The 283,845-nt window shown below is 40.1% G+C and overlaps 20 protein-coding genes and 1 long non-coding RNA gene across 38 annotated transcripts; 11 read left to right on the top strand and 10 right to left on the bottom strand.

Moving 5' to 3' along the window:
• Nucleotides 1-3,555: 3,555 nt before the first annotated feature.
• Nucleotides 3,556-7,285, bottom strand: LOC142371880 (uncharacterized). Of its 2 annotated transcripts, XM_075454622.1 has the most exons (4): nt 6,633-7,285; nt 4,386-6,585; nt 4,092-4,211; nt 3,556-3,990 (listed from the first exon to the last, which is right to left on the bottom strand). In XM_075454622.1, the coding sequence occupies exons 1-2, from the start codon at nt 7,011-7,013 to the stop codon at nt 4,768-4,770; spliced, it is 2,199 nt and encodes a 732-aa protein (XP_075310737.1). In that variant the 5' UTR covers nt 7,014-7,285; the 3' UTR covers nt 3,556-3,990; nt 4,092-4,211; nt 4,386-4,767. The 2 variants fall into 2 exon arrangements, with proteins under 2 accessions (XP_075310737.1, XP_075310736.1); XM_075454621.1 differs by having other exon boundaries at nt 4,386-7,284.
• A 20-nt stretch (nt 7,286-7,305) lies between these two features.
• Nucleotides 7,306-15,733, bottom strand: LOC142371882 (uncharacterized). Its single transcript, XM_075454623.1, has 10 exons — nt 15,649-15,733; nt 14,600-14,627; nt 13,357-13,508; nt 12,968-13,108; nt 12,498-12,680; nt 12,310-12,397; nt 9,429-9,518; nt 8,191-8,280; nt 7,655-7,935; nt 7,306-7,543 (listed from the first exon to the last, which is right to left on the bottom strand). The coding sequence occupies exons 6-10, from the start codon at nt 12,319-12,321 to the stop codon at nt 7,321-7,323; spliced, it is 696 nt and encodes a 231-aa protein (XP_075310738.1). The 5' UTR covers nt 12,322-12,397; nt 12,498-12,680; nt 12,968-13,108; nt 13,357-13,508; nt 14,600-14,627; nt 15,649-15,733; the 3' UTR covers nt 7,306-7,320.
• Nucleotides 15,734-26,418: 10,685 nt separating this feature from the next.
• gcgra (glucagon receptor a) lies at nt 26,419-71,489 on the bottom strand. Of its 2 annotated transcripts, XM_075453753.1 has the most exons (14): nt 71,188-71,489; nt 45,628-45,776; nt 45,033-45,129; nt 42,560-42,667; nt 42,332-42,426; nt 42,106-42,200; nt 41,799-41,988; nt 40,833-40,992; nt 40,605-40,665; nt 39,960-40,029; nt 36,967-37,055; nt 36,696-36,846; nt 34,910-34,951; nt 26,419-34,813 (listed from the first exon to the last, which is right to left on the bottom strand). In XM_075453753.1, the coding sequence occupies exons 2-14, from the start codon at nt 45,679-45,681 to the stop codon at nt 34,448-34,450; spliced, it is 1,578 nt and encodes a 525-aa protein (XP_075309868.1). In that variant the 5' UTR covers nt 45,682-45,776; nt 71,188-71,489; the 3' UTR covers nt 26,419-34,447. The 2 variants fall into 2 exon arrangements, with proteins under 2 accessions (XP_075309868.1, XP_075309869.1); XM_075453754.1 differs by lacking the exon at nt 45,628-45,776.
• A 14,596-nt stretch (nt 71,490-86,085) lies between these two features.
• LOC142371897 (G-protein coupled receptor 183-like) lies at nt 86,086-87,051 on the top strand. The gene has a single exon (XM_075454637.1). The coding sequence runs from the start codon at nt 86,086-86,088 to the stop codon at nt 87,049-87,051; it is 966 nt and encodes a 321-aa protein (XP_075310752.1).
• A 266-nt stretch (nt 87,052-87,317) lies between these two features.
• LOC142371102 (nuclear factor 7, brain) lies at nt 87,318-90,303 on the bottom strand. Its single transcript, XM_075453708.1, has 6 exons — nt 89,726-90,303; nt 89,447-89,542; nt 89,130-89,360; nt 89,034-89,056; nt 88,840-88,958; nt 87,318-88,745 (listed from the first exon to the last, which is right to left on the bottom strand). The coding sequence occupies exons 1-6, from the start codon at nt 90,119-90,121 to the stop codon at nt 88,207-88,209; spliced, it is 1,404 nt and encodes a 467-aa protein (XP_075309823.1). The 5' UTR covers nt 90,122-90,303; the 3' UTR covers nt 87,318-88,206.
• Nucleotides 90,304-96,051: 5,748 nt separating this feature from the next.
• On the top strand, nt 96,052-98,887 carry tubb4bl (tubulin, beta 4B class IVb-like). The gene is made up of 4 exons (XM_075453170.1): nt 96,052-96,244; nt 97,072-97,180; nt 97,275-97,385; nt 97,505-98,887. Exons 1-4 carry the CDS (start codon nt 96,188-96,190, stop codon nt 98,560-98,562), a joined length of 1,335 nt encoding a protein of 444 aa, XP_075309285.1. The 5' UTR covers nt 96,052-96,187; the 3' UTR covers nt 98,563-98,887.
• A 2,374-nt stretch (nt 98,888-101,261) lies between these two features.
• On the bottom strand, nt 101,262-104,834 carry crb3a (crumbs homolog 3a). Of its 2 annotated transcripts, XM_075453171.1 has the most exons (5): nt 104,562-104,834; nt 104,234-104,337; nt 103,749-103,935; nt 102,323-102,369; nt 101,262-102,231 (listed from the first exon to the last, which is right to left on the bottom strand). In XM_075453171.1, the coding sequence occupies exons 3-5, from the start codon at nt 103,900-103,902 to the stop codon at nt 102,022-102,024; spliced, it is 411 nt and encodes a 136-aa protein (XP_075309286.1). In that variant the 5' UTR covers nt 103,903-103,935; nt 104,234-104,337; nt 104,562-104,834; the 3' UTR covers nt 101,262-102,021. The 2 variants fall into 2 exon arrangements, with proteins under 2 accessions (XP_075309286.1, XP_075309287.1); XM_075453172.1 differs by having other exon boundaries at nt 104,234-104,834.
• A 2,033-nt stretch (nt 104,835-106,867) lies between these two features.
• asf1ba (anti-silencing function 1Ba histone chaperone) lies at nt 106,868-112,406 on the top strand. The gene is made up of 4 exons (XM_075453588.1): nt 106,868-107,248; nt 107,919-108,034; nt 109,410-109,586; nt 111,609-112,406. Exons 1-4 carry the CDS (start codon nt 107,140-107,142, stop codon nt 111,798-111,800), a joined length of 594 nt encoding a protein of 197 aa, XP_075309703.1. The 5' UTR covers nt 106,868-107,139; the 3' UTR covers nt 111,801-112,406.
• Nucleotides 112,407-112,948: 542 nt separating this feature from the next.
• prkacaa (protein kinase, cAMP-dependent, catalytic, alpha, genome duplicate a) lies at nt 112,949-128,670 on the top strand. Of its 3 annotated transcripts, none has more exons than XM_075454947.1 (10): nt 112,949-113,732; nt 122,492-122,553; nt 123,072-123,200; nt 123,474-123,572; nt 123,679-123,761; nt 123,850-123,976; nt 124,097-124,192; nt 124,373-124,495; nt 125,123-125,287; nt 125,663-128,670. In XM_075454947.1, exons 1-10 carry the CDS (start codon nt 113,687-113,689, stop codon nt 125,786-125,788), a joined length of 1,056 nt encoding a protein of 351 aa, XP_075311062.1. In that variant the 5' UTR covers nt 112,949-113,686; the 3' UTR covers nt 125,789-128,670. The 3 variants fall into 3 exon arrangements, with proteins under 3 accessions (XP_075311062.1, XP_075311060.1, XP_075311061.1); XM_075454945.1 differs by lacking the exon at nt 112,949-113,732 and adding an exon at nt 115,303-115,587; XM_075454946.1 differs by lacking the exon at nt 112,949-113,732 and adding an exon at nt 120,513-120,695.
• Nucleotides 128,671-130,371: 1,701 nt separating this feature from the next.
• On the top strand, nt 130,372-137,237 carry samd1a (sterile alpha motif domain containing 1a). 2 transcript variants are annotated; one of them, XM_075453615.1, is made up of 7 exons: nt 130,372-130,884; nt 133,294-133,648; nt 134,093-134,232; nt 134,360-134,420; nt 135,253-135,331; nt 135,774-135,888; nt 136,053-137,237. In XM_075453615.1, exons 1-7 carry the CDS (start codon nt 130,522-130,524, stop codon nt 136,197-136,199), a joined length of 1,260 nt encoding a protein of 419 aa, XP_075309730.1. In that variant the 5' UTR covers nt 130,372-130,521; the 3' UTR covers nt 136,200-137,237. The 2 variants fall into 2 exon arrangements, with proteins under 2 accessions (XP_075309730.1, XP_075309731.1); XM_075453616.1 differs by having other exon boundaries at nt 130,373-130,884; nt 134,096-134,232.
• A 398-nt stretch (nt 137,238-137,635) lies between these two features.
• On the bottom strand, nt 137,636-144,350 carry tecra (trans-2,3-enoyl-CoA reductase a). Of its 2 annotated transcripts, XM_075453618.1 has the most exons (12): nt 143,718-144,350; nt 143,252-143,618; nt 142,410-142,461; nt 142,240-142,284; nt 142,045-142,148; nt 139,377-139,492; nt 139,088-139,193; nt 138,878-138,950; nt 138,750-138,793; nt 138,595-138,652; nt 138,399-138,487; nt 137,636-138,184 (listed from the first exon to the last, which is right to left on the bottom strand). In XM_075453618.1, exons 2-12 carry the CDS (start codon nt 143,417-143,419, stop codon nt 138,011-138,013), a joined length of 1,029 nt encoding a protein of 342 aa, XP_075309733.1. In that variant the 5' UTR covers nt 143,420-143,618; nt 143,718-144,350; the 3' UTR covers nt 137,636-138,010. The 2 variants fall into 2 exon arrangements, with proteins under 2 accessions (XP_075309733.1, XP_075309732.1); XM_075453617.1 differs by having other exon boundaries at nt 143,252-144,350.
• Nucleotides 144,351-146,687: 2,337 nt separating this feature from the next.
• Nucleotides 146,688-149,865, top strand: dnajb1a (DnaJ heat shock protein family (Hsp40) member B1a). Its single transcript, XM_075453905.1, has 3 exons — nt 146,688-147,250; nt 147,730-148,298; nt 148,411-149,865. The coding sequence occupies exons 1-3, from the start codon at nt 147,040-147,042 to the stop codon at nt 148,639-148,641; spliced, it is 1,011 nt and encodes a 336-aa protein (XP_075310020.1). The 5' UTR covers nt 146,688-147,039; the 3' UTR covers nt 148,642-149,865.
• Nucleotides 149,866-152,675: 2,810 nt separating this feature from the next.
• On the top strand, nt 152,676-156,933 carry gipc1 (GIPC PDZ domain containing family, member 1). Of its 2 annotated transcripts, none has more exons than XM_075454508.1 (7): nt 152,676-153,038; nt 153,445-153,982; nt 154,094-154,279; nt 154,449-154,629; nt 154,998-155,110; nt 155,196-155,277; nt 155,362-156,933. In XM_075454508.1, exons 2-7 carry the CDS (start codon nt 153,683-153,685, stop codon nt 155,511-155,513), a joined length of 1,014 nt encoding a protein of 337 aa, XP_075310623.1. In that variant the 5' UTR covers nt 152,676-153,038; nt 153,445-153,682; the 3' UTR covers nt 155,514-156,933. The 2 variants fall into 2 exon arrangements, with proteins under 2 accessions (XP_075310623.1, XP_075310624.1); XM_075454509.1 differs by lacking the exon at nt 152,676-153,038 and adding an exon at nt 153,103-153,121.
• A 615-nt stretch (nt 156,934-157,548) lies between these two features.
• On the top strand, nt 157,549-161,721 carry LOC142371623 (E3 ubiquitin-protein ligase TRIM35-like). The gene is made up of 6 exons (XM_075454331.1): nt 157,549-158,188; nt 158,415-158,510; nt 159,505-159,735; nt 159,818-159,840; nt 159,953-160,071; nt 160,273-161,721. The coding sequence occupies exons 1-6, from the start codon at nt 157,649-157,651 to the stop codon at nt 160,830-160,832; spliced, it is 1,569 nt and encodes a 522-aa protein (XP_075310446.1). The 5' UTR covers nt 157,549-157,648; the 3' UTR covers nt 160,833-161,721.
• Nucleotides 161,722-163,280: 1,559 nt separating this feature from the next.
• Nucleotides 163,281-202,094, bottom strand: kcnt2b (potassium sodium-activated channel subfamily T member 2b). Of its 3 annotated transcripts, XM_075453560.1 has the most exons (31): nt 201,609-202,094; nt 201,355-201,538; nt 188,531-188,610; nt 188,099-188,201; nt 187,748-187,810; nt 186,889-186,937; nt 186,389-186,448; nt 185,550-185,624; nt 185,321-185,404; nt 184,842-184,936; nt 184,020-184,200; nt 180,293-180,457; nt 179,470-179,606; nt 178,889-178,952; nt 177,028-177,136; nt 173,358-173,466; nt 173,128-173,184; nt 171,966-172,118; nt 171,635-171,888; nt 170,945-171,269; nt 170,763-170,868; nt 170,515-170,687; nt 169,936-170,007; nt 169,624-169,758; nt 169,410-169,521; nt 167,938-168,039; nt 167,739-167,822; nt 167,522-167,650; nt 166,504-166,849; nt 166,187-166,271; nt 163,281-166,086 (listed from the first exon to the last, which is right to left on the bottom strand). In XM_075453560.1, the coding sequence occupies exons 2-31, from the start codon at nt 201,441-201,443 to the stop codon at nt 165,969-165,971; spliced, it is 3,714 nt and encodes a 1,237-aa protein (XP_075309675.1). In that variant the 5' UTR covers nt 201,444-201,538; nt 201,609-202,094; the 3' UTR covers nt 163,281-165,968. The 3 variants fall into 3 exon arrangements, with proteins under 3 accessions (XP_075309675.1, XP_075309674.1, XP_075309676.1); XM_075453559.1 differs by having other exon boundaries at nt 201,355-202,094; XM_075453561.1 differs by lacking the exon at nt 173,128-173,184 and having other exon boundaries at nt 201,355-202,093.
• A 283-nt stretch (nt 202,095-202,377) lies between these two features.
• Nucleotides 202,378-206,759, bottom strand: qtrt1 (queuine tRNA-ribosyltransferase 1). The gene is made up of 9 exons (XM_075453751.1): nt 206,464-206,759; nt 206,269-206,337; nt 205,988-206,126; nt 205,703-205,897; nt 205,247-205,385; nt 205,087-205,162; nt 204,858-204,967; nt 204,415-204,499; nt 202,378-203,839 (listed from the first exon to the last, which is right to left on the bottom strand). Exons 1-9 carry the CDS (start codon nt 206,749-206,751, stop codon nt 203,687-203,689), a joined length of 1,254 nt encoding a protein of 417 aa, XP_075309866.1. The 5' UTR covers nt 206,752-206,759; the 3' UTR covers nt 202,378-203,686.
• Nucleotides 206,760-206,949: 190 nt separating this feature from the next.
• dnm2a (dynamin 2a) lies at nt 206,950-238,200 on the top strand. Of its 8 annotated transcripts, XM_075454048.1 has the most exons (23): nt 206,950-207,434; nt 213,582-213,655; nt 213,858-214,007; nt 216,331-216,534; nt 216,782-216,880; nt 216,975-217,135; nt 217,242-217,384; nt 217,804-217,939; nt 218,058-218,125; nt 218,764-218,902; nt 220,821-220,907; nt 222,290-222,360; nt 223,162-223,215; nt 223,558-223,609; nt 224,627-224,638; nt 226,850-226,960; nt 230,673-230,782; nt 230,870-230,981; nt 231,596-231,760; nt 233,246-233,469; nt 233,647-233,910; nt 234,215-234,313; nt 237,425-238,200. In XM_075454048.1, the coding sequence occupies exons 1-22, from the start codon at nt 207,274-207,276 to the stop codon at nt 234,285-234,287; spliced, it is 2,670 nt and encodes an 889-aa protein (XP_075310163.1). In that variant the 5' UTR covers nt 206,950-207,273; the 3' UTR covers nt 234,288-234,313; nt 237,425-238,200. The 8 variants fall into 8 exon arrangements, with proteins under 8 accessions (XP_075310163.1, XP_075310165.1, XP_075310162.1 ...); XM_075454050.1 differs by lacking the exon at nt 234,215-234,313; XM_075454047.1 differs by lacking the exon at nt 237,425-238,200 and having other exon boundaries at nt 234,215-236,750.
• LOC142371397 (transmembrane emp24 domain-containing protein 1-like) lies at nt 237,100-240,406 on the bottom strand. Its single transcript, XM_075454055.1, has 4 exons — nt 240,052-240,406; nt 239,123-239,220; nt 238,707-238,893; nt 237,100-238,591 (listed from the first exon to the last, which is right to left on the bottom strand). Exons 1-4 carry the CDS (start codon nt 240,238-240,240, stop codon nt 238,373-238,375), a joined length of 693 nt encoding a protein of 230 aa, XP_075310170.1. The 5' UTR covers nt 240,241-240,406; the 3' UTR covers nt 237,100-238,372.
• A 3,905-nt stretch (nt 240,407-244,311) lies between these two features.
• tnfsf14 (TNF superfamily member 14) lies at nt 244,312-247,423 on the top strand. Its single transcript, XM_075453788.1, has 4 exons — nt 244,312-244,854; nt 246,249-246,282; nt 246,371-246,442; nt 246,570-247,423. Exons 1-4 carry the CDS (start codon nt 244,627-244,629, stop codon nt 246,953-246,955), a joined length of 720 nt encoding a protein of 239 aa, XP_075309903.1. The 5' UTR covers nt 244,312-244,626; the 3' UTR covers nt 246,956-247,423.
• Nucleotides 247,424-249,454: 2,031 nt separating this feature from the next.
• On the bottom strand, nt 249,455-252,788 carry LOC142371424 (uncharacterized). The gene is made up of 4 exons (XR_012768032.1): nt 252,514-252,788; nt 251,895-251,954; nt 251,287-251,350; nt 249,455-251,037 (listed from the first exon to the last, which is right to left on the bottom strand). It is a non-coding gene; the product is annotated as an uncharacterized LOC142371424 (long non-coding RNA).
• Nucleotides 252,789-257,169: 4,381 nt separating this feature from the next.
• ppap2d (phosphatidic acid phosphatase type 2D) lies at nt 257,170-274,043 on the top strand. Its single transcript, XM_075453944.1, has 6 exons — nt 257,170-257,955; nt 269,924-270,081; nt 270,172-270,458; nt 270,588-270,645; nt 272,104-272,280; nt 272,507-274,043. Exons 1-6 carry the CDS (start codon nt 257,748-257,750, stop codon nt 272,609-272,611), a joined length of 993 nt encoding a protein of 330 aa, XP_075310059.1. The 5' UTR covers nt 257,170-257,747; the 3' UTR covers nt 272,612-274,043.
• Nucleotides 274,044-283,845: the final 9,802 nt, after the last annotated feature.

The following is a 283,845-nucleotide window of genomic DNA, read 5'->3' as shown; positions in this document are numbered from 1 at the left end:
ATCATATCATTCTAAAGAGCTCGAGCTGAGCTTTCCGTCAGTATATAGCAATCGCCGCTGCACTGCAGAGTGGCCGAGGAAATCGTTCGTCAAATTCGTCTAATTTTTCTATTACTGATTACTGGTATGCAGCTACTATGTTGACGGTACTTTTCTCACCGAATACGGAGCGCACACACGTGTTATACACACCGTTGGGAAAGGGCAGAAACAGACTTTTCAAATGGTACCACGCACTCACACATTCACGAAAGTGATGTCAACACAAACGTCAATTGAAACGTGTATGTGAAAACCGAGATAAAAAAATCCCTGAAAATTACCGAGGTCCAGACCTCGCTTTCCTCATAGCTGGCTACGGCCTTAACAATATCGAGCGAACAGGAGCTAATCATTTCTACCGGAGCTTTAGCTAGCTCTCACGGTGTTCAAGACAAGTTGTAGCGAACAGTGACTTAACCCATGTCAAGAGAGCTCCTCAGTTGAAAAAAAAAACAAAAAAACAATCTCGGCTTTCTAACTATCAAAAAACGCCCAAATCAAGTCTGCTGTTTTTTAAAACCATCCAGCGTGAACAAGGAATTTCTCCATTCAACACCACTGAGCTTAGTTTCCATATCACTCGTCTCACAAAAGCAAGCTAGCAGGTAACAACTAGTATTTATCATCTGCAGCCGTCATGAGCCAGATAACGTGTTGCCCTAAACTTGATTTTCAGCACGCATGTTAGAATAACATTTATGTGCACATGTTTGCCACAGTAAGCGAGTTACCTCAACACGTAACAGCAACACAACCGTGTGACTTTTCCATTTAGCAGCTTTCACCCTAAAACGTGTTGTTCAGATCCAGAGCCATTGCGGATTATTCCATCAGTCAGTTTAGATCCAGCGGGAAATGAGTTGCCATGTCAATCAATAAAAATGTGACTTTGCTGTCTGAATCAGTGGAATATTCGTAAGCGAGGACTGGCAACCAGGAGTGGGTTGTACCAGCTGATCAGAAAAGAAGCGCTATATATAATAGCTATTAATCTCGATTGGCTGTAACCACTTGTATACCCCCCCCCCCAAAAAAAAAAAAAAAAACTCTTCGGATCTACACGATTCACACAAGTCACCTATTTTGGGACCAAAACGGCGAATTTCGCCGAAAGGTGAGGGATTATCATGCCTGGAAGTTACACTGGGACAACGTTGTCCCAAAGGACAACGTTTGACAAAGTTCGTCTTGTTGCAAAGGACGAACATTCCACCTTCTCTTCTGTTTTTGCCGCAGACGCTAAGCACTGAGATACATATACAGTTCTACACCCAGAGTAAATTCATTCCGCATCAGATGTGCCAGCCTCTGCTGACGTGACACCACAGGTGGCATTGTGTATGCTTTCTTCGTATGCTTTTCTTCGTCCGGTTCTTCAGCTTGTTTCCTCAACAGTGACGCCCGCTGGTCTGGAGAGAACTGCAAATGTCACGCATACTCGGCGCAAACTGCGCTTATGAGCTGAAGGAACTGTGAAGGGGCTGGCGCTTTCGATAACATCATTAATGGTTCTCGAGCCAGAACAGTTGCGCGGTTGCGCCGAGTAAGAATCAGGCTTAAGAATCAGGCTTTATTGTTGTGAGTGAGCTTAACTCTAAATAAAGTAATCTTCACTCTAAACACTAAGTATTTTGCGTTTTTCACCATGCAAGTAACTGTTACTTCATAAATATAAGTTGTAAGTGCATATTGTTGATAACCTAGTAAAGTTAACTAATGAATGTATGTCCGGGCAGCTATTAGATTTTAGTATGATGACACTTTTATCTTATTTTATCTTATTCCATTTTGTTGTTTTTACTGCTTTCACTGTTCTTTTATTGTTTTTACTTATTCTTCTCTTTATTTATTACCTGCTGTAAAGCACTTTGGTACACCGTAAGGATCGTCTGTAAAGGGATGTATAAATAAAGTACATTTACATTTTACATTTACTATGGCAGATCATCTGGTGGAGATTGGGTGCAGGCCGGCGATGATATTGATGAACAACAGGTGTACTGACCGAGGAGAGGGAACCCAGGACTCCACCCAGCGGCAGGTCCCAGCCTGCCCAACCCATCCTAGATTCCAGAAGATAAAACAAACACCACAATGATAAAGTACAAGGTGAGAAGATTCAGTTGATGCATCTCCTGGATTACTGACTACCTGGCAGACAGGACACAGTTTGTATGACCAACAGGAAAGGCTGTGTACTGGTAAGGGATGAGCGGACTCTACTTTCTAAAGAAGGCTCAGATCCTTTAATGTGTGCAGCAACATGCTGGAGATTTTCTATCAGTCTGTTGTCAGCAGTGTATTTTTCTTACCTGTTGTCTGCTGGGGGAGCAGCATTGGAGCCAGTGATGCAGAAAGACCGGACAAACTGACCAGGAAGGCTGGCTTCATCACCGGACACAATCTGGAGACATCTGAGGCCGTGATGGAGAGGAGGACTCTGTACAAACTGTCATCCATCGTGGATGATCCTGACCAACCCAGGAATCTGGGTTAGTTCAGTTTGGGTCATGTTGGATCTCTGTTTCGTGTCCTTTTTTTTTTTTTTTCATTTACTCAGTTAGTCTTGTTTTCTGCTCAGCCTGTAAAACTGGTTTAAGTTAGCCAAAGACCACCACCTGTCCTGTGTTAATCATCAGCCTCATTATGAATGCTCTCAGTTTCTTTTGTTCATCACCAGACCCTCATTGTTGTTGTTCCCTTCTTGGGAGTTTGTTGTCAGTTTTGTGTTCCAGCTCGGCTCGATATCTAGTTTTGTCTGAAGTTTTCATTTTTGGTGACTTCCTGTTTTGTATTAAAAGTACGCATTTGTCATACTGTCCCGTGATTTAGTTTTAGAGTATAAATCATGTTATCGTGTACTGTAAGAGTACCTCTGGTATGAGAGCAGTAAACTTTAAGGTAACTACTAGTTATGTTTAGGTTTTATTTTGTACTGCAGCTAAACATGATGTGAGCTACACCACAACTGAGTTCACAGGTTAACTGCTTGTACCTCACTTTATACATAGACCACTTTGGTATTGTCCTTGAGTATAATCCAGGGTTTTATACCTGAAGCTATGCCATAAATCCATTATCAGTGGACTACACATAAGAATTCACAGACTGACTTGGAATTATTAGGAAGTTTATTTCTAAGAGTTCTGCGTTGAAGCAGTGCTGCACACTTAGAAGACGGTACATTGGGTTTAGTTGATGTCAGTTTAGTCAGTCCTAAATGTTGAACATACAAGCTGGTGATGGCTGACAATATGAACATAGCAGCCAATATGAATAAACTGTTCTAGAAAGAAGAGTTATCAATAATGAAATGATTAACAAGGTGCTGGTAAGGTGGACAGCTGCCCCAGGAAGCTATTTCAGGACGTTAAGACTCCATGTTCAAAACATGGTGATTAAAACTGTGAAATATTTCACATGGATGCTTTGCACAGAGACTCTCAGATAGAAGTCCATTCATCTTAGCTATATTTTTCTCCTTTTACATTATGTGCCAAAACATTTAGAGACCATTAGAGAGCATTTAGCAAACACATAATCAGATAAAAAAGAGGTGACGGTGAGTCTCCTCTCTGCCATTCACACAAAGCATCCTGCTGCTCATGGACAAAGCAGGAAAAATAATTTTACAGAGAGAATGTGTCTGGTATGATAATGATGATGTCATTTAGCTGTATTCATACTGCATAATGATTCAAAAGGTAGATAATAGAACATTAAGGAAAATATCACACACTAGAATGGAAAATCAAAATGTCATTTATTAAGGCTTCTCTTTAAGGTGAAACTTGTGGAATGAGCACAACAGCTTTATCAGCATTTAGTCCCAGCAATTTTTATTTTCAAAGCAGTGAGCAGAGAGTTTTTTATGTTCCAGCATGAAGGAGCACTCCCAGTAGGGGAAGGAGATAGTGGTGTTGACTTGTTCAGCTTCTGCTGCTCGATCTGGATGTTTGTGAGGAAAACCAGAGAAAATAATGAGCGGTGCCATTTTCAGAGGTTTCTTGTTTTGTGGTTTTGTTTTGTTTTTGGGATGCGTCTCTTACCTCTGCACCTATGTGACAGGCTCTGAGCACGTTGGGGTAGTTCCGATAGACTTTGAGGGTGGAGATTGATGGTGGCATTTTTCTGAAGGTTGATGTCAGAGACTTCAGGTGGAGCTGCATCTGTTTGCAATCAGCAAGAGGATAAAAATAGTCAAAAGCTAAAAATAAAACACTACTTCATTTTTGCTGCAAGTAGAGTTAGAATTTCACAAAAGTGAAGGGACAGTAAGGGAGATGGATGGAGGATGTTAGAAGCCACAGATAAAGAGGAAATATGATCGGTGGAGGTGCTACCTTGGAATCAGGTGGAGGTTAGTGCTGGAGAATTTTGTCAGATGGAAGGTGGAGATTGAAGGTGGCGGTTTTTCTGCAGGTGGATGGTTGACTCTGCAGGTGGAGATGGAAGGTGGTGGTTTTTTATACAGGCGGATGGTAGACTGCATGGGATGGAAGGTGGAGTTTTTCTTCAGGTGGATGGTTGACTCTGCAGGTGGAATGGTAAATGGACTGTACTTGTATAGTGCTCTTCTAGTCTAGCTCAAAGCACTTCTAACACTACATGCCACATTCACCCATTCACACACACTCATACAGCACGTCTTAGTCTATATCTAACTATGTGCTTCCTGGTCATTCATTCATACACCGATGGATGCATGGGTAGGCAACGTGGGGTTCAGTGTCTTGCCCAAGGACGCTTCAATATGTGGCCCGGGGAAGCTGGAGTTGAACCACCGACTTTCTGATTGGTGGACAACTGTTCTTCCTCCAGAGCTACAGTCGCCCCGTGGAGCTGGAAGGTGTAGGTTTTTTGCAGGCGGATGGTAGACTCTGCATGAGATGGAAGGTGGAGTTGTTGTGCAGGTAGATGGTAGACTCTGCATGAGCTGGAAGGTGGAGTTGTTGTGCAGGTAGATGGTAGACTCTTCATGAGATGGAAGGTGGATGTTTTTTGCAGGTGGATGGTAGACTCTGCATGAGATGGAAGGTGGATGTTTTTTGCAGGTGGATGGTAGACTCTGCATGAGATGGAAGGTAGAGGTGTTTTGCAGGTGGATGGTAGACTCTGCATGAGATGGAAGGTAGAGGTGTTTTGCAGGTGGATGGTAGACTCTGCATGAGATGGAAGGTAGAGGTGTTTTGCAGGTGGATGGTAGACTCTGCATTTGGAGCTGGAAGCTGTAATTTTTTGCAGACGGATGGTAGACTGCTTGTGGAGAAGGAAGGTGAAGGTTTTTCTGCAGGCGGATGGTAGACTCTGCATGAGATGGAAGGTGGTTTTTTCTGCAGGCGGATGGTAGACTCTGCATGAGATGGAAGGTGGTTTTTTCTGCAGGCGGATGGTAGACTCTGCATGAGATGGAAGGTGGTTTTTTCTGCAGGCGGATGGTAGACTCTGCATGAGATGGAAGGTGGTGTTTTTCTGCAGGCGGATGGTAGACTGCATGAGATGGAAGGTGAAGGTTTTTCTGCAGGTGGATGGTAGACTGCATGAGATGGAAGGTGAAGGTTTTTCTGCAGGTGGATGGTACTGCATGACATGGAAGGTGACGTTTTTTGCAGGTGGATGGTAGACTCTGCAGGTGGAGATTGAAGGTGGAGTTTTTTCGCAGACGGGTGGTGGACTGCTTGTGGAGAAGGAAAGTGGAAGTTTTTCTGCAGGCGGATGGTAGACTGCATGAGATGGAAGGTGGGAGTTTTTTTGCAGGTGGATGGTAGACTCTGCATGAGATGGAAGGTGGTGTTTTCTGCAGGCGGATGGTAGACTGCATGAGATGGAAGGTGAGAGTTTTTTTGCAGGCGGATGGTAGACTGCATGAGATGGAAGGTGGTGTTTTTCTGCAGGCGGATGGTAGACTGTATGAGATGGAAGGTGAAGGTTTTTCTGCAGGCGGATGGTAGACTGCATGAGATGGAAGGTGGATGTTTTTCTGCAGGTGGATGGTACTGCATGACATGGAAGGTGACGTTTTTTGCAGGTGGATGGTAGACTCTGCAGGTGGAGATTGAAGGTGGAGTTTTTTCGCAGACGGGTGGTGGACTGCTTGTGGAGAAGGAAAGTGGAAGTTTTTCTGCAGGCGGATGGTAGACTGCATGAGATGGAAGGTGGGAGTTTTTTTGCAGGTGGATGGTAGACTCTGCATGAGATGGAAGGTGGTGTTTTCTGCAGGCGGATGGTAGACTGCATGAGATGGAAGGTGAGAGTTTTTTTGCAGGCGGATGGTAGACTGCATGAGATGGAAGGTGGTGTTTTTCTGCAGGCGGATGGTAGACTGTATGAGATGGAAGGTGAAGGTTTTTCTGCAGGCGGATGGTAGACTGCATGAGATGGAAGGTGGATGTTTTTCTGCAGGTGGATGGTACTGCATGACATGGAAGGTGATGTTTTTTGCAGGTGGATGGTAGACTCTGCAGGTGGAGATTGAAGGTGGAGTTTTTTCGCAGACGGGTGGTGGACTGCTTGTGGAGAAGGAAAGTGGAAGTTTTTCTGCAGGCGGATGGTAGACTCTGCATGAGATGGAAGGTGGTGTTTTTCTGCAGGCGGATGGTAGACTGCATGAGATGGAAGGTGGATGTTTTTCTGCAGGCGGATGGTAGACTGCATGAGATGGAAGGTGGGAGTTTTTTTGCAGGTGGATGGTAGACTCTGCATGAGATGGAAGGTGGTGTTTTCTGCAGGCGGATGGTAGACTGCATGAGATGGAAGGTGGGAGTTTTTTTGCAGGTGGATGGTAGACTCTGCATGAGATGGAAGGTGGTGTTTTCTGCAGGCGGATGGTAGACTGCATGAGATGGAAGGTGGGAGTTTTTCTGCAGGCGGATGGTAGACTGCATGAGATGGAAGGTGGGTTTTTTGCAGGTAGATGGCTCTGCATGAGATGGAAGGTGGAAGTTTTTCTGCAGGCGGATGGTAGACTGCATGAGATGGAAGGTGAGTTTTTTGCAGGTAGATGGTACTGCATGAGATGGAAGGTTGAGGTTTTTTGCAGGTGGATGGTAGACTGTGCGGTTGGAGCTGGAAGGTGGAGGGTTTTCGCAGGCAGATGGTAGAAGCTGCAGATGGATGTGGAATGTGGAGGTTTATCCTGCAGGTCGATGGCTGTTGATGGAGACAAAAACTGTATTTACTGATTCAAATATGAAAAAAAAACTTATATAAGCAATATAACTATGTACAGATATTTAACCATCTAACTAATATTAAAAATCTTAGATAGATTATTAAATATTATTTAGATTTAGTAAATCTTTTGGGTGGCCTAGGCTCATCAGAAATATCCACGTTGTGAAGCGGAGGATACTCTCCAGCCCCATAGGAGACGTGAACAGTCTGAAGCCCGTCTTCAGCGATTGTGGTCGTCAGTGATGGACGATTCAGTCTCTCCCAGAGCTTCTGTTTAATCTGAAGTCCCAGGTTCTGGCTGTAGGGACGGACACGGCCATTTTTGAACCTACAAGAAACAGAAATGACATCGTAAAAATAATGAATTTAAATCTTTTAGTACGCTTTAAATGTGATGATGATTCATCTGAAAAAGTCCCAGCATTTGATAGAAACACACCTCAGCATGTCATCAACCACCTTGTGGTAGATTTGTTGGTACTCCTCCACCGTGTGGTTGTGTATCATGAGTGGGCCGTCGTCCTGTATGGGAGCTCTGGAGGGCTGGAGGCTGAGGGGCATAGAAGACACTGCTGGGAGGTCTTCAGGTGGGATGGGGTCTCTGGGCTTTGGCACGAAACGCGGAACCTCTAAAGGAGGTTGAGAGGGGCCGGCCACCTCGCTGCGCTTCCTCTTGCGTGAGAGGCTTGCACTTTTGGAGCGCTTGCGTTTTTTAGCCACCTGCAGAAGGTCAATAACACAGAGGAGTTCAGACTGGAGGAACCCACTTACTTTTGCACATTTTGCTTTGTAAGAATGCAAATTCATCATTACATCAGGTTTTTACAGATCAAACCTTATTTTGTTCTACACTTGGATGTAGGAAGATAAGTGATTCAAAATGTTGGGTTGGGATTTGGAATTAATTCCTGTACACTTGTCGGGCACAATGCAACATCAAATGTTTTATCTGTATGTGAGAATCAGATGTCTTACCTGATCGTCCCTGCAGCAAGGACGCTGTCTGTGGGCCGTGGTTGCGATCCTGGATCTGCGGACGTACTGATGGTCGGCTGGTACATCACACTGAAACAACATGTTAGAGAATGGGTTTAAATGGATTGTAAATGTAAGAAATGGGAATTTCGCACAGTCCTACAAATCCTTTTAATTTCCTAAAAAAAAAAAAAAAAAAAAAATCAGTGATGTTTTTAAGAAGTCTTTTCAACCCACGGAGTTCCTGAATAGTTTGGTAAAGAACAGTTCTTAGACCATCTCAACCATCAGTGCTTCCTTGCTCAATATCAGGGGTGGCCAACCGGTCAGAGACTAAGAGCCGCATTTATTACTGTTACCACAAAGAGCCACATTATTTTGAAAAATGACTGAATTCTCTCCGTTACATCCGTCTGTTCTTGACTCGCTCTCGTCTCGGTCACGTGATTCATCGACGCTGATATTAAACCCACGAAACGAGCAAAACGAGTCAAAAAAAGACGTGTTTGGAAAGCTTTTTCCCCGTGAGGAGACAGAAGAAGAGGCTGTGACCACTAAGAAAAAGAAAGCTGCATTTGGAAGGCATGTTTAAGCGTTACCATAGCGACCAGAGAGCGTTAGGAGGCAGAGAGGATGTTATGTCAGGAGGACGCTGCTAATAAAGTTACATACAAGTACATAGTGGATTATATTTACTAAATATCACAGAGTCTGTGTTGGTCGTATCATTTTATTTTGTAGTATTTATCCGCCACACCTGAAAGGCCGGTCCGTGAAAATATTGTCACATTTTTTGTCCGTGGAGCAAAAAAAGTTGGAGACCGCTGCCGTATTGAACTCAAACAAAGTGAATACGCACATAAAAAAAACCCACAAACACAAATTTTGATATGAAAGTAAGAGAAACCAGACAAAAGAGCCGCGGGTTGGCCACCCCTGCTCAATATAGTACCCGATTCACTCCAGTAATAAATACATTCATTTTGATTCATTCAACACAATAGACATTAAAACAATAAATCTCAATAAAATAATACAATATACAAAAATAAAATCCTCTAAACTCTCTTAAAAATATTCTTTTTATACTATAAATATGTAGCAAAACTTCTCGTTCAGATCAGGTTTGAGTTTTTCTGAGTTGTTTCCCTTTGAATTTGGTAGTTTTTCATTTAATTTCATTTCATCACAATGCAACATCAAATGTTTTATCTGTATGTGAGAATCAGATGTCTTACCTGAACGTCCCTACGGCGAGGACGCTGCCTGTGGGCCGTGGTTGCAATCCTGGATCTGCGGACGTACTGATGGTCGGCTAGTACATCACACTGAAACAACATTTTAGAGAATGGGTTTAAATGGATTGTAAATGTAAGAAATGGGAATTTTGCACAGTCCTACAAATCCTTATAATTTCCAAAAAAAAAATAAATAAAAAAATCAGTTATGTTTTTAAGAAGTCTTTTCAACCCACGGAGTTCCTGAATAGTTTGGTGAAGAACAGTTCTTAGACCTTATCGATCTCAACCATCAGTGCTTCCTTGCTCAATATAGTACCCGATTCACTCCAGTAATAAATACATTAATTTTGATTCATTCAACACAATAGACATTAAAACAATAAATCTCAATAAAATAATACAATATACAAAAATAAACTCTCTTAAAAATATTCTTTTTATACTATAAATATATAGGAAAACTTCTCGTTCAGATCAGATTTGAGTTTTTCTGAGTTGTTTCCCTTTGAATTTGGTAGTTTTTCATTTCATTTCATTGGAGTGATGGTCACATATATCTCACATTCATAACCTCACCAGTGACGCAGAGTATACACAGTTAAACAGAGCATATCCACTTATTGATGATGACTGATGAACATTATCAGCCAACCACAGGCGGAATAGAGAGGGCAGTGCTTCGCCCAGGTGACCTACAGCTGCCTCGCGTGCTTTTTTAAGTGCAACGTACAAGTTAACAACCTCAGTGATTTAAGTTCTAGAAAAACAGGCGTGTGAGCTAGTTATTTAGAAAAGAATATTTGTATATATGTATATATATATCTATATATATATGCTTTATAGTAACATTCAGACATGTTTTGATATAAAAGTATGGTACTTTTAAAAAGAAATGACAGCTCAGCAGTGACACGGCTCAAGAGAGTTCCAGAACAAGTCGAAGAACAACAACATTCATCGTTGTTGCTGCTGAGCTGTATTTTTTCAAAAATGTGCAAAACTCTGATACTAAAATGTCTCCAAAAGTTATAGTAAATATATAGAAATATATATTGAGAATGAGGAGTTGTCGTCATAGTACAGAGCCCCGCCCCTATCCGCCATGTTGGCAGAATGCTAGCGTGAAAACGCCATTCTCTCCGTTCGTTTACATTGTACGCGTGTGTTTTTAAATCAGTAAGTTTAAACAGTGCGGAATTGCAAGAACATGCCTGGAAATCACTGCTGTGTGAAGAACTGTTCCAGTACCTCACATTATACGTTTGGGAAACATAGGAACAACGAAATACATTTTTTTAGGTTTCCTAAATGGATGCAGCACAGGGAGAGCAGGCGTCTGACCTGACGAGGAGACGCCGGGTTGCTTGGTTGGCTGCAATAAGAAGAAAGGACCTTACTTTCAATGCACCCCTCTGTCGATGAGAGTGTGTTCTCTGCATTTTCACTCGGGTACGTTCTCTAAAAATCTCTTTATGTTGTTGTCTCTTAAAGCTACAAAGTTACCTTATGTTGTTGCAAACCCTGAAGTGCACCTGACGTTGCTGCCTAGCTAACTAGCGAACTGTTGCCTCTTCGAAAATGCTCAATTTGCAAACTGTTGCCTCTTCGAAAATTAATGTTAACTACCCCCTAATGTGGCTAATGTGTTAATGTGTACCCCCTCAGCCCTTTTGTCATACCATGAGCAGCGTTACCCTCTCAGGCTTTATCTTTATTTTGCATGTATATGTATATGTTGCCCCTGGCAACCAATAGCGTCTTCTGCCAACATGGCCGACCGGAGTCACGTGACTCCTCATTCTCAATACACACACATACATATATATATATATATATATATATATAATTAAATATGTAAAGTTTAAGTTGTTAACCTGCAATTTGCATTTCAAATAATAAAAGTATAAAGTCTGACCTTTGTTGGATTTTATAAAAGTAATTATAAGGACAGATAATGTGAGCTACTCAGACAAAACTTAGCGTTTAGAATTAAAACAAGTTCAAAAGCAAGTTCAGGTCTGACAGTCGGCATCATTCCAGTCAAAATGACGTTCCCTTAAACTTTAACCCATTTTTGTTCTTTAAAATCACATAAATATGCACTCTCTACTGAATTTGATGATTAAAGTATTTTCTATTCTATTCTATTCTAACTTTGACTTCACTGTATGTTCTGTACAATGTGACCTGGTTAATGGGTGTTTTATATGTTATTTCTGTAATCCCTGACCTTTTGAAGATTTTATGAAAGTAGTTATGAGGACAGATGTTTTGAAGTACTTAAAGTAAGTGTTTCAAAAGGAAAAAAAAACAACTTAGGATAACTATAAACTAATGCTCAGTTTCATAAACAGGTGTTAAAAGTTCTGGTACAGTTGAGGTCTAACAGTCAATATCATGACAGTAAAAATGACTGAAATAGTATAGAAATAGTAAAAATCCCCCAATATTAAGTTAAATTTGGATTATTACTTCACCATTTGCTTCACAAAGCAAAGAAAAATAGTAGCCTACAGACTATCAATTTTCTAAAAATCAAATTTCTCACATTTTCCATGTTGGACGTTTGTTGAGTCACAAGAAGTTTTTGGGAGTCTTTGGCTCTTTAGAAGATGCAGCAAATTGTCAGTCGAAGAGATTGAAATCAACAGCAATCGTTGAGGGATGTCTGAGAAACACTGTCCTTGAATGATAGAATTGTGTTTGTGTTTAAATGATGTTGCGACCTAAAAGATGCACCTGAGGAGGAACCATAGCAACCATGGAATGCTGGACATCCAAGTTTGTGCATTGGTTGTTTTCACAGATGTGGACATAATGATGCCACGCAATGTTTTTCACATATCACCTCTGTGATGGGATGTTATATCAAGTTTACCTGAAAACACATTCATATCTATGTATGAAGCAATGTGCCCCAGCCTTGGCTCTCAGGAGAAAAGGCCCAGTCATAAGGGGAAATTGCTCTGGGAGAAAGGAGAGGGAAGTTAGTCCAGGTATGGATTGAAAAAGAGTTTCCAGAGAGAGATGCACAGGGTGTTAAATTTTACAGAAGAATTTTCTTACTTAGGAACTGGGAAGAGGAAACTTGGAAGGGGGGTACTGGTTTCAGTTCCAACAGGTGCAGACATCGTACGAGGGTGGGTGGGCAGGCGTGGGCAGAGAGGTTTTTCACAGGAGCAAAGCATCTTGAGGGAAGCAGGTAAGTGATCTGGGCAGGTAGGCTGCTCTTCGGCCGGATGGAGGACACTGAGAAGCATAGAGACAGAGATGTTAGAAGTGTGAGCTTCAAGAAACGCAAGAGAGCCATGAAATAGCTGCTACTTAAATCTACTTATTTAGGATTTCTTTTAATACCCAGTAGTATGATGACACTTTTATCTTATTTTATCTTATTCCATTTTGTTGTTTTTACTGCTTTCACTGTTCTTTTATTGTTTTTACTTATTCTTCTCTTTATTTATTACCTGCTGTAAAGCACTTTGGTACACCGTAAGGATCGTCTGTAAAGGGATGTATAAATAAAGTACATTTACATTTTACATTTACTATGGCAGATCATCTGGTGGAGATTGGGTGCAGGCCGGCGATGATATTGATGAACAACAGGTGTACTGACCGAGGAGAGGGAACCCAGGACTCCACCCAGCGGCAGGTCCCAGCCTGCCCAACCCATCCTAGATTCCAGAAGATAAACAAACACCACAATGATAAAGTACAAGGTGAGAAGATTCAGTTGATGCATCTCCTGGATTACTGACTACCTGGCAGACAGGACACAGTTTGTATGACCAACAGGAAAGGCTGTGTACTGGTAAGGGATGAGCGGACTCTACTTTCTAAAGAAGGCTCAGATCCTTTAATGTGTGCAGCAACATGCTGGAGATTTTCTATCAGTCTGTTGTGGGCAGTGTATTTTTCTTACCTGTTGTCTGCTGGGGGAGCAGCATTGGAGCCAGCGATGCAGAAAGACCGGACAAACTGACCAGGAAGGCTGGCTTCATCACAATCTGGAGACATCTGAGGCCGTGATGGAGAGGACGACTCTGTACAAACTGTCATCCATCGTGGATAATCCTGACCAACCAAGAAATCTGGGTTAGTTCAGTTTGGATCATGTTGGATCTCTGTTTCATGTCCTTTTTTTTTTTTCTTTCATTTACTCAGTTAGTCTTGTTTTCTGCTCAGCCTGTAAAACTGCCTTAAGTTAGCCAAAGACCACCACCTGTCCTGTGTTAATCATCAGCCTCCTATGAATCATCAGCCTATGAATGCTCTGTTTCTTTTGTTCATCACCAGACCCTCATTGTTGTTGTTCCCTTCTTGTGAATTTGTTGTCAGTTTTGTGTTCCAGCTCGGCTTGACATCTAGTTTTGTCTGAAGTTTTCATTTTTGGTGACTTCCTGTTTTGTATTAAAAGTACGCATTTGTCATACTGTCACGTGATTTAATTTAACAAATAGATCTTTCGAGAGTATAAATCATGTTATCGTGTACTGTAAGAGTGGTGTGAGAGCAGTAAACTTTAAGGTAACTACTAGTTATGTTTAGGTTTTATTTTGTACTGCAGCTAAACATGATGTGAGCTACACCACAACTGAGTTCACAGGTTAACTGTTTATACCTCATTATATAGTCATAATACTTAATACATAGACTACTTTGGTATTGCCCTTTAGTATAATCCAGGGTTTTATACCTGAAGCTATGCCATAACTCCACTATCACACTGTAAACCCGAATAAGTAAGCAGAACTTAAAAAAGTAAGGCAATCAGTTGACACAATTTTTTTGAGTTCATAAACTCAAACATTTGAGTACATCATAGCTTATATATTTTGAGTTTATGTTAAATGTAATTTTAAATTATAGTTCAGTTAAATTTACTGATTAAGCCAATGCAAAAAAATTCAGTTTCTGCTACTCAGAATATTCATTCATCTTTCTCATTGCAATAATTCAAGAGAACTTAATCATTTCAAGCATGACAACTCAGGATTTCTATGTTTTATGTACTTAACATTTATTAGTTTTTTCATTCAATCTTCTGATTACCCATAACTCAAAAACATAGACTTGTTAAGACTTTTTTCAAAAGTGGCTGTGCTGCAGTCTGCAGTGTTTAAATAAATATGTTCTTGTGGCAAAAGAAGCTGAACACAACTTACAGTGCCAAATCATATTTGTAGCAGCAACCTGAAAACACACACACACAAAAAAAGTTATTTTACAGGACATCTGTCATGAACGTATCTCTATCAGTACTATCAAAAACTGCAGTCATATTCCTCATACGAAAAGAGTACAACAATATACACCAACACTGACTAAAACAAAGTAGATGTGTTAGACGCCTGTTAGATGCCTGTTAGACTACTCAAAGCATTTTATTACACAAAAGTTAGCAGGGCTCTCAAGTCTCACGCAATGAGCGTGAAACACACGCATCTCAACAAGTTCACATGCTCACACGCCACACACGCCATTTCTCACGCTGAGAAATGATCAACTTTGTCGTACAGAAATTCTAATGGCCTATTCTATAAACGAGTCAATGGCAGGTTACTGTGCACTCTACAGCTCAGCTTTGGTACAGCTGTCTTGATTAAGCAACCCATCGGCAAATCACAAAATAGAATTTCTCAGACAATCAGAAAACAGAATTTCTTGTTGCTGGGTGAGGTCTGAAATAGCTTTCAGCTGCAATAACGCGTTCCATGAATGCACAGCGGACATAACCTATTATGCTCTGAATGCGTGCAGAAGTTTTAGACGAGCTGGAGGTGGAAGAGAACCGCCAGGATCATCAGCAGGTCATATCCTCATTTATTTGAATAGATATATTTGAATATTTAAATATCCTCATTTATAGTTTTCCTACTCTTTGTAAAACACCAATATCTGCCGATTAAAGTGTTCGTTGGAGTAGTAGGCCTAAATATTCAGCACACACCCTTTGACATGAGCACCTTAATGAAAAATGAAAAATATGTAGGATTGTAATTAGGCTACATTTTAGATTTGCCCTCTTGACATCCACACTAACTAGCCTAGCCATGTAGCCTACAGCTAACTGACGGGTTGACTTTGCATGTTACCTTGCTAACCGAACGGTTAAACGTTTTACACTGCTAACGTGACTCAATTCGTCCGTTTTAAAAAAGACGTTGAACCTCCAAAAACAATAATTCAAGCAAGTTTTATGTTGACTACTTACATACACAACTCAATTATGCATAGCTGAGTACTCCAGTAGTCTCCCGTAGTCTCCCGCTCTTTTCCTTAGCTCCAGTCAGTCTGTTGCTGCCTGCTGCCTGAAGAGGAAGTGCACACAAATACTACAAAATAAAATATGGGAGCACTTCCGGTGCAAGAGTGTTTTTTTTTTTCTTTAAAAAAAATGAATTCATTAACTAGCCAACCTTGTAAAATGCAAACTATTAACAATGAATTCTTTATAAACGTAAATATGTTTGTGTGATAATTTATACAAATCGATTATCGGATGTAATTGATTTATTCTTAATTCGTTCTTGATTTTATTTATTTGTTCTTTCAAAATAAGACATCAATTCATTCTGATCAGCCTGTGGTGGGCCAACCCTGGCAGTGGCAGAGGGTGTCTTGTGAGGAAATGGCCGAAACACCCTATCGATGCCCGGGCACACAACTGACGATGTGTCGCGCTGGGGGCGCCACATGGTCATCAATGGTAAATCCCACTCCACTGTCACTTACCATGAACATGAAGGGACTTCAACACCTAGTCCTATAACGAAGTCATGTTTAATCCATATAGTTTTAAGTAACTCTGAGTTAATAATTTTAAGTAGCAGTTACATTAATATGCAAAAAAGTTCATAATAATCAAAAATTACAACTTTAATAAACTCAAAAAGAAGCAAATAGCTACTGGCACTCAATATTTTTAAGTAAGTACAACTTTTAAGAAGATTTTGAGTTTACACTACTCATTCTAATTAATTATTTTGAGCATTCGGGTTTACAGTGCACATTCACCTATGACTTATTCTTTCTAGCTTTGTATATAGAGAGCATGGTATTACAATGATGCAATGACATGCATCACAGCTGAGAAGCACTCCTTAGAAAATAAATACACAAACTACGGGATAACAACAGGCATGTTGAGAGGTGGGGGCCATGTCCAGTAGCAAATGCAGGTGGAATCTGGGATAAAACAGTGGGTATCTCACTTGAGCATCTTAATATTTCTTATTTCTTTGAATACAGATGCTTCCAGGCAGATGGTAAATTCCAACCACAGAGAGGCAAGCACTGACAGAGTAGTCAGTGTTTAGGGGATGTGGTTTTGTGGTTTGGTTTGTTGTCAGAGTTCTTATACTCAATGGATCGCACTGAGAATGGAATGAATGGTTTAGAGATTAATTGTTTTTTCCATTTTCAAAGAAGAGTATCTATTAACTTCCCCTGCCGGATAAAACATTTGAAGTTGAATTGGTGTCAAAAATAATGATATTTTGATGAAACAAAGGCCAAGTCCAAATAAACAAAATTTCCGACTAGAGTGGCATCTGCAGAATAAAATGCCAGAGGTGTTTCAGTGTGCTTATTCAGGAAGGGAGTCGGGTTAGGGCCTGATAATACTACAGTGGGCTCTCTATGTTGGGGCTTTTGCATAGTCAACAAATGTCTGCATGTTGTAGCATTTTTCTGCCACTTGAGGGAATTCAAATCTGACATGTTTGCTGCTCTTTGTCGTGTTGCTGGTGTTTTAGGTCCTTTAGCTCTACTCAGAAGCTTTAGAAAAATCTAAAGTCAAAATGGCCAAAGATCTACTTTGTGATAAAGGGAAGCTGTAACATCATGAAGACTCTCTTGTGCAGCTGTTTGCGCTCTTCAACTGTGCTTCTTTGCTATCTATTGTTTTTTTGCACTTTGTCCTCTTCATTTTGAAATTGTTTGTCATTTGCCTCTCCCAGCTCAGGCTAACGTTCAGTCATTCAGCATGCGATCGATGCATGGTGCCATCTTCAAAGCCTATGCACTGTTAGCCTTCATGTTTGTGGTTTCTTTTTGGAGCGCAAACCTGAAGCTGTTTACTGCTTGTTGTGATTTACAAATCTTGCAAGAAATTTTTTTATTTTTTTTTACTTTGAATTAAGTACCCTTTCTAAGTTTTGCAGTACTTCTACTTTAATCCTTACAAATCTTGCAAAAAAACCCCTTTTTTTTACTTTGAATTAAATCTCCTCTCTAAGTTCTGCATTACTTCTACTTTAATCCTTCCTACACTGTTTCCAAATTCCAAATCTGTGACTTATACCCTGGAGAGCGGTAAATCGCGTTTGACCTGAAAGGAAGCAAATGACCTCTCTGTAGAGCATTACATTTGGGCTTCTACTGCTTGCAAACACGCCTCTGCCTTGCTGGCTCCACCTGGACAGAGGCAGCGGCAGGGATTTAGCGCACTCATGGGACGTGGTACATGTGGTAAGGATTAATGCTCGCAGATTAAATCAAAGCAGGCAAAATCTTTTTTTTTCTTCAAAATTACCTGCTTTGTTGATAAACAGACAAGCAAAATGCAAATGGTAATTATTCACTTGGCTGTTGTCTGTTTATATCTCCTCTCAGGGGGGGGTTCAGTGTTATATTCTGCATCTGTGCTCACTAGCCGCGCTGCTGAGTTAATGAATGTGTAGAGAGCTGGAGAGACAGCTTTAATCTCCTGGCACCTCCTGTTCACTGGACCTGATTCTTCTTCAGTGTGAGGCAGCAGCAGGTAATGGATCACTGGGAAACTAGTGTCCGGGTCCGCAGCTTCACCAGGTTCAACGAGTCCAAACGAAAATGACATGCTAAGTCATTACTGAGGCCATCAATTTGGTCATGAAACCTTGAGCAGGAAGTTACATTTGGTCCTTGAGGCAAAGTGTGGAGTAAGAAGGTCAGAGACTGGTCAGAGAGTTCCATTAAGAAGGTCGCACAAATGTCAGGCCGTCTGCGTCTGGTCACAAGGCTTATTGATTTCAGAAGTTAGCACAATCTATTCAAGCCAGGGTGTTATTTATCAAATAGTGGTTTTATCTCATAACGATGTGTCCTTACATATCCAGATCTTTTAATGACTCAACTCTATCAACCCTGATGTAGTTCTTATTCCGTTATTACTTCTGTTATTATTTATCAAACATTAGTTACCATTCAACAAACTGAAAAAGCTATTAATGGCAGGAGGCTATGGAAACCTTTATCGACTGCCTTTCGGTGAAACTGAAATAAATATAAACAAATCAAATAACAAAAAAACGCACTTCATCAGAAGATGGTTGTTTGTTTGACTCACCTTTATTTCTTTATATTTTTCTCCAAACTAAAAATCTTGTTATTTATGTCTTTTATATTTTACCCAGACATTGTTACCAAAGCATTTACATTGTTATCATCTTGTCTTCTTTGGAGCTTAATCTGCACACTTGACACCAGCATGTGTACCTTCTGCATATTCTGATTCTTGATCAAACAATACATTTTGTGTAAATAACGCAACAGCGTGGCTCCGTTGACCTATACTTGGTCAGTTTCAAGTCACTGATAAATACATTTTAAAAGATGGTGCATTATTACAAGTACTTCTTAACAGATCTTGCATTTTCCTATATCCTGACACTTTAATCCATTACTACCCTTTCTGCAATTTAATAATATTTTCAACATGCTTTTTATGGTCTGTGAAGTCTTTAGAAAAAGGCTTTTAGTCTCACTCTGAAAAGAATATATACTCGTTTATAATTGAATAGATTATTTAATTGAAATAATTTGTCTCTAACGGGAATTTTCAGCTTTTAATGCTATTCGTATTTGGCAGTCTGTTTCCTTCACCTTTGAACAGAATGTTGGTAGGTGTTTTATCAGAGATTTAACACCTAGTGTATCATTTAGTCCAGCTTTGCAAAAGTGCACGTGTAGATACATTTTCACACGGGTCTGCACTCGTGCAAATGTGACAGTTGCATCTTTCATGCAAACATCCAGGTCTTTTGCAGGTGAGGAGAACATCATCAGCTATGGTGACAATGGACGTCACCTCAGAGATATTGTGGTCAGATATTAGATTGTTTGCTTTGCTTTGAAATCTGTAATTTTAAGAGTATAAATCATTCAGACTTATATATGGGAAAAATAAAGCTGATGAGTAAGGAGGTACATTACCATCTTTACTGCCATCTTTATTGCTAAGTTTCATTGTGCTGACAGGTCCCAGATACAAGAACTGTACAAGTCAGAGAAGCTGACATGAAAAGCTTGAAGGGAGTTAGATTAAGTCTCGGACACAGTCTGTCAGGTACAGTAGCTGGCCTGGCATTGCCTGAGATGAGGCGGTATGAATCTCTCCAAGACACTCTGCAGTTGCCCTGTCAATTATAGCTTAAGTCATTACCCAGTGAAGCCATGAAGAACAGCAGCATTACAGTAGTTTGGCTTTCTAAACAGTGTGTGAGGTTTGCCACACACCACAATTGCTAAACCCCTCACAGCAAGAATTTGTCATTCTAAAGCTCCTAGTAATTACTGCCCGGAGATTTGTCTTATTGAAATGTGATGAAAGCCAAGGTCTTTTTTTTCTATAAGAGTTTTTCCGCAGTGTTTTGCCCAACACAAGTACATAAAAAAAAGCCCAAAACATTTTCTGGATTCAAAGAAAATGGTGAATGAAGTTTCAATCCCATAAGATCAACATTCTCCTTTTCTGATCCTGATGGACAGTTACATTGTGTCCTCACCTTGCAGCCTCCGCTGAGACTCTGAATGGACAAATCTTGTTTCAGCTCGAGTTGCTGCTTTTTGCTCAGACTGAACATAGTAAGTGGTTTACTAACAACTAAGCAAGGAAAGTTAATTTGTGACAGAGGCTGCATGAAGTGAGATTGCACATCTGTTGGTGTTGCCATCGCAGTATAAGGAAGCCTTATTATCACATTAAACTTTTCAGACGTTTCAGTAGCAACTGATGTTCTTTTCTTGCACATCTTAGGATTTTCCTACTTGTCCACACAAATCTTCAGTGTTATCTTTTGTGCTTGAGGTCTTTTCGATTACCAGTGTTTCCACTTTGCAGAACAGATCTGTCTCTGTCAAAATAAAATGTTTCACAAAGCTCCTCGGGCTGACACATCTAAACTCTGGTTCTGCAGCTTGCCAGATTTCCCCCTCCTAAAATACAGGGAATGTTAGTGCTGTGAAGCAAATTGAAAATGCCAAGTAAAATGTATAAATACAGTATCAAATCACCACATTAACATCTCTTTGATTGGTGGCTAATTATTTTCATCACAGACTTGTAACCTCGGTCATTAATCTATCTCATCCATCACAGTGAATCAATCAGCAGATGAAAAAATACAGCAATTACTCATGGATCGTCTACTCTGTGATACTCTTTAGCATGTGTAATAGTCACAAGCTGCAAAACCGTAGTCATTTATCTGTTGGGAATAATTACAAAGGTCAAACTTTTTGTGGACTTTTAACACATGATAAAAGTCAATTAAAGTCTTTTGGATAATAGCAGGATGAAAGCAATTGAATGAACCAATCTGAGCATGTGTAAAATTGCCTTTCTGTTAATTTCTATTTTAATCTCCTCTGGAAATGGCAAGCAAGAATAGTGCTGGAACAAATTGTTTCTCAGTATGAAATTGAAAAATACATATTATCATTTTGATAAAAGCACTGTTGTGCATCTGATTGATTCCAGCTTTGCAGAAATTTCTAAATTTCACATTTTGGAAATTACATTCACTAGTTTTGCATACAGCCAGGAAACAGGGAAACAGCTGGGCTTACTCTTTCCAAAAGTAAACAAATACCCCCACAAGCACAAGCTCATTAATTGATATGTTCTATCTTGTTTGTTTAATCTGTGACTTTGTGTCATATTGGCATTATTGATCTATAGTAGGCCAAAAGTCAAATCTTGCGCCCTGAAGTTTTGTCAAGTGTGTTTTTTTTTTAGTTCACTGTGAACATGACCTGCTGCTACATAGATTTTAAATGGGGATGTGCTATGATTACACTTTATTTTCCTTACAGTTAAATATCTATAAACCCTCTGACTCACTCCTCCCCTTCCCCTGTCTGTTATCATCACTTAAACTAAGATTAACCCCATTCACTAAAAGAAAGAACCACTCCTGAGCAGCAAGCAATGCCAAGTTTTGTGTTCTGTGATTTCTTTGGTCAAACAGTTATAGAGCTCTATAACAAATATATTTGCCACATACATTTCAAGTCAAAAGTTTGGGTAAATAATCTATTCCTAATCTATATTCCTAATATATATTCCTAATATATATAATAATATATAATATACTATATATATAATAATATACCTAATATATCTATATTCCTAATCTATTCCTTCAGTAAGGGAATATGTGCACTTCCATACTGTCCTTTTAACTATCATTTTAAAAGGCATGCTATGATACTATGCATGACTACTATGAGATGTACGCAATGTTTTTTACTCCTCTGGCCATTTTGAAACACTGCTGAGCACAAATGGCTAGCGGGCACTTAAAGTCCTTATTTCAATCTGAAAGAAGATTTTGGTTATCAGACTCTCGTCCACGACAGTGAATTTACCCAGAGCCATGTCAGTCGCTCTGCTTCAGTGCTTCCGCTATAAACCACCACACTGTCTGAGATATCGAATTTGTTCAGCTTATACTGTGTTTTACGGCTACAATCTGATTGCACATCTAGTTGATTTAATTTGGCATGCTTGTGACCAGATGGTGTAGGGGCGCTGACACACTATTAGGCCTTAGTGAGGGGGATCTCTTTGATGTGTTCGAATGTGTGCGTAAGCTATGAGAGTCTTCTTCATGTTACATGGGGATATTGTAGCTTTGGCAAATTAGGTTGCTTTGACCCAGACTGTGTTTTCTCATGGGACTCTGCTCTGCTTTAGAGACCTGATAAGAGGACCTCTCAAATACAGCTAATGAGCTCTAAAAACCACACAGATGACTCTTGGGCATTACCCAAACCAATGAATCTGATCTCTCTCTACTCCCAGCCCTCTGTGGAAGAGGATAAATGATGCTAATTTAGTCAAGCAGTATGCCAATTTTGAAACATGAGCAAAATTATTTTTGCATGGACCAGCAATTTTGCCACGAATCAAGAAATTAACAATGTGATAAATGTTTGCAGTTCTAAATTGCTGTTGCACAGAAACAACATTTACTTGGTGTTTGCAATAATTCTCAATTTGAATTTGCAAACTGGAAACTTTGTGGATGTGTTGATAGTTTAGAACAACCAAGAAATTGTAGTCAAACAAGCTATCGGTGTGTTTTGGACAAGGAATGGGAAATGGCAACTGTAACTTAAACAGAGTATGAAGCATGAAATTAATAACATAAATAGTTGGATCTGGCTGGGTCATAACCCCCAGGCATACAATTTAATAAATAATCTCACAAAAAGGGATTTCTAAAGAAAATTACTTTCAATGACATACCGCACTGAAAACCCTGTGCTTCACCGTAATTCCTTCAGCTACGTTATATTCCTGATGAAATGATATATTCTGTACCTTACTTCATTTATATGACAGCTTTTGTTCGTTAATTTGTTAAAGATTAAATTGTATATTAGAGTAAAGCTTCAATTCTTCGTATCATTTGACCTGAAAAAAAAAACTGTTTGGTTAATCATCCAGCATAAATCATTTTTCATTTAAAGCTGCAGTCTGCAACTCTTTTTCAAGCATAATGCCTGGAACTGTCCGGGGATTCTGAAAGTAGTACATTAAATACCCCAATACAAAAAAAAAATGAGTTCTCTAGGTCCCCTATATGTCCCGCTAGGTCCCTCCAAAGCCAGCAGGTTTGTTTACAAAATTGCAGACCAGACCGGTAAAAGGTAACCAATCAGGTTACGAGCTGGGCTCTGCTGCCTGTCAATCACCGATTGTGCACGCGCGATACAAGGTAGGCTCGTCCCCACGCTTATTTATCTGGACTATTGAACTTCATTACGGGCTAGTCTACTTACTGTATCTTCCATGATCGCAAATGACAGGTGAGTTGATGAATGAGGAGTCGTGTAGGCGCATCTGGCGTGCACGTAGACGTGCACGAGTTCTCATGTGTTTTGATGGGGCGGGACAGGAAGTTGAATAACTTTTTATTTTTCGGTTAAAAAATAAGCATTTCTTGCATTTTGCGACTACGGAGGTCACCGTTTTCAACTTCAAGCGTTCTGATAGATCATGTAAACTCTTAAAATGCCAAAAATGAGGACTTTACGTATGACAACAACAAATCCTGCAGACTGCAGCTTTAATGAAATCCCATGGCAAAACCACATTTTAAAACATGTGAACTTGCTGCCAATTCTTTCATCACTTTTGCTCTATATAGGTTTGGATAATGCTTAACCAAAGCTAAGGTTAAAATCTTATTAGTATTTTTGATGAACTGATATCAGATTAAAGGGTTTAACTAATGCAAAGGGAGAAACTAGTCACAATTTTATTTATAAGAAGTGGTTAGGACAGCATCTTATTTTTGTGGTCTGAACTAATTTGTTGATGCTTTTTTTTCTTAAGAATAGAAAAAAACAAGCGAGCTGTGAAGTCCTATGTTCTAATGTATCTTGCTTTCAGACTGGACAGAGTGGTTTAGGTTGATTTTGTACCCTAACCTCAGAAATGATGAGTTGGTCCATTTAGAAATATTTAGTTTTTTCACATTATTTGCTGATGTGAAAATACCACATCCCAAACTTGCTAAGGAGCAGTTTAACAAAGGAGCAATCTAGTGAGAGGATTTATCTGGCAAATAAAGACATCAATAATTGATGATGTGGATTTTACAGCGATTAGTAGCTAAACTACATTAAGTTAGCAAAGAGCAGTTTAGATAAGTGTTTCCAAACTGCATAAGTAAAAAGAATAGCCTGTTACTTTTGCTGTTTTAACCACTTTTTTTCTCTCCCACAAGTGAAATGCTGAGACAGAAAGAATGATAAAACTGAGGAGAGATGTTGTCTTTGTGAGAGCAGCCTTTGTTTCCATGTTAGTACTGAGATATTTAACAGTTTCTCATGTTTCAGATCCAGACAGTGTGGTAATAAACTGTAGAATGTAGGCTTGTTCTGAAAAGCTTTTACATTACAATTCTGCATTTGCTCTTACATTGATGCTCTGTAATGAAATGACAAAATGCCTTCTTCAGATATGTTAATAAAATATAAAATGATCACTGTTTTATCCATTTAGATCCACAAAAACAGCTTTATATTGTATATCACTTATGTCACTTTATGTTGTGATGATTCAATTCCTTATAGCCCAAAGCATATGGTGATTTTGTAAGACACGCAGACTTTAATTATTCATTCACTGTATACTGTGCCTCTCCAGCTGTGCCACACTGAATATCCTGAGAAGTAATGATAGCACAAGAGCCACAAGAGCCTGTCGGAGTGCTGAAGGTAGAAAATAACTCACTGGCTTTATGCCCCAATCACAGATAATCTGTTTGTCCACATAAGGACACGAGCTCAGTTCAGAGGCCTCTGGCACAAAACACTTACATCCATTGACCTTTTCCCTCAACTTATTTACTCCATAAGCATTATAGAGGGAAGAAAAGAGGCTTCATCCAACGTTTCACATTTTCTTGTACCCTGCAATTTTCCAAAATGACCCTTTTTTGATAAAAATGTCATTAATTACAGATACATAAAGACACTACAAGGGATTTTGTGAGTTATTTTAGACTCTTTTATTCACTCCCTGTTCATACTTTTAATGACTATGAAGAAAAATATTAAAGTTCCGGGATCTGTTTCTCTTACACTTATCACAACCTGCCAAAGAAGCAGCCAAAAAGTGTGCTTCGCAAATTGTTGGCAGGAGAGTCAGAAAGAACATCCCAATGGTTTAGTTAAGCTTTTAAAATGGACACAAATGAGTGATTTTAATTTATGTTTTAAAGGCAAGTAGTTACTCATCTTTTCTGCTGATTAAGTGTGAAAAGCAGCATAAAAAATTATGTTAAAATGACAGGTTTTAAAAAACCTTTGTCCCAACAGCTAACATTATACTGCTGAAGTAGCACAATATAAACCCTGACTGGCTTCAGTCGAACATGCATTATATAGCAATGCCCCTTTTGTAATGATAAAGTACAGTCCAATGTTTCTGAGCCGGTTAGTCAGAACTATGTGAAACCCCCACCTCATGACATAGTGTCAAACTAACTTTTACTGTTCCCCACCTCATGTGCTAAAATGGAAAAAAAAAAAAAAGGATGAATTCAATTCAAATTAGAAACAAAATTGCTTATTGGTTCTCTTGGGGGCCAGTTGAAGAACATGTGATCTGACTTGCATTACTCACCTTCATGTACAGTGAAGTGCTGTTTGAGTCAACACCATGAAAGCTGAAAGAACAGTGAGCACCGTGCAGTCTAGTTTACACTACAAGGGAAGTATTTCTCACTGCATGCTGTCCGACCTCATCAGATGGAGGAGTGTTTATAGCTGTTGTGTCCAGCGGTCGCACACAAAGGCAGTGTGAAAAACAAAGACAAAGGGAGATGCTATGCTGTAAAAAAATGGGAACAGCTGCAGTATCTACTCTCTCAGATTTTCATCCCTAATCACTGATGAAGGTGACAGGTTTGCAAAGTTACACCCCTTATTCTGTAAATGTGTGGGGGAAGGTAGCTATTCAAGAGTTACTGCTGAAACAGAGCAGTTTTATAAGTCAGTGCAAGATGATATATCCAGTTCCTCGGCCTATTAAACAGCACCTAACCTAGAGGCTTAATCAAAGAAAACTGCCTGGTATTCAGCCGAGCCAGAAAGCAGTCCGGCCAGATGCTACAGAAGAGCAAGTGAGTCAACCTCCACATTCTTCCTCCTTTTTTTTTATTTTAACATCATTGTTCACCAATACAAAAGCCAGTGCAAGTGAAACTCATCTTTCACATATATTGAAGTTTATTCTTTCACCATTTGCACAAAGAGGACACAATATATGATGAACTGTTTACACCTTACAACTACAGTCAGCTTTTACTGATCAGTTCTTCACACCAAAAATACTGTGCATAACCACCTTTAAGAAAAAAATCAAAAGGAACATACTGTTTTGGGCTTTTCAGTAAATACATTCATACAGAACCACTTTGGTCCAGGAAGGGGAGTGACCCAAGCTGCTGGCTTCAAACACATATACTTTATGATCATGGTCACCATCAATGGTTATCAAAATACTCTTTTTTTACTCAATGTATACGACATTTGTTACTGTGTGAGTATGCAAGCATTCTCCTCCACTTCCGCTGTGTGTGTCATACTTCCAGTTCAATTACTGGACGTCTACCTGCTCTATTACAACCCTCAGCAGATGGTGATGGAAAATAGCTTCTGCCTGTAATTTTTTTTTTACTCCCCGAAGAGCAGCAATTGACTGAAGCATGGCGCTATTATCTGGCATGACAAAAATGTCCTCTAATTTGCTCTAAGGCACCAGATGCATAAAGACTAGATACACATCATTAAAAGAAAAAAAAATGTAAAAAACAAACAAACAAAAAAAAAACATGCAAATGCCTTTACCTCCACATAAACCAGTGTACCTAAAGGAAGAATGTGCATACATCACACATTCTTAAGACCATGCATACGCACGTTTGGAGCTATTTAAGCCTTACATAAGTGGGAAATGGGAATGGGACACTTTAAGAGAAGAATGAATGTTCAGAGATTGTTCTGATTATCATGCACCGCTTTGGATTTCCAAAGACTGTTAAAAAAAAAAAGCCAACATACCATTCTCCATGTGTACATCTGTTTCTCCCTCCTGATCATCTCAACACAAGGTTCTTTAAACCCAATATACATGTCATGCATTCATCAGCTGCAGATAAAACAGGGGTTACTGGTTCTTATCCTGCATATCTGGCACTGTCTTTGTAAGCTGATGCACTATCATTTGTAATACAACCATTTCTTTATAACCTCTTCTGTGTCCTTTGCTCTGAATTTACAGAGTTAATTGCCTTTGTTTCTTTTTTCCATTCAGCAGATTTTGTTTTGTTCATGATTCCACAACTGAGACTAGGAAATAAAACAGATTTCCCTTTCCTCTCATTTATGGATGAGTGTCTGAGCTTAACATTGGATAAAATTGCGCTTTTTGTTTTGCAGCCACTTTCATTGTCATATCCATTTAGTTTTGTGCAAACAGTCTTTTATATACAAATGACTGAGTAGGGGAGCAGCTACCATCCTAAATGGCTAAACAAAGCAGTGAAAAAAACCAAACAGGTTTATACATGTGTAGAATTTTATGATTTGATTTTCTAAATGAGAACTGTGTGTACACACAGTTTTAAAAATCTGGTGAAAAGAATACAAATCTCTGCTTTTGTAAGTACACACAGTTTTAGTCATGAAACTACACACGCTTTTATGCATCTGGCCCCTGGAATCCGAAGAATTGGGACTTCATAATAGAACACAGAGCTCTCTCTGCCTTATGATTTGGACAGGGTTGACATCTGGGAATGTCCTGTGGTGCTTTATGGTACAACATATGACAGAGTGAGACTGACTTGTAACGGCCTCTGACCTTTTTGCTTTGTCTTGAGCCAGCTGCATGAGTTTACATCAACTCCACACCTTCTGACTGCTGGTAGTAATTCATTCAACTGTAACACATCCACAAATCTGTAATACTGAAATGAGTATTTGTGTATGTATTCATACCCTGAAAATATATTTGCACACTCACAAGAATGCATAAATATACAGACTGCAATCAAATAAAATCATCTGTATAAACACACATATATGTACACACAATATTTACCAATTATAAATTAACATTGCGCAAATAGTCATACATACAAAGTCAAGTTCAGTTAGTTCTGCCATGTCTTTTCGGAACTAAAAGATTGATTAATGCTCTGCAGGCATCTTCCCTTGTTTGTTGAGAAGCAAATGTACCTCAAACTTGGTTTGTTATTGAAATATTTTCAAGAGAAGTTTTGTTCTTCTTTTAGGCTGCAGAGTTTTGTTCAGTGTCCACAGCCACCGTAGACACAGAATACGGCTGAATATTAAACGCTGTCGATAGAGTTAGTGAGTGCAAGCACATCATTAGCAGAGTCTGCCTGACTTTTTGACATTTGTAGTTGCTTATGGAATGGCACTACAGAGTACGCGTACTGAGTGAATGATTCACACAACTAAAGCCCAGCAAATCTGTGCAGACAACATTAAAACTTTTTTTTTTTTTTTTTTAATTGTTCCAGAGGCGGTGTGTCATTTTGGGTGACCAGGCTGGATTCAGGATTCGTGCATGCGTGGCTTCACAGGCCATGTCCGTCGTGCATTTTCATCCTTGATTTATGTGCCCAGTTTTCCCCTTAACATCTGTGATCGTATGGGCGGCATAAGTCAAATGCCATCCTTGATAGCAAAGAGAAAAGGAAAGTAGCGCTAAGGCTGGGCAATTACTCTTGAAAACACATTTGATATTTAGTCCTCAGCAGTATTTAGGGTTTGACCTACAGAAAAAATATTTGTTTTCATCTAAAGCATGAAGTAATGCCATGATCATTTAACCCCTTAATGCGCGCCCCCCATTTTCACGTTTTTTGCCAAAACGAAATGCCCAAGTTGTAAACAGCACAGATCCCACATCTTTTGAGACTCAGAGATGTGTCTGGTATCATTGGAAAGGTAACACTCTCAGGAATATTATAAAAGTGTCTGTGTGATGCTGTGTCTTACTGACCCAGAGTGGGAGGGGTTAGAATGATGGGGTTGTTTCCCCGTCCATATGTTTGCCTATACATTAAATTGGGTAAAGCCATTCAGGGACCTCTAGGCCTCTATAGACACAGCTAGATCAGAGCCACATGTCTTGACTTCATGCAGTCCAAATTTGGAGTCAAAAGACCAAAAAATGAATTGTTCAGAGGTATTTTTCAACAGGTATGTCTATGCGTTTTCCTTAGTTCCTTTTTGGAGTCTCCAAAAGGACACTTGGTTACCAAAGCTGTATAACCAGAATCAAACAATAATATAATATAATATCTATCTATCTATCTATAACAGTATCAATTACAATATCAAACCAATATCAAAATCGCAAATCTCTTTTTGTGTTATGATTCAATGCAACAATCTGTACGCATTTACATTATGCACGTTACGCACCACACGGGGCATTTCCCCTATGATCGATAACGCATGGATTTGTTTTGGCACATACAAGCTTGATAGTATAGTCCCATACACCGTTGAAAACGTTAGACTATTGGCTAAAAGGTTATCAACATAATTTACATGGAAATCGCCATTGGTTGGAACTACTGTCATTCTGAGTAGTATTGTGGGAAGTGAAGACGCGTGTCCTCATTGGCTTTCAAGACGTGTACTGCCCACTAACCATGCTCCGATTGGCTTGTGTCTGGTGTCAATCGAAGCTACAGTACATTGACACACCTCCACATTGAGAAATTTGTAAGCAATGGACTGGCATATGACTCGGAGCCAGCTAGATAAGTTACTTTTGCGTCTTTAGTCTCCCAAAGTACGTTTTGCGGTTGGACAATACATCAACATTGTGAGGAGAGGATTAAGTTTATAAGAAAAGGGACTTCATATTTCATAACCATGGATACTTGGCAAGCTTTACAAGGTGTCCCCGAGTCACGAAAAGGTTTTGGTGGATAACAGCAAGGCTTGAAAAGTAGGTTGAGATTCAATTCAATTCAATTCAATTCAAAAATACTTTATTTATCCCAGAGGGAAATTAAATGTTGATGTAGCTCAATTAAATCAAGGAGTTATTATAGATGCTGATGGCTGTGGGCAGGAAAGATTTCCTGTAGCGGTCCGTTTTGAATCCAAACTGAAGAAGCCTTTGACTGAAGAGACTCTGTTTTCCGATAACAGTCTCATGGAGAGGATGTTCAGGGTTGTCCATAATTCTCTTGATTTTATGCAAAATCCTTCTTTGCATTATTGTCTCCAGAGGTTCCACATCCGTCCCCAGAACAGAACCAGCCTTCCTTATCAGTTTGTTGAGTCTTTTTAGGTCCCTGGTTCTGATGCTGCTGCCCCAACAGATGACGCAAGAGGAAATGACGCTCTCAACAACAGACTTGTAGAAGATCTGCAACATCTTGTTGCAAACCTTGAAGGACCTTAGCTTCCTCAAGAAGTACAGTCTGCTCTGTCCTTTCTTGTAGATGGCTTAGCTGTTGTGTCTCCAGTCCAGTCTGTTGTCCACATGAACACCAAGGTATTTATATTCCTCAACCACCTCCACTTCTTCTCCCATGATGGAAACAGGGTTTGATCTGACCCTGTTTCTCCTAAAATCTACAATCATCTCCTTTGTTTTGTTAACATTCAAGATGAGATGATTGTTCCCACACCATGCCACAAAACGGTCCACCAGCTCTCTGTACTCAGCTTCTTGTCCATCTCTGATACACCCGACAACAGAGTCATCTGAATATTTCTGTAGATGACAGGAGTCTGACTTGTACTGGAAGTCTGAAGTGTACAGAGTGAAAAGGAATGGTGAGAGTACAGTCCCCTGTGGTGCTCCTGTGCTGCTGATCACCTGGTTAGACACACAATTCTTCAGTCTGACAAACTGTGGTCTGTTTGTCAGGTAGTCATTAATCCAGGTGATTGTTGAGGCCTCCACCTGAGTCTTCTGGAGTTTCAGATGAAGCAGATCAGGCTGGATTGTGTTAAATGCACTGGAGAAATCAAAGAACATGATCCTCACAGTGCTACCTGCTTTGTCCAGATGACAGTGGGTTTGTTGAAGCAGGTGTATGATAGCGTCTTCAACTCCAACTCCATGGCGATAAGCAAACTGCAGGGGGTCCTGATATGTGCTGGTTTGCTTACACAGGTGGGTCAGCAGGAGTCTCTCCAGGACCTTCATGATGTGGGATGTCAGGGCAACAGGTCTGTAGTCATTAATGTCTGAAGGGTGAGTTTTCTTTGGTAACGGAACCAGACAGGATGTCTTCCACAACAGTGGTACCTTCTCTTGGGTCAAGCTAAGGTTGAAAAGGTGTTGCAGAATCCCACAGAGCTGCTCTGCACAGGCCTTCAGGACTCAGGGGCTGACACCATCTGGACCTGCAGCCTTGTTCCAGTTCAGTCTCTCCAACTGCCTCTTCACCTGACTTCTAGAAACAGAAAAGTGGGAGGGGGAGGCAAATGGGACAGCAGCATCTCCTGATTGGGTTGAAGACAAACTAGTGGAAGCAGAAGAATCCATGACTGAGGTGGAGGTGGAGATGTTACAGGAAAGCTGTGGGTCAGAGGAGGGTGGGATGTCTCTTTGGCTGGGAACAGGAGGGGAGGATGGTGAGCTTGTTCCTGAACTGAACCTGTTGAAGAATGTGTTCAGCTCATTTGCTCTGTCCAGACTTCCATCCATCCGATCCTCCCTCTGCTTGAGGCCTGTGATCTTCTTCATTCCTGACCACACATCTCTGATATTGTTCCTCTGCAGTTTACTCTCAAGCTTCTTTCTATACACCTCCTTGCTCTCTCTGATCTTGACTTTGAGCTGCTTCTGTATACTCCTCAGTAACTCCCTGTCTCGCTCCCTAAAGGCTCTTTTTTTCTTGTTCAATAGTTCCTTTAGCTCACTGGTGATCCAGGGTTTGTTATTAGGGAAGCATCTCACTGTTCTGGTGGGGATGGTGTTGTCCACACAGAAGTTTATATAGTCAGTCACACACTCAGTCATGGCATTAATGTCCTCTCCATGTGGCTTACAAAGAGAAATCCAATCGGTTGCATCAAAACAACCCTGTAAGGCTTCGTCAGCTTCATGTGACCACTTTCTAACAGTCCTTTTTGTGACAGGTAGTCTCTGGACAAGGGGTTTATATGCTGAACAGAGAAAAACAAGGTTGTGATCTGATTTACCCAGGGGAGGTCTTGATTTGGAAATGTATGAATCCTTGACATTTGTGTAAAACAAATCCAATGTCTTGTTTTCTCTGGTAGAGCAGCTGACAAACTGTTGAAAAGTTGGCAGTGTAGCAGAGAGTGAGGCATGATTAAAATCACCAGATATTGCCACAAAAGAATTGGGGTGTTGTGTCTGTATCTTAGCAACAACGGAACTGATGACATCACATGCAGTGTCGGCAACAGCTGAGGGTGGAATGTAAACAGCCACCAAACCAACACTGGTGAACTCTCTTGGCAAATAATATGGACGAAAACTTACTGCCAATAGTTCAATGTCAGGACTGCAGAGACGACTCTTCACAGTAACATGTCCTGGGTGACACCATTTGTCGTTGACAAGCACTGCCAATCCACCCCCTTTCCTTTTCCTGCTACTCTTTAAATCTCGATCTGCTCGTACAGTCAGGAAGCCCGGCAGAGAGACGCTGGAGTCGGGGATATGATCCTGCAGCCATGTCTCAGTAAAACACATAATGCTACATTCCCGATATTCTTGCTGAGTCCTTGTCAATGCTAGAAGTTCATCCAAATTGTTTGCTAACTATCTTACATTTCCCATGATGACGGATGGCAGAGATGGTTTGAACTTCTTCTTTCTTTCTCTCCTCTTTGCTCCTGCTCTGCATCCACGACGCCTCCTTTTCAATTCCAGTGGGATTTCTGGCTTCAGTTGTCGAATTATTTCTGCTTTTCCAATGTTAATCAGCTGCTCCCTGTTGTAAACTACCTTGTTGCTATGGTTATGCATCATGACAAAAGAGTAAAATATACAAAAGTATTGGGAAAAATTAATCCACCTGCACAGCATCCAAGGCAGGAAGGAACAGTTGTCCAAAAAATGCAATTTCTTCCAAGAAATAACAGGAATGAAATTTTGAAAAAAGAAAAATCTCCAACGCTACTCCAACGTGCTGCCACCCTCAGCAGCGCATTCTAGAACAATATCAAAATATAGATGTCACACTGAAACACGTTAGCTTAGAGGCTAGCTGAGCTAACGTCTGTTACTGTTATGGCTGTGAGCAACCATTTGATTCGGGAATGGTCTTGAATGAATCGGGTGAATCTCAGCTTTCTAACGGTGTATGGCATGAATATACTTGTTAAGGGATGGCGTTTCAGGATTGAACTAAAGTGCATACCGCCCAATTCCAATCCCAAGTGTAGGCTACCGCTGACGGGACAGCGTGCAGTAACAGGTTAAGCTTATTTTTAGATTTATCCCACACCATCGTTTGACCTCTTTCTAATATCTATATGTAAGCCAGGAAGGACCTGGGACGAGCAGCTGCCTATTTCCAATGGACATAACACTGTGGTCACCTTACTGTATGAGGTACAGTCAACAGAATGTTTTTTTTCTTTCTCTGTAGCTACATTTTCATTAAGATCAGTATAGACAAAAAAGAATTCACAGATAGCAGAGCATAGCATATAAAAAGAAGCATTCCCCCTTTTCCCCACCCTCTTTTTTGTGTCATTTGTTTGGTCTTTTTGTGTACGCAGTCCAATGTCCAGTTTGCATTTCACTCTCACTACCACAAAGCACACACTTAGTAGACAGCAAACATTAAAGTGGAGGCTCAAGGCAGGACCCTGTGTCTTTTGTTGTTGTTTTTTCTTTTGTTGCTATTTGCCTTTTTCGATTTTTGTACAACTTTACATGGCTTATCTGCCTCAAGATGCTGTTGCTGAATTGTTCAAAAGGCAGCAGCTTCACATAATATAAAGGCAAACATCTAGAAAAATCTATTAATGAGACTTGCAGCACATTGCATATCTCATTGCTGATGTCTGTCACATTGTTGTCCTTTCACGGTGCTGCTCTGTCTCTCGGAGATGCTGGTCACTGAGAAGCGCTCCAATGAGTGACTCAATCAGCAATGCTTATCACAGCCAGGGCACTCAGTCACAACCGGATGAGATCCTCAAAGCCATCCTACTTCCTTCATCAAGTTATTTTTTCTCTGTTTCCTTCAAAGGTGGCTTTCCACATTCTCCTTCTCAGCCTCATAATTCTGCATCCTATCTGAGAGGCTGATATCCTCCACCAGGGTGCAGTTGCTGATGGCTCCCTCATGCTGCTGGGTGGTGCACTTGCCTGACCCCTTACTGTGCACCGAACCGTTGTGGCAGCCAGCGACAAGCATGTGCTTCTCTTCAGGGCTACAGTCTGGGGAAGAGGATTTGGTGATATCTGGGAGTTGAGGCAGCCTTGAGACATGGTTCAACAGGCTGGCTGTCTTTGTGTTGGGGGTGTTACTGTAGGTGTGGCGGTATTCCTCCTCAATGTTCCTTCCTAGCTTCCAGCGCTTCCACTTCTTCAGAACCTCTGACTGTACCTTTGGAGAGCACAAAACAAAAGCAGATATGAGAAATGTGATGACAAAAGATAAATTTGAGAATGACAATAGTGTTGCACAACTGAGGAGACTCACTTCTTTGTTGACAAAACAGTACAAGATGGCCACAAGGAGACCCTAAGGAGACAACAAATACTGGGTTAGTTTTTATTAAGTCCTCACAAATGAAGTAATAACTGATTTAATGCTATGAGGCAGAGACAACACTTGTGAAGTATTTATTTTCTCAAGCAGAAGATGAGAACCCAAGGCTTACTGTGTGAATCAGTAGTTTCCAGAACACAGCCAGGGATCTTATTTTGGCAGCAAAACTTTTCAGAACAGGGACTGTAAGGATCTATCGGTGTCGTTTCATTTCATGCTTGTTAGCTTTTGTTTTGTCATTGGTTTATGTTTTGCATTTTAGAAACTTTCCCTCTTTTTGTATTTTGTAGAGATGTCCTGGTGCGTGCAATTGAGCGAGCTTCACGTTCCACCTTCACACCAGGTCCTCGTGAACTGATCAACACATCTGTTTTCCTTTAGTAAATGTTACTCCAGTATTTATTCATGCGTTTTAACTTTGCTTGTCACCAGATCCTGATGTGTGTTTGCCTTCATGTCAAATCAGGCAAATTATTTTTTCTCTTTGAATTTATTCTTTCTGGACTTTGTGCCTTTGCAGTGCATTTAGATTGGTTTAAATAAAAGTATCTTATTTCTACATCTTACAGCTGTAAGCTTTGCGTTCTCCATGATGCATGACAGAAATCACTTTCTGCGAATCATTTATTTACACAGGTCCAGGATTACACCATCTACAGTCGACAAGCACTGCAAAATAAGTAAAAAAAAACTAAGTAGAAAAATCTCTCATAACTCTTCTCAGTGTCTATGTTTCTCAGCAACACAGACAGCTGTATAGCAGAAGAATCCCACTCTGCTCCGGAATTTTTTACACCAATGCTGGGTGGACCAGATGAGACACTGTGAGCTGAGCCTTGGGTTTATGAGTGCAGAAACGCAAGAATACACCATAAACAGAGCAGACAGAAATGGAAAATGCAGCCGTAGAGACTCTCACATTGAGATTAAATGTGAAACAAATGCACAGATAATATGAAACTTCTACTTGACTATGTAAGCATTAAAATAGCGAAGTGTTACTACATGCTTACAGTGAATAAACATTGACTGCTCAATGCCAGTGGTGAAAAGTCGTCACTGTCCAGCAAGTTAATGGGATTGTTTTCTTAGGTTTGTTGTAATTAAAACCTGATCATCTGAACATATGATCTGTACTCTGTCATCGGTGAACTGTATTTCAAAGACAGAAATTCTCCACCATGGTGTTGACTGCTTGTTTCACTCATGAAAACATACCATGCTTGTACATGTAACCACATATGACAAACTTGATTTTCACTGAAGGGAATCTTTAAAAATAAACCACATGTGCATTTGAGTAACATCTGTCTTTGGAAGAAACTTGCTCATCTGTATTTGTCATCTTTCATTATGGGATCTTATTTGCATCTCTCACATCCTCTCTGTGTCTCATCTGTCCTCCAGGTTCCCAGAGCTTAAAGTTCCCTTTCATTATTCATCATTCATACTGTGACACAGTTATCAACAGTGTATGTGGTAGATTATAATATGTTAATATAATCCATTCTGACACTGACTAAATAGAGCACCTCTTAGTTTGTGGGTAAGGGTTCAGTGTTTCATGATTTCACATTTTTTCATCATTTCCACTCACTGGAACCGTTATTTCTTCATTTCTTTACTGATACTGCTGAGCAATTAAGCAATTAAAGAAATTGTGTGGTCTTTGTATGTAAAGAAGCAAATAAAAATAAAGACTCTTTCATCGTCCAACCTGGAAAGAGGAGAAGAAGAGGTCAGTGAAGAGTTTGGTGAGACGTAAACTGATGGTGGCCTTGGTGTTGGTGGACTCGTCTGTCACGAAGATAAAGACCACCTGATGGATACCCAGCAGGGGGATCAAGGTAAGAGTTGACTTGGCCAACCTGAGATGTAAGAGAAAACGGAAAAAAAACACAGAAAGCAAGAATTAAGTCGTGAGAAGGAAAGCAAAAAAACAAAGAGAAAACACTGATCAGAAAAATCCACTTAACTTTTGAACTCACCTGAACTTATAATCTGTGTATCTCATTTGGTGTGCTCGAAGTTTTGACACAAGAATTTTGATAATATGGATAAAGATAAGAAAGTTGATCTGTGAAAGACAGAGACACAAGGGTTGCATGTAATAGTGTTACTTTAAAGATTTAGAGTTAAACTGAGGCTAAACTCATCAAAAATAACCGGCTCTTTCTGCACCAAAAAGGCTCTTCACTTAGTAAAAGGCTTACATTTATGTAGTGCTTTTCTTGCTCGCTCAAGGTGCTGAAACACCATAAGTCACATCCACCCATTCACAATCCCGCCAATACAGCACTCTACATACATATACAACTTTCTATATCATAAACTCTCACATGCCAATGGCCACATTAGAGGCAAAATGGGGATCAGCGACTTGCTCCAAAAGCTGGGGATCAAAAATGACCTTTTAATTGATAGATGAAACTCTTCCTCCTAATCTAGAGCCACTCCACTTCTAGTACTACAGGAAGTTTCGACATATTATTAGCATGTATGGATACACATATATGCATATTGCTAAAATCCTTTAGAGTAATAATATTAAGCCTTATAATTGAATACAATAATTTCATGTCATGTATCTGGATGCCATAGAGTTTTTGGCCCTCCTTCATCTGAGTGTCTGCCGTCCGTGCACTCTTTCCATCACTGTGCGCTGTTTCGGGTCTGAAATTGTGCCTGATACATTACTTGAGATCAACACTGAGAGATCTTTGGGCCTTTGCAAAGCGGTGTCGAAAATATTCTATGATATATGTAATAACACACCATTCAGGTAAAAAAAAAATATTCATGTATTTTGTAACATGTATTTTGGTGACCTAACCTATTAATATCAATAACTATTAATGCCTAAAACATAAACATAAGGTGATATCTCTATCCGTTTAGTTCTGTCTAAGCCGTTTTTATCTTTTTTTTTCTGTCCCAATGACTTAAGGCTGCCAGTGTCTGGATTTTTTCATGCAATTTTCTGTTGTATAATAATAAAAAAATGCAATATTTGACCTGGGATCTTAAAGACAACAGCTGTAGACGATCACAGGATTTTTTTTTTTCATGGAAAAGAAAAACAAGAGCACTCTCTTATAAGAAAATTGTTTTTCAAATCTAACAGAATGAGAAAATAGCATAAGATATATTAATTCAGAAGATTCAAAACAATGTGTAAAATGTACGTAAGCCTCAAAAAAGAATAGTTAAAACTGTCAAATAAAATCTTAAAGATCCAGGATTCCAACATCTCAAAACTACGATCAACCTGTACCAGAATGATGGGAAGAATTTTTTTTTAAATGGTTTGGAATGGCACAGAATCTGAAGCATACATTTGTATCTGTAAAAAGCACGAACGCAAAGTGAAAGTCTGGACATGCATCGCGTTTTGTGGCACTTAGTCACCAGTTGTTATTGATGATGTGACAGAAAACAGAAGCATTGGCATGAATTCTGCAATATACAGGTATATACTCTCTGCTCAGAATCAGCCAAATGCAGCAAAGTTGATTGGATGGCACCAAACTCGACCTAAAACATGCAAGCTCTGGGTTTCCGAAGGTAAAGAAGTGGAGTATTCTGCAATGGCTGAGTGAATCACCTGATCCCATTCTGACCGAGATTCAGTTCACTGTTTGAGGTCAATGCTGAAAGCAGAAAGATCGGCATATCAATAAGAAAGCTGCAGAATAGGACTGTTAAATCATTTGTTGCTGGATTTATTTGAGCCCCTAAAATAAAAGTTAAATGTATTAAAGACCTGCGAAAAAGATTTTCTCTAATTTACCTTCTAATTAAAACGGCAAGTCTGCACTTTGCCCCCATGTTCCAATGACGACTGCAGCTTGTGTTTTTTTAAACAGCTAAAAGAAGCTAAATTAAGTCAGTAACAAAAGAAACTAACTTCTAACTAAATCTCAATGGATTCATTGTAGATGCAAGACTGCCTTTCAACAATGTTAGATAATGAAGCACATTGTTATCAAGCAACCCTTTTAGAGCAGCTGGGATTTAAAGAAACAGTATGTGTTCCTCTGATGAAAATTCCGCACGATGTAACCATTAAAGATTTAATTTTTGGATTCTGCAATGTTTAAACAGTGCCTAGATTTTACAAACTTATGTCTGCTCATTTTGTACTAGGACATACAAACATTTAATGATGAATAAATGGGTTTAACTTGATTACTGTTAGCTATGGTCATAATTAATAATGTATTTTTTTTTATTCTTAAAGTTAAACAAAGCGCCAATAAAACATCTCAACCTTTTTTTCCAGCTCCTTGTGAAAACAAGAAGTGGATTTAATTATAAATAAACTGTAATTTGCACAGCATCTACTAATGTACATGAGTGGCATCTGATATTTGCAGAGACATCAGTGAAGTTTCAGCATTTGTTTAGGCAGCAACCTCACATGTTTTCACACGGTCACACACTCATATTAAAGTGTTTACTTCTAGTTGTTGAGCAGCTTGAAAATGGTGAGATCAGAATAACGAGGGAAACACTGGAATGAGGACCAGCCCTCCAATTTTTCCGAACAACTCAAACACGGGAATTCCTGCGGGATACAGCCCACTTAGCAGGACGATTAATGTACGGAAAATACCAGGATGTCTGGCTTCATGTAGCAGCCGCTATATGAATGCTCTGAACTGACCCCTGCAGACATAGCTGGTCACAATGCACAACAATCGTATTTATTTAAAGCAAACCGTCTGAGTCCTAACGTGCTGCCCAGATGTTAGATGTGAACACATCCAACTTTTTACACTTCATGAATAAATGAGGTGTGTTTAATATTGTAGTGTATGATGGGGGGGGACATGCTGCAGTCAAGTGGAAATGCAAGTTTGCTAGTTACACATGTGGGATTTTCACGTGAATGCACTTTTTCTGCTGCTGGTTTTTTTCATGAAAAAAAGACAAAATAAGAGCAAGTGATCAAGAATGAGAGAGAGGAAGAGGAAATTACCACAACAGCAAGGAGTATCGGGGCACGGATTATCCACCAGTAATTCATGTTTATATTTTGCTCCCAGCACCTGAAAATAGAAACGTATTAAAGAACATATCAACGAGGGAATACCAGAAACATTTCCTGCACTCTTCATGGAGCACTTCACGTGCTAAAGGACAAGATTGGCTCTTTCATAAAACTTTTTTTTTTTTACAATGTTTTGCAGGGCTTCCTGAAATAGGAAGCTATTCTCACTTTGGCTGACGAGGAGAGTTGTTCCCATTGTGGATTTTTAAAGCTTTACACAACAACTCAGTGTCTCAGCATTTGCAAAGTGTGGCTTTAAAATCTATGTCAGCCCATTTACTGCTACGGGAGATGCAATATATTTATAACAACTTTGCTTTGAAGAAGAGAATAGAGTTAAATGTCAACATGAAATATTAAGAATGTAACTTGGGTTGGTGCCCATAATTAGCAACCTGCAAAACATCAAACAATTTAAAGTTAAATTAACATGGATCTACATCATTAAAAGTTCAGACGAAAGTCAATCTGCCAACCTTTTTGACGTTTTGTGCTGCTTTAAATTAAAAATCAACATGACCAGATTACATGTGAAATGGTTTTTGCAACTAGGACTAAAGGAGAAGAACTTACTCTTTATTTTCATATAAATATCTAACAATCACCCATGGAACAAGGAATATTAATGGTGTACCTGTGAAAAAAAGAGATACAAAGTGCTTATTTTGTATGCTTGGGCTAGAACATTTCATGTTTATTTACTCTATTTTGGCTTGTACAAAAAGCACATTGCATATAATTACCGTGCACCATCTGCCTTCCTATTTCGCACACACAAACCTACACAACAGACCAGCTCACCCCAGCCTATGCACAGGTAGATTTTGAAGTAGTTCCTCTCTGTAAACACGGTGATGACCAGGAGGTTGTGGAGGTAAATGCCTTCCACCAGAAGCCAGTAGCTGTTGGCCATGATGCTGTACTGCGTCATCACCACAGCGATGCGACAGCTAACTGACGTCTGCAAGAGAATAGTGAGATGCATTTCACCAAACTAACAAGCCTGGATGTGAGACAATGTTCAGCTGATCAGGATGTTGAGATCAGCACTGTCACAGATGGGATCACGTTCTGCTCACAGGATTCAGGTTTTGTGCTTCCAGCAATCAGAATGCAACTCTTAGGCCAGCTGTGTCACAGCAAACAGTTGTGTTTGCATCATTAACTCCCATCATTACACATGTTACTATTACCCTCATCTCATTGAATTGAATATTTTTTATGTAAAGTTATTTATCTACATTTTGCACTTTATAAAAATCTTGACATATAACTGAACAATATTTGATCATTCTGGCCTATTCTTTGGTGTTGTGGTTGTACTATTTTGTGCATTTTTACAAACATCATGGATGCATCAGATTATCAGGACAATAATGTGTCATTTAATGCAGATCATGACACACACACTTTCTCTCTCTACATTTAATTTAAAATACTAACATGCATTAGAAGTATGAAGAATTTAAAGTGATTTAAATTTTAATATAATTATAGTATACAATTTGTTGTAATGCAGATTAAAATATGCTTGTGATAGGATAATTAGATTCATATAGCAGATTCTGGATTGTGTTATGGTCCTGTGCAAACACTAAAACCCTCATTTTTGTCTATTTGATCTCTTACTTGATACTATTCAATTCAATTCAATTCATTTTTATTTATATAGCGCCAAATACAACAAATGTCATCTCAAACTAACACATTATTAGTGTTAAACACTGCCCTACATCATTTGTTGTCTAGCTGCAGATCAATACTGACGGCATTGTTGAAAAGCAGCTCCACTGGAGGCATAGATGCGCTGGAGATTCCCTGGTCCTGGTCTCGGCCAAAGTCCTGTGATGTGTGGTTGGCCTCCAATAGAGCATCCTTGATAAGGATTGACAGAGCTCGCAGGATGAAGGAGGCAAACAGATTCATGTGGATGTTGTTCCTCATGCAGTGCAGATTCCTGAAAAGAAAAAAATAAACAAGGGTCTAAAAGTTCATCTGCATTCTATTTCGGCAGGAATTGTTTACTCAGAATTCACACCATATTTTAAAATTTTCACTTGTAAAATATTGTTACCTGAAGAATATAAGAATGCCAAGCGCCAATACCAAAGCCACAAAGGACAAGGAATAGCCCACTGTGTACATGATCCGTATATGGCCAAAGAACTGCTGCAAATCCAAGTACATTTGAACACAAATATTTGAGTATTTTCCTTTCTTTCATTTAAATAACATCAAGTAGACAAAATTAGTTTTTATTTGTTTCTCTAAAAAGAATCACATTGAGAGACATTTCTTACTGGACTTGAATCATGGAAATCACACTCGCTTGTTTTCTTGACAGTCACCCACTGACCATTGGCATCACATTCCCGATACAGCATGCCATGCTGAACTACACACAAACACACAAACAAACGCAAATTTGTAATGGAAGTGTAGCCAGTATTGACAGCTGTCTTTCATATTTTAAGTCACCCATCAACAAAACTAAAGAATATGTATTTGCAAACCCACATATTTCTTACCTTTGGGGTGCCATGGCAAATACCATGGGCATGAAACACTAACAGTGGTGTTGGGGAGTCCATCAGGCCAACAGGCATAATTGTCAAACGTCCTGTTGCACACAAGACCTGAGGTTTGAAAAAGAAAGAAAAACATAAAACATTGGCTGTCATTAAAGTTTCACAATATAATAACAAGATGCCTTTGAAGTGATGTCTTATGGTATGATTATGGTATTACATCATGGTCTGTCATCTTGACATCAAAGTCCTTCATCTATACCCTTGCACATTTCATTGTGGTTCTCATGAGAGAATGCTGATCGTTAGTGTATGGACAACTGGATACTAAGGTTCACAAGGTAATGTATCCTATGTCCTCTACAGCTGCTAATCTGCTCTTAGGCTAATGGACATGCAGGAAGAGTATGCAAGTGGTGCAGAGCTGGAGACAGAGAGGTGCAATTTTGCACACAGTGTGGGAAGCGGCCTTTTTGGAAGTAGGAACGACGCTGCTCTCCTACTTTTTTCCAAAGTCAGACAACATGCCAACAGTCTATTATGCAACTGAAGAGCAGCATTCATCATGCAGTTAAACACTTTACTCATGGTGAGAACGGGAGCTGCTTTTCACTTAGCGCATGGGCGGGAAGTTAGCATAGTGCAACCAATTTATCACTGGGAACGGCTGCAGGAAGAGTGGTTATGCAATGGCCAGAAAAGGGAGAGAAAACTCTTGCTCCTTCATGGTCTGGTGGTCGAACTATTACCTGCTCTGCTGCCACTGTACCACAAGATGTTGGTAAATACTTATTATCTCATTAAAGTGGTTTTGTGGCTTGTCATCATGGTAGAGTTTTGAGTGTGTGTAGAACACAATTTTAAATCTAAATTTGATGATGTCAGTATTGTTAATATTGGTTTCTTTCCCATTTTTTTTAAATTTTTTTTATGAACAGTTGCTCATATTTTCACTCGTGAAAGCGGTCAGCAAGGAGATGACACTAAAGTGAATTATCATCTGCTTTTCTGTTTCTTACAGCTATCCACAGCTTTATAGCAGTTTTCGTTTGCAGTATTCACACTACATTGCCTAATGGAGATGAGTATTGTGTTAGAATTATGTGCCATCACAATGAAGAGCTACAAGAATGATGAGTCTTCTTTCATGAGTTCATGATCTTTTCCTAAACTTAACCAAGTGTTACCGTTTTATCTCAAACAAGTAGTTAGTTGCTTAACTGTGACAATGACTATGATTACTAACTCTAGTTATTTTAGTGCTTAAACATTTGCAAAAGTAAAAATAGGCTTAAAAATATTGGTCCAACACAAGAATCAAACTGGTTGCAAGCAGCAATAGTTATTCTCCACCACAATATCTCCATCTGCCTCTGAATGTGAACTGTTTGTCTTCATGCCACTTCAGTTTAATGTGATGCCAGAACACAATTTCAACAAATTTCATGCAGCCACTACATGATCAATTCCTATTTTCTTAAGGTCCTTATTTTTTTTCATTTTTATTGCTTCTATTGCTTATAGATAAACCTGCCCGGGCCCTGCTCAGGACCCCCAAAAACCAAAACTGTTAAACCATTTTTGCACTAAAAACAGTGTATTTGAACAAGTTTTTGACAGTATACCTGCTAAAATAACCTGATTTAAATTCTTTCCCATTGAGAGGAGTAATGTATTTACCCTTAGTGTAGTTAGTGTAGCTGAGGACAACATGAAGGGATGGCATTTAAATGTATCCTGTAGGCTATGATGGACCACAATGTCTGATACCATGTTGCTGAAAAAATTAAGTTATTTATTTATGAGAGGACTGCAGACATCAACCTTGTACAACAGAACTGAGGGAGAGCTGCCAGCTTTCTTTCAGGCAGATTGAATTGATCAATTTAGGGTTTTTTTGTCCGCAAGTTGTTAATGTTACTTTAAGAGTCTCCATGTAAAATGTTAGTTTGTAAAAGTGCTTCTTTAAAGAAAAGGTGAGCTGCACCCACTCTCGCAGCCCCAAGCACAGAACTTTTCATTAAGATTTAGCATGTGCACCTGGGTGTTGCATTTCCATAAATGACAATTGGAGCCAAAGTCAATAAATACCTGCAACTACTTCAGATCCATGTGATGCAGGACTGATTACCAATTAAACTATTTTCAATTGTATTCAAAAGCCACGTGTTAATGGGTACTTGCAGATTTTTGACCAGTGTTTGGAGCCAGGTCTAACTTAAAACCAGTTCTGTCTGTTTCAACCACCAAAGCTTTGGCTTCAGCACTAAAAAAAACAGTACGACACTGGCACCAACTCGTTGCTGGGCCAGAGTATAGAACTGGGTCTATGAATAATAAGTCAATTTCAGGTCTTTGCAGCGGTATTATGCCAGTGTTGTGTTTAAAATCTGAATTTGTCAGGAAAACAGTTTACCTTAATTTAATTCCATTATTTGAAGTTTAAAAATGTAATAAGAAATGTATTTCTCACCGGTGCTGGGTGGCTCTCGACTGTTGTTGCGTTTACACTCTTCCATGTACAATTTCCAACTCTCCTTCAGCTTATCCAGGGTAGCAGCAGGAGACACCTGAGCAGATGGTGACCCACAGCGGAGAAAAAAAAAAAATCAATAAAAGCGTCTTAAAGTTATGTCCAGGAAGTCTGGTATCTGTGTTGGTGTATTGTAAGTATAGTGAATAGAGTAGTTGAAATTTGGAGAATGTGAATTTCACACAAACCATTTGGTAGACTGGCATTCATTTGTTTCTCTTCATGTTTTATACAGTCTACAGAAGATATAAACAACACATCCCCATAGTGGGGATATGATCCAACAAGATCTCACTTTAATATTTAGGAGTATTGGGGGGATTACATCTGTTAATCCTTCACACAAAGACCTGCTGGCTTGTTTCAGAATCCAGCAGAGATAAAAAAAACAGACCCTTCTTTAAAGGACACTGACTAATGGAAGTTAACAGACCACATGCTTGGAAGCTTTTAAACTACAAGAAAAGAATGTACATTTGATATTTTTTCCCATAAGATATTTGTACACATTCGTGTGTGAGTTTATGGAACCCACCTGTATGCTACAGGAGACAATGAGCACTGCCAAAACGAGGAACAGCCCTGACATCCCTTATTCCTGCTGTTGGTGCTGGGAGGGGGATACTGCAGGATGGGGAAGGGTTTTCACCTCATAAGGGGGCTTATCTACACTCGCCACACAGCCTGGATGACACAGAGACACACAATCCATCAAAGCTCATTGCAAACACATTGACTTGGCTTGGCTTGGCCATACATAACAAAACAGGAAAAGGTTGGGTCATATCTATCACAGTGCAATTATCCCAAATTTAGAAAGTAGAGAGAAGAAGTTAAAATAAAGAGAAAATGTCTATGTTTGTTTAACTAGTATCCAAAAAAGGGTAGTAATTTAGAGAGGAAAGGACATCCACTGGGAGCTTGACCGGTCTTATTTTTGTCATCATTTTCACAAGGCAAAGTCACCTGAATGATGCAGCAGGACTACCCAGAACCAGGCTGTCATTAAAATCAAGCTAAAGGTCAAAAGGCCAAAAGCCCTCAGGAAATACTGTTCCTTCCGTCAGTAAGACAGTTGCAGCTCAGAAGCTGCACTCACTCACTGACTCACAGATGACTGCACTTTCTTGTTATAACCAATCAGTGTTTAGTTCAGCATGTGTCAGTGTCGAAGGCCACTCACCTGTATATTGATTCCCGTAAACTCCCAACAGATTTGACTGAAGCCGGAGAACGGAACGAAATCTGAAACGTTTCTGCAAAAAACACCTTGACCATGGAAACATTTTTGGCTAAAACGTTTCAAATTCCATTCTGTTCTAGTCTTGTGGTGGGTTAGAGGACGGCGTCATGTTGACATGTTTTGGTTACTTGGGGTAGGTATTTGTTCAAGAGATAAGACAACAATGTTTCATGACAGACGGACAGTATGTGATGTATGTGCTCCAGAAAACCTATATTTAAAACTTTCCATCTGCTTTCTAACTGAAGGTGTCAACAAATCTTTAGTGAATTAGCAACTGGGAGGCTCCAGTCAAAACTAAATACTCGCCCTATATATAATTCAAAGCTCTACTGGAAGTCAGACATGATTATATCTAAGCGAAAGAGCCATGCTTTCTAAATGGCCTGTTCAGTGTAATGACCACTGGATGCACTTAGCACTAGCGGCAGTACAGACTGCCTGATTGTAGTGGGTGCCTAAGGGGTTGGAGCTACTCTTGTCTGGCCTGGTCCAGCTGAGATAACAGCACCAACTCTTATACATTTAATGCCATCAGACATGTGGTGGTCACAAACCTTGTTTAACCACTGGAAGATTCAGATTTTTACATCAACAGGCATAAAGGCTTAAAACAAACAAATACTTTGGCTTTCATTCAAAGCTTCCACCATCTATTCCAGGTCATTAAGAAGTTCAGTGTGTGCCAAAAAACTTATCTTTTTTAGCTAACATTAATGGCATGCAGGAAACAACAGTCACTCAATATCAATGCCCACAGTCTGGGCACTGAAGCTCTGCTATAATAAAGATCAGCTCTGTAACAATCTCACATTAGTTCTTACCACAGATAAGGAATGATTGTTGTGAGTTTACAACATTTTATTGTGTGTTCCAGTGCAAGACGGCCGAAAACATGCACACAGGCAAGAAACTCCTCTTCCCAAAGACATAACTGTTGCACCATGTAAGATGGTTTTCAAAGGGGTTTCCTTCGTTCATGCTCCATCTCTCACTCACTTAATCTTCTCACTAACAGATTCAGAGACCACTTTCCTCAAACATGAGCCAACCTTGCACCTCTTTCTGCAACTTAGCACCAAGGAGAAACAATGATTAACTAAACTGATCCCTGCAGGAGAGATTACGAAAGGAAGGAAAACAGAGAGATGATCTGCTGAAGTGTGAGAGTTAGACGGAGAAAAAAGTGTTTCCCAACCTGGCCTCTGACCCCATGGCTTTGTCCCAACAATAAATATACGAGCAGCCTTTACATAGTTGTGAGGTTGTCAGGCGAGATGAACTGTTGGGACTATAGATAAAGATTCAATCAAAATCATTTCAACCTCCATTAAATGATCTTTATGCACAGTTTCCTTTTATTATCAACAATTTACATCAGTCTGACTACACTGATATGGCACTTTTCTTTTCTTTTTTGTGTTTGCACCCAATGCTCCATAGCTGAAAACAACTCTCCTTAAAGTCAACACTTGTAACACTTGCTTGTAATTCTTAAACAAGCTAAATTCAAGAAGATTTGTGAAGATTCTCCCTAGAGACATCCTTTATGTGCGCATATCTGTCATCTTCATGATATCTTCTTGGATTTCTCCTCTGCAGGACAAGTGAAACATATTGACCATTTGGTGGCAGCTGAGTTGGGACTAATGGGCTATGGGTTATGGGTTTTTAAGGCTAATTAGGCTTGTACATGCAGCTGCTGTGATAGCCTGCTAGAGCTACAACTCTGAGCTCCCACTTAGCGCTTAACTCAGTCCGTTGTGGCATCAGATCATTCGAGGTCCACTGGAACATGTGTTGTTTTTTTTGTCCGACTAACTCCAGGAAATAACCTGCAGTTTTTCTTGCTTTTGCTGCACATCTGATTGATTTTAGCTGGGAGTTGCACAGACAGAGCCAGCGTTGACCTCTTGTCATGTTCAGGCCTGTTTCCTTAGGTTACTTCATCCCCCAACGAAAAATGTTCATCTCTATCTTGCTCCCATGCATCGAAGGAATAGGCAACTACTGGTTTGAATGATGCCTGCATGATCATTTATTCATATTTGTTTGAAAAGAGAAAATGCACTTAAAATCACAAGTGAATGACGCAAATGCCCCGAATGTCCCAAACAACATCAAAACTGCTCTGTGTTCAAGTGCATTTTGGATGGCTTGATAAAATGGCCGCTGACAATTACTATTGTTTGTTGGAGAGTACTTACCTTTCATTTGATTACACTGTACAGCAAATAATATTACAAAAGAGGAGTATACATGCATGAATGCGGGGCAGAAGAGACAGGCAAGGACTAAAAACAAACCTCTCTGAAAACACAACAGCCATCTAACTCAGAAAATGCCCCTGAGCAGCAATCTATCTTTTCCAACAGAAAGCAGCTTGTGGGACTTAAGGAAAAAGCCTCCTGCTTTATCCATTATAAACAACTTTGCTTGGCATTGATGAGCTTTGTGAGAATTCATAAAATATATATATATAAAAAAACACAATAGACATTAACCAAACTGCAAAAATGCAGCAAGATTCTTTCCAAGCTATATGCCATATATTCATACTTCGTGGTTCCCATGCTTTGCCTAAATCAGCCATGGTGGTGCATACATGCTCATACTTCAAGCCTGCAGATGCTAAATTAAGCATGACTGAGCTGGACGAGGGCTCGCCTATCTGATAAAAAGGTGAAGCAGAGTTCAGGGTAGATGAAGCGCCATGCTGTGACATGTTTTACTGCTTGCTAGCTTCAGTTTTATGGCCCACTAATCCACAAATGGTATCAAACGATTAGCCAGTTTGACATATCACATATTCCATTCAAATCATTTTAGTTTATGTAGTGCCAGTTCACAACAAAAGTCATCTCAGGACACTTTACAGAATAAAAATGTAACAGTTCTCTTTAGGACGGCACTTGCTGACAGTGGAGAGATAGAAACTTCATCTTAATAGGAAGAAACCTCCAGAACCAGACAGGAGAACAGCCAACTGCCTCGGCTGATTAAAAATGTGTGTCAGCATGACACATGCAATGAGAATAAGCACTGGGCAGGATTGCTAGGCAAGTAACCGCAGATAGCAAAATAAGGAACTGGCCTTTCCAATGTCCGCAACTCTTTGCAAATAAAGGAAGGATGGTTAATCAATGATTAGATCCAGGCTCCTCCGACCTACCTTCCATCTCTTAATGTCTCATGTTTCCCATTAATTACTGGAAAACTGTTTCATTGGTAAAAAAAAAAAAATATATATATATATAATATTTAAAGAAATTCCACAAATCATGCTTACAACTTCATATGAATGCAAGCATGGAGCCAGGACAAGTGTCACAGTCTTTTTGAGAAGGACGATGGATACATGAACTCCATGATGTCATTCAAAGCGAGGTCACATTTAGATCACTGTGACTCAACACATTCTTCCTGTTTACCAAATCACGTATCAGCTAATATGCTTTAAAAGCATATCAGTGCTTTTGTGTTATCTGAAAATATGGCACACACTGTACATTTACCAAAATTTACAAAAAAAAAAGACGCTTTTTGCATTAGTTGTATATGAGTGTAATTTCTAAAGTAAGGGTCATCCAGCAATATGATGATGAGGATGCTTTTCCTCAGCTGCCAAAGGGATATAGATGATCAGCAATCGTAAAAAAAAAAAAAAAAAGGAAGAAAATTCTTTTGTGTCAGTTTATGTGCTCACATCAAGTTTCATTAAAAATCATTATAGTCCCATATCAGAAATGTATGTATTTGTGTTGACAAAGATTAAATCTATACTTTGTGTGTGTGTTTGTAGCCCAGCATTACATTCAAAGTACTGTATTAGAATGGGAGATGTGGTTCATGTGTCAAGCTTGTTTGTTTAGTTGAACAGCCAGTAATCCAGGAAAAGGACATTTTGATGTGATAAATAAGTTCAGGTTAAGTTGTAATGCAATCAATGCAATCAAGTATGATGTTTTCCTAACCTTAACCAATGCCGTTTTTTAATACTTAACCGTGACCAACAGCATTGTAATACCCAACCATAATAACCATGTGATCTTTAATATCTAACCCTTACAATCTCAGTTTTAATACCTACCCTTGACCTTGAATGACCTGTTGAATCGTTTGATCTGTGTTTGATCTGTGGCTCCACTCTCCATCCCCTCATCAACCACCAATTGTGGAATTTGTGCCTTATTAAATGTGATGTTACAGTCAAAACATGACTATATGACAAAATGCTGGGACACTGTTACTCTGTTGAGTTATTTCTATGTTAAGTAGCGGGAAAAAACAGCGGAAATTGAGTCTGTCCAGACTCAAAAGATCAAATTTATGTGACTTTATTACCCTTTTTGTGTTGGTATTAAACATGCACACACAGTTAATAACTACCAGGTATTTAAACAACTTATTTTCCTTTGCCTATTCTCTCTGAGAAAATAAGACTGAAGATCACCCACAATGGGCCTGCCAGGTCCAGGCACAGGAGCCCAAGATGTAAGTGAATGCAGAGAAAGTCAAATAAATAATCTTAAAAATACACCAAGTGGCACAATTTATTACAAATAGGCACAAAATTACCACACTGAAATACAATATGACAGCAAAGAGATATCAAATTACCAGACTGAGAAATTAAATAAAGCAGAAATATGAAACAATAACACAAAAACACCACATTTAGATATAAAGAGAAACATTCAATTAAATCAAACTTAGTTCAAATCAGTGCAAAAATACTTTATTACTCTTCATCAATAACAAAAAGATTGAAAACTACACAAAATGATTTCAAATGCGAAACAACAACAACAAGATGCAAACTCACTTCAATGACACTCAAAACACCACAAAATTACCAAGAAGAGACACAAAATGGGCACCAAGTGACACCATAAAAAAAGCAGAAAGATAACCACAAAAGACACCTCAAACCAAAGGGAAATGTTTGTGAAAAGGAAGCTAAAATTAAACCCAACAAAGTTGCAAAAACGATGCCACACAAACACACCTAAACACAGTAGAGACTCAAACGTTAAACAAATGAATAGATTTAACTGTAAATGACTTTTATTTTTAAAAAGAGAAAGAAAACTTTCACTTTCAGTCTTTGCGTCTTCGCTATCTGGTTCATAAAAGCCACGACCTCAGGATGGTCATTGCCTAATTTGGTCGGTCTGTCAGTTTACTACTGGGCCTGTTGGATTTGTTCTCGGATAAGACATGCAGGGCTCATTCTCTAACTGCTGGTGATTCTCTGCTGAATAATGTTTGGAAAACGTGTCAAGGTTCGGCTCATCCTACATGTCTGACACAGACTTTTACACAAACTCTACATCTTGCCTTGTCCTTGCCTCACTGAGCATGCTCATTTTTGTAAAACAGGTCGCTAAATGAGTCTGGTTTCTGTGCAAAACTTAGTTATCCTGCTCTTCCAAGGAGGCTTCTACATAAATGTGTTCAAAAAGTGGACAGGACATTGTAGATCTTTGGATATACTAGTTAAATGTACCAGTTGGAAACCTTTCTGCTTTGTATCTCCAGTGAAAAAAAATCATTTTCAGTTATTTCACTATCCAGAATTACTGTAGTTTATAATCTATGCTGCTCTACAATAAATTAATAAAATACCAAATTTAACAGGATTTCATTGTGCCGTCTAACAGAAGATGACAAGGACAGTGAGATACGGGGGCAGTGTTAAGCGAATACACAAAAGAAAGCAGTTGTTCTCATTCAGCAGCTGTGTTGTGGTTCACCTCTGAACTGCTCAAACTGTTTGTCACTGAACCTGTCACAATGTGGGATTGCAGGTCAGAGTGTCGTCCATCTTTGACGTGAGGATACACGCACAAAGCGTGGAACTCACCGGCTAGATACACCAAGCTTCTTTTGTGTGCTGGTTATTTACATATTGTGCCAAATGTTTCCGATTCAGAGGCCGCATACGATGAATGTAGGCGTGAAACAATGAAAAACTGTTGTGTAACACCAAAGATGTACCTGTATTGTGCGTGAGTAAGTACGAGGCTTTTCTGTGCTCCACATGAGCGTCTGTGTGGGAAGTCTTTGGCTGGAAGCTGCTTTGTATCTTCTTTCATCGGGAATGTTGGACCTACAAACCAGAGCTGCTGTGAAGCAACAGCAACCCTGCAGGGACCCTTTGATCATCATCTTCCATGTTCAACACCCTGCATTGTTTCTCTCCTATTTCTTTCCCAACTCGTTTCAGATCACAGCAAGTGTCTGCTAAAACACTAAACTGAGTTTAATTGTTTTTTAACTCACCGTCAATCCTTTGTGCTAAACATGGTGTAAATCACTGGGATGAACAGTAATTCTCTAAATCAATCAGTCTTTCCCTCCTGTCACTTGTATTGTCTGAAAACATACATACTCTCCCCAAAGCTTGCTCCTAACCAATGCTAAACAACCTAAAAAAGCTAGTCTAAGCATAAAAGGAAAATGTGTTCCTTTCTGTCAGTTTAACATCACAAACCGTCAGCTGTGGGCTCAAATTAGAGTCAACGGGATTTGGAGCTTGTAAATTATTGTTCACAAATGATGACAGCGTTTGTATTTGTAAATAAAGCTTTGGCACCCTGTCAAATAAATCTGCAGATAATTACAATTACTTTGTGTACTTTCACATATTTTTTTTGTGTACAAATCTTTTCAAATGAGCAAACTTGAATTTCTCTGGTAGATTTGCATTGGCAAAGCTTGATTTCTAATTACAAACTCTGGAATTATTTTTTAACACTAAGTCACAAGCCCAAAATCTTATTTACTCTAATTTCAGTCTGTAGTCAGCATCTTATTTCACTTGATATATAGCTCCAATAAGAGACTGTTCTGCCCATGCACAATTGCATTACTTTCCTTCTGGGGGGACCAATTTAGTGGTGAAACCAAGATTGTGCTCCACATCACAATACTGTCAAGACTGCCATTACAAAAGCACACTGATTTTAAACAGAGGATTATACTGATCGCAAGCCAGGCCAATCGCTCTCCCTGATAGTGTGAAGTTTCCAAACATGCTGTCGCTCTTAACCACAAAATGAACAAGGGTTAGTTTCCAGAGATTACAAACCTGCTTTTGAGATAAAAGTATGATTACAGCACAACAGTGCAGTCAGTTTCAGCAAATAACAGGAATACAGAATGGAGACACTGTTTGCGGTCTCGGCTCGGCAAGAATATTGCTGTGCACACTTAAAACATTAGCTGTGTTAACTTTTTTGTGTCAGCCTGTTTACATGCCGGTATTCACTAACCTAACCAGCACAGAGGAAAGGAAGAGGATTTGAATAACTTTTTATGCTCTCCACATGCATGTAAATGGAGGCAGACAAAAACACTAGATAGTTAGATAGTGCACGTGTATTTAACTAAGTTGTAAGTTAGCATAGCTGGAGTCAAAGTCCTCATCTGATGGCAATTTTAAGTGTTTGCCAAAAGAAAAGTCAGAGTATTCACCCGTGAGTGTAAACTGAGAGCTCTGACAGACCCTCTAAAGTACCTCATTTACATTTTGAGGTACTTGTACTCAAGGGTTTTTGTGGTATACATCTTTATGTTTAAAGACAATGTGGCAATCTCTTGACATTTAAACTGTTATGTTGGTGTGACAGTCATAAATACCAGTGGAATTTAGATTAGTTTTTAACTCGGGCTGCTGAGTAAACCACACTTGGATTAGAAGTGAGGTGGGGTTGCAGGATGGGATAGTCCTACACTTAAAAAGATACTGACAGGATATTAATATTTATTTCTTCATGCTAAACTCACCTGAACATTAAAGTGAGGGCAACTATGTAACCTGAACCAACTCAACTTCCAGCAAATGAAAGATCCAGTCAAAAGCAACCAGTGGGCAGCCTACTTCACAAGAAACATCGTACAAAGCACAGAACTAGAAAAGTGTTTCAGAGTTGTCTCTTGAGAATAAATTGGATGTGTCACAGTTATATATCAGTCTTAGACTGTCGTGCCAACTGAATTTAGAAACGGTGTAAACATGCGAACAGGGAACAGTGTGAGAGGTGAAGTGTAAGCTGTCAACACTTGGAAGTAATCATGACGAACCGAACAAACTCTTTCTGCTGTCTGTGAATGCAAAACAGTTCTTTAGTGCGACATTACCTTTGCCAAAACTAAGTGGTGAGAATATTCAGTCCACTGCGTTAACCTTTTTTCTTTAAAGGATGATTAACTGCAAGAAAAACCAGAGACATCCACAGAGGCTATTTTTACTCTGATACAATGAATGTCAGGATTAGCAGCACAAGAAGAACTTTTTTTTTGTAATGTGTGTTAGGGGCTGTCTTATAACACTCAGAGATGCAGTATGCAGTCCAACTTCACTTAGTTTGGAGACATGAGCAGCGGTTTGAAAAAAGCTGTTATGTGATCCATCGCCAGTCTTAGAAGACCAGATTTGGTAAGAAATAAACAAGTAAAACGATTTGAAAAAAAAGAGTAAAAAAATCATTTTCACATACACACTACTGAAAAAGAACAAAATGATTTACTGTACACCAGAAAAAGCAAAAGAAAAGTCATGGCAGGGACACAAATCAGTTCTGAAAACTTCAAAAGATTCTATGAAGAAATGATCCTGATCATTCTTATGCTAATGAGACTGCTCACTTTAGATGGTGAGTACTAATAGGGCCGACTAATGGCACCATGAGAAATACTACAAATAGAAAAGGGGAAATGAGGCTCCAGAACAAGACAAACAACAGAGATGAGACAGATAAACACAAGGAAAATACACAAAAAAATGTAAGTTTTTTTTTAACTTCCTTTTCCAGAAGAATTCCCAAGATTACCTCTAATTGCACATACAACCTTGTGAGGTGTATTTAAAACCATTACAGCCTTTTGTAAGGCCTTTGAATTGTTTAATGTTTATGGGGAAAACTCTAAATAGACTCATCAAGGATAAAACATGTCTCATCTGCTTTGTACCCACAAAGCTCTGTTGTATGTTGAACTTTCATGGATGCTGGCAGGCAGTGTTTATGTCCACTAATCCCCTGAGCTCCGCTATGCTGCACTGTCACTCTGCCATCAGCCTGGATTTTATCACACACTTGAGTCTGGGGAAGTATGTCATATAAGGTGGTAGAGCTACACAGCATTTTGAAACCCATACATAGCTACACTGAGTCTCTTAAACCTTATTTAGCAAGACAGTTCAGCTCAAAAGAGGAAATAAATCCATCATTTATGCAGGAGAAGCTGCCGGGGAAGAGGCCGCTCTTTGTGCTTAGAGGTTGCAAAGCAGAAACACAGTTTCAATATCTGAGGAGTGGCAATGGACTGCCATTAATATCCTTACCCAGGCTATTTATGGCACAAATGACATAAGATGAAGTAAACTGGGTGAAGTAGATGGTAAACACAGGCTGTACAGACGATGACTTCTGATTTTTTTTCTCCTTCATTTGAATTTTTTTTTATCTTAATCTAGTTGTGGTTTTTGCTTCCATAAACATACTGAACAGTTCCTCCTGTGTAGCAGAAGAGAGGAAAATTGGACTTCAGGGACATCACAGAATCCACATAGAAGCTTTTACCAGTCTCTAACAAACTATGCTAATTGAATAACTACAGTAATAGGGAGGATAAGACTGATACAAAAAGAATACCCCAGAGAGGCTGAACTAACATTACATTTGTCCATCTAACAAGTACCATCTGTGCAAGCAACACAGGCCCGATGTTTATTAGGAAAAAGTTCTTTAACACTAAACTCTATTGATATCCAAATTGATCTAAAATTAGTTATATCCTTGCAGTTTGAGAGAAATTACATTGACATGATAAACTTAATACATGTTTATAGATTACATTCTAATCTACAAGCCCATTCCAAGAAACCCAACTGCTTTTAAATAATGGGTTTGCACGTGCATGATAGCTGCTTCTCAGTGTCCTACATCTATTTGGAGCACTGGTTGTGCACATCCTTAGAACATTTAACTAAATGTTCTGTTAGAACAATCAGCTGAATGCAAAGCTCCTCTATTATCACGATGTTTATTACTTACATTCTGCAAGTCCTGAAGTTCTCTGGTGTGCCCCCCAGTGGAATCTTACAGTGACATTTGTAATATACTGGCAGTTATAGGGAACAGTAATGGAGCAGGTTACTCGTGTAAGAGCGAAATGAAAACGCTACTGAAATTAGATATAACCTATAGTCGTCTTTGGCTTAACTGGCAGTATGATGGGAGTTAAATGGATTTGTGAGTCTTGTTTCATTATCGTGTTTGTTGATGATCATAAAAAATAAAATTACAGCCTGTTGCTGCTTTGAATCTTTCGGAAACAGCTGTGAATTATTGCTTTACTCACCAAGATTTTCCCAGCTGCTTACTTTCCAGCCTCCAGGCCACACCAATGATTCAGTCAGAGATATTAATGTACTGTATATGTGTGCTCGTGTGAGTTTCGCAGGTCTTTGTGAGTTTCCTCCAACCTGACAGTAATGTTATCCCCCAGTGGCGAAAAAGTGAATTATTGCAAGAACTGAAGAATTCATTATTGTTGTCATTAACAAAGCGCAGAATTGTGGCTCTGAAGATGAATTAATTATTACCAGAAGAATAAAATAGAAAGAGATCCAAAGTTGTGAGCCACAAGGCAAAATTTGTTGCTGGAGTAAATTGGGGGTGATTCGTCTCTATTTTTGCTCTCCACCCACAGCTCTTTTTCTTCACGACTCATCCGTGTTATTTCTCAGCATCTGTATCATGCTGAATCAAAATGAACACATTTTTACAAAACAGCATCTCTGCAACTGCATCTGGTCAGACATACCTGACACATTACACATCCACACACATATTGCACTTTATCAAGCTATCACCTCTCCAGAACAGGCGTGCACAATAATACACCCACATAAACACACTCTTGCGGCCGAATGATACACTTAGAGCCAAGAGCTCCTGAACAAAATTCCATTATGCCTGCATAGTGACTGCATAGAAGAATAGTAAAGATTCTTGATTCTTGATTCTAAGATCAGATGCTTAAACACTTCATTACGTAAACTTTGCTTTAATCGCTCTGTAATGCTTGCAGAATAAATTCTGTTTTTTTTTTTCATTTTTAGCCTCGTTCTTGGTCTGTTATATGCTCCATTTGATTACTCTTTAAAAAAAAAAAGTTACTTCATTGTCTACATAGTATGTGGTGGCAGGCGTTACGCAGCCATGGAAATCATTTTGTTCTCTAGAGATGCAGAATTACTCAGTCCTCAAGTATAATTTATTTTCCCACAAAGAGCTGTGAGTTCACTTGTCACAACTGACCCCACTTATGAATGATTATAGCTGCTCAAACAGACGGGGCTGCAGAAAGAGACATCATCTACAGACACAAACTAATGCACTGCGCTTGATATACACAGTAGGAAAAAGAGCTATTCTATAAAGTTGGTCTGTATGTTCCTAAACACCGGCCTGGATTGTTTTCCGTAATTTAATTAGGCAGACAAGACCTACAGCGTTATCAGTTCCCGTCTCTGTGCATCAGAGATGTAGTTTATAGGCTGTAAATGAACATGTCCTGCCCTTCATTTGTGAGAACTGACATGCACTGTGCAGCATCAACATCTTAGTAATCCATGAGAAAATATGATGCAAGGTAAACAAGATATCAAACTGTCACGCAACAACAAGCTGAAGGCTGAGAGAGCAAATGAAAGCGACTCAGTAACTGCTGAGGTAATATGAGTCAGGAGTGTTAGGAATAAATCCAGAATATCTTTGTGGTTCTCTATGTTGTCATAATATATGTATGCAGCTTCTCAGCAAGATGACACTCAGCTGTACATATTGTTTAAACTCACACATCGCAGGAGCCTGCGTTGGCTCTAAAGGTAATATTTGACTCTAACATCTGTTTTGATACTGAAGTTAAATATTATCATTCTTGTTTTTTTCCTTGGGGCAATCTTTGGCTCTCCTTGGCTTGGCCAAAGCTCCGTCCACAGTCTCAAATATGTTCCAAAATGCTCATTATCGGGGCAAAGAGGCAGGAATGCATCACCCATGTCCTTGCTTCCCTTCACTGGCTCCCGGTTTTGTTTTAAATAGATTTTTAAATCTTACTGCTCACCTTTTAAGCCTTAAATGCCTGAATGAATGAATTTATTGACCTGCAATGTGGAGGACCTCACCAATGAGAACTACTGATAGAGTTCTACTGATTATTCCCAGGTCAGTGTGTCAGGCCAGTAAATCAGTAGCTTCAAACCCATTCCTAAAACATTTCCCTCTGCAACAACCTTTGGAAATGTCTGATATATTTCATTTTCATGTGTGTTTCATGTGTATTTATTTGATCTTAGTCATCAAACTGATTTTACTTGTTCTGCTCCCATATTTGGCCCTATCATTTTTCTAGCCTTCTTTGGTTTAATTTCTTTTAGTCCTGATTTTGAAGGACTAATGAACATTGTTAAAACAAGTTATATATATATATATCTATATATATATAGATATATATATATAAAGTCACTTGAATCAGTCTTGAATCAGTCACTATTTATACAATAAATTTCAGGGCTGAAACAGATTACCAAGTACATTAATAATTTAATAGTTCACCAATTATTCTTCCACTGACTTCATGAACTACTGTTTATAGAACATCAACAAATAAAAAGATATTCTCTCAGTTAACAAACTAATCTTAGCATCACAAGTTAGGACTTTTATTTAACTTCAACAAAATTTCTAAACTTATCAATTCAAGACAAAGACAAAAATCTATCAAGCAAAATGATTTTTTGTGCCTTTTTGATAAGCATAAAAGATTTAAATACTAAAGAACTCCAGATTTTTGCACAAAAACTGTGCGAAGTGTTAAAAAAACCCCCATAAAATTCACACACTAAGCTTAATTCTCCCAGGAATATTTGTTAAATTACTACCTGAGAGTGAAGTTTAAAGCAAAATGCTTTTCATTTGGCCTTATGATAGAAACATTAGCTAGATTTACTGCTCTATCTCTTTTTTTCCTTTTTTTTCAGTTACAATAAACTCTTTTATAGAATTTCCTTAGTTTTCTTTTCACTATTGCTATTACATTTCTACCTGTGCTTGGGCCCTTTTTTCAGCAGCCTGTTGTTAAACGTTTGGGGGACTTTGTACAGCCAAAATAATCTGCATACACAATCTAATTACACAGCAAAAGAAATAAGCACACAAAAGTACAAATGCACACACAAATGCACCAATTCTGTCACTTCTAACCTTACAAGCAAATTTCACCAACCACAAATTTTTGAATCCAAAGATAACTAGGTCTGTCTTCATAAGTGTCTCATTCAAGAATTTCCTGTTGACAAAAAAAACAGAAAACCAAAAGCAGTGGCCACGCCACAGTTTCACCGCTGTGAATCATGTGAGTTACAGCATATTTAGATAAATGTTACAACATGTTGTGGTGATGACGTATCAGACTGTAAACAATCATGCACCAAAAAAGTAAGGGAGATTGAATCTAAAACATGCATTGGCCGTGAAGGGATAAAGCGTGTCACTGTCTTGAGCTTCAAAAGACCTTCTGTAGTACTCAGACCTTTAGAGAGCTTAATTAGTGCTTTAGAGCAGCAAAGTGTTTCTGTTTTTATAAATATCTGATGTGTTTAGTCTATGACAACTTGACTTAGAGAAGAAAGGTGTGCAAATGTAATGGCAACTCTTTAAAGAGGATGAGGCATGACAGGAGACGGCAGCGCAGCGGAGATGTGAATCATGGCAGTAGAGACAAGAAGCCACAGAAGTCAGTCAGCCGCCAACAGGTGAGGCAGTCATGACAGAAAAATAAAAGCCGGGGCTTTGCTCATTTCTGCCAGCTTGTATACAGGCAGCACATATTAGATGGTTTAACTGAGAGGAATTCTCAGAGCTGTCCTTCACATAAATCCTCCCTGGAAGATACAGCGTTCAAAAACACAAAAGAGACATTCAATTCCACTTCAGAACCACCCAGGCGAGATGATCTTTTACCTTCAGTACTCTAAACAACATTTTTGTGAAAAAAAAACTGAACGTAAAATATCAGTTTGGATGGGGCTCAGACAGATTTATTGCGTGTCCACAGTAAATGCCTCCAAACTCTTTACAAGTGTTTTGTGGACGTTGACGTAAGCATGTGACCAGTTTTAAAGACAAACGTAGATCATGTAGTAATTTTAGAGCCTTGAATTAATATTTTGGGTTGTGGAGAAACATAGTTATTCTGGCCCAAGGCTGCCTTGAAGCAAATATAGATATCTCCACACTTTGACAAAGTTGTATCTCCACTTTTTATCTTCTAAAAGAGCTGACCTAAACAACTAATGTCAGGTTTCTGTTAAAACAGCTCTTATTCAGGTAAATTTTTCCTGCAAGGCTTGACATTAACATCGACTCAGTGCTGACAGAGAACTCAATAACGTATTAGGGAAAAAAGCTTTTAATTTGATGCGATAGTTTTGTCACAAGCAGTAGCCCACTGTAGCAGCCCTGGTGACAGAAAGGTGTGTGTTTATGTGTGTGTCACCCCCCCCCTTTTCAAAATGATGAGACAATATTTCAGTGTCTGTCAACATTGATTAAATTACTTAAACCAACATAAACAACTTTCTTTTTGTAAAAGCCCGCACCAACTTCTTTGTGTGTGAGTGTGTTGCATGTGGTCATTGGTCAATGTCTCTGGCTGTGTACACAGCATGTGGAGGCCTATGTCCAGCCCCCTGGGTCACTAACGCACTGGCATCAGCAGTCTCTTTGGTGACGCAGGAGGGCATGTTGTTTTTCAACTCCTGCTAACTATCCCTGCCAGTGAGAACTGAAGAGAAAGGCTTCATTCATTGAAAGGTAGCTCAGACAAAAAAATAATAATATTGCTGGAAGACATTACTCTGACATCGTCTGTAATTCAAATCCCTCAATTTACATCCAGTCCTCATTCCAAACCATTTACTCGTAACAGCACAACAACCAACAGCTCTGCAGCATTGCTCACAGCAGCAAGGACATTTAGGCTGAGTTCTTAAAACACACATGTTGCTCATAGCATTACAACATAAGCCTGTAAAAGGACAATTCTGGTGAACTTTGGGGAAACATTTACCTAATTACATCTACTATGAAACTGCTCTAAAAACAAAATTGCGATTCTTATTTACTTGAGTATTTCCATGTTTTAATACTTTGAATTTTGCATATCAAGTTTTTAAAATATAAGCAACGAAGTAAAGAGTTCATGAAATGTTTTATAATAGTTTGTTATAGATTAATGCATCGAAACAGTGAAAATTTTGATATGCACTGGTGTATTTTTTTTAAATCTTTTTTTATTAAATTCCACATTTACATCTTCTTAAATGTGTGGATTTGTTCTTTTTGCTTTTCAAAATTAAAAGAAGTAGGGGAGTTTGGATTAACTTTGCATTCAGATAATGTTTATTTTATTTATATGTCCAATATAAGAGACACAGGGGACATTTTTCTGCAGTAGCCAAATTTTACTGCTTTAGGTGGCGTTATTATCTAATATATCTTAAATTTCAGTATAGTAAAACTCTTCCCTGCACAATATTGATTTGTTGTATTTGCACAGTTTTACATGAATACTTCTACCACTGGCCCAATGAGCGTCCCTATCATGACCTTAACCTGACAGAGTGGTGCTGCAGACTGACTTTCCTCTGAAAGGACACTTTTTCTTTAAAGTTATTACAAATCCTGTTAAAAACTAACATTTTTGCTGAAATTTAAGTAACTGAGTGAACAATGGACTCCCAGAATTTCAGAATTCCAATGATCAAACTGTAATTTCTATGCCGACATGCATGTAAATCTGATATGCTTCATGTCATTCCAGCTTGTGTGAGCAGTGCAGCAACAATAATAAATGCAGCAGACACACACATTTTAAACGCACTGACTCATGTTTTGCTGGTGGGAATTTCTCTGTTAAACCCTCTATTTTATGCACTTAAATGGACAAACCGCCCCCTGAATGGATTTCTTACCAAGACATAAATGAGGAAATCCTCACCACACAGGTTATGGTCAAAGTAACAAAATTATTCATCGTACAATCCAAAAAATTTTTTTATAATTTTTATACTTTATTTTTTGTTAAAATTAAAAACTGAACATAATGTATGAATAAGTGAAATGGTAGGTTTGGTTGGTTAGCCTTACCTTAGATTTTCTGTTGTTGCCAATAATCATCATTTAGTTTTATTGCTATTACTGAAACTTTTGAAATCACATGACACCTTTAAAGGTCACCTGACCAGATCTGGTTTAGTTAACAATACCATGATAGTATTCAATGCGTATAACTTTTTGTGCATCGTGATGAAGAAAAAGATATATTGCTCCCAGTGGTGGAGGTACAGAACTCCTCTGGGTTCTGTGTGCTACAGTGGCTCATCATGCTTGAAATGCATTCAGTTAGGGAAAGTGCATCTTTTTTCAACTTCACATATGTTGCTCCCACTTTTCACAGCTCATTTCTTCTTATAAATTCCTCCTTGAGGACAAGAAAGCCGAGACTCCTGCTGTGGTTTGCTTATTTTTGAGGGAAGCTGGGCACACATTCGGATTTAGGACAATCAGCCACACAAGAATCAACGGCTCTGTTGGATGCAAAAGTGAAAACAAATACCCTACAGTCATGATCCATTCCATTAGCACTGCTTTTATTTAAAAAGGGATATAGAGCTTCCCTGACATGAAAACCCGTAAAGGCAGTTTATGTTTCATCAAACTTCCGCAACAATCTCCTTTAATTTACACTGATGTGAAAAGAATCGTGCAAAACAGTAAAAAAAAAAAAGGGGGCAAAAATAGCAGCCATTATGAAGCAACAACACCTTTAAATGGTTAGTGGGCCTGAATGTACAGATCACTTGTTTGTGGATGGAGAAACATTGTTATGTGGATGGTGTACGACCAAAGCTCATGGCAAAGGCATTGTTTTGACACATTTCCAGCTGAGTAGTCACTGAGATAAAGTGACTGTAGCCTGTGCTCTGTATTGTGATAATAGGCTGTGTTGGGAGAGCAAAAGGCACCGCACTTGACCCTAGACCCACACAGACTGTGAGGAAATTTGGATATATTTAGCATCTAACAAATGAAGATCTGTACAAACAGAAAATGGCTCAATAGCTCTGCCCCATCCAGGATTTCTAAAGCTTTTCAAAGAAAACGATAGCATTTTTGTGTTGTTTGATCTTTTGAAATCCTTTGCTGCAACTCTGCTTGTATTGATCCCTATAAGAGTATTTTTGCTCCTGTCTCTAAGCTCATATCTTCCCTACAGAGCAAGACATGAGCTTGACATGAATAGAACTCCCAGCTTTCAAACTATAGCAAATCTGATTCTCAAGGTGACCAGTAGTGTCACCTTGTGGAGGAGCCTTGTGCACATCAGTCAACACTGGAGCGTGTAGGTTGGTCATTAGTAGGTAATCACATAAGCCACACTCAGCCTTATTGTGTGATTCATCTTCAAGCCAGACAGCCAAAGTGATGTGCTTCCATCATCACAACCCACTGACTTCTCCCTGGGCAGCATGACTTATCTGACTCCTCAGAGATCATTCCAGTCATGACCTGTGTAGTGTGAGGTTACATATCACAGTCCATCTCTAAGCTCTGATTGAAACTAATGAGCATGTTGATTTTTTTGTGGAACGTTATTTACCAGAGACCCAAAGAAGTTAGGCTACGCATTAACATATGTGAGAGAGTACTGAAATATGCATCACGAAATGTAAAATATGACACAAAAGACCCAGAACTGCTGAGCAGCTACAATCCTAAACCAGGAAAGAATGGGACAACATTGCTCTCTCAGACATTCAGCAAATTGGTCTCCTCAGCTTCAAGACGTTTACAAACTGAAGATTAGCTCATATTTTTCATGAAACAGTAAAATGAAAGGTTTTTTATTAATAAAATAGTGGTTTGTGACGCTTGCAAAACATTGTTTTTAGTTTTAATTTACATTTTAAACCGAATCACACCTTTAAAGTTAGGGTTGAATAACAACTTGTATTGGGCTTGTGTGAAATTGTAAAAAAGTCAATAAAGAACATAAATGACTTGATTTTTCTCTTGATTTGAATTGCAGTGTTCAGTTATTATTGGAAAATCTGTTGCTTTGAATTTTAACAGTCTGGTCATTGTCACTATGAGACCCATGAAAGAGAGGCCTCTGACACTATGCAGGAGCTGCCAGTGACTCTGCAGATGTCGAAATAACAACATTTACATCCAGTGGAAATATGTGCTAACTAGCTAAATCTGCTAGTTTCTCCAAGGGAATTAAAAACAGCACAATGTTTGAAATGTTGTAAAGGGAAGATGTCACAAAGACTGACACCTTCAAATCTAAGTTGTCATCCACCCACAGGCCAGACTAACACATTAGATCTAAAATAAGTTAACCCCCCTGAAAAGATCATTTAGCCCTAACATGTTTTAGATTAATGAACAGGATTTCCTGTTAAACGGTACATTACATAAAAAAGACATTATTAATATTAAAAGTAAGCAAGCTTTCATTTAAAACATTGGATAAATTAATCTCTTGACCTGCCTTAATACCATAAACACCAAACACCAGCCTTTGAACCTCTCAAGGGATTCTTAAATGTTCAAACTATCCCTTGTGGCACCTTCGTGAACTGACTCAGTGAAGTTAGGAAGAACGTGATTCCAGTGTTTCAGAGCCTGGCTAATATCCAAAAGGAATGCGGTCAATCTCCGTGCTGTGAAGCTGAAATGGCAAAGCTCTTAGAGAACCAAAGAAATGGTGCTGGTGAAATATGTTAATAGGTTTCTTATGTTCAGTGTTTGTGAGAGTGGAAAACGTATGACCCGATGATTTCTGTGGCAAGGCACATAGGCGCAATTTGAATATATTAAACAACTGTAAAAAACACTTTTTAAACTTTTTTCTATTTTCGTTGTTGTTGTTGGAAGCAGCAAAAGCCCTCATCATGTTTGGCCAACAATGCTGAAACATTTGTCAGTCTACTTGAAGGGGTGCGTTTGCCCTGTCAGATTGATTAATCTTTCCATTTTCCAACTGCAGAATGGACAACATCGAAACATTGTCTTGATTTGTTCAACAGGGCAGGAAGGTAAGATGTTGGCAGTCGCCCAGACCAGAGTAAGTGATAGAATGTGCTGCACTCATTATCTGATACTGGTCTTGGTAGTGAACAGAGAACACAGAGAAAATGGCCACAGACACTACCCAGAGACCAAATCAGCAGAACATGGCTCAGATGGGCAAAGAGGGAAAATGCTTCCAGCCAAGACATTAGGTGTGCACATGTCTGCAAAGGAAACAAGAACACAGCCAACTCGTTTGAAGAAAACAAAGATCACAATCAAAATTTTACCCTTGATTCTCTGATGTTTTTTAAGCAAATAATTAATTACAGGTAAAAAGCGTGTTACAAAGAAGTATCATCACATAGAGTGATTGGCATACTACTGGGTGCACTTGGGAAAAATGAATAAACCAAGCACATGTTTTAAAGTTGTAAAGCAAAATCCCCCATCACATAGTGACTTGAAGCAATGTGGGAGTCAATGTAAATTCGATAAGAAGAGGCAGTTTCCTGCAACTAATGGGAAGGAACTGGTTCTAATTTTGCCATTCAGTTGTGTACAAAAGCAATAAGCATCAGCACATACGTGCTCGTAAAAGAAAGTGACCGAAAGTTCACAGATTGTTCACTAGTGTATTCTCTGTGTGGTTGGGGCTGACAAATGTCAGTAAATGGCCAATTAGGTCAAGAAAGTCTTCTTTTTTTTTTTTTTGTAAAATCAGGACAAATTAAAGAGTAGCTCTATAATCTTAATCCTGGCCCATATTCGCCGTGTTGCCTTGATCTTTTGAGTCAATGGAATCAGGCCATTATTCAGCCAGAATAAGCAACCACAGGTGAATTAACAGGGCTCGTGGTAAAAAAGGGCTTGTTTTTTAGCACTCACGGGCTCCCATTTGTATGCACTTGAAGGTAAACAGAAATTAGCCAACTGGCAAAGCCGTTTTGCTGTTAAGGATCTCCATCAAGAATGATCGCCAGCTGCTCTTCTGCACATGCTTACATATGTGAGGACATGGATAGCTTTCCCTTTAATATGTGTTTGTACTGAAGAGATGGTAGAAAGCCAGAAAAAAAGAGGTTAAAGCCTTCAACCCAAAAATAAGAACACAAGATACTATGCAGACACACACTTACCACAGTAAGGGCTGTGGTGCCGATCTGCCGGTCTTGGTCTTTTCAGTGGAATTTGAGGAGGTGAAACACCATTACCAGGATAATGTTCATCAAATTAATATCTTGAGTTCCAATATTAGGATTATTCTTATTCATGGACAGATTTTCTAAATCTGGCATCAGCAGCGATAACTTGGCAGCAAAAGATTTCCTCCTCAGTTGGCAGCAGAGCAACAAGTCTAAGAACACCAACAGTTTCCCAAGGTTTAATGGTATTTCAGGACTTTCTTGTTGCCTTGTTACATTGTCCTTCTCATCTATTTGACCTCCTTCCTCATCTTCACTCTGATTCAGATTAATATAAAATGAAATGATCCATAGGGAAATCTACCATTGTATGTAACCCCTATGTTTTTTCAGAAAGTCAGTCTCAGCCTATAAACAAACTGTGTGGATGAAACATTGTGAGTATGCCAGTAACTAAGTTAGCTGTCAAACTCCCACGGAGATAATACAGTTAGCAAAATGGCAGTGCCAGGTGGCTAATTTCAGTCACATAGCAATATGAACCAACTTGTGTTGCATTGTTCCGATTTCATTTTGAAGCTCATGCAGGTAATTATGACATAAAATTATATTTTCTCTAGTTTAAACTCTAGTGGCTGTGATGACAGCAGGTGAAGTGTCAAAGTGTCGTCAATTAACGTAACAGTGGCGTTGTATATAGGCACTGACTATGATCTCTTTCAAGCCCTTTCCAAAACATTTTTGGACTTCACAGAAGACTTTGTGGCTTGTTAAAGAAATCATTTAAGAATGACATTTGCTCTGATGTGAAAACTGATGTGGGACCAGCAAATTTCCAATTTTTTGGTGATTTATTTTGGAGACATGCAACACCTTTCGTCACCTATAGGGATGCTAATTTGGAGGACATCCAAGTCATAGGGTATATAAACAAACGATATATAAGGTCACAAATCATCATGATGGCAAATTCTTGACATGACATTCTTGGCATGAAATTTTTTTTGAAATTATAGAATCAACTGTGTATCCCACTGGCAGCTGGGAAAGGTGCCAGCCCTCCCGTGACACTGGATAGGATTAAGCGGGTTTGGAAAATGAATGGATGGATGAACTACATTTTCACAAGGCAGTGAGCAAACTTCATACTCCCAGAGCTGTTAGTTATTGAGCTTTCTCTCATTTCAGAATCACTCTTAACGTTAGAATAAGACTCATTTGTTGAATTCCCAGGATAGTGCATTGGAGTGATGCCTGAATTTTTTTCTTTTTTGAGGATGGAAGTTGTATTAAATTTGTATGCAGTACAGTTTATTCCAAATTGTTGAGTTTATGCACAAACAAATGTGCACACACTGTGCGTGTGTGTTTGTTGACAAGGTGTTATGAGCGGAGAGGCACACGGCACAAAGTGGAGCTTGGCGGCAGTATCTCAACAGACTCTTATCACCCCCCCGTTACAGTCCAGAATGACAGCTCTTTGTAGTGGAGGCTATTCTTAGCCCACCTCTGTCCATTGTGGGGGTCCAATTGAACTGGAGCCCCTTGCGCCACACTAGACAATCTCTGGTCCCTTGATGTGAGATTACACACACACCTCCACTAGAGATCATCGAGCTGAGGATTTCCTTATCTCATTAGTTCTGTCTCTTCTCTTTGCTCAAACTTTGTCTTTTTAAGATTCCGACAGAAAAGACAGAAGACAATATTTCTATAATTTTGTCTTTTGTCTCACTCCCTATCTTTCCCTACAAGTTTTTTTTCCCTTGATACAGCCAAGAAGAGAGCAAAAAGGAGAAGATCAAGAAACAAGCATAGCCCTTGTTCTTCTCTCTTCTCGGTTATCCAGCTCACTCTCACTGGTTGTCATCTTGCTAAAGGGCTCATAGTCCCAAAAACCGTGGAAGGCACACAGACTTATTCTGTTCACCTTGTTTTAACCTCAGTCTTGCAGAAGGTTCCTTATTTATGAGCAGTGTGCTGCCTTATACCATCATAGGTTGACCGAATGCTTTTTCAAGCGTTGGATGTAATAAATTGCATTTTGTTTCAAGAGTGAAATATTTAGAATATTCTAAAAAGAAACATAATTAAATTCCAGAACAATAGTTTCTGATATTAAGCAATGTGTCACTGACAGTGATGATTCTGCACACCTGAGTAAGCAGAATCAATTTATCTTTGCCATGTGCCGTCCATCTTCGATTTATGACTAAATGTTTTCACCATATTTTTTCAATAATCTAACAGCAGGGTGGGGCTTTTTTTCTTTTATGAATCCAACATAAATCAACTTCTTCTAAGAATTCTAACTGCCTTTTTTCATTTTTCAGTGATTTTCCAGTCCTGTTCTTAAAGATTTAAAGACTCCTTTCCTGAAAAAGCATTTGTTGCTGTCTTTAAGAAGAAATACTTATTTAAAGAAAAAGCACAAACTTGATAGTGACATGTCATTAAGTAAAAGATATTGTGCATGTAAATAAGCTACCTGTAGTCACCTCCCCTAAAACACACACACACAGACACACATACACCTCAGACAAATCCGTAACACATCGTTACTTGTCAGCAGTATTTCAAATTGTTTAACAAAGCTTTTCATGTGTTTTTATGGACAAAATAACTTTCCAAGAAAAGCAGTTTCCTATCACATGAAAACAAATCACAGCTGAGATCATATATACAGATGCAGTCTTTGTCAGTCTACAAAATTATACTTACAGAGAAAAAATCAAGTCATACAACCAAAGACTGAAAAAAAAAAGAATTGGTAGAAATAATTTTTTTTTCCTTGACAGACCTACGAATTCTTCATCTGAAAAGAGAGCTGAAAATAGCACTCACGCCTTTCAGCTTTTACCACCTGAGGCCAGATCACATTTTCAGCCATGAAACTGCCATTGCACAATGCGCTGCATGCATATGAGGTTCAAATATACCAACCAATGCAACCCCTGTCCTAGTATTATCATTCAGGCTATTCATTTAATGGAACTCACCACTGTGAAAAGCTCATCCAGCTGAATATACCACTGATTACTTTATGCAATGCAAAACTTCCCTGATGTGTCTTCTGTATGCATTAAATCACCTGCACCACCAACTAATGTGTGCCAATCACCACTAAAGTCAGCATACAGCAAGACATGACTCATTCACAGGGTACATCAGTTAGCATGACTCTGCTTCCTCACTAAGGAGCATTCGTCTCCATTGCATTACTCCCGTAGACGTGGTGCTAATGAATAGGCTATGTGTGTTTGTTTATGTGTTGTACATGTTTACCTGAGAATTTGCACAGTTATTACAAACACATGCAGAGTAAAGATGCTCGAGGGACTGAGGACCTGTTGTTTTGTTTTCTCACATACGTGATGCTGCTTAAGTGGGTCTTATTAGGATCAGAATTAGTCCTAGACAATTAAATCTCTGAACAAATACATTCATATTATGTGTTAAACTGCACACAAAGAGGCATTAGTGGAATTTTTTTTTTCTGCCTGGCATATAATGGCATTGTCTGATAAATAGAGCATGAAACTTCATTATGTCATGTTAATAACTTTTTTATAATTCTGTTTAGCATGCAGTTACATGGGCAAAGAACAATATCTCACAGCTATCCCAATGTCTGTTCACCCGTTTTGTTTTTCTTTCATTATTCTAAGCTGAATGAATCCATTGTAACAGTCTGAAGTTATTCAGTTCTCTCTCTTCACCTACGTTTGATGGATGCAATAAGAAAAAAAACTTTATCACCGAATGCAAGTTAGTGAATTGACAACATCTACAAACATTTTGGAGTTAAAACTGTTTAACTCTTTTCAATAAACGCTCTTTAGATTGTTTTTGGTTAAAAAAAAAAAAAATTAAAGTTTCTTCTTTGACATGACAGGAGTTTTAATATTCGTGTTACATGATTATTTTTTACTCCAAATTAAGGACTGCATGGAAGTGTACAGTACTACTGAAGTTTTTGTAAGGATAAAAAATATCAATAATGACAATTTAAACAGCTGTAACCGCTCCATACTCAGCCTGAACTAACCAGTCACAACTCTTATATGATTGATGAGCAGCTATTTTGTGACATGAAACACCTCATTCCTCTATTTGAGCACGTTCTTTTAACTACAGGCACGTGTGCGTTAGACACACCAGGCGGGAGACCAAGTCTCCAGATAAAACGTGGTTTAGATAACGCGACATTTGATCATTAAGCGGTACATGACATCCATTGCAGTTGGTGAAATTCAAGAAGCGTCTCTAGAAATGTACTAGCAATCTTGTCCCGACATGCGTTTCATGAAAGATAAATTCAATAAGCTGTCAGTGATGAATTACGTTAACTTTTCCTCATGTTGGTGCACAATATTAAACACCTCCTAATATGAGGTGAAGAGATTCTGCTCGCTTGAAGCATGTTTGAAAATATATAATCAGCCACATAATTATAATAATAATAATAATAATAATAATAATAATAATAATAATAATAATAATAATATTAACAATAAAATAATAATAAAAATTATAATAAAAATAACAGTTACCGTTGACAGAACGGAATTCCGCTGATTTCCCAAATTTGTCCGTCAGGGTTGCTCATCATCTGAGCAGTTTATTCCTTCTCAGTTCAAGCCGCTCCACTGTAATCCAACTTTTACCAAAAATTACGGCCTGCCTCGGAGAGAAGTTCCTTGTCCCGCCAGCGACTGCAAACAAGCTGCTTGTAGTTTTAAATAAAACTCCTGAAAGAGGAATAAAAGAAACAACACTAAAGTTATCGGCGTGGCTCTGCCCCTCTGTGTGTCGTTGGCACCGTTGACTGTGTTAGCTCGAGCCGCTCCGCTGCGCTCCTTGTACCCGAGTGACGTAAGAGGACGGGAGGAGGGTGGGGATATTGGATGGATGATCTGCAAAAGGTTTCTGACCAACGTGTTTTGTTAAAAGTTCAAAGTGGGTGGACGTCTATCTTGTGTAGGCATGTCCCTCGTGACTTTGTTTGATGAAGATATAGGAAACGTTTGAAACTGTGACAAATCTACTTTGAACTGCAGTACTGTGCAAATGTTTGGAGCCACAACGATTTATTGAATTGTAAAAAAAAAAAAAAAAAAAAAAAATGCAGCGTAAATGGACATCTACACGAGGCAAAAGCAGAGTTTGTACAACAGCCTTAACCCTCTCAGAGAAGCTTTCCAGTCATTCATTTTAGTGGACTTCAGGAAAAGTTCTCCCATCTTATTGAAGGATGTTCCAAAGCTCCTTTTTGAATGTTTGTTCCGTTCTCTGTCAAAATGATCCCACATTGTGTCATTAATGCAGATGTCTTGGCCCCGAGGAGAATGTATCACTCCACGAGAGTCCCACTGCCGCACATTCTCAGACCAGTTCTTGTCTCATTTGGCGTACCTCAGCCTTTTCCCTCGGTTGTCTTCCTGAGGAATGGCTTCTTGACAGCCATCTTTCCATGGAAACCATTTCTGATGAGGCTTCAGCCAACAGTCGATGGATCAACTGCAAGCTCATCTGGATCCTGAGGTCCTTGCAAGATTTCTTTTTCCTATTTCTGAAGGGCATCACTTTCAGATACTGTTCATCTGCATCTTCTTGCGCCTGCCATTTCATCTTTTGTCCTCTCGTTATCCTGCCACACCATGCCAGGTTTTAGCTAAACCGCTTGTTGGGATTATAATGTTAGTGCAAACTATTGTTCTATTTATGTCAAACTGTGCTATCTTAAGAATTTTTCATATATGGTTCACAGGTCAGGGTCAAGTTATTTAACCAACAACTTTTTTTAATGGTCAGGTAGGAAGGAGAGAACTAGAAATGATAGAAAAACAGACAGTGTTCAAAGAAAAACCTTCAGAAAGCCTGAAGAGCAAGTGCTCAAGACAACTTTATGAGATTACAATATCGTCTTACTCCTGAGACAAAATATAAAGAAATGAGAGGAAACTCCAGAGACTGGCAGTGTATTGTACTTGCAATACTCTTATGTTAACAACGTAATAAGGAGCATTTTCATATTTCCTTTCGCTGTTTAATAGCTTTATTTCTGCTTACTTCTTACTTAAGAGTTCACCAGTGCTATGTGTTGCCTGTCTTCCTTTCTTATCAATAAACGTTTAACATGTTCATTTAAAAGATTTTGAATTTAGAACAAATCTGAAAGAGACTGCTGTCGGCTAGAAACCATGTGGTGCAAATTAGTATCAAATGCTAAAGCACAGCATCAGATTGAGATTATTGGTGATTAGAGATTAGTCATTTCACTTCAATTTGTGTACAAAAACTCAAATCTTGTACTATGCTGTTAAAACCCAAGTGACTGCTTTTTGCTTGGTGTCCTTTAATAAAATAGCATAATTGGAACTTATTTGCTTGTGCTATTGGCAGACTGTGGTCCTCAAACTTCACCCCAATTTCATAAATAGTTTATTTGCTGATTTGAACTTTGTCCTGCTCTTCCTGGGCAGTTCAAACTCTGATATGCTCTCAGCTGTTGTTTCACAAAACTGGTGTGTGTCTTTATCCACAGCAAGACATTTTAATTTGCCCTTCTGAGCACAACTAATGTAGCAAAACTGAGTGGATTTTAGGAAGAAAGAAAGTTCTTTGCAGAAAATGAGTCTGAAATTTGGTGCGAACACCGCCGAAAGGCCAAGCCGAAATAATCAATGCGTACCTCGAGGATATTCATCTCAAACAGGCTCTGAGTTTGACTGTAAAGCAGTTAATCCGTCAGATTGTGGGCAGCTTTATAGAGCCAGGAGAGATTAATGTTTTCCCAAAGAATTGGACTGCACTGAATACTGTCAGCGTTTTGAAAATTCATGGGGAAATCTTAGTTTTCTCATTGTAGAACAGCGTGAGGGATTTCTCCTACCGATAACCAACTAATCAATCACTGCACCATACAGTGAATTTGAGTCCCTTTCTCCCAGTGAACAAGTTCCCTCGTAATCACAGACTTCAGTGTGCTGTTGCAATGAAATTCTGAACAAAACATAGTGTCTCTAGTTGCAAAACACACATACTATTGAACGTGAACTTTGCTCATAAATAGGGTTCAAGGACCTTCTATTTGTGTCAGTAAGTTTGTGTGCAGCTGAAGCAATGATCTGCTGGATTCTCTAGAAATGCAATTTTTGTAGAAAACAAAACACTTTTTTAATATTTCCTGTGATCTAATCTTTTTTTTATAGAGGAAATCCTTGAAGCATTCACTCTATGTCTTAATAATGTTGTCATTTACGTATGATTATTACATAAGTCTTGCTTTAGGCCTGTTAACACCTTCAGCTATTTCTTAGTTTGTTAAATAATCTTTACTTTTTATTTACTGTACTGATAACAAAAGCCTAGATTGCCAGTAGCTGTGGACAGTGTCAGCAGGTCAAATAACTCCACGTACACATATTTTTATCAGTTGCATGCTGCAACAGCTGTTGTTGAAGATGCCGAGCTTTGAGCGGGGTAAGAACTGGCGAGCAACAGCTCCTGTGACTTTTGTCCTTTTGATGCAAAACACAAGATATACAAGAATAACTCATGACTGAGCATTGATGTTCAATCTGCCTCAAGCTCTTCTGGGCTATGGTGGCATACAAAATACCAGGATCTAGTAGTCAAACATCATTAGCTCTATATTGAAAAGTTCAAATGCTTTCAGATCAGATGAAACCCCAGCCCCATGCACACCTCCATGCCTCGCCCCTCTCCCCTGAGACTGTATGCAACATCATCGGCAACAGTGTTGACCATTTATAGGCTTGATCTGACAATCAAAGACTCTCTCTTATTTGATCATGTCACTATCTGTTTTTTTTTTTCTATTTTTATCCAAGCAATAAAAACAGGGAGATGTTTGATTATTTAACATCAGAGATGTACTCCTCATTCTTTAAAGCAGACCCCCAGGTCACAAAATAAAAAGCACATTGAATTGCAGTTGCATGATTCAGCAGTGTTCTGGCTGAAAATTGAAGCAGCCATACAATAGTAACCAAATCACAGAGAAATGCAGTTTTGTTTATGTGTGTGTGTGTGTGTGTGTGTGTGTGTGTGTGTGTGTGTGTGTGTGTGTGTGTTGCTCATGTATTGGGGACCTAAATCTTTTTAGAAATTATTTTTGGAACCAAAGCAAGTCTCAATCATGTAAAATCTTGATTTCAGCTTCCATTTTAAGTTAGAGTTAGACAAAAAAAAGTAGAAATGGCTAAGATTAAAGTGAGTATCTGAATATAATGTAAATTGATTTAATGTTGTGCCTACTCAATATGCATGTGTGAATGTGTTTTTTGGAGGTGGGGTGTGAGGAGGATAGTTTCCAAACCCTCCAACAGAGGGAGCCAGTGGTGCAGAGTAAGCTGAGTGATACACAGCTTTACTAATAATGAGTCGATTGCGATAGAGCCTATAAATTAAGATGAAATCGCTTGAGTCTTCCTCTAACTCACTCTTGTTCTCTTTCTCCCAGCTGTCTCTGCAGGCTGCTTTCCCTTTATTTGCTCTACATTCACCATGTAGTTAAAGGCTCAGTACACAAGATTGTCAGCAACAAAAGAGAGAGATTATCCTCATTGCAAAAGCTGTAATGAACGTAACAAAAAGGGACTTTATATTCTGGATAACTGAATACTTTATATGAGTCCCAACGCACCACTTTGCTTCATCGGTTAATTCTACTGTGCTTTTTGGGCTTTTGTTCGCAGCTTGTTGAATTTCATCAGTGGGACATGCTGCTGCCAAGATAAATATAAAAAAAACCTCTGCGACATATTGATTACCACCATGAAAGAGTGTTCACTCAGTGCTGAGGTGAATCTGGCAGAGAAAAAAGACAGGTGAGAATGCTGTGTGTTGTAGTGAATGTTTTGGTCAGCTGTAGCCCGGCCCTCAGAGACAGACTTGTATTCAGTCTAAACACGCGCTTTGAGGTTGGACATTCAACTGGCATCTTATTTTCCATGTGGTATCTGTGCACTGATTTTTCACTGATTTGAAACTTTGTGATGAGATCCTTAATATGCATCACAGGTCAGATATATCTGGGTTTAAGTTCCAGTTTATTTTAAAGCAATTACTGCCCATCCCATCCAGTACCCTGGGGTGTCATATGGCAACAACACAGTCTTACAGCTTCAATTCAATTCTAATTCAATTAAATTTTATTTATATAGCGCCAAATTAAAACAAATTTCATCTCAAGTCCCTACAAAGATACAAATCCAATTCAAGCCAATTAGAATCCAATTAATTAAATTCCAAATTAGTCCAATTCGTGCATACAAAGCCAATTTTGAAAAAGTAGCCTTGCTACGGAAACCAACAGATTGCACAGAAAAGAAAAACTCCCTTTTAACAGGAAGAAACCTCTGGCAGAACCAGACTCAGGAAGGGTGGCCATCCGGCTTGACCAGCTGGGGTTTGAGAGGACAGGAAAGAGGGGACAACAAACGCCATAACACAAGACCAGGGATACCCGCCGAGAAAGAAAAACACAAGTTAATGACAACAGTAATGTTATATGTAGATCTATCTGTGTGTTTGTTGGTGGTATGGGTGCTGACACTGAGCTATCGTCTCTGGAAAGCAATTACACCTGCTGTATATATCCCTCAAGCTGATCAAACTACAAATCAGACCACTCCTCATCACATTCAGAATCCAGTTTTTTAGGTATAAAACTAAAAATCTTTCATTTTGAGTCTGTCCAGCTGATTCATAGACTGTGTGAAAGAACATTGATTACAAATCAACTTTGCCCAGTCTAACTTGAGAAATATGGCATCCGAAAAACACTTGAGTTGTTCCATCAGTACATAACTGGTAAATTATGTGATTCTGAGGAGCAATTGATTCCAAAAAAAACGCAACGTGAGGCACAAACAGCCAATGTGTGTGCGTTGCCGTTCAAACATTTCTGCGCTCTCATGTGATGCCCTGAGTGTTCTTCAGCCAAAGCTCCATCAGCAGTGCTGTCTGTCAGGGCGATCAGACAGGAGCGGTTAGATGTATGGTCATGTTGACAGGCCAACAGCTCTGTTCTCACCCTGTACCTCTGACAGCCAGCTGGCAAGAGATTGATACTCCCTGGAGTGGCCTCTTCAGACACTGAAGTGAGCAGTACCTCTTATCAGAAGTCAAGACTTCCTTCATGGGATTAAGTAAAACTACAGTAGGTTGAGAACCTGGAAGAGTTTTTAATAATGTTGGAAGGGCTTTATGCAAATTTATATTTACCGATGGCAACACATGAGCATTCGTTTTCTGTTTAAAACATGCCAAACTGTGGGTTGAAGCACATATTAGGACATTTTAAGAAGGTATCAATGCATAGTATGTTGCAACAATTATTACGTTCAATATCATTTCAATTGTGTTATATTGTACAGACACTTCTTTACCAGAACTGCAACAAAGAAGCTAAAGTTGTATAAAAAGATTTTACAACTCTAAAAGTAACCAATTCAGCATGTTTAAATACATTTCTCCAGCACAGCACAGGGTCTAGATAAAGTTAAAATGTACAAAAAAAAGGAACAAATCTTGAGCTTGAGCATCAAGATGATAACTTTTTTTGGAGAGCATAGGTCTCTAGGCAGGACGGTAGTAGGCCAAGAATACCTTTTTGAGTTAGAATGTAACAGTGTTTAAGTCTACAGGAAAATAAGGCAGACGCTCAAATCCAAGAATACAACATACAATGATGATTGGGATTTATTCAGCCTTGTAATGAACCTAAGTGCACCATGGTAGATTGTTTCCATGTCATGTGAAGAAGCTTGCATATAAATGATTCAGAACAGACACAAAAGTGGCCGCTACAAGTCTGGTTCTGTCTTGAAAAGAAAGACAAGACAAATTTAGGATTTTTAGATGTACAGAAAGTGAGTCATCAATCAGAATTCCCACTTATCTGTACTGAGATATAGACTCATTCTTCAAATCAAGTAGATTGGTAACAGGTGGACGATTCATGGGTTTGGATTTTGCATTGGAGGGTATCATGAGTTTAGTTTTGTTGGCATTCAAACAGTCACACAAGGTGTGTTGCACAGCATTAACATCTTGTTGTAGCTGACAGAAAGCTTAATTAAGTATTACAGTGTGTCCAGTTTCTTTCAGCATAAAAGTGAAAACTGGAATTTGATACTTCATAATGAAGAGGATTGAGAGATAGAATGAAAAAGAGCAGCCCCGATACCAATCCCTGAGGCACATCCATGGTTACTCATACTGTCTGAACATAATGTTTAGAATAGATGATGGCTTTAGGATTGTGTGGGTGTTTGTGATCATGAATCAGCATTGATGTAGCCCAGGAGGTAGAGCGGTCGTCTGCCAGTTGAAGGTCAGGGGGTTCAGTCCCCAGCTTCCCCTGACCAGATGAAAAAAGGCATTGTATAGCATGTTAAAGACCAGAAAAGTGCTACATAAATATGGTCTATTTACTATACCTTACCCTGCACTGTATATTGTGCATTTGTAGCTAAGTCCTGAGCTGTGCAGAGAGTGAATTTTTGATTTGCCAGTGAATGTTAACCACTTTGTAGGGTCAGTTTGCTGATAATGGACGTTGAATTTAGTTGTCGAGTGCATTTAGAAATCAGGCAAACTCACTTCTCCTACATAGAGGTTTAAATAAGCAAACAAACAGCAAATTCATAGTGTTTAAATGTTTCTATTTCAAATAAACAGCCTACACTGTAAGTGGTAGATATTTTCTTTCTTTCCTTGATGGCGAGCCCTGCACTCATTCAGTAGCTCTAACCATGTGTATATTATTCTGAGAACAGCAGCAGGTGTTGATTCCTGTGGACTACAGAGGCACAATAGAGCCCAGAAGCTCGTGTCACAGAGTGTAAAAATAGCCATCTGACCCATGGTGTTATCGCCCCATTCCCACAACCACTGACAATCTCCACTTAAATTTGAAGCCAGTACAATTTGCTTGTCCATCCAGCAAAGTTCATATCAAAGATTTCTATTTCTGAGGTTATGTGCTAAAGAGTCTAAGCCAATGTCAGACAACATCAGAAAAGCTCCTTCAAGCAGTTTTCTAGATGAGGATATAGTTTTGTTTGTTTTGGGGTTTTTTTCTGTCCATTTTTCTGTCTCAAAAGTTTGTTTAAATTGGTATATCCATGGAATTAAGTAAGTATGTTTTAAAGAAAAAGTTTAACCCTCATTCAAATACCACAACAGCATGAGTTTTGTTTTGTATTCACAAAGCTCCCACATTGAAATCATCCACTTTTCCTTTGTGCCGGAGGAGGAAACAAGAAAAATATGTAACAGCCTAATGCAGTTTGAAATGCAAATAATCCTCTATCATAAACTGGGGGGGCTAGTCCAGCTGTCTTTGGTCAGGTCACCAGTCCCTCAAAGACACACAACCATGCACGCTCACTCCTTTAGTGTCACTGATTTTGGGTGACCCATGTGGGTGGGAGATGAAAAAAACACAGTTCTGATCCATACTTTCAGTTTTTACACTTTGTCTCTAACGTTTGACCTTTCATGAGATATTGGATCCTTTGGACTTTAACTGAATCTAAAATGTGACCCCAACTGCACACTGCTTTTTTTTGGTAAATGTCTCTTTGAATCTCTATAATATCAGTCAAATAAAGGTAGTGGCATATTTGACTCAAATGGAAAAATAAAATCAAGTGCTTTTACCTCAAAACTACATTTAGATCAAGGTTTTGAGGGAATGTTTTTGCCTTCAACCATTGACGTTTCTGCATTGTCAGCTTCCAACACTAAAACATACAAAAATACATGTATATTTTGTAAATTCAAATAAATAAAGTTGTATAACAATAAACAGAGCATATATTTATTTATGTCCACACATTTGCTGACTCAGTGGTGGAAATAATTTTGTTAGACAAGGCAAGGCAAGTTTATTTGTACAGCACAATTCAACAACAAGGTGATTCAAAGTGCTTTACAGAGACACTAAAACAGTAGAAATAAAAAGCATTATTTAAAATTTAAACAAAAAAGAAAGAAATAAGAACATTAGATAAAATAAGATAAAATCACTAGTTAAAATATGATAAAGTTCTAAAATTCAAGCTTCAGATTTGGAGCTTCACTCAAATGCAGCTGAAAATAGGTGTGTCTTCAACCTGGACTTAAATACACTGAGCGTTTCAGCTGATCTGAGGCTTTCTGGGAGTTTTTCCAGACATGTGGAGCATAGAAGCTGAATGCAGCTTCTCCATGTCTGGTTCTGACTCTGGGAACTGATAAAAAAAAAACAAATCTCAAACACAACTCAAACATAGAAAATTTAAAGATACATTGAAAATACAACACTACCTGGGGTCTACGCTATGTATTGAAGATGAACACGTATTTTGCATATTTATGCTCAAACAAACACATATATCCCACTTTCAGCTGTTTTTGTGAGTCATTTAAAGTCTACTGTTTGCACACAGAGCAATGTTTGCAGGGACTAATGTGATTCTCAAATCGAGGATACGTGTTTATGGAAAGTAATAAGTTATGGTAAAACAATTCTGAAACAGAGAAAAAGAGTTCTGTTTCCCCTCTCTTCTCAACAACATTTAACGCTCAAATAGGTGTGTTATTTCAAGTAACTGCATTTAATATTGGTTAGAAATATTATGCAGCACTCCCTGATGCATTCGCTGAATATGAAATCAAAAAGTGCGAAATGAACATGTGGCTTAAACTAAAAAAGGCTTCATATATATGTATATATACATATATATCTCTATATTTTGTATATCTGTACATGGCATTTTATGTTTGGTTCGGTTTTAGTGTTTTCTTGTTGATTTTCTGTTTTAGGCTCTGTTTTCAGCGTCACCTGCTCTTGTTAGTCTTGCTTTTTGCCTCCTCGCACACCCGGTCCTCTGTTTGTCATTAGCTCCCTCTGTATAAATACTCAATGTTCTCCTTTGTTATGTTCCAGATCCTCATCTTGGTTAGTTGTGTGGTCTTTGTGTTTCTAGTTTAACATGCTTTGTTTTGTTTTTTGTATTCGTACCGCACTCTGCATTCGTGTCCTCTGTTTTTTTTATTATTATTATTATATTATTATTTAATAAAGTGAATTGTTTGCCCTCATCTGACTCCCTTAGTAGCTTAGTCTGCTTTGGGGTCCCCACCACTACTGTAACAGAATAGTCAGAAATATTATTTTCATGTGGAACATTTGTGTGGTCTCTGCTTTCTTTAAAGTTTGCGCATGCTATGTGCTGAACAAAAGTGTATTATCTTAAAGCAGCGCAGTTTAGACTGCTTTTATGTTGTTGTTTTCATAAAACCATGCTTGTCCAATCATGTCGGACATGATTTAGACTATTGGATTTTGGTTTCAATTTTCTCAAATGACCTGTTATTATTGCAAACATGGAATCAGATAGGGACTTACCCTTTTCTGTGGGCTTGTATGCGTTTAAGAACTGAAAAATGCTTTGCCGTATCCTGTTGTTTTATTCCATAATTTACTCCATTAAGAAGCTAAGGATAAATTCAACTTTGGGCTTTTTTTTTAGCTAGACTGAGGGGCCATCATTATGGTCATTACTGCACATGTAAAATGACATAATTGTGATAATTATTGGGAGGCTGGTGGGTCCAGTGGCTTAATTTTCTTTTCCATGTTTGCAGTGAACTATTCTCTTCGTTCCAGTTGTGTCAAAATCCATTCAATCAGTTTTGTAGATGCATGTCCTACATAAATTTCCTGTTAATGACATTTAAAGTAGTAAAGAAATGAAAAGAAGCACCACACTGCTCCTGAGAGAACTTAATCCTGAGATGTGATGATGGCATTTCCCTTCAGGCTTGGTGCATAACCAAATATTATGAAGAAAAAAGTAGACTAATGATGTTATCTGTGCTTTGCTTTTCTCCTGGCGTTTTTTTCTCTCTTTTCTCTTTCCTCCTCTGTTTTCTGCTTTTACTCATCAGCACAGTTTATGATTTATAATGGTTTCTACAGGTGTGTAGAAAAGTTTCCATCCCGTTTCCAATTCCAGCCGTCTTCCTCTCAACTGCCATGATGCACGTATTCCTTTATAGCCAATTCAATCTCCCGGAGTCTTTACGGAGAATAACAGTAAAAAATCAGAGGAGAGATGTCTGATGCATTTACACCTCAGCATGAGATTATCTATCTGCCACCTCTCTGTTATTTTGCCTTTGGATTTCATGTCTTTCTCCAACATGTGATCCCAAATACACACTTGACAACAGAAAACAGCTCCATGGATAAACATGAAAGCAACTGTAATCTCCTCTGGCTGAATTTGCCACCACACAGTTTCAGGGGACAAATACATTTCTCAAGAAATAAAAGCGTCACAACCATTTTATATTCATGGGCAGGTATACAAAAAAAACAGCCCTTTTGCTCTTTTTAATTGATCCTTTTTTAATCCCAGGTGTTTGTGCTACAAACATGCTTAGACTTTGCACTCTGTCTTGCTTGTGTGATCGTGTATATCTGTGTGTGTTCACGAGTGGGTGGTTGTACCTGCATTGCTTTCACCCCGGCGAGAATGGAGGCTGCTCTGGCTGTCTGAAGTGTTTATATTGTGGAAAATCATTACTTGCCTATGTATGCACACAGCAGACACTTTGTTATAAAAGTATTACTCATTAGGATTCTGATTGACCTGCTGAAGTACACCGGTAAAGAAGCTTAAAATTTTTGCTATGTTTTAGGATTATTATAATAGATTATGTTATCCTTGTGTCTTGTGGTTTTCTATGGCTGAAACAAAGACCTTACTAGTGTTTGCTGGTGGTTTTTGCACAGTGTCATCAAAAACTTTGACCATGCTTTCTTTGGTTTTGGCATCTGAATTGCTCGCAGAGAGATACTGATACTGACTTCCCACACATGCTGTGCACTGCTGTCTGCAACATTAATGCAAATGGCATATATACTTTTTAAGGCAAAGGATAGATGCCCTCACAGAATGATTTTTGCAATTTATTTATTCAAGTTATGACTCAACATGTGCAGTGCTGGAACTACCCAGTTGTGTGGAGTTAGACAGAGATTATCTTTTTATTAAATCTTAACATATCAAATTGAAGAATGTTTGTTCAACATCATATTTCATCACTTTTTTTCCTTTGTTTCGACAGATTTTTCTTTGCATAAACACTTTTTATATTGAGTGTATGATAATCTTACTTCAAGAAGTGTTTGTTGCTGTGTTTTCCACCTCACCCTGGCAACCCCAATGATAGTGGTGATGTCAAAATTCAAAGGAGGCAGATAGATACACACAAGTGTGAAACAAAATATCTAGAAGAGGCACTTAACACAGAGCAGAACAAAAATAGTTAGAAAAGTGTAGTATATATACGACTACAGCTGGAATATTCTTAAACTGAGTACAAGGTTTCATCCAAAGTGTAAAAAAAAAATCTAATTTATTAAATGGGCATCAGGTTTACGTTAAAGTTAAAAGAATGTTTATATTATGGGAGATTTTGGACTGTCCTGTTGAAATTCTAAATATCAGGTCGTGTCTGCAAAAGCTTCAAAAGTGGGAGTTCCTGCTGTTCTTCTGATGCATATAGTGTGAAGTGCAGTACTCTACTGCCCCCCTAGACAAAAAAGAGTTAATGCAAAGAAATCCCACTCGTTCTTCTTTGCCTCTCTCGTGTGATTTAGTCATCTGTGCAGCAACCAGTGTGGGTTTCGTCTTCTCATGGGAACAGAACATTGGGTTCTTCTTACCTACGCAGAGCCTCAAATGCAATTAACCACTCAGTGAGACAATCACTTCTAATATTCCCTGACATATAAGTCACACACAGGCTTCACACTCTGCCAATGTCTTTTTATCACCTTCTAATTGATGCTCCAGAGGGATTCTTTATGAGCTGCACTCAGGCAGTGTGTCTGTCTCTGGATGCATGAGTGAGACATAGTGATGCACTTAAAGACACCACAACATGCAAGGACACTATTGATATTTGCTTTAGGCTGACAATACTGTTCTTGTGTGCTAAATGTTTCCAGTAACTGAAGGAAAAAAACGCCACAAAATCCAGAGCATCATCAGACTGCTCCAACTCTCCCTGAATTCTCATTTCAAACCATGACCGACAGAACGAGAGACGAGGAAGGACAGAAAAAAAAAAAACATATTTGTAACCTCAGCATAGTTTAACTGTTGTGACCCCTCATTAAGGTAAAATGGCAGTATGACCAAAACTTCTTCACAACTAAATCAATTCAATTCATCAATTCAGTCTTAATGTATCTGCTATGTGGCTGAATTACATTATGTCACTGGAAAGCAGGGCTTCATCCTACCTCCTGACATACCACTACCTCAAACACACATGTAGGCTTGTCAATGTTAAGCATGACAAAAAAGACTTCGACTACTAAAGTCGCAATTCTCTCATGGTACCAAACAGATCCTCCCCTCCTGGTCTGCGTCAAATCCACGACACTTCAGAGAACTTATAAAAGAACGCTTTGAACGACATACTGCGTCACACTCACACACAGCACAGAAGAACCTTACCAACTGGTGAGTATGCACCTTAACCTTTGACAATGTAGCACAAGTTATGTAAACTGGCTTTATCTAACATCATTTGTTTCAAATCAAAGTATTTTGATATTTACCAGTGCTGAATAAGAGCAGGATGGCCTAATGCAGTCAATCAATTTGGCTTCATCAACTGAAATGAATGTCGATTAAGAAAGCAGGTAACTCCATTTTGCAATAACTGTGAATAAGACATGAGTTTGATGGTTTCTCTTGATACAGTGCGCATCTTCAGGATCTTTCTTTGAATGTCTTCATTTACTTCTTGCTACGTGCGGGGTGGGTATATTCAACATTACAACAAAATGTACTATGTGCATTTATCTGCAAAGGCAGTTTGAGTAAGAACATTTGTGCTGTAATTCTGACTATTTTACAAAAGCTGCAAAACCAACAACACTGGATTTATTGCTTGCAAATGAAGTAAGAACTTATGGAAAAATAGGTATTACAGGGAAGGTAAATACAATAAAACATTCTTAACACTGACAAAAGGCAGTGAGTGGTATAGTTTCTACAATGATTAATAAATATTTGCAATGTTAGAAGTGTTACAAATGTCCTGTGTCAGTGCATCATGCAACATGCTTTCGCACTTTTAGCCAAACATACAAAATATCGACTAATATGTAGATGACAGGTGTCATTACAAAAAATTTTTCAATTTTACTATAAACCTTATACTAAAGCCTACCCAGGACTTGATTAATCCTCTGAAACACTGTTTATTTCTGTTTTGTTTATTTCATTATCAGCAGAAAAACACAGCTGATTAAGTCTGCCATCTCCAGCGACAAGCATCTTCGGTGAAGAGCTTCACTCCTCCGTTAGTGCCATTAATCCCACAGGAGTGTGCGTGGCCCGAGGTGGAGCCAGCACGGGGAGGTGAGAAAACACCATTTGCTGAGGTAACAAAGCTAAGAAAGGTCCACATCAAATCAGAACAACCACAGCCTCTGGCCTCAGTGGTCCACCACTGGAGACAGCTCAGGCGTGTCACATTTGAAGACTCTTGCGATTTCAAAATGTCCACAACAACCTTATTGTGAACTGCTGGAAATATTCCTGAAGCCCAGAACGAAATGCTGTCAGCTGCTGAAACTTCCCAAAAAGCAACATAGTCTTCTTGCAGGGGCTAAAAACAGAATTATCTCAAGACGTAATAGTCCTTACTTTATTTCTGACAACAGTTATTATTCCATCAATCCAGCTTTATTGAATTTACCTCCTTGTTCATCATTTTGTTCTCAGTAAAAGCTTAAGAAATAGCTACATGTGATATATGAGCTTTCAAGAGCTCCTGGAATTTAACACATTTCCAACAACATTAGTAACAACTGTCTGCAAGCTGAATATAAACTGCTGTTTAAAAAATAGAGTTGCTGCCCTTTTATTTTGCTGTGAGAGGGTGGTGCCTTTAAGAGGAGTCCCTTAAGTGAGTTAGATGTCCTTCGGTTCAGGGAGTCACGTTTCCCAGAGGAGAGTACACACAGACACAATAACAAGATAACAGCCTGAGGAAAGGCCCTGACGGTGTTTGTAACATGTTTTTAGTCTCTGACAACTGCCTCTGCAGCTCTTTAATCCATCTGAGAATAAACTTCTCAGATCAGAAACAAGAGGTCTAATGAACAACAGTATGCTTGATATGACACAGACTTTACTTTTATGCCCAGCTGGAAAAGTTTAGCAGATGAATGAGATCACCGAGACAAACACATGGCTTTTAAATGCATTGTTTTCTGTTTCAGTGAATGAGTATGCGTGAGTGGGAGTCTGCCCAGAAATGTGGTTGAATTTGTTGAACTCGACTCATGACTTTTCCCACTATTCTCCCGTCAGAGTCCTGGTTTTTGCAGTTTTAGGAACATGGAAAGATACGAGGCATCGATCAAGTTGACCTCTGTCCCGACTCAGCTGCCTCTCAACACCTCAGTTTACATCAATGCCACAGCGAAGCCTTTCAGTGTGTTTGATGGGTGTGAGCACTACACAGAGGCCATTCTCTTTGACCTCACCCTTCAGATTATCAATGTAATTGTGGGAATCCCTGCAAATTTACTTGTCATTGCAATTCTCATCCAAAATAGAAAAGAACCCTCAACTTCAGACATATTCTTCGGAAGCTTGGCCTTTATGGATGCTTACTTTGGCACCATCCCCCCCATTATCTTCTGTAACCTTTACATATGGCACAGCAAAGAGGTGTGGTCATCCGTTAAATTCGCCTTCGGTGTGAAAGATACCAGCACCCCACTGTTTCTCTCCTGCATCTGCCTGGATCGCTTTGTCGCTGTGGTCTTTCCTATCGCATTTGGGCAGCTGAAACACATTAAGTACAGGTTAGGCCTCACAGTGCTGGTTCTCTGCCTCACCTTTGCCTACTCAGCAGCCAAGATGGTGGGAGGCCTCCCAAACTTCGAGAAGGTGTTCACTGGAGAGATCCTTGCAACATTCAGCTGGATGATAGTGTGTAACGCAAGCATCCTGTGGGCCCTCAAGAGGTCTCGTGGTGCAGGGAAAGATGAAATGCACCCCATGAAGAAGAAGGCCTTCACGGTGGTGCTCTCTATTCTTTGTATCATTGTGTTTAACTACCTGCCACCTGTTGCGCTGTTCCCGTTTGAAGACTATTACACCCCTGATGTGTTTCGCTGCTACGTGCAGCCTGTGGGCTTCGCCTTCCTGAATATTAGTAGCACCATCCAGCCTCTTGTCTACCTGTCTCGTCTGGAGAAAGTGCCTTTCCTTCCAGAGGCTTGTATTAAGAAGTGCTCTTCCTGTTTTGTTAAGGACAACAAGACACCTGCACCTGCACAAAAACCCTCTGCTTAGATTTAGGAGAATATCTTATAGTACTTTATGGAAGCTGAATATAAGATTTATTCTTAAAAAAGAGATAATGGTTCATTAGATTGCTAATATCAATTAATTATTGTGTTTGTTTGTCTAGCTTTATTCCATTTAAATCAAATGCTTTCTAAAAATGTGTTTCAATTGAATTTGCGTCTAAGGTTTTTAATTACCTGACATTGTAGAAAATTCATTATTCTGTTCAGACTGGAACTACAATATTTTATTTGTTTGAATTTGGCGCCACCATGTGTACAAAAGGATCAATAAACTTTATCCTACCAGTGAATGACATGATATCCCACAACCAGTCGTAACTTCTCAAACTTTCATAAATATGTATGTAAACTTGTGATGTACGTTCCTTAAGGTGCAAAGAAAAAAAGACCAAAAGTAAACAGGCTCTTAAGTAGCAGCATGTGCCTAAAAACCTATACTTTGCCATTTTATTTTGGATTCTGTGCAAGTTTAGTTTACAGTGAAGAGGTTAAGTAAATCCTTGCTGATCAGTACAGTAATAATAGCATAAACATTGTTCTCACCCCTGCTTGTTTTGTACCCTGACGTGAAAAAAAAACACTTCAAGGAACACAAAATAAAACCACTTTTGAGAGAAACTAAACCAACAAGAACTAAATATAAAACACAACATTTCACAAAACACTAAAGCATTTAATAAAAAAAAGCTGTCGTCGAAGACGACGATAGCTTACCAAACTCCACAAGAACAACTGCCAGACTACCAGACAAAACAAAGTACTACATAACCACATTTTGCACAACACAATGACTGACAAAAAAACACAACTACATATATTAAAAGAAAAAACACTAGATCATTTTTTGTTTCTTAACTGCAACTTTACATTTCCTGTTTGTCATGCTTTTGCTTATCAGTGTCTTGAAATGTTGTCTTCTTCAGAACTGTAAATGAAGTCCCTTTGAGTGAGCTTTACAGGTGCTTTATTGTAAATGTGTATGATTTACATGAAGCTGCTAGAAAAGTAAAAGTGCTTTATTTTAAGTTTACATTCTTAGTAGGTTCATATCAATCATACACACAAGGGAGTAGTTGCAAACTTCTCATTAATCACAATATATATAATGACAGGGAATTTAAGAGAAATTACAGATTATTTACTTGCGCAATCTTGTGATAAGTACCTCCTCTGGCATTATTCTCAATGGCTGAGTACTTTGGGTATAAAAATAAGGGAATAAAGGTTCTTTGAATGTTTGAGTAAATGCATAAATGAGTGTGTTGTCAACAAGGTCAAGAAAAGACACTGTTCCCTTGTTGTAATCCAGTTGCACTTTGACCTGTTTTGGAATATTTGAAACTGAAAGCGGAGTGGGAGGGGTGGTCATTGCTCTGAGCCCACCGTCCCGAAAACACAAAGTCCAAAAACCATTTTCAGGCCGAGCACAGATCTCTGTGTTTCTCGGTACAGACAAAGAGGCCACACCCAGGATCCAGTCGTGGTTATTTCCTGTTTCCACAACCCAGTGGTGACTTCCTGAGCCTAGCACAGTCATGCCGACCACTTCAGCGCTCGTGTGGAAGCGCTCTGGGTTGTCAGGGCAACAGGTGGGCTGCTTTGAGTAGTGGAGGGAAGTGAGGTCGTCAGATAGGATGAGGTTTGGGTGTGCTGTGCCGGGATCAAGAGTTACAGGAGCTAAAAGACAGGAAATTAGTCAGAGAGGAAAAATTACATGTAAATCTGGGTCTGTGTTGTACCATTATTCTCTATTTTTTTAGTTTATACTCACTGTAATCAATATGGTCAAGCATTTTCTCCCAGACTCTGTATTTGAGGTTGGAGATGTGTTTGCTCACATCAAGTAGTAATCCGGACATGTTTTCTACACCAAGCACCATGTCCTTACCTCTGTGACGATAACAGATATTTTACACGGAGTATACTGACGGTGGATCCATCAAAACAGTTTTCTTGTTTACCTACCTGTCCTGAGTGGTTTTGAAATTCTGGAAGTAAAAACATACAGTGTCAAAATGGGAAGTTTGTATACTTTAATGAAACAGTACAGACAGCACAAACCTTCAATAAAACTATATCATCTTCTTTCAGCTGTTCCTGAATGACAAAGATGGTCTCGGTGAAAGACAGCGCCTCTGCTGAAAGCTCTTTAATCTTATTTTTCATCGCAACAATCTTCTCCTCTTCCTCTTTCTTCACAGCTGCTAATCTGGCCGACTCTTCATGATAGAGAACTTGATGTAGTTGCTCAAACTGGCTCTTGATCATTTTCTCTGTGTTCAAGGTTTGATTCTGAGGGGGCGGATCATCACAAAATATTTTTGTTATATATTTTTATGTATTGTATTTCTGTATCATATAACGTCATCACATAGCACCTTGATGTACTCCAACATGTCAGCAGAGTTTCTTTGAATCCTTTGGAGACACTGCAGTTTGTCTTGCAAGCTCTTGAGAGATAAAGCAAGCTCATTCTGGAAGTCAAGCAGATCTCAGTCAGCAGACATAACAGAGTTAGATCTAAAGTTTCAGATACTTTGGAGGTTTTTGGCCTGGATTCTTCACAATCAAGACCGACTTGTGGAACTGCATTCTATCTTTAGTTGTTACCTTACATACTAACAGCAGAGTCAGTAACAGATGTTTATTTCCCCTACCTTGCAGTCCAGCAATGCCTCTTCTGTAGGTAAACACTCATGGTTCTTATGCATTCTGGAAACCTGACAAATCACACAGATCGGCTGTTTGTCGATGAGACAGAAAAGTTTGAATTTTTCACCGTGCAGGTCACAGTTCATCTCGTCCTCCAGCTGCTCTGAATTCTGCATCGTGACCCGCTGAAGAGCCTCACAGACATTTTTCAGAGCCAAATTGGATGGAGGATTGGACTTGGGTCCTCTTTTACGGCAGACTGGGCATTCTCGCATCCCTTTAGCCCTGCAGTTCTTCAGACAGCTCCTGCAGAAGCTGTGGCTACATGGCAGCAGAACAGGGTCTTTGAAGATGTCAAAACACACCGGACACGTAAGGTCGTCCTCTGGGAGTGACATCATTGTCAGCTTGTTGTGTGTTATAAGGTAAATCCAAAATTCAAAACAGCAATATTTCCAGTAAGCACTCCTGATTAAACAGGAGCCTCAGAGAGAACTCACTGCCCATCTATTGTTCTGGACAAGAAGCATGAACTTGGTTTTCCTGTTCATGACTTTTGTGGGTGTAACATCAGTTTTGCAGCAGTGAGAAAAAAACAAAACACTGTATGTAGCTGGGAAACAGGAAACAAAGTTCTATTGGCCAATTGCTGAAGAACTCAAAACTGGTTGGTAACTTGCTTCGAGTCTGGAATGCAGTCTTTCAGGATATGAATGTTAATGTTTCAGAGTTGATGTCCATGTTAAATGCTCAGAACTGCACACATGCAAACATTTTAAACTATTTCTGCTGTACTAATTTCCTTTCCAATGCCAATTGTTGAATCTTACCTTCTATGTCCTTTCTGAACTTAGAATAAAACCCAAGACAGGCAGAACATAAAATAAGTGGCAGCCAAAAATAGATTACATGCAGTGAGAATTCATTCTGAATGTGTTCCTTTGACATGTTGAATGCATTTTTTCAAGTGCTAAGTTACTGGAGCTAAGTTACTTTTAAGTTTGTACTTCACTCTAAATAAACATTCAATAACATGTAGTAAAGTTTCTGTTTTTTCAATATCGTTCAAATACAATACTGTAAATATTGTATCTTGCACTTCTGTTCGACGCATAGCCTCTGCAACCGTCAAATCTGTCTCTGTGCGCGACCACGCCCCCCGCGCAGAGGGTCTGCACTCGTCGTCGCGCACCTCAAAAAAATCCTGACTACACGTCGGACGGACGCAAACCCACGCAGAGCTCAAGCGGAAGTGCGCAGACAAAAAGCAGCTGTGATTGGTCCTTGGTATGCCTTTCCGGTTGTCTGTGTGGTTGTTCCGCCGGCGCCACCGAAGTTCTCGGCACCGCCCACCGAAATTCTCGCGAGTTCTCAAATACTTTTGGGGGGAAACTGCTGTGCGTCCCTAGAAATTCCAGACGCTGGTTCGCGACCAGACCCAAGCGACAATTGATGTGCGCAGTTCAGAAGTCTAATTTGCCTTCATGTTCACACAATAAATTACAGGAAATTACTTTAATGATAGACACACGTGTGCTCATGGACGTCCGAACTCTTTTCTGAGAGGGGGGCGCGGGAAGCACGCACACGTATCAATGATAAAGGCTGATTGAAGGGCAGATTATAGTTCTGCGTCTATCGTCTTGACGTGTTGCTTTGCTCTGGTCGCGAACCACTTTTCATGTTATGGTTCTGCAACCTCGGTCTGGAATTTCTAGGGACGCACAGCAGTTTCCCCCCCAAAAGTATTCGAGAACTCGCGAGAATTTCGGTGGGCGGTGACGAGAACTTCGGTGGCGCCGGCGGAAGCCAGCCTGGCGTGTATGCAAGATATGGATCTGGAGTTGCTCGACATCGAAGAAGAACAGCTTCTTTTATTGGAGTTGGCGAAAATGCAAAGGAGGAAGCCACACAGACAACCGGAAAGGCACACCGAGGACCAATCACAGCCGCTTTTTGTCTGCGCACTTCCGCTTGAGCTCTGCGTGGGTTTGCGTCCCTCCGACGTGTAGTCAGGATTTTTCTGAGGTGCACGACAACGCGCGCAGAGCCTCTGCGTGGGGGAGTGGTCAAGATTTTGACACTCGCAGAGGCTATGCATAGACAAAAAGCGGCTGTGATTGGTCCTCGGTGTGCCTTTCCGGTTGTCTGTGTGGCTTCCTCCTTTGCATTTTCGCCAACTCCAATAAAAGAAGCTGTTCTTCTTCGATGTCGAGCAACTCCAAATCCATATCTTGCATACACGCCATTGTTGTTTTGAAAGATAAACACTTCCGCCACAGATTCTATAATACTAGGCTGTGCTTCCGCCGGCACCACCGAAGTTCTCGTCACCGCCCACCGAAATTCTTGCGAGTTCTCGAATACTTTTGGGGGGGAAACTGCTGTGCGTCCCTAGAAATTCCAGACCGAGGTTGCAGAACCATAACATAAAAAGTGGTTCGCGACCAGAGCAAAGCAACACGTCAAGACGATAGACGCAGAACTATAATCTGCCCTTCAGGATTAGGATTTGATTTGAAGTTTATAATAGCATGCAGTTATAAGATAACTACAGTAGAATAGATGAACACGGCGTCTTTATTGTTAAGAAAATTAAACTTTGATAACTAAATCTAGCCATTTAAGGAACATAACAGCATTATCTGTACCCTTGAATGTGTTGTTTATTCAGTAGCGATACTTACCCCGGCATAGCAGATAAAATACACCACAAATGAAAAAAAGAAAAGTCTGCGTTTATGACTCAGGGCTTTCATGCATATCCAAAAGTGGACTTTCTCTCAGTTGACCTTCTGATGAAGTTTTTAAGCAGGGTCGAGACATGGCTTTTATCCATATGATCACTGTGTGCGTTCTTTTTTTTATTTTTTATTTATTTTTTTTGTTATTATAATTATAAAACAGACAAGTACAGAAACAAAGACAGATACAATAACTATACGCCAGGGGTTAGATAATGCAGACACAAACAAAGCAGACACACATCTATAAAACAATATTAAATTTTGTACATAAATTCACAGTTTTGATTGCTTTTTTGTTCTGTGAGGCATAAATGTTTTTGAGATAAATGTCCACGTCCCTACGAAAATAAACAAAAGAAGGCCTCATTTTAAGTACTTTAAACTTATGCATATGGAATTTTGCCAGAAGAATAATTAAATTACAAAGAAAATATTCCTCATCCAGCTCCTAAAATTGGTAAAACCAAATAAAACATCTTGCAAACGTAACTCAAAAGTTTAACATATGGTCAATTGTAAAACGACAAATCTTTTGCCACAAGTCTCTTGAAAACTCACAAAACCAAAAAAGATGAATAAGTGATTCTGGATGTGTATTACAAAGAGTACAATTAGTATCAATATCATTACTGAATTAAGCTAAAAAGGATTCAACTGGGTAAAAACGGTGAATGATTTTAAAGGACACTTCTTTTACTTTATTGACCAGTAAGAATCTGTTGGGTAGTGATCACTGTGAGCGTTCATAATGGCCAAACTAGTCTCTACTGCGTCATGGTGTTTTTTTTTTTGTTTTTTTTTAAACTTTATTTAAACAAGGTAAACACAAACAAGAAAATACAAACAAGTAAGGCAATTACAACAATATAACTTGTAGATAACATAGTAGAGGCATAGTATTTCAAAGAGGGATTAAGGTATTGTTGATAAGAAAAAATAAATAAAGAAATAAAATTTACAGCAAGGGGATTCGTATATTAGGATTGACATACATTGGTGGGCAATTCAATCAAAAATTCCGTCAGGACTTCGTATGATTCAATACATTTCAAAGATTTTAAATATAATTGAAATTCAGATAAAAAAGATGTTAAAGACTGGGGATGATCTTAGCACTCTTTGTTTATGAATAAAAAAAATTGCCAAACAAAAGATTAGGTTACAACAGAGTTCTATAGTTTTGTTTTCCAATAAAACTCCAAAAGTTACCATATCCCTAAAAATCAGGAAGTGTAATTTTTGATTTGATCCATTTTTCTAAGCAATTCCAAAATGTTTTGGTTTGGTTGCATTCATAAAAGATATGGTCTATCGTTTCTACATCACTCTCACAGAATGAGCATTTATTGTCATCAATATTAAAGCGATTTCTTAGTAGTTCTTTTGAGGGATAAATTGTATTTAAAATTTTAAAGTGTGTTTCTTCAGCTTTGGGTTGTATGGGGAGTTTTAAATAAAGAGTTCTTAACCTTTCAATAGATTTTTTCCCAAATTTGCAAAGAATGTTATTTTTATTTATTTTCCCAGGGAATAAAGTTTCGTTTAGACAGCTTCTAATTGTGTGATTATTGAATTTTGGGTCAGTGAATGATATTCCATTAATAGACAGATGGGGTAATTGTGGGGATATGGGATGATATGTTGTTATATTTTTAAACTGATTAGTAAATTGTTTTGGTAAGGCATTATATAATCTGGTAAATTCAGCTTTTGGGGGAAAGAATTGATATTTTGCACAAAATTGTTCGTAGTTTAACATGCAACCATTAGCATCCATTAAGTGTATAATAGACCAAATATTCTTCTCCATCCAATCTTTGTAAAATAAGGATTTATTGCGATGTAGTATGAATCTGTTATTCCATATGATAGATGAGTGCGGCGAGTAGTTATGTACGTAGAGCATCTTCCAGTATAGTAACACTTGTTTATGGAACTCTGATAGTTTGATGGGCAGTTTATGCATATTGACATCAGCTAGAAGTACAAGTTTTAGACCACCTATTTTGTTAAATATATAATTTGGGACACAATACCAAAATAATTGAGAATTTTTAATCCAGGATTTTAACCAATTAATTTTAAGGGTTCCGTTAAGACATTCAAAGTCAATTACTTTCAGACCACCATCTTTGATTTCTTTGACCATATGACTTTTCCGTAGGTAGTGTGGCCTGTTCCTCCAGATAAAGTTCAAGTTCATTTGGTTAATAGTTTTAATTAAGCTATTTGGGACAGCAGTGTTGCAGGTTGAATAAATTAATCTTGACAAACTTTCCATTTTTGATAAATAGATTCGTCCTAAAATAGATAGGTCTCGCTGGAGCCATGAGTTAAGCTTGGATTTACCTTCTTTAATCTTGTTTTCGATAGTTAAGGTTGATTCTTGGTTTTTGGTTATAATAGTTCCCAAGTATTTAACTTCAGATTTAATTGGAATGCTAGATATTTCTTTTAGGGAAGTGTCATGAATGGCTATAAGTTCACATTTTTTTTAATTAAGCAGTAGTCCTGAAGCCTCTGAAAAGGATTTAATTCTATCAATTACAATTGGAACCTGCTTATCATTTTTTGAGAAAACAGTAGTGTCATCTGCTAACTGGCTAATAATTAATTCTGTACCGAAAACATCTAATTTCTCAACGTCTACACAGTTTTTAAGATAGATTGCTAACATCTCTACAACTAAATTAAATAGATAAGGGGAAATGGGACATCCTTGAGGAATTCCAACATTAATGTTAAATCTAGCTGTGGTTCCCTTGGGTAAAATTACACAACTATTAATGTTTTGATATAAACCTTTAATTAAGTTAATGAAGTTCGCTCCAAAACCTAAACTTGTTATCCTCAATGTTAAAGCGTAGTCGAAGTAACTCTTTGGAGGGGTATATATTATTCATAATTTTGAAGTGTGTTTCTTTGGCCTTTGGAGGTATAGGGGATTTTATATACATAGACCTCAATTTAGTAACTGTGTTCTTGTCAAATGTATGTAATATATTATTTTTATTTTGCTGTCCAGGGAATAAACTTTTGGTAAAACATTTTCTGATAAAAGAGTTGTTACATTTTTTGTCCAGGAGAGGAATTCCTTGAATTGACAGCGGGGCCAATTGTGGTTGAATAATTGTGTGTATCATTATGTTTCTGGTTAGAAACACAAATTTCCAGAATTCTGTGAAGATAGGTTTAAAGGCGTGTCTTGTGCAAAATTGTTCATAATCTAAGAAATTTCCATCAACATCCATTAGATCAGCAATCGACCAAATATTCTTCTCAAACCAGTCCCTGTAAAATAGAGATTTGTTGCGATGCAGAACATATCCATTCCAATATAGTAAGATTTGTTTATGGAACTCTGACAATGCTATAGGGAGTTTATTAACATCAAAATCAGTGAAGCAAAAACTTTAAGCCGCCTATTTTGTTCGCCAGGTTTTCAACCTGCTCAAGGCTGGTTTGTTTTGCCATTTGCAACGCGTTTTGCACGTGTCGGCCACCGTATATCCGCCATTTCCACAGGTTTTTGTTCCGTCATGATGACGGCGATGACGTCAAGTTGCACCACCGTTTCAGACCAGTAGACGTAAACGGTCTTAGGGGCGTTGCTTGCAACAAATCTCATAGAGAATCGACTGCAGGAGCAAATACCCAGCGAATCTCTACCATACAAATTCCCATCCCTTTCGCGAACATCTTCTTATCCATCCGTTCAAAATGCGCGAAATTGTGCATTTGCAGGCCGGCCAGTGCGGAAACCAGATCGGTGCCAAGGTATTTTCTCATTCATTTTAATCCGTTTGATGCATTCTGGTAAGATTTGTTCAGGCTTTTAAGCAAGCTTCTAATCCTCCCTTCCGGAATTATCTGGAAAAAACTCAATGCGGCGCCTTTTTTATGGCCTAAGATGCCCGCATTGCTTTGAAAAAAATGCTAAATTCACCGGACAGCAGTAACCGAACTAAGTCTGTCATTGCAGGACGTGCATCGTAGTTAAGATGCAATAAGGCGCTGGTTTAAGCAGAATGCTAAAAATCTGTGACGCAGTAAAAAAAAAAAAAAAAAAATTGCGTTGATAACTCCACGAGACAAGCTACCTGTAATATGTATGCCTCTGGTCGACTTTTGCTGAAAATGACATTAGCCATCGTGTGTGGTGGTAACGAAACCTTATTGTCAGCGAAGGAGCAGACTCCCCTCCTCGTCTTCATTTATGGCCTATTTTTTTCTCTTCACTTTTTTTCGAAACCTGTTTCTGTTAAATGTCTTTTGTTCTACTGATTCGATTTGAAATGTCTTGTGTTAACATTGTATTGATTTTACCTTAAACTTTTCTAAACTCGTTTACTGTTATCACATTATTGCCATCTGCTTGATTACTCCTGAGACTGCATTTCAGACTAATGAATGTAATGGCTTTCTCATCTAGTAACTACGTTTTAGAAGGAGCTATGTGGTATCTTGTAACTTGTAGCTATATATCTTTCCATTGTATGAGTAAAAACGACAAATAAGAGGACTTTTTCTTTTAAATTTAGGGCTAACTTAACTTGTATCTCCTTGTCTCTCTCACCAACCACACCTATATATTTTTTTCTCAGTTCTGGGAGGTGATCAGTGATGAGCACGGCATTGATCCCACTGGGGCCTATCATGGAGACAGCGATCTGCAGCTAGACAGAATCAGCGTCTACTACAATGAGGCCTCAGGTGAGCTGCAGATCCATTTGTAATATGCAACGCAACAAAGGGAAACTGCTTTCCAGATCTGCCAATGTATGAAATCGGCTTTGCCTACTTGCAGGTGGAAAATATGTGCCCCGTGCTATCCTGGTAGATCTGGAGCCTGGCACAATGGATTCAGTCAGATCCGGGCCCTTCGGGCAAATCTTCAGACCTGATAACTTTGTCTTTGGTAAGCTGTGTGAAATTTGTAAAGCTGCACTTATCTATATTCAAATCAGAATTAGCTGTATTGATTTTTGTCTTGCTTCTGCGTCCTACATTAATAAACTCTGACAATTGTGACTGCAGGTCAGAGTGGAGCTGGAAACAACTGGGCCAAGGGCCACTACACTGAGGGAGCTGAGCTGGTGGACTCTGTCATGGATGTTGTGAGGAAAGAGGCTGAGAGCTGTGATTGCCTCCAGGGCTTCCAGCTCACTCACTCCCTGGGTGGTGGCACTGGCTCTGGCATGGGCACCCTGCTCATCAGCAAGATTCGCGAAGAGTACCCTGATCGTATCATGAACACCTTCAGCGTGGTGCCTTCTCCCAAAGTGTCTGACACCGTGGTGGAGCCCTACAACGCCACCCTCTCTGTGCACCAGCTGGTGGAGAACACAGATGAGACCTACTGCATTGACAATGAAGCTCTTTACGATATCTGTTTCCGCACACTTAAACTTACTACCCCCACCTATGGAGATCTCAACCATTTGGTGTCCGCCACCATGAGCGGTGTGACCACCTGCCTGCGTTTCCCCGGTCAGCTCAATGCTGATCTCCGTAAACTCGCCGTTAACATGGTGCCCTTCCCCCGTCTTCACTTCTTCATTCCAGGGTTCGCCCCCCTCACCAGCAGGGGCAGCCAGCAATATCGAGCACTGTCTGTACCTGAGCTCACTCAGCAGATGTTTGATGCCAAGAACATGATGGCTGCCTGCGACCCGCGTCATGGCCGCTACCTCACCGTGGCTGCAGTCTTCAGGGGACGCATGTCCATGAAGGAGGTGGACGAGCAGATGTTGAATGTGCAGAACAAGAACAGCAGTTATTTCGTTGAATGGATCCCTAACAATGTGAAGACCGCCGTCTGTGACATCCCACCACGTGGCCTCAAAATGTCTGCCACTTTCATTGGCAACAGCACAGCCATCCAGGAGCTGTTCAAGCGCATCTCCGAGCAGTTTACTGCTATGTTCCGCCGTAAGGCCTTCCTCCACTGGTACACAGGTGAGGGAATGGATGAGATGGAGTTTACCGAGGCAGAAAGCAACATGAACGACCTGGTCTCCGAGTACCAGCAGTACCAGGACGCCACCACTGAAGAGGGCGAGTTTGAGGAAGAGGGGGAGGAGGACGTTGCATAAAAACCTCAGCACACCCAGCTGCCATACCTCATTTCACCTGATCCATCCCCCAACTCCATCCTTGTCTTCCCTCTCCATCTTAAATTGAATGGTTCGCCTCACTGAACGACCGTCACCATCTAGATCACTGATGCTCTAGTGTTAGATGTTGATGTTAGCTGGTACAAGTGAAGTTTATGTTGGAAATCTTTGGTATGTTGTGAATGCACTGGAATATTGACACTGACATCCTTACATCTGTCCCACCATTGCCTTGCCATATTTAAAAGTTATTTTAATTGTGTAGCCTTGAAATGGAGAAACATTAAAATCCCATTGAAAGGCCTCTCTGTCTCTCGAGCCTCTTGAGTTTTCATTGATTCATTTTATGGGTGACATCACACTTCTGCAGATCTTATAGCGCATAAGTCAGTCTGTCCTGCAACATGCCAACAAGTGGTCAAAGCAAGATTATTTAAATCCGTAAAATAGTTTTATTTCAGCGCTAAATGGTAGTTAGTTTTTTCTCATTATGATACCTAGATTAAGCTACATTGAAATAAACAATCTTGGCATTAAACAAGCTGAAGTTGAAGCTGAATTTTTCATTAAAGACCCCTAATGGAACAAAGTCTCCAAAAAACACTTGCATACAGTTTGGATGTCTACTTGTAGATTAGAAATTAAAACTATGGAATATTGAATAAAATTATGACGTATGCTGCTTAGAATTAATTTGCTGGTGTAGGCTTAGCGGTAATTTAAACAAATTTAAGCCAATACAGGAGGATCATTTAAACACTGGAAATCTAAGACAGCTAATGAGAACAAAAAAATGTTTAGCTTTTTTAAATGAAACTATTTTTATACTTAAAAGCTGTAAAATTTGTATTCATATATAAAACTCCAGAGCAAACTTAGTCCTGTAACTTTATTCACCTCTAATAAATCCAGATCTGTTCATGTGTTGACTGTCACATGATGCAATATTCTGTGATGCAACTATTCTGTTGCATCACAAAATATGATTATGTTTTCCCCTTTCAATATATCATTATAGGGTGTGTGTGTATGTGTGTGAACGCTTGAATGAGAGACATTGCTAAGCACTGCAGTATGTTGGACCTTTAGGTTTAAAAGGTGCCACTATATAGGTTATAGAGGTTCACCATTATCATGAGTGTGGATGTACATAAGTTAATGTTGTGATAATAACTTAGTTGATAACAACCTAATCTTATTGACCTAACCAACCTAAGCCAATTTGACCAACAACCAGTCTTGGGTTGGATAGATCTCTTTCATTGGGAACACAATTTGCAAATTTAATCCAGGCTTTCTTCCCTTAATCATAGAATATGTTCAACTGTATCATCACACCCTTATTTCATCAGAACTTATTCAGACTCAAAATATTTCATACACTTAGGAACCTGTTTAGATCTTGGTTTTCCCAGTGTATTGTTAATATTTTACTATACTGACCGAGGAGGCTAATATGTCTATACTTCGATGGATCTGTTCAATAATTGCTGACATCAGACAGATCTAGAGTGGACTGAGGCCTGTCCATCTAAGTAAAGATATTATTTCCTAAAGCGGAGCAATACTTGCTTTCTTTTAATTTTACAGCAAGGTAGTTAAAAAAAAAAAAAATAAATCAAGCACACTAACAATGACTCCCGTGTTTTTGGTGACTTCTCCTGATAAATTAGAGGCTGAACTTTTCATTGTGGTAACCAGAGATGCATATCTCCATAGCTGTTTCCATAACTTTTCTACATCATACCCCAATCTTAATTTGAACTGCCCTACATCCATCCATTGATTTTCAATGAGAATGTACATATGAGGGAACAGAAGTCAACCCCACTGCGAACACTGTAACAATATAAATTACCGAGTACAATGCATTAGCCTTGGACTAGCTACTAGCTAACTGTTCTGCCTTAATCATGGTAATGAATCGTTCTGAGTGCCAGAATTTGCAGAACTTGGTTTGCTGCAGAGGAACAATGGGAACAATGTGCCACAGATGCCAATCTGGCAAACGCATCAGCAGTATGAGCAGCGCATTGTGGAGGTTTAAGGTCAGGACACGTACAGAGAGATCAGACGTTTCAAGAGTAACTGCAGTGAGTGGATGCTCAGTGGATTGGTGTAGTGCAGAGCTGCAGTGATAAGAGTTCAGTGTCACTGCAACATCCCTCTCATTAATCACCAGGAACTTTTACAAACTTTTACCACAGATAGTTGGTATGTACACCAATACACTGTTGTGTATTCTAGACAGGGTCTCTTGCTTCCCCCCCGACGTGCTACAGCTGAAATATTTCATATCTGCAGTGTGTTTGTCATTTCTCATCAAAGCAGTTTGCTTCAGTTAAATTAACTTTATTCAGTTTACCCCATGTGTTTCGTTTGAGCTAAACGGCGATCTGTCAATCAGGGTCTTCAGCGGATACACCCCCAGCATCTCAGAGCAGAGAGAGCTGCTCATTTTCCCAAGATTTTGAGAGCTTTACTCAATTTACTTGAATGATTATTTCAATCACTCATATTTTGGCTGATTTGTTAACAGGACATGCGTCTGTGATGTGACAACCCAATAATGTGAATTCTGCTTTACATAGGCTTCAATGTACTTTACACAAATATTTCACAGTTTTTTCACTTTTTATTTGACAAAAAGCATAAATAAAAATGCTGTGACACCAAAACATCTCTGCTTGCTTTTTAATTATTTACATATTGTGTGATTGATTTGATTAAATCTTTAAATAATGTGACATAAAGGAATACTTAAAAGTGTAAACAAAGGTTTTTTACTTTGTGTAATTTCCAGGCAAAACCTTACTTTTATCACAAAACAGATTCCTTGAAATCAAAAACTTTTGTACTATACTAGTATGATTGATTGCGTCCATTAAAAACAAACAAACAAACACATAGTTGCATCTTTGTCCTCTTCAAATGCAATGAATCGAAGAGGCAAAAAAAGATAAAAGGCTCGAGGTAAAAGATCAGCATAGATTGTACAGTGCAATTGTGAATTAATAAAGGCCTGAATCAAAACAAATAGGCTACATTGGGAATTGTATGATAAGGCAATTGACAAAAGAAAACATCTCTAAACTAAAATGGTTAGTGGTTTTAAAATACTGTTCTTATTTCAGTTGTGCTTAATCAACATTCAGGCTTCTTTGAAATGTTTAATTGCTCTTGAACTCCACTAGAAGATCCATCCAGCAATTTTCCTCAAAGGACCGTGCAGGGATATTTTTTATTTCTTGTGATGAAGTGATAAACATGAAAAAGTACATGCTTCATGTTGTGGAGTTAAAAAAAAAAAAAACTTACTCTTGCTCTCCTTTCGAAGCTGAAGACATTCTTATTCAACCGATCAGCTCAAAGGTGAGAACTTTGTCACGCCAAGCCAAGCTTTTACAGGCAGGATTTTGCTAACATGAAGCACAAATCTCAAATGAGTCTTTCCTCCTTTGGTAACTTCAGCGCATCTGGTGCAGTCGCGCTGCGAGCACCAGACTGCTCCTCAGCACTCGGTCTGTACATCCCTTCGGTCTGTCTTTTCTTTTTCACCACACAGAACAACCAGCCGAGAACAGCCAAGACTATGGCCAGCACACCCAGAGTCACTGTAGGGGCCACAATAGCTGCAATGTTGGGTCCCTGGAAACAGAAAAAATATTGGACAGTTACCATTGACAAAATGGTAATATTAATGACTAATATTTTTAAGAAATAGAAACATTTTACTCACCGTACTGTTATTAGAATTGGTGTCATTTTGATTTCTGGTCAAATTCCCTGTACAAAGGGCAGAAACATCAAGGTGGGGTCAGTGACATCACTGAAAAAAAAACATAGTTAACCTATATCTCACACTGCTATTGAGTTGATCAAAAATTCTTCGTTAAATAGTAATCAAAGTTAGAACTGCCTAATACATGCTAACTTGGATTTTTGAGTAATCTCTGAAGTTGCCTTGTGTCTGTGTTGCATTAAAAGTTGGTTAGAAGAGTGTCCTGGAGAAACTCCAGGAGATTATCAACACTGTGAACATTTTGGTTTTAGGGTACCATGAAGCATTTTTTCAAATCTCCAGTTTATTTTCTTAGTTGAGTTTCTCACCTAAGGTTTCCAGAACAAAAAAAGAAAATAAGCTTTTTTTTTTTTTACAAAATGGATTTTCCTTGCACGTAAACACAGTGTTTAGCAAACAAAATACATGTAAATTATGGAGGCACACCAATCTGTTAGCTAAATAAAGAGCAAAATATGTTTGTGAATCGAGATGGAAAATGTCACTGTCATATAGAGTAGCCAAAACAATAAATCCCATAACACAAAAATTCAAACTACAAGCTAACTTTAAAACGATATGGTTTGATTAAAATGAAAGCTAAATTCCATTTTTATGTCCTCCTAAAATTATTTTGTTTATCCGTGCACCAGATAGAAACTATTTGAATCAGCAGTACAGCTTGTTACTTTTAACTTGATGCGCACTTTGAGGCAACATACTTGAAAGCTTTCCAGATACTCCTCCAGTCAAGTGCTGCTACCGGCCATTTGATTCAAGACCAGCCATGTGATTACTCAGTTACAGAATGAAGCTTCGCTGTGACGACTTGACCAGCAGAGCAAACAAGCGGGAGGACTAACTCAGGAATGCTGAGACAAACACCACACCAATTTGAACAACAGGAACAAATTTGCCCATTCTGTTTAATTCTCTTTGTCACTGAGTAATCGTTTTGGGAACAAAGTTACATTTTTGAAAAGCTTGAGCCTGCCCATAACTTCTTCTTCGTCAATCATTCACGAGGGCAAAGAGTAAACTTTACAAGGACAAAAGTAAAACTTGATAACAAAATCGCAGGGGTTAGAGGAAGGGGTAAGCATGGTCACAAAAGAAGCAAAATACATAGAGGAATGGATTTGATTTCGATACATAATTATAATCTAGGACTGGGCCTACATACCTTTTGGGGTAGATTATACATCTTCTCTATATCTAATGTGCTTGCAAAATGCTGACAAGCCCATGTTCAAGATGTTCGTGTGATTCCAAAGATCCTTTACTTGTCATTGTAAGATTTAATGGTGTGTGTGTGTGAGTGTATAGGTGCGGTCAAATCAATGGCTTATTTGAATGGGAGTGCTGAGGATGACTACAAACTCACCCCACACAGGATTACTGCTCAGTGCCAGCAGTAAAACACTCCCAACCACAACTCCAGGTATGGTCAGCAAATCCGGGGACACGGCCATCTCTACGCGTGACCTGCCCTGGGACATGGGGGCATCAGCTTGGGTCCATTTGACTGGGTCCAACATTCACTGTGAGGATTCAGTATCTCCTTTGAACAGCTGGAAAAACCCATTATCATCAGTAACGTGGAAGAAATATCCCTTTGAGCTCGCTGTGACACTCCAAGGCTATGTGTCAAGCAGCTGAAGCCACAACTACTGAGTCACATTCAGCCTGATGTTGAATCAGCATCAAACCTGCTCCGACCGCACAAAAATAATGAACTATTAATAGCACATTGTGTTAAAGACAGACCTCTCATTCTCAACACTTTTTTTTGTTTGGTTTGTTTTGATCAGTAGAGGGAAAACACGTTGTGGGAAAAAGTTATTTTCAACAAGATGATTCAACACATACCCTTGAACTGGCCGCTTCCAGATAGTCGGAGCAGACTGGGAAACATCGAACAGGTTGATTCCTCTTGTATGAAAGGCTTCCGGCTCACCTTGCCATAAATGAAACTGCAACAAATTTTGGCCCGATGAGAACTACAGATCAAATATATTGCCACAAAACGCTTCCACGACGCTCGAATGGATCCTTTAGTATCGGACTACATCCTCGGCAGCTCTATCAGTAGGTATTTTATGTAAAGCAGTTTTTTTTTTCTCCCCGTCCACTCTTCAGATCGCCATTGGTCACATGATTCAGTTTCGTGTTACACTACCTGTGCACAGTTATCTACCTGCAGCACGGCGAACAGATCCTCCTTTGTACAAAGTCGAAGAAAAAAGCAGTTTACTGAAGCAGAGATCCTTCTGTTGCCTTAAGAAAAGGAAAAAAATCCCCTAAACAAAATTATTTGTTGCCTAAAATATATATCTATACATACAGATATAGATATAGATATATACACTATTTACAGTTTGGCTATATGTAAACTCAGCTTCTGGTTCTGATTGAAGTACGCCAGGTTTCTCTCGCTTGTTCCAACCTGTACAATGTTTGACCGCCCTCCCTGCCCTGCTCTCACCTAGCAACCTGCCTGGCAGTGGCTGCACTTAACAGCGCCTCCATCAGGTTTCATGTTTTCCATCATGCAAAAAGAATATCAACATTCCTGAGATATTTTAAGGATGAATTTGGAGGCCAGCTGATCCAGTGGGCTCTAATCCTCACCTAATCTCCCCTTCTCAGACTCAAGAGAGGCAAAGAAAATGTGGGGCTGCTCCAGGCTTAATCTTTGCTTGTCTGAGTTCCATGTAGACGGTGTGTGAGAGCTCTGCGGTGCGTTAAAAAAGCAAGGTACAACAGCTATAGAAAATCACTCCAATATTTCAACAATGATTCACACTGCAGAGACACCCCATGCAATGCTGTTTGTGCTGTCTTTTATGGCATTTGAGTAACAGTGTGTAATACCAGGGACCCTGATTTCCTGGATGATTCACAATATTTTATTCGCGGGAATAGGCAGATTGGGTGTCACAAAGTAAAATTGAACTAATGGTAAAATGGTCTTTTCACATTAATCCATCAAAAATATATTTACAAATGGTAGAAAACGTAGATTTCAGATGTGTGTTGACATAAGTAATTGTTTTAACTGTTTCATACACTAAAAGGAAGAAAAAAAAAAAAAGATTTATTATCCAACATGGCTCAGTTTTACCACCTGAATAGTGGACACATACAGTTGAAACCATTTAATTGGAGTGAATGCCATTCCCTTCACTGTTGGTCCTCTCATTAAAGTCATGTGAGTATTTTTCTAATAAAGACAGCCTGTCATAGTCTTAATATAATGAATATTTTCAAGGTTACATTGTTACCACTTCTCTAACTATGCTGTTTATGGTCAACTGAAACTGCAGCAAAATGCTTGCAACTTGTGAACTGGCATGAGTTTCCAGCATAATACTATGTGTCCCTATGTCTCCAGCATGATTTACTTTTGTAAGCTAGGAAAGTAAACTGCTGTTCATAGATAAAATAATTACTATACCTGACATACAATTAAGATACATTTAGTTTCTACCTATAAGAAATTATGCATGTGATCAGTGATGAAATAATCGATCCTCTGTGACAATCTCCCAGAATGCAAGGCTGTAAATCTTCATTGTCATCACTCTGGTCTTTAGTTCCTGCAGATTCTGGATGGGATTCAAGTCCTGACTTTTGTCTGGCCCACTGCAAAACTGTCAGTATTTGTTAACTATTTCCTGACCATTTTGGCTATAGGATAGGAGTTGGATTATTGTTTTACAGGAAGATTATGTGCTGCACAAAGCCATCTTATTTCTGCTGCTGCCTGACGATCAGTTGTTTTCTTCCAGATTCATAATGTAGTCCTCTTTTCTAAGGACCATCCTACACTACTTTTATGAATTAGAGCACTTCTGGTACTCACACCTCAAGAAAGACACTTCAGTGGAAAATACATAAAGGTGTCTATGTATGCCAGTAAAGGTGGACTCAGCTACCTTAAGACATGCAAGCAAAAGCTTGCTTAGCTCACAGTACATGGAACAATATCATTTTGAAAAAAATCAAAGCTCATAGGCATTAACTCTGTGGTCATTTGAGAAGTTGTTAGGACACAGGGCTGTGGCTTTATTTTGCAAAGGAGCAGGGAATCATTCAACCTCAAAAGCACCATCCTCACAGTCAGGGGTGAATATGTAATAGGGGGAATGGAGGAAGAAATAAATTTTCACAATGAGGAATTATTCCAAATTAAGTGTTAAGACTTTTTAAAAAACTATTTGTTTGCTGAGCTTGATTAAAAGTTTTTTAACTAGGGAAAATTAGAAATCCTTTTGGACATTGTATTTGATAATAATTAGAAAAATTGCCATTTTCATAAACAGTGATCATTATAAATCAAAATATGGCATACGTATGATATTAATAAATTTGGGTTTAACAGAAAACTTCAGCCGGCGTTCTTTATATCCCCGACGGTGTGTTGTGCCGCCAGGGGGCGTTAGAGGCGCTTTGCCTGTTGTCTGATGGAGGCGGCTCGTCATGTCCGTACAGCTTGCCGTAGTCGCGGGGAAACCTGGGTAGGACAGTCAAAGCGGCGGGAGAGCGGCAATTTATTGTCAAATTTTACGAAACCTTGTTATTCTTAGCTTCGACACATTGAGTAGAGCAATATTAGTCACATGAGTAAGGCATACGGTGGGTAAGACTACTGGTGTGTGTTTAACGATTCTGCTGACTCCCGAGTCGTTTAGTGTTGCTTTTAAAGCAATCCCGTCAAACTGGACGAAGCGTTTATTTTTGATTAGCCCCCCTTTTTTATCGCTCCAACAACAATGGCGAAGGTACAAGTGTTGAATGTGGCTGTCTTAGATAACCCCAGTCCTTTTGGAAACCCTTTTCAGTTTGAAATAACGTTTGAGTGTATGGAGGATCTCCCCGAAGGTTGGTACCATTATATAGTAGCTGCCATTACTGTTTGTTATGTCTGAGGCTAAAAGCGAGAGCCTGTTGTCAGTTGAGTCTTTAAAGTGGCTAATGACTAACACCATCTGCCAACGTCTTTCAAGAATTTATTTCAGAGGGTATTGATATTGGAAAGTCAGCTGTACGGTGTCAAGGGATGTTGACTGAAACCATTCCCCGTGGTGGTCATTTTCTTTAATGGGTTTCATCACAGTACCCAAACTAGTCACCTCCATATGTCGCTCACGCTGGTCTATGTGCTGAGACGCTTAGTAAACCTACCGTGAGAGGATTAAAAAAAACCAAAAAAAAACTAAATGCTTGTATATTAACGTGATTAACATGAAAAGTTATATTGTAGCTGTTTTTCTATTTAATCCACCTGAACAATTATCTCCGTCCCTGCAAATCTGTGTATACTACGTAATCTATTTGTGCTGTATTAAACTTGTCTGTTATGGCAAAGTATGCATTACCACAAGTTCATGATAAGTAAGTTTGGATCTTGGAAAACAATCGATAGCAGCATAAGATGAGCTCCCCTCCGGCCATTTTTAGGGACTTATTAAGAGCGCTTTATATTATATAAGTAATGTATCATAGCAAGATTTTAAGTGAATTTAACGGTATGTTTCATTTTCTTCATTAGACCTGGAATGGAAGATAATTTATGTTGGCTCAGCAGAGAGTGAGGAATATGACCAGATCCTGGACTCCGTTTTGGTTGGCCCAGTTCCTGCTGGGAGACATATGTTTGTGTTTCAGGTGAGCAAAAAAACAAAAAACAAAACTCAGTCATTTGTCATATTATACATATGGGAAATTTCAGATGAAAGGCTGGTACATTGGACTCGAGGAAATATTCCAGGTGACTTCATGCTTGTAGCTTGACATGTTGCAGTTTAACTGAGGCCGCATGCACCCCAGACTGGAAATGTGTTGGAGACTTTTCGAATTGGTGACACATAAACATACAAAAAGTTCAGTTTTTTTTTTCTCACATATACGAAACACAAAAGTGTGTACCAAATTATTTGACAATTTTCCAATGAAACTCTAGCCTGGCTGACGCGTCCACAATCTCGATGAGATGGTGGTCTGGGAACTGCATTTTCTCGTATTTGAGGCGTGGTTTACGAATGCCTAGAGCCGTTTATTGGGCGCTACGAATGTCTATCAAATCACGTCAGGTTCTTCCCATGCTGCTTTGCGCGCGATTCATAGCCAATTGTATCACTTATACCAGATGACGACAGAAATTCGACGAGGAAGAAGAAAAAAATGGAAAATAAAAGTAAACTTGCGCTCTAAGCTACTTAAATTGACAACAAAGTAGGCCTATATGCTATATTCTACATGAATTTTTATGTTGTAGAGTTGTGAATTTATTTTAATAATGGAGAAATTGAGCAGCCTTGCTTTGTTGTCTACAGTAGTAGATCAACCCTCATCTTACTTTGAAGCTCCCAGCTCCCAGAAGTGACGTCGACGCAGCTTTAGCAGCAGAAAAGCTATCAGGCTTGTGTTGATGATAATAATAAACTCCTGGACTATGTACAAACTTCCAAATGCATCGTTTTGTGAGTACAGACCATATTTGTACAACTGTAGAAGTTTGGTGTCATGGCATGTGATTTTAGTGTGGTAATTTTGGAGATACTGCCAGGGTCCGTTAGCGCTTGTACTAAGCTATTTGGGATAACTCAGTAACTCAGCTGATGTTCAGCCAATATCGGAAAAACTTCGGGTGGGCTACTTGGCCCTTGGCTACTTGACCCTAGGGTGAATCTACTCCGAAACACTTTGTAAGGCTGCATTGAACGGTAACGTTGTGTCCGCTGTCATGTTGGATTAACACTCTACAAGCTTCGGTGTAGCGCATAGACGTCGTCATCGTCTTGCTGCCCCCCCGTTCTGTGATTGGTTCCCAAACTCTGGCAAAAATAAGGGCGGTGGTTTCCAGGCTGACTTTGCAGTGAGAATGAAATCGAGCGCAAAGCAGCATGGGAATTCCCAGGCTAATGAAACTCCTGCATTCATGCATGATTACGGCTTATGTTTATACTCAGATCAGGCTCTGTGAAAGTAGTGCAGTTAATGCGGTAATATGCTTTGAAAATCTATGTTTTCCTTTTGACAGGCTGATGCACCAAACACTGGACTGATTCCTGAAAGTGATGCTGTTGGTGTAACCGTAGTGCTGATAACCTGCACTTACCGTGGCCAAGAGTTCATTCGCATAGGATACTATGTGAACAATGAGTACACAGACCCAGAGCTCCGCGAAAATCCTCCAAACAAGCCAAACTACACACAGGTCAGATAAATGGCTACTTTTTTTAGATAATTTGATTTATGTTAGCAACGTGACTGCTTAATCTTTATAGTACTGGCTTGGCTTAATGTTGTTAATAGTAGGACATTTATATGCAAGACTTTGTGTGTTTGTGGGTAATTTAATATTTTGTGAAGAAAATTAGAAACACCCCAAGCAGCAAGCACTGATCAAAATGAATTCTCCTTTATAAGTTCATTTTTATTTGATAAACATTTACTGACTTTACAGAATTGCAAAAGAAACAATGTGCAAAAGTTTACTAAGTCTATGCTAACGTGTTGATTTGGCCAATCTCCTTACTCTTAACTTGCTCAACTTTTCCATTCATAATTTGCTGCTGCTTACTGTGAAGCTTTCTTCCCTTTATCTTTTTTCGCTGTATTACCCTGAAGCGTAACTTTCCACGCCTATGCTCATCAGCAGTCTCTGTTTTTTTTTTTTTCATCAATGCTGCTCTTCTTTTTTCTTCTTCTTCAAACATACCGTCTGTGGTTGTTGCCAGGGAGCTCTGTATTGATCTGTCCACAGCACTTTTTCCAAAACCAGTCTGGCTTTTTCAAGTGTTGCTTTGCATATGTCAGACATTCACTTTAGGGACGAGGTTGCAGGTATGGTTACCTTCTAATTACTCTTCAGTGTAGATCCTGTTGGTGCGTCAGTGTTGCACGCATTGTGCCGTAATTCTCCCTGGAATTAAAGATTTTCATACTGCTAAGCCTGCACTTTGGAAGAAAAAAAAAAAATCAGGGATTATTTAATTGTGACATTCCCTGTGTTGTGCAACTTGTAAAGCAACATTTCTACCATTATGCAAGCAGTGTTCATTTAGATGGTAAGTGAACTACAATAGCAGAATCGGCATTCGCAGCTAAAAAAATTCATGTTCAGACACAAAAGTCCCAAACAATAACTCAAACTGTCAGCCCTTTAAAATTGATACATTTCACCATTAGCTTTCTTTTACATATCTTATGAGTATGGTATCATACGAGTTCAGCGTAACACACAAAATCTCAAATGCCACAACAAAATAAAGATTATTACAGTAATCACATCATACATCAGTTCATTGTCCTAACGTTAGTGAATGTTTGTACATGTTAACCATCATGACCATTATGAAACTACATGTGTGAAACGAGCAAATGCCAGGTGAAGCCAAAATGCAGTTTCCGGCAGTACTGGACTTCTCATCTCCATCTTCTGACTCTACCTTTGGGTTCAGGAGTCTCAAATCCAACAGTTATTTTAATCTTTTGTATGAGATGTTTTTCCCAACCGTGTTGCGTCTTGACAACACACGTCGACAACATTTGAGCTGTTGTAGTTTTTTTTTTTTTTTCTGACGAACACCACTTTGTATTCGTCTTATTGGTTACATAATGAAAATAAGGTGGTTGCTAATCACCTGAGGGATCGTGTTCGATGTATTAAATGAGGATACGCCCATGAACAGAGCAGTTAATCATGGACTGAAACTTCAGTAGTAACCCGCTGTGAGTTTTGCTGTAATGCCAAAGGATTTTGATTGTTGGTGTCACATTTTTTAGGTCTCTGACATCTGGAATGAAACCTTTCACTCTCGGGTGCAAAAAAATATTGGAATGATGGATTACACTTATTAGCTATGCAAAGTTGTTGCTTATTACTTACTATATTGTTGTATATGTGATATTATTTGTAGATATGTACTATTTGATACTTTTTTACTAATGTCAAATGTTCATATAGTCATTTAAAAATGTCTTTTTTTATAACTAATGGTTCCTTTCTGTGTAATAGAATAGTGTCCTATGCAATTTTGATGTAATTTAACCTCAGCGGTAAATGGTTTTCTTAAATCTTAAATAAACGTAGGCACCACATTATCTTTCAGAAATTATGGCGACATCCTTCATTTTAGACTATGGAAACATCTCTGAATTACCAAATGCTTAGCCTGGAAACTAGGCAATTCTGACTGCTCATGTCTCATTTACTCTTTATATGTTCCCTTTTCAGCTCCAGAGAAATATTCTAGCATCAAACCCACGTGTTACCAGATTCCATATAAACTGGGAAGGCTGTGCAGAGAGAATGGAAGATTCTGAAAACGTGGATCCTACGTCAAACTCCATGCTCCCTCCATCCTGTCTGCCAGGCAAGGCCCCACCTTTGGGGATACTTCCAGATAACTCGATGGACTGCTTATAGAGTGCCGCCTCTCCATAAGGGTGACGGCTCACAGCACGAGACCTCATTTTTAAGGAATGCCTATGGACATTCTAGTGTGGACGAATTATATACAGACCTCCCTGCCTTACTGCTTATCTTTTTTTCTCTGAAACACCCCAAAAATGAGCTTGAGCCTTGGGCCTCATTGAGCTTCTGCTCTAAGAAGATTATGAACATCTTAAAGAAACGAATATCTCAAGAGGAAATCTCTTTTCGTGATGTTGTAAGCAATATTTAGGTGTGAAAAAGAAACGGCAGCTAAAAAGTAACACAGCTGAGCTCAAACTTAACACAAGGCTGTTGTTGTGTTGAATGACTCTTTCCTTTTGTTGTTTGAGAACAGAGTTGTCACCATTTAAGAGGATTTCAGCACTGAAGCAATTGACAAATCGATTCTACTGCATTGCTGTCCAGGAATTTGATAATCTGACACTATATTTTGTTAAAATTGCACTTAATTCTTGTCCCACTTCAATTTTGGATGTTTTGGATGGGCTTTGTGGGGCAACATCACTTCCTCCATGTTTTTTTTTCTTTCTGTTGCAGATTTCAGTTACAAATAAAATAACATAATTTGTTATGTACCTGTGCTTAACTGTTTTCCCTCCTAATTACTTGGAAACAAGCACTTTGGATCTCGTACTTCTTATGTGTGGTGCTAACATGAACCATTTTCCCCGCAATAGATTTAAACACTACAGTGCCTGCTGTGTAACACAAATAATCAGTGAGAATCCCTTTATATTTTCATGTTTTACTAAAAATAGCCTGCGTTAACGTCACATCCAATCACTGATTGGCCGGGTAAAAGGAGTGACTTGGCTGCACAACTGAAAAAAATGCACTGAAGATAGGACGAAGACTTCAAAATCACTGTTCAATTAATGTTCTCCTTGAAATTAGGTCTTGCAGTTGACAATTTAGCGCAAAAAGAAAAAGACGGTTACAGTTATGGGCGTATTGGCTACTAGCAATTCGGGGAGGCGGGTCAAAGCTATTTGACAGACGAATTGCGTCAATGCAATGATTTGATGTGTTGATACTTATCCAATCAGGGCTTGCTGTACGACCTCTGTCGGGTAGTGTGTGTCAAGAGAGCCAATCAGAAACGTGAAGAGGCGGGACCTAGTGGATGGATGACTGGAGTTTCCCTTGCGGTCTAAAGAGTAATGGAAGGGGTCTGTTGATCTGAAGAATCGACTATCAGATGGTCGGTCCCAGGGAACCGATGCACTTGACGGCTGGTTTTCAAACGAATGGATATATATCAACTTAAGTAACCGACAGACTAGAAACGAGTTACTTGGATACAAATTTAGTTATTCAGGTCCCAGCTGACAAGGCCTGTCATCATATAGATAGCACCTGGTTAGCTCAGGCCAGAAATCGACTGCAAGGGACGCTGGAAGCTAATGCTAGCTTGCTAATTGGAAATACTGAAACATCTTTCGACGAACTGTTACTGATTTGGATTTTGGAAAAAACAACAACTAACCGCCTCTGGAAATAAAGGACTGTTGAGTAACACCAGGATTTCCCGGTGCTTGCTTGGAAATTGAAGAGCTAACGTTAGCAAGCTTATATCCGCTGGCTATCTCTGCTAGCTAACGTCCTAGCCTAGCTCTCCCATAGCGTCAGTGCTAGCTGCAGACTTGTATACACTCACTTGGCTGGAGTTTTCCGAATTCAAAACTGAAAAGTATTGTAACGAATTTATTTGCATTAATTCGCCAATTATGATAGCTGTTAGCTAGTAGTTAGCAGTTTCATTGGGTTTAACGACTGTGTTAGTGCTGTAGCATCACACAACGACTTGTAAAGAAAAACTCATTCCGAGCCCGGGACTCCACCATCAGCCTGCCATCATGGGCAACACGCCCACCGCAAAGAAGGGCAATGAGATGGAAAGTGGTGAGTACCCTGCACCCGTAGTTGCAGCAGCTAGCTGTATCCTGCCGCTTGCTCTTACATGGCTTTGCTGTAGTCATTTCCTGTTTCCCATTACGGTAACAACTACTCCAAGTACAACTTAAAACTTCGTCAATGTTTCAGCACCGTCGATGGCAGGATTTGACATAACTTAGTCTCTTTGTTATGTAAAAGTGAATGAACATAAACTGCAAAGTTAAGAAGGCTTAACAGCTTTAAATCACATCCCCACATGAACTGGCCAAATTGTATTGTCATCTTTGCCAAACGATGGAGATCATTCTCATCCTGTGGAAAAGCTCGTGATTAAAAGCCCCAGGTGATACTTAGAGGTGCCAGTGAGGATGAAAACAGCTAGTCTTATACAACAGTCATAGGTTTTCTCGTGGTTTATTTGTTGCTGATTTTTTTTTTTTCTACTCACAAGGTTATGACGGGTTGTAATATCATCGCAAACACAGACCCTTGTGTCGAGTTGTTTAATAACTTAATAACTTCAGGACAAAACATTCTTTGTGAACAGGGGTAGTCTTGTTAAGAAATGCAAACACGTGGAGCACTTATTTTGTTTGCATTGATTAAGGAGTTGAGTCTTAATGCAATATGACATTGGTTCCCCCAAAAAGTTCTTTTTTTTTTTTTTTTTTGACAGAAATAAGAGACAAGTTGGTCAATGGTGCAAAAAAAAAAAAAAAGCCACCAGGAAGGGATCATATGATGCATGAGGGCGATCCTCTTCAGGCAGAAACTTGGGAGTAGAGAAGTCTCTTGAACAACATGTGATGAGCAGCATTTAGAACAAGGGCACACTTATTTGTAGCTAAGTGTGTGTGTGTGTGTGTGTGTGCATGCATGACATGGACAGAGAGATACTCTGATGTAAGACAGTTGTTGCTCTCCAAAAGCCTGTCTTGAAGATTCTCGGTTACTCATCGAGTTCACTGTCCGTAGGGAACGCTTGGAAGGACAATTTTTTTTCACGTCTACATACGCAACACCATAAATGACGCCAAAGTGTGCAAAGTCTGAACAGGTATCTGCGAAATGAACAACAGCTCCTTGTTACTCGTAGAGAGTAGGTGTAAGGTTTTAATAAGGCCATGACTTTCAGATGTCAAAAAAAGGTAGGTAGGTTAGGGAGGCATTGCTGTTAGGTGTATTTATGTCATGCTTCACATTCTTATCAGCCTGATCACTGCGGGCCCACCCTGATCTCCAGAGACAGGTGCAGACCATGGGTATAGAGCCCACACCCAAGAGTAATTTTCCACAGAGCAGCTAGAGATAAAGGACAACATGGCAGGCCATTTTGGTTTCTATGGAACATGGAAAGAGAGAGTTGAGAGCTGTTTCAGGTGCATGTCGTTGGTTGCCAAAGGACTTTCCAGACTGGAGAAGACAAGTGGAGAGCAGTGCACCGGTCGGTATACAGAGCTGTTTTGTGGCCCACAGGAAGAAGCAGGGCGGACAGACACTGTGAACTGCAGCAGGAAGTGAAGGAGCAAGGAAGGACCAGCCCAGGCTCTGCACAGTTGGTCATCTCCTCTACCGCTTTACAAGCTCAACACAGCCAGCCAGTATAGCTCGACGTTTTGAGCCGTCAAGACGCCGTTGTTAGTACAATTTGATTTCACACTTGATAGGAGATCCGGATTTAACTGAAGCGTTTAAACACTACGCCTGCTGTTAGCTGGCTTCCTCCAGCCTTGTATGATGTCTGTTATTCACAAGCTGGCAGGGAGGTTGTTTCACCGAGCTGGACCCTGCCAAGGGGACTTAAGCAGTGGGGACGGCAGACATCACCAACAACAGGAGGAGCTAGAGGCTTGCAGCCTGAGTGAGTTTTCTTTCTGGTGCTGGACAGAAGCAATGGTTATGGGTGGAGCTGTAGTTCATGCTGTAGCCCACGTATCTAGCCAGTCATAGACAGACCTGAAACTCTGATATTTAACAGAAATTAATTTTTTTTTATTAATGCATCTCATGCACTGGAGACTTGGGTGTCTAATTGCTTGGGTCGGGTGACGTTTCTTTCAGGTTATCTGTGGCCAGTGTGTACTTGTTTATACTTATATCCTTGTGTACAAAAACATTATGAGCAAAATTTTGTTGTTCTGTTTCTTTTGTTCATGTTGGAGAGGAAAAGGAAGAGATTTATCAGTTATTGTGGAAGTGTCTGTCACTTCACTATAGTGCAAAAACGCTTTCAGCCTTAAACTAAGCAGTGTAGTTATGAGACTACTTTGACTCGGATGCATCCATCATAACCCTTCTTAAAGATGTCAGCAAGACCTTGCTTGCCAGTTATGTCATGCACTCAGTCATGCGTTTTGAATCTTAGAAACGGTGAGGTGGCTCTCTGTCAAAGTACAACTATCTCGTTCTATAAATATCTGCGTGACTCTTGTCCTGTACCTGCTGCGCATGCGGCCCGTTTGTGTTTGGATCGCTGATCGCTTCCTGTATGGCTTTGTCATAAATTTGCACTGATAGAGTGATAGTGTTGACATGTCAATCGGCTATCTCGGGCAAACTAACAGTGCTGAACTGGCAATTTGGGAGAGCTGCATAATACTGCAAAATGATCCTTAGATCCATGAGCTTGCAGAATGAAACCGAGGCTCAAGTTTGGTGGTTCAAAAAGACCAGCAGTTGTTATTTTTAAGCGTGTAATGATCCACATTTTGGTTTCACAAACTCTGGATTTATGTGGGGGTGAAATCTCTTGGCCATGAGTGGAAAAGTAACCCCCTGTATTCTAGCATTCCTCTGGTACCACATGGCTAAATAGCATAAGCGATGGCAAGAACATGACTAAAACTATTGCATATGAAGCAGTAATATTTCTCAATACTTGTGCATCTGTAAAGAAGTCCTGTAATTTCAACATGGGGAAGAGGGGTAATCTCTCATCCATCATCGCCATTTTGACTTTTGTTGATTTTTCCACCAGATAAGACTGGCTGGAGAGTGGAGAGTCAGTATTTACCTCAGTGGAGCTTCATCTCACTTCTCTTTCAGACTTGCTGTCCCCTTCCTTGTTTCCTTGAGCACAGCACCCTTTGTGAAAATTAGGGTTAGCACCTGGACATTCCCATCAGAGCACAATAAATGCCCACGATTACTGCAGTCACTTGATGGGGGACTGAATGTCATTTAGACATTCTCAAATTAAAAACCAGGTGTTATTTGGGGTTTTTTGACCAGTTTAGAAAGGGGGTTGAGTGTGTTTTTTCTAAATTAAGTTTTTCTGGGGACTAGTTCAGTTCAAGGTACACCTGAAGAATGATTAACATTTGTAAACACGATGCTCATACTTTGCCGTTCACTGCCAATTCAACCTGCTGAGGAGAGATGGTTTCAAAATTCTTTTAAGACGTGCTTTCCATGTTCGTAATTATCTTGAGCTAAAAGTGCCAAGTTCAGCCCTAAAAATAGCTCAGTGATATTGCCCTGCTGTCTTTGTGGAAACAGTGGCCATGTCTTTACACGAACAGCAATATTTCAATAAGAAAAGAGAGAAATTAGAAGTTTAATTAGAAGTATTCCCATATTAGTTGTATAATTGAGGCATATACAGGTGTCCCACACAATAATGATATTCAAACTCGCTATCCAGGAATATTATTAGCTAACATATTTGACAAACCACTCGCACATTTATTAGATTGTTTTCTTTTTTATCGTCCAAAATGGTGTGGTCTACTTATGTAAATCTGCTTGTTTTTCTCTCACTCTGTCACAGACACTGGCCACTCCCCTCTAAAATGTAAAAACCAAATTAATGTAATTATGTTTTAGAGCAGCATTTGTTGGGTTGCACTGTCAACACCTAGATTTAGAAACTTTAATGACCCTTTTTAGGAACTTAAGGAAAGAGTGGGGAAAAAAAACCTTTTGAACTAACTTTAATGACTTTATCTACAGAATGGTGCCATCTGCTGCCCCTTCCTGTGGCAAACTCGGAGACGGTAGATGTCGTGCAGCAGTATTGCTGTCTGTCATTGCCTACTTGCCAAAAACTTTGGCACAATCTTTTAACAGGTCATTGCTTCAGTTCACCATGCTCAACAGCTGGTCTGAAGTGTTATGTGCTAATATTCTGTGTTTGGTTTCCTCCAGACGTGGCACCATGACATCATGGCATCATGACCAAAGATCTCCACTTTGTTCACACTTGTCCAAAGGTCTTGTGCTTTCTTCAGGTGCAACTTTTAAAACCTAAGCTGAACTGCCATGTTCATTTTAAAGAGATGCTTTCTTCTGGCTACCCTTCCAAACCAGCTACATACTCATTCAGTCTTTTTCTAATTGTACTGTCATGAACTTTAATGTTTAACATGCTGACTGAGGTCTGAAGAGTCAAGATGTGGTTCTTGGGAGTATTTTTGGAGTTTGTCTCAGCATTGCACTGTCTGACCTTAAGTTGACCTTAGGGCTAGCTGTGTTGGTCCCTCAGATTAGTTGTATTGCTACAATAATATATTTCCCGGAGTCATATTTTGCTCGTGTGAAGTTAAAAAATACTTTTAAGGAGCTCTCTGTGCCTCCTCAATATCACCCAAATGTGTCCAAGCAATTTCAGCACAACTCTGGAGCTGCATGTTTCTTCTTCTGTGTTTTACGGAAGCTGAATGCAACCCAAAGACACCCACAACGAGGTCAGAAGATCACAAATACTGTTGTTTTGTTTCTGCTTGAGTTATGTTCTTTCGCTACATTAATGCAGAATCATTCATGTTCACCTCGAGATGCGTCTTAGAATTGATACTTTATCCTTAACTCTATTTCTCACTGTAGAATGATGGACTCCACGTTTGGAAATGCCTTTATAACTCTACCCATATTGCTTAAAAGCAACACTTGTCTCTCTAAAGTCATTTCTGGCGTCTTCCTTCCTTGACCACAAACCACAATGCTTCAGACCAGCAGACTGTCAAAACTTCAGCAAATATAAAGGCATTCATGCTTGCTGGTGTTCAATAAATCAAGTGCTTTTTATTAGCTTTACTTACCTTCTAACTCTCTTTGTATAATTCTAAGACCTGCTCAAAACACCAGATATTATGTGTCATGTTCCTTATACATAAAGTAAAAAAAATATATATTTCCAAGGTAAAACTGTCACATTTTTATCCCAAAATGATAAATTCTTGTGTTGAAGCAGATTAATACATGTGTAAACTGTTAACCAAACACACTTAAAATACCTAAATGGAACATAATACAAAGTGAAGTGATGTAGCAGAAATCATGAGACTTATTTCAAGACACATTGTGTGGTCAAATAAATGGTTAAGTGCGCCTTGTAAATGAGATGAGGGAACCACGAAAGGAGAGATTAACACAGCGATGCAGCTCACTGAAATGACTACAGTGAGAGGAGTGGAAGAGCAAAAACAAATTATATCACCTAATATATTTCAGAGAAACCCTCAACGCAGTGGAACGTGCAGTCCAAAGTAAGAAAAGGATGGCATAAAACAGGTCACAGTAACCCTCTGCAAAGTTGTGCTTTTAACTGAAGCAGGTATAGGGGAATACCCCCTCATCTTTATCTGCTCTGAGTTCAGTCATTTAACAATTAACAATTCTGATGACTGCACAGAGAAACCAATTGACTCAGACACTTTACCTGTCTACTGCTTGTTGATGAGTACATGAAAGTGAAAAATGAGCATCCGCTCAGCATGTCAGGTCCTCCGTCCAATTGGCCAGTGTGTGTGTTTCTGGACAGTAGATTATAAAACAACTTTCCATTGGTGGTTTTACTTGTAAATGTCCCCTGGCCATATATAGCTGGTGACTGAAAATTGATTTTTTTTTTCAGCCTTTTTAAGCTTGCAAACAAACACATTTCTAGTTTTATATGCTGCTCTGTCTGCACAGTTAACTGTTTAGTCATGCACCACATGGGCCTTTTTGCCATCTGAACAAGGCCGGGTGTCGACCGAGACCTGATTTAACGGGCTTCATGGTCTAATGTCGGTCAGCTCGCCCTAATATAACCCTTTTTTTTTTTTTTTTTCTCTGCGTCAGAGTGGGCCAGTGAGGCCCTGGGGAGTGATGCGGGATTGATTTTTGCGAGGATCAATTCAGCACTGGCACTACATAGACTAGTGCATTCCGGCTGGGAAAAAAAGTTTAGCCGTGGTTGAGCATTCCTGTTTTGCTCGTCTCCTGAGAGCACCACTTTTCTGTTTTTGTAAACAGCCAGATCATCTCTGAAGGTTTTTCATCAAAGATGTGTCATCTGATTGGTTCTGCTAATTAGGGAAAGTTTTGGTTGCATCTAGAGCTGTGTGGTTCATCTCAAGGGTTTTTACTTAGGCCTAGTTTTCCATAGGACTTCATCTCTGGGTTGGATAAATATACCAGCTAGTGTTTTATGCCCCTCCCCGTGGTGATTATGCCCCTGTTTAGATCAATATATAGCCTGTGTGTGTGTCTTTGTGTGTGTGTGTGAGATGAGAGGGAACAGCAGAGAGCACTTTGTGTACAGAATAAATATTGATACAAACCAAGCAAGGGTCCAATTGATCTGTGTCAGTGTTAACAGTAGCAGTACTACACTTCATGCTGTCTCACTGCGCGGTGAAGGTGGATGCTACTTTTTCAACTTGGTCTCCGACATAGTGACAGTCACTGGAAAGCCTGAAGACATTCTGCTGGCAAGGACACTTGACTGCGTTATTTTTATTTTTTTGTTGATGAGTAGGTGCTGATCTGACCAGAGTGCTCTTAGAGGGAGGATAGGTCATGAGTCAGTGGCTGTGACGAAAAGGCAAAGGAAGAAGTACAGGGGAGACTTTTCAAGGCTAATGTGTGACAGGAAGAGCTCCAGAAGGCATGCAGGGAAGAGGGAGTCATCCTCGCGCTCAAGTGAATCAGTGTCGCGCTCAGCAGATGCTGCAGCACAAGAGGTACCCATAGCCCTCCCAGATGGTAAGGAATTTGGGGTTAAGGGAATAGTTAGGGTGGAGTTGTTTTGTTCTTTTTGCAAGTTCCAGAGTAGTCATGGAAGCCAGCCCTCCCAAATCTAACAGGAATACTGACCAACAGAATTCCCGACAAGAGAAATTTAGCCATTGAATTCCCAGCGGCATTTTCCATGGTGTCCATGTTTTTCCTCGGCGTAGTTCCAATAATAGCTCCATTTTAGACTCTTTCTGCTTGGAAGTGGAAGTTGAGCGACTTTCACAGGAAGCGTTTTCTCCCTGGTGACCACGCTGCTTTCAGTGTTCTCCGTGGGAGCTACAGCGCTCCCGACATGTTTATGTGAACTTTGGTCTCTGCCGTTTTTGCTGGCTTTCTCCCATCCTATTGTTGGAGCTGCAGGTCTTTAGAGAGTTTGCAGGAAACCAGATCAACAAAATGAGGATTAAGCTTTGTGGGGCTCTGACAATGTGTGAATGAGACGCACAAAGATTGCACGAGACACGTATGTGTTGATGGTTTGTAGCTCTGTCACGATATTCATTTAAGTTTTTACAATTTAAATGTTTCTCCAAATGCTCATTGGTGTAAATATTCACATCATTAAGCTGATAAATGCATTCCACTCCACTTTCACTGTTGACAGCTGACTGGCTTTGTCTAAACTGTGCCCTAGGCTGCTGTTTTGCATTGATTACAGAAATTCCACATTACCCTGAAAGGCTTAACGTGGATTTCTATAGTTTTCCAGGTGATCGTGAATAGTGTACTTTTGGTATAGCTGTTACTAATTATCATCCGTTATTTCTCCCTTGAACTGACTCTACAGCTGTGAAAATATGCCACCAAATTGTTAAGCACGTAAGTGTCTATGACAGTTAAAGATGTGGATTTGCTCTATTTCTAAACTGAAATTATTGTTTTTCTGACAACAGTTGTCCATTTTCAACTTCCACCATTCTATGTCTAAGGCTAACAGTTAAAATACCATTTGTCCCTCGGCTGCTGTGGTTGGTTCCTACAGTAAGTAGGAATGAGGAAGGGCTGGTTATCTGCATTTTCTCACACTGCAGTGTGATTAGCCCCATAAAGATAAGGGGTACAAATGAACTTCTCCATATGACAATATGGATGCCAAGTTGTAATTAATCTGCCCTCAACCATATGTCTGTTGGCTATAATCGCATGTGTTCCATGTTTGTTTTTGCAATGCCAACAGCAGGGGTAGCTGTCCTCTCATATAGGCATGTGAGACAGATGTTATACTGCAGTCCTGGCCCATATGCACCGATTTTTCTGTTGTGTAATCTATAAATTCTAACTAATGTCCGACTTCTGGTAATTAGTTTCTTTAGTAATGTTAGTCACAGGGCTTCCAATGAAGTTGATCCTGGTCGCCTGCTCCAGGATGTTTTAGTCATTCGTCTGTAGCTTTGCCTTTCCCTTTTTTAATCTTGCTGGAATGAAGCCAGGAATTCTGTGTCATATTGTTAAATAGATTTCTCATTGCCCTTTAGGTGAACTGGTATACTAAGCAGCATTGAGTTTATTTTAGCATTGGTTTGATTAACACATTTAGCTGTGTGTTACATGTTGTCCTCTTTTGCTGTAACGAGCTTAAGATGAGAAGACTGTTAAATGTAGACTCTTGTAGGTGATCAAATATGTTTATATAAACTGCTGAACATTTAAGAACACAGTTATGTTCTTCTCTGGGCCTTGACGATTAGAGTCGGTTGGCCCACTTTTAAAAAATCATTGAGACCAAAACTCTGTCTGAACACACTCTTTGTTTCTGCTTGCAGTGAAGGAATTTCTTGCCAAAGCCAAAGAAGATTTCCTGAAGAAATGGGAGAATCCAGCACAGGTATGATGGTGAAGGATTACCGCCGTTTCTTTTTCAGCTGCACTGTTTTCCTTCTTTTTAATCATTCTATTAATACGACACAGCGTTAACGTGCTTGTGCTGATGGATATATATTGTATTGCTGTAGTAGTATAGTATATGGAATTCCAGTTGTACTGTAGTTAAATGGAATTTTAGAATGGATCTCACTTCTTTTTTCGACTCAGTCAGGCAGAATCATGAAAAGCGTCTCCGAACATGAGTGGCTATTTATTTCACAAGAGCAGTGCACCCTCTGCTGGGCTTTTCTGAAATACATATATGCACCCTGTGTGCACCTCTTTAATAATCCATCATGTTATATTCAAATAAAAAGGAAACGGAAAGGAAAAAGGATGATTAATGTACAAATGCTATAAATTGGTTATTAGTGCTGCTCGTCGTGATACGTGTCGAAGAATGCTTTTTTTTTCTCTTCTCTTCTCTTCTTTTTTTTTTTTTTTTTTTTTTTTTACTGTTTTCTTCTTCTATCCATCCAGCAAACTGCAGCATTGGACCATTTTGAGCGTTTGAAGACCTTAGGCACTGGTTCATTTGGTCGAGTCATGTTGGTCAAACACAAAGAGACAGGCCAGCATTTTGCCATGAAAATACTTGACAAACAGAAGGTACGGCATTTTTGATGAATGAAATGCAAGAGAACAAAGCATGGTAGATAGAAGTGATTGTGTGTTAATGACCCCTTTCAGCAATATGGTTGTTCCAAAGTGTTAACATGATCTTTTTTACTACTTGCACAATATACTGGAGAAGTCAGAAAGACTTGCCTTACATTATGACATAAAACAATAAATCAAGGATTTCAGTTGTTTTTGTTGTTTTTTGTCCTTTTTCATTGTTTTGTGGGATCCTGAACACGCCTCCTCCCCGATCTTTTGTAGGTAGTGAAGCTGAAGCAGATTGAACACACACTGAACGAGAAACGTATCCTGCAAGCTGTCAGCTTTCCCTTTCTGGTGCGACTGGAACACTCTTTTAAGGTATGCGCTTCAGAGTTTCTTTGTCTTTGTGTCAGTCAAAGTCTGTTTACCTGGTTGTTGAGGGGTTTTTGCCTGTCGAGTTGAGGCTTCGCTTCTCTGGCTGCAGGATAACAGTAATCTGTATATGGTGATGGAGTATGTGCCTGGGGGTGAAATGTTCTCGCACTTAAGGAGGATCGGTAGATTCAGGTAAGTCGAGTTTTGGGTAAGTCAGCCATAGTATTTTCACACAGTGTTTGGTTGACTGTAATTAGAGATGAGATTCTGTGTTTTGCAGTGAACCACACGCCCGCTTCTACGCAGCCCAGATTGTACTGACCTTTGAATACCTTCACTCGCTGGATCTCATCTACAGAGATCTAAAGCCAGAGAACCTGCTTATTGACCAGCAAGGTTACATACAGGCAAGGATTGCATCATTGTTTGTTTGTTTGTTTTTCAGCCCGAATCATCAATTTCTTTAAGAATGACTTCATAAACATGCTCTTCAGTGCTCAGAGCTGTGTATGTTGTACACTCCTTAGGTAACAGATTTTGGATTTGCGAAAAGGGTGAAAGGCCGGACCTGGACGCTTTGCGGGACTCCAGAGTACCTAGCACCAGAGATCATCCTCAGTAAAGTAAGTGTTGAGCTCGGTTCCCGGTGAGCGGTGCTTATAATGCCAAGAGCCGATGTAGGAGCTGTGAGATTAACATGGGATCAGTTAGCTGTCATCACAAATCAACTTTAAAACTGTGGGACCAGTGTTTGCTGCTTGTATTAAGACAGAAGTAATGCTTTTTCTTTTTCGTGTTTTCAGGGTTACAATAAAGCAGTAGACTGGTGGGCTCTGGGAGTGCTGATATATGAGATGGCCGCTGGTTATCCTCCCTTCTTTGCAGACCAGCCCATTCAGATTTATGAAAAGATTGTATCAGGGAAGGTAAGTGAAAATGACCTTTTCATTTTTGACAAAATTTCATCGAAATCATTTCACATGTCCATATTTATGCTGATGAAAATCCTAAACTTCATGTAACATGGTATTTGTATAAAGAATTCAGCTAAACTATAAGGTCAGTTTTGCTTTCTGTTTTGTGCTGATACTTTCCACAAAACCACAGATATTTTGGTTGTAGCTGAATAACTTTTTCTCAAATCTTCCAAACCTCAAAGTCATGGGATCTGTGGGTGTCTAATTGCTTGACCTTCATCAGCAAAATAAGGTTTGTTTAAGGATAGGATTTGTCTTTAGAGCATCAGTTAAGGAATAACCGTTGCGCTGCTATGCTTACAGCCAATGTATGTGTTGAGATTTGATCAGTACACTACATTAAACAAGATGTAACAAGTTGTGTGACTGCAATAAAAGCCTGTCGAAATGACTGTCGACAAATGAAAACCGCAGTCAAAACGTCATATGACATATATCCATTGTTAGTTGGAACAGTGTCACATAGGCTTGCACTGCTCTGCAGCCACAGGCAGGGGCCCTGCTGAGTCTATAATATACGACGCAAAACTTTGGGCTTGAGGAGACTCACTCGCATTGTTTTTACTGTTTTTGCAGGTTCGCTTCCCATCCCATTTCAGCTCAGACCTGAAGGATCTTTTGAGAAATTTGCTGCAGGTGGACTTGACCAAGCGCTTCGGCAACCTCAGGAATGGAGTCAATGATATCAAGGGTCACAAGTGGTTTGCTACCACTGATTGGATTGCCATCTACCAGAGGAAGGTGAGGCCAGCTTTCTGACAGTAGAAATGTGTACAAATGAGCACATTAAGAAAAGGTGTGAAAAACTGCCACAGAGAAACAGTCAGGCATGTAATGAGTGTTGTATGTGGTCATTTTTTTTTTTATCAAAATGCATTCTAAAAATAGAAGGAAACAATTATACATGATCAGCTAGTCACTCGAGTGTTATTTCTGTATTAGAGTGCATTCAACTCCCAAATGTTTTAAGTTAAAATGTCGAATTAAAAATGAGGTTTTTATCATTCTTCTGGGGCATAATGCAGTTTAAATTAGTTGTTTACTCTATTTCCCCCCACATTAGACCACATTTTTGGACGTTTTTTAATGATTTTAATTCCGTCACGTGTGTTTCAGGTGGAAGCTCCCTTTATTCCCAAGTGCAAGGGCCCTGGTGACACAAGCAACTTTGATGACTATGAGGAAGAAGAAATCCGAGTCTCCTTCACAGAGAAGTGTGCAAAGGAGTTTGCAGAGTTCTAAATGTTGAACCCTGAGTTGAGGAGCGAAAGAGAGAGAGAAAGAGATTTAGAAAGTTAAAGGGGATCTAAATACAGGAAGCACTAGGGTGGACTGATGACTTTCTTATTTGTGATGAGGAAAACAATGTAAAACCCCCCCTAATGGAAAGGTAGGCAAAGTGAAGAAAGATCTACAGAACCAGCAGTGTTGCCTTTTCTGATTGTTTCTCAACTGTTCTTCTTTTTTTTTTTCTTTTATCCCTCTAGTGTTTGTGACAGGGGCTCGACACGAACAAGCATAGGTTGTGGCTTTTCAGCTAGAATTGTATCTTTCTGATGGCGTAATCACATATTTTCAGTTTTTTTGAAGGTTGATGCATTGATTTTTCTGTGAAGGTACTGAATCTATAAGGCTCCTTTTTGAATGGGCCCCTCTCTACAAGCTTCTCTAATGATTGCAGAGTGGTCTTTGTTTCCTGTCAGCCTGGTTCCTTCTCCATCCTGAATCTGTCCAAGCAATACCAAGTCCAACAGATGTGCCTATCATGATGCCAACTGGTTGGAAAACTGTCTAACGCGTCGGTGGAGAGTTTCGGCTGCGGCGGCGTCGGCCCCTGTGGCCCTTTGGTTAAAAAGCTTGAAAACTTTCTGCACCTGCCTTTGTCTGCTTGATGTGGCATGATTAATTGGGTAGACGATGCACTCCACTGCTTGCGTTCGAAGCAGTGGGGACTTCTTTGATCAGAGAAATCAGAAAATGATTTATCATGGTAAACTTCGTACGGTTCTCACTCCTCTGAGAAGACCTGCGAGAAGTGAAGGTGGGGTCTGCGTTTAAAGTCTGTCTTTCTCTTAGCTAAATTTATTAGAGCATTTTTTTAAAAAAAAAAGAAAAAAATCCTATTGGTGATCATTTTGTCCTTTTTATGTCAATCTCTGTGCTTGTGTGTTATTTAGTGCTCAAGGGTGGGTTAATGAGCTGTGGTTTAGCAGCTGCTAACATTGTGGTCACACTCCTGACTATTGTTTATTTAATTCATAGTGCATTTATACATGTATATTAATATACATACATATGTGTATACATACATATATATATGTATACATATAAATATGATAGACAAAATGAAATATCCATCTTTTTGACATTGTCTCAGCTGTGAAACTGAATTAAGATTTCATAAATAAATATATAAATTCTGCCAAATTTGCAGACCGAGAACATTGCAGTTGTCTGTATGTAACTATGATGGTGGTGGATTTTAAAGCTCAAAACCGTAGCAAAATGTTTCAACGACATGCATGTTATTTTTGTACAATATCACTTTTTAAAGAGATATGGCAGAGCATTGTGCTTCATCTGAGCTGAGGTACCCGAGGTTGTGGTCAAGATGTCTAATAGTGAACGGACACCCTGTCACCTGGACAGTTCACTCCCCTTCCCCCTCTTTTCTCTTTTAATGTTCCTTACGTGTAACACTGTCAAATGGATTTGCAGTCCAACTGATTTTTGGAGGACTGTTTGGGATTGGAGTGTTTATTTTCCATTACCAGCTTTCTTTGGAGCTAATTAAACTAAAGGAAGCTCTTCCGAAGCTATCCCCTTTTGCCAAGTTTCTTTCTGTGGATGCAAGACAATCGCAAACCAAATCTTACTGCTGGTTTGTTGACTGAACACGTTTTTGGTTTGAAGGATGTAAGCTTTCACCCACCCACCCTCCATAGGCCCTAGGTGCTAGACTTTGTCCATCTCACTGAAAAGCTTCTGTGAATTGTTTGATGTGCATCAATCTATTTGTCAAAAGTCTTGTAACATGTCATTTTTAGAATGTTTGTTTGTTTGTTTTTTTTGACTAAACAATTTCAGTAGGCTTGAGTAGTTCTTTTTTGGCAGTGTCTTAATGTAATTGAGATCAAACACAGATACCTTTTTGAATGTTTTGAAAATGCAGATGTTTCAATGCTGTTTGGAAACATGATGAGTATTTTTTTATAATACATGTTTCTTTGGTGAGCTTTTTTTTTTTTTCTTCCCTTGCATGTGGCAAAGCAGGCCAATGGTGAGACACCCCCCCCCCCCCCCCCCCCCCCCGGACCTGAGATCCGTTAGGAAGCCATCGTTCGCGTAGTTAACGGTCTCGTCGCTGTCCAACCTTTGGTTGATTTGAGCGTTGCACTGAACAGTGCAGTGGATCCCCCAACCGACTCGTCGAGTCGTGAAAATAACGAAGCACACGCCACACCTTTTTCAGATCTCCCGTTTTATTAATTTGTGCTAATTCTTTCAAACTTTTTGAATATGATGCTTTGACGAGAGCACATGTGATATCTTTTCCGTCTTTGTTCTAAAAAAAACAAAACAACAAAAAATGAAAAAGGACTAAATCGGAGTACGTTCTCCACTTCAGACACTAAAACCATTAGACCGTTTTCTCTTTTCGTTTCTCAGAACAACTCTTCCGCCAGTCGTCTCGTTCTTTTCTATCAGCTCGACACCATCGGCTGCTCTGTGCTACATTCATCTTGTCTCCCGTTTGCCTTCTACTTTCATCAGGTTTCCGCTCACTCTACTCAAACATTTAACACTTTTTACATCTTGAGATGTTTTGCGTTCATATTTTCTAATTGTATTTTCAAAAAAATTGAGAAAAGAAAAAGAGCAAAAAACAGAACATTAATCTTTTTTTTTCCCCCTCATGACCTGGGTACAGTGTGTGTGTAGTCTATTGTACCTTTTGGGAAACAATACTGTATATCCTTGCCTTTGACAGTCTTAACGATCTTACCCTCTGGAGAACTTGACAGATACCCTTAGAACACAATGAGTATGTTTAAAAAAAATATAAACAAAGTAATATTTTGCAAAATGTATCATTCCAATAAAGTTTTACTTGTTAAGACTAATATGTCTGGGTTATATTTTATATATTTATTTATATATATTTGTGTTGTAGTTTAGTTGATTACTGAAATTTAGAATTCCCCTTTTCCGAGTGCTCTGACTCCACTTTACTCCTTTAAAGCACTTTTATCTGAATCTGTAACGGCTATTTGCGAAAGTTGGAGGATTTTTTAATCAAATTCTGGCCTCCATTTTTGTTTTTTAAGTGCTATTTTATTCCTGCTAAATGGCACACATCAAAAACTTTAAGAAAAATACTTTGGGAGGCATAGATTTGATAGATGGGGGAAGTAGGGAGAGAGATTACATGCAGCAAACTGCCTTGGCTGGAGTTTAACGCTGCGTGTACCCTATCTGGTGAGCTGTAGGGCACAGGCAGAAATAATTGAAAGGTTAATGCAATTCTATGTATTTTGTGCATTCAGTGAATCAGAAAGTCGTTGAGATGTATGCTACTCAAAAAGTTTCGGCTGACATTTCTTACTTGAATCATTGTTTGGTTGGAGATTTCGGTCACTTTTCATCACAATGTAACTTCATGACTGTGCCCTATCAGTGTAGCATTTTCTGTGGAGCCGGTTGTAACGGAGACACAAAGCATCCACTCAATCACCATCTCAAGCAAAAACCGCAATAAGCTGAACTTGTTTATAAAAAACCGTTGGGCTCTGTGGGCTCGACAGCTAATGGTGAGGTCAATTCAAAGGTAGGACTTCTACGTATATCCTGTAAAAGTAAATCCACCACAAACTTGGAGCATCACTGAAACACCTGGATTGACCTTCTCCTACCCCTGGTTTGAACATCTCTGAATATCTGTGAGCTGACTAAATGATATTGCACAGGCCTGTGCAGGGCAGCCTGAACATGTCAACTGAGGTGATTTCCAAGGAAGGAAAACTGAATCATGAGGGCAACAAACCGATAAATCTATCCAAGAAAGATGGATTAAAAGTGTGTGTGTGTGTGTATGTATAAAGATCATTATTAGTATCATTGTTCAAATTCGGTGTTAAAATAAACGATGTTTACAAAATGTACATAAAGTGTAATGGCTGAAACTGGTTCTAGTCCACATAAATATCAGAACAGAGAATTTTTATTAGATAATGATAAATGAATTCCAAAGTCACAATAAGTTCTGCTGGTGTGTTCTTGTGTGTGTATATACGTGTGTGTGTGTATGTATATGTGTGTATATATATATATAATATATGTGTGTGTGTGTGTGTGTATGTATGTATATATATATATATATATGTGTGTATGTATATATGTGTATTTATATACATATGTGTGTATATATATATTTTGTCTTCATTGCTGGCCTGAATTATTTATTTTTTGTCCTAAATTTGCCATTTCAACGAGATTATTAATTGAGAACTTGAATGTGAGAACACATGGAGAACAGAATTCCCAGTTTGGGCTCTGCTGCTTTGATCTCGTGAAGCAACTTGAAGGAATGGACCACGTGTGAACTAAAACTTCAGTTGCTTTATCTAAGGTTGAACCGTAACAGTTGTCGGCGTTGAGACTACTTTCTAAACTTCTGAGCCAAAGGCCTCCTTTCTCGCGCACAATGGCGCACAAAGAGCCGGGCGCGGGCGCTCGTTCCCGTCCAGGACTGCAAATTCCACCTTAAAACCCCCTCTCGAGTGAAACTTTTCGCCGTAACTCCGTCGGTCCACCTTAAGCGCACACGCAAATGCAGGAGGCGTAAAGCGAGGTTTCCGCTTCTCAGTGGGGCTCGAACCGCGGCTCGCGAAAATCACCGTGTGTAACGTTTGAGGTTGACGCACCAAGGTACAAAAAAGAGGGCAAAAAGCAAACGGCCAAGCTGAGCTCAAAAGATGTCTGAACCGAAGTACCGCGAGTGGATTTTGGACACTATCGACTCGCTGCGGTCTCGAAAAGCCCGGCCAGACTTGGAGAGAATTTGCCGAATGGTCCGGAGACGACACGGGTCCGAGCCCGACCGAACCTGCGCAGAACTGGAGAAACTGATTCAGGAACAAACCGTGCTGAAAGTTAACTACAAGGGCTCAATTTCCTACCGAAACGCCGCCAAGGTACAGCGGAGAAGCAGGAAAAAAGACGATGTTTCGTTTACAACGGCTGCGAGAAGGAACGCGGTGGAAGAAGCCAGTCATTCCGACCTGAGCAACGGGGACAGCGCTTTGGGTGCCGTGGACCAGGACGAGGAGGATTTGGAGGTATGTGGGGACTGGCGCGAGGAGTCACGTTTAACGTGCTCACATGTCATTGTCATGTCACATCTCACCAGATTCACAGGTGGTGGGAAAATGGGCTTTGTGTGGTTGGTAAAAAATAGAAATAACAAAACGTTCTTTTTGTTTGAACACGGGGAGTGGTGAGGGGAGTGATTTGCAAGTGCACCTAAAACTGCCGCAGACGGGGAGCGGCGGTTGAACCTCGCTCGAGCGCTACCGAGGTGGAGAAGAAAAGAAGGTGCGCGTGTCGCGCGAGTGTGGCATTTTTTTTTTGTGTGTGTTTTGCCGGCTGTGAGGCGCCTGAAAAGAATGTTGCAACCGTACAAACAGAAAACAAGGAAAAGTTGCATTGTCCTGCCCGTCCCCAACAACCCGAGCCTCCATTAGCAGCGGCAGAAAGCGCTTTTCAAGCCCCAAACTCGGCGTTTTGCGGAGGGGTGAAACGAGCACAGTTAGCCCGGAAGAAAAGTAAATGTACTTTAAAAAATAATGGCGTTGCATTGCAGGCTCTACAGGGGGGGCTGTTATTGTGAAATGCAGGAGTGGATGCACCTGGGTTTATTCACGCTCACTTATCAATATGGGAGTGGGTGAAGGGGGAAAAAAAAGTCTCGAACACCGCGGATGTAGGCGCCTGATGGGGGACGATGGGACATTGTTGTTTGTTGATTGCATTATCCACAAAAAACGAGCTCAGCCATCGGAGGCAGTGTCAGTAAACCACGTGAACACGCACATTTTGCCAGCACTTGACGAGATCTCCCCCCGTTACGTCTTGACTTTGAAATATGCCAGCATTTGTCCCACAACAGCAATCAGATGTCCTAATAGCAGTAATAAAGTACTCATAAGAAAGATGTAGATAGTTGATGTGCGCAATTTTCGTCGATTTGTCCGTGTGGTGGGCGATTGTCGACGCAGTGCATAAAGTCGAACCCCTGCATCCATTGTCGGACACCCTGCCAAAGCCGGTCACGTACTACGCTTGGCGTTGACGGTCGTCATGGCCCCTCTGGTCCCGTGCAGAAGGGACAGTGTCTGCTGACTACTTGCGGCAGTATTCGCAGTCTGATCGCAGCGCTGCAAAGTAACCAAAAACGCCGGAGCCGGTGACGGAGAACTAAAGCGATCGCAAACTGTTCGTCTGGCGCTAGATGGCGGATGCGTCTGTCCGATTTGGGTTAAGCTGAGATCAAATTGACTTTGTTCTCTGAAAGACGTTTGTGTCGCCGCAAAACGAGAACGCTCCGATTACTTTGAATAAACACCTCTGGCGGATAACCCTGTTGTCCAGGTTTTACGATTGTAGACACTGACGTGTCCGATAACGGACTCATGTGCCGTACTCTTCACGGTGACTCGCTTTTACTGTAAATCGTTGACCCGATGCAAAGTCAAAGTAGACGGGCGACCGAGGCGGCTGGTGTTGGCCGTGGTCAGGCTACCGCGTTGATCTGTTTCGTCGAGTGAAAGCTCGTTTTTTTTTTTTTTTTTAATCTCGGGTCTTTTTTTTGCCGCGGCTCGGCCCTGGAAGCGCTCTGTTAAAGAGCACAGACACAATGGCGAGCTCTTTGCCGCGGCTCCTAACTCCATGCGCACTTTGGAGGAAATTTGAGAAAAACAAAAAAAACGCCTCCCGTCGGGCCCCTTCGTTCTTTCCTCTTGTTAAATGTACCGATCAACAAGGCCTCCGAGAGCGGGGACGCACCGAGCACATCGGCACATTTCGGGAGCCGAGATTAAAAAAAAAAAAAAAAAAGAAAATGATGTTGGATCAGACCCCCGGGGCATGGTGTTTTTGTAACTGTGTCTCGGCGAAAGTTGTGTGAAACGCAGTCCGATGCGTGAATTCCGTACAAGCGGCTCTTTTTGCAGGAGCGGGGCGGGCTTTAGTGCGCTCTTGTGCTCGACTGCTGAGTCTCGGACACGCAGTCGCACACAAGGTAATTTTTCACCCCGGGCGCCGTCGACAAACACCCGCCCCAGTGAGAGGAATGAGTGCATATGGGGGAAACTACTTGTGTTCAGTCAGACAACGTTGTTTGGGAACACATTTGAGATGACATGTCCCCCAGTCTGTCTGCGGAATGAACACCACGGAGAGGGACATGGATATTACAAGGCAATAATTTACCACCACCGCGATAACATTGCGACATGTGTATGAGCGTTTTCATGTGACACCTTCAGCCTACAATTAGTCCCACTCAGTCATAACAACAGCCTCTTGTAACCTTGCAGGGTGCGCATGCTTTTTAAGTTGTCAGACATTTAGATTAAATGCCGGTTTGGGAATTTTCTGTGGATCAAATGTGTTTCTTAACAACTGGAGCTCAAAGATAAAAATGTGATGTGGAAATTACATGCAGCCCCCGTGCTTCTGTTTCGCAGGCTGACACCTCAATGGCTATGGACACAGACAGTAATCCAGATGAGGAGGGGGCTGAGGAGAGCCAGGATGGGCAGGACAGACCATCTCCCAGCCACACTCATGAAGATGCCTCTGTGCAGTGTGCCCCTGTGCGAGCCGTCTCCGCTCCTTGCTCTCCCTCTGGCACTCGGCCTGGACCCGGCCCTGCTGGCGGCTCTGGCTCCGGTCTGGACTGTGCCTCTTTCCAGAAGGGTGGTGAGAGGCCCAGCTCCTTGCCCCCCTCCAGCCCGAGGGCCCTCGCTCACAATGACTGGGCTCATGATTCTGCTGTCTGCCCAGTGGAGCGCCAGCACCCTGGAATGCAGAAAGACAAAGGTATTCACACTGCTAGACACAGGATAATGTGCACACACGATATTGTGGAGCACTCTAATATTGTTTTGTGTTCAAGCTTATGCTTAGCTTTGCAGTGGCTGTGAAGTAGGGAAGGGAGCTTTGAATCAGCTAGATGATTAAATGTTGGGTTTCGAGTTGACTGCAGAATCTCAGTAATGTGAACTAGTAGCAGGACTTTAGTAGAAAATTATTAATTTGCTTATCTTAGTGAAACCTTCCTGCGACCTCTCGGTCTCTAGGTAGTCTCTACCAGTTATTTAGTTTCAATCTGCAGTGCTTTTGTAGTATTATTAGTGTCAGTTTCTTAAATGAATCATTTAGGTAGATGTAGTTCACGCAGGACAATAATTGGAGAGAAATGTATTCTGGTGTGGCTGGTCGGCCGACATGATATCGGTGTGTAATTGGTTGTCTCTGTGTTAGCAGTTGACACGAAGCCAACAATCCACTCTGGAACCACCAGCCCCTGTGCTTTGAACAACATGAAGAAAGAGGATGGAGGCAAGGCAGAGGACAGCAGCCTCTTATCTGACCAGTTGGTACCAGACTATGCAGCACGACTGGTAATTTGCCTGTAATCCATTTTGTGACAAACAATTGTGTGTCTCATACTTTGTTCTCTGTGCTTCTTACCTGACATTTTCATTTTGAATTTGTTTTCTTCTTCTTTTTTCTTTCTTTAACCAACAGGATGAGACCAGGAATGTCTCTGATGGAAGATCACAAACTCTGCCTTTGCCACCTGACAACTGTGAGTATAGTTTTCGTTGTAGTTTTGTAACGGTGCCGTGTAGCTTCCATCTGCTTTACAAAGAAGAGACTGGACTATTCACACGTTTAGCACGTTTACTTATGATAGCTTATATTGAAAAGTCTGTTCTTGTTATTTGGCTGCTTCTACCAGCGTTTGCCTTAAGGCTTGCTCCAAATTTTTTGAATGCTTGGAAAGCTTTTCCTGCTACCTTTCACCCAGGTGGTGCCTGTTTTGACTGCTAAGTCATTCCTCAGTCCTTTGCCCGTGCAGCGCTGCACTTTTGATGTCAGTTGGTATGTGCTTGTAGAGATTAGAACCTGTAGACTACAAATAGTCTGCAGAAGAAGATGCAATTTTAAAGCCTTAAAAACTATCCATGACATAAACTTCAAAGACTCAGGGTTCGGTTAGTCCAGCCGTTTAGTGTATACCAGATAACAAGATTAGTTGTGTTTGGAATCCAAAGGTAAACACTTTTCATGTTGTTTTGGAGAGGAACAAATCTGAAATGGAACTTAACAACACTCGGAGCATAAGGCAACTGCATACTGTACTTGTGTACGTAGTTTGCTCAGGAAGAGGACTCTATGGAGGCTATGTCCCTGTCATTTCTCAGGTATGCCATCAGCCCTGCTAGCATCCTCTAAAAGAAGGCAGGGATAGCAGCAAGGCGCTGTAACACTGCTCATTCACTGAACCCTCAATGCACTCGTATAGGAAAACAGTGCAGATTGAAGAGCATTGTCTGTACATTCAAACTGTCTGATAAATAGACTCCAATGTACCACTGCACATTCATCATACTAATGCAGCTTCCTTTTGTCCACAGGTACGTTTAAGAAGGTCGATATATCTTTAGCAGCAGCTGAGAACAGCAGTCTTCTAAATGGTGACAAAGGTGATGACATGTGAGTATCATACAGCTCATCTCACGCTCTGAATGCAGTTTAACCGACTCCTCGGTTCATGTTCCCTCTCTGCAGCAGTTTGATACAACTTTGCTTCCCCAGTTCCTCAAGTTCTTTTGAATATGCATCAAATAGTTAAAAATATGTTGCATTGCCTGAAAGGATCTGAGCATTTAAGCACAATTAACTTGGCCTGTCAGCCAGTTAATCTTCCTGCTTAGGTTCATCAGGTCAGATCGCCCCTAAGGTTTTTGCTCCAGCTGCTGCTCTGGGCTTGGATAGATTGTCCAGAGTAATTGTTTAATTTTTATCATTGACTGCACTTTAAGTAATAACAGGCATGAAAAAGCTGTGAAAATACATCTACGTGAGCCATCACTTTCTGAGGAGAAGGCGGTTTGGGATCGTTGGTTGTGACTCTTTTTATCTGGTCTTCCTTCAGCTCGGTGAAGAAGGAGAAGATGAGCCAGAACCTGTTGCAGTGGACGGTGGCAGATGTGGCCAGTTACTTCTCAGCCGCAGGATTTCCAGAGCAGGCTGTGGCATTTCGAACACAGGTTAGCGCACCTCCACACCTACAAAAACCAAAGTTGTACTCCCTCGTTGTTCAGCTATTATGAGCATTTTGTCCGCTTGGCCTCTGAAAAGTCGCTGTGATGTCGCATAGCCTTCCGAAACTAAAACTTAAATTGAGCAAAATGCATTTTCCTCTCCCGAACAGGAGATCGATGGGAAGTCCCTTCTTCTAATGCAGCGCAGTGACGTGTTGACTGGCTTGTCTATCCGACTTGGGCCTGCCCTCAAAATCTACGAGCGTCATGTCAAAGTGTTGCAGAGGACCCATTTCCTGGAATACGAAGACATCTGAAGTGTTTACAGACATGGCAGAAAATGCCCGATTGACTCAAACATGCATGCAGTTCCTCTCCCATATGGATCCTACCGCCCACCTTCATATACATTATATGTAGAGGGTGTGTGGAGGGGGGGAGGCTGCGGTGGAATTCACCTTCACTGTGAGAAAGACCAGAAACTGAAAGACAGTCATCCTACCTCTCATTGTGGTCTTTGGTATTCAAATGGTTTTCATTTCACCCCTGTGGCCCCACTGTGGACAGAATAGACTGCGGGGAAAGTATGTTTTTAAGTGGAGCGGCAGTGACCTTCCTGCATTCGTGAAACACTGGGTAATGCAGCCAGTGATGGGAGCTGAGCCTTGCAGCAAGTGGAGCGCCACAGACAGGACTGCGTGGTGCTGTGGCACCGGGTCGGGTCTCCTCCCTGTACCTTCTGTTCTAAAGGTGACAGTAACATAGAAACATAAAGAACATCAATTGTGCTTTTTCTTTTCATTACATGACAAATTGATTTAAATGTCATCAAAGTGCTGGTTAAGTCGGACTATAAATGTGTTTGCACAGAATCTGATTCCTTACTTGTCATTCCACTAGCAGCTGCTGCTGATTTGGATTATGTCCTCAGCGTCTTTGCAACACTGAGATATAACCCTCGTGAGATACAACTACTTGATATGTTTTGTTTGTTTTTGTCTTAACTAGATGACTGTGGTCCAACAGTAAAGTTTAATTTTGGGGAACAATTCCAGAAAATATGCAGTGTAATAAAATGCGAACTAAAGTCATAAACTTGCAAGAAATATTGTACTGATTATATATTGTTCGAAATTCAATACAGCCGACCAGCATCTGTTTACAGAGCAGATCTTTATGAAATGCAATATTTTCTGTTTTCTGTTTTCTGTTGGTCTGATCTCGCTTTGTGTCTTGAGCTAACCCGGCCACTCTTAACTGTAACATTCCACATCATATAGTTAGCATCTTCTCCCCTTTTTATCTGTAATACAAACACTTCTTCCAGTCACAAATAAAGCTCATGTCTCTGTTCAGTTGTTTCCTGAAGGTTTATTTACTACGAGTCAACATTACATCCACTGCGTAAAATGTTGTAAACAGGATTTTTCTATTCAGATATTAGCAGCCGAATTTTCTATTAAATCCCTGCTCAACACTAAATGTTGTCCTCACAAATATTAGAGCGGGATTATTATCTTGAAGAACATCAATGTCCCTCATTTAATCCTCAAATTCAGCTGGTGCTGAATTCTGCAAAAAGCACATTGACTTGTGTCACCCCTGTAGTGAAAGGGTGAGCAAAAGGTGCCGGCATCGGTATTAAACTTCACAAGTTGCATGATGTTGGCTCCAGGCCGCATAACAGGTTGATGATGCAGATTATCTTCTTGGTACCACATCTCTGTGGGACACATTACGGATTAGGCTGCCAAAAGCGATGAAAATAAAGGGATTTATTTATCTTTACAAACTTACTACAGAACGCTCCACTGAATAACTTACAACTCCAAAATAAGCAACATAAAAAGGATATTTAATTTTCTTTCTCCTCTAGACTACATACAACGTGAAAGTAAGACTTTGCTGCATTTCTCTGCCGTCATTTCCCTGTAACAGTCCTACATTTTCCAGTCCGATACTCCTTGTTTTGATGAAAGCAGTACACGGAGTCAACGGAACCAAAATGCATTTACAGTGTTGGCCTCAGTATACATTCCCTGACCCCCAAAAGGATAAAGGGATTCCATAAATAACCCAGCCAGTGAGGAATTGAATGTGTAAGAATGGCCGTTTTCTCTTTGTGGCTCTACAGGATGAAGGGCAATATGGAGGAGCGGAGTGTGGGATAATCTCTAAACTCCTTTAAGTAGCTGCGATGTTTGCCTTTAGCCCACACGGTCATCTGGATGAAGGCCACAAGAGTGAAGAAAGCCACCGGCACACACTGGGTCATCACTGTGAAGCCAATCCAGGAGCCCAGCTGTGAGCAAGAGGTTTACACACACACACACACACACACACACACATTTCAATGAGACTGCTCTTACTGTTCTTAACCAGTAGATGGCAGCAATAGCGCTTGTTTTCTCTGAGTGTTAAATATCATTTAGACCTCCAGACTGCAGACAATAAAACAGACTTGACTTCAGTATTTCAGTGAAATGTGTGTACCATAGAATTGTGTAATCCCTTACTTCATATGTGTAGTTTGGACAAGAGACCAGCCAAAAAATCCACGTGAAGGGATTTTTCGTCGGGTAAGGAATCTTCTTGGATTTTGAGCCTAAAAGAACGGGTAAACTTGGATTAAGCCCCGAACAGCTGCGTGCGTCGGGCAACTTGGAAAATTCCAAATCATGCAGGTAATTTGCATTGCTGCCAAATGCTCACCTGGTAGTCTGAGGTTGCGCAGTGCAACATGGATGGAAAAATTCCCAACTTGACAGAACTGTAGGAATAAAAACATCCAAAGATGAGCAGCAACGCAAGAGCGGGGTGTTTCATATGGTGTCTGCATAATGAGTTAAAAAAAATCTCAAACTTACCAAGAAAATGTAAAGGCCTGTATTAATCTGCTGCTGCCCATAAACTGTAGATGTTTCAAAGAGGAATGACTTAAGATATCAATTCAGAGTGATGAGCTAAAGCGAGTATTGCAGTGGTCAGCACTTACAGGGTGGGGTGTAGAGAGGATGGTTGATGTAATATGCCATCCAAGCAGCAGTGCACCAGTAATAGCCACAGTTCTGGAATAGAAAGTGGCACTATAATAAGTCAAACTGTCTAGGTGAGGCTCCACAGACCTTCGGCTCAGTTTTCTCAAATTAGCAACACTGAACAAAATAACAATATGTTCAAAACTCTAAATGTGCAGCACAGTCACCTTAAATATGTTTCTGAGAGGCATGGTCCCATGAGAGATACGATGGACAAACATCGTCTCCAGAATCCTCTTGATGTAGTGGAAGGAGTGACACATGCATGCCAAGCTGCAACACGCAAACACACACTTGCATTTGATTAATACATCCACCCACTACAGTCCATTATACTTGGCCCTGACTCAGTGTCAACAACTGTCTGTCATGTTTGGTGGGGTTTGTGCAAAGCCTGGGACTGTGTGATGCAATCTAACAAAAGATCCCAGAAAACATATGCAGGCCGACACTCACTGTACGACCCAGTGCTTGCTGGTGGTGAAGTCATATTTTGGAGAGTAGATGAAGGGAAGGCGGAAGTAGAACATTAAGTAGAGGATCAGTGGACCTGCACACTCTGCTAGGAACACCTGAAGTGACAGAGGAGACACATGCCTTAAAAGTTGTTCTTTACTTTACGTGTAACCTGGTAAGAAGTCATGTAGAAACGTGTGCAAACAGATGGACCCCTCCCCAACCAATAAAAAACTAACTTTAGCTCCCACAACCTGGCATCCACATACATGGACGTCACATATTTGGTTATCAGACAGAGTGTCCCCATATGTGGACAGAATGTTTTTCAAAAAGAACTTAATATTCCTAAACAATATCTGGTTGTTATACTCATTGGTTTCTCCTGACCCCAAATAGCTAGCAGAAATCTAAAATGTAAGCCAAACCAAAGCTCGGGTCTTAGGAGGTTGAATTAAATTTAGCGTTTCACTGAATTGTTTGTTAGATAGAAAATAATTAACAAGTGGAATTTAGATATCATACCACTGTTTTAAAGGAAAGATGGCAGCCTAAAGCCTCATGTAACTGACACCAGTATGACTCTGACTTCTTTGACTAATCACTAACAACTGACACCAGTATGACTCCCGCTTCTCCAACAGCTCATTTTACCAAGTCTACTTTACTGAGCCAAAACAGCGCCTCTAATTCTACTCAGTGACATTTACTGTAACGGTAATACCGTTCAAAATGTGTGTCTATGAGGCTAAATCAGACAACTTGGAAGACTTGACCAAATAATATGATCAAGTGAAGCGGCTCAGCTGCCGGTGAAACCTATTCCTGAATCAGCTCCTCCAGCAGGGCTTCAGCTCAGCGTGCCTGACTGGTAGCTACCGGTGAACTTTGTTGGGTCACCTCACGCTTCTCCACCCAAACTGGCATTAGTCTAAATCCCAGGAGGGCGCTGGGGGTTGTGCCAGGGTTGGTAAGGACGGGGAAAGTAGAGACTGAGTAGCTGAGGGTGAAGATAGAGGCACAGTGAGAGGTTAGGGGGATAAACACCTTTGGGAGAAATGGGGTCATGAGATTATATGTCCCGGGACAGAGGGTGGACCGAACAGGAGGTGGCGAAAAGTGAACCACAGCAAATAACCTCTATCTGTCACTGCAGCCTGATATTTATATTCAAGAGTTATTGAGCGTGTAAAAGGGTGTCCGTTTATATTTAAAGTACAAGCGTGTACTTAGAAAAAGGTGGAACAACGTGGAAAATGCTTATAAAAATACAATGCAGGGATTGACTTTTACTTCACCGGAGAGAGTATACTATATAAAATATTGAATTCTTTAACTTAATTATCAATATATTTAAATGATCTTATCTTGTCATTTGTTCATTTACATCCATTTTTGCATCTCAAACCTGCAAAACGCTCCTAAAAAGTTGGAACAGGACAGCTTTTGGCACATTCTAATGTTGCCATTAAGGTGCAAATGCGCCTTAAGATGTTCGTATGAGGTCATCATTATATTTTTCCTTTCAGTTTTTCTCCCCACATTCTCTGTTTGGGACCGGTCAGAATTTATCTTTTTTTTTTTACAAAGACGTCCCTAGAAAAGATGTCATCTCGAAGGCAGCATGTTGCTCTGAAATCTCAACAAACTTATCTGCATTAATTGCTGGGACATTGGGCCAAATTCACACATACTTCAGGTGCCAACACTCTCTGTGACATCTTTGGTTACCAAATGGAATTCTGGGTACGTTGGTTTGCTTTACCAGTATACCGTGCAGTTACAAGTCGAGCACATGACATCCATTTCCCCCCAAAACTAGTAAATAATGAATGATCTGACAACAGTACACATTTTCACTGTGTAATGGTTCATCCCAGCGGCCTCAGAGCCCAGAGAAGATGACACTGCCTCTGGACAAAGTTATTAAAACCTCTTTTCTGCACAGTAAAATCTGTAGTGGCATTTCTGAAGACAACCCTGCTTTGTAGTGCTTCCTCAAGGTTTCCCAGAGTAATCCTCTGCCATATCAGCTGTTGATGAATGACAGTTCTTGATGCGGTGGTGTCTGTGGGGAAAAAAAGATATTTCGCCCTGCTCTTCACACTCTGAAATTCATCCGGATTCCATGAATCATTTTATGATTTTATGAACTGTGAATGGAAAAAATATGCAAATCTTGTTCAATCTTGTTTTGAGGAACACCATTTTGAAACAGTTCAATGATTTTCTGCCACATTTGTTGACTGACCGGATATTCTCTGCCCATCTTTTGCCCTCAAAGACTCAATCTTTTCATGGCGCTTTTGTACTAAACCGTTATTACAAGCAACCAGTAGCATAAGTATTATCTTCTGTCTCCATACAGCCGTTCTGAAAGGCAGACCTCTTCAACTCATAGTCAATTGATGAAAATGATCACATTCACAGCTGGTTGTTGTTGAATCGTGGGAAAAATTTAAGCATTCAAAATGGACTTGAAAAAGGTCACAAATAATTTTCTTAAAAAAAAAATAAAAAAAATAATCAAAAGGAAGGGGGAATCAGTTAAAAATGATTCACTTTAGTTTGGGAAATGGCTCACAGTAATGTAAAGCATTTACGACTTGACATGAGCTGGTTAAAGCATGCACTGCCACAGTATGGCTTGGACATGGTGTGCACTCACTGTTCCCCATGTGAGCTGGGATCCGAGGTCGCTGAAGTAAAAGCTGGCTGTGGTTCCCACAGGAAGTGTTTGAAGAACTTCCTCGTCCCTGAGACATTTGCCCTCTGAGAAACAACCCGTTCACAACTGTCAAACACCTGTCAATCAAGTGATCTGGGTAAACAAGTTAAGAGGAATATTTGCAGGCAGACGTACTTGGATCCAAACGCAGGGACTGTCTGGCTGGATACCACTTTGGATCTGTCAACAACAAAAAAAAGACACTTTGTTTACACCACATTTATTTTTAATGTTGAGATATTCTAAAATGTAAACATGGTTACGGTGCAAAAATAAACTGTCAATTCCAGCTCTGACTGACTTACATGATTTGTGAAACAAAGCTTTAATATCCAAAATGGTGGAAGTTGGCTCCACCTAGAAGCAAAGTGCAAAGATAAAACACGTAATTGACAGCATTACTGTCTGTAAAAGCGTGCATATTGCAGACATAATGACATTTGCACCAAGCACTATAAATACCATAGAAATAATTTGCCTTCAGTGTTTTTAATTTCTTTTGGTATTTGTCAGACTTGCATTTTCCCATTTACAACCGCAACTCGATCCCACGTGTGACGAGCACAACTCCGCACATTTATACAAGCTGCAAATCATGTCGGTCTCTCTGCCCGGTGGCATGTGCTGTAGCTGGAACAGAAGATTCCTGTTTGACGAAAAGGGTTTATAAAAGGGAACTCTGGCCTCCTAAATGCAACCCAATCTGATAATGGCTGCACTTGACCAGCGAAGTAGATGATTATCTGTAAAATTACATATACGGGCAAAGTGATGGCTGTGTGGTATTTGGACACAAGACAAATATTTTCTCTGACTTCTTTGACCTTACTGAGTCGTCTCTACCTCTATATGCTTAGGAATGCGGGTCTTATGTGAAAAGTGAGCTGTATTTTACTTACTTTACTGCTTTATTTTACTTTGTCACATTTTGATACAGTTAAAAAAAGGGAAGAAAATGCAAAGAGATCATTTTCCATTGATTTTTCATCAATGTAGACATTAAAGGGTTAAATAGTGAAACTTAAAACAAAATCGAAGTGTTATAGTGATATAAAAGTATCTGTAATCAGAGTCATATTGTCAGTTGTCTAAATAGTTATAGCGAATATAAAAGTTGAGCATAATAGAAAACCCTTCCAACACTCACCTTGTCCAGAAGCAGAAGTTTCTCTTTAGTCTTTAAGTCCACAATTTCCACCTCAAAGTAAACAATCCTTTTAGCCTTTTTGGGTGGTTTTGGTTTTGGCCTTGGTGCAGACTTCTTCTCAGCGTCTGCTCCATTTACACTCTTTGCCTCTAAAGCAAGTACATCCATGACACAGATTGATCCCAAACCTCAACACCCTGGCGAAAAAAATCTGTAATAGTCCAGTTACGCTGGCCAACTCCTGCTGGTAGGTGTAGCAGTTCTCACCTAAAGAACTGACAGTCCAGCTCGAATGTCTTGTATGGCGTCTTTTGGCCCCACTGGATATCCCTCCAGTTTTGGAAGAATAGTGAACACAAACACACTCCTGCCCAGATATATGCCAGAAAATGGAATTCAGTGAGAAGGAAAGAAGGTGACTTGAAGGAGAGCTGGTCTGAGACCATGAAGTGGATCTACTCCTCACCTGAATAGCAGCCTTTTGGAGATCCACAACCCCCCTTCATGCAACAAAACGCACTGAAGACGAAACTGGAGAGCCCCAAGATATAATCCATAGTGCGCCATTTGCAAGGCTAAATATAAGTCGCCTGATTTGCTCAGCACAAGCTTGGTAACCTTGGGAAGCCACATGTAGCTTGACCCAGTGACAGATGTCAACATGCTCTCATTAGACTTATAAGACTCATCTCCTGTCTGCTTTGTTCCCCACATGGTTGCACAGTCACAGGGCCCATTGATAGCCAGAGCCTTTGAATGAGGAATATCCACATGCCAGCATATCCCCATCCCCCAGACCACCTGTGAAGCTGGAATTCTTTGAGCTCTCCGAACTCCAGAATGAAACAAATGTTTATTTCTGTTCCTGAGTGGTTCAAGGCTTACGTGCTTGATCGCTTATCATTTCTTTAATATGTCAAGGAGGTTTGTGGTGGGAGAAAATGCTGTTTAGGAGAAGATCAGAGATGCCTTTCATTGCACAGGGTCAACTCATCATTGCACATAGACAACTGCACATCTATATTCTATGGTCTATTTATAACAGGTGGGAGTAGGACAAGCAGGCAGTAAACAGCATGCATTCCAAGATCATGTTTGAGTCTTGGATTAGAAACATTCCTGCGTTAAACCTAATCCTTTCTGTCACTGTTTGAGAGAAACATGAATGGGCAAAAAAATTACCTGAAAAATGTGCAGAAGTGGACCTGCTTTTCCTCCAAAGGTGAAGCACTACTCCCTAATCTCCTATAATGTAAGACTCCTTTGGATCACTTTTGTCAGAGTAAGATGATTTTTTTGTTTTAAACCTCTTGAAAATTTCTTGCCAGACGAAATCCAAATCCTTTTAAGCCTCTTCAGAATCCCCCCAATTTTCCTAATTTAAAGTTACGTGCAATTAATCTGATTAATTTGGATGGATATAATATATCAAAATATATAACACATCCCAAAGACCCTATTCACTTTTTCTAAATTGATGTGGAACTCAGTGTGGATAAAATCTTACTTTGCAGACTTTGGCTTTGACATGAGCCACTAAAAATGAGAGAAATACAGCAGAATATTCTGTGAGCATTCATGTGCATAACAAATTAAATGAATTTGGGTTGTTGAAGAGTGAAAGACTTCTATGAAACTGCTCATAGTCGGCAATTATAAAGACCTCTAAAGGACAATCAAGGACACGAAGAATGCACAAACATCCATACTGCAATGTCACGCTTTCTTTCTGTTCCACACAATGCCAAGCGTTTCCCACTACTAATTATGATCCTGCCTTCTGTCCTTTAGTACACCTGTTCTGTGTTTGCAGATAAAAAGCACAAAAAAAAGTGACCTTATTTAAAAGAATTGATAAACTGTAACTCCATCAGTGTAGCTGAGCAGCCACTGGCTGCTTTTACAGTCTTTGTTGTCATTGTGAAGCCTTTTGCTGAGTTTTTGATTTTTACAGCTAATTTTGGTGACTGTGGTCCTGAAAAACTCATAAATCTTGGTGTCCACCAACCCTGCCCCCAGCTCTCGAACACCTCCTGAGTGAGGCAATGGGGCAGAAAAATCATTGCTGAACCCTCTAGCCCTGCATGAAACAATTTAAACGTGTTCCCTTTGGTTGGCACAACAGAGTGCTGCATAATCAGTGAAACTACTTAACAACCTGACTCAAGGAGAATTAATTTCGATACACCATCAAACAAATGCAGTTAATTTGGCCACAGCAGTGGAGGCCCCATGTCACGAACACAAAACAGAAAATGACCCTTTTTTTTTGCACTTCCAAAACTATTCGGGTGAAAAGCACTGTGCTTTGATAAGGTCTGTGTAAAATACTGAACAGTTTGTACTTCCATCACCAGATGCTAGTAATCTACCCAAATAAACAGTAATTATTTACTTAAATCTTACATTTTAATTAGAGCATATTTGCAGTTATGCCAATAGCAAAGGTTTTGTCTTCATCTTATTATAGTTGTTGTTTTGTATTTACTGTCATACCTTCAAGCCTTAGCACAGTGTATGCTTGTTGTTGATTTCCACATTTCTTCCTAAAAGGTTGAGCTCCACTGCATAATGCAGTGGTAATTACTGCAAACATCAGTACACTCACTTATGGTTATAAGAGCTTTCCCCGAAGGTTTGTTTTGATTGTCACCTAACTCACTGGGGAATATTGTTGCATGATTTGAATTCCCTGATGTTCTCTGACCATTATAATGTTCTGCCTAAAGGCTCCCATATTGCAGACGAACTGAAATTTGTTAGCAGGGTTTTGGAAGGAGAACCTGTATTTTCACTAGATTTTATAGAAGTTTTGAAAAACATTTGCTGCCCCTTCTGACTAAAGCCTAAAATTTTTTTAAAAAAAGCATCGAGCAATAGCTCCAACTCAAAAGCACATTTATAGCTTCAGTCCTGAATAAAGAAACTTTTTCAAACATAAATGCACTGATTAACCTGTGTGTAACGTTATATTCAGAAAAACCTAAATATAACTAAGTAGAGAGCAGTGCTGCTTTCAGTGAACGCTTTAGATTTGGATTCCACAAACGTTTGGAAGGGTTGTGCGGCAGCCTAACCTTGTCTAAACGTTCTCTAAACATTAGTATAATTTTTTTTAAATCAAATTTAACCTTAAGAGGACCACAGTGGGACATTCTGTTCTAGCTTGAATAACAATACAGCCTTGCAGGGTTTTGTGCTGGACTGTGTAAAAGGTGAGCCCCTCCCCTTAAGTAAAAAAAACCCCACTGCATTCTCATTCAATTTTAGAAAATTAATTAAATGCATCTAAAACATAAGAAAAACTACTTAAAAAATCCAAATAAACAAGGTACATTCAGTGGACTAACTTTGCTTATCGCGTTTTAATTCAAGCGCAGATGTGCGCACTTCCGGGTGTTTACAGCGGTTCGAACGAAACCGGAAGTTGTTGGGAGTGAATCCTCTCGGTTCTGCACCAATGACCTACATTTGTTTAGCCGCACCAGCTTCTTCCAGAAGTTTCCTTGACCGGCTTTTTCACCAGCGCGGCGGCAACTCTCACAGACACCATTGCAAACACGTCGTTTTGTGTTGTTTTCTTTCCGCTAAATGACATTTGTGTCCTCTCTGTTCAGAGCTGTAACTTATCCGTGGACTGCCAAAACAACATCGACGGCTACTGCCCGCTAAAGTGTCAGAAGCTGCGGCGGTGGGGCAACTTGAACCCACACGCATGACATACGGGATGCTCTGTCGGCGTTGACAATGTTTTTATGAAGAGGGAGACGAGCTGACTGTGAATTGTAATGGGTAAAGATTACTATAATGTGCTAGGAATAGCCAAAGGCGCGTCCGAAGAAGAGATAAAAAAGGCGTACAGAAAGCAGGCTTTGCGCTTTCACCCGGATAAGAACAAGTCTCCCGGAGCTGAAGACAAATTCAAGGAGATCGCTGAAGCATACGATGTCCTCAGCGATGCCAAGAAAAGGGACATTTACGATCGCTTTGGAGAAGAAGGTACCTGAAATCGTCACCAAACGTACATGCAGCTCAGTGGTCTGTGCCTCCACGTTGTGTAACCATCAGCAAACCAGCACATTGTGTCACTTTCGGAGCCTTTCAGATCTGACTCATATGTACATGGGTCTGCATGTTTGCAATCGGTCATTTAGGTTTTCTGCATCTCTCTGCAGCGGTTATCGCCCGCTGGATGTGAGGGTAGAATAGGTGTAGCTGGAGAACCTGCTGGAAGCAGCAGCCCTGGCCTCTGCTGTCAGCCTGTGTCTGATGAGAGACTGGTGGCTTTGCCAGGTTAAACATGCACCTTCAGGGGTGATTTATTCAAGTGTTATTAATTATTGGGAGGTCTGTCCAGTGGAACTGATGTGCAGGAGCTTAAACATGATAGCGTAGAGGTCATGTTCATTTATTGGTCAGGTTTTACTGCAGAAGTTTCCTTACAGGCCTTTGATGTTTGTCCATGTTTCCTCCGACAGGTTTAAAGGGTTCAGCTGATGCCAGAGGTCACACTGGTCCAAGTTACAACTACACCTTCAGTGGGGACCCTCACGCCATCTTCGCCGAGTTCTTCGGAGGCCGCAGCCCGTTCGACCACTTCTTCACGCATAATGGGGGGGGTGATATGGACGTCAACGACCCCTTCACCGCTTTCGGCATGGGAGGAATGGGTGGGTTTCCCAGGCCGTTTAAATCTCCCCCGGGAGGCTTTCACAGGCGACACGAGAAAAAGAAGGACCCGCCGGTGGTGCACGAGCTGAAGGTGAGCCTCGAAGAGGTTTTCTCAGGCTGCATGAAGAAGATGAAGATTTCTCGCAAGAGACTGAATCCCGACGGCTGCACCATACGCAGCGAAGACAAGATTTTAACTGTGGACATCAAGCGTGGCTGGAAGGAGGGCACCAAAATCACGTTTCCCAAGGAGGGCGATGAAACTCCCAGCAACATTCCGGCAGACGTGGTGTTTGTGGTGAAAGACAAACCCCACCCTGTGTTCAAAAGAGAGGGCTCTGACATAGTTTATCCTGCAAAAATATCACTTAAGGAGGTAAGTACGCAGATCTAAACTCATCAAGGAGAAAACTAAACAAAATCCCGTGCTTTCTGCTCATGTTTGTACATTCAAAGCAGCTGTCCTCTTTTTCTGTGTCTGTCTCCAGGCGTTATGTGGGTTCACGGTCAACGCTCCCACTCTGGATGGCCGGACCATCTCTGTGACCTCCAGAGATGTCGTGAAGCCAGGGATGAAGAAGCGTATCGCTGGGGAGGGGCTTCCTTTGTCAAAGTTCCCCGAGAGGAGAGGCGACATGATCTTGGACTTCAGTGTTAAATTTCCTGACAAACTGGGCCAAAGTACACGGGATGCTCTCGAGCAGATTCTTCCCATGTGACATGGTGTCTCCCCCCCACCCCCCCCCAAAAAAAAAAAAAAATCTAACAAGTTAGCATTTACAGCGAAGCTCTGCTGTGTAGCGCCACATTTTGGCCTGACCGACAGATTTTATTCCAGCTGGATTTGATTTAACTTTTCCGAACACCAAATCTAATATGAGTGAAGGGGAACGTCTAACCACAGAAACACAGGTTTTTGGTTTTTTTAAAGGTCACCAAATTGAAGCACTTCAGAAATAGATTTTTATCACAGAAAATGTGGTATCCGAGCAGTTGTTTGCAGGAGTGATTAAAGGTAACATACGGCTAGCTACTTAGCAGTAGCGCAGGTGCACGGATGTGTGTTCGAATGTAGCTGTAATTGGATAGACTGGGCATCGTGGGGATCCTGAAAGGAGTAGACGTTACGGGCATCTTATCGAGAGTAATCAGCATTGAATAGACTTTTCTTTTTCATGGCCTCTATAAACGTTCAGTGTAACCTGCAACTGACACAAGATTTTAATGCCACAGTGTCATAAACTGCCAGGAAAACTACACCGGAAGTCCTTCTGTGGCGGAAATGATCCCGCTTCTGATAAAGATGTGACAGTGAGTCCCACACTGTGATGCAGCTGTATCCACTGAACCCCCCCACCCCCGCCACACATACTCATACACCTAGCTACCTTCTACTGGACAACAAGCAGGGTGTGTAACAGGTTTAAAACTTAGCAAAGACAAAGCTCCTCTACTTGATCGGTACTCTGCATCGATGGAAGTTTGATTTGTGAAACGTTAAGCTGGCCCATGTTAAAATGTTTACTTTTACACTATATATATATATATATATATATATATAAATATATATATATATATATATATATATATATATATAAACTATTTGTTGGAATACTTTTTGTGCCAATGTATGTCCCCATGTAATTAAGGTGTGTGTCTAAGCGTGTCATTGGTGTGTACCCTGAAAGGTGTGATTGATAACTACTACAATTGCTAAAATTGTACCCTGCTAAAGATGATAAAGTATGTGATACTTTACACCAATATCATAAGTATTTGATACGTCAAATGTAATGACTGTCCAAACTTAATCAAAAGTCAGTGCATTTATTTTCATTTCGACCAACACGATATAGATCTACTGCTTCAGAACAAAAAAAACTATGGAATGTGATGCATAAAAATGATGTTGCTCCCCCCGACTTAAAGGCCTGTTGTATTAACCTTTGTTTGATTATTCCATCTGTTACCTAGCCTGGCTGACGCGTCCACAATCTCGATGAGATGGTGGTCTGGGAACTGCATTTTCTCGTATTTGAGGCGTGGTTTACGAATGCCTAGAGCCGTTTATTGGGCGCTACGAATGTCTATCAAATGACGTCAGGTTCTTCCCATGCTGCTTTGCGCGCGATTCATAGCCAATTGTATCACTTATACCAGATGACGACAGAAATTCGACAAGGAAGAAGAAAAAAATGGAAAATAAAAGTAAACTTGCGCTCTAAGCTACTTAAATTGACAACAAAGTAGGCCTATATGCTATATTCTACATGAATTTTTATGTTGTGGAGTTGTGAATTTATTTTAATAATGGAGAAATTGAGCAGCCTTGCTTTGTTGTCTACAGTAGTAGATCAACCCTCATCTTACTTTGAAGCTGGATGTCACGGTTCAAATGACCCTAGGGTGAATCTACTCCGAAACACTTTGTAAGGCTGCATTGAACGGTAACGTTGTGTCCGCTGTCATGTTGGATTAACACTCTACAAGCTTCGGTGTAGCGCATAGACGTCGTCATCGTCTTGCTGCCCCCCCCGTTCTGTGATTGGTTCCCAAACTCTGGCAAAAATAAGGGCGGTGGTTTCCAGGCTGACTTTGCAGTGAGAATGAAATCGAGCGCAAAGCAGCATGGGAATTCCCAGGCTATCTGTTACCATGAATTTTGACAGCATTCACTCCGCTATATAACTCCGTCTGGAAATGAGTTGAGTCACAGCTCGGCAGGAATCCTGACAAAGTGTTGGACTCTATTCCGTGTTTGAGTTTGGTAATGATAGAGGTCACTAAGTCAGTGAGGGATTTTAGAGCTGCTCCGACCTTCTGACACAAACGTGGTTTAACATCGACGCCGAGATGTGTAATGTCTTATCGTTTCATTTGTGTTTCCAAAAAAATATGTGTCTTTTAATTTGTCCTTTTGAAGGGGAAGCTGGAGAGCATTATTTAGTTTTACCTCATACGTTTATGTTTTGAAATCTCTGGCTGGGATTCAAAACGCTTTGATTTTTAACAACCAAAGCTTTTGTGAATTGATGACAGGTTAAGATGTTTTTTGTTTTTTTTAAAGACTCCTTTCCTATGTTGTGATGATCTACATTTCCACAATAAAAGAAATGGGAAAACAAAGCTAAGAAACCTTGCATCGTTTATGGTCAGGTGTTTAATTAGCTCAGGACAATTTAACAACTGAAAACTTCTCTCGGGAAATGAGCCCTGTGTAATACATTTTTGTCTATGTAGATGTCTATGTCATCAGCATGGATTCCTGACAGCACCGCCTAAAGCCTTTTACACACAATTTAAGTATTGGTAATCAATTAATTTTCTTGACATATTGATAGCTCTACAAATGTACCAACCGTTAAGAGAAAGTCAACAAGATTTTAGACCGGAAGTAGCTGAAACTAATATTTTGATACTTATTCCAGAGGACACTATAGGCCCATTTATGCCCTACGGCACCGGACGAAATTCGTCTGTCCGGTCCATACGTTGTTCCCGGAGCTTCTGTTTATGCCTCCGTCCGTATTGCGCACGTCCGTAAGGAATCCTCTAGAGGGCGGTATATATTGCGTCATTGTCGGCCGCGGGTTTGAGAAACATGGCGTCAATTGAGGAAGTTGCAGTCATACAAATGTATATACCCCCTGACCATCTCACAAATCCTCTCCTCCATTACCTGGCATTTTTAAATCTTAAATTTTTTTAATCTCCTACTCTTCGTTCTTCTTCTTCCTCCATAACTTCCGGAGCCAACACGCTCCTGACTCTCTACTGCCCCCACAAATTCCTCTGGTATTGCTCCGTTTCGCCCGGAGCTCACCGGATTGCTAAGCTCTTGACCTACGGACAAACTGACGGATGAAACGCCCCCCGGAACCGGGTGAAAGCGTCCGTTTCCGTAGTTAACGTAGGGCATAAATGGGCCTTAAGGTCAGAGACCGAACCAAAACTTGAAGCACAAACGGTTGAGTCAATCTCTAACTGCAGTCTATTGTCAGTGTGACTTTTTGAAGGATCAAGCCGGAAGTAGTAGCAGGTTGTTTTGTTGACTTGGAAAAGTACGCTGTTTTAATTGCACTCATATGCCCGCTAGAGGGCAGCATAGCCCATGTTTTAAGGTTAAAACCTTCCCAAGAACATTATATCCAAGGGGGTTGAGTTAGAAATATAGGCTGCACCAAGTTGTGCGTTGCAGTTATTACTCCAGTGACATCTGTGATTATGCATACGTAACATAGAACAGCTGTGAAGGGTTTAACCGAAAGTCCTGCTATTAGTTTGTCCGCCTTGATATTAACATCCATTGCAATTACTCACCGCTAGAGGGAGCAGTCATTTTGAGACCGTAGATGAGTGACCGCGGTGGGGGTGAACGAAGGCGGGTTCATCTCCATCAGATAGACACTTATAAAGAATTTAAGTTTAATAAATAAGTTATTCGTTGGTGTACAATATAACTAGCCAGTCTAGGTCTATGGGTAGATTAAAAACTCGACAAGGATTTTTTTTTTTTACATGACTTTCTTACTCTGCAGTGACCAACACCGAGGAGCATCAACAGTTAAATTAGTCAGAACCGAGCATTTCCGTTTGAAACCTTCAGAATAAAACGGCTCCAATATGTTTATTTGTGTTTTACATTTATGGTCAGCAGAGTGTAAAAAAGCCATCATTGCACTGAAATGTAAAATATCAAAGGTAACGCTTTGCAAACATTAAACCAAGTCTTTCTAAATAAAATCTGGACCCGTTGCCAGGTGACATCTCTAATTATAATTCTCCAAGTGAGCTTATTTTAACTTCGTGACCAAGGCACTCACTTTAGAAGCAATGGGTGTTTAACGAGGACACGTGAAGGCGTCATTGTTCCACCCCTTGCTGGGCTGTTACGAAGCTAATTCTAAAACAGCATACCGACACACACAAACACACAAGCTGTAATTACCTGCCAATCTGACCGGGTAAAGTCATCCTGTCAGTCGAGACCAGTGAAGTAAAGATACTTAGCTTCCTATGCTGTCGTATAGCTGTTTTCTGGTAGCTAACATAAGCAACGTCCGCAGGCTAAGCTAACAGGAAAGGCTAATGATAGTTGGCTGAAACTCCTGCTCCGGTAAGAATGACTGGCCTGCCATGTTTCCTGGTCTCTTCTCTTCTTTAATTATCGTGCTAATTAAGGCGAGGACCTCAGAAATAGTAAGCAAGTAACGACAGGGATTAGCAGTGACTGATTTAGTGTGTGTTTTTATCAGCTAGCCTGTATGCTGACAGGGAGTTGTCATTGTTTGTGATACTTGGAAGTGAAAAACAACTAGCAGCTAATGGTAGCTTTGTCTAATACATTGATTGTTGTAACTGCAGTGTGTAGCTGACAGTGTAGCATGAAAATGTTATTTCGTATAGTTTGCAGGCTATTTGTAAACAATGACTCATGACTTAGTTTGTTCAAACTGCATTATTAAATCTCTGCTACAATTGGTTTGCTAAGCAATTGTTTTGTTTGTGTGTCTGTTTTACAGTTTAAGACCTTCCTCTTCAGACTGCTGGATGTGGCAGATCCAGCTATGTGAGCAGCTCTGATGGTTGGACTTTTAAATCCATACAGTGCCTGGTTGAGGCAGCTTTTAAGCTGGTCTGAAGGACTACACCATCACTGTGACGTAACTACCCCACAGACCTGCTGCCAATTTAGCTGAACAGGTGTATGTTGTCTGGGATTGTAGCGTAACTCCCCAGAGCAGCCTCCACTCCTCTACAATGCCTCTGGGATTGGGAAGAAGGAAGAAGGCGTCCCCGTTGGTTGAGAATGAGGAAGCGGAGCCTATCCGCGCAGGCCTCAATGTGGCAGGTATGGAGGGAATGGATGGAGGAGTAGTGGGACTGGGAGAAGGTGCCGCCTCTGAAGGTCTTCCTCCTCCACCGAACAGCATGCGACCTCGGCTGATCTTCCACACCCAGCTCGCTCATGGCAGCCCCACAGGTCGCATCGAGGGCTTCAGCAATGTGCGGGAGCTTTATGCTAAGATTGGAGAAGCCTTTGGGATACCACCGTCTGAGGTAAGTCACCCAGCTCACAGTGTTGGCGGTGTGAACACACAGGTTTGCTTCAGCTCAGTGTGTGAGGTCTGACTGCGATAAATTTGACAAGCTTTATGTTTCTGACTGCAGGTTATGTTTTGCACACTGAACACTCACAAGGTGGACATGGATAAACTTTTGGGAGGTCAGATAGGCCTGGAAGACTTCATATTTGCTCACATTAAAGGCCAGCGGAAGGAAATAGAAGTGTTCAAAGGGGAAGATGCTCTGGGGTTGACAATCACTGATAATGGAGCCGGTTATGCTTTCATCAAGGTGAGGAAATTATAAATAAAAGAAAATAACAATGATAATAAATTCAGTTGTCCTGGAATATAATGTGTTACGAATGCTCGACTATAATGAAATGTTCATATGTGATGGTGAGGAAATGATGAGCTGTATAGTGTATCGGATGAATTCTTCGACTTTCACTGCTTTTCAGAGGATCCGCGAGGGGAGCATCATCCACCAAATCCAGGTCATTAACGTGGGTGACATGATCGAGTCGATCAATGGTCATCGCCTTATCGGCTGTCGACACTATGAAGTTGCCAAAATGCTGAAGGAACTTCCCAAAGGAAAGGATTTCACCATTAAGCTCGTGGAGCCTCTTAAAGCCTTCGGTAGGTGTGAGAGGAAGACGCCTTGGGGTCAAGATTCACTGTGATTTGATGTGTGGCTTTTAGTCATTCCTTTTTTTAGCCGATTGAATTAAGTGCTATCTACATCTTGTGTTGATTTCCACTGCAGCTTAAACAAAAAGCTCCTTCTAAAGCATTGCCATGAGTCTTTCGTATGAATGGCCCGAAAAGGATCCCAGATCAAACAGACCGCATATACTAATCTCAAGCTGAGGCTTTGATAATCGAAGATATGCAGTGAGGGTCGAAGCAGTGTGACGGAGCATGAAGTTCCAGCTGAAAAGTTTCATCTTTAGATATTTACCGGGTGTGGAAGGTTTACACGGCACATGTTTACTTGTTTTGTGTAGATATGATCAGCCAGAGGTCCGGAGGTTCCAGGTCAGCGTCGGGGGTTCAGCTGGGGACCGGCAGAGGAACCCTTCGCCTGCGCTCCAAAGGTCCTGCCACAGTGGAGGAACTGGTGAGCATCTGATAACTTATATGCATGCCTCTTGGAAAATGGAAATCTGTTGGCTGAGTCTGCATGTTGGATTTGGTTTGTCAAGCCGTCTGCATTTGAGGAAAAGGCCATTGAGAAGGTGGACGACCTGCTTGAGAGCTATATGGGCATCAGAGACAGCGAGCTGGGTAAGTCTGTGCGTATTTATAGCATTACTGCCATAATGTAACATTCAGTTTCTTGGAAACTAAACGTCCGTTCTGTGTCCTCAGCGGCCACCATGGTGGAGCTGGGCAAAGACAAAAAGAACCCAGATGAGTTCGCTGAAGCTTTAGATGAAACCCTCGGAGACTTTGCCTTCCCAGATGAGTTTGTTTTCGACGTCTGGGGCGCCATCGGAGATGCTAAGGTTGGGCGGGTGTAACCACAGAAACTAATGGAGCAGAGCAACCTGCGTGTGCGTTACACCCACAACATTCAGCACTACTAGAAAACATAACACTACCATCACAAGTTTGTTTTTATTCCAGTGTACACTCCCTCTATTTTTGTGCGTTTCTGCCCTTTCGGGAGATAAGTGGATGATCCAGTTACACGGCGAGGAAGGTGACTTTCCAAGTGCTTTTATTTGTCTTCCAGCTTTTTCCAGAAACTACAAGCACGCTGACGAGCGTTTCTTTTGACCGCATCACATGAGCCTGCATGTCAGTGTCGTAGTTGCCGGCAGTGGAACAAATGCGCCACATGTTTTCTGAAATGGGATAAATGAACCACAACAAGGTCTTTGATGTTTTTTTTTTTTTTTTTTTTTTTTTTTCCCCCCAGACATTGCACTGTGTTGAACTGCACTGTAAAGGAACAACAGAGGTCAACAGAGACCTCTCCAGGGGAGTTTTTGCACAGTAGAAGGCCTCCCAGACACAGCATTATCCTGAACCACTGGATGTTAATGTTAAAGATCCGTCTGAGAAGCATGTGCTGTTACATTTCTGTCTCTCCACCATGAATTCTGCTGGTTTTATGTTCTTTCTTTAGGTCAAAATAAATGATGTGGTTGCAGATGGGTGGTATTAAACTGTAGCTCCTGGCTTAAAGAGGTCTGTGGTTGTTTACCGTTGATGCACCCCGCGCTGTAATGACGTTAACCGTGACAGCGGCACATTCCTGTCTTGCATAGATTCGACAGTGTTAACAGAAAATCAGTGTTATCCGTTACAGAAGCTCAGTGTGTGAGACTGGGAAGCAGATTGGTTTCCAGGTTTGTGGACCGTCGACTTATTTTTTTTTTTTATAGCCGTTTTTTTTTTTTTATATGAGGTCATGTGATGTTTATTTTATTTTAGATTTGTGTAACATGAAAAATTCCATCCTGTCTTGCAACTTTATAGCAGAGAGCAGTATTAAAAAAGAAGAAAACTAACGGGTCGAAGTAGCTGTGTGTGTGTGTATATACAAAAAAAAAAAGGACACTGAAGAACATCGCCTTCGTTTCTTTCCATTTCATACTTTTCTGTATATTTTGTTGGGAGTCTTAATTCTGCTGCGTGATGTTGAGAACTTGGAGCAGATTGTTTCAGTTGGTTGAAAAGATTGTGGGAATAAAATCAAACAGTTGCAGCAACTGCTCAGTTTAGGTGAACACGTCTTTAAAAAAAAAAAAAACGTGTTAACCTTCTCTGTATGAAGCTATTTTGTAGGTTTAATTCAGTCCTCAGAGTTCTTGAATATCTGTATGGATGATGTAATGAAAGTGATGCTCAAACACTGTAACACTAAAGAATACATTATTTTGATGGCTTTGTATTACACTGATGTCAATGTCCAAATATAATTCAGTAATAACATCCACAGGGTAGTTTTCATTCTGTTTCTGTCTCTGCCGAGTGTCCTGCGGGATTAAATAAGGGGTCTTAAGGAAATGTTTGTATTGAATTATAAAAGATTTTTACTCTTGTTTTACTGTCGTGAAAAGAAGTGGAGACGATCCTGTGAGAAGCTGGAAGGTTTTCTAACATTCACAGAAACCATCCCTGCGGGGTGTTTGTGTTTCTTCTCACTCCTGTGTCCTCCTGAAATATATATGACATTTAACTAGACAGTGAAATCACCTAGTGTCAGCCAGCCATCACAGCTAGTGTAATAAGATCTAATCCAGTTAACTCGATAGTGCCGGTGAAGCTTTCTGGGGTCACTTACAGGCCTCGGTCAGGACGGTGGCAAACAGAGGATACAAGCCAGAGAAACAACTGAACTGTGGTAAAATTATACTTTCATAAGGTGCAATAAGACCATCCTAAGCAACATTTCTTCTTTCTTTGTGTATTGTTTCACAAAGCCCTGATGTGGCTGCCTGATGAGGGGTGGTGACATGTCCTTTATTTACTAGAAGGGAAGTAAACCAGTTCTTCAAGTCCTAGTTGATCTATAACCCTGGCTGCTCATAAAGCGTGTTCAGATTACCCTCTGGACTCGCGGCCGAGCACTTCTTCCTGACAGACTGCACTGTCTGTTACTAAAGGCCGCAGCTATAAGAGCAGCTCCTCACTACAGGAGTGCACCATGGCGCTGCGCCCCCGGGCTTCCTCCCAGCCAGGAAAACTTTCCCTGCTCCAGATTCCCAAGGCGACATCCTCCCTTCGACCACGGGCTGTTTCCTCATGTTCAGGCCCCGTGCTTGAGGAGGAGCTGTCTTGTCCTGTTTGCTGCGAGATCTTCAAGGAGCCCGTGGTGCTGAAGTGCAGCCACAGCTTCTGTCGGGCCTGTCTTCAGCAGTTCTGGAACAAGAAGAAGGCCAGGCGCGAGTGTCCTATCTGCAGGAGGAAGTGCTCTCTGACGGAGCCCACAGTCAGCCTGGCCCTGAAGAATGTGGCCGACACCTTCCTGAGGGAGCAGGAGCGGAGATTAGCCACAGCTGGGACGGGGGTCGGCGGGACAGGGGAGGAAACGGAGGTGGTGGAGGAGAAGTGCGTTTCACACGGCGAAGTTCTCAAACTGTTCTGTATGGATGACTTCGAAGTCCTTTGCTGTGTGTGTCACACCTCTAAGAAGCACCAAGGACACAGTGTGTGTCCGCTGGAAGAAGGAGCCCAGGATCTCAAGGTAAAGCACACATTGTTTAAAACCAGTGGTGGGAATACACAGAATGGTTTGAAGACATTAATCCATCATTTTAAAGTTTTAAAACCCTTAATATGGCTCTTCCTGACACACTGAGAACCAGTAGTTAATCAAAAGTTAAGAATTCAGCAGCATTTTCCCTGTGACCCTTATCATATGAAGATATTGTGGAGACATTCTGGCAGTTTTCTCTGTTTTTGCCCCTCAGACAGAGCTCAAGAAAGAGCTGATTCCTCTGAAGAAAAACCTGCGTCGCCTTTATGAAGCCAAGCAGGAGTATGATGACACAACTGTGCACATCAAGGTATCAATAAACCCAGATCCCTGAAACACCAGAGGACCCGCATGGCCGCTTACGTCACCGAAGCTTGAGCCGTACTCATGTTAGTGTGTAAACATGTTTTTCAGCCAGGTCGAAACTTCAAACTTAAAGGTGGTTCAAAGTTCTTAGAACAGGTGAAAATGTTTTCGGAATCAGCATTAAGGTATTGAAAGTTTGAATGAATATGCAAATGTAAGTAATATTGTTTACATTAGTACAACACCAACACTGTTGCGGAGCCAGTGAATGAAGTCCAGCAGGCAAGGCCTTTAGTGGTATCCAACTTGGGTAATAATGAAATAACAGGTTTTATGGGGGGATATCCATCCATCCAGTTTGTTCTGGATCTGCCACTCAACCTCTGGTACATTTAAGTAGGTCTAGCATTTTAAAACAAAGATGACAATTGCATTGTTTCTCCTGACTCAGTGGTTCAGCTAACAATGAAACTCCCCTCCTCAGCACCCTGGCATTGACCTTAGCTGGGAGACTGGAAGTGTGAGCCCCCTGTAGTTAGATCATGCACACTCATCCCAATTCTTTCCAAAGGGAAGTCGCTAGCCCTGTCTGGATGTCTTGAGCCAGTTTCCCTTACCCCCCACACAGGTCAGACCGCCCCCCTGCTAATGTCTGTGACAGTGAAACTGAATTTCTTGGAAGCCGACCAAAGTCACGCCCTGTTGCTTCACCAAACTGCTCCCATGTCCTACTTTTTTTTTTGCTTCTGCTCCACACTTCTCTTTTTGATTCAAGGCCCTTGGTGAACCTTTAACTTATAAAATACTGGGCTTCTTCAGTCAGTCATCCAGTCAAACTCTATTTGTATAACACCAATCCCCCAAACGCACCGACACGTGCCTAAAAGATAAAAACAGGAGCCGGCGATGAGCGAAGAAAACACAAACATGGATTCAAAGGTAAACAAATAAGTAAACCAGTAAATTTCACTGCTGATCTGTATTTCCTTGTGTGACAGAACCAAACTCAGGCCACAGAGAAGCAAATCAGGGAGGAGTTTGAGCAGCTTCGGGAGTTTCTCCGGCTGGAGGAAGAAGCACGTTTGGCTGCCTTGCTTAAGGACGACAAGGAGAAGAAGGACCTGGTGAGGAAGAAGTCTGAGAGCATCACCAGGGACATCCTCACTTTCTCTCATGCTGTCATTGCTATTGAGAATGAGATTGCATCCAGGGATTTTCTGTTCCTGCAGGTGAGTGGTGTTCTAAAAAAAGACTATTTCCGCCTCTCGGTCCCTCTGAATAACAATGTAATTCTCTCTCATATCCTTTCAGAATTACACCAACACAAAGAAGAGGTGGGTGCTTGTGCCCCCCCCCCCCCCTTAATTTTCTGCAGTGTCACATTATCTTCATATTACTACTTGTTCAGCGTTGAATGTTTCATTCTTGTCATTTGTCCTCACACAGAGCACAGATCACACAGAAGGATCCAGAAAAAGTGTCGGGTGCTCTTATAAATGTAGCCAAGCATGTGAGTTCCCTGAAGTACCACGTTTGGAAAAAGATGGTGGAACTGGTTCAGTACAGTAAGCATTGCAAACCACTTCAGTTTACGTGTTTCGCAAAGTTGTAGTCAGAGGTGTGACCATAATAAGGAAAGATGTAGAAGAGATATTGGCTGATATTTTCTTTATTCTATGTTTCCTTTTTCAAAAATGTTCTACTGAAACACAGCAACGTGCCTTGGATTTCAAAATTACCACCTATATTTTCCCTTCTTCTTTCAGCACCCATCACCCTGGACCCCAACACTGCCTACTCCTGGCTTTCCCTTTCCTCGGACCTGACCAGTGTAGGCAATGGTGGATCCCTGAAGAAGCTCCCGGACAATCCTGAACGTTTTGGCCTTTTTGTGTTTGTGCTAGGTTCAAAGGGCTTTACCTCAGGCCGCCACGCCTGGGAGGTGGAGGTGGGCGACAAGGTGGACTGGATGCTTGGGGTGGTCAAGGAGTCTATCGACAGAAAAGGCCGCATCTCAGGCTGTCCAGAGGGCGGTTTTTGGATGATCTCTCACTGTGAGGGCGAGTACTCGGCCATGACGAGACCCAGCACTACGTTGCATTTGGAAGGCCAGCTGACTCGAGTCAGGGTGCAACTGGACTACGAGTCCGGAGAAGTGTCCTTCTCCAACCCTGTGAGCATGACGCCCATCTACACCTTCAACGACTTCTTCACTGAAAAGATGTACCCCTTCTTCTGCCCTGGAGCCAACATCAACGGGAACAACCCTGACCCCCTCCAAATCTGCCCAGCCAAGGTGGCTGTATGGAACAGTGCGACCTGGTGATTCCCTCACAGAGGAAATGTTTTTGTTTTAAACTGTTGAAATTAGATTATATCAGGTATGTGTGTCAAAGGAGCATGATACAAGCAAAGTAATCACAGCAATAATCTTCGATTGACTAGTCTGTGAAGCAATAAGTGGCTGCTTAAAGCAGCAAGGGGTGGTTCTGCTGTTACAATCCAGGACAGCTCCCCTCTGCCTCTGTGTGGGAGGCTAACAGCTGCTCCCCTACTGAGCAGCAGTCTCCCCCTGGTGGTCAAAAACACACAAAAGGACACAATTCACTTCACTCCGTCACCAGATTACTGATTTCACAGCTACATTTACGAATGTGATACAGACGGACTGGGTCTGCTTTTATTTATCCGTTTAACCTTAAGAATCTCCGTCAGATTAAACATCTCTCCAAAACGGTGGCAGAACAGATTATAAACGCGTAGAAATATTGTGGATTAAATTTGTGTGAGCTTGAGTGTGCACTGTAAAATCAGCATGACCAGGAGTGTCCTTCAGTGACATTCCCAACCTGGACTGTCCCTAAGTTTACCAAATGTGATCTGTGGCAGCAACACTCCTCATCACTTTATCAGAAATTAAACAATGCTTTTGTTTTTTTTTGCTATTGAGATTTAACTTGTGGACTTGTGACAGGTAAAATACAGAAAAAAAATGTTTTAGTCTATGAAGACTGCGGTTTCATCTTCTTCTTCTTTATTTTAAATCTTCACTGAACAATATCGACTGCAACAGTATATTTCCTATTTCAGAAACTACACAGTAATCCCCCAAACACCCCACTATTGATTGGAATATGACAAATGATACACGATGATGTTGATATTGTGCTCGTGAATGAATAAACTATTCTTAAAAGCAGACTTGCTTTCCTCTACACGGTTTCGGCGCATCCTTTTGAAGGAACTGTGGAGGGTAACTGAAGAATGCCACCAAACCTCTTCTCCACAGTGTGCAGCCAATTGGGGTATTGCAGCAAAGAACAGGATCTCATCATTTTAAAGCCTGCTCGAAGAGGGGGGTGGATAAAAAGAACAATTCAGACAGAACAATTCAGGTTTACATGTGAAGTGATGCAGCCTTCGAGTAGCAGGCCATAATGTTCTCAGGAGAGACTCACCAAAAGTGTAACTTTCACTTTCTTAATGCCATGTAAAAAAAAATGAGTGTGATATTTAATGGTCTATCTTTAGACTAATGTTCACAGGGCACTTGACATTGTATTCTGCAGTGTCGGTGTCCAGGGACCCTGCGTTGTTAATTCGTAATTTGGGACCTCCTGTTCTCACCTAAGAGGCTACCTGCTGGGTGCACTGATTCATGCTACAGGGATCGGAGTTGTCTGACAAAGAGAGGAACCTCAGAGGCAGAAAGTAGCAGACGCCAGTTGAATCTCACTGAACTACTCATCGAGGCAAAGCTCGTGTGGGAGCAAGATGGAGGCTTTTATAGACTAGAACAGGAGAAAAGAGCTCTTAGCCAGACAGATGGCAGAGATGATACATATGCCTCTTTGTCAGCATTTGCAATTCATTTAAATACAGAAGATATGGTTTTAGTTCTGAAAGATAAAAACCCGCAAAGAATCGAACACATTTCAGTTTTACATGCACATGAGTTTAGCTCGCTTTTTCCTCAACTTAAACATTTGTAAGTTCATATTCAGGGGTTTTACAGTCCATTGTTAGTAGAATTTGGAGAGAAAGCCAAGACCCTCATCTCATCCTGGGGTCCATCAGTGTCACTTTGACTGATTTTTTTTATGCAGTTTGCACAGTCTGAGGTCTTGTATTAAGCTTCAGTTGAAAGTTCAGACACTCACTCGTGTTCTGACATTACTGCTTCAGTCAGGCATGGTTCTTAGGTGTAGTGTGAAAAGAATGTCTGTTTTCTTTTTCCCACAGCCCTAGGAGACCCTGAGACAGTCAGCTGTGCTATCAAAGATGCGCGAAGTTACTGGAGGATGAGGCCTTTCTATTAAATCAAGAGAAATAAACGTCCAGCGGACCAAAAGACAGTCTGGACTGCAAATGAAAGCATATAAGATGGTGTGTAGACGTGCGTGAAGTGAAGGAGTTTGGTTTGCTTTTCTAAGTTTTGAGAATGAAAGTGCAGAGCAGCACGTACCGCGAATGACCTCCTGGTTCCAAGAATAAAACAATGCAGCAGGCTGACCTTGCTGGGTATGAAGAGTCATGAAAGACTTTGATTGGCACATGCAGCAGTATTGCGGGGTCCTGAGTGAGCTTGAAGACGTATCAGTGGATGAACTGAAGCCATGTAGTGTGAATCATACACGCATTCGAGGTAGAAATAGCTCCGTAGTGTGAGCTCAGAGCGCAAAAGACAATTACGGGTTCAATTTAGATGTGAAAATTTAGCAAACGCGTTAATCTCAAGTGGTTTTCACCAAAAAGCAGGAAGGCAACAACAAGCTCTGTGTAGTGACTTTAATATGTACATATTTTTTCATACTTTTCAGTTATAGTGGCACCGAAACTACATTGGCAGGGATGTTGCTTTGCATACCCACCACATGGCTGCACCATTTTAGTGTGAAATGACACATTCTGAATTTCTCGCAAAAGATTCACAGAGGCTTGCAAATCCGTGATAATCAGACAGATAATGTCTATGTGAACAAATTATTTACTTTGATGCAACAGATGACATTGCACATTTCTTTGAACTAAGGGGCTATGAAAAAGGCTATGCAGAATGATCAGTGTGACACATTTTTCTTTTTTTCAGAGAAACAACAGTTTTCTGAATGAAAACCAGTCATATTAGTCATCAACTTTAAATCAGCAAGGAAAGAACTTGTTAAAGTTGATATTTATAGCAAAATGCAGTAAAAACAGCAAATATTTTCCTGCAAAGCTTATAATTCAGCATCAAACCGGAGAAAATACCTCTCTGACACTAAACAATGTTACATCATAAGCTTCACAAAAGCCATATTTACTGCAGAGCTGTTGTACTAGATGGTATTATATTACAGTGCACTGTATGCTCCTCTTATTTTGTACATTCCCAAGTTAGTAGGACGACTCACGCTGACAGAGAGAAACGGGGAGAGCAGGACATTGAGAATAAAATCAGGCAAACAATTTGAACTTGTTCAAAGAGAACCCACACAACCACAGAAAATAACAAACTTCAAACAGCAGTGTGACCGAGTGCCCTACAGTGAAAATGGGAAGCTTGCTGCCAAATTCTGTCCATTACTGAGACCGGTGCTCTTTGGATTCTTCTCCTGCTGGTGAGCGTCAAACGATTGTGTTTAAAAGTGTTGGAAACGGTAAAAAATGGTTAAAAAAAGGCTTTATGAAGACCGAAAAAACCAACTCACAGGTGTGTAGACTGTAGTGTGACTGTCACATATGCCAAAAAACACCTAAGGTGACAAAAACACATCTACGACACGGAGAAAGACACAAACATCCCTTCATTTGGCAGCAGGTTCATTTGGCTTTCCAGATCAAATTGGCAGTGTCTTGCTCTGGATCCATGAGCACACACACATGTTCATTCACACACTTAACATATACACACCGTACATACAGTGGCATGCAAAATTTTGGGCACCTCTGGTTAAAATTCCTGTTACTGGGAAGGGTGGTGTGTGTGGAAAAAGAAGATTTAAAAAAAAAAAATAAAGTTAGAGGATGTCAAATTTCTCTAAAATTTCAAGCAAATTTACTTTCAAATTTCCATTTTTGAAATGTTCAGACTAAAAAGTAAAAAATAAAGGGCGCTCAGAGCAAATGATTGGGTACAATGCACGTCTAGAAGTCTAGAAGACCTTCTGTGGTCAGCGAGGAATATTTCAGTTCTTAGGATCTTTGTCCAGTTTTACGCAAAAGGCTTCCAGTTTTGACATTTTCTTGGAACATTTAGCATGCAACGCTATTCTGACTTAATTTGAGGAATTGTGAAGGCCATGATTGCTCATGTCTGATATTCCTTTAGCTTTATGTCAATATTAATACAATTCTTTATATTCTTAAGTGATTTTTGTTTCCAGGTTTCAAGTAATTTCTTCTCTTTATTGATGACATGTTTCACAAGCTACTGGCTGCAATACAGAAACGCAGTCGCCCTGGAAAATCTGTGAGATTGTGGTGAAAAAGTTCTATTTCAACTTCATCAAGCCACAGTACATGTTTCCAAATGGCATCAGGTTTGTTGTGATTTGCAAGCTTCTGAAAAAGAAATTTTTGGTGAGGATGCAGAAAAGGTTTTCCTCGAACGCTTCTTCGTGCGGAGGATATTTGTGCAGGTATTTTTGCACGGCAGAAAAGTACACCATCAAAATCTTTATGAAAATCTTCCAGACATCAACTGTCTTTGTTATCTTTTTAATAGCTGCTAGATACTGATAGTTACTGATGAAACAACTACAAGAGAATTTTTGCTCTCTTCTCACAGCTTTCTCCTGTTTTCTGGGTTTATTTAGATTTTCAGAGCTCAACTGAGAGGAGTCCATGGATGCAGCTAGTCCAGAGGAGACTTAAGGAGTATTAAAGCTGTGACATTCGCATCATCTTTCCTTTGCTAAAATGACTGCGAACAAGCTATAAGTTATCTAGACCTAAAATCTTTTGGGGTGCCCAAACGCTTACGCAACACTCATCTCTTTTACCCTAAAATTGCACAAAATAAAAATAATGCACCATCTTTGCTTAAAATGTTGGCAGATGGGGTATCGTCGTAACTGTTTTGGATCAATTCATCTTCCTGTCACTAAAAAAGTTTACAGTAACAGAAACATTTTGCATGCGACTGTACATAGATACACGCTGCAGATACAGTACATGATGCAGTACATAACATGCACACACAGATATAAATACATACAGTTTTTCATTAAATGCACTTCTGTGTCTGCAGTTCTCTGTTTTGAAAATAGGAAGGTGCATAAATAAAACATTCCCATCTTTATAGAAAAGGTCCATGCGTGTCTGGCAACCTAAGTTCAACAAGACTGAAAACACGGGCGCTTTGTCTCCTTTTCTGTCTCACCATTTTGGGAATTTAGCTTTTTCTTCGTGATGGTGTTAATGCTGTTTCCTGTTTCTCTGGCAGTTTTGTGACAGCACTTCAGTTTTTTTTTTGTGTCTTTCACAGATGGGTGCTGTCCTGAGTATTAAACCTGTGGCTCTCTGAGAGTCCAGCGCTGCACTTCCTATTGCTCCCCTGATTAGGTACCAGGGAGAGGGGGTCTGGTCTGATCAGGTACCTGCAGATTGGGCACAGACAGGGGGCGGAAAATAGAACACGTGTAAGAATTGTAGTGATGATTTTACAGGGATGTCACGTATATGGTGTTGTGCACTCACACAACGTCGTGCAGCTCCAGTCTGGTGTCTGGAGAAGGGTTGATGAGGATGTACGACAGTCTGTTCCCTTGGTCTGTCATCCCATCTGACACAGGAAGAAAAGAGGTTAGTCAGCCAGGAAATAAAATAGGCACAGGATATAGTGGAGGCTGTGCTGCATCCGCATACACAGCAGGAAGATGACTTGGATAAGAATGGAGACAAGTTGAAACACAATACATCAGACAGATCGTGTGGAGTAGAATAATACAGCAGAAGGTCTGTTATACTCTAAATCAAAAGGAGATAGTTTCCTACACAAGTAGGTGGAGACTTACTGAATCCAGTTGGAGAAAGGCCCAAGTGTTTCATCCTCGTTCTCACCAGTCCGTTGAGTTCTTGCCTTTCTGAGCGCCTGAAAAGGGTCAGTCTCTGCTGGCTGATCCTCTCTGCTGCGCTGCCTGGACCACCTTTGGCCGCGCTGGATCCCCGACCCCCCTTCCTGCTCAGTCTCCGTGCCCACTGCATGCTCTTCCTCCTGAGCAGTGGGTGGTCTGAAGAGTGGGAGGAGGTGGAGATGGGTTCTGAGGAGGTGGAGTTACGGTGGGCGCCAGTGCGGGACAGGAGGGGCTCTCGAGGTTCTCTGGTGTCCTCGTAGTCCTCAACTGTGATGGATACCTGGGACTGCAGAGCACAATAACACACTCTCTTACACTCTTCTGTCCTTATGCATGATAATACATCTGTTATCATGGAGATTTTTATTAAAATCCACAGAGGACCTGTTTCTGATACTTAAGATTGAAAGAATGGAATACTTCTTTTTTTTATTAAAGTAGAAGCAGATGATGAGTGACAGATAAAATCTTTGCTTATTATACAGTATCAGTTGTGAGGGTCTTTAGTGTAACTAATCTAACCATCCTAAATGTATTTCTCCCAAAAAATAGTATTGGCATATTAGCATTGTTTAAGTTCTCACTGCAACCTTTGGGACAAAGATAGCTGATTCTCTGATTTTCTTATGCCATCACAATATTTTAATTTCTATTCGGGTCTTCAAAGTTCTGCATTTATGTTGCAAAATATGGGGGACACTGAACAAGCATTTCAACAATGCTTCAACTTACATTAATCTTTGGGAAAAGCATTTTGTATTTAATTGTAATTTGATTGGTAGACTGGAGAGCAGGCCAGACAGTAAAATTCATGACAGTCCTGAACATTTTTTTAACTTTTCAAAGTCTAGGTAAAGACAGCTTGCATCTCTTGCAACCCATCATCTGTTTGTGGTACAGCTAGTGTGATTTCAACATTTGCATTTTTAGCCATGTCAAAGTTAGAAAAATGGCCGACCTCAGACACTGGAAGCTTGTGGGCCTCTGTACGGTAGATGCCTATGGGAATGTCTCCAGTCGAGGAGCATAGTTTCTGGTAAAGCCTGCCATATGTTCGGATCCACAGGTCGTCTTCTGTGATTTTCATCTGGAAAACAAACAAAACAACAATCAACTTCTGAGGCACCTCACAGTCCAAACAAAGTGAAATCATGCTGCTTATGGTGGCTACTCACAGCACAGAGGAAACCTGAGCCAGGCATGGAGTCTAAACCGAGCAGCAGCCTGGTGATGGAGATCATGTAGTCCTTCACAAATGACTGGCAGGGAATCAAAACAAACAAGTCAGTATAAATAGATCATTGCTGGCATTTTGCAGCAAAATAAGAGGGGAGGGGGCGTCTTTGTTATTAATTGAAAGTGTGTTTGGGAAACCTGGTAGAGCAGAGTGTCCAGCATGCTAACACTGAACACTTTCCCAGCAGCAAAGGGCAGGCGGAACATAAAGACCAAGTTGGACCCCTTTTCTCTTTCTTTCTGCAGATCAAACACAAAGAGACACACAGTTTGTCTTAGACCAGGGGTCTTCAACGTTTTTCAGGCCAGGGACCCCCAAACCGATGAAGAGTTGGAGCAGGGACCCCCTACTATTTATATGGCATACAATTGTGTGTTATATTTAACGGGGCCTAGTGCCGTGTATAAACATTGGTACTCTGTTATTGTACATTCAATACTAACCTATTCAAATAATACACAGGTTAATATATTCATGTTTTTATTTTAAACATGTGCAAGGTACAGGGTGGCCGTGCCACTGCCATTTATAAACAAACATCTTGCATACAACACTGAGCTATTCAAATAATCCACAGATTTTAACTTTAAACATGCATGTAGATGGGACAATGAATCCCCAAACCATCTGTGGATGGCACACGTTTGCACACAATTTGTGAGAAAAAACTGTTTGAAAAAAATAAAAAATAAAAAAAATAAAAATAAAAAAAATAAAAAATAAATTAAAAATCGTCTAATCAACCAAAGATTTCGTGCCCCCCCTGCAGTACCTCCGTGGACCCCCTGTTGAAGACCTCTGTCTTAGAGGATCAGAAGAGTTCTTATATCTAGTTCTTAAGAATCTTAATTTTAACTGCAGATAATGAAACACTTGAGAATAAAATTATGAGCCGAATACTTTTCTATCAGTTTGGTGTTTGCTAGTGTGAGCTCTCATGCTAGCTACTGTATCCTCATTTATACAGTAATTCAAAGGTTAATGACAATAATTTCTGTCCAATATGTTTCATGTTAAAGATTGTGATTAATATCAAAAGAGAGACCCACAGCTGAAGAGATGTGTTGAGTGGAGTAGAGTTGCCTAATAACCCCTAAAACTGGCTGCTGTGAACAGAGAAATAAAGGCTTGATTGAATACAGTGCTTCAGTTCAATATTCCTGACATTTTGACCACTTGTGAAAAATGGGTAAAATATGTCTCCATGTTGTTGTATTAAGCGTCACGCAGGTGAGGGCTTTCAAAATGCTACATTGCCCCTGATATGCTAATTGGTGTATAATTGTGCTGTATACTGTATATAGAGTGTACAAGGACAGTTATTGTAAAGTGCGTTGTGGAATCTAGTCAAGGTATAAATTCTGTTGATGCCTGAGATAGCACTTTATCACCTGCCACTGATAACATCATAAACAGCAACAACAGATATTTTTTGTTGCGGTAAAGGATCGTTTTAATCCATGTTTCTAAATCCACTGAGAGCATGAAATAAGGAGAGGCTTTTATAATTTTTATAAAATCTTTTTTCTCCCTTTTTTCCCCAAGTGTGGGTGGAGAGAAAAGAGATGAAAAAGAAAACAGAGGTTTTTGAAGTTGTGATGCCTTTTACCTTTTCCAGCTTGGACAGAGCCAAGGAGTAGTGGTCTTTGACTTTGAACTGCATGAAGCGCATGTTGGCGGGATGTGTGAGCTCTGTGATGATACTAAGAGCTGGAAACAGCCTGAGAGGAAGAAGCACAGACAAACGGAGAAAACAGTAAGATAAAAAACAAACGCTTAAAGCTGCTGTGTCAGATCGCAGACAAACATTGGGCAAAGCAGACCTGAATAGGGTCTGGACGTTGACGATGGTTTTTGCATCAGCCATGTAGTCTTCCTCGGCAATCATTGAGCTCTCTTTGTCGACCACCACCATGGTGTCAGCAAAAGTAACTCCACATCGCAGCAAACTGTCCAGACTGTGGAGAGAGTAAGAGAAGGATGGCGCAGAAAAACCAATGTGTTTTTAAAGGCTGTAAGAATGATCCAAAAAGCAAACTGAGTCACATGTGAGTGACAGAAGTGCAGAAATAATTAAAGACAGCAAAAGATGAAAAAGAGTCTAAGTAATACAAAAATAGTGAAGAAATTCATACTTATCGATGGATCCGACTGTGTAGAAAACCATGGGGAACCAACAGATTGCTTCCAAGAAATCTGCTTCAGGTCTAAACCAATCAGAGCACAAAAAGACTTTGAGAGACCCACCAGTAGGGATTTATGTATGCCACCACAAAGAGCCAATGTTCCCACAGTGACAGACTGCCCTCTCCCAGTCTGAAAATACAAAACAGCTAAAAGGCCTTCTGAGAAAGCTGAAAATAACAGCTAGAGTGACTCAGCATTTTATTGCCTTTTTATTGGATTCAGCTCTCATTTGACTGACTACATTTGTGTAGCAGCTACAAAAAACGACACAGGACTGTAGAGTACACTGTCCTGAGAGCATTTAACATTTCAAAAATCATGTTTACTGTGACCTTAAATTACTCAGTTTTTCTCCTCTACTTGCTGTTTAAGGAAGAGCAAATTTTTACCATCCTGTGCAACCTACATTTGTAGCTGCTGTCATGCTCACAGCCACAGTTATGAAAAAAACTAGCACGTAACCCTTTCAGGTTGAGGGTGAATTTACAACAATAACCATTGCACTCAAACTATTGAAATGTCCTCACATGCTCTCCAACAGCAGCACGATGGGCTTGAGCTCCTTTCTCGGTCGGTAGTAAGCCCGAAGAGGAACAATGAAGTTGTAAAGACCATTTCCTGCACTCTCCGCAGACACAATAATCAATTTGTTTTTGAAGCCATAGGAGCGAGCATCCTCAAAAGGGATGTGGTGACAAGCCTATGAGAGAAGTATGAGAGATGATGGATATGTTATCATGTATAAAAAGGATGAGAAGCAATTTAAGTTGTGTACCTTGTCCATGCGTAGGCAGCAGAAAGGCATCTTTTCTTGTAGGAGATGGCACAGTGCAGGTGAGCTGCCGATGTATGGAGAGTTTAGAGGGTATCCTTTCACCCATCTGCAGAACAGGTCCACATTTGTCTCTAAACTTACTTCAACATCCCCGAGAGCACAAACTGAAACACTGTACTTACTCGCAGTGTCGGCCCCACCAATGGGCACTTTCATCTTTGTCGCAGTCATCCTTGCCCTCCTCTCCTACTTCGTCTTCTGACTGGTCTCCCAGTAGGTCAAAGGTGGGGTTGTTGACACCGTCCACCAGCTCCAGAACGGGGGCGATACTGTGCCGTCTTTCCTCAGCTGAATCTCCCATGACAGGCAGAGCCAAGGTGTTAGCACCCACCATCTCTGTCCTGGAGCTGCTTCTGCTTTCTCTTCCACTTCCAAGCCCAGTGCTACCTGGGTCCTGGCCCTCTGGGCTGCTGTCACTGGAGTCCTGCAGGTCGATGGCCACGGTGCCTTAAACATACACACATGCAAACAGTGATTATCAAACACTGCACGGATATATGAGAATACATAATAATACATACATAGCTATAGTACTATTAAACAGTCATAGTATTGAAAATTAAGCAGTCCTTTGTCTCTCTTGTCCACTAGGTTGAGTCAGTGTTTATGAAAACACAGAGTCTGATATTTGGCAGCGATCAAGCACGACTTCAAATAAACAGTAATTCAACTGCAAAACAATAAACACTCAAATTTGAAATTCTGAAAGCTATGATAAGCTAAGCCATACTGCTGTCTAATAACAAGTTTGCATGTGTTGTCTATGTTTTGTAAATGTTACAGAGTCTCTGTGCTGTGCCTGTCTGACTAACCCATGCTGGCAATGATACTATGGACTGGCAGTCGGGTGAGTCCGTGGTAGATACTTTGGTGCACTCCTCTGGCATTTCCTCCTGTGCCACCCCATGATGGCTCCCTCTGGCCCCTGACAAATGCCGAGTTCTCCTCTTTAGAGATGTTGATGTAAAAGCATGTGTCAGAGCCCCCCATGATGTGACAAGGTCCAGGGTTTAGCAAAATGTTGCTGGTGTCCAGTCTGCGCACCCCGATTAAACAGACTCCATACCTGCAGCCGAACAGACAAGGTCAGCTCTCAACTGTACAGTTTGATGTGTTTCTAGGTTTGTTGACATTTTTACTTACTTTTTGTGTGCATGAAAGGAAGCAAAGGTGAAACTTTTGCCCTGGTACTCTCCAAAGAATTTACTTTCTTCCAAGCGGATGTGATGTACCTCATTGGCAGAGCAGCGCCTGTAAGTACGATGCCATTGGTCTGCTGAACTTGGACCACCTTCCCTAAGACAAAAACAAAGCAAAAAAAAAAAAAAAGACTGATTGACTTGGTGGGGAAAGAGTGACCTTTAAAGCATGCCTTGTGAAACTCCCAGCTCAACACCAGAGTCCCATCAGAAGATTTTCCAATGAAGTTGCATTGGTAACAAAGCTCCATCAAAGCTGCTGATCAATACTAGAATCAGGCCAAGGATTGAAACGAAGACACTCAGCATGACTGAACAACAGAGCCCAGATTTACTCATTCACAGTTAAGAGGACAGCAGCTTTTCCCAGGGGGATATGGCTTTAGATGTGGAGGCTAAAGCGATGATAACAGGGGTGTGGGGGCAGTGTGAATGTGTGTGGTTTTCAAAAAAAAAAAGGCCTTATATAAACAGGTGTTATAGCAAATTTCCAGCTTACACAAAGTAAGTGCAAGGCAGGGGAGGAGAAGGACTAATCTTATTCATGGAGCATTGTCGCAGCCTTAACCCATCTAGATTTAAGCGCTATTATGAAACATACCAACACATTGGTTCTGAAAAACCTCTTTTATCATAAATGCATGTAGGCTTTCTCTGTAGATTATAACACAATAGCTTCATACAGAGGGAAATAGACTTATCTTCATGGTCATCACTCTTCTATAGCTTGAATAGTTTTTTGCTGCTCTGTTAAGCTTTAGAATATTGTATACTTAGCCTTTAAAAGAAAAATACCAGTGATTCTAAGTGAAATGTATAAATAAACTATTAAACAAAACCCAAGCTCAATCATATTTAATCTTTTATATCTTTTGAAATGATCTGTGCAACGCTTCCTAGACAAGAACTGTCTGTTCCTCACATTCTAACATAATGATAGTCAGAACAGTGAAAGTAAGCAATAATGATCTTCATATTTAACTAGAAAAGTTTTATTGTCTCCAACTCCCCATACATCATAAAACAGGATGATGACAGGATTTGTGGCAACACTGAAAACAAATATATTATACAGTGTAGGAATTCAGTTAAAACATTTATTCTACCTATTAAGTGCTTGAAAGGCTCCTGAACGTTGTTTGAAGGCCTCTTGGGGGGCTGTTCTAAGAATGAAAAATAAATAAGTAAAAATTTTGTGACAGTGATAAGATGGAAGGAGCTCTGTTATAGTGGTTATATCTATCTACTGTGTATTTGACTATCAAGACTGTGAGGTCATAATATAGATTAAAAGAATATAATGGATGAGGAGATAAGTGCAAGAAAGCTAACTCACTGTCCTCTAGAGGAGTGGATCAATAGAGTGATTAGAGTTGAGGTTCCAGGGCACACACAGTTTAAGGCCAGCATGGCGTATTTAAACTCTTCTTCACACACTACATGATCTGCAGACAGAGAGAGACAAGAGACACAAAGGTTATGCTTCAATGAAGCAAAAAACATTTTTCTTCATAAAATGCCACATCAATATTCGGCGTGTTACCAAAGTCAATGGGACAGCCCCAAATCAATTAAGTTTCTTCAAGAGTCAAACCAAGATCACAAATAAAAAAGAAACATAGATAGATTGCAACATACCTATACATAAAAGAGATTAGTTAACGACTTCATCAATTTTTCAAGGCCACAACCTTCTGTCTTTTGCGTTGTGGAAATCATTGTGTCAGGAAATAATTATATATTAGGTAAAACAATCAGGGAAGCGGGGTTTAGTAAGGTCACAACACAGCTTTCAGCCTAAAATTCTGTAGAGCAGATTGTGGATATGAGACTTGTATAATCTTTATGTGCTTACTGTGCATGTTCTGTATGCCTTTCCTTTATAAGGCCACACACACAGTTTGTCAAGTTCTGAGAAGACTCGTGTATTCTCAGCAGGTCTGATGTAACATTGTGATCATGATGTGTTGTCAGCATGTATAACACGCACACACATCCTGCCACAGACCAAAAGTTAGAAGAAGTGAGAAGTGGAAACCTTCTAAAAAAAATCAATTGACAGATAAAGCTGAAAACTGAGAGCAAAGCAGTCCAACAATCAGAGTAGCTACAAAGAAGATTAGTTAGAGCTCCGCAATATAAAGGTTTTTTCTTGGACTTCACGGCATTGAATGAGTACTACTGATGCTGCAAACTCTGCAGCACTCTGAATCATAGATCAATTTTACTGACACGACTGTGTTTACAACACTAAACAACACTTTCACACTCTCAATCAAATGCCACAAATATAATGTTGGTATATATTGCTTGAGGTTTGTCAAAGATAACTGGCCCAAACAGGCACCTGTGTTATAAATCTGAGCCTGTCCACTCAGAAAGGACCAATAACACGGGGGGGTAGGAAGACCTAGCAACAGACCAGTGACTCAGTGTCAGCTTTATTGAGCCACCTCTCACTCACATCATCCAACACCTAACATAGCCGTGCCTGTTAGGCAAACCAAATCAAACCGAGCAAACACCGATGACACTCTTGTTTACCTGTTGCCTCACTGCCTCTTCTTTTAAAGGAAAATCCAATAGAGCGATTAATGTTTGTAGTAAGCCAATCAGTGTAGCGGGCCAAGGGAGCACTCATTTCCTGTGATATGTAATTTGTGATCACATTGTCTTCAGTTCAACGCACAGCATATCAGGCTGCCTGTGAAGCAGCAACATTGAGATGGACCCTAAAAGCACAAAATGTGCTCTGTATTAGGAAAATATTGGTGACAACACATCACATCAGCCCGAGATGAGAATCAAACTTAATAAACTGGCATTCTAAAAAGCGGAAGACCAGCAAAGAGGTAAATGCAGCTTATAGTAATTCAGTGAGGTATGCATGTCCATGAGGGTGTGCGGATGATAAACATGACAATTAAAGCTGCTTATTGTGAAACTGTTTATGTAGGTACCAGTGTTCTTCTGGCTTAACACATCATTATACAGCTCAAACACACAGCCAGTTAATTCAATTTTAACTCAACATTTGTGTAGCGCAATTGACATCTCAAGCCTGCAAAGGAAAAGGCAAAAACATCAAAGCTATTTGTGAAATTGGAAGATATTCAATTTCCAATCTCTATATTGAGCCTCTGTTCAACCCTGTGAGCCTTTCACTTCCCATCTTTTTCCAGGTTTACCTCTCAGCAAAGGTTTCCATCCTTCAGATACCTGGACCAGGACCAGCTGTGAAACCAATTACAGACTTTGACACACTTTACACTCACACACATACAAACTTGAACGCACAGACAACCCCCTCCCTGTCACTCTCACTCCAAAGATCTTGGTGTTTCAACATCTCTTGAGTCCACATATTTTCTATTAAAAACTGGGATAAAAGGTGTAACCGCGTGTGGGCAAATATGCATGTGCGTATAAGTGTGGTTATCTACAAAAGTGCAATAACAACCCAACCACAGGTTTAGCTAATTAAATGAGTTAGCTGTTATTGAATGTGTACTCTAGGTGAGCTGCTATCAGCATTCTGTAGCAACAATAAGCCAAGCTCAGGAGGGCAACAAGCTATTCTCATTCAAAAAATAAATTGGGAAAATAATCGGTCTACACTCTGGACCCATTTCTGTTTAGTTACCCAAACCCCTCAAGGTTTACTGCCATGCATCATGCAGACAGACCTTTTCCAATGAATGTTCAGCTCTTATCAAACTGTGTTTGTGGATCAAATTAAATCTTGTAACTCCTGCTCATTATTGCCTCCCACACCATCACTTAATGAGTGTATTCCAAGTGGTGTCAAATTATGGCATCTGTACTCACGTAACTGCACACTGGGTCGCTTTCTGAGTCTACCTCTTGTGTTGTGACCTCAAGAATAAGTGACATTAAACTCAGTTTATTCCTAACTTGGATCCATTCAAACTGATAAAGAGGGGTCCTTTAGAAATCCCAATTGTATCACAGGGCATTTGAATTCAACACTGAATAGCTGTTAGGTCAAATAGGGAGTAAACAATATCCGCATCATCCAGTGCTGAGTAATTATTCTGAAATGAATGAGGATATTTCAACAAGTCAAAGATTATGATCCTGTGAGGAAAAAATATGAAAGAAATTCACATGCATAGTGGGTAAAACTCCCAACATAAGAGCAGAAGATTAATTCTGCACAGCTCACTGCTAATCTGTTGTTGTCGAAAGGATGCTGTAATGGATGATCATGAAATTCTCATTTTGCCTAACTATTCTTGCCTTGGTAATGACAAAGGCCCAAGTCTGACTTTGAGGTATTTTAACAGCACAACAGGAGGATTACCCTGCAGGGAGAACTCGTCTGCCAGGTTAGCACTTAGCACTACTGCAGAACTCATCAAAAGAAGCAATTTTCTTTGCCATGTAGCCAAGTAAAACGTTAATCATTGATAGAGACAGCTGGAATGAGCAGTTCTTCTTTCACCCACAGATAAATGACTGGCATCTTCTGCTGGGACTAGAATAGAGACCCCTCCATGAGGCAATGTTCAAAACTGACAGAAACCACAACAAGGCTTACAGACAAGATGTGCCAATCTTTCCCACAATTCTTCAGAGCTGGGAGAACATAGAGCAAAGCTGTTGAACAATCCCTCTAATGGAAAAGAGGCTAATAAATCAGGCAGATAAGTTCATGTAGAAAATAGAACTCAACAGCTGAGGGCACACACTGGAATTATTGTGTCGTTATGACAGCTCAGTTTCTGCTGTGAGCATAATGCAGCACTGCAGAGGCTAACTAAAAGAGCGTAGATAATCTTTGACATGCATTATGACTGGTGACAACACAATTCCAGTGAAAAACTGAACAAATTCAACTGCCAAATTGTACCATGAAGAAGTATAATTCAGCAAGTGCCATCAAATCCTTTCCTGCATCTGGTAATAACAGTTACATCTAACAACACCTTCAGCTGACTTCTCAATTTAATGCCAGTATCTTTACTTTAACTCTCAGTGCCCACCTGCAAACTTGACGTGGAACTTGTTCTCTGGTTTGAGAATCTGGACGTAAAGGGGGCAGTTTGGAGCAAAATCTTTGACTGCCCAGGCTCGCAGGATGGTCTGATGATCCTGACAAGATTGAAGACAGATTGGAGTGAGATAAATAGAGTAGCAGTAGGAGAGAAAGAGAGGAAAAGTGAGGTGGAAACCCACCATTAGAAGCATTAGAGTGTAGATTCTTTATGACAATACCCTTTAAACCATTGATTGTGTGGAGCAATTGAATGCGTTTTGAACAGTCAGAGTACTACAGTTCTGAAACTTCATGACAGACTGTGGCAAGGCCATGGTTTGTTATCTGTGAGTTTGGCCCTGAGAAGGCTGTTGAAAATTCAGTCGATGAAAAAACCACAGGTCTACAGCCGTGCTGTTAAACTAATGAGGCTGTACTCTGATGCACCAGTGATCTTAGCTAAAAGATAAGCATGCAAATGTTTGCTAATTCATATTCAGGTCCCTCTGAAAACAAATATGGAGTTTAAATGTTTTTTTTATTTTTATGTGATCTCTCTATGTGTCACTTAATCCAATATTTGAAGTAATTACATAAAAATAGTTCTGTGGGTAATGTAATTGATATTTTAGAGTTGGTCTTTCCCTGAAAAACTATATAAAGATATTGATGTCTCCTGCAAATGGGGACATTTACAAACTGTGCAGCCAATTATAACAGTGCAAATACAGAAGTGTGGGAGAGACCCGATCAGCCCCCTGGAGCTGACGACTGGGCTGTTGAGGAGGGGAATTGTCCATGGTGGAGGTGTAGCAGTGTTCATCTTTCCTTTGGAAGATCAATAGTTTGATCCCCAGCTGCTATTCGAGTTGAAATTTCCACTGACAAAACACTGTTTATCCAATATTGTCCCTGATATGTTAATCAGTAAGTGATAGTGGAGAAAAAAAGCACAGCATATTAAGTGTGGAAAGATTTAAGGTGATACTCTGTATGTCTGTCTAGATAAAGGAGAAATACATTCATAAGCACTTTGTAGATACTAGATAACGTTAAAAGGGAATATATAAGTGTAGAGCATTTATTCTGTTTTCACAGGAAACACATTAAAGTGAGTAAGCTTTAATGTGTAGCTTTTAAGCTCTAAACAAAGTAATTTGTAATGTGTAAGACAGTGACAAAATAAAGAGGGAAAGTGTAAAGAAATACAGACTGAATGCAAAACCATTTAAACGTAAAAGCAGCTGTGGTAAGAAAAAATAAATCTCTTCTTTAAATCACACTTTATCTCACCCAGTTGTCTGGGCAAAGATGACTTGTCAACTTCAGCTTTTATCACAAAGTTCAAATTGCTCAGACAACAGAAGGCAAGTTTTAAAGCACTTAAGTAAAAGTCCTCTCTGGTTTAGTGATGTGACAAGTCAAGAAAATGAGGTACTGCTACAACTTTCAGCGTGAAACCCACGGTGTCAGTTAGACTTATAGTTATAATTTTTTTCGTTACGGTGTTATCTAAAGTTCATGGTCCTTTCTTTTTAACTAATCTCTGCAGAACGTTTCTCTGTGAGTTTAAGCCTTTTCATACCCCTTTTAGGTTGATTTTACCCTAGAATTCATCCTCTAAAGGGAATTTTTAAAAGAGAAATGTGAAAAAAAATTCAGCCACTGCAGTGAGCTATATCCACCATTCACAAATCTGCTTTACAGTTATTATTCATAAAGCAAGATGTGAAAAAAAGGTTGGTAAATGATGAAATAATTGTTTTTAAGATGCTTATTAGAAAGTAAAACAATATGGCTTAGGCTTCGTGTGGATGTTTTCTAGCGTGAGGGGTCATGGCTAGACAGGGAAATTGTGAGGAACGTACAGCAGCAATGCGGTCCACTTCAAACCGGTTACTGAGGATAAAGCAGGCCTCAGCATCGTCCATCCTGCGAGTAGTTAGTAGAGCGCGTGGCCACAGGAGCAACAGACACAGACAGGGTTGGAGGGAGAAAGAGGGGAAGAGAGAATTGGGGAAAGCCGTGAGACACAGGAAGGAGGCTTGCTGTCATGTTATTGAGGAAGAGGATTGAAGAGAAAAAAGTAGGACAATAGAGATAACAAATGTGCCAGTGTAACATTTAAGCCCACACAATTTAAAGATGAGATGTAGGAGGCGAGGAGAGTTGACAAGAAGGCTTTTCCTTTTCTTTCTCTTTGGAGCTAGCATGCGGTGCTGTGTCTATATTATCAGAAGTCAGGGAGGGCAAAAATAAGCATCATGACTCAGGGCTTTCACATGGCTCTTTAAGAATTCATTAGAGCTCCATCTCCAATGTGTTACGACTGTCATATCATAGTGCTTTCATGTCAAGTGCTTTCATTACTATGTTTTCTCTTGATTGTTGCAGAATGATTCTGTGATAATTATTCCTCTGAAGAAGATAAATGGTCACAATGACTCACTTGGCCCTCATCAAGTCTTGGTCTTTGAGGGCAGACCCCTGCAGGTAGATGACTCTCTGAGCCCACAGAGGGACATGTAGGACCCTCCTTACCTGGACATCCATCTCAGCAGGGCAAAGGATCACCACGTAGTAGTCCTACACACACACACAATTTGAGTCAATGTTGTTTAAGAACAAGCAAGAAATCAACAAGACATCTTCTGATTGTGGCAATTATTTTGAACTAATGCAAAGTACGAGTGGATATATTGTATATTGTGTATATTGATATATTGTGATAAAACTGCCTATTCCATCTGATACAATTCCCTGCCCCCTTTTTGTTGTAAATGATTTTCTGTGTTTTATTAATTTTATTGATTTCTGGTGTTTTACTTCTTTTAATATTGATGTGTTTTATTTTGATGTTTTTTATCCACTTTGTAAGGTGACCTTGAGTGTCCAGAAAGGCGCCTCTTTAAAAATAAAATTTATTGTTATTATTATTATTATGATGCTTAAATCAGCCGAGCAGTCGTACTAATTGCTTTGATTGATCAAACTTTTCAAATGAAAAGCACATTTACCAGAACAAACTGAAAAGGCAGGGAATTCACAGACATCAAGATGGAAAATATAAAGAGATCAATACCAAAGCAAGCTTCAAACAAGCCCACACACAACCGCTCCAACATGCATAAGAAAGGCATCTGACTCTTGCTATTGTGGAATAAATCCCTTCCCTTAGACCCAGCTTGGGCTCCTGGAAAGGATTATTACAGACAACAAACACAGTCACACAAGACTCCCTCAACACCTTCTTGTCCTACTTAAAACCAGACCTGCAGCCGGGGGTGAGCGAAGAACTCATTGAGGAAGTCCATGAGGAGGTCGATCTTGAGACAGCTGACGCACAGCACCACGTGTTTTTCCGTCTGTGCCCTGTAGCGGCTGTAGTTGCCGCCCGATTTCTGTCGCTCCATCCAGAGAAAGGCCAGCTGCTCAAACTGCATTTAGGGTGACATCCATCACATTCAACAGATGGATATAGGATTAAGTTAACTGGAATACAGCATGGGCCCAGGTGGCATATAAAAATAAAGCAATGCCTTGTACTGTATAGTGTTTTCATTTGATTAGGGAGAGTGTTTGGGGGAATTAAGATAAGTGGAGACTGCCGGATGGTGGATGAATGGAACATGATAGTGGACATTAAGACTGGAAAACAGGTAATGGAAATTGTGGTAAGGCTTTAACAAAATGACACAGATGTGTTTGGGTGTATCAGGTGGGCAGAGGAATGACAGATAGTGGAAAAATTGAACAAATTCAGTGATGCTCGAGTAAAATTTCCTACAGATTTAAATACTAATGTACAAAGATGTTTAACACTTGTTATGTCTGTGGTCGGGGATGAGATGATGAATTGAACTCTATGTCTGCTGTAATGGAGGTTGCGAGCTCCACAGCAACACTTGCAATGAATGGTTGGTAATGACTCAGACACAGACATGTGTCATTTATGTGCTTTTTCTGGTAAATCATTATTTTGACCCAGATAAATTAGATTTGATGTGAGATGTTTGAAAAGCATCACCAGGCTGTACACATCTAAGGGACGGTTCTATTCAGCCATCATTTGTGCATAGACATGTCGCGGTGGTAGATAAGTGATGTAACAATCAAGCCTCCATTAGAAAATGTCAATATGTGTTCCAAGTGAAGTCTCCAAAATAGTGAAGACTGAATTTAAATCAGGAGAAATGTCCTGACAGGTAGCCTTTTGTTTTATTTTCAATACAGTATGATCATAAGGCTAAAAATGTCACAAAATAATTTAAAGAGGTACATTTCCTGAAGTATGAAGTGGTCAGGTGAAGGAAAACCATGAGAGGCAGCAACAGGATCGAAAACAAAAAAACATTTCTGAGATGACCTGTGGCTCTGTGCAGCCTGGACTCTGATCGTGGCAGGACACAAGAGTAGACAAAGACACACTCACACACATACACCCATACACACACACACACACACACTCACACACACACACACACACACACACACACACACACACACACACACACACACACACACACACACACACACACACACACACACACACAGGGTGAGCACTAGCAGGGGCCAGTTTCGAAATGTCAAGGGGGTATTTATGGATGAAAGATGAGGAGAGGGAGCGGAGAGGATGAAATGGTTACCATGTCAATGATGAACAGAACGCTGTTTTTTCATGACCTGACTCATGCAAGTTTAGCAAAAGAATCCTTACGCCTAATTTTCTTTTCTTTCAGGCTGTAGTTTTATGCAGCAAGCCGTTTTAACATTTAATTCAATAACACTCCTGTAACTGCTTTTTGGACATCCACAATAGCAATTCTACTAATTAAAATAACGTTCTTGCTGGTCAAAACTGGAATTAAAGATACCCACAATCACATGCTAATACAAAATGTATTTTGAAATATCTGCAGATTTGTAGAAACTTATACAATGCTTTAATTACCAAAAAGACCTGTTAATATCAAGTAACCAGAATTGATATGGATTGCAGATTATTGTAATTCAATAGTCAAACTGAAAACTCTCCATATCTACAGTGACTCTTCTTATACATAGTGATCACTCAAGATATTATTATTCCTGAATATAATTTTCACAGTTTTGTTTAATGGGTTTTTAATTTTCCATATTCATACTACAATCTTGATATCTAGAACGAATAGTCTTGATATTTAAAAGAATTCTTACAAAAAAAAGAATAAAATCCCAATTTCAGATATCGATAGCCTACTTGTTACACATCACATTTTGAATATTGAATATGCAGAATGAAAAACCATCAAACACATCTATGATCTGACTTTGGGTCGTAAAATGCTCAGTAAAAATTTCATCAGATATCTACTATTCATATGATGACCAGTTAAACTGAAAACTCATATCTACAGTTGGAAAAATATCTAGAGATTAATGCAATTATGGGTATCCACATTGTTTTGTTCCTCACGTTTTTGATAGATAATGAGAGGTAGATATTTGAAAACATATAAAAAATGTTCAATGACGGATCATTTTTTTAAAATTTCTATTACAGAATTCTTCACTGTCAACATTGATGTTCATTTGCCTGAGTAGCAATGCATATATCTTCAATTTAAACTGGACCACTGACAGTTAAAGATTATCTGCCATCACCATAGAGGGTGAGGTGTTTATTACAGGCCATGCTGCATGCTTTAAAAATTCTGTCTCAAAGTTTCATTCTTGTCAATTTCAGTTTCATGGATTTCTTTTATGGGTGTTCACAATAGTGTTACAGATGTCCATAGATGTAGATTTCCTCTTAGAAAAAAAAATACATCTATGCATATCTAATATGATGAGATTGCAATTGTGTATATTTGAAATTGAGTTTATAAAAAATGAGGATATTCTGCAGGGAGGAATGATGTTTTGAATAACTAAAAATATCATTGTGAATAAGATGAGTGTCATTGTGGGTACAGGAAATTACATTTTGACAAGGAAGAACTATGTTATGATCCTAAGTGCTGGGAAATAAGGCAACTGAACTTCTATTCTATTTCTAGGCCTCATCAGTTTCTCAGATGACTGCTTGTAAACCTGAAACTCCCAACCAGTCTGTCAAAACAGAGGAAGCCTTTCAGATGAAAAATTTAAAAAAAATTAAAAATGACTTGTTGCATCATCACTTCTGGGTGGTTTTTCTTTTGTATGTGTATGTGTATGTGTACAAGAGATTCCCTAGTCAGAAATAACTCTTCTAACTGCAAGTACAACGCATACACAGAGAAAATGAATGCTATTAGCACCCTCGCATGTTCTGGGGGAAACACGGGCAGGGCAGCTACCGTAGGGATAAAAGGTGTACACAAATATGGAGAAGGACTGCTGGGATGCAGTCCAATTGATGCATTTGTCAAGGTGTTTTATAAGTCCCTGTTTGTGTGTAAAAAGCTTTTTTAGTTCTGGGTCGTGAATTTCTCTCTGTGGAGCTGCCAAAAGGCAGAAGACAGACTAAAGATGGCAGCACTCACAGATGCTGTGCGGCTGAGGGCTCTGTTAGGAATTGAGTCAGTCTGGAGGACTCTACATAAAACTCTGTTGTAAATCCATGATGGATGCAGGGATATTATTATGTGAAAGGGCAATACAAACATTGTTAGTGTCAAGGGAGAAATATTTTGTGTTTTTGAGCATATCCAGGCTAACGAGTTAGCTATACCATCTTTTGATTAACATTTTTTTTTCCCCTGATCACTTTAAATTCATCTGTCCTTATACCTGAGATTTTCTATTTTCAAGCTGGTGGACTACTTGGTAGAGCTCTCTATGATGCTTGAAAGGTTTAATAAAATATGAGGGAGGTGAAATGGATTTTTTGCTTTTCAGGGCTTGGCAATTCATCAAATCAATACAGGTTTTAGGATTGTAACTTAAAAACCACTTCCATAGCTTTCTGTTTTAAATTGATATATTTTTATATTCTTGTCTGTACTTGCATTAAAGATGATCACCATAATTTCTCACCTGGATGGGAAGCACAATGAGAGCGACAAAGATCATGATGACTACCAGGAGCTGCGAAGGCCAGATCTGTGGGGTGACATCTCCAAAACCCACCGTGGAGAAAGTGACCACGCAGAAATACAGCGAGTCGAAAAGTGTCAGGTTGTTGCCTGCACGTTCGAGGTGCTGGATACCACAGATGCTGATGGAGGTCAGAAAGATGGGACACGTGGAGACAGTACAAAAACAAGAAAACACATAAGAGACTTCACAGGCTGTGTGAGGTTTAGGTGCCATGGGGATCTGTTTTTCACACCCGTGCATATGAGTGTGACAGAGATAGAATGTGCAGAGATAGGATGTGAATGCATGCTTGAGCTTGAGCCTTTGTTGCAAATGTTTCCATAAAGGTTTGTAAGCTGCACATATCATGATAATCTTTAACATATAGATATTTATAGAAGTTACAGAAGAAGAAACAGGCAAATGTCAGCCCTCAAATGGTCAGAGCGCTTAACTCAAGCCGAGTGTGTAGGATCTCCTGGACTAGCTCATGCTTTTGTGGCAGACATGTAGCAAGCTGACACACATCATCCACTGTGCTGAAGCAATCACCAGCTGTCATTTAGGAGCAGCATCTCCCTCTCATAGTAACCAATTACCTCACTGCTTTCAGCCACTCGTTCTCTTAGCTACAGTAGCTGCATTTTTCCTTCTCTTTTATGACTTATTTCTCTGCATGTATCACACCATTGCATGCCTGTCTCATCTTTTTTTTCCTTTTCTACAGTTCACTTGCTATTCACTTGTTGCCCCCCCCCCCCCAGCAGTGATGGTTCTCACCATGTAAACATGAGACAGACCAGCGTGCTGATAAGTATCACCACCTGGTTAAACATGGCCGAGTGTGTCCTCTGAATCGCTCTGTGAAGATCATTCTGTAGAGAAACAGATAAAAATGAATATATAGAAATGGGCTGATAAATTAATAAATGAATACATGAAGGGAGCTGATAGTAAAAGAAAATAGATGAAATATTAAAATGCTTTATAGAATGAGATGAAAATGACAACTTAGTAAAATATTTAAAGGGAAAACATTTATTCAAAAAACAGTCAGGGAGCGTTTAGAATTTCATGAACAAGTTCAAGTCATTAGTTTGTTTTATGATAAATTTACTTTCATAGTAAAGTTTTTTAAATAAAGCTGGTGGGCTGAAACTGGAGGGTAAGGGTGGAATTGCATGCCGACAAAACAACATAACACAGCTGTTAAGATGACAGCATTGAAAAACTAGATAGTGACTTAGGGTGTTACTTACAATCATGTTTTCCAAAGCATGTTTGGCCAGCCAGCAATTGAGAAATACAGGGATGAAGAGATTTCTGAAGGAGGGCAAAATCACCTGTCAAGAAGAAATCTCTTTAGTGTTGTGATATTACTGTAAGAGCTGTCAAAGAGTGCTATGCCATCTCTCGGCCAAAAAAAACCAGTTGCCTGAGAGACTTCCCATGTTATCATTGCTCAGTAATTCTTATTTCTCCACTCACAGTGATCATGAAAGGAATGGCGCTGAGCATCTCCAAAATGAACGGGACACGTAATACTTGCTCCCAAACGTTGCCCTGGAAACACAAACCACACATGGGGGTCAGGAAACTCCATTGTCTTGGTGACCTTAGAGGATTAGCACATAACAGATCTGACTGCTGAGAGCAGAAAGGGACAAATTGACGAGCTTTTGCACCATAGAACAGATAGGGATGTATGCGAGTTATACAACTCCCTTGTGTCCTTTGTGAGAAGAAGCAGCATTACTCAGTTTCCGCTGAGCCTTGCTGTTCAATTAAGATGTCAGGCATGGCTGTTTTTATGCATCTGCTGCCTGGATGTGGCTGACCTGAATCTGACTAGTGTAGGTGGACAGACACAGGGTATGTCCACAGGAATCAGTCAGCTCTAAATGCTAAGGCCTCTAGCCTCCAGAGTAATTTGTGGAGTGAGCCTTTCATAGGCTTATAGTGTCAAGTACATCAAAGGCAGGGCAACCCGTTGATGGATAGAGCCCCCACTGCTTCAACACAGTGGCCTCCCCTACAGTCCTTCTGATCCATAACAGTAGAATGCAAGAAGGCTCCAGGCCCCTCCAACAGCAAAAGCAAAGGAAACATCGGTGGACAAAGCAAAACATCACTTTAGAGAAACATCAGTTTAGAGAAGTGAATGTACAGAGGAGAGCAAAGTGGACAAATAACATTGAAGCGTCCATCCAAGCATCCATCCAAGTCCACACCCTTTCCACACACACACACCACACATGTGGACATCATAGTCACATACATCACGAAAAAGGCTTCAGAGTGGCCATTGGGGTCTGTGAGTGGCTCACCTTGTAGCTGAGGTACACGAGCAACATAGTTTCTGAAAAGCTGATGAAAGCCACAAGCACCTGCAAAAAGAGAGAGGGAGGGCAGGGAGTAAGGGACAAATGTACTGACACGGAGGGAGAGTAGACAGAGAGAAGAGTCGAGATAGTCAGAGAGAGACCAGAGCAGAGAGAAATTAGGAGTCGAAGAGATGGAGAGCGTGGGTGGAATCAGTGGGTGTGCTGATGTTTGCGCTTCAGAGGGAATAGGTTTAAATGAAGCAAGAGACAGCCTGTTGTCTGCTTTTATACCTGTATATGTGTGTAATCATTCTGCCAGCGTAAATTCATGCCAAGCACAATTATCTGAGTTCAGTGTTAAAGCCCTGAAAATATGTGACCTAAATGTAATTGCGAATGAATCAATAAAAGATTCAGACATTTTTTGGCATGTATCTGTATTCTTGTATAAAGAAATGATTGTAAACAGCCTGTTTACACAGGAGTGTAGTCATGTATCTGACCTGAAGGGCCCACAGCGGTAGAGGTCTATCAACCCAGATGATGAGTTTCCTACAAAGTGCAGGGAGGGGAAAGTACAGAGAGTAGATATCAGGCAGGGATGCCAGAAAATGCCAGATGCCATTAAACAGGTAAATGTATAGAACTCCTCTGCTGAACACAGTGACACTTAACGGTTACCATGAACACAACTCATGTCACTGCTTTAATTATGCTCTTTACTGCTGAACCACGGTGTGCTCATATTGTACGAGGACAGTGATGTTCACAGTCAATTTTACGTCTTTATTTGTAAGAAAAAAGGCTGTTCCTTTTTCCTCTAAGACACCCTTGGGCTTATCATGGCTGCCATGAGTGCTATCTGCAGTGATGCTATGAGTCTGCTGCCTACGGCAGGAGCCTGCCCCTATGCAGAGCTCACTCTGTCAGGCTCCTTATTCATTTGGAGCCAGAGCTTAGCCAGTGTCATTAGCCATCAATTAGATCAATAGGTCCCTGAGCAGGAGACATGTCGTAGCCTCGGGACCATGCACACTCTCTGGTTTTCCTCTGTCTCTGTTGTTGTATATTACATACTTTATCTCCACTACATCGCTGTTGATTAGGCTGCACAGACACTACATACATATTATGTTGTCAGGTAATCTATACTGCTGGATTGTGACAAATGAATGTGGATCTGTGTTGCTTAATATCAACATTGTGGATTGCATCAGTTAGGGGAAGTTGCATTGATTGGGCCATACAACATTTCCGACCGGTGAGCCGGGGTCGGGGATGTCAGTCCTTTGGGGTGTGTGGTTTCATAGTCCTTGTCTGCCAGCAGAAGCCATCAATCCTAATTAGAGCTTGCATGCTTACCAGTCAAACTCACTCCAGGGATGGGATGATGAGTTTTGTTTGGTGCAGTTAACTCCGCTAACACTGCAGGAGGGCAAAAACAACAAAAACAACAATGAATGCAACTTCATTGTCAAACACCTGCAGCTTACGCTGGACCAACTCAATGCTCAGAGAAAAAAAATCGTGTTAATTTCCTGATTACATCTTCGCCACACTGTAATTTTACATCAAAACCTTTTTACGAGATACTTTATATTCACTGTCATCTCATTTCTTGATCCAGTGCTCTTGTGACTGCTATCAGGCCTGCATAGTCACAGGAGACTTTGTTTCCCCCCATTAAGCCACTTTTATCATAATTTTTCTCACCAGTCCTGTCTCTTCTCTTGTGGGTTGTCAAGCAGAACACGGACAATGTAGAGGAGGCAGCTCAGCACTTTTAGAGCAAAATTAAACATTCGCACTCGCAGACCTGCGATTCAAAAAGAAGATAATTGGTCATTAAAAATCAAAGACATCCTTAATATATCAAGTGACTGTGTGTGAATTGCCATTTTAAAGGCTAACAGGGCAAAAATAAACTGCATTTCAATCTTTATCCTTACACAGACACAGTCTGACACAGTCACAAAGAGAGGACAAGCTGAATAATGGGTGATGAAACGCAGGGCAAGAACATTGCTTTAAACACTAAAAAGAAACACTTTTCCTCCACTGTAAGACAGAAACAAAGACAGCAAACCTCTAGTTCACAGCTGATTACCCACAAACAGGGTGTGATCTTAAACACTGCAAACTCACTGGATCTTTGGTTTTTGATGAAGAAAAGCTTGAGGCGCTCCTTGAAAGTGTTCTCATTCACATAGAACTCTACTTGCACCCTAAGAGAGGGAAGGAGAGATGAGCAGAGTCAATAAGAGAGATAAGGATATTGAAGGTGCTGAAGAGAAGAGAAAAGGTACGCAGGAGACGATTCAGGTGACTAAGGAGATAAAACACTTCTTTTTTATAAGTCAAGTCAAGAGACAGCGGCGAGGAAACAAGTGGAGTGCTGGGAGATGTATGGAAATAGAATAAAGGTGAGGAAGAGAAAGTGTACACTTGAGTAAATTGGAGATGGGAAAGGTGATAATGATTATTTGAACACAGAAAAATATGGAAATAAGACAATGTGGCTGGCTGTATTAAAGACTAATGGGTTTTGGAGGAAATGGTGTCCAAGCTTGTCCGCCTGCCCATAGGCCCAGACAGCTGCAGTCAGTCTCGTTATCTCCACTGATTAAATATAGAGCAACAAATTACTTCCCTCTGATGTTTCTGCTGAACACGGGAGACCATAATTACTGCTCTTTCTGCCTTTCCAGTCCAGCACCCTCCTGTTTGAGGGACACACACGCACCTTCAGTACAAATCCAGGCATAAAATACCCACCTGCTACCAGGTCATTACTATTATTATATTATATTATCAGGCCACTCACATGTATTTCATGTCTGGCCACAGGTGAGTATTATATAGTTCTCCTTTAATCCTATGGAAGGAAGAGTGGATGACTCAAGTCAGGGATGAAATACCAGCGCATTTGGCCAGCCTTATTTATTTTTATTTTTTTTCTTACCAGCAGATGAAAGACAGATAGAACAACTGAGGTCTATTTTCCTGCCTGCAACAGGAGGAATATGCAGCAGTGGGGTTTTGGAGGTTAAGGGGTGAGGGGTCCTCCCATGTTTTTAGATAGATACCAACAGCCCACACGGGCTAACAGACACAGAGCTAAACCAAACCAACATTTGGGGCTGTGGCGTAACTTTTCTCTGTTACTATGGCAACACGGAATTCATTATCTTCTCTTTCATTCTCAAAGAGCAGATATGAGCAAACACATACTTGTGAATTGTCTTGATCCATTGGAGCTGATGGTCCCGCTGCAACTTGTTGATGGCTCCTTATTTCTGACAATAATGCTTTTGCACACATGTTGAACAATGAAAAAACATGCAGATTTGCACAGCTCCACATCTTGAAATGGTACAAGTGTGTGCGATTGTACGTTTCTGACTAGAAAATGGACCATGTTTTTCTTGTGGTTAAAAAAGCACTGCAGTTGAAAATTCAGCAAAAACATTTTTACTTTATTTGTGGTCATTACAAGTACAAAATGAAAGCGGCGACCTCAGACCTACTTTATTCAGCCGACCATCAGGAATAATAATCAATCTTTCTTCTTTTAAATCATCTAACTAATAATGTCTCAGAATAAATGCATGGATAATATCTAAAAAATGTATACATACACTTATATAAATATTACATATACTTCCCAGACACCTATACTATTCTGTGCTTCCAAAATGATGATATTATGCATTGAAATGCATATATAGTGTTGTTTCCCACAGCTGTAATTCCCTCACCGTATTGTACTTCTTCTAGAAACCTCCACATTGGCAACTTTCTCGTTACCATCCTCATAAAATGGTATATACTTGAATGTTTTCTTTTCCTCAAGCTCATGTGTTCTTTTACAAGCACATTCATCAGACATGCGTCCCACATAATTATCTCATGCATCATGACGTCTGATGATTACATTGTTTCTATGGTGCATTCCATATCTCCTGTTACATTTTTCCCATCTATTGCTGCTTTAACACAATTTCTATATCCCTCAAAGCCTCTTCGAACTCTGTGAGGAAACGCTATGATGTCTTCTCTAGGGAAGAATATTTCAGGTCATCTTGCCCCAATGTGTTTCTTTTAAGTGGAAGCCGTTTCGCTACAGCACAGTTTATAGCCCAATGAAAAGCCCTGGGAAAGACAGTAGTTGACATTTGGGATCTCTAATTGAAGGGGAGGATAGTGAAGAAAAACAGATAAAAAAAATTTTGATTTGAATTTTAAAACAAAAGACGCACAAGCACATCATGATGGCGTTTCAGCACGATAGCTAATTACTTACTCAGAGCCAATAAAGATGATTTTATTAGCTCCAATAATGCGAAACGTGAAGCTTTAATAACAGGAAATAAGATAACTTGTAGAGAAGGAAATATGATTTCAAACCTCACTCAGTAGTGAATTTGCATTTATATGTACATGTGTGAAAGGGAGAGAGTGTAGAAATAGACAAATATAAGCAGACACAGACAGATGGACAGGAGGACAGAAGGAGACATGCGGAGGAGGATCTTAGTGAGAGAGAGAGAGAGATTGCTGAACTTGTTCTCCTGCTGCTTCCACCCATGCCTGCGCTCCATAATGACACAGCACTGACCATCTAATGACACACTGGAAGAGACTAAAGAAACCCAAATCTATGCGTGCACAGCAGCACGGCACTGGCTCACAACCTTAACATTAAACTCAGAAACAGTAGTCTCACTAGTTAAGTAGACAAAAGGTGACACAATGTAAACAGAATACACAACAGATATAGCAAATACCTGCTGATAATGTGGATTATCAGGTTTTGAAAAAAAACATCTATGTTTTTTTTTTGTTTTCGATAAAAAGCTTAAAAAAAAGAAATTACACGCACACTTTAAACACATCCAACTGTTTTCTGGTGGTCATGGCCTCTTTGGACAACAAAGGTGTGGGAATTAGCTTCGTAGCTGTCACATATTGGCAAGTCAACACATTGAGTTCTTTGCTGAGTTACTCTTCTAGAATCAGTTTTTGTGGCATGGCCTTTTTTCCTTTTTCTTTTTTCTTATTTGACAAAAAGAGGCTGTTCCCATCAGGACATGCAGCCACTTTAGTGTGTGATTATTCTGCAGCACTGTTTAGGTGGGTGAAAGGTATCAAAATATCATTATTATGTCAGAAACCTTGTAAGAGGGGGATAAGTGTTAATCACTTCATCTGCTTGTGGTTTTGATATTGTGTTAGATTTTTACGAGTGGTGGATAGATTTGAAATGCAACGTGTCGCAATTACCTGCTACCACTGTTTGTGTTGTCCTTCATAGATGTTCACATCTCCAAAACATAATGGCGTAACAGTCCTTGCGAAAGGATGACAAATCTGTAGGGTGTTGTTTTCTATATCGTTACCATGTGACATGATGGTAATCACATCCTATTAATATTGAAATGCATAAGCCTTAAGCAAGTAAATCTTTTTAACCGTGTATTTTGTAACATCTAAATGTAAATCACAGATGACATAGGCTTCATCTGTGTATGGAACTCAATCAGGAAAACATAGCAACTGTGCGATTCTTTTAGCCTATCCTTATTGTAAAATTGTAATGTTTTGTGTTGTGGACCACCAAAGCTATTACATATTTTGTTGTGAGGTCGGGTTCATACTGATGCATTTCTTAACAACATAAGGGTTTGCCATGTTCCTACTGTAAGAATTCTTTCCAGTAAATCTAAGGATATAAACTAATTTCTAATGTATGACATGTCCATCCGTGTCAGGAAATTTTTGAGCACTGACAGAATTTTTTTTATTTCTTTAGTCATAACTAGGGCTGGGCGAGTTAACTCGTTAATTATTTAACGACGATAAATATTTTATCACGCATTAACGCAGTTTTTAAAAAAATTATTTTTTATTATTTATTTTATTATTGTAAAAGTCTGTTGCTGTCTGCTGCGGAACCGGAAAAGAAAGTAATTTGCGGATCCACCAAACATGGAGAAGGGTACGGAACTTTTACTCGGCCATTTTCATTTTAAAGTTCTTCCAGACGGCGGAGTCGACAGAACCAAAGTCATCTGTAAACACTGCCAAGTTAAATTGTCTTATCACCGTAGTAGTTCCAGTCTAAAATATCACTTACAGGCAAAACACAAAATTGATACCAGCAAGTCATTCAAGGAAACAGACAGTGGAGCAAGGCTTCTACATAAAAACTACATAAAAATGCTGATGTTAAAAGTGTGTTTGCACAACAAATGTTATGGCACTTTCATTCATATGGCAGTACATTTAAAATAAAACTAAATGCTAAAGGCTACACACTACTTTTGAATTCATTTTTGGATTTTGCGTACAAATGCGATTAATCGTGATTAATCAGGGAAATCATGTGATTAATTAGATTAAAAATTTTAATCGTTGCCCAGCCCTAGTCATAACATATTTAAGTTTTACAGTTTTATAATGAATATAGATGTAAAGTGGAGACTCTCTGCAGTATTAATTCAAGGTATTCATATTTAGACTAGATGAAGGGTTTAAGAATTGAAGCTCCTTAATAATTAGCTCCCTCTGTCTTAGGGATGAATTAACATAACCGTGAATAAAATGTCAAGTTTAAAAATTTGTCTGGAAGGATTTGCAGGTAATGACTGAAGTCTGTAACCCATTTATATCAGCAACAAATGTGTTTCCCCCTCTGTCATATCTTTATAAGGCCTTTACTGCAGCTGTTTTCAGCTATTTGTTTGTAGGGTTTTTGGTTTTATTTATGTTTTAAGCAAATAAAAGGCAGCTTAACTGGTCTAAGAAGAGCTTCAGTCAGTTACAGGATAATTTAACTTCTTCACCTTCAAAAAATTTTTTTACTGTAAGCTTTGGATCATTTTCCATGTGTATTGTCAATTGTGTCACTTTCCAAATATTTCTAGACATAACAGTACCATATGGCTGTCAAGCTATATGCTAATGCTATCAAGCTCTTGGTTTGTGTATTATATGAGTTTACACAATCTCTCTTACCATGAAACAAGTCCTCCAGCTGAGCTGAAAATGTTATATAGGTGGTTTGTTCATACTCCTTGATACGTCTCATAACAGCATCTTGTAAGAACTGGCCCTACAAAGGGAAATATGAGTCATATGAGCATTTCCACCGAAGAGCAGATGTCATTCTGAAGTCTTTTGTTTGACAAACCACAAAGAGGAGCGGAGAGAGACAAGAACTGCTCTTTTAACCATAGGCCTCTGTGAGAGGTGAGATTGAGACCAACATCATCACAATATACTTCTAAAACCTTTTCTGGTTGAGTTTAGACATATCATTACTTGGTTAGGAAAATGATTGTTATTAGGTCTAAAATACTTTCTTTTTACAATGCAACCAGTCATGGCTTGTATTTTTTATCCTTCATGTTCTTGTTGTGCCCTTACAACCACTAGAGGTAGCATATTGTTTGAATGTAATTTTTGGAGGAGGACAGTGTCCCTTAAAAGCAGGTGGGCTGTACCCCCTCTGGCCAATCAGATGCAGGCTGATGTGGGATCTCTCTCTTCCAAGCAACCCAGGAATACTGTCTTATGCCCCAAAAATTTGCATCCTAAACAAGTGATATTATATTCTGAAGTGATTATGTTTAGTAAGCTGCCATGTTGACATGTCATCAAGGCAACTAGTAAAATGGCGTCCATGATGGGCATGGCTGCGTTGTTAAAGTAATTGTGTACTTTAGACCTAGTCATGATATTTTTCTAAACCAGACCAAGTAAAGTTATTGCCTAAACTCAAACATGTGTCAACACAGTGACAAGGGGGTTTCGTGTAATGGTCCATGTTTGAAAATGCAGCGCTTAGCAGCTCCATCCAACCACCCGTATGAAGACAGTGTGGCCTCTTAAACAAAAGAATTGAGAATGACGTCTGTTCTGATGTGGAAACACTCTTACGAGTTGTATTTCCCTTAAAAAAATGATTCGAAATGGGGATAGAAGGTTTCCCACTGTATATTTTATAAAATGACATGTAAAATTATATCAAGAATATTGATATAATAGGTAATAATTAGACTTAAAGCTAACATAAACTAACGATAGTTAAGAATTCTATTATTTATATTTCTATGTGGAAAATCTATTTGTTCTGCTACAACATCTCCAAAACATCTGTCCTGGCATTTATTTAATGACCTCTAAAATGAACAGATTAGATTATGTAAGGCATAGAATTAATTAAAATGTTTAATCTTAATAAGAAGATCAAAATCAGTACAATACAAATATTATTTTCAAGATTTTACTAAGCCGCACAGTTTAGGACATATGGAATGAGAGGGGGTAATTTGTAACAAAAAGACAAAGATCAATGACAAGCAATAATAACCAAAAAAAAGATAAATTCAGTTAAATCAAAAGAGGCAAAGAAATTGCACATCCCCATGGGGCTGTTCTAACAATTTGAGAGAGGCAAGGTGTACTCTGCTTCATCCAAGCAAAGGCCAACAGGACAGCTTGTCCCTGACCCAGAAACACAGTCACACACAGAAGACAGCAATGATGGCAGGTGGAAAAGAATGGGACTTTGTGTACACAAAAGGCACATTTATTCTTTTAAGAGTTACAATGCAAGGGTTCATGCCTTGTATTCTGAAGAGTCTGAAGAAATTAATACAGTTTTTGAGTACCACTCACTGCTTTTATGGAATTGATTTGAACACTTCAATAAAGCAGGCGAGTACTTTTATGGTAGCATAATTATGACTGAGACCCTAAAGAGTCTCTCTAAATGAGTCTCTATCAGTGTATAATGAAAGTGAAAAAAACAACCTGTCTCATGACTGATTTATTACACTGTTACATGCCTCTTCTTGTGTCTCCAATAATCACTTTTTTTTATCCCAGTTACCAATATTGTTTACACGAGACGTACATTTTAACCTATAGTGTATTAGCAATAAGTGCTCATGTAGAGCAGCCTTTTCTCCGAACCATTTCCTAAATAACTCCCCCATAGATTAAACCTTTCCATACATCTTCGGTGCAAATGCTTCAGCCATCGCCCACCCCTGCTCCCTGATGTAACCGGCCTAGCCTCACCCTTCCCCAAGATGATTGCTCACTGCTTGTTTATGATTAAAGCAGGATCTGCTGACACATTAATGCAGTCTCCTTTGTTTACTTGAAGGAAGAATGGAACATTAAAGTTGATCCAGTGGATTACAGTTCCTGTTAAGAGTTGAACTCAGAGAACAGCACACTTTGGGCTTAGTGCTGACTGGATTCATTTGTTTTATCATGAAGGGCTTGACTTGGCGCAATTCTGTTGAAAATCCAGCGATGACATTTTTATCTCCTTGTCTCTCAAGATTGCATCAGCTTCATATATGCATGGACGTTCAACATTTGATTGGATTAGTGTGAGATTTCAATCTTTTATCACAGCGGTCGTCAAATCACCTCTTTGAGAATAACATTAGATGTAAAAGGAGTGATACATGAAAGGAATCCTCTTTGCTGTCTGTCTCTGGTGTCTCTGAACTTCTTGGATTAGAAAGACAACTCCTGTGGTGAATAAGGCTAACTCAGTTTGGGAGTAAGGGAAAAACAATCAGGGGGCAACTGTTTTTGTGATTCCTAACAACATTCCCTAGCCCTATTCTGATGCCTTGGGACTTTTGGCTACAAAAGACCCCAAAGTGGTCACATGCTAGTTAGCCCTATGGTTGTTTTACTATCCACAGCAGGAAAGCATTAAGTGTTGACAGTGAAAGGCTGGTTTAGGCATTTAATATTATGGCACAGTGATGGCAAAAGGTACCATAAAAATAAAAGGACCACAAGCTTGGAAGACCATCAGGGAAAATCTGGCTCTGTTCTCACAACAAACTCAGGCTATTGCTCATCATGGAATTAAAAGTGAAAGCGTTCTGCTTATATATAAGTTATATAAAGCAACAGAATGCAGGGGGTGACTGTATGACCAAACTATCTCTCAATCTGCCTTAAGGTAATGTCTTCCCTGTGCAAGGCCTTTTCACAAAGGCTGCAGTGGCTTATGTTCACAGCACTGTTTGCACCAGGATCATGCTTAGACTAAAAAGTGAGCCCTCCCATCTGCCCGCAGGCCATCTAATTTGTTTTCAAACAGACTTTTCTTTAATATTCAGTCCTACTTCTTTCTTTTTTTCCTACAATAATTACATTGTAATTTGTAGAAGCTGGCGCTTTTGATTTTACGACACAAAGCCCCAAGCTTCCCATCAAACATGCAGATCCCTTTATTAAATTTCATGACAAAATTTTTTATTCATTTTTCATTTTTTTGTAAAGCAAATCTCAGTCTAGCTGTTTTCTTGAAACATTACTATTGATATATCGGCAGGAGTCATGAAGTCTGTTCATCATATGCACTATGTGTATTGACAAAAAAAAAATGGCAGAGTAGAGATGATGCATTATTCATTCATGAATCCCCATTTCAGGACAGAGACTTTTTGAAGTACCACAGGACTGAGCCTTACACGAGATCCAAAAGACTAACTGAAGCATTTTAAGACAAACTGGAATGAATGTTGGCAATATTGATGGATCATGCTCCACGGTAGCTTTACTAGTTTAAGACATGATGGGAAGAATCAAGAGAGAGTATAGAGAAAAAGGATGGTGCTGAGTGATTGAGACAGAGATTGAGGGAGCAAAAATGTGGAGGCGACAGCCAACAAGAAATTGTTTTAAGGACAAAAGCCTATAATTTGTATGGTAATCCTGGAAAGCTCCCACTGAGGCTATTGTGGAGCTGGGGTGACTGTTCTATTCCAGTTCAATAAAAAAAAAAAAAAAATCAGTCATACAAGTGAATCTGTAATGGGAGTCATGTGTGCATACATGGACTGTTAAGACCATACTATTAACTCTGAGAAGAATTGTGCATTGCTCTGCAAAGCTGGAACCCATAAATGGTTGGAAATTACACCAGAAACTGCTTTCTTTTGATGGTTATCAAATGAAGAAAAAACAGTTACAGTTTTAGAAAAGATGGATCAGGGACAGTTTAGGTGAATTATGTCATAGATTTTCTGTTTATTTGTTGGCAAATGCCAATATCAACAACCAGGCAAACATAATCAAATTAAAGGCTTGATAGCAAGTAATTTAGGTAAAAACCAGACTGGCAAATCCTTGTCAGCTTGTTGAAGATCTGCATTTATTGTTTAGTCATCTGGCATTTCCTCAAAACAGAAGCCTCTGACTCACTACCAGAAAATATAAATGGTGCTCGCGTGATCAGAACAGGCATCAAGATGCTCCTACGTCTCTGTCCCTGTCTGCGACAGAAAGACAAATGTTTACATCGTGATCAATAACCATGCTCAACTTTGATTAAAGTTATGAGATGGGAAGTAACTGACTGCGATAACCAAAACTTTTAGCAGCAGATATCCACTCAAATTCTTGTTTCAGTCTCCCGAGAGATAACTGAGCCAATATTTTATTTCTGTTTGATCCAATTTGCCAAAAATAAGTAAATGTTTGAAGTAAATGATGAAATGTCAAAGACAAAATCTAATCTGTTTGTAGTTCTGTATGTTTTAGCCAAAGTTAGAATAAAGTAAAAGCACGGACAGAGGCTGATAAAGGAGCAATGCACTAGTAGAACAGGAAAGGAATGATCAAAATCAATTTCCATATTTAAAAAAAATATATATTTTAGAAATGTATCCACTTAAGGACTCTTGAACAGTTAAACACATTCCCCTATTCTTTTAGGAGAGGTTTTGAAAAAGAGAAGAGCTTAGAATTAGAGACACTTCAATCAGAAGCAAAATGCAGAAAATAGTGAAAGAGGAGGGATGAATGTTAAAGAAAGATGACTTAAGACACACAAACACACACAAAGGGATGCAAGCTGAGAGGAGAGGTGGAGAAAGAGATGGTGACAGAAGAGCCAATATTGGGCTCAGTGATGTTGCTTTCATCCAGAGCAGAGTGTCGCCATATGTCTCAATGAGATAAGTTTTGCATACACATATTGACATTCTGATGTTTGAGCTAGGATTTAGTCATACTGTACAGAGCAACCTGAGCACTAATACAAAATGGTATGCTAGAAATGAGCAAAGGTTCTCCAGGATTTATGGAACGTGGCAGATAAACTCTGTGTGATTCTGCTGTAATTAAGTATGTGTCACTATCAATCACAGCTATCACCTTCTATCTAATCAGTCCATTTCATAGCTGCTGTAACTCCCTCTGCACTGAAATCGACATATGTGCCTCTGCTTGACCGCTCTTCCCTCTGTCAGAAGTGTCTGAACATTTGAGGATGAAAACATTTCTGCACAGTGGCAAACACTCAAGCAAGAGATATGGACAGGCAAATTTCCTGCGTACAGTCCTCATTTTTACTAAACCACCATCCAAAACTGGTACAGATGTAAAAAAAAAAAAAAAAAAACATCACTGAAATGGTTGACTTTCTCTAAATTTGAATATGGATATATGTCATCCTTAGATGGCATCAACAGATGGCACAATCTTCTGTGGAAAAAAACACAACTACATCCTTAGCCTCTGTAGATAATAAAGCCCCTTTTGGAAAAGCTTAGATATTTTTCATAATTGTCCAGCTGTCGAGGACATCTGCTCACTGAAACTTTTGGCTATCTTCCCTGCAAATTTTCCCTCAGATGCTTAAATTTTGAGGGTTTTCTTGGAAGTCCTGCCTGTTTCAGCTCCCCCTGCAACACTTAAAAGGGAATCAAATATGGGCTTTAACTGATCCATGCATATCCAGTACTTCTTTCTGAACCTCTATGTGGATTTGTTTGTGTGCAAAAATGCATCGGTCTGTTGAATGGTTCAGGGAACCATCCAGTCCCTGAGGCAGCAAAGTAACTCCATCTGGTATGAGGTAATTCTTCTGAAAAAGTATATTTCGTCTTTTGTTACTGTGGCTAAACAAATCTACAGTCTTTGTGTTTTTTAATAGCTAACTGTACAGCAAAAGCTTTTTACTTCCACATCTTACATGCAGACACTGTAATGGATTATTTGGGCTCTTGGAAATGTATTTGCTTTTTACTTACTTTTTTTAATAGCATCAAAACCAATCTCTTTTGGGCTCAATTTGCTGAGGCACCGAGTCCTGGTTGATCAAAATCTATATCGTCTGTGAAACTTTTTCCTTAAGAAATTATTTTTTTGAAATCACTTTGAAGTCTTTATAAGATGTGGCCTGATTCATAAGGATCAACAACCATTTTTGTGAGAGTCCTGTAGAGCTTTATGTGACGGAACATATTTTTATTTATTTGTAATCATTTTAATTTGCCTTTTTTTTTTTTTAAAATGATGAATAAAATTTCAAGTTCGACTATACCTCTGGCTCTTTTATTAATAGGCACTGTTTCAAAGAGCATTGATGTAAGCTTGTTCAGATACGTGGAAAAATAAACTTATTTTTTAACATTTCTGTAGAGCACGTGCTAGATATTACTCTCTAGAATACTTTAAATGAATAGAAAATGCACAGCAAATGCAACATTAATTGGGGACTCTTCGCTTTCTAGAAACCTTACATGATCAAGAGCAGGAATAACCTAAAACAAACAAAAACAAAGTCATTCACATCATGTGTTTATAGTGTGAAACAAAAAGGTTACAACACTGACATCAACACTGTCCTCTCCAACTATCTCAACAACGCCAAAACCAGCCAAATTAATGGAACTATAGTTCCACCCGACACCATTTTTGTTTCTACATTATAAACTTAGTAAAATCATCAACTGTGCCGTCATCAGCTGTTATTTTCTATTTCCTCTTATAGATAGATTAGGTAGCTGTAGACTTCTAGGGTTTCCAGGAGGCAAGCAGAAAAACCTCTGTAATCAGGTGACTGAGGTCACGCTGCACCGGAACATGAGCCCTTGGGCAATACATGACAAATCACAGAAGGCCAGAGGGGCACAGCAAGAGAGAACATACTTGTTTAGGCTTTAAATGAGGAGCCTTCAACCCTTCTACAGGTCAGGGATGAGACAGCCTTCATGGCAGTGTTTTTTTAATTTGAAAGGACAGTACTGGATGCTGTAAGCTTATTTGAAAAGACTCCTTGTCATGAACAATGTAATAGCAGTGTCTCTGTCCTAAATACATCTAATATGTGGACTTGATTATCTCAAGTTCCCCCAATTATCTGATTTGAAACAGCCACTCAAGTCCACAAGCAGGTGTTTGGGGCTTCATTTCCACTTAGCAACAAGAGACATCAGGCATGAAATGGAGGTTAAGATTTTCCATTTGACAGCATGATGAAATGACCGAATTAAGCAATGCATATCAGATAGCACATCAAATCTGCTGCCCTGCAAATGGAGTATAAGGAAAGGTTAACTGCCAGCTACCAAGAGACCACTCATTTGAAATTTCTGGTCCAGGTAGCAGACGTTTCACCGTACATTTAATGAAATGTGTCATTGTGAGAAACAAAAAATAGGCGACTGTAGGTATTCCCAATAGTATTTATTCTTCATCTCATTGCTGGTGGATTCCTCCGAATGACTTTTGGATGTTTCAAATTTGCACATTTGCTCAGATGCGCCTCTGGTAATAATAACACAAATAAGTTTAATACATGTTGTGAAACGGGAATTTAGCCTGCATATTTCCTTTGATTTTTTTGTTTTATACTGGCTTGATTTGCATATTCTCCGTTTGGCATGAGTTTAATTTTATAATAAGCAACACTTGCTTCTGCGCACACAGAAAAACAAGTAACCTGTTGCAGTATCCATTTCAACATAGCTACTTCGCAGACAGGAAATACACCTAAATCATATAGGTCAGAGACAGAAAATGCAGACGCAAAACAGCTGAATAGTTTTTCATTTTAAGGTGTTATAATGCTCTTGTGCTTCACAGATGCGCAACGGATACAGTGCGCCGTGCGTAAACGCTGCGAGTAGCTGCATTCTCACCTGTCGTCGGTCTGCCAGTCCCCGAGCAACAGGTCTCGGAACCGGTACCGAGGGGGCAGGGGGAGCACCTCCTTTTCCAGTTCGACCATCTTCCACCTCCTCAAATCACAGAGATAGGGACAAATATCACCGCAAATCGTCCACACCGACGAGGTGGTCCCCTCCAGAACCAACTCCGGTCCTTCTGCTATTCAAAACGTAAATTAATAACGAATACTTTGATCCTCCTCATGGCACTATCTTCAACCTCCCACCTTAATAGAGAAAAAAAAAACGTCTTCTTTTATTTGGGAATTTAAAAAAAAGAAATGCAGCTCTACTTTTCCTCACACGGAGGCAACAGGTCGAGGATGCTCATCTGTTGGTGCGTATAGGGAGGCTCCAATTTTAGGCTACTGTGACAGCTGGAGAGCAACTGGTTGTCTCTCTTACGGCATCCTCCCTGCCTCAACTCCACATGGACGCACTGACAGCGAACCTGTAGGAAACAGTGTGCAGTTGCAACGAGGTTTTCATTTAAAGGATAACAAAAGAGATAACTGACAAAACCCCAACTCTTTGAAAACTGTTCACAACAATGAACAATAAACGCCTTCCATCGATATCTTCGCTGAATTATGACTGTAATAATGTTCTCCAATCTGTCACACGTACACACGTGATCCCTAGAAATGGCCATCATACTGTGGAGACCTGCACGGATCTCAGTCGTGAGTGTCTAACGACTCTTACGTGTGTACGTTTGTTACATCAGCACGAGCGCTATTGTTTTGTGTGAATTTTGACAGTGTTTTTTCTAAAATGTAACATACTTCGGTCATTGAGGAGTCAGCTTGAGGAGATATATTTGTTATGATGAGAACTACCATATACATGGGGACACATCTAATTTAGTGCCACGGTTTTGTCGTGTATATTCATTTTGAGACATTTAACATGATTCTGCTCTGCTTGCCAACTAAGCTCAGACAGCGGCTGCTCTCACATCCATGTGCCATCCAAGACACTCAATCGAAGCAGAGGAAGTATAAAAACAAATTTTAATAAAATAGGAGCAAAGTAATCCATTCAAATATATATATATATATATATATATAATGTTGTTCAATGTTTCTCTGAACGTGTGCCACAACAATGTAAAATTACAAAAGTTGCTATATGACATCTGTATTATTTTGACATTCGTCATGAATATTCTATTTGTCTCTTCCAGTGACTAATGAATAAACACATGTAATTAAGGGCACATCACCTGCCAACCCTTGTCGGTAAGCGACAAACTCACAATTTGTAATGCAGCACTACACTTTTGCGGTTTACATATTAGTTTGTCTGCCATTTAGAACATTAAACAGGGTTAATCCTGCAGAGCCTCTGGTCATAACAGAAGGAGTAATGAAATTCAAATGTGGTGCTTAGGAAGACTGTTGACAGGAGGCCCTAGACAACAGGTGTTATTCAAATGAACTTCCACTAATTAATAATAATGAACCATAACCTTGCCTTGATACAGCAGTACTCCTGTAAGTCCCAAACTGCACATTTATACAGAGAGCTGAAAAGGTTAATTGCTTGTTGTTAAAGAAAAAAGCAATAGATCACAAGAATCATTTGATGCTGTTTAGATAGATGCAGAGTTTGGACTTTAAGCAATTTGATGTCAGTGTTTGTGCTCTCCTACATCTGACCTAATTGTTATAGTAAGATTCATTAATTCTGAGATAGCTGACCTGAGATAGCTGACCTGCTTTATACTCTATACTTATAACACATAGAATTCAGGCTGCGTCTATTTCGCCCTCTGGTGGTTATTATGATGCAAATATCCATCCTGCAGATGGCATTTTATCAGATTAAGTAGTGAGTTGGCACCTATAAATATGTTAGGATGCAGATTTAAACACCAAAACAGAGGAATGGAGCTATAACTAAAATGACATATCCCTGTAATATACTCCAGCACAAAGAAACAAAAAGACGTTGAGAGGAAAGTAAAAACATTTCAGGTGGGCGGGCATAGCTGTGTAGCCACGGTAACAACAAAAAGTATCAGAGTGCAGCAGAGGAGATGGTTCATGTGTTTTAAACCTCATTGAAACACTGTTTAATCTAACATTATCATAATGTGAACTGTGAGGATAATTTGCAGGTTGTTGCAGAAGACTGTCAGGCTTTTTCACAACAGATCTCCTCACCAGCAACCAAAGTGGAAATATATAACAAACATAAACAAATAGTAGAAAACATTCATCTCTAAAAAGGTCATTTAAAATGGTACAAAATCTTTCTTTCAGTCTCTGATATTCTGCTCCACTCGGGTGCCTTCAAAGCTCTATTCCAAAGTGACGTTGACAGAAGCTAAAGCGTCCACCGCCCAGCCGGGGTACTGATTACGAGAGGGAAACATTCGCTTCATGAATGTCCGTATGAACTCAGGGAAACGGCCCTCCACAATACTCTGTCTCACAGAGCGCATCAGGGTGAGCTGCAAAGAGAAATGTTTGATGAAGCGCGGTAAAAAACATAATGTGATTACTATAGAGCTGCAGTGGGAAATGATCTCCTGCCGTGCACCTTCAGAGTATATAAGGTCGGCTACAGGTCAGTATCCTCTGAGCATACTTGTTTTTCTGCAAACCTTTAACTGTATGTAAATATCTCATAGAATTTATTAAATAATGACGAGACATTAAACACTGACACGGCCACCATGCTGACTTTTATGGAAAATGCTCAAAAACGTGCCAAAAATGATAGAGTCATAACATGATTTTCATTTTTTGGGACACATCTGTCAAAAGATGAGGCTTTTATATTGATTTTATAAGGCTGGAGTAACAAAATAAGTTTTTGCCATGACAAAACATAGATTATAAAAGATTCAATGGCCATAACTGAGTAAAGAATATGATCATTTGAGAACACATTATGTGGCTCTGGCTGATGTGTCTCAGAGTGAGGATGGCAGATATTGGAAATCATGTGGAGCATACAGACAATGTCTTTGGAAATAAGTTTTAAAAATATATATGTTGCATTATACTGTTTTCTAATACTGACCTGGTAGGCAATGTTGTGGATGGTGATGTGATGCATGGCTGCGGTGTCACTCTTAAACAGAGCATGAAGGTAAGCTCGACTATGTCTGAAATAGAAAACCGGCAGATCATTTACATCCAAGTGCAGCACATTTCAAGCATCTCCCTCTTACAACATGCATTTCATGTTAAATGATTTAAGCCAATTTAATTAATGTAACTATTTACTGTAGTAATTAGTCAATTTAAGTATATTATTAGCACAATTTCACATCCTGAAAGCAAAACAAACAAACGAAAAAAAAAAAAAAAAAAAAAAAAAAAAAAAATCAATAAATCATGGATCAAAATTTGTGATGACAAAACCATAGATTAGCCTATTCTCAGGATCAGCTGAGACACTCTGAAGATAAATTATTTGAGAAATTTGGTGCCATCATGAAATTTGATCTGCTCTTGACTTACCTCTTGCAGGTGGAACACTGGCAGTCTGGGTCTATGGGCTGGAAGTCTTTGGCATACTGCTTTTGTTTCACCTGGAGAGATCCCCAGGGTACCAAAGCAGAGCCAAACCTCTGAGTGGAAGAAAATATAACCGTTTAAAAACACGGTTACAGGTCATTAGGTGGACAGAACTCTTAAATGAAAATTCTGAAGTGACTTCTTAGCACTATGAGACAGAGAGAGAGCTTACTGCAGTGCGCGTTGGGAAGACACAGTCAAACATATCACATCCCAAAGCGACACACACCACCAAGTCAACAGCATACCTACAGCGCGCGAAGATCGCACAAATTCGTCAATTAACGGGCACAGTTGTCGTGATGACTTTTAGTTTGCACAACCAAACATACCCAACGCCCATGAGATAGCGAGGCTTTTCTCGCGGCAAGTGGTCAGTGCTCAGAGAGACCATCTGCCAGAAGTCATCTTTCTCCTCTCCTCCACTCAAGCCTCCGATAGCAAAACCGGGGACATCCCGTTTGGTCATTTCTACAGAGATGGAAACAGCCTGTGAGTGAGAAGTCTTACAGTTAAACTGTTCAACCTTGGTTGCTTTAAATCTAGCCAAAATGTAATTTGCACCCAATATCTTTGTGCAAAATGCCATTTAAATTTGACAACTTAATATACTAAACTGTCACATTCTTTTAAAGTTGCCTGTCACTTGTTTGATATAATAACATAAATAAATAGATTTTTCAAGGCATGTCCACATTTAATCTAATTATTTTCTTGCTTGTCAATACCAGTATACGGACATACGTGTGAGTGACAAAAACTTGACATGGGTCAGGATTTATTTTTACCATCCAGGCAGGCCTTGCGCAGCTCTGCATCCAGTCCTCCCTGAATGATGGCAAAAAGGTTCTGTTTGTCTGGATTTTTGTTGGCTGCAATGCAGCGATCCAGCCAACGAATGGATCTGTGCATGGCTTCCTCCACCCGCGGCCCCTTCACAGTACTGCTGACCACATCATCCAGCTGCATCATGATGTCTGATCCTGGAAGGGAACAAAGAAACAAGGAGATGCAAGCCAGTGGAAAAATTTAGGGGAAAACATTGGTATTTAAGATTATTCATTATAACTGACCCAGACTGTTCTGTATGCTGATGGACTTCTCAGGACTTAGTAAGATCTCTGTGCCATCATAGGGGGACTCGAACTTGACGCCTTCCTCCGTGACCTCGGAGAGTTCCACAAGGGATACCATCTGAAATCCTCCACTGTCCTGTACGAAGATGTTAAAGACACAAATGTCTCTTAAACAAAGCTCATCAGCTACCTCTTGTACGTCTAGGAATATGAAAACCTTCCATACTGCCAAATCTTAGTCTTCTATGACTGTTTCAGGAAAGGCGAGCTCTACTTACAGTTAAAAGATTTCTCTTCCAGTTCATGAACCCATGTAAACCATTGGCTTTCTCGATCAAATCGGGTCCCTGTAGGTAGTAGAGATAACATGGAAAGACAAATTTACAAAATTAAATCATCAGCATTTTTATCAGATATTAACAGACCAACAGACAGGAGGCGGAAGGAACTGCCATTATTGTAGAATTACCTACCGGCCTCATGCCAAGGTGGTATGTGTTTCCAAGACAAATCTGACACCCAAGACTCTCCAACTGATCCACAGTGATTCCCTTCAGGGTTCCCTGTGTTCCGACCGGCATAAAAACCGGGGTGCTAACAATGGAGTGTGGCAGTGTCAGATCGCATGCTCTTGCTTTTGTCACTGGACATTCAGCAATTATTCTCAGAGATAGAGGAGAGGCTGCAGACAGAGCTTTCTTTAAAGACATGCCGTTTTCTGAAGTATTCGTATCGGCTTCACGTTCTGTGGTGGTAGCCATGTTTAGCTGACCACGTGACGGGGAGGGGCCGCAACTGACAGTTGTATCAACCAATTAGAGATCAGTTACTTTTGGAGTAATGCGGACGTATTCAGTTTGTCCAATCAAAATAAATATTGATGAAAAAACAATAAAATTAGCCAATAGACGACAAGACTTTATGAAAAAGAGGCGTGTCTGTACCTACCGGTTTCGATCGGATGTCGTCTCTTTTGACCGGATGAGGTTTGTGTAGAGGAAGTTTTGTTTTTCGAGTTTTTCGTCCGTTTCGATAGACAGTGGTTTTAATCAGTGTTTGTAAAAGAACACGGGATTATGATAACGCGGTTTGCATTTTAAGTGGTCGCCCAAGTGTTCAAAGAGACATAAACAACTTGAGTTGTTTGAAACGGCGGAACTCAACACTTCTAAGTAACTGGAGAGCACCTTGCTGCTAAGCTAACCTTACCTAGCTAGATAGCGCGGCTAGCGTTAGCCTCTAGTCTTCGTTGTGTTGAAGGGGCTCTCCGAGCTAACGAAGCCATGGGGAACCGGGGCATGGAAGACCTGATTCCCCTGATCAACAAGCTTCAAGACGCTTTCAGCTCAATCGGCCAGGCTTGCAATTTAGACCTTCCTCAGATTGCTGTGGTCGGTGGACAGAGCGCTGGAAAAAGCTCTGTCTTGGAAAATTTTGTTGGCAGGTAAGCGATAATGTATGGTTAAATTAATAATCTATTGCAACTGTATCGTTCTTTACAAATTTTCTAGACAGCCATACCTTCTCGAAGTTCATATATGAAAGTGTTATGGTCATTTGGAGACGTAATTTGCCATATAGTTAACGTTAGTTGCTTTACTAGTACGTAATTTGAGTTACGTACTTGTCGTAAACCAGCCTTGTTGGTAAAGTGGCTATATGTTTAAAAAAACAACTTGATTTAACATGGCAAATCTGTTGACCCCATCCAACAGTATTAAATGAATGGGTTAAAGTATTTGTATGTTTTCCCAGCCTTTTTGCACTATTAGTGCATTGTCGCTGTAGATGAGATCATCTCTAGTACCTTTTACATTATTATTGACTAAAACTAAGATTACAGGAAACTTGAAGATTCTTGATATAGTGGTTTTGTTTCTGTAAAAATGATCTACAAAGGCCTAACATCTTTTTACCCTTTGATTTTGCCAAGTTTACCATGAACTATGGATCGTGATAATTGGTCACAATAGAGGCTATTTTAGAAGTTAATTTATTCTTGTAGATGTGGAAGTGCAAATATGTAACATGCAGGCCCTTTGAAGAAAGGCAGTGTAAGTCCCTTAGATCCAGTAGATACCTATTTTTTCACTGTTCTAATTCTTTGCTTTATTATCTCAAAGTAGACCATCTCTCCATCAAAATGCTGACATTTTGTGTATAATCTCACATCCTTAACCGACATAACTTCCCTTACTATCTTCCGCTTTTGTTTCTGTTTTTGGCTAAAGTTTTGAAATAGACTCGAAAGCGCTTCACTCTTTGAAGTGTAATGTCTTAAAGTTGCAGTTTCCAGTTGCTCAGCTCTACCCTCCTCAACATGTTGGTCCTTTTGTCCTTTTCCACATCAGCAGTGAGGGAGATCCACCTGATAAAAGGAGCAAAACAAGCTCACTCTAACACAGCTTGTTTAGCAGGTTTCCACTCCATTGAGGGACACTCAATGTTTAACCCAACCCACACAGCAATCTCACGTTCACACTCATGCGCACAGGCCAGCTCGCAGTCTAGAGAAGGCACATTGGCTATTAAGATGGCATTCACACCGGCTTTCGGTTATAAACGGTCTCGAAAGGGCATGTCGTAACTGCTCTCAGGCAAGACTACACTTGCAGATTAGACTACCACTTAGTGCAAATTAATTCGGTTGAGTGGGACTTTGTACTTTGAGAGCACTTGACAGACATGAGCTGCAATTATCATGAGACATTTCATGGTGACCTCAATCTCATTGCCTTTGCTGTCTTTCCTTTATTACCACTGTGTATAGGAATAACATGCATCCATTTACTTAACATTATTCAAGCGTTGCTGTGACCTAGAGTCTTATGAGTATGTGGGTGCTGCACTTGAAAGTTTATGATTAAAATAAGTTCAGTGGCTACTCTGTACGCAGGTTGCTGATGTGCAGGTGACTTTGAATGCAGACATGGTGGAACAGTAAAAGTCAAACTTATATAATGAGGGTGGAGTCTCGCTTCATACTGGAAGCACTTTTGTGTTATTGCACATCATTGTAATAGAAACAATGACTCATTGTTGATCAAAGGGTGTGTTTGAGCCCGTGAGTGTTCCATACCTAAACCCTTTGTCATGTTTTGTGGCATTTTTTATGCAAAACTATGCCTTTGCAGTCCTGTAGGATTTTTCACTTGCAAATTCTTTGCATTGACAGAACAACTTAAGGCATTTTTTTGTTCTATAATTTCCCCAGTGGTGGAGATCCATTCAGGTGCATGTTAAGTGAGAGAGAGAGGTTTTATCCCTGTGTCCTTAGGGAAGAAAATGATCCCTCGTTTACTTTTTGCGGTACCAACAACAATAGAAACAGAGTCACATCATGCTGAGAAGAGACACGTCTCATGCGCTTGATTGTATTCACACAGTCTATATCCTTCTCCTTTTTTTTCTCTCCTGCTTGAATCTCGTGCTGGTGTTACAATATGATACATTTGCCAAGTGACCTAACTCGGTGCTTCACTCTCTTTAACTAACACATGTTCTACCATTCTCATTTTCCGGCTTCTCTGGAAAATGGGGAAAGTGTGGTCATATTGTGGGATAGAATGACATGCGGTAAATATGTGTTTGCATTTTAGATGCTGTATCTCTCTCCTGATTTGTAGCTCAGGCAGTCCAGCTCGTATTAAGGTCTGAATGATCCGTCTTGCTGATGTGATTTGGGCCTGTCTTTTTCAGGCTTGTTACAGGGACTCCCTAATTTCGTCTGGATGATCAACATACTTTGGTGGACAGAACTTATTACAATCTGACTCAACATAGTCATATTTGTGAATCTTTATTTTTTTTTTTTGGTAGGGCCTTATTTTTTTACCGTACTAGTGCAACTAAATGAGTGACCCCACTTCTGACTGAAAGCTTCTCTTATTCTGCCTTCACGATGACAGCTTTTTAACGCATTTGATTCGACAGACTCATCGTTGTTGTCATCACTTATATACTAGTCATATATAAGTGGTTACTCTGTAAAAGGTATATAGCTGGTTGGAAATCACCAGTAAAAATCTAAAATGTAATTTCAGAAAATTATTAACAGGACTGATAATTAATTTGACCATAAAACACTATCAGTTTAACAGTTACAATCACACCCTTTTCTCTATCTTTAGCTGTTCTGTTCTGTGTTGTTATTTCAGTGGACTTGTTGGGAGTTGAGACGTCGTATCAAGTACTGCAAGCTGGTCTGGGCGGAGGTAGTTATCAGATCTTCGGCTAATAGGCTACAGAGAAACAAGATGTTTATAGAGTCTCCTAACAGTTGTGTTAAGTTTGACGTTGTCTTTTATGGAGCACACATGTGGCAGCCTTGCCGTAATTCTATGCCGTGTTTACAAAAAGACAAGTTTATTTGATAAATGCTTGTGCCACCATCTCTGTTTGTTAAGGCAAACTTATTCTGGAATGATGGCATGCATCTGTGAATGAACCTGAACCAGAATACCTACCAGTCCTGATACTAGTGTGTAGCACGGTGGATGTCCCTGTGAAGAAGACTTGCAGAGTGGCAGTGATTGGGGATTTTCAACTTAGTACTTGGATTTTGGTTGTGATTGAAGAGGCTTTGCTGCCCAGGGATGCCTCTTGGTACCACAGTTACAGACTGTGGTGTGGGAATGCGGGTAGCCATAATTATGTGTTTCTTGCCACTCCAAAGATCCATTGAATAAGCCCGACCAAACCACCAACAGTTTTTGTGTACCATGCCCTCCCCTGAGAGTTTACTATGACCTCAGAATTTCACAAACTGGTTTCTGTGTTTAAAAGCTTTTCATACAGGAATGAAAGGAGGGTCAGCTGTGGGCAATGCTTCCTCAGAGTCTGTTTGTAAGACTTTTGGGGCAGGCAAGCAGGGGGAGGAGAGCTGGCGTTGTCTCCCTGCCCTACTCTCCCTTTATTTTGCTTTCTTAGATGGAGGCACACAGACTCTTTGCTTGACCATGCATAATGCATGAAATGATACTCAATCTGCTGAAGCTCGTCTATCATTTACAGCGCATCAATAATGAAATCCAGGCCTCTTTTCAATATGCCACTTCCGTTTATCCGATTCTGTCTGTAAAAAAAAAAAAAAAAAGAGCCTCTCTAGTCCTCTTGTCTTATGTTTCTTTAACAGAGTATAAGCAAACAATTTTGACTAAACAATGACTGTATTTTAGAGCAGATGCTATCTGTACTCTATTTTAAGGCTGTCAGTGTCTCACCTTTCCTGCTTGTTGAGGTAGCGAGATGGTGTTTGGCTACTGAGAATCCAGTGAGAGTGACTTGAACCATGAGTGTGGCCTGGAACAATGACAAATGTAAGGGCTTTTTAACAATGATATGGAGTCGCCAGCAAATGGAAAAAGTAGCCTGCTGTGGGAGTTCCAGTGGTAGCTGGATTAAAGTGAGTAGTCGGCTATTTGGCTGACAACCACCACTTATGGGCATCAACAGTTTATGAAGAGGTCCTTCTTGCTGTGATCTCTGTCAGCATCTTCTTGCCATTCTCAGTGTGTCCTCTTCATATTGCTTCCTTTTCTCCTGCTTGAATTCGTTTTAATATTTATCTTTAATACTATCCCTCTTTTGCTCCCAAACCCTGTCCAGGGCTCTCTGTACTGTCTGCCATGGGGACAAATGCCTGCCTGATCCACATAATGAGAATGACACAGCACCAGTGCTGAACCACAGACCTGTGGATTTTTTGCTGACTTTTGCTGTGGATGCCATCCATAATGTTCTCCACTGTTTAACCACAGGGCTACAGTCTCGGAAAAGCAAGCAGCATGTAGTATGGCTCGTCTTGTGGCAGACACATCACTTCCACTATGAGATCACCATGCAGGCTTAGCATCACCTCAGTCTCTTCAGACTTGTTGATCTGGCAAGAATGAGAGAAAACAGCAAAGGGAGTGTGTAGGTTAGTGCCATGTTCAGCTCTGATAGAAATATTCCGTGACTGGGATTGGTGATTACCACCAGATGTTATGCATTTGTAGAGCAGGAAAGGGATATTCAGAATTGGGAGGAGGGGAGACTGGGTGGAGGAGCCTCATCTGAACGCTGACTAAGCAGCGTTGACCATATGGTCTAAGATTCCTCTGGTACCCTGTCACTTAATGAGGAACAAACAGACCAACTGTGAGGAGGCCCTCATTGTTGTCTATAGCTTCACGTCTCAATGATGCACAGTCGCACCAGCAGCGTGTGCTGTTGCTTGTTTACTGTTACGAAATCCTTTCCGCACTGCAACACGTTTTGCAATTAGCATCATGCAAGCAAGTAGCTAAGAATATGCACAGCAAGACTCTGACAAGCTGAGAGTAGTGTGGTCAAGGCGTTATCATGGTTGCTGTCTCTTGTATTGACACAGCTCTGCCTTGCATAAAAGCAGCTGCTGGCTGTAATCATGAGCTTATCCTCTGACTGTAATGATGTATGTTGTACTCGTGTTGTTGGTACTTGGACTACTTCACATTAAGGCATATAGAATTTAAAACACATTTCTGTCAAACGTGTAACACATGATAAACACAATGGTCAAACCAAAATCTCTAATCACTTTTTCACTTCACAAACAAAACTGAACTTGTCTGACAAAACCATTTCACGAGTTTACTGTATCCATTTTTAAAATGCGTCTAATGTGTGTCTAATACCCATCATCCATTTTCTGACTGAAACAACATGGCTAATTGACATGTTATGTTCTTCTAAAAGTCCACTTCATGCCAGGGTGGCATATGTCACACTCAGTGTTACTGACTGCATTATTAAACTGCAGAAGTGAATGTCTGTTCATTGCTGAAGCTGCTAACATTAGCACTGCTAACTGGCTATATTCTAAGCTTTCTGATATGAATTTGCCATCTGTTGTGATTGTTCACCTCCTGATTAGGAGTGCTCACTAACGTATTTCATACAATCTTGTAGCCACAGTTGCATTCTGTGGTTAAGTTGCATTGTCTGTCGCATTACTTGGTATCAGCCTGAAAAAGTCAGCAAAGTTAAACATCTATCAATCATTAACAACACTTTGGTAATTGAGCTTTGCCCAACCTGAGTGACCATGTAAAAGATGGACCTGAACCTTTATGGGCACTAGTGGAGTATTAGGTCTTTCTTTACAGTCCACTCTGTTCAGCATTGAATGAGTCACTCAAATTGAAGGTGAACTGAGGTTTAAGGTATTGCAGATGATAAATTTGTGAATTCCATTTTAGGTCGTAACTTCCCTGTGTTGGCAGGAGCGCGTGAGCATGAATCAATCTCTAAAGCTCTAATGAGGAGAGAAAACAACGGTCACATTTGATTTGTTGTTGATAAGTTTCAGGCGTGACTTCTCCTTTGCCCACTGATTTACCAGAGGACATGCTGTGGGGAGATGGACATAGAGTGAGATGAATAATTGAATGTTATTCCTCACTGTCTGGCTTTCTCTTTCATTCTTTCTGTCTTTGTGTTCCTTTGTCTGTCTGCCCTGTTTTATTCAACCCCCCCTCTGTTTTGATTTCTTCTTTTTTTTTTTTTCATTCCCCACATTTCTGACGTTTATTTTTTTTCTTTTGTCTCGTCCGTCTCTCTCACTCAGGGACTTTCTTCCGCGTGGATCAGGCATTGTCACCCGCCGACCTCTCATTTTGCAGCTGGTCAACAATAAAGCAGGTGAGTTTGTCTGTCCAGTGCACAGCCACATCCCAGTTTCCTTTCATCACTGCCCTGCATATGGCCTCCCAGTCACTGTGCCTTAAGCTAGGCACACTATTTGCTACTTTCATCTCTCTAATTGAATTTTCTGGTTCTCTCTCTCCCCCTGCTGCCTCCCTCATCTCACCTCTCATACACTGTGATCTGCCCCTCTGTATAGAATATGCTGAATTCCTGCACTGCAAAGGAAAGAAGTTTGTGGATTTTGAGGAAGTGCGGGCGGAAATTGAGGCGGAGACGGACAGAATAACGGGATCCAATAAAGGCATTTCCCCTATCCCGATTAACCTCAGGGTCTACTCCCCAAACGGTAATTGGCACAAGTCTTTTTAAAACCTCACATTCATGATCACCTTGAGCTCCTTGGCTCATATTAGGTAAGTTGACATTGTCCTATAAGGGGATTTAAAATTAGATTTTCCCCTGTGTTTAGACTATGATGTCATGGTGATATCTGCAGTTGTATTAGATAAAGTCGTATTGTTATAGCTATCACATATGTAGTTTTTGTAGTCAGAAAAACAGACCCTTACTTTAGGCTATTTTATGCATGAACTTAATATATGTTAATATATTGAAAAGACAGCAATCTCAGAATTTGCATGTCTTGCTCTAGTTTATGGAAAAGAAAAAACAAGTCATGTGAAATGTCACATGCATTGTTGGGAGCGTTTTGGCTAAACATTAAAAGCTAACAGGCACTCCTGATGTTTTTATGAGATGAATGAATGTCATAAATGTTTATTTTTAACTTTCAGTTGTGTTTTCACATCTATTGTTGTCAGTAGATTCAGACGTATTTATGGATAAAACATTAAAAATGTAGCATAGGATACAAATGACTTATTCTGAAGGTGTAAAGGATCAATTCTTCTCTCCCACCTCAGACACGCCTTAATAGTAGGGATGCAGCGATACCACTTTTTTTCAAACCGATACGATACCGATACTTGGATCTGAGTACTTGGCGATACCGAGTACCGATACTCATACTTCTACCACAAAAAAATTTAATGAATTGGAAGACAGGTTTCGGTCTCACTAGCCCAGTGGTTCCCAAACTTTTTGTGCCCAAGGCACACCAAAGGACAAGTAAAAATCTCAAGGCACACCTATTGTGCAAAATAGCCCTTATAACACGTGTTATGACTCATATCATGTAAAATATCTGTAAATGTGCATTATTATTTACTAATGCCAAATACAGTGTGACAAGACAACTATTACTCATGAAATATTTATTAACGAAATATTAAAAAAATTAATTTGAAACTTTATCAAATTAGGCTTCATCAAAGCAGCAACAGTCATTTAAACCAGACAGGTCACAAAATTAAAAATGAGGCAAAGGAAACTCAGCAGAAATTCAGCACAGAGAACTGTCAATGCAAGGAAGCTGCATTGTCCATGGTCCGAAACTACAATTTATCAATGCAACATTTCAGCAATCAGTGAAACATGTGCTATTGTAAAAATTTTGCCTACTTACAAATTAGTGAGTCGGGGCGCGCAGGTTTCTTTAATCCTCGGTGGCACTGAGCAGAGGGCCACTCGCACCTCCTGTTCAACAGAGAGCCGTGCCCTCCTGTTGTTCTTCATGTTTAACCAGAGCAGAGAACGCCAACTCACACAGGCAGGTAGTGGGGAAAAGAAGAAGGTGCTCAATCACGTGGTGGGAGATGCTTAGGTAGTCCGATGCAGAAGCATTAGCTATCTAGCAGTTAAGTTAGCATTAGCTAACTTCTCCCGACAGGACGCACTCGGGCTGAGGATTGCTGACACCCCCGGTCCAACTGAAGCCATAAGACGGAAACTTTCATGATACTGTCAGCTGACAGTTTTTTTCCCTCTTTTCTTTCGGTGGTGGGTTGTCAGCAGTCTCTGCACTGGTGGTTGGTGGTTTGCTCCGCACAAGAAAGCGCTCTTTCTCTGTTTTCATGTTGTCCTTCAGCCTTTGATGTGTCATAGTCTCATAATTCCCACCTGCGCAACTGCGTTTACAGCGAAATATGGGGTTCTCTGAGGATTTTTTTTTTTTTTAAAATAATTTTTTAGGGAATAGAGTTTTCCTGTGTATTATGAAATGAGTACATACAAAGTACTAATATAGTAAATAAGATAAAAATATTTTTGTGTAGTTGTATATTGCACACCAGGACTTGGACACCCTCTGATCGCGGTCTTCATGGTATCGGTTCATGGTATCGGCTAACTTTAACAAGTACGAGTAGGAGTATGTTAGAACAGTATCGGCACGATACCCGATACCAGTATCGGTATCGGTGCATCCCTACTAACAAACAAAGATAAATCCTTCCATAATGAAATTCATTGGGTAAAAGGCAGAAAGGCGTGAAAATAGTTTAAACCATTTAAATTAAAACATTTTAGATTTAGACTGCAAATAAAACAAAAATAGATTTTTAAAAACTATAAAAAGACATCAACCGATTGAGAAAGTCCAACTTCCCGTGATCAGTTAAAAAAAATTTCTTCTTAATTTCTTCTTAAAGCCTATGTGAAACTGAGATTAACAGTGTTTGATCTACTTCTACATTTTGCACCAAAATGAAGAAGCAAACATGGAAAAACGTGTTTATCTTGCTTTACTTTTTTGTTTTTTTGTGACATAGTGCTGAACCTGACCCTAATCGACCTTCCTGGTATGACGAAGGTTGCTGTTGGAGACCAGCCAGTAGACATCGAGCATCAGATCAGAGATATGCTTATGCAGTTCATCACCAAGGAGAGCTGTTTGATTCTGGCAGTCACCCCTGCTAATACTGATCTAGCTAACTCAGATGCTTTGAAGATCGCCAAGGAAGTGGACCCACAGGGTAAAGCATTCAGCTTTCAGGCGGCTCAGCAGTGGGAGCTACCTCCTGATGCACATTACCTCCCATTTGCAGCGGGGTCTTAAATAGGCTTCTGCTTGGAGAAAGACAATGACAGTAACTGAACTTGTACTTGTTCTCAGTGTCAGGATTCTGCTTGTGTATTATTTTTTTTTGATAAACACGATTTGGTTAAAAAGGTGATAAAAATGCTTGTATCGATGAAGTCACACTTTATGATTATATGCAGGGGTGCGTACTATTGGTGTTCTAACAAAATTGGATCTGATGGATGAAGGCACGGATGCAAAGGAGATCCTTGAAAATAAACTTCTGCCACTGCGGAGAGGTGAGAGTCCCGTAAACACCCAGGCATATATACAGGCTTTATGGTTTGAATGACGGTGGAAATCTGAAATGAACCTTTGTCTCCGTTTGGGAAGGTTACATTGGTGTTGTGAACCGCAGTCAAAAAGACATCGATGGGAAGAAAGACATCCGCGCCGCTCTGGCTGCTGAAAGAAAGTTCTTCCTGTCTCACCCTGGTTACCGACACATGGCAGAGCGTATGGGCACACCACATCTACAAAAAACACTTAATCAGGTCTGCATTAAACTAACTGTCTTTGTTTTAAAAAATGGTGTAATACCATTTTGTCTTTGCCATTCAATGTAGTGGTTCTCTTAAGTAATACTACCTTTGTTTGTAGCAACTGACCAATCACATCAGGGATACCCTGCCTGGCCTGCGCAGTAAGCTGCAGAGTCAGCTCCTCTCCCTGGAAAAGGAGGTTGAGGAGTACAAGAACTTCCGTCCTGATGACCCGACACGCAAAACAAAGGCATTGTTGCAGTGAGTGCAAATATAATTTCTGCATTTAGAAATGCAAATGACAGACGCAACTTAGTGCTCATATCATCATTTTTCTTGCACAGCCTATTGTTGTATTGAGGTTACTAATGCTGTGACATTAGTCAGACATTGGTCAGACATTTCCTCTTGCTACACCCTCTACAATGGACTAAAAGATTTCCTTTTTTTCCAAACATTCTATTTTAGTGGGTGCAATGGGGTCGTGAGGAGGTTTTCAGACAATATGATAAAAAATGCTCCAGAAAACATCACAGACCCCACCTTTAAGAGATGAGCAAGCAGTGAATGCTGCATCCAGTCTGAAAGGGATAAATGTGTATATGTTACATCTGCTCTCGATGGGTTGATGAACAACAAGAAAATAATTCACACATCGCTTGGTTTTCGATCCTGATCAGGATGGTGCAGCAGTTTGGTGTGGACTTTGAAAAATGCATCGAGGGCTCCGGGGACCAGGTGGACACCAATGAGCTGTCGGGTGGCGCTAAGATCAACCGCATCTTCCACGAACGCTTCCCGTTCGAGCTAGTCAAGGTGGGCACTCAATATGTATCCCGCTATACTCAGAGACTTTGGGTTATATTTTGGGGCTACAAAGATTAATATACAATGAAATTTGTTAAATGATTCCGTTTTCTTCCTTGTTCCCCAGATTGTGTTTGATGAAAAGGAGCTAAGGCGGGAAATCAGCCACGCAATCAAAAACGTTCATGGTGTCAGGCAAGTAGTGCGCAGCTATTTAACTATAAACTTTCAAAGCAGACACGCAGAGAACGTAGTTGTGACCTGTGTAATGTTTTGGCATTAAATACTGCTTTTCTTCCCTTCATCAGAGCATTTGCTCTACTATAATTCAGTTTTCTGTTGATAAAGCTTGGTGTAACAGCACCAGTTTATATTGGCGTAATATCACTTGTTGTATGTTAAACTGACAGTTCTTCAGTTTTATTATTCAAGTGTTCCTGGTCCTATCTCCTCACTGGAATACCTACCACTCCTTTTATGTTTCTCTCTGCTAAATTAATCAGTTTTTATGAGGATTTGTGTAATCATTGTCCAGTATGTTTCCGTTGTTGTGCATTCCTCAGTAAAACTCTCCTGTCTGTTATGTCATTCGTGTTACATTTGTTGTGCACTTTATTTTTCCTTTTCTTATCTTGGTTGTTAGTCTTTTAACTCTGTCAGTACCTCAATTCTCTTCACAATCACCTGTTTTGTCTTTTTTTTCCCCACTTTATCTTTATATCCACATATGTTTTTTTTTTTTTTTTTTTTTTTTTTTTTTTTTTTTTGGACCACATGTCTGTTAACTGTTCCATTTGTCGGCCATTGGCCTCTGTCTCTCTGTGCATCCTCAGAACGGGGCTGTTCACTCCAGACCTGGCGTTTGAGGCCATCGTGAAAAAGCAGATCGTTAAGCTGAAAACGCCCTGTCTCAAATGTATCGATCTGGTCATTCAGGAGCTCATCAACACATTCAGGCAGTGCACCAACAAGGTACTGCAGGTGTCTAGCATCTCCCGACCCGGCCGAGACACAAAGTTGGGGCAACCGTGGTTGTGTCAAAGGCATGCTGACACAGAGCATTACCACCATCTTTGTCGAACATGTGGAAAAGTCTCCACTCACGAGTTAGCTTTGTTTGTTTGACAAAAAAAAAGAAAATGTTCTGTGCAGTTTGCCCTCGGCCTAGCCCTGCCCCACGGGCTCTGTGTACAGGGGGCGTTGTCGTGTTGTGGAGTGTTGTGACGGGTGACGTGTTGTCGTGGATAAGAGATGTTTCCAGGAATGAGCATCTCTGGTCTCTCCTGGACAAGTTGCAGGTGTCACAGCTCAGTGCATAGAGCCAGCAAAACGTAGAGAGGCTTGTCTATCTCTAAGATATTGCTCTAGTTTAGGAGAAACTGGCTTTTCAAGGGAGAGAATGTGGAAAAACCTGCAGCTTGTCCTCCACTGTTTGATCTGTCTCTCAACAACTAGAAATGACTAACTGAACAAACACTTCTTCTCTTTTTATTTCCTCTTTCTTGCCTTTCTGTCTCTCCAAATTTCCTCTTTCTTCAATTTCTGCCTGTCTGTCTCTCTACCACCACAACAAAACGCAATCTGACCCCATGGCCTTACAGAACGGGGCTCTTCACCCCTGACCTGGCTTTCGAGGCGATTGTCAAAAAGCAGATCCTCAAACTCAAAGAACCCAGCCTCAAATGTGTGGACCTTGTGGTGTCTGAACTCACCGCACTCGTCATGAAGTGTGCCGTTAAGGTAACCAGGGACACACATGCTGGATTGATGCCATGAAAGAGAAGGGATTCCCTCTGTTTATAAATGTGTATCGCTATCATCAAAGTACACAGTTTTCACAGCTGCAGAATCGGCCCCAAACCTCATTTGCCACTTTTTGCCCCCTGCTGTGAATGCGTGTACATTTCCATCCCTATTTCCTTGACGACTGAGGACGTTGCTCCACCATTCAGACTGAACGTTGACTCACAAATCATGTATGAAATTTTAAGCATAACTTAAAATTTCCACCAGCTGGCTCCCACATGGTGTTTGACCTCAGCCCCAGCTCATGAAACTGTTTATTTTTCTCACCTCCACACTACTTCATCTCTTCCCCGTCCCTGCTCCACAGCCAGCCTGGTCTGTCTGAGCAGAGCTTGGCGATGCTCCTTGACTGACCCACATGGTAGAATTTTCTTTTGCTTTCTGCTTAACCGGAGGGAAAGGGTCTGATGCGAAGTGAGTGGGGATGATATTGTGAGCACAGTGACGGCTTTAAAGGAGCGTTTCCATAGCAACGGTGCTCCACTACCATCTTGTGGACAGAGGAGGGCACTGCACAGCAAGAAATGATGTAACACGTCCAGTAAAGCAAACACCCCCCCCCACCTTCCGCGCCTTTTGGGTTTCCTCTGCCTCTCCAGTTTGTCCTCTTTCATTCAGTCTTCACTAACGCAGATTATTTTCAAAGCTTTACAAACAGCCAGGGATGACAGTTTTAAATGTATTGGTTATGTTTGTATTTCTCTCTGTGCAATATTATTATTAAAATTATTATTATTATTAAAATTGCATCATTTGGACTACAGCAGACACCAAATTACTTGATGAACTCGGGCACATCATCCCTGGCTGATAGTAATTTCCTCATCCCCTTGTAAAAGAGACAGTCGCTGTGAATTGACAATCTGTCTGTGTGTGTGTTGGATTGTGGATTGCCTGGCTTTGTGTGACACTGAAATGTCACTTGACTATCTTTTACTCTTTTCTTTGTTTCTACTTATTCTCACTTCTCACTCCTGTTTCTCTCTGATACATTTTGGTAAGTCTCATTAAGCTCAAGCTCACATGTAAATGTGTGTTTGTGTCTGCGTTTGGCGCTGCAGTTACGTGTTGTGTTGCCTTTCAGCTAAATTCCTACCCCAGACTGAGAGAGGAGACCGAGAGGATTGTCACCACCCACGTCAGAGAAAGAGAGGGAAAGACCAAGGATCAGGTGCGTTGCTAGCATGTTGATTTAGTCTGGTCAGCCTTTGATGTTTTTTTTAAGAAGCAAAAAATATATAATGCAGCTCTAATATGCTGAAAAGGTTAGGGAACAAAACACCCACCAAGTCAACATATAAATGTGGTGAAGTCTGACCTGCATCCAAGCACCCACATTTACAACCCACATTGTTGTAACTTGTCATCATCAACCTCGTCATCTATAAATCATCGAGCTGCGGAATGTAGCTGCTGTATGAGAGCAAAAAAAAAGAAAAAAAAGTGCCTGCTTTGACTTTTCTTAGTTTCACTTTTTCATTTACTCAGGGCAAGACGAAACGTTTGGTGTCAGTGAGGGAGTTTCTAGTTTATTAAAGTTTGCATTGTCTTTGTCACCATTGCATTGAGGTGCATGGATTACAAATCAAGCATCAAATATGAGGTTTTCTAAGAGGTTTGCAGATTTAAGAAAATTAAGCGAGTTATTAAATGGGTTTGAAAAAACTGGATTATTTTAAACTTAGCAGCATAATGTCTGTGTTAGTATGACCTCATTTTGGCTCCACCCTCATGACATCTGTGCACCAAAAGCATTTTATACGACTTTTATATGACTTATAGCAGCAGTGTGCAGCTTTGGACTTGGAGGTCATTCGGTCATCTTAAGACATGGCCAGAACTGTCTCTGTTAAAAAAGTTTCGTAGATCCTTGATTGTCATACAAATAATTGTAATCGGTTTGTCCATTTTTATGTGACTATAAGGGATGAATACAAGATCCTAAATAAAGATACATCTGTTTGCCTTTAAGCCTCTCTAGAGGCCCCTAGCAGAGGACTGCCGTGTCAATAAACAGTGTTAACGCTATCAGTCTCTCGGTCTACAGTATTTGATATAAAAAAACAGTGTGGAGATTTTTGTCAGTTAACCCCTGCTGTTTTCAAACAATGAAGACAATGATTATGATTATGAAACCATGAATACAATAACAACAATTGCAATTACCTGATTTAGTTGTAATTGTGTTTGTAAAGACCTAGAAATTACAAGAAGGGGACTTAAGAGTAGTTTTTACAAAACCTGACCGCATCTGCGAGTGATAACAGTTGGTAGGTAGCAGGGCTGTTGAGCAACAGCATGTTAAATTATAGGGTTTATAAACTGAAACCTTGAGTAAAATCACATTCTCAACTCCACCACAGTGCTGCAACTTTCAACCTTGATATTATCACTCTGACAGGTTATTTTCTAGCTTTAGCTTACAGTTTTTCCTTTTTTTCACTTTGCAAGTGTGTAATATGAGATGTGAGACTTTGTGCTTTCTCCTTTTTGCAGTATAAGTGGATTTTAATTGAGACCTTTCCATCCTAATTACAATTTTCTGCCTTTAAGGTTCTGCTGCTGATTGACATTGAGCTGTCCTACATCAACACCAACCATGAGGACTTCATAGGCTTCGCTAAGTGCGTACCCCCACCCCTACCTATTCAGTTTAATTTTCATCTTGTTGCCATGAAACCAGTCTGCGCACAAGGACAGTGATGTCCATTAAAATTGCGTCGCCTCTCGTCTGCATTTTTGGATCCGTAAATTCACAAAAGGAGGACTTGTAATCCTTTTCACTCTAAGCCGTCAATTCGTGCGCAACATAGCTGTCATTTCAGAATCTGGACCACTTTTTTGCAGCCTGGAATCTTAGAGTTTCCTTTGATTACACACTTGTTGCAAATCTGCGGCGCTTCAGTGTGATGTCGCATCGCAATTACTGATCCAGTCTCATCAGAGCACGTGTCTCTGTGGTGGAGGTGGATGCCAAAACGATCAAGGTCATCTCTTCCCCAGCATGAAACAATACCACCCTCCCCAAATAAAAGTCAGCCAAGCATGTGTCATTGCGTGGCAAATGAATGTTCTGATTGACTGCACACAGGAAGGAATGCTTATTGTGCAGATGGAAAGAGCAGTGATTATGTCCTTACCTGAAGCTGCTTTGCTATTGAAACTCATTTGCACTCCGCAAAACCGTTCCTTTTTTTGCGTTATCTTTCAAAGTAGTTAGTTTGCGAGTGGATTCATGTGCTCTCTGGTGTAGCAGTTGCAGTAACCTACAGTTGAGTGGAGCTCTTCTCCTGTGTGGATTTTGTTATGACCAAGTAACAAAGCAAGCCCCTGTGTGAGCATGTGTTAGGGTTTATGCCTTGCCTCTGCATGGCATGTAGAGGTTAGCAAGGGCTCTTTAACGGTTCTCATGACATCACTTTCAGTCTTGACTTCAGAAGGCTGGATGATGGTAGCTCCCCAGGGTACACCAACAACAGGTGGGCATACAGAGGAGACTGACGGGTTTTGTGTATAGTCTGTCTGAGACTGCTTGAACCTTCATATAATCCCTTAAAAGCAATTTTCACCTCCATGTGTTTTTGTAGATTGTAATTGTCACTATGATAACACTACAACTTGCTTTCACACTTAACTAAACCCAGACTGGTGATTTACTTAACAGAATAAAAGTTGAATAAGATACGGAACGTAATTTTGAAAGTGAATGTAATGTTTTGATAAAATGAGATGACGTGAAAGTTTCAGAGTTTGATATTTTTCGGCTGGTTGTGTTTGGTGTTCATACGATGTGTTATCTATCTGTCTTCGTTTACTGACAGTGCTCAGCAGAGAAACACTGCTGCAAACAAGAAGAGGGCCATACCCAACCAGGTATGTCCTATCACCTCACTCTGACGTTTTGCCAATCATAGGTTTAACCTTCCTTTACTGCCACCTGTCATTATTAGCCTATTAATCAACCATGTGAGCGTACCTCAGCCATTAATCAGCCTATCCCTCATCTAATTTTTAATGATACTCCCCAGTGCGTCATTGTAACTCGTGACCATACCCAGTCTTGGCCTTTTCTCCTCCTCGTGTTGAACTGGCTTGTCTTTTGTCCACAATGTTTTAAAGCTGGTATTTCTCCTGTGTTTTATTCAGATGGATATTTAGCCTTGTGCTGAACTGTGTTTTTAGGGTCCTTAAATATACGCTACTCGGATACAACTTTTTCTGCTGATATCAGCCTTGATGATGACAGTTTCAGTAATGGGAGAGTTGCCTTAGTGACTTTAAAGAAGGCCCCCTCCCCTGCTTTTTTGAAAAAGAGCACTTCTTTCTGTGCTGTTTGCATGTGACTCTGGCATGTTTTTCTGAAGCGAACCAACGATTAATTTCAGAATTATGTTGATTGTTATGCCATTAACTCACAAGCATCTTTTTTTCTTTTTTTTTTTTTTAAATTAAAATTCAGAATATGCATGGACATTGCACTGATCAACTGCGCAACAAATATGAAATAACCAAATTGTGATGTACTTGAAGTAGTTCTAAATGCATGTAACTCTCTTGCTCTGTCTCTCTACCCCTCTCTCTGTCTCTCTTCCCTCTACTCATCTGTCTTTCTGGTTGCATCATGGATTTCCTGTTTCCTCCATTCCCTCCAACCTGTCACTTTTTTACCATTTCTTTCTTTTCCCTCTTTTCCTAAACTCATGTCCTGTGCTGTCTTATATCATTCCTCTTTTCTCCTGCAAACCTTCAACCTGTCACCCTTTCCCTCCTTTCTTTCACCCATCTTTCTGTCCCTCATCTTTGCTACCTTATTTTCTCACTTATTTTGGCTTTGATTTTATACTACCCCCCCTCGTTGCTTTAATCCCCCTTCCCTTCCTGTTACTGCAGGGTGAGATTCTGGTAAGTACCCCGCAGATTTAAACCACACCCTGCAAGGGGCAGCAGGGGTAGGCCATACAGAAGAAATGAGGCCATCTTACTCAGGTCAGCCAGCGTGATTACAGTGTTAAAGACAGATTGCTTTGAGGTATCACTTTGAAGGCTCGCTCTTGTAAACACGTGAGTTGATGCGTTCGACATAATGAGTTGTTTTACCCCTCTGCAGCTTGGCGGACTAGCAGAAGTCCAGGAAGAAAAGGTAGAGTCTCCAGACTTACCAAAGTGATATTAAATGTCATTCTAGTATCAGCACACAGTTTCCAATAATTTGGACTGTCTTTATAGTAACACTCAACACATCTGAACTTGTAATTTTTCACTGTAATAAAGCAGTAATTGTCAGTAATTCTACTAACATTTTTTTGAGTGAATATTTTGAAGAGTATATACATTACTTTTTGCCACCTAAGAAATGGTGTCAATTGGCACAATGGACCAGAGAAAGAGAATGAAGAAATCTTCCACCAGTGACCGTGGAGGCGTCAGTTCTCCTGTCATTTGGTTTTTACCTCTGCTGCTGCCTCATGCGTGGTGACTCAGAAGTTTGCCTTGTGAAAATTGGACAAAATGGGGAAAGTGGGAAGTGATTGAATCTGAAACATGGAGTAAAGTATTTTTTTTTTTATTCTTAGAAATTTTCTTTGTATCGACTGTTTGATCAAATTAATGTTCAAGTTATCTCCAACTGAAAATATCAAACCCCCGATTGTAATTTCTGATCAGAGATTAAATTTAAAATGGTGACTAATCATGGTCTTTGGATGTAGTTGAACAATTTAGTCAAAATTCCTCATTAACATTTATTTATTTGCTCTCCTCAAAGACTCATTTAAATTGGCACGTTTAACTCTAATCAAATGAAAGCTTTCTTGCTGTTCATGTCGGATGTGATTTTAATAACCTCAATTAACCAATGAATCCCAAATGTTTGGAATAATTTATTAAATGTTTAGTGACAATTGTGTGCTACTTGCAAAAAGTGTAGATACAAAAACGTCCTCATGTGTGACACCTTCATACCTCATAACCAAACTGGCCTTAAGAATGAGAAAACAATATGTCCAAAAGACTTTGATGCAGGGGATTTGAAATGTTTCCTTGTTTCTGAAAAGTTGTAAGTAATCTCCTCGCCAAGGCAAACTAACAGTTAAGCTCCTATGTTCTTACCTTCTCTCCCATGTTTTTATTGGGACTTCTAAAAAAAAAAATTCATTCGTTATTTGCGATTCTCTTCCCGCAAGAAAAAGAAGTGCGAGGACTAGGTCTAAAAAGGCTTTAAAATGTGCACTTCCTATTTGGCCTTATGAGGCACAAGAGGAAACTTTCTGACAATGAACTCGAATGCCATGGGAGTCTGTGTAAGAAAATGGGGAGCCAGTGGTTACGTGGACTCCTTTAAAATTGCTTGGCTTATGATTCACTCAACTCAGCCTCTTTTAGGCCTGATATAGTTTCTCCCTCTCCACTTCAGATTTTCACATTGCTGTTTAAATTTTTGTCCTACTGTTAACCCAACTAACTTTTTTAACTCTTCTACCTTCTTCTTTTTTAAATCGAGTGTTAACCTGCTTTATACCAGAGTCCAGTTAACCCCATTAACCTGGCTGCCTTTAAGAAGGCGACGCTTAGGCTAGGTTTTACTGACCCTCTGACATTAACATACCGCCGTCTTTACTCCGAGTTGGGGTAAGCATGCCCCCAACCGCATCTGGTAGAGTTGGTTGATTTAATTATTTTCCTTTAGTAATACCGAACTATGTCTACATCCCTTATTAGTATTCTCATTTTGATCTTCCAGTGCTTTGATTGTAATTTAGCCTGATTACACACAGTATATATTCCTATGCATGTGCTACTATCCTTTGATAACTCAATGCTGTTTTGATTTTTAGTCTACTGTGACACTGTCTTGTAAAGCTTTGAATAATACCAGACTCAGACAGACAGTTAAAAAAAAACAATGATAATAACCAACTTAACAATGATTTCTGAGGTAAGTGAGTAAGATTTTATCAGTCAATCGAATCCCCCGAATCAATAATGCAACACTTCATCAAGCACACATTTAAATAGTGTATGAGTCTGATTGTTAAAGCTGTTTTCCTCCATCCTCCTGGTATCCCTTTTCCCCTGCAACCCTTTTCTCTCCCACATACTCTCCTCATTGTGTAGGTAATCAGGAAAGGCTGGCTAACCATACACATCAGCATCATGAAAGGAGGCTCCAAGGAATATTGGTTTGTCCTGACAGCTGAGTCCCTGTCCTGGTACAAAGACGAGGAGGTGAGACAAATTCATTTTTTAATGCAGTGTTTCAGAAGACATAATAGCTGCAATAAGATAACACAGCACCACAGAAATACATAAAGAGGAACACAATGTTTTTGACACTGTTAATATGATTTATCCGAAATGGAGATTTGGTGCTATTACCATCAGAGGCAGGAGGTGTGCTCAACCCAGCCTAACCTAACCAATGTGCAGACTACTGTTCAGCTGTAGCTTGAGGAACAGGTAGTCTGAACACTGGGCAGGCGGGGTGGGGTGGGGTGGGGTGGGGTGAGGAGGATTCTGGGAGGAAGGACCCGGAGGTCATTGCATCTGCAGGTCACTACCCTTGGACTGTAGAAAAGAGGACACATAGTGTAAACATTACCTCAGCGTAACTGTTACATATTAGGGGAAAAAACATGTACATAACACCCGCAGAACCAGAAATGCAAAGCCACAAAATGTTATGTAAAAAAACATGTACTGTACTGAATAAAGAATATAACGTGTATGAAACTTATATTGTTTGAACTAAACTTTTAAACCTTTAAGTGAAAACTGCTAACAATCCCTCGTGGCTGAACAAGGTCCACTACAACATGCTTCTACATCGACAGATAAAGATGCATAAACAAATGATTGAGGAAGCCGAACAGTCAGAATCAAGTGCAAAAACTCATTATATCACGCTAACCGTTTGTCTTCAGTTTATAAGTACAAAAATACTAAAGTGTCATTGCAGTCGCCTTACTTACTGCTCCTTTTCAGGCCTCAGTCGTTTCCATTCTTCCGCCAAAAAACATGCCAATAGATACAACTACAAACCAAAATTAAAGAGGAAATCCACGACGGCAGTCTCCGTTTTCCCAAACACAACCGAAATGATCGCCTTTTGCGAAAAGCAAAGCAAAAGAATGAGAGAGGTAGGATGGTGTAGGCAAACTGACGTGGCAGGCGGGCTGAAATGTTCCAGCCGGGATCTGACTTTGGAATTTGCAGGAAATCGTACTGGGTTACGGGGGCCGAAGGGGAGGGGGTGATAGTGTGTACAAGTGTGCGTGTGTGAAGGTGCTCGTCTACATGCATCCTCCAGAGTGTTGGTCACGTCTTTATAAAGTGTCCTTATGCAAACACCCAAAGTTGGTGCTTTTTGGTGTTTGTTCAGTTTCAGGCACACTTATGTTTGTTTGTCTGTGCACGTGCAGTTAAGGGTTTAGCTCTTTCTGTGTGTGGTGAGGGCGGGAGATTGTGTAGAACTGAGTGATGTAACTGTTGGGCCTGTGCCGCTCTCTCTGTTAGAGCAGACGTAAATGCTTCCAGATGTCTCTTCTCAACAGTGAAAGCTGGCACCCCATCCCCCTAGATCTCTCTCATGCTCCTCCTTTTCTTCCTCTCCTCCTCCTCGCCTTCATCATACATTTCTTCATCTCACCAACCTGGTGGTCCTTCACACAGAGGAAATGCATTCCATCATGTCTGCTCAGTGGTGACTTGTCATTGCTGCTGTCCTCAGTATGTAATGGTTTACACATTAGTCGCCGTCTATCTTTGATCATAGCATCGTGACAACAGCAGTCTTTAAACCTATGCTAATTCTGACGTAGGGTCACATTTTTGGCAACCATCGAATATATCACTCGGATTCTTTTATGTTGATCGTCTTTCATCTGAGACGGCCGAGAATTGAACGGTGTGTTCCTTCAAAAAAAGGAACCATTCACAAGTTAAATACATTAGGTTTTCAGCATTAAAACTTTGCTCTGTGATAATGTAGAATTGTAATGAAAAACTACCCTGATCCGCCCTCTTAGGACAGCATCTGCGCCGTCCTAGTTCCTTACGCACTTATTGTTTCCTCCACCACTGGCACCCTCTATATTTTCATTACCCCCTACCCGAACCAGGGTTTGAATCCCAGTCCTGCTTTTCTTACCTCTTTTATTTCTTCCCCTACCTGAACCAGGGTTTGCATCCCATTCCTGCTTTTCTTACCTCTTTTATGTCTTCCCCTACCCGAACCAGGGTTTGCATCCCCACCCCGCTGTGACTGGTGTGCAGTTGGTGAGAGGCTGGTTGGTTATCGCACTTACTCTAGCACTAGTTTTGCTCTTAGCTGTTTGGTATTAGAAGGAAATGCACTTATGATTTCTTGTGACCTGAAGTTCTTTTGCCTACCGATGTTGAACGCACTTATTGTAAGTCGCTTTGGTTAAAAGCGTCTGCAAAATGACCGTAATGTAATGTAATGTAATGGGTGTTCTTACAAAGAGCACACAGTGTCTCCCTCTGTAAATAGAGTTTGGTGCAAGTTAACATTTTCATGCATTTGAGTCCTTGCGGAGCAAAATTGATCGAACATCCAGATTTTCCTCCACTAAATAAACTATGTTCTTCGGGTAAAGACCATAGTCCACATCGTGACGGTTTCAGAGTAAAGAGTTTGTTACTAACGTCAAGTAGCAGCATTAAACTTCTCAGGGCACAAGCATGTTTACATGTTTACAATATTGTGTCAGTCTGACCAGATGTTTAAAATGCTAATCCTACAGAAGTTGAGCTTCTCAAAGCCGGACTAACGTCCCAAATAATGTGATTAGGGATCAACTAGACTCAAATGGGCACTCTGTACATGCCCTAGTCTTTTTTGCTCGTTTTTGTAAAAAAAACAGTAGCGCGTAAGTGTATATTCATACAGTCAAATTCCCATTTAAATTGCTCTCATTCAAATATATTTCTCTTTCTTTTGGCAGACAGCCAAATGGGTCAGAAACTGTGACTGAAAATCGGACCATTAAGTTTACGTGTCAGCTTGGAGTCACTTAAAGCATTTACTCTAATAATATTTAGATTTTGAAGCCACAGTGTAGCCAGACAAAATCACCAATAAAGTAACATGAGTAACGTGCAGTGAATTCAGCTTTACTCACATGTACAGTGATCTCCCACTAAGAAAGTTAGAAACCTTTACTCCCACCATCCGCAGCACTTCTGTGTTGGACAGACTTCAGTCGGTAACTTCATTCTTGCCAAAGGCGGCGGTCCACTTGAATGTCACAGTCGAGCTGTAACCGTAGCTCGACTCAGCTGTGCATCCAACTGGGCTGAACGATTTACTTGCTGAATACAATGAGCTGATGAAGACATGAATAAAAAGTCTTTGTGCAAACGAGTAGAAGATCTGCATGCCCAAAACCCCGTCCACACTCCGCTTATTTCCAAAAAAAGCAAATGAAGAGCTATGTTGGATCATCCTAATGAGTTTGATTAGAGATGCAGGATTTATGGAGGCTAACACGTCGGACCCATGGATCAGCTACATTTCTGGCACAAGGCCCATTACAAAAGCACTCAACCACCCCATCCCGATTCCAAGTGCTCATTCAAATCCTTCTGTGGATTTACATGGAAACCAAAACATATTTTGAAATAGAATCGTCTTACAGATAATTGTTTGTAGTATTTGTACAGGCATGTTAATTTGAAAAATAATTCATATATGCATTATTAAAATGTTCTCCTTGTTTAACAATGCATTGGTTTATGTGTGGCTTCTTAAATTCATTTCACAGAAGTGCCTGAAAGGTTAAGGTGTAATAAACATTATTGCAGCTGTGTACTATGCCTGAATGTGTTCACATGTAGCTTCTCCCTGTGTATTCCAGTTCTTCAGGGTTTTTATCTGTGTGCCTGCTGTATAAACACAATAGGGTCTTTCTCATTCTAGGAAAAAGAAAAGAAGTATATGCTGCCTTTGGACAACCTGAAGATCAGAGATGTTGAGAAAGGCTTTATGTCCACAAAGCATGTCTTTGCAATCTTCAACACTGAACAGAGGTCAGTGAGGATGATGTTGCTTAGTAGACAGACTTGTTGGCCACTGAAAACGCCCAACCATCGAATTTCTTTTGCCTATCTGTATAGAAACGTGTACAAAGATCTTCGCCAAGTAGAACTGGCCTGTGATTCTCAAGAAGATGTTGACAGCTGGAAAGCATCTTTCCTCAGGGCAGGAGTTTATCCTGAGAAGGACCAGGTATGAATAAAAAACTATCGGTGTCGCAGACCTTATTGTCTTACAAAACAGCTGACGTTCAGGTGAATTACTCATTTCTACAACATTATATCGTGACAGATCCTCTCGTGTGATTGTCTTCTTATTCATTTAAGTGTGCACAGGGATTATTTTTGCCCGCATGGAGATAGTTTTCAATTTCCAATTTAACTTTAAATTTAAATCAGTTAAGTGTGAATGTGGTCTATTAGTGTAACACTGGCAACAAACGCAAACAATATTTTTTTAGTAGTCTCATTTACATTGGAAGCCCATGTAACAGTTTAGGCCACATAACTACAAGAATTGCCCCAAAAAATGGCAGAAGTGATTTTGAAAAAAAAAAAAAGAGGAAAAAATCCAGAAAGCCTTCTCCAAGGGGTGTGAAAGGGATTTTTGTAGTCCATCACAGCTGAGGCCATTTGTGTAAAGGTTACTGCGGGCAGACTGACATATTAAATAGTTAATGGATTAATTCACACTTCTGCTTCTGCTTTCTCTTTCAGGGCCATTATCATAATTGCTGCTACTGCAGATAAACCTTTTGAAGATGTACATGTGTATGATATACAGAACTTTTGCTTATTGTTGGTAAGGTGGAGAATGAAGAGGCTGCGCCTGCAGACACATTCTCCATGGATCCTCAGTTGGAGCGGCAGGTGGAAACCATCCGCAACCTGGTGGATTCATACATTGGCATCATCAACAAATCTATCAGAGACCTTGTTCCCAAGACCATTATGCATCTCATGATCAACAGCGTGAGTCCAGGAGTCCTCAACAGCAGACAGATGTGTTGAAAGGCCGGGAAATGGTCAATCAGATGATAAAAGGCTAGATATAGAATATTGCGGTCCGACTATGCTGGCTCGTTGGCCATAACGGAGTATAGGGGAGATCTGTTGTTTTTACATTGCAGACTATCGCAGGAGGACATCGATTGTTGTCCATTCAGCTTTGGACAAGAAAATTCCACATATGGTTGAGTACCATGGGAAATAATAAGAGCGAGATAGGGAAGTGCCTCTAACACCTTTTCACGGTTGTCTAGTCACAGCTGGAACTGGATGTGGGGTCATCTGTTTCGGCAAGTTACAGAAAATGGTAAACAGACGCGTTATGTCTGACTGATTGTGGGGTCTCAAACGCTGTTAAAAATCCATCATGGAGGTTAGGCACAACATTAATCCTGCTTAAGATACAGTGTCGAGACCAGAGTCTATTACAACATCACTTTGCACTGTATTTTATCCACATTGTTCAGTGCTTGTTCAACCCAGTTAAATTAATCAGCTTACACTTGGTAAGTACTGGGCTAAATACTGAGATTAGCTTTTAAGTTCTACCTGAATAATGTAAATGAGAGCATCCAATTTGGGATTTTCAGTATGTCCCAGCCGGTGCATATTGCATGACACACATATGGACTATTGTACAATCTTAAACAAACACTGTAAACCTCTTTCCATGGATTCGAACATGCTGTTTAGATAAATTGGTATGTTACTATTATCAAGCAAAACTATGAGGATGAAAGTGAAGGCAGTGTGGAGATGCCAAACCTGCAGTTTCTTGAATGGCCACTTGAGGATGTCTCCAAATTTGAGTCTCCTCAAAGACCCCCCTTGTTAAAATGTCAAGTAAAAGCAGAGCTGAAAATCTTTAGACTATGAAAAACGGTTTTAGTCTCTATAGCTACTCTGTCCCTTCATGTCAGCTGTATGGGGGTGAATTTCTCTACATCTCATCTTTCAAATCATAATGAATCTTTAGTTATTCATCATGGGTCTGGTTGTTGTGAGTGAAGCTTGGTTGAACATACATCACTACTGACAGCAGAAACACTACACAGTGATGGTTGAATTGAACTCAAGGCTTTAAACCAGCATTTCCGTTTCCTGTTTGTTTTAATAGCAGCGTTGGTTGCGTATTTCATGTTGACACGAGGTTGGAAAAAAGAAAGACACTTATTGACAGAATTTTTTATGCTCATAGTGACTTCTGTGCCGTCCATTTGTCATGCTTTTTTATTCTAGTGAGCTCACTTGATGTCTCCCATCAATCCAGCAACAACACACTCAGTCATACACACACTCACACCAATTAGTCTTGATTTGTAATTACTAACCTTTTCAATTACAAACTTCAATCCCTCATTTCTCTCAAACAACTGTTTTTGCCACTACTGCATAGTTTCTGAAAATTCTGCGTTTGTGTGAGCTGCTTTAATCTGAACTTCCATACAGGCAAAGGATTTCATCCACTCAGAGCTACTGGCTTATCTTTATTCATCTGGAGACCAGAACAGCCTTATGGAGGAGTCCGCTGACCAGGCCCAGCGCAGGGATGAAATGTTGCGCATGTATCATGCGCTCAAGGAAGCACTGCATATTATTGGCGACATCAGCACCAGCACAATCTCCACCCCAGTGCCCCCACCTGTACATGACACCTGGATGCAAGAAGCCAGGTGAGGGAGACCTAGCGTTTAGTTACCTTGTTTTACGATGCCTGTCCTGGTGATGGCTACAAAATATATTTTGGACACATAGTCAGAAATGCCTGCCCCTCTCTGCTGCAGCTTAGACCAAATCTTATTGATTGTTTATTGTCTTCTCACTTTGATTTTGCATTCTCTGTCTCGCAGTCCAACCCCTCAACGCAGACCGCCTCCTGCCGCATCCCAGCCCCCAAGCCGTCCGCCTGCTGTTAGGGGCCCAACACCAGGACCACCCATGAACCCTTCTCCTCCCTTCGGAGCTCCACTCAACCCCTCTCCGGCATTTGGCGCACCTCCTATCCCCTCCCGCCCAGGCCCACCCATCAATGCCTTTAACATCAGTCAGGATCCCTTCAGTGCACCACCACAGATCCCCTCCCGGCCGACCCGTATCCCACCCGGTGTACCCAGGTATGACTTCCGTTTATGACACAATAAACAATGTCTTGGATGTAAATTATGGCCATTTATTTGCACTGTATTTGTAATGTTTTGTCACTAAATTCTTTTCATCACCTTCCTTTTAAAAGTAGCAGGTATTGTTTATCATCCTCTTTCTCACCAGTTCTACTGCCGTCTTCCCATCTCTTTGGAATCATTTTTGATTTCCTCTTTCTGTTCTGGCCTTCTGTCTTTTCTGTCAGGTGGTTTGGTTTCATACTGTTTCTGTGAGTAAGTTTCACACCTTGTCCTGTATTTTCTCTCCTCATTGCAGCCGAAGACCCCCTGGTGCTCCGTCTCACCGGCCCACCATTATCCGCCCTGCTGAGCCCTCCCTGCTAGACTAGAGCTGTGGTCAAGCCCACCTAAGCGTGTGTGTTTGGGGGTAGATCTGTGTGTCCACACACTGTCGGGCGGGGGCTCGAGGGGAGGGGTTGACTTACAGTGGTGCATAATGTGCAGCATTGATATGTTCATTCAAGCAATGTTTATAAGCTGCTAATACTGTCTATAAATGCACAGGAAGGAAAGAAGGCCCTTAACCACTTACACATTACATTTGACTGCTACGGAATACAAAGTAAAACCCAGATGATCAATGTGATGCATTAACTTCAAACAGTAGAGGATGATGTATCAAATTCAGTTTTGTATGATCATAAGTGGGTTGTTTCTGCAACAGTTACTTTTCTATTTCCTGACATGGCTCCCAGCATAACATTGCATACGTTTAATAACTTATTAACTGGTACAGGCTGGCTCACCTCTCTCCTCCCTCCCTCCTTTTTAAATAGGCCCAGATGCTCTCTGTGTAACATGCACACTTAACCTGTTGTTAATGTTTGACTGGATTTTCATATATCAACTGATTTCATACTGAAAAACAAAAGCTTATTATCACAGTTGTTATTTTTGGTTGTATCAATTATATATATATATATATATATATATATATATATATATATATATATATATATATATATATATATATATATATATATATATATTTCTTGTGTTATTTTATTTGAGTGACTTTGTCCTTTTTAATGATCGCTATAAATGTAGCTTTAAATGAAATACCGACTGGAGCAGAGACGAAGCATAAAAAGACACAGGGCAGGGTTGCATGAGACTGAGAAAGTATTCTCAGCTCCTCTCCTGAGAATTATCCTTCCACAATGAAAAGACGTCAGCAAGATTGAGCATTATAATCCAAGCACTTCTGGCCGTCTAGCCTTACAGGGAGCCACTCGTAACAGGGATCTTGTGGTCTTTTATCAGAACGCTATGCACAAATGGCCTGTAGATGCACAGGAAGGAGGGTTGCGGGAAGCTTTCTCTTCTAATTCTAAATTGTATGACTATTTATCCTTTTAGTCTCAGTTTAATTCAGTTCAATGAGACTTGCAGCCTTTTCGTGAACCTTGTTAATTCCTGGATTAGCTGATTCAAATAGAAGAGTTCACAGTTCAGCTTTCTCTCAGTGTATGAAACTTGGTGGTGCTGGTGGGTGTTTAGATGAAGACAGCTCTGGCTTTTAAAGTATCGATTTGGATCTAAACATAGAGGAGATGCCACATCTCCCTCTGGGCTTTTCAATTACATTTATTAATGTTATTGCTAACATCTCTGCCTCCATTTATTAAAAATATTGTATATAGCTGGCCTATACTGCAGAGTTTATGAAGGCTTATGTCTCATTTTTGGCACAGGGTTCATGGCAAATACATGCTGTTTGTCATCAAAGCCCAAAATGTTAAAAATGCAACTTTAGTCTTCATATTAAAGGAATCACTAACACTGTAATTTCATTGATTTAACTTCAGTGTAAGGAAAAGAGACCGGTCAACTCCACATTCATTATTTATAACCTGGGCATTTGTCATTTATTTTCATGTTTTTGGTCTCAGTTGTATCAGCCCTGTTCAACTTTATTTTTCTTCTGCCACAGGGGTTGGCTGTCAGAATCTGTTGGGAGTGTGCTTGGGTCTTAACAAATCCAGTTGTGATTATTTGCAGATAAATATCTTATGATTGCTCTTTGAGCTTTTTTCTGTCCATCTTTTTTTTTACAATTTAAACATGTTTCCTTGGAACATCTTAAAGCATTTCAGTTGAAAATGGGTGACGGTGGGAGTGATGTTGGATGTTTCCTGTCTTTATTTTGATCAGTTGTGGTGGTGGGAGTAGTGGTAGATAAATGCACATCCTGTCTTGAGATTCTGCTTAGACTTTTATCTAGATAGGAGACATAAACTAAACAACCAACAGGACAAAAAAAAAACTATAAATAATTCCTAAATGTCCTAAACTTGAGACATGAAGTCTTGAGACAGAATGTGCTTTTTCTTCTTTTCTCCAGCTCTTGCTTCCAATGACAGAGCTAAATAGACTAAGAACAGTCTTGAATCTTTACATTGATGGCCTTTCACATTGGAAATTGCACACACGAATAGGTGTACTGAATTTAGTAGTTCATCTGGTAAAACCTATTTTTCCAGAGTCTGCTGAAGCTCCAGTGAGCCTGTCACCTCAGGTTGCCCTTGAGAAGCCTAGACTGTTAATGCTGCTGTTGCACATTAAGCTTTGGGCATCCTGCATGTCTCCCTATGTACTCACACTTGGTCCTCTTTCCTTCCTCTCTCTGAATTGGGAAGAAGGGGTTGGAAACCAATCTGCAAAAGTCTTTTTGTTTTGCAAACCCTTGTAAAGTGCCTCTGTAGAAATTAATTGATTTGAATAAACATCATGAACTGATTTAGAAAGAAAATAAAGAGGTGTTATGTACAATAAAGGGACTGTCTCTGGTGGTTGGTGTTTCTTTGTGTTCTGTGTGATGCACTCTTACATTTCTCTCATAGCGTAGAGCATCTAGTTTTCCTCTCGTCGTCTCTGCATTCAAACCCTCTTGTTCCTATTGCCACACATCAGTAGCAGGGTGCCTGCCTCGGGGAAGCATGGCTCGTAGATCAGTGATCTTTTAACATATGCATCTTAACCAAATGAGTGGGCAGCAAATATTCCATCTCACATTAATAATGGCCTTTTACTGTTATTTCTGTTGCATATAGCTGAAACCACAATTCAGTTTTTTTTCTCTTTAGCAGGAAGCACTGACTCAGTAGATTTTAATGTGACAATAAAAGGCGACAATTCTTGGTAGGAAGTGAAAATGAACAATCTTATTTTAATGAGTGTTATGTAGGTTTTTACCCTGATTGCTTAAAATGCCCCTTTTTTGAAGTCTTGGTTTATCACACAAAACACACATTAAGAGTAACCAACGCCCCCTCCGCTCCAAACTTTTGAAATGCAGCTTTACAAGTTTCCTGTTGGTGTGTCTACGCTCCAGTTGACATTTGCATTAACAGAGATTAGCCTCGGTGTTCTGCTAACCGGATCCTGTGATATTACCTGACAAAAGCAATTCTTGACTACATGTCACAAGGTCAAAATATTAATGTTGCTGATTGTCCCTGAACAGGCGCCCGGCTCCCCGTAGAAACAACTGGTGACCTCGACCAGCAGAGAGTGGACATGGCTTCTATCGATGCCAACAATGGAAAGAGAAGACCTGCACATTCAGTTTCTTCACCATCCAAAAGAAAAGCTACAATGCCACTACAATGTTAGAGGCCTACATTTGAAATGTGAAAGCGCCAGTGCAATTCCAGGAATCCCAACATTCAAAGAGTATTTCACTCTAGTGTGAGTGTTGATTTCAATAGTTCTGAGGACTAACAAATGTTGTTGAAAGTCTTTCAAATGGTGGACTGTTATCACTGAAACTTAACTTATGGCAAGAAAAACTAAATAATAAATGAAAGGCTCTTGTGGCCAAATTGTGAGAAACGACAGGGTTAGTAGGTTTTAGCCAGGGCATCATGTACTGTATGATTATGAATAGTGACTACAATGCATTTTAAATAACAAGTAAATGAATGTTTTACATAAAACTTTCTTTATCGTCCACATGAAAAAATTGTTTTCCGTCCATTTTAACAGAGATTGAAAGCTCATCAGGGAAATTACTTCTATGATTGTGTAAATACATAATATCAGAGTTAACTGAATAATTAGTTTTTTTTTTTTAGCTTGAGCTTATTAAAATCTTGTTTTTTCTTCATCTTACATACACTTACGGCAGGTGAGGGTCTGATAATATTTTGGTTTGGTTTGGCTGCTGGTTTTCATTACAAAAACAGCCAAGACTGTTGTTGTAGTGTTGGGAATTTCATTAAAAAAATATTCAAGTGAGAACAGCTGTGGCTTTGTAGTTTCCCTGATGACGATGCTGAAAAAAATGACTGTTTAAATGACTTTATGTGCCTTTGTACAGTCGGCCTGTATAACTGCATACACACATTACAGAGTGATTTTAGGTGTTGCTGTGAAGACAGAAAAAGTGTCATTAAACCGCTGTTGAGTTGTACTAGGTGCAGACCTGCCTGGTGCCATCAAAGAGGCGTCGCAGGGTGTAAATTTGAACAACGCCAACAGTGAGAATAACAAAAAGGTTTAGGCAGGACCAGAAGGACACCCGCCACAGGTTGTCCTCCAGGAGGTAGCGGTCCCTTGCCTCAAAGGCCCGCAGCGCTGTCAGGACCTGGCGGCTCCTTTCCAGGTACTGATACACTGAGTCCATTTTTGCCTGGAAGAGGAAGACCAGAGCAACAGACAGACGGTGATGAAAGACATTGCTGGCATAAAGAAGACGTGACGTTAGAGAAGTGTTGGTGTGAAGGGAACAGTATGTTCCATCTCACCCTGATGTCTTCCAGTTGGTACTCCACCATGCTCTCTGTCACGGTAACGTCAGCCCACTCATCTCTGCCTCCACCTGTGTTGCTCTGACTATTAATGGCAACCACAAAAAACACCATCTTCTCCGACAGCTTACTGAAGCTGTTGTCAAAACACAACCGGTAGTCTCCATCCTCTGTGGGATCCACCCTGTAGGAAGAGACAATGCAACTGTTGAAACTAATTCAAACAAAATAGCAAATGAATGATTTGATGATTTCCAGGTGATCTTAAAGTGAGTAGGAATTGTTACGTTCTCCTTCATTTAATCTCTTGTAACACATTTATCATGATCTAAATACAGCCCATCCTCATCTAATCTATTTATTCATAGGTATAAGCAAACTATAAATGTGTCAGTGGGGTGGGGGGGGCGTACATGTGGATGCCATCAGACTTCCTGAAGTCAGAGATCAATCTGTATCCGCTGGGTGAAATGAGGGCAAAGCCAACATCCAGACCTGACCCTGCTATCACCTGTAAAAGAAACCGTGACTGAGGTCAGATCATTTCACACACATTTCCTCACATATACAACGTTATCATCACCTTTTCATTCCAGAGCACCTGTCTAAAATTCAAATTAAACCTGATAGCAACCCAAGCAACAGCCTAGCTCACATAATATCCCACTGAGAGATCACCCACAGAGCCACAGTCTGGTGCTGTGGCCATTTTTCAGTTGCACTGTTCCACCTAAAGAAGAAGCTGCCTTCAAAGCACCCAGTCTTTGCTTTGCAGGTGAGGTTGTCCCAGTGATTTTGTTAGACTTCTCTGACGCGATGCTCACAAAGCAAAGACCATGTCAAAGGAGGCAGGAGGAACTTTACACCAACACAGAGGGTGCAGTGACGGTGCGATGGCAGGAGGTGAAATAATGCAAATGTCATGACCATAAAGTGTCCGCAGTAAAATACATAACCGAGGACGCGTGTGCTTTGAATTTCCATATCATGTAAAAATCTACAAACACAAGGGTTTGTTTTCTATGTTATACCTTCCTTTTTAAAACGTTATAGTTGCTATATATTTGGGTGTACTTTTTTTTTTTTACCTTATACAGGTGCAAACTAGGTACTTCTTTTTTCTTTATTTTCTTTTCCCTTCATGCTTCTTTGCTCTGTCTTAACAGCATTAAACAGGTTTCTTCAGACGGTATCAGCAGTTTTCTTATCTCACTACCAGAAAGACCAGAGTTCAACCTGCTCACTTGTTCAATTGGACATTATTCACAAGCTACTCCGATCATCATACCAAAGAAGGTCCAAGTACACTTAAAGAGAGAGATGAACACACGTTTGTATTTACCTGGAATTCAACTTCCATGCTGTCGTTCTTTGTGGTTGTTTGGTAGAAGCACTCCGTGCTGCCAGCCGGTAATAGAAACGTAAACTCTTGATTTGGGCCCGAACCAGAAGTCAAACCTACGGTCAGAGTTAGACATGCCATCCAACAGAGCCGTGCGGACGCAGACACTGTGCTGTGGTGGCAGGACATTGTCAATTAAGTCTGTCCCACTTCCACAAACTCTGAGCGACTTTCGTCTTTGTGATGCATGCACAATGCGCCGAGCTGTCTGAATGTGTGGAATTGCTTCCTGTCATACTCCAGCGGTGGAAGTGGGAGCCTGACAGAAGTAGTTTCCTCAGTCGGAGCTGAGCGAGTGGAGCCGCAAACTTTGGATCAATAGCGCTCTGCGGTCTGGACTTCACACTCACAGGCGACTAATGAGATCTGTCAAACAGCAACCAGGCTTTACACCATGAGTAGAGCACCTGCAGTGTAATTGGGATGATAATCAGACGAGACATATTTTACCATTTACTCTCTCTTTTCTGTAAATAGAGGCATATACTTGCATTGTTCTTTTTTTAGTTTGTTTTTGGTATTTTTTCAAAAAGAAAGAAAGAAGCTGTACTAACTCGTGCTTAACCTTTAGGTGGCGCACAGCCACAGCTGTGATGGATGGAAGAGCTTGACAATGGTTTATGAACCGAGGGCCCCAAACATGTCAATAAATACAGAAATAATCCATAATTTAGGAGGGCAAAATGCAGTTAATGTGAAACGTCATGAAGTCAGAATGAGTGTAAATGATTAAACTGGATGTGCTTCATTTTTCATTATTTTGCCACCAAGTGTTGCATAACTCAGTGATAGGCTATTTGCACGTTCTTTACCAGCATGGGGAGGGAATTGATTTGTTTTATGTTTATTAGGGTAGTCACTATATATGATTTTAACTACGTGAACTTGTCCAAAAGCATTCACAATAACAATAATGTTGCTGAATCACACTCACAATAAGAGGGAAGGTGCTTTAAAAACGATCTCCATTCACTGAGAATTTGGTATGAGATCAAATAAAAATATCACCATATAAGTGTTATCAATAGAAAATCAATATTTCAATATTTTATGCTAATGACTATCATCAGTACCAGTATACTGCAACACCCCTAATGTTTGCTGAAAACAGGAGAGTAGCATAAAGGGGAAAACACTGAAACATGAAAGCACCTGGTGGGGCGAACAGGTCAGAATCAGTCATTCACACTGGATACCATTACTGTGAATGGAACAACCACTTCAGTAAAAACAGCTTCATATTACCATGACATTGGGTACTGCTCTAAGTTCAATACGTCAGACTGAAATTACCTTTTATATTAGTGAATTACATCTAGTAATTGTAGTGTAGTGTAGTTGTAGTGTGACATTATTAATGCTTGGCATAACTGGAAAATGATCATAAACCGATGATAGATTAATCTATAACTAATAATGCAAACTTTGAGTGACATTTCTTAAGACTGAGTTACAGGAATTTATGACATAAATTAGGTCTCTGGAGTTACAACAGATTATTTTACACCACAGCTAAGAGTTATTTTACTATCTTTGGGTCATATTAGAGGTACACAGTAGACAGATACAGATTAGACACTTAAGTAGTTAGTAAAACATTGATAGATAAAACATGCTTGAGAATTTATTGCCAAACATATCATTTTTATTCAGACGATGATGTACCATTTTATTTTGGTGACACTTCTAACTTTGAGCAGAGCAGCCTTTCTCAGTGCACCTGCTTAGGTTTCTTTTAAGCTTTTCATATTGCATCATCATTGTCAAGTTTTTCATTTGGTTCATCTGATGATATTGTTGACAATACAACGTATTCTAACAGTGCCTGGGAATAGATGTGATTTACAAATGAAATTACATTTGAAAAAGACATTTTGTGGCAATTTAATCATGAAAGAAAAAAAGCAGTCACACGAAAAAAAAAGTGCCCAAATGTCCCTACAGGCTCTGTTGGTAATGTTTGCAGTCGTTGGTGTCAGTGTGTGAAAGCAACGTTATGGTTTGAGGTTGCATTGCTGTTTCAGAGACTGAGCAGCTTTATCCAACAAAACACTGTACATCATCTCAAGAAGTGGCAAGACAAAAAGTTATGTCTGCTGAGGGTGTCAATACTAGTCTCTGAGGCCAAGGTGTTCAGTTATTTATTTGTTGAGCAACAATTCACAACAAAAAAGCCCTGTCAAGGCACTTTACATAGAAATACCCAACAATTCCCTTTATATGAATATTAGAATTATGGAAAGTCAGAGTTATCTACAGAAAGGTGCAGGAAGAGAAAATGTGCAAACTACAGGGGAGAGAAACTAGTGACTGGCAATATGGGTGCAAAAATGCAAAGTGATAGAGGGGACAGTAGAGGAGAGGTAGACCTACTCAGTGCATCACGGGAGAATTCCCAACAGCCTGAACCTGTAGCAGCAAAAGTTAGTCATGGTTTAGAGAGCATCCCAAACTCAAAATGCAATGTGATCTCATGGTAGATAGGGATCTACATTGGTTCACAGCACAACTTGTAGCAATTTCACAATGTGGCCTTAAAAATCATTTGTGATAAAGCTCCTATTGCACTTCTGATAATGTTTCTACACCTGTCACAATGTGGAGACTCAAAACCTAATGACATCAACAGTTGACCAGGGCAGACCTAACAAGACATTGCAAGATTAAAGCCCATCCTGCTCTATATTTTTAACATCCTCTCATTTTTCTACTTCTGCTCTAATTTGCTGTTACTTGCTTTCTTATTTCACTCCAACCTGCAAATGGCTAGAGCTAGTAGTTAAAAATAGATGGCCTGGTTTATTATATAATATAATATGTATAATAAATGTAAATACTTAGTGTTAGAAAACTACACCTTTACCACAGTTAGATGCGCAGTTAAGTTGAGCTACAGTTACGGCTCCACTCCTCGTGCCCCCTTTTATACGTTCACAGGAATGGAATCGAGTTATTAATCTAAGTATGTCTGACACTCATACACGACTGTATGAGAAAAAGTTCAACATATTCTGCTGTTCTAATTTTCTCTGTGGGAGATCATAGTACGTGTAAGTATAGCTGAATTCCCCGCACAGACGTATTTATGTTTCTTCAATAGTAACTTTGGTTACTTGGCTACTACTATTGTAACCACTAGGATTTCGTAGAGCAGAGTGAGTTGGCACAAAGTCTTAATGGTCTGATTTTAAGCGACAATTTCTGACAAAAGAAACAGAACAATACGTGAAAGAGGGCAGCTCTGTTGGGAAATCGGCTGTATTGATATACACAAAAGCTGAACAGTTTTTACAGAAGAAGATTGAACTTTTGAGCTAATGCTGAGTCCCAAGGTTCATTGGAGTCTAGTTGAACAGTTACATGCTAAGTGATTCAATCCCTTACTGCATCATATGGGTGTCTCTGAGAAGCTCAATTTCGTACGATTTTGGTCGGGCTAACATGTTTACATGTAATTTAAAAGTCCTATTTTTTTCTGACTTGCACAATACTTAATTTTTTTTCAAGTGTCATCTAAACTTCCTTATTGTCACAGACTATACAGTTTATTATTCATTTGCCGTGGTTCTTCTCTTGTGTACGTGTTGCCCTACCTAAAACGAGTGCCTCCCCAAACCAAACGTCATCTCACAATTTACGAGCCTGAATTCTGAAACTACTATGTTTTTAACATGTATGTGCCACACATTATCTGTTGACGCTAGCCTGCAAAGCGAAGGCTGAATCCACAGGAGAGCAGCCTGATGACTGAAAGCTCTGCCTCTCATTCTACTTTTAAAAACTCCAGGAGCTACAAGCAAGCACTCAGAGTACTCCAATGGGATGAGATCTGTAAGATGCAATAAAGTTTGGTCATTAAGAGCTTTATATGTAAAAAGGAGTAGATAAATAAACAAAGATTTGAATGTTGTACTTGCTTTTTCAACTGAAGAATATTACATATATTAATATAGATGCCCAAACAAAAATCTGCAGGGGTAAACTGCAACTATTCTCAGTCCCTGTAGACAAAGTAAAGAGTTGAATGTGTCACGTAAATTATTTGTGGTTTAGATAAGGATCTTAAACTTGATTTTTGTTTGTTACTGATAGACCACCAGACGAGGAACGGAGAGAGTGCAAAAGAAAGGAAGTGTGACTGGAGATATTTCAACATTGCAGTGAAGTGGGAGGGTGTAAAGCGGAGGTTAACATGCTTTGTGTCTGGTCTTCAGCTTATTCAAGACTTCATACATGATGAATTGACTAAAAAACTTGACACCAACAGTTTCATTTTGTTTCAGTTTACAGTTACAGTAGATCTTTGAGTCACCACAGGTGCTGAAGTGATACAGCTTAAGATCTCTGCATCTGCATCTTTTCTTTATCTGACTACTACTCCTCACCGTTGAGCAACAAGAAGAGAGCCCACCCATTTTCAGCTTTTTCACACCTCTGTCTCTTCCGACTCTTATTGGTATCTGCAGCCCCTTTGAAGTAACAGCCTTGACTTGTGGAGGATAGCTTTACACTGAAATGTTTTTCAGCAGCTCAAAGAACACAGAGGCTATGGATGATGGTGGTTGTCCCTCTGTGTATGTGGTGGACACCCATGCTACACGGCCTACTGTCCCTCCTAGGTTGAGCCAAAGGGGGAGGCGTACTGGGGTAGCACAGACCCTGCTGTTCCTGCTGGTGAGCCTGGCGTTGAGCGGCATGCTCATAGAAGCCTGTCTCATCTATCGTCTGTATAAAACTGAATATGTAAGTATCATCAGCCAACGAAACCTTTTGTAACCTCACCTTGTGATTCTTTGACTGTGCTTTTGATTTCATTTTGTTTTCTTTCATTACATTTCCCTTTGAAACTAACGAAACCTCCCTTTTTGTCATAACCCCTCATTATTCAGCTCTACTACCTATTATCACTTTCCTTTTTTTTTTTTTTCGTTTTCTTTGTCATGATTCCTATTTTTATGAAAAAATATTTTCCCTTAACATTTTTCCTTAAATACTAGCCATGAGTATTTATCATCGGAATCAGACACTTGAATGATACTTGATTAGGCCTAAACTTGTACTGTAAAAACCTGAATTTAACTGAATGCGCATGTTTATTATAAAGATAAGATTCTAAGGCAAATATTGAAAAATGTAAAATTGATGTCAGAAAATATACGGCCATACCTAATGTGTTGGTGATAAAAATATTCCTTAAGACATGTAAAATTTCAACAGTTGGATTTTTCTTTTAAAGCGAGTGTAAAACACGAGTCAAAAATGAAGGAACACTTAGTGGAATTTCTAAAGGGGAAACTTCAACCACTCAAAAGTCATCCTGAGATTGTTTCCCAGTGTCATGGTGTGATATTGTTTCATATATCACTTGTTATGTCACATAACATTTATTTGTGGGGCTCGTAAATGAAATATGATACATAAATTATGTAAACTGAAGCTCTCTCGTGACAGAAACTGAACTTACTTTTACTCTAATCATGTGAATATTTTTTTTTGTCCAAAAAACTGCTGATGGTGAATAAATATCACTATAATGGGGAAGAGAGCAGAACAGAGATGGAGAAGTACATTAGATAAAGCCTCTTTACAAGAATTCCATTGACGTCTTCGGAGGGGGGGGGGGGGGCTGGCAAATGCTCTGTTGGTGGAGGATGATCACTGGTCACCGTCATTACTCTGGTACAATTTCCTGTGCAATGCTCATGATTTGGTTGAGGGCAGCAGTCACGAGTTTTAAGGGGGGCAGCGACATGGCCTTCCGAGCAGACATTGGTATAGACAGCACATGCTCAAACAAGAGATGGTGTGGCAAAGGAAGTTGTCTATTTCCTGTATCATGACTGTGACCTACCTTTTACCCATGATCAACCAGACTGCCCTGTCCTACTTTCCGACGGTGCTCTGCAGAACATAGACACTGTGTTCAGTCAATAATGTGGTGAAATGATTTTAAAGACAAGCTCATATTCAATGCAGTTTTTGACTTTGACATCATTCTTTCATGCATCTTTACGCATGAAAGTATTTTCATGATTTTTGAAATTAAAGGATTTTCATTTGCATTTGTGAGCAACACATGCAAAACCTGTCAATGCAAAAAAGTGAACCAGAGTTTTTTTCTTTTTCACCCACTGCAGGAGACCAAAGAAGCATTCTCCAAGCTCATTGCAAGTATGTCTCAGCACTATTTGCACAATTCCTAAATATTTTCAATTTCTTTTTTCCAAATTTTTCCATGTAATGTCTTCTTCTCAAACAGGCGATGAGACCTCTCCCACTAAACCTCCCAGTCGTGATATTCTTCCCTCCAAACCAGTTGCACATCTGACAGGTGAAACCAGCAGTTTTGTCACTTTTGTTCATATCATGTTCACTTTAGTACCTAAAAAGGAAATAAACCACTCTGCCAGCACCCAATTAGGATTTAAAGTATTCTAAAAGTCGTGTTTATTTTTCAGATGGACAAGATGTCGTTCATGACAAACATATCATGGCATGGAGCATGAATGCAGACCCTCTCCTCTATGAAATGGAGTACAAAAACCGAAACCTTATCATCCAGGAAGAGGGTTATTATTATGTCTATTCAAAGGTCTTCTTCTCAGACCATGGCCTTTTTCACCATTTTGTTAATTTACATACAGAAAAGTATGCTGGGGGATATATTAACCTGCTGCAGGCCAGGAAATCCTCTCCAGCGTCGAGCACAATGAGATCCAACAGTTATCTGGGTGGAGTGTTTCATCTCTCCAAAAATGACGCTCTTCATGTAAACGTCAGTAACACGGCACAAATTATACGACACAAACCCTCAGAGAACGTCTTTGGTGCGTATATGATATAGATATCCCAGAAAAGCTAAGTGCTTAGAATAGGTTTTAATGGTTTGATAAAGCATTCCACGGATTTTGTTTGACATTAGTAATGATAAATACAGTTAAATGCTTCTTGTGCCTTGGCTTGTTACGAGGGGTTGGACTGTGCTGGTGGCTGTCTGTGGGTGAAATGTTCACCTTTAACAGTGAAACTAAACTTTGATATGCATTCTTAAACTCACATTGATACCTAATCAAAATCAAATTGTTCAGTGATGAATAACGACAGATTGTTCAGTCTTTGTGATCTTCATATTGTTAGAAAAAAAAAAAATATATATCGTCTTTATGCTAAAATTAAAAATCAAAAGTATAAACTTTAACCCTACACATTTTGTCTGATTTTTTGCTATATTACAAAGTGTGTGATATTTATTTATTCCTCCCAGATGCAACTATGTTAATTCTGCTGTATTTATGCACAATAATGTGATGAAATAAACAGATTTTAAATAATTTAAAAGCCTGTTTGCTTTTGCAACTGTAATATTTTCACTTTCTGTCCTATCAGGTGAGGCTATACTTAAAGTTAGGTGGTCTGAGTAGCAGCAAATGTGACGCATTCAGTCTAACCACACAACAGAAACTGTGCACAGGGTTTAATTGCACAACGACATATATACATCAAACTGAACATGTTCTTGTTGCATTGTGCAGCTCACAGGTTCAGGCCACTGGGGGTTCTCCCATGATGTTCTTCACAGTTTGGATGCACATTTTTATTTCCTTATGTTGGGGTTGTACGTGTCCTTCACACATTTTATTTACTTTAATGCTGTAAATTATAATTTCCCTTGTCTTTACCTTGATGACACATCTGCTGACAAGGTCTGTGTAAAAAAAAAAGCCTTATTACCCTTTTAAGTGCTTTCTTTCTTACCCTCACACGGTTACTGTTGTGCTTTCCCTTCATCTGTGGCTCTTCGAAGAAGCCGCTCATGAAAACGCCCACAGAGTTGTATATTTGTAAACTCAAGAGGAAGTGGTAGTGGGGGCTGCTGGGGGGGAGGAGGGTGTCAGCAGAAGATAGCCTGACTCACTTTCCAACCCCAGACCCGGAGAGCAATGGCTGGGGGAAATGTTCTGCTGCAGGACTGTGGACCTGTACGTGTGTGTGAGAAAGTGTATAGAAGTGGGTGAAAACCTCAAATTATTTTTCCCTCACACACGGTTCTCATTTTTCAGATCAGGAAAACCCTTCCTACCACTGAGACAGTAGTTACTCTCCAAAGTCTGGCTACACGTACGTGTTAAACACAACCTGAATAGTTAACACATCTATCAAATGACATGTCGCCTTCACTCATATGTCTTACAGTCTCTTTGAGTGATAAATGAATGTGTGAGTCATAGTCTTCCATCACTGGCTGACCTGTGAGGTGTGTCAGGCTCGAATTACAGAGAAGGGTGAGCTGTATCAGCTGTGTGGTTGGGATTCATACCAAATCACATTTAATCTCTGAACTAAACATGACTGGTACAGAAAATCTGTGTGGGATGAGAGTTGTCTGTCGGTAGTTGTATTTTAAAACACACTTCCGTGTACGAAAGCAACATTTTCCAATCATAAAGGCAGGTTTGTGTTGTCAGATACAAATCTGTTTAAACGCTGTCAGTTTTTGTATACTTCTTTTGAAGTAAAGCTTTTGTTTTTTTTTAGAAGCTTTTTTCAACAATGACACAACATGCATTGCCTAAAAAAAAACAACGTTACTACTAAAAGCAAAAGTGAGAGAGGTGGTCGTGATACACTGAAAATGGTCCGTGGCTAAATGCTGTCCCCTTGCGTTGGGCTCTAGATCAAAGGGTGAACAGCAGAGAGAAGAGGTTTGAGTTGAGTAAAGCATTGAGTGGGTCTCTTTGGTGCTGAGTTTGATTAAATCATTTTCAATTAAGTTAGATGGAAATTATACTCACACCCAGGCTGCCACAAATCTGCATGTGGACACAGAACGTCACTCACTGTGAAACACAAGGGTAGGAACAAACCAAAATGGGGCAGAGGCCTCTAATAAGTGAGACAGAGTGGGCGGCGATAACTGGGTATTTCTTCTATCTGCACTTGAGAACAATATCTCGGTGCTCTATTTTGTGTAATCGAAAGTTGTGGTGGCTACAGTAGCTTGAGAAAGGGGAGTATGTGGCTGAGGTTTGTAAAAGAAACTTTATCAGACAAAACTTGGAAAATACACCTCTTGGCCTTGATGACTAGCTTCATGTTCCTGTGACCTTTTTGTTGCAATTTGTTTTCCATTTTTAGCACTGTGATGTAACTGTAGATCAATAGATGTGATGGATGTTTATGCATACCTCTCCACATGCTCTGTCTTGGGGGTATGTTCTTCGACAGCATGTGACGGGGAGGGTCCCCCTGTCACTCCTCAATTAGCGGTTTTGTGGCATTGTGCCACCGTTCATTTATGACCTCATTTTCACTGTAATCTCAGGGTCTCAAAAATGATTCACAGTCAAAAGCAAAACCAATTCATTTAATTTTGCGCCATATCGGGAGGCTTTTAAAGACATCAATAGTAATACAAAGAGCACAGAAAATAACATTTTTCACGAGGACATTTTTATATTTCATTAACAGAACAGCAGTTCTGTTAATATACTCAAATCTAAAATATAAAAAAATTAACTTATTCAAGAATTCCCTAAACAAATTTAATCCCTTTTTAAATGCACAAGAAGTACCTCAATGACTTTTGATGAGATGTTCAAGCATGACTTAAATAAACATTGTTAATACATATCAGTGACTCACTAACTATATAATATAATCTGCGCTGCACAGTGAGACACTTTATCACACAGTGTTGAGACATTAATTGGATTTCAGCTGATCTGTCAATGGAATTTTAATATATACAGTACATTTCCTGTACATATTTTGGGACCAAAAAAATGATAAATACAACATAAATATATAAATTCCACCTATTCAAAACATACTGAGAAATAAATCAGGAGTAAGCAAGAAGGAACTGTGCAAATAACAACATTTAGCTGAAAAGTTAGGTTTTCTGCCAATAATTGTGGCACTGCAAAATAATACATTCTTGCAACACATTTGAAAATGTAAAAAAATTCTAACCAAGAAATGACATTTTAAGTGGTTCCTTGATCAAAGCAGTTTGAGACAAAATGAGAACAATCCAACTTCTTCAAAAACATACAAGGGAAAATCCCACCAAACCTACAGCATTCTGATAGAACTTGAGTTTTTCAGTGTGAATTTAGAAAAGTCCACACAATAAGCATAACATCAGACAGATTTGTAGTGACAATGCTAACTTCAGACTAATTCTAGAACGGATATCCAGTACATCTAATTTGCTAGACAAGAGAATTACCAAAAACATGAATCACTATAGATTCACACTCTAAGTTTGGGTTTTCTTTTTCATGAATTCAAATGGGGGAAGTTTTTAGCCATCCAGTAGGTAAAAACAAACAAAAAAAACTTCAATGTTGAATCCAGCTGTTTCATTCATTCTCTGTGACCCTTTTTGTGACTGCAGAAAGACATTTGTTGACGTGATGATCCAAATGCACAGACAGATGCTTGTACAGTCCCAAGCAAACAATAAGTGCTCTCAACGGTGTTTGCGTCAGAACAGGGTTGCTTGAGAGGGGGTCCAGAGATGGACAGGTGCCCGTGAGAATGAGGCCACTGTGAACTACATTCAAGACTTATCCATAAAGATGATATCCAGGTGGGTCACAGAATTACTTGTATTAACACACGATGATGGGGGGTCAATGTTCACCACCAAATACCCTCCAGCAAATAGCTCATGTGCCTTGCTGAGCAAGCCTGTGCTGTTTGTTTTTGTGTTAATCCAACCCTCCAGCAGAACATTGTTTTGGAACTTCAATTTCACTGCGTGCTCCAATTTGTCAGAGTCATTTTCATTTCCACACTCATACAGAGTCACCTGAAGATTTAGGAAAAAGTATCCATCCTTCTTTATTTTGAGATCGTCTCCACACTTTGAAATCACACCTGTAGATTGATCTGGTGAAATCCATGTAATTTTGCTACTTGCTGTGGGTGATAGAAAAGCTGCTGTTAGCTGTGAAAGTGGTTTCTTGAATAGTATTATGAATATTTTGAGAAATAATTTCACATTTAGCAAACACAAACATATTGTTTTAAGTTGTCATTAAATTGGTGAAATAGCATATGCTGGAATTACATGTTTCCTCTAACAAGAACATTAATTGTATTGCCAACAACCTGACTCATTTGTATGCGTTATTTTATGATGACACACTTAACATGGGAAATTTTTACCTTTAGTAGCCTCAAAGGTGAGCATTTTGCCTTTTCCGAGGTGAAGCCCATCATTGGAGCGGTGCTGTTAAAAGGAAACAAGATGTATTGCTCTTAGAATATCAACTTTGAATGTTGTTCTTCCACAGTGACACACAAACCAGCTACATAAAAGCATTTGAACTTGTTGATGTGACCAACACCTCCACCTCTGAAGTGAGCATACATTATGTACTATCTTCAGAAGGAAAATGAAGAGACAACAGTTTAGTTTAGTTTAGTGGCATTTCCCCGAATGTGGCAATGACGTCACTGTGCTTCCTCCAAGAGGTGAGGAGCGTGGTTAGACTGAAAAAAGTAACTCAGAAGGAGATGGGAGCAATTTGAGATTCATCTGCTGTCCCTGCATGATTTAATTATCTGCAGTATTGCGACTGTAAATATGTATTAAACACACACACACACATATATATATATATATATATATATAAACTACCTCCTACAACATGACTTCTTGAACTCGAAAAGAATGTTTATTCAGATTATGGGGGTATTAAACCTAACATAGTGAGGTCAGTGATACGCAATCTCTGAAACTGTAGTTATCTTACCAAAGATGTGTAGCATACCTTAGATTGCATTGTGGGGTTTGGTTCTACAGTGCTACTGTTGGTTCTACTGTTCAGTGACTGGAAAAAAATAGAAGCACAACATATACTCATGATATGTTACACAGGAGGGTTTAGAAAATAAATGGCCTAACTGCGGATGCAAAAAAGACCATTCAAGCTCTAAGAATGACACTGATTAAATCTAGCAATGAAGATCAAATGCTTGTAGAAACAGTCAGTCATTGTCAAATAGAACCATTCTCCTGTATTTAAACATGTTAGCTTACTACCCCAGAAATGCCTCAGTATTACTTCATTTTTTTATGACTTTAGGTAATGGACTGATAAAAAAAGACTTTTCAATCTGAACAAAATGAAATACCTTTTACTATCTGAGAGTTATAACCAGTTACAGACCACATGCATAGATGTTTTTCTAACCAGTAATGCTACTATCAAAACCACATGAAAGAGCAGATGAAGTGCACAGGTATTTCAGCATACCAGCATTGTCGCTGTCATGTTCACTCATTCAAATCTGACATAGCTAATGTAAAAGTTTAAAAATGTAAACTTGGTGTCTCATCATTAAAGACCCTAATACACTTGAATGTGAAGCTACTTTAAGAAGTCTCACCCAGCCATTTTGTCCTGCTGTGAAGAAGAGGGTGATCAACACAACCTGGATTATGGAAATGAGGGTGGTCCACAACAGCAGGATATAGACCAGGGACTGCTGTGTATGCTGTGGCATCGTCTGTCCGACGGCAGCGTTCAGAGCAATCTGAGCCTGGGGAGTGCAGGAAGACAGATGTTAAGAAATGACGACTGTACAGGTCCCGAGTTTCCTCTTTTGTGCACCCAAGCGGTGTGTTCGCTTCCTGAGCTCACTGCGTACATATGATGAGGATGTTTTAATGACTGACTCTAAGTAGCTACAGAACAAACAGCAGTCCAAATGGTGCTTTCCCCTGAATGTTAGAGAAGACCGATACTTCAGGACGAGATTATAAGTGCATCTGGGGTTGGCCCTTTTCTCCCACCCACCACAACTCACACAAAAAGGAGGAACAAAACTTACTACCAGGGAGAGAGGGAGAGAGAACTTTGACATGAATTACAACCAAAGTGAATCTCTCAGTTCCTTATTTATCAAAATACTTTGTGAATAATGATGAATTGCGCGTGTGTGTCTGTTATATTATCTTTACTTAGCTGTTTTTGTTCTCTATATCACCTTTTCCCCCCAAATATGTGTTTTTATCAAACACATATGCAATGAACGTGCTTAAATGAGTCTGCATCAAGACGATGTGCTACAGGAATCACTGTAAAAGTTAAACAATAATCTCGTGCAATAATTCAGCATTCAAATTTTCAAGATTACTAAATCTAAAATGAGTTGTTTTGTCTTTTTGTTTGGTTTGGTGGTCTAATAAAGACTATAGAAAGTCTTCAGAAAATAGGAACTATTACTTTGTACTAACACCAAATAGTGCTGATTGAACATTTCAGTCAGCAATATCTGCATAATGATGTATTCACATAAAATCCTATATTCAGTAAACAGCATTATCTGTATCTGATCTGTGATCTCACATTGCAAGATTGTGCAACAAATGCATCAAACTAAATGTCATGGTAAAAAAAAACAGTGACATTAGGAGAATGTCAATACGCTGTTTACTATTTGTACTTCTTGAAAAGTTCCACCTGCATCTTAATTCTGGTTGAGGTCAGTGAATGTGGTTTCACTTTCTCTGTTTGTTCTTTGTTTGGGGAAAGTTTTATGGCAGAAAAACAGGATGGGCTCTGGTTCAGGTATGTGTCATCAGACTCAACAGGTATGTGTCATCAGGACCTAAGAACCTGGGAACCTTTATGTCTTGCAATCAATGGTCAAGTGACACAATAACAAGGAAAGTTATTACCGACTTAAATCCACAGTGGCTGAAAATATATTTTTCCTTTTTCTTTTTCCCCCTTTGTCTTCTTTTTTTTTTTTAGCAGAATAGTAATTTATATGAGTCAGCAGTATCCAGTCATGTGCATAATAAAGCATTCTAAGAAGTCCCTTGAGTTTACCAGCCTAATATTTAAACAAATCATGGAAATAAACTTGTCTCAGCAATGTATTCAGCATTTTCAGGTTATGTAACACTTTCCAAACAAAAGGCTCATCAAACGGCATTACCCTAAATGAATCATAGTTTCTTTTGACAGAAACAGAGAAAGCCTATTGATGCAAATTTTGAAAAAAAAATATATGGAGGAAGTGTTGATGAATATCTTTGAGAAATGGCTAAATCAGTCATGGCAACAAAGACTCTTGATATGGATTGTCTGACAGATATTTGTTCATTAAGGTTGTTAACTTGTTGTCCTTTAAATACACTCTATCAACATCTGTGGGGGTGGGGGGGCTGGATTCAGCTGTCATCGGGCGAGAGGCAGGGTACGCCCTGGACAGGTCACCACTCCATCAGAGAGACAAACGAGACAGCCACGCGCACTCACACTCACTCCTAGGATCAATTTAGAGACACCAATTAACCTGACATGCATGTTTTTGGGTGGTGGGAGGAAGCCGGAGTGAGTGTTGTTGATTCACTATGTAATTACTTCCTCTAGTTCTCTAACTGATTGTTTACAGCCACCTAGTGGATTAAAGTCAGTAAGACACAGGGATTTCCCAAAGAAAGTCTACATCTAAAAAGATACAGCTTTGGTGGAGCCACATGATTACAAAGGTGCTTATAATGCATGATACTTATAATAAAGAAAGAGTTGGTGTGGTATTTTAAATGGTGTTTTGGAGCTCAATAATTCTTCTGGGACAGAGAATAGAAAAGGAAAATGCTTGAAAGAAAATGGAAAATTATGTGACAATTGATTGCAGTCTTCTTTTCATTGTCACTTGCTCCTTTCATTTGTTTTTCTGACACTTTTTCAGTTTTGCAGTTTTAAAATCGAAAGAAACGAAAATCACAGAAATGAAATGACAACCGCAGGCCTTTATGTAATACATGCCCATCCCCTACTTAGAAACTGAGGGCTTAGTAAATAAAAGCTTATGTAAGAAGTTGAGCAAAGATTTTTTATCAGTGTTTTGTACTTGTTTCACTCTGTGCTGTGTCTCTGGCATGGTATTTGTATTAAAGACTTGCAATTAAAGAGCAATCTGGAAAAGGTTTTTCCTTACAGTATGCAACGCTTGATCTACAGCTCATGAAAAGAAGAGGGCGACTGAAAATCAGAACCTAGGTTGTTTTTATATTTCAAACTTTATATTTCTTTTTTTTTTCATTGTAGATTCAGCTTAAACTTTGCTATTTTTCACGTTAAACCTAAAGCCGCTTTCAAAGCAATCCAGAGAACATATGAAACTACAATACTGTAATAAGAGCTAAAATGATTGAACAGATTGAATCCCAGACAGAAATTGGTTCTGCAAAATTTCTGATAAACATATAATGTCTCTATTTTGCCTTTATGGTGGTAACTCAAATCTGTACGTGCTGTGCCTTCTGTCCCAACAAAACCTTAAAAAACTTTGAAGGTCGTTCATTTTATTCATCATGTTTCAACATTTTGAAACCTACAGATGTATAAAAAAAAATATTTTATGGAGTGTCACCCCATACAAAAGATTTGTTTATCCACCAAAGGTTTGGTTTCCAATCTATATACTCACATTGCTGAAGGTGTGGTAAAGCCTGTACAAGTTGATACGCTTTGGAGCCATGATCTTTCAATTGCACCTTCCACAATCAACTGGACAACAGTATGACCAAAGATAGTTTTATCATCACGTAACCCTAACCTTCAGATGATTCATTATAACTTTATTCACAGACTTTATACTACTCCTCTTAAATTATTTTACATGAAAAGAAAATCATCACCGACATGCGAGCTGTGCTCTTTAGGAGCTACAGGAACATTTCTACATATGGTCTGGGACTGCCCCGGGGTAAAAACATTTTGGGAAATTGTTTCTAAAAAGATCTCTTCTATTCTTGACAGTACCATCCCTTGCTCTCCAAGGATTTTGCTACTGAACGATTTTACTGAGCTAGACCTTTCCTTGATGCATCAACGCTGGTGTTTGGTAGCCCTAACTGCCGCTAAAAAAAATAATCGCACAAAGATGGAAAACTCCCCATGCTTTGTCACAACAACAATGGATTAATACAGTCATAGATCTGGCTAAACTTGAGAAATCTGTGGCCAGTATGCACGGTGCTCAGAGCAAGAATATTAACTTGGTCCTCTTTTATTGATAGATTATTGGATTGATGGCTTGGGATGATGTCCTGTTGCTTTCTTTTTCACTTTCTTATCCTCTTCTACTTCTAGCATCTACACATCAACTATTCTGAGCTGTTTTTTTTAATTTTTTATTTTTTTTTGATAAACTTTTTTCTTTGTGTTTTCTATTAGGACCGGGTGAGTGAGCTGGGAATGAGACCTGAGTGAGCTGGGAAGGAGACCTGTGTGTGTGTGTGGGGGGTGGGGGGGTGCTGGTATGGATGTTGATTGTCGTCCATTGTCGTTTCATGTGTTGTGTATTTGTTTTTTTTTTTTGTTTTTTTTTGTTTGACATAAAAAATACAATAAAAATTTGATCACAAAAAAAAATATCATTAGATGAACTGATCATGAAAAAAAAATAATGCAATGCTGGCCTTAGTACTTCTGTACCACAAAAAAACTGCCAGAGTCTTCCTGATGCCAAAATGCTGTGAAGAAAAGATGCAACAGCCTGTATCTTTTCAGCAGGTGGCAGGATAACTCCAAAAGGCTGTAATGCTGAATGAGTGCAGCTCTAGTAAAAAAAAGTTAATCATATATGTGCACGGTTTATGAAATGAGATACAAGACATCATTAGCTTTATTAGATCAGAAGTAAGCCTTTATCAAGTGAGTTTAACTCACACTGAAGATCAAATTGATGAGGAAGTCTTGAACCTTATGCCACAGAGCTTATTGTGCTCATTGCAATAAATATGACTACCTCTATTCAAATATCAAAATAAAGAATAAATCATCACTTTTTCTGCTGAACCAAATCTGGATTAAATCATGTATGATTGTATGTTTACATCAATGTTAGGGATATTAGATGTCGTTGAGATATACATTTTAATTGATAGAAAACAAATTTAGCAAACAAAAAGAAAAAAAAGAACATTCACAAAGAAAAATGTATCCCTCTGAGCAGCAGAAGTCGTATATGGGACGTGTCCTGACATGGGTGGGACAGTTCAATGCCTCAGGAAATCGTCAAACGCTGTGGGGATGGGGGTTGGAACATGAGAGCTCCGGTCCGATCGATACACATTTCATTTTAAAGGTCTGCAGTCAGGCCCCTCAGTTTGAAAACAGGCGCTGCATCAAGTCATACGAACTATCACGGGAGATAATACCTTTTTTTTTCCTCAACCAAAACTGGAGTTGGGAGGGGCGTTCATTAACAACGGGACTTTATTTCGAAGTTTGAGCTCCAGAGTTCAGTGTGCGTAAATATTAGTCCGTGCAAACAGGGCAGCATGCTCCTACTGGGAAATCTGTCGTGAAGTTTAGTCGGATGTTTGTATTCCGTCCTATTTTCAGTTTGCCACTGCCTTTGTTTTCCCTCTGCACTCTTTCGTATTGATGAGAAACTTTACCTCAACTGAAGCGCGGTCGGTCGGTAGGTTGGTTGACCAGGGTCTGCTGCTGTCAAACACAAGTTGACATGGATTTGTTGCACGGACGGACGGACTAAGAAGTTTGGGAATTTTCCTTATTCAGCCCATAGGTACGGCCGAGAGGACTGACTGCAACTACTTTTATTCAGGCTGTCTGAGACTTACTCAGCGAAAAGACATGCAAAAGTTCAATTCCACGGGCTCGCACAGCAGCACGCTGCCCCGAGACGCGGAGCTCCAGCTGCGGTTAGCTGACAGCGGAGGAGCCGGGGAAGGGAAGGAGAACGGAGCTGGGAAACATTTCCTCACCCAACCTGAGGAGGAAAGCTCGTTTTGCACCAAGAGGAAGATGCTTGTCGGTTTGGATGTAATATGCCTATTTGTTGGTAAGATTTCGACCTATACGTTCAACTTGCAAATATTTGAGTGTTTCCCCTGCGGTTTAACTACATGTCCTATGCAGACTGTAGCACCTATATTTTAAAGCTTTCTTCAACTGTCTGGAGTTAGAGCTAGTTTTTTTTTCTTTTCTTTCTACATTCTTGTCAACATCTGTTTTACAGAAGAAAAAAAAGTATTTGGTGAAAAAAATGGGAAAAAAGATTTTGGATGGGAGTTTGGTAAAGTTAACTGAGCTGTAAATCAGTTTTCCAGAAGTCCTGTGGAAAGTGCTCAAAAGGGAAAGCTACTTCAGCTCGGTGCACGTGGGGGCAAGAGGGAGGGTGGGAACTCTCTCTCTCTCTCTCTCTCTCTCTCTCTCTCTCTGTTGGATGGGGTGGGGGGTGATTAGCTGGCAGCAGCAGATTTGTCCCTGGAGTTCATCTGTTCCCATGGTAACCCCCCAAAGTTCCCGGGAGAGGAACGTGGGAAGAAGGATAAAAAACATGCCCCGTGCTTATGTTCTCGTGCCGAAAATTACCCTTGTTCGTTGATCACTGTAGCTTTTCTCACTGCAGGATTGCTGAATGTTATCCTCAAGTAATTTACTGTGTTCAGCTGGAATACTATGCATGCTTATAATTACATTATATTTACAGGCAGAAGCTGAAAAAGAAATAGAATATCAGTTCCAACGTGGGAGATACTGTCATACCCATAAGGAAGGACAGCCTAAATTGGTTATTACTTTGAAATGACCTATGGATACCAATTGAGAATTAATGAGCTACTGGTGACTATGCATAATGATTTAGAATGTTTTATTTTCAATTTACTTTTAAAATGCATAAACTGTGAAAAACAAGCGGTCGCAGGGTTTATGAGTAAACAGCAGGAAATTATACGTTTTTAAGTTTTGTTATGGAGAAAAGCCAACCTGCATCAGGTAGATTGTCAGATGGTGATAATGTGTACAAAACGTCCATCATATGGATGCATATGTGGTTAGATTCAGTCATATTCTCTTGTGTTTTGAATTGATAGGGTGTAGCGTGAATGAATACCTCAATTACTGAAGTTGGAGCTCACATAACAGACTTATAATAATGTGATCAGAATGGCACATTTAAATGCTATCTTAAAAGTGAGATCACTTTTCACCCTCTCTTAGTAACAGTGATGTGGCAAAACTAAATGAAAATGTTAGATCTTTGCATCAAACACCGAACATTAATGATGAGCTTTTTGGACCCAAGATTAAAGGGAAATATTGTTATTGTATTTCTATATTTTAGGCCTCATTTTGATAAAAGCTTGTCTGTCATGTGCTCAAAATGCTCTTATTCACAATGTTTTACAACTTTATTTACAGACTTAATTTTAACCCACCACAAATAAAGGGAGAAATGTATGGAGCAGCAAAAACAGCAACATCTCTTTTTGCCTAAATTGAGAAATTGAGAAAACTCATTTTTATACCTTAGATTTACATTAAGACTTAAGAAATAATTAAATGTATGTACTTAATTACTTTTCACAACAAGCCTTGTGAGGAATCATTTAAAATGAATACGTCTCAGTTTGGCACTTTCAGTTTGTCTTTCTTTTTAAAGAAATTCAATTATTATAATTTAAGTTCCATGACATCATATCACATGACAAATATATGGGGAGGGAGCATTGCTGGTTCATGAGTGAGTGATTATTGGTTAATACAAGAGAAGCAGAACCTGTCAAGGCAGACCAACGGGTCTCAAGCTTACTGTCAGTTAAACATGAGAACAACAGTGTAAGGCAGTTAGATTCATTGCCATGTAATTCATAACCCCTGCAGGTATGCAATTAGCTGTTCCCTTCGCACACTTCTCAGCAGCTTTGGCTGTTGGTTTAGGAAATGACCATTGACCCACCATCAGTCAGCACAACAGAGGAAATGGTCTCTCTCAGTTTTCATTCTAAAACACCAACTCGGCTCGCAACTTGCTTTCTCACAAAACTGCATGCTTTGACCCCTCTTTATCCCCCTCTGACCAGATAATAGCTCCGAGACTGAGTTATGGAGCTTCCAGCAGGTCTCAACTGAGAACATTTAAAGGCACTTTGAAATGATATATGCAAAGAAGAAGGTCATGTCTTTTTCACAATTTGAATTGACTACTTTTAGTTATTCAATAATCAGTATAATTTTTTTCATCAGCGAGAAGTTCTTAGTTTGACCCTACTTGTCTAAGGGGTCTGCGTGGTGGTGCGGTTAGCACCGTCACCTGACAGCAAGAAGTATCCTGGTTCAAATCCCAACTGGGACCTTTCTGTGTGGAGTTTGCATGTTCTCCCCATGTATATGTGGTTTCTCTCCAGCTTCCTCTAGCCATGATTATCCTAAATTGACAGTAAAAGTTAATGCCAGGGTTATTTGTCTCGTTTTTCTCTGTGTGGCCCTGTGATGGACTAGCGACCCATCCAGGGTGTACCCCAACTCTCACCCAATGGCAGCTGGGATAGGAACATGCATGGGCAGGCCTTCCTGACTGCTCTGCTGTGACCCTGAATCGGATTAAGCGCGTGCAGAAAATGGATGGTTATCTGAGGCCCTATTCTGTGGGGCGTGCTTCTTCTCCATTGCCTGCTCCGGCTTCTGCCAAGTTTTCTCCAGCTTCCTCCCTCAGTCCCAAAACATGCATGTTAGGTTAATTAGCAATTCTAAACTGGCAGAATGTGCCAGTGTGAAAGTGCTTGGCCTGTCTGTGTTAGCACTGCGATTGACAAGTATCCTGTCCTGGGTGTACTTAACCTGCCAGATCCATAATACCACTTATCATATGTCACAAGAAGAAAATTGTCCGATGTAATGTGTGAGTTAGAATAAGACCATGCTATACATTACACTGCATGTTGTAATGTAATGTAATTATGCTGTTATACTATTGGCCTTTTCTTTGAGACTCTCATCAGTCTGACTGAATCTTCCCTGTCTCTGCAGTGAATAGCATACCTTATTTTTAATAAATCAGGCCCTTTGTTTCACTTAACCCTCTTATCTCAGACTAATGACATTTTTCCTGAAAAATACCATCATCAGAGCTCTCCAGACAGTTGACCTTCTAAAGTTATTCACCCCGTAAAGGGATTCATTCATAAGTGTAACTGTTGAATCACCCTGAGGCATCATCATAATTATGTGATCAGATGAAGAGACATTAGAGCATTCTCTAAAGTTTTACAGTCTTTTTTTGGGTGGATGGGGGGATTACCTCAAGAGTGGTGTCATAAAGTTTATGTATGTTGTGGTATACTTAAATCTGTCTTTGGCATGCTGGGACATTGAGGATACTAAAAAAGGCTCGACTCAGTTTACCTGATTCTTATTCTTGCTCAACACCAGGTTTGTCTGACATTGTTGTGCTTCGCGGCAATAAGGCAGTGTTGTTTATGGGGCCGTTAGGGCATGCACATAATAGATGCTTGACAAAGATGGATTGTCCTGGTTCACCTCAGCACCATCTCCATGTTAGCTGCAGAATGCAAAAGCTTTAGTCTAGTCAAGTGTTTGCTTGTGTGTTAAAGTGTACATACACATTCCTGTTGGGACTGTGGGGATTCGAGTGAAAGAATGCTGACAAACTCTATGCCCTGTGGCTGCATCTAAGATTGAGTGTCCAGCCACCTGGAGGTCAGGAGTTTTTAGGTGTTTGTCATTTCTGAGGAACATGCGTGGACAGGCCCCTCCAGACTGCTCTGCTGTTTCCCTCATCCACCGGTGCTCCCAACTCTCTCATCACCCCAATAAAGTCTGTTATTGACTCTTTCAAGGATAATTGGGAAATGAATGGACATCAGTTTTGAAAACCTACAATTTGCTTATACCGGAACTTCAGTAATGCCTCTAGGCTTGACCTTCTTCTAAAGGCTAATTATTATCAAACTGTGTCGATTTCACACATACCTCATATGCAAAAAATGTTAGCTTCAGTTAGAAAGTACTACAAATGTATAAAATGATTTGACCTGCATAGAAATACGTTTAGTTTGTCTGTCAAAAACAAGGAAGTGAATTCAATAAATTTAGAATCTTACTACAGAACAAGTTTCTGTATACAATGGAAAGACAAAGACTGTATTCATTTGATAACTATTGTGTGTGAATGTGTGTTTTTTTTTCTAGACATGAAGCAGCACGCCAGGACGAGATTGCTAGTATCTACGTTAGTGATCAGAAGGACTCCCTCTTTCCAGCTTATCTCTTTATGGCCCCCTCTCTTTTCCCTCCTGTATCCCTCAAACAAACTATTTTGGGATTTAAGGTGTCCTGGTAGGACAGTTAGTTATGGTTTACATTTTGTTTTTTTAATCTGGATATGACTTGGCCGTGTGGCGGGTTTATGTTAGATGTTTTCTGGCTCTGCTCTTTTGGCAGAGAAAGCTGCCGGGTGAGTGAGAGGCCAACACGTCACAGCATGCTTGTGCGTACAGGCCAAGGAATATTCAATTGTTTCTTATGAGTGTGTACAAGTGAAGGTGCTGTTTTTTTAATTTGTATGATTCACATGGCTGCAAATGCAGAATCCTTACTACAGCTGCCATGTGCTTGCTGTTTGTTGACAAATTTGCCAGTTGTGTTTTGCTGAATATCTTGGGCCCGACCCTCTGAAGTTATGGAACACATTGGCGTCACTCTGTGGCCGACAGATGGAAAGCCATTAAAAATGGCTCAGCTAAATCATTAGCCTTTGGAAGAAATGAATCTATGTCCTCTCCCTTGTTAGTGCATTAATGCATCCTCTTTCCATTTGACAGCAGTGTAGATGTTCAGGAATCCATTAGATGAACCAGACCACATGGCTCCCATTCACTGTGTTTTCCTGTTTGTCTACCTTCACTTATTAGTTTGTAACAGTCTACTCAGGCCTCAGAAATTTCTCAGATGCCTAAAGGCTTAGGGACAAGTGAGAGCTTGAATGAATGAGTAAACTGCCCTAGGGAGCGATATGGAAGGAGAGAACAGCTGAAGATCTACAGTAGGGGTCAAAGGTCAGACCCATGAGCGCCTAAGGAAGCTGGCTGTTTACGTCTTTGTGAAGAGCAAATACTCAGAAAAGGAAAGGGCATATTCAGATGGCTAATAGCTTCAAATGTACTTTTAATGAGACAGCTGCAATCTTCTCCTTGATGACAGTTCCATAAGTGCTTTGGGTGGTCCATAGGTATTAGCTGTAATGAGTGAATAAAGATGTGTGCAGCACTCTAATCCTCAGTGCTAATTAGCTTGAATCGGTCTATGGAGGCTTAACATCAGATTTTCTACCTGACTTCAACTACAGACAGTAGCACTGCCTTTGTTGTCTGTCAGAACTAATGACTTCTTCTTTTGTCAGTCCTCCACAAGGACTCTTTGTACCTCTGCATGCTTACCCATCATTGGGAATCGGGATAATCTTATGACAGTGAAACATCCCACCTGATTGAGAATTCCCTCTCTTTATCCTCAAAGCTATATTCTAAAGTTGCTCCCTCTGCAAAACAAAACAGACTTACAAAACAAACTTCCATCTTCAACTTTTTCCATACATACAGTACTACCACAACCAGTCTAATCCATGCTAAATGTTTTCCTTCAAGTCTAAACCACAGCCCTACTTCGTTCTTACACTGCAGACCGCCTGCCCTCACCTCACTGCGCTCACCCTTACCTTCACACTACAAAAACCACCACTGAACTCCTTTAAAGTTTCTGAGGTACATACCACACTAATGTGTCCTTTATGTGTTACTTTGTGTGTTACTGCTGAATCAGACAGGCAGGCAGACAGCCCACTTTAATCCTCACCACTCATACCCTGAGCTCCAGAGCCGGGCTCCAGGAAGCGGGGCACTGAGGTGTGGAGAAAACATAGGCAGCTGTGGGAAGCATGTCTCCACTAGCCAGTGGCAATAGTAACGGCCTTGCAAGAACTCTCCTGATGGACTGAGTGAAGATGAAAAGAGTTAAAGGCAGTTGAAACCACCGTGCCTGCAAAACCGATTTGAATTAACTTTAGTTCAGTTTTGCTCTTTGTGAGGTAATTTAATTAATTCAGTCAATAGATATGATCATATTTTGGTCATAATAGTATGTGGAACTGTTTCACTGTTTCTTTCTGGGCCTTTGACTGTCTATACGAAAGGTCGGCTATACATAATGATAAATTAAGCTAGCAATGCACTTTAAAGTGGTTGTTTGGAGCCCAGCTGCAGAAGATGTTGATGATAGCAGATGGTTAAGGATCTAAGACTGTTGTGGCTCCTCAGGTCCCCTTTGTTCCTCACAGATAAATGTCTTTGTGATGCCATCAGGGCAGACAAAACAGATCAGCCTCTCAGAACAATAGAGCTAATTATGAGAACAGAAAAGACTGTGCATCAGACAGTGCAGGAGGCCAGCATTGAGTGATCTCCGACCTCTCCCTCATCTGGATTGTGCCACCAAGGAGGAACAAGAAGAACAAACTTCTACATTGGAACAGTTACATAAATGCGCAGTGTTTTTATTGGGTTTGTTGAAATCTGCAGTTTCCAATCACAACCTTTGTGCTAATAACTATACCTTTTGCTTTTTTTTTGTATATTTGAGCCCGTGTCATGGGTTTTAACTCTCTTTCTGGTCCATCTATTTAAACAAAGTTGTTATTGTAACAATATTATTGACTTTTCCATAAACAACGTTTATCATACTGATCTGGGATTATAGTCGTTTATGGAGACTACTTTGTGCAGTTGAAGTCTTTATTGCACAAATAATTGCACCAGCACACCCAGTTCAACCCCACAGTGCCATTTATGAGCATGTCAGACAGGCCGCCAGGCTGCTCCATGTTGTGTTAGCAGGGATTATTGTTCCTGCAATGATTCAAATTACAACACGGCATGATATGGTTCACTGGCTTATTATCATTATTTTTTTAAAGGTTGACTTAAAGGTAAACAAGAGGCTTAAAATTTTGTTTGGAAATGCTGGCACATAAAAGCAGGTAAGGGGCCCATTGAGGATGGACCACCCGTAAAGGGTGCTGCACAGCTCAGGCTCAACCCAGTCCCAAGATGCAGGCCAGATGGACCTGAGTTAACAGGTCACTAATTCTCTGCCCTTCACTTCTATCAAAGAGACATGTAGAATGATGCCTGTAGAGTCAAATTTTATTGGATGTGATGACCCAGATGATGGTTACTGTTGCTTAGATATAGCTTTAGGCTGTCACACAATTCTATGAGGATGCACGACTGTATGTCAGACAGCAGAGGCAGAAGCAGCAGACGATAATGGGCTGTATGCTATGATGCATTTGTTCTATTTTATGTGGTTGACTTGCTCTCGCGGTGGTCTATTTTGTGGGGAATTTTTTTCCAGGTGCTTGTTTTTTTATTTTTTTATTTGTTTGCTTGTTTTTGTGGTTTATCCGGTTATCTGTTTGTCTGTGTGGCGGTGGGTTTGGTATATTTGCATCCAAGAGTGGGTTTATGCGTGTTGAGTGTATATGTGTGTTGGGGGGTAATCTGCTGGTTGAGGCGGGGTCGTGTTTACAGAGCAGGTCCCAGCAGAGCCCACATCTCTGACCTTCACATTCCAGAACCACCACTAATCACCTCCGTCTGTTGTTCCTCATAGAGAAGCCCTTGCTGCATCTTTCATGGTTCCATTGCCCCAGTTTTCCCTCACAAGTATTAGTGGTCTGAGCCTCATTTATCAATATTCTAGCTTCCTGACCCTGTATTATAGCCTAGTTTTTAGTTTGACACTGCATTGATCAGGAGTTGAGCAATATGACTGTCGATGAATAACTACCCTCTGCCTCCTTTTCTTTGCACTCTTCTTTCAATCACTTTCTCCATAGGCTTTTATTGAAGAAATTTCTTGCTGTTGGTTGTTGTTCTCTTCTAACAGTGAGCTCATTCTGGGCTGTGGTCATAGATGTGTAAATTAGAACCAGAAGTGTTTCTCAGAGTGAGGCACATAGCCCCTCTTCTCCTTTCTCCCTCTTCACCCTCCTTTCTTTCTGTCCCTTTTGACTATTTGAAAACATTCCTGCTTTAAATGTCAGGCCCAGCGAGCAGCACTTTTTGGCCTGGCTGTGTGAGTCGACCCACTTCTCTTTCTCCTTTTGGGTCCCCTCGTAGGCCCTCCAAGTCCGCCTCTTTTTTAAGCATGTCTTTGGCCAGGTGCAGAGGTTTGCTTACAGCTGCCTGACAGATGATGTGAGAGTCTCTGGAGTCTCTTGTTGTGTGTTGTTGTGAAAACAGTTTTAATGTAGCTGCAAAGCGAAGGACTTTGCTGTAACACAAAGGCTTGTTTTGTTATAGGCCTGTGCAGATACTGACCAACTTTGAATGTAGTTTCCAACACATTTGCCTTATGTTTTTGAATCTTTCAACTGCTCAGAAGTTGTGATGAAAGCTAAGAGATAAAAATTGAGTTGTTTTTGCAAGTAGACACTGAATGCCACTATATTGTTACTGTTGTTTAATTTCCGTTGGAGGCTATATTACCTCATCCAAAAATGGGAATACAACAAAACCATCTTTGCTGGCAGGCACTCTGTGTTGAAAAATCCCTCTGTGAGGCTTAGCACTTTATTGGTCCCATTAGACAATATCTATTGAAAATACTTTGTTCAGAAGTCCATGTTCATAATGTAGTGTGTTATTGCCTTAATGGAGGTCCTATCCATTATCTCTCTGTCAATGCAGCAACATATTGATCACTGAGAGAGGACTGGCCACATTGTAAACTCTGATGCGGGGCTGTTAATGGATTATATTGAAAGAGAAAAGCCATCATTTCTGCTAAAAAAAACTGCCCCAATTACATCGGAAATATTTGATTGATTATCAAATGCTGAACTCAATCAGAAATATTTGAGAGCACAAAAACCACCAGAAAAGATCATTCGAAATATATCTTGGAAGCTACATGCTACACGTTTGAGTCTTTCAGAAATTACAAATTATTCTTCAGCTCTTCATCTTAGTTGCCTCCACTTTAGTTGTATTTGTCATGCCATGGGACTCTTGTTTTTAGTTTTCATGTTTAGGTTATGTTTTTGTGTTCAGTTCATGTCCAGGTTTTGAGTTTTAGGTTTTGCCATTAGTTCATTCCCCTCACCTGTTCATTCCCCACCAGCTGCACCCACTCACTTAATCACTCACTCCCTATTTAGTTTCCTGCCTCCCCTTTCAGTTTTGCCGGATCTTTGTTGATGTCACTGTTACTGTTGTTGTTGATGTTGATGTCACTGTTACTGTTGTTGTTGATGTTGATGTCACTGGTACTGGTACTGGTACTGTATTGCTGTTAGTTTCCACGTCATGTTTCCACGCCATGTTTCCACGCCAAGTCTTCGTCCAAGTTAAGTACCTATTTATTCTATGCCCTGCCAAGTGTTTTTGTTTTGTTTTGTTTTTCCAAGTATTTGTCAAGTATTTTGAATCCGGCTTTGCCGCGCCTTTTGTTTTGTACTTTGCTTTTTTGTTAATAAACCTACCTTTATTTTTTGAAAGTCCGCATCCGTGTCCTCCCTTAAAACCCACACCGTGACAGTATTGGGTAGGTTTCGTCATTTAAACATCTAAAATGGTGTGTCATTTATAACCAAAGGAAAGAAATAAAATCAAATGTAAATTTTTAAATTTCACATTTAGATACATTTGGCTGGGAAAAAAAACAGGATACCCGAATTCAAGATCCCTTCTCCAATTTACAATACTAATGCAGTTTATTGATCTAATTGATTTTTGCGAGAAAAGCTTTTCATAGGGCTGCGCGGTGGTTTGGTGGTCAGCCGGTCACTGTACAGCAATGAGATCCTGGTGTGAACCTAAGCTGGAGCCTTTCTGTGTGCAGTTTGCTTGTTTTTCCTGTTGCTGTTTGGGATTTCTCTGGTTACTCTGGGTTCCTCTCACTGTCCAAAAACATGCATGTTGGGTTCACTGAGTGTTAGCATACATGGTGGTATGTCTCTGTGTCATGCCATGGGCTGGTGACCTGTCTAAAGCGACTGTCTCATCCTATGCCAACTTGGAATTGACCAGCACCCAAACAAGATGACCTGGATATGGAAAATAAACGAATGAAAGTTGTCAGTTATACCATTCATACAAATATGTAATGTCCTGTACCTAACATTCAGAACACCACTGTTTGTTTTGTATTTCATCAGAGCACCATGGTTTCACTCAATTCATTATTATGTAATTAGGCTTAGATGATATACCAAAAAAACTTGCGATAATTTTCCAGTTGTGTAACTCGCTTTAAATGACGTAGGCATAAGAGAACACACCAAAAGTTCAAAATAAGAGATAATGGGATGTCTGTGGAAAGTATGTGTGAGGTGCTGCCCATAGACGTAGACTAAGTCAGATTTGGTGAGAGATCAGGGTCAGGTGAGAGGTGTCTCCTCTCCTATCTCTCTCCCTCTCTTTGATGGCATCACAACCTCTGCTATCTGTCTGCAGCGTGTTTCCCTCTCTCCTTCCCTCCCTTACTTCCTGAACATCTATCTATTTTGTCTTTCCGTCAGGGCAGCCTGACTTTGAACAAAGAACACTAACATTTTTGAGTGTATTAGAATTTTGTTGTTCATCCAAATTGTTTGACAATGTGTTTCTAAAGCCAGTCAACTGTTAAATGTTCAACGAAAGCTCTTTGTGTGTTTTGCTATAGCCTACCGATAGCCTTAGATTTATATATTTTATTACTTTGGTTACTGTGTTTATTAGTTCATTGATGTTCAATAAATGGTATGAGTGTTTTGTTAGTGGACTGAATGACAAAATAATAACTAAAATTGAAACAGAGCCATCATGGGAAAATCTTATAAACATAACAACCAATTGTGCATCAATAATTAATTTTACATTTTCTTAGTCAAAATTGTGCACATATCATAATGGATAGCATTGTTTGTGTGCTTGAATGTGTATTTAGTAGTCGTTCCCTTTGGCCTGATTTTAAAAGTGTATCCTGTGTATTCTTAGTCACGTAGTCTGAGAGATTCCCTGGCAGGAGCTGTGTTTTGGCCTGGGTGCGTTCCAGCCAACCAGCAGGCCTGGGATGAGAGGGAGAGGCACAGAGGTTAATGATTAGTCCCATGTTCTTGCTGCATTCCATGGGGTGATGAAGGGACATGGGATAGGGGACAGAGAGCATGCTGGGCAAGTCTTTATAGGGTTATTGGCTATTAATATCTAATTGTGAGTATAGTGTAGAAGGAAAATTTACAGCTCCACACTCATGTATGGGTGTATACTGTAGCACCATCTCCCCTCTTCCCATTAAAACGTTACACAACTTTTGTCCATTGAACTTTCACCATGAGGCGGTGAGGTTTGTTTGTTGAGTGAGCCAGACCTTGACCCTTCTAACATGATTCCAAGCTCTTATAAATAAGCAGTTGGGAAATTGTACTGGACAGCAGTTAATATAAGTTTGTATGGATTAAACTATGAGTCACTCTCGATTGAAACAAAGAGTCATTGTGAAACTATAACTTTTTCGTTACACTTTTCTTGACTTTATTGTCCCCTCTTAGACCACTGATTATTTTTTATTTCACATACTGGAATATCTCCCTCCTCCTCTGAATTCTCCACTGTCATGCTCCCATCCCCATTTTTCTGAAGCTCTGTCTGTCAGCCCCTCTCTTTCCTTTGCTCCTCTACCAGAACCAGCTATGAGTGGAATGCTTGATCCCCAGATAACTGCAAATCATGCACCCTAATGAATGACACATGATATTCCTGCCCATCTCATTATGTTGCATCTCATGACATTCTTTTACAAGCCAGGAGAAAGCCACCTTTATATGATCAACTGCCTCTGCGTCTTGCTCTCTATTTCTCTCTTTTTGTGATCCTTGTTGTGTAAACCACATCACAGACATTAATCAAGAAATCTTTTGTTTTATCCTCTTCCTCCCCATCCCTTTCTTTTCCACATCTTACCAGCCTCCATCCCATTTTTTGCGTGTGAATTAAAGGCTGTGACCCCATACAAGCGAGGCTTTTTCTGCGGAGACCCCAGCATCACTTATCCAAATGTGGAGAGAGAGGCCATCCCTGACACCCTGCTCATCGCTGGTGGAATAGCCATTACAGGCTTAACAGTAAGCCAATAATACCTGTAAAATGTTAGACGTGAGTTAAAGTTGTCACCACCATTTCTTTAACCATTTCCTCTTTTTTTCCCTTTTCAGATTGCATTGGGTGAATGCTACAGAGTGCGTTTTCGAGGTGTACACTCACGAGCTTTTGTTCGAAACCTCTACGTGTCTTGCCTATACAAGGAACTTGGGAGTTTCCTGTTTGGATGTTGTGTGGGCCAGTCTCTCACCAATATGGCCAAGCTAAGCATAGGTCGCCTGCGACCCAACTTCCTCTCTGTCTGTAACATCACCTATGCGTCCATTAACTGCACCCCCGACAGCTACGTCTCCCAGGTCACTTGCAGGCAGCCTAACCAGAAGATGGTGGAGGAGGCAAGGTGTGTGGCTTGTGCACATGTGTGTTTTTTCCCAAAAATGATTTGTTTACTAAGGGTGGGGTATACGGTAAATTTACACTTGCCGTTAATGTGTAACCTGTGGCGTCTTTTGTTGATCTTCTCTTTCAGGAAGTCTTTTTTTTCGGGCCATGCTTCCTTTGCAATGTACACCATGCTTTATCTGGCAGTAAGTCACCTCTGCTTTACAAACTCACACACTCTCATAGAAACGCATCAGGAATGTGACCTTCACATTCACCTGAGCTCAAGTTTTGTAATCACAGCTCCTGGTACTGTTTTGAAAGTTTTTGTGAAGTGTTACAGCTCTAACTTTCTTCTCACTTATTAATCACAACTCTAGGTTCCACAGCCGGAAAAACACTTTGTCCAAATCTTAACTAAGCTAATAAAACATGTTTAAACATACACCAAGACTTGTGCTGAAAAACACATTCACTCCCGATTGTGAGGGAGGAGATTTTTTAGAGCAGCAGTTCTCTACAGGCCCCCTGCTTCAAACTGAAAGAGCTGGTTAGACAGATAGATGGGGAGGGGGAGGAGGGGGGTAGTAGAGAAAGAGGGAGACTGTTTTCCACAGGGAGCATGAATAGATGAAGAGACTCCACAAACAGAGGAGGCCTTGTTGTGGGTCTCATTTAGAGGAGGGGGTGGAGGGCTGAATATGCCTGCTGAGAGATCGACAGGCTTCTTTCAGCAATAGGCACCCTCTCGACTCTCCCCATCTCTTCATTTCTCACTCTAACTGCTCCGCCATGTGGTTATGGGTGCATTGTGACAGAGATGTTATAGTCAGACAAAACCATGTTATTATCCATAAAGATGTCGCCATTCCGTGTCTATTTCCCATAATTTATTCCTAATTAATAGTTTTCAGGTGACATAGATATTTTTTACAGCTGCAGATGAGTCTCCTCTCTATTTGTACTTGTGCCTATAGAAGCAGAAATAAAAAGATCTTTTTAGCCACCAAAAGGAGACAATGATGAGATCTGAATTAAATAAACAAGGAGGAAGAAAACTGAGAGAAAGAATTGTCTTTTTAACTCCTGGTTTCTCTCCTCTCTCACATCAGTGTTTTCCCATGCACATATTGTATGCATAAACACACAGCTCCGCACATAGTCTTGCTGCTAGCTAATGTGTCTACGAGCTGTAGACAACCTGGAGATAATGTGTCGACCTGTCGGTACATGCCACCCGGATCGTGGCCAGCTGCTGGTGTGTAAAGCACGAGGAGTGACACCTGCTTTCAGTTTTACAGATAGCAGAGGTAGAGAGGGACCATAGTCCAGACACCTCATAAAGTGATCCATGCATCTGCATCACACACACCCTGTGACCTCATTTTTACAACCACAAACTTACATACTGTAATGATGATGCTATAGAAGTAGGGTTTAGAAACTACTAATAAGATAATTTCAAACCTCTGTTTCCCCTCTGGGGGGCTGACTGAATGAATGCTCTTGTTTCAATTAAAATGCTTTGCCTAAGTTTACAGAACTTGAGTCATTAAATGTAACCGTCAGTTTACATTTTTGGGGCATACAGGAACACACAAGCACCCACATGCTTACACTTAAAGTGACCAATATTGTAACAATGTTCTTTACCATCTTTACAGTTCTACCTGCAGGCGCGGTTGTCGTGGCGAGGGGCTCGACTATTGCGCCCGCTTGTGCAGTTCCTTCTTATCATGATCGCCATCTACACCGGCCTGAGCCGCATCTCTGACTACCGTCACCACCCCACTGATGTCCTCACTGGCTTCATCCAAGGGGGGCTCACTGCATACTGGGTGGTATGTCCAAAGTCATCGTTGTCTAAATAGTCTTGAATAACTCTTATCTTTGGCTTTACAAGGTTTGTTTCTGTCTGCTTTCTGTTGACTATGTTAGCTTAAACAATATGCTCTTTCCCTCATTTTTCTCACTCTGCTCTTGCTGTTTATATATAGGAAATGATTGACAGCATGTGTGGTCTGTGTATGTTTTCCTCACTGTGTTTTTTTTGGTCTGTGCCTTCAGGCTTTCCACATCTCCTCCATGTTTAAGCCCTGCACCCGTCCAGACCTGTCTCCAACAAGGATGTCCCTGGAGAGTCCACTGTCCAGCCAGCAAACTGTCTGCTAGCAGGTGTATACAATCAGTTTAGGAATCAGAAGATATGAAAGGATGTACTGCAATACAGGGAGAAGAGCAAATAGTGTAGAGAGAAAGTTTAGTTTATAGGAAAGGGAATAATTCAAATATGAGGATATGATAAAAGAGTACAATCTAATGCATGCACACACATTTGGGCATATTGATACACATCCAGACATACAATCGTCTAACATATTCACACACTGACATATGTGAAATACAAGAAGCACATTTGACGGTACGTGTAACCCGTCCAGTGAAAGAACTACATAGCAGATTTAATGACATTTTTTATATATATGAAAAAAAGTATATTTTTCAAGAGGACTTTTAGAAGCTGCTAATGTTGAAAGTTTCCAGTCTTATTTTCCTCTGGTTTGGAGGTCTTTAGTATGGGCATTTACTTTAGCTTTTAAAGCACAACTGATCACTCTTTGGTTTTGAGCGATAGACACGAAAATGCCAGCCTCCTGTTTCTTTTTGATCCCCTGCTCAACTTGGAAAACATCCACCAGCTGTGAACTGAGACCGTAAAACCTCAGATGTAAAGACAGCTGCGTGCAAATCGACAGAACTGGCAGGAATAACCAATAAGCACTGGCTCCAGCTTCTAACCACCTTTACCTCCAGTGCCCTGATGTGCCGATGTTCTAATCAGACTGCCCTACATCAGTATGATTAAACTATAACCTGTGTGTAAGCAAATAAAAAGCAGTATTTTTGCTGTAATACAATGCTGTTATTCTCTTTAGAGTAACCGAGGCAGCGAGCGGAGGAGGAAGTACTCCAACCTAGTAACTTCCCCTTCTCTTCACTGCCACTTTTCTGTACTAACCACTTTGACTGTGTCTGAGAGGTGGAGGTTTGACTGAATTTTTGAAACCTCTGACTTCTGCCCCTGGACTCAAATCTCTGAGCTGCACCTTGATTTATGCCACTCAGACAGGATGTGTAGCTGCGACCCAGCTGCCTTCCTGTGTTTCGTTATTAATAGCACTTGAAAGTAGTTAATGGAATCTTTTGATTATAATCAATATTATATATTTGAGCTCAAATAATCAGTGTTTATTTTTGTTAATGTCAGACTCATACACTATTTTTCTTTTTTTTTCTTGAAATGATAATTATTCCAACTGAATGTAAATAACTATGTCATTTTATAAACCACACAGACTTTCAAAAGTATTAGTTCCAAGTCTCGAACAATTTTTACATGTTTGTGTGAGTGAATTTACAGGCACAAATATTTGCTTTTGTACCTGTTGTAACTACTAGACTGAGCCACAGATATTATCAGAAAGCTATATTTTTTATGCTCCCAGTTATTGTTGTTTGTTTATTTTGTCTGTGAATGCCAGAATGGCAGAAATAACCACTGTACTCAACAAACCAAATTATTAAAGTTGTTGAATATTTTTAACTTCTTCTGTTTTCTATTATTTGTGTCAGCAGACTGAAAAGTGTTGAAATACATGCACAAAATCCTCTAAAAACACACGCAGACACAAAATCATGTTTTACATATAGAATAAGAATGTCCCAACATTTCACAGAACAAACTAGCAAAACAGAAAACAAAATAATTATCTAAACAATAAGCAATGTTTCACAAAATGCAACATTTTAAAAGATATTTACCAAAAAAATTACATAAATATAATAACCCTGTCCAGAACAGAAAGATGATAACATATAACAAAACATAAAGAAAAAGAAAACAAAGATTTCACAATACACAGCAAGAGTTTTTTTTTTAAGCCTGTCTTTTCATTTTACATTTTTTAAATGGTCTTTTACTCATAAAATATCGCTGTTTCTGCTTAAATATGCCTGTCTTTGCTGCCCTGCAATTGACTGGTGACTTGTCCAGGGTGAAAACTGCTTTTGGTAGCTAAGACAGGCTTCAGTCACCCCTCCTCTTCTCCCCCGCATCTCTGAGCTGGATTAAGTGGGTATAGAAAATGGATGGATACATTTTTTTATTTGATTTTTATTCTTTTTTTCTCATATAGTTATGTGGTGCACCTTGGGGCCGACATACCTACAAAAATACTTAATCTCAGTGTTATTATATTTACACCATCTTGTTTTTCTCTTGCTTCTCATGAGCGCCGTTGGATAATTTGGTCGTTTATGTGTCAGTCTGCAAACAGCCATTCATTTTTTACACACAGGATTCCAGACACTATGAGGAGGTAAAGAAATCTAGGCTAGAATAAAAAAAAAAAACAAACAAGGAAATGATAAATGATTTAAGTGTTGTGTTTGGAGGCTTCTACTCTGGTGCTCTCCAAGTTTCCTTTATCTAAGCTCTCCCTCTCCCCTTCACACCCTTCCTCACTCTGCCCCTTCTCTGCACTTCTTTTCAAGTGCAGTGGAGCATGATGGGGTCATGCTACCATGGAGATGCTTAGCCTGATACAGGTTGGGACGTCTGAGGCATTTTCTTTCATTTTCTTTTTTTTTTTTTTTTTCTCCAAGCCACTTCCAGGCTGCGGGAGGAGAATAAAAAGCAGGCAAGCTCAGACAAAGAAAGCAAAAGGAAAGAAGGAGACCTCACTCAGGGCTGATTATGCAACGGTAAACTAAAGGTATAAGCAGAGAAAGTGATCCAGTAATGACGGGAAAGCATCATGGAGCAGTTGGAGCTGTGGATCAGGGAGAGTGAGTGTTTTAAAGGCTGTCGGGTGTCGGACCACGGAGGAATCTGATTCTAAGTTTGTTTTGTTTCATAATATTGTAACTAAGGAGATGAGTATCATTCCAGTGCATATGTCTGTGCTTGTGTGACATGTTCCTGCCTATCCATGTCTAATTCACTACTTGTTTTTGTCTTATGTTTAGCTGTGTGTGAATAAGCAGAGTGAGAGGAAGGCTGCCCTGCACACAGCTTACACACCCTGTCAAACATGACATCTTGTTTACACTGTGACTGCTGTACTCGTTGCTAACCTTATGGCCCAAGTGAAAATGAAAGAGTCAACAAGCAGAGGCAGATTCTCTATGTTTGGATTGCTGAGGTCGAGAAAGAAGGGCCTTGCTATTTACACTGATGTGACTGTGCACACAGTAGGAGTCATTTAGAATAAGGGGGCATTTGATCTCTTATCACAACAGGTGAAAGCCATTAATTTCTGCATGCTTCACTGTGAAAGAAATTGAAAGCCGCATTTTTTCCCCTCCTCCTCATACATTAACTTCGGGGAATTCCTTGATAAGATTATGACCTTGCGAAGCTGGACAGGTGCAGAAATGGAAGGGCGGATCCTAGTGCTGATTGAAATCAACACAGATAAGGGTGCTGTGGAAGGCACGTAGTTCGTCCCTGCATCTTCACATGTGAGGAGGACACACGTATCATACGTGTTTTTTGTCTGGCAATGATAACATCATTGAGGCATTTGCAGATCATCTAAATTCTATTTTTAGAACCCTGCTCCAAAGGCTACAGGCTCTTCATGACCTTCAACAAGATATAATGAGTATGAGCATTTAATGAATTTATGATTAAAAACCTTGTTCCTGTTTGAAGTGATGAAAGCTCTTTCAACAGGAAATTCTTTTTTCTTAATCCTCACATGATACAACACATTTTTGTCCATCATTGCTGATAGAGGTTTTAAATTCATTCATCTGTAGGAAGGAAGAATAATTTCCCTGCATATGAATTTTCATTGAGTAAGAGCTTTTTACTATAGGTCTCCAGGGCATTATAGAATTAGTTAACTATGCTGGTCTCTTATCCAGCTGTAGTCAAATTCTTAGTAGAATTAAAAAGGATTAATGGCTTCTTTAGCATGCTCAAATTCTGGCCTGCTCCTCTAACCTCGCTGCTTTGCATATTTTTAATTTTCCTATAGTAATGACAGTTGGGGAGTGCACAAACTGTAGCCATTAGAACTGCAAGTGCATTAAGTTCTAATATGAGTCAATGAAAAACATTGGTTTGCGTATTCGCAGTTATAAATCATCTCTATTCTGCTCTTTAGGGATTAGGATGTGTTGACTCGCTGAGGGAGCTAAGAAATGGCTGCTTAAATGGATCCACAGAGAACTGGTAGGGAACTTAATGTGACATCTGGACCACAATCACAAGCCACATGTTTGCGTGTAGCTCCTGAGATACTAATCACAATAGAAACACCTACATACAAAATTTGGATACACACATTCATTCCAAATATTAGAAAACAAAAGGGTAAGTGTGTAACTTTTGTCTGGTACTGTATGTACCCATAGATAATGCACATATTATATTGAGTTATCTGATAAAGACAATTCATTTTGCAAATGAAGACAGTGCTACGTGGGCAACTGCATACATCAGTACACTGATCAGCCACAACAGTCATTGTTGTTGGAGAGATTTGTTGCCATGTTTATTTTTATGTTTTGATGAGGTGGATTTGAGAGCTTTAAGTCAGTCACTGTCAAAAATGATGAATACTTCATTGGAAGAGTACATTTTTTTCACATTTTTCAAATGCAGGATTAATAGTCAAATCATCTTCTTGGAGCAGTGACATGAATAAAGTAAGGGGGCCGAACAGGACCCCGTTGATGCTCTTGATGGATTAGCAGAATTGGGAGGTAGCAGAGACCTCTGATGAGGCTCTTCGGGTATCAGGAAGAGGTGGGGAGAGGAAGGAGGAGGGCTGCACTTAGGTCAGCCTGGAGGGAAAATTACAGAATAGAAGAGAGTTTGAAAGAACACAGATCAGACTGATTGGCACAAAAGGACAGAAGGCGAGAAGACCATTGGGCCAAAGCAGCGATGCGAGAATCAAGAATGAGGTGACGATATGAGAAAATGAAAATGATGGAAGGCAGCAGAATGAGAGACTATTACAAATCAACAGGGCTCTGAAGTTGAAAGGGGCCATGGCCTCCTGCGTCCAGCATTGCTCAGTCACCATATGTTGAAGCACAATTGTTTTTTAATTCCACCTTCATTTCGATTTCAGCTACACATTTATAATGATTTTTAAATTTTTAACATTATCAGGTCCACAGACAGACTCTAAATCGTATTTGTGGTAGCTTCAGCTGTATTAAGTGTCAGCAGGAGCACATTTTGCTATGCTGACACACACACTCACACCAACACACATGCGGAAAGGTAAAGTGACAACAATGCCAGCTTTGCCACCATAAACAATTAATCCCTTAGAGTCGAACATTTTCTTAAGGGATAAATCAGTTTATACAGTTAAGTTTATGTGTTTTGTGTTTGTTGTATAGCAACTGTAATTTGGCTTCTTTGTAGGCGTCACGTTACCTAACATTACAACATGCACATAAGCCACTATTTACTGTCTTAAAGGTCATGTTATTGTCTTTGCAAGGTTGAAGAGATGTGTGGATAGTGCAATACAAGGGTGAAGGTTATTTGATAAGACTTGACGCCACGATGTGTTTTAGTGTCAAGATTAATGTTTTGGGCGGGGTGCCTACGTACCCGCAGCTTTTCTTCACGGACAAGGAAGTATTCTCCGTCAATGATCCCCCTCTTAATCTCCCTTTCAACTGTAAAGCAAACCAGGAGTTAACACATTCAAGTAGATTTTATTGCAAAGAGCAATAAAAGAGAGGTAATTATGTAACAAAGAATCATGACCAGTGAGTTGGACTCTGACTCAACATTCTTCAATAAACAAGCTTATTTATCAGGACCTAGGCCAGTAACGTTGTCAGATATACCAAACAATTTTCTTGTTGTTGTGTAGGCTGAGCGATGAGAGATGATTCGTGTGTTGTTCTATGTGAACGTGTGTTAGTGTTCATATTGCGCTGTACCTTGCAGCGTGCTGAAAGCAGTCAGGAATGCAAAAACAAAATCATGGGAATAAAAGCATTAGTGAGGACCTGTTAGGTGTCTGTGATGACTGCAGAGGAGAAGTGGGAGGAGGATCTTGGGCTCCAAGGTCAACAAACTAAACATCCTGCAACACACACATTCACATGTGGGCTCCTTGTAATGGTGACAAGACTCTCAGAGAGTTTAAGTTCATACAGGGGGATCATGAAAACAGACCATTAATCACTCGTATTGCTTAAACTGTTGAATGTATACAACAGACCTCAGTGCTCACTTGTTATCTCAAAGCAGCTGGCCTCATTAGATACATCTTTAGAAAACAGCTGTCATCAGCTAACTGCCTCACTCTTTAAAAGTTCAATCTGTGTTTTCCCAAGTAAACAACCTGTTTATGTTTCCAGATGTGTGTGTATGTGTGTGAGGGAGAATAAACACATCTTCAAAAACTGCATTTAGAAGGTTATCATTTTTTCCACATACCAACATAATACCACAATCTCACATATCCACCATTCCGATTCTCCATTTCACACTTTATTGCACCGTATAAGGCGTTTATGTAAAATACTGATCAACAAACTTACGAAAGGCAATAACGGTATATAAAAAAAGAGATTGTATATATAGAGACAACAAAAAGAAACAGTTTAGATATCTATGAGATCGTAGGAAGACAACAGTGTGAGTGCAAAATAAAAACCTGAGGTAACACTATAACACATACTCAACACAATGAAAAGTAGTTGTTGTAACTTGTGAAGCAGTTAAACACAGTGCAAACACCAGTGTGTTTGACTGTAAACACCCTTCAATCTATTTCATGTGCATGTAAGTATGATGATAGCTCACTGCCAATAGGTTAGGGATCTTGCACACAGCAAACAACTTGCAATTTTCCTCCTATTTCTTGTTATGAATGAGTTGAGCCTGTGAGTAACTGATGTGTGTAATACTGATCCACTAACATCACTTGCCAAGGAAAGCTTATTTATAATTGGTAGACAGAGGAGACTCGTCGTAAAGGACAAGTAACAGATATTATTTTTGGTAACACTCATCACTCATCATGATCTCTGCTGCCCACGCTCATCCTTTCTTCTTTTATTCTGTACCTCATAGATCTCTTTTCCTGTAAAACATGGCCAAGGTTTTTTTTTTTGTTTTTTCCCCCACTTTTAATGTTTGTGTACAGTCATGTAATGTATTTGCCCAACAATGTCAGTCTGAAAGCCACAGCTTTGTCGTGTGTTTCTGTCCTTTCATTATATTTTTCCTCTTCAATAGTTTTGGTGACAGATAATGATGTCTGCAGAAAAGCCAGAGAGGGAAGCCTCCTTCTGCAAGATGAAGAATGATGGCAGTGACAGAGAGACAATGCTAGAGCAAAAACCATAGACCTTTCTACCTGTTCAGACACCGAACAGCTGGCCACAACTGGTACACTGCAAGAATGTTCATTAAAAAAGTGACCTGGTTGAACTTAACTTGATGACAGCGAAAATCAGTGTCTCAACAGGGTTTTTTTTTCAGACGCTATTTTGACTTATAACAGCAGAGAAATACCAAGAGGAACTAATAACCTCGATAATGGCTTGACTCAATCTTAGGTGTCACAGTAAGGCTCCAAGGCCCTGAAAGTGGGGAACCTAAATGGCAACACTGATTGTTGATATCAATAACGTCACCTGTGATTTCTATGCTGTTATATATCAAAACAACTGCTGCAAAAAAGGTTCCAGTGAACCAGTTTATTATGGGTTGTTTTTTTCCAGCATGCTGCAGTCCTGTTCCTTTTACTTTTCTCTTCTCTTCTCGCAGTTTTTCAGGTGAGTGCCATTCTGATTTGCAGCACAACCAAGTACATGCCTGAGTTCATTTAGAAGTGGGTATCAGACAAAAGCGAACAGCTAAACAAGGACTACTCAACAAAAACATGACATAGACACACAAACTTTTACGGCACAAATTGAACTCCCATCGCAGGTTTAGGCGAGACAATTTGGAAGTAAACGGTGCCCACAAAGAGCTGTTTCTAAACAAAAGCAACCTAATTGGTGATTTCATGTGAATTTCTTGCATACTTTCTCATGAAACCACTGAGTGAGTAGTGCATGTCACTACTTGTGAATGTACTTGTCTGTGTATCTGAACAAATAGAGTTTGTGAATTCAGTTTCATTATATGTTTGTACCTGTGTATGTGTGTACAGTATAAACTGTATGTGAAGCTATGGAAATAACAGAGAGCAGAATATAAGAAAAAAATCCTGATTGTTTCTGTGGGATTATCCTTCACAATGCACTGCATTATCAGAGAGCTGGGACTGTAACAAGACACGCTGACCCTGGGTTTATCCAGCAAAATACTGAGATTTCCCCAAAAAATCACAGGAGGGAAAAATAAGAAGTAGAGAGAAGAAATACACGGGGAAAGAGAGCAAACAGAAGACAAAGGAATGAAGAGTAGATTTAAAGGGAAAGTGGGAGAGAAAACTAGTGGAGAATGAAATACAGAGAGGAAAGCCAAAGTTGAACTGGAGGCCATGCTTCAAACAGAGAGATTTGTTTTCTGACAGAGATCCCTCTCGGCAGATTGAGCTGGAAAACAGATTATTGTGACATAGGCTATTCAACTTGTGCAACATGTGCTTCAGCACCATGTGAGCAAAAGCTGCTCTGCATCATGGTGTACACCGCTGTGACATGACTGTATATTATAACTTAATGCAGCCGCGCTAAAGCTTTACATTGACATACTGGAACACATCTGTCAGATGTTTCAGATTTGGTAATAGGAATTAGAGGTGTTTTTCACTGCATTCCTTTGTTTGCTTCCTTTTATAGGACATTCTCAGCAGGATCAGGTTGCTGTGCCCAGACTAACTAAGCTCTCTAAAGGGGAGCTGTGGTTTTGGAAAGGAGAGCTGGCTCACTATGGAAGGGCTTTCAATATGAGTGGTCTACAGGAAATGTAGATGGGTTGGGGTGTGCATAGTGTTATGAGAGGCCCACTGATTTACTATATTCCCATGAAAGCTCCACCCTTTGCACCCATAAAAAAAGATCAAACTTGCTGATTTGCTTTTGTGCTATCCATATGTTAGTAAGTAATTAATGAACAGCAAGTGAATTACAGTCATCTGTTGTGAATGACCAGATGAATCTAATTCTTGGGTCTGTTTTTGTGTAAGTAGGTTGGTGTGTTGGTGTTGGCGTGCTTTCTGTGCTGGCAGTGTGTTGATGTCCCCTTGTGATATCAAAGCTGTGCCGTTAGGGGTTTCAGGTTTCATACTGAGCCAACTGGACAGTACTAAGTTCCGTAACAGTCCCAGCAGTTTTCCTTTTTCTAAACAGCTTCAGTGTTGTCCTCAGAATTACAGATTGTACTTGAAAGCCCCCCAGCTGTCTCTGTGCTTGTCCTAGACACAGCACAAATGGAAAAAACAATTATATCCATACACAAACCTGAAGATAAGTTTGATCTACAGAAACTAATCAAAATACTAATAGTCAAGGCGGGAGTATGATTCAATCTCCTTAAAAGAGTCACTCCTAGCCTGTGAATGTTGTTTTGATTGGGGTTGGCTTTCTCCTGGTGTATTCTGAAACAGTTTTGGAGCTTTGCAAACTCAATTCAAACAGAGTACTGGGCAGCCAACAGTATTGTTTCAGAACTACTCAGGATTCTTGGGATGTAGCGTTTGCCTCAGCCTTGACTTCACAACTCACAAACCCCAAAGGGTGCACTCCGGTTTCTGTTTTCTTTGGGGTTTATATCAATGAGCAGTACAAAATCTGTGAGAGTTAATAATTATTTAATCAGTTAATCATTTATTGTTCCTAAAAATCTTGCAAAAAACAGTGGCAAAAACTGTGCTACATATTAAAAAAGAATGGACGCTTCAGTGAAGGGAAGACAGCAGTTTATCTTTCATTGCAAATTTCATGACCAGAACAAGAAGGAAATAACTTAGACAGTAAGATGACTAAAGAGCAGTAGAATTGTAATTATTTACCCTAAAAGTTCAGTTTAAACTGAATTTACTCATTCAAAACTACTGTAGATGCCAAGCAGTGGGAGCCATGGGATATGCATGTTCCTAACTTTGAGGGTATATTCAGCCTGTCCTGCGTCATCTCTGTTCTTCCCTGTTTATGCAGGGGCTCTGAGGATACAGGGAGGGATGATACAATGTCCAAACCTCCCACCATCAGATGAACGTCCCTGGAAATGGATCAGATTGTACAAATCCATAACCTAACAGCCTCCCCCCAGGAAAGTTGTGCCAAGAACATTTACTCTCTCATCTATGCCTGCTGTGATGCAGTCATCTATTTTCATCAAGGGTCGAGGTGATGAAATGATTAAGAATATTGCATGGTTAAATTAATTAGGAGCACCAAACTTTAAAAAATGAATCTCTTTGACCCGAGGTTACTTCATCAATCCCCACATTTAAGCCAAAGTGAGGTGGAAAGTTGATAGTCGGTTTTATTAGTACACGTTTGCTTGACTGTGCTGGTGGATTGTTGCCATGTAAGAAAGACCGAGGAGGGTTGAAGAGAAACTGGGAGAGACAGAGCGATAGGAGAAGTAGACAGTGTTGAGGAGACCAAGAAGCTCACATTGAGTGGCACAGACTATGGTTTGTGTTTTCTCGGTGGACCAGAGAACATGCAGTCTAAATGAAGCATGCTCCACCATAGCGGCTTCTGCTTTATCTTTGCACTGCGAATGTGTGTGTGTGTGTGTGTGTGTGTGTGTGTGTGTGTGTGTGTGTGCCTGAACAAGAGGAATGACAGAGGCCTCTTTGAGTAATCAGAGGCCTCTACTCTCTCAAGCTCACTATATGATGATAGGACTGCCATTACTGGTTTACAAGCTATCTCCAAAAGAACATGCACAACACTAATAAAATTGTTATTGTTTGAAATTCATTCATGGTAAAAGCATCCTGCTGCAGTAATGAACCCATACCGAGCAGCGCATAAGCAGCTGTGGACTACGTGTGTCTGACCTGCATGACAAGGGCCTCCCCTTGTGTTTAGTATGTAAAATAGCAGAAGCAATCGGAAGGAAACTTAAGCTGCATAGACTGCATCTGAAACATCAGAATGGAAAACTTGACATACACTGACTTACTCTCGTAGATTGCAACAAAATCTTGGAAATGTCCGAAAGAACGAGCATGTAATGAATCTTTACTCACTTCATCCGATAAACTGAGGGTAACACGATAGACTCATGAACAGGCTTAGGTAAAGCCATAGGTTCTGTTGGGTTCTTTGTTGAGTGGTTTACTGGTTTTATCTGTTACCGCAATAAAGAACTTAAAAGACAGAAATGTTATTAAATATGTAAAGGAGAAATCACTTGTCAGTATGAACAGTAGCTAGAGCTTGTG

This window comes from Odontesthes bonariensis, chromosome 21 (genome assembly GCF_027942865.1).
Source record: "Odontesthes bonariensis isolate fOdoBon6 chromosome 21, fOdoBon6.hap1, whole genome shotgun sequence".
Classification (NCBI taxonomy): domain Eukaryota; kingdom Metazoa; phylum Chordata; class Actinopteri; order Atheriniformes; family Atherinopsidae; genus Odontesthes; species Odontesthes bonariensis.
The sequence above is the reverse complement of the archived record's forward strand: the minus strand, read 5'-3'. Positions and strand labels throughout refer to the sequence as shown.

Excerpts from the sequence above, each read along its gene's own strand:
- prkacaa (XM_075454945.1), top strand. The coding sequence starts at position 115,461 with ATGATGTCTGTTATTCACAAGCTGGCAGGGAGGTTGTTTCACCGAGCT. Across the intron at positions 115,588-122,491 it reads GCTAGAGGCTTGCAGCCTGA|TGAAGGAATTTCTTGCCAAA; the intron begins GTGAGTTTTCTT and ends TTCTGCTTGCAG. Across the intron at positions 123,201-123,473 it reads AAATACTTGACAAACAGAAG|GTAGTGAAGCTGAAGCAGAT; the intron begins GTACGGCATTTT and ends GATCTTTTGTAG.
- LOC142371397 (XM_075454055.1), bottom strand. The coding sequence starts at position 240,240 with ATGTCCTGCCACCACAGCACAGTGTCTGCGTCCGCACGGCTCTGTTGG. Across the intron at positions 239,221-240,051 it reads GCATGGAAGTTGAATTCCAG|GTGATAGCAGGGTCAGGTCT; the intron begins GTAAATACAAAC and ends TTTCTTTTACAG. Across the intron at positions 238,592-238,706 it reads ACCAACTGGAAGACATCAGG|GCAAAAATGGACTCAGTGTA; the intron begins GTGAGATGGAAC and ends TTCCTCTTCCAG.
- asf1ba (XM_075453588.1), top strand. The coding sequence starts at position 107,140 with ATGGCGAAGGTACAAGTGTTGAATGTGGCTGTCTTAGATAACCCCAGT. Across the intron at positions 107,249-107,918 it reads TATGGAGGATCTCCCCGAAG|ACCTGGAATGGAAGATAATT; the intron begins GTTGGTACCATT and ends TTTCTTCATTAG. Across the intron at positions 108,035-109,409 it reads GACATATGTTTGTGTTTCAG|GCTGATGCACCAAACACTGG; the intron begins GTGAGCAAAAAA and ends TCCTTTTGACAG.
- gipc1 (XM_075454508.1), top strand. The coding sequence starts at position 153,683 with ATGCCTCTGGGATTGGGAAGAAGGAAGAAGGCGTCCCCGTTGGTTGAG. Across the intron at positions 153,983-154,093 it reads TTGGGATACCACCGTCTGAG|GTTATGTTTTGCACACTGAA; the intron begins GTAAGTCACCCA and ends TTCTGACTGCAG. Across the intron at positions 155,278-155,361 it reads CATCAGAGACAGCGAGCTGG|CGGCCACCATGGTGGAGCTG; the intron begins GTAAGTCTGTGC and ends CTGTGTCCTCAG.
- samd1a (XM_075453615.1), top strand. The coding sequence starts at position 130,522 with ATGTCTGAACCGAAGTACCGCGAGTGGATTTTGGACACTATCGACTCG. Across the intron at positions 133,649-134,092 it reads TGGAATGCAGAAAGACAAAG|CAGTTGACACGAAGCCAACA; the intron begins GTATTCACACTG and ends TCTCTGTGTTAG. Across the intron at positions 134,421-135,252 it reads GCCTTTGCCACCTGACAACT|GTACGTTTAAGAAGGTCGAT; the intron begins GTGAGTATAGTT and ends TTTTGTCCACAG.
- LOC142371102 (XM_075453708.1), bottom strand. The coding sequence starts at position 90,121 with ATGATGTCACTCCCAGAGGACGACCTTACGTGTCCGGTGTGTTTTGAC. Across the intron at positions 89,361-89,446 it reads ACATGTTGGAGTACATCAAG|AATCAAACCTTGAACACAGA; the intron begins GTGCTATGTGAT and ends CCGCCCCCTCAG. Across the intron at positions 88,746-88,839 it reads GCTTGACCATATTGATTACA|CTCCTGTAACTCTTGATCCC; the intron begins GTGAGTATAAAC and ends CCTGTCTTTTAG.
- qtrt1 (XM_075453751.1), bottom strand. The coding sequence starts at position 206,751 with ATGGCTACCACCACAGAACGTGAAGCCGATACGAATACTTCAGAAAAC. Across the intron at positions 205,386-205,702 it reads GCGCAAGGCCTGCCTGGATG|AAATGACCAAACGGGATGTC; the intron begins GTAAAAATAAAT and ends CCATCTCTGTAG. Across the intron at positions 205,163-205,246 it reads CGCTATCTCATGGGCGTTGG|GTATGCTGTTGACTTGGTGG; the intron begins GTATGTTTGGTT and ends CGCGCGCTGTAG.
- LOC142371882 (XM_075454623.1), bottom strand. Across the intron at positions 7,936-8,190 it reads CTTGCTGCAGGGACGATCAG|GTGGCTAAAAAACGCAAGCG; the intron begins GTAAGACATCTG and ends GACCTTCTGCAG. Across the intron at positions 7,544-7,654 it reads GTGGTTGATGACATGCTGAG|GTTCAAAAATGGCCGTGTCC; the intron begins GTGTGTTTCTAT and ends TGTTTCTTGTAG.
- dnajb1a (XM_075453905.1), top strand. The coding sequence starts at position 147,040 with ATGGGTAAAGATTACTATAATGTGCTAGGAATAGCCAAAGGCGCGTCC. Across the intron at positions 147,251-147,729 it reads CGATCGCTTTGGAGAAGAAG|GTTTAAAGGGTTCAGCTGAT; the intron begins GTACCTGAAATC and ends TTCCTCCGACAG. Across the intron at positions 148,299-148,410 it reads CAAAAATATCACTTAAGGAG|GCGTTATGTGGGTTCACGGT; the intron begins GTAAGTACGCAG and ends GTCTGTCTCCAG.
- LOC142371623 (XM_075454331.1), top strand. The coding sequence starts at position 157,649 with ATGGCGCTGCGCCCCCGGGCTTCCTCCCAGCCAGGAAAACTTTCCCTG. Across the intron at positions 158,511-159,504 it reads ACACAACTGTGCACATCAAG|AACCAAACTCAGGCCACAGA; the intron begins GTATCAATAAAC and ends CTTGTGTGACAG. Across the intron at positions 159,736-159,817 it reads GGGATTTTCTGTTCCTGCAG|AATTACACCAACACAAAGAA; the intron begins GTGAGTGGTGTT and ends ATATCCTTTCAG.
- tnfsf14 (XM_075453788.1), top strand. The coding sequence starts at position 244,627 with ATGTTTTTCAGCAGCTCAAAGAACACAGAGGCTATGGATGATGGTGGT. Across the intron at positions 244,855-246,248 it reads GTCTGTATAAAACTGAATAT|GAGACCAAAGAAGCATTCTC; the intron begins GTAAGTATCATC and ends CACCCACTGCAG. Across the intron at positions 246,283-246,370 it reads ATTCTCCAAGCTCATTGCAA|GCGATGAGACCTCTCCCACT; the intron begins GTATGTCTCAGC and ends CTTCTCAAACAG.
- tubb4bl (XM_075453170.1), top strand. The coding sequence starts at position 96,188 with ATGCGCGAAATTGTGCATTTGCAGGCCGGCCAGTGCGGAAACCAGATC. Across the intron at positions 96,245-97,071 it reads GAAACCAGATCGGTGCCAAG|TTCTGGGAGGTGATCAGTGA; the intron begins GTATTTTCTCAT and ends TTTTTTTCTCAG. Across the intron at positions 97,181-97,274 it reads CTACTACAATGAGGCCTCAG|GTGGAAAATATGTGCCCCGT; the intron begins GTGAGCTGCAGA and ends GCCTACTTGCAG.
- LOC142371880 (XM_075454621.1), bottom strand. The coding sequence starts at position 7,054 with ATGCAGTACCATCTACCTGCAAAAAACTCACCTTCCATCTCATGCAGT.
- LOC142371897 (XM_075454637.1), top strand. The coding sequence starts at position 86,086 with ATGGAAAGATACGAGGCATCGATCAAGTTGACCTCTGTCCCGACTCAG.
- gcgra (XM_075453753.1), bottom strand. The coding sequence starts at position 45,681 with ATGTCAGGGCTGTTCCTCGTTTTGGCAGTGCTCATTGTCTCCTGTAGC. Across the intron at positions 41,989-42,105 it reads GGCATTCTTATATTCTTCAG|GAATCTGCACTGCATGAGGA; the intron begins GTAACAATATTT and ends TTTTCTTTTCAG. Across the intron at positions 40,666-40,832 it reads CTACCTGTGCATAGGCTGGG|GTACACCATTAATATTCCTT; the intron begins GTGAGCTGGTCT and ends TTTTTTTCACAG.
- dnm2a (XM_075454048.1), top strand. The coding sequence starts at position 207,274 with ATGGGGAACCGGGGCATGGAAGACCTGATTCCCCTGATCAACAAGCTT. Across the intron at positions 217,385-217,803 it reads AAAACAAAGGCATTGTTGCA|GATGGTGCAGCAGTTTGGTG; the intron begins GTGAGTGCAAAT and ends GATCCTGATCAG. Across the intron at positions 223,216-223,557 it reads CCAGGGTACACCAACAACAG|TGCTCAGCAGAGAAACACTG; the intron begins GTGGGCATACAG and ends GTTTACTGACAG.
- kcnt2b (XM_075453559.1), bottom strand. The coding sequence starts at position 201,443 with ATGGTCGAACTGGAAAAGGAGGTGCTCCCCCTGCCCCCTCGGTACCGG. Across the intron at positions 188,611-201,354 it reads GACTGGCAGACCGACGACAG|GGTGCAAGTAGAGTTCTATG; the intron begins GTGAGAATGCAG and ends TCCCTCTCTTAG. Across the intron at positions 168,040-169,409 it reads CTCTGTCCAAGCTGGAAAAG|AAAGAAAGAGAAAAGGGGTC; the intron begins GTAAAAGGCATC and ends TTTGATCTGCAG.
- tecra (XM_075453617.1), bottom strand. The coding sequence starts at position 143,419 with ATGGATGTACTTGCTTTAGAGGCAAAGAGTGTAAATGGAGCAGACGCT. Across the intron at positions 142,462-143,251 it reads AACTTCTGCTTCTGGACAAG|GTGGAGCCAACTTCCACCAT; the intron begins GTGAGTGTTGGA and ends CTTTGCTTCTAG. Across the intron at positions 142,285-142,409 it reads AGCTTTGTTTCACAAATCAT|ATCCAAAGTGGTATCCAGCC; the intron begins GTAAGTCAGTCA and ends TGTTGTTGACAG.
- crb3a (XM_075453172.1), bottom strand. The coding sequence starts at position 103,902 with ATGTTGGACCCAGTCAAATGGACCCAAGCTGATGCCCCCATGTCCCAG. Across the intron at positions 102,370-103,748 it reads GAGCAGTAATCCTGTGTGGG|GGAATTTGACCAGAAATCAA; the intron begins GTGAGTTTGTAG and ends CCCTTTGTACAG. Across the intron at positions 102,232-102,322 it reads CCAATTCTAATAACAGTACG|GGACCCAACATTGCAGCTAT; the intron begins GTGAGTAAAATG and ends TTCTGTTTCCAG.
- ppap2d (XM_075453944.1), top strand. The coding sequence starts at position 257,748 with ATGCAAAAGTTCAATTCCACGGGCTCGCACAGCAGCACGCTGCCCCGA. Across the intron at positions 257,956-269,923 it reads TGTAATATGCCTATTTGTTG|CCTCCATCCCATTTTTTGCG; the intron begins GTAAGATTTCGA and ends ACATCTTACCAG. Across the intron at positions 270,082-270,171 it reads TAGCCATTACAGGCTTAACA|ATTGCATTGGGTGAATGCTA; the intron begins GTAAGCCAATAA and ends TTCCCTTTTCAG.